The sequence below is a fragment of the Artibeus jamaicensis genome, unplaced genomic scaffold (genome assembly GCF_021234435.1).
Source record: "Artibeus jamaicensis isolate MK-2021 breed Jamaican fruit bat unplaced genomic scaffold, CSHL_Jam_final contig_1157, whole genome shotgun sequence".
In the NCBI taxonomy this organism is placed as follows: Eukaryota; Metazoa; Chordata; class Mammalia; order Chiroptera; family Phyllostomidae; genus Artibeus; species Artibeus jamaicensis.
In genome coordinates this window covers 1,138,855-1,427,212 of record NW_026521226.1, presented here as the reverse complement: position 1 = coordinate 1,427,212, position 288,358 = coordinate 1,138,855, and the positions used below count along the sequence as shown (strand labels likewise).

The following is a 288,358-nucleotide window of genomic DNA, read 5'->3' as shown; positions in this document are numbered from 1 at the left end:
GATTAGATGAAGCCGCCCTTTGTAGGCTTTGCTAACTAATAAAACAAATGAAGTGTATGAAAGGAATATCTAAACATGGACTTTTAGTTTATCAGTGAATAAAAATATAGCACTCTGTAAAAAAATAATAATACTATCAACCTAGCATAACTGCCATTTAAGGAACACCTGTGTGAAACAAAAATATTACTTCTTGCCTTTCGCAGGTAATGAAAATGGGAAGAGAAACTATCCTTTATTTGCCAATTAAATTTTCTTTTTCAACAAGGTTTTTTGTAAAGATATTTGATGAATTAGCATTAAAAAGGGACTATTCTAAGTAGTATGTGCCTGTCTATGTGTTTAATGGGTATACATTCACACAAATGGAATCCTCACACTAACTTTATAAGGTAGATACAACTGCTATTTAACTGAGTAAACTAATGTTTAGAGAAGTTAAGTAAACTGCTTGAGCTTACACAGCTAATCTGAAGGAAATCAGCACTTGTTCCCAGGAAATTTTGATTCTAGAGCCCAAACATTTAACCACTGTCTATAAAATGACAAAGATGCATAAAATCTGAAATTAAATCTTCTAGTTTTCTTTAAAGACTTTATTTATTTATCTTTAGAGGGGGAGGGAAGGAGAGGGGGAGAGAAATATCAATATTTTTTTCCTAAGCAGGAAAAAAATAACAGTGTTGCCCAAAATGTGAATTTTTATGTGAAATCCTGTGATTTTTTTAATAACACACCAATTTTAAAAACACTTGTTAAACATAATCTGGGCCAAAAAAACATATCTAGGATCTAAATTATCTTTGAACCACTACTTTGAGACCTCTTCTTTAAAACTTACCTTAATTTTTGGTGGGTAAAAACATATCAAATCACTGGCAATAAGGAATTGGTAATATTCATATTCCATTGCAAATGTCTGACATTTGTTTGACTCTGTTTGATTCTGAAAAAACTGAATCCCTCACTCCCCTTGAGAGATTTAACTAAACCTCTCTTTCAATTCATGTCTTCTTCCTGCAAAATTTTCCTTTGGTCAGGAAGAAAACGACCCTGCTGGTTGTATTGATTATTTAATAGAATTCAGTCTCAAAATCTCTGTCATAATTAATAATGAAATAGAGAGAGAAAATTTAATCTGCTATAAATGTACTATAGTTAGCATTCAATGCAAAATGCTAATAATATTTTGAGAATGCCATTTCTCATCCTGGCCTTTTCACCAAGTTGGTTAATGGACTGAGACTCAGGAAATAATGAAGACAATTTCACTCGGGAACTTCCCAACCCTGCATCAACCCTCGATTGCCTTGCATTGAGCATTGAAAGCAACCTCATGATGGTGGCCCAGTATAGCTTTGGCAGGAGAGCTCACCAAGCAGTTGTTAACACCTGTAACAAAAGGAGAATTAAATTTTTCTATTGCAAGTGCCAAAACCCACCTTTTAGGCACTCCTAGCATCAGTTTTTTCTTAGATACTACAAAATGAAAATTGTATTTCTAATATGTATATAGAACCTTGAATCCTGTGGTTGCCAAGAATTTTCTAAAAGATAGTTCAAGTCCACAGCACTTAGTTAGCACTTATTTCCCTAGTCAGATATGCTAATCACATACAGTAATTAATCAAAGCACAGAAATTATTTTCCAAAATCTTTTCCTTCAAATTCTTTCCTTAATTTTTAAGTATTTTTGTTGATTATGCTATTACAATTTCCTTAATTTTTCCCCTTTATCTCCTTTCCATCCTGCACCCCCAATCCACCAGCATTCACCTCTTTAGCTCATGTCCATGTGTTGTACATATAAGTTCTTTGACTTCTCTGTTTCCTACACAATTCTTAACCTATCCCCATCTATTTTATGCCTACCAGTTATGCTTCTTATTCCCTGTACTTCCCCCACAAATTCTTCCTCTCTCCCTCCTGACTGAAATCCTTCCATGTGATGTCCATTTCTCTGATTCTGTTCCTGTTCTAGTTGTTTCCTTAGTTTTTGTTTCCTTTTTTTTTTAGGTTCAGTTGTTGATAGTTGTGAGTTTGTTGTCATTTTAGCTTTGCCAGATAGAGTAATCTTGGATATAGGTCCTTGCCTGTCATGACTGCAAATACTTCTTTCCAGCCCCTTCTTGCCTGCAAGGTTTCTTTTGAGAAATCAGCTGATAGCCTTATAAGGGAACTCCTTTGTAGGTAACTGTCTCCTTTCCTCTTGCTGCTTTTAAGATTCTTTCCTTACCTTTAATCTTGGGTAACTTAATGATGACGTGCTTGGTGTGTTCCTCTTTGGGTCCAATTTCTTTGGGCCTCTCTGGGCTTCCTGAACTTCCCAGAAGTCTATTTCCTTCACCAGATGAGGGAAGTTTTTCTTCATTATTTGTTCAAATCACTTTTTAATTTCTTGCTCTTGTTCTTCTCCTCCTGGCACACCTATGATCCAGATGTTGTAATTTTAAAGTTGTCCCAGAGTTTCCTAAACCTCTCCTCATTTTTTTGAATTCTTATTTCTTCATTCTGTTCCAGATGTATGTTTATTTCTTCCTTTTATTCCAAATCATTGATTTGAGTCCTGGTTTCCCTCCCTTCACTGTTGGTTCCCTGTATATTTTGCTTTATGTCACTTTGAGTAGCCTCCATTTGTTCTGTCATTTTGCAACCAAGCTCAGTGAGTTCTGTGAACATTTTGATTACCAGTGTTTCAAACCCTGAATCACATAGGTTCACTATCTCCTTGCTGCTTAGCTCTTTTTCTGGGGTTTTGATCTGTTCTTTCATTGGGACCATCTTTCTTTGTTTCAGTGCACCTGTTATGTTGCAAGGGGCAGGCCCTTAAGCATCTACCTGGGCAAGGCAACCTTCTTTGCTGCTTTATGTTGCTGTCTGTGAGGGAGGTGTCAGAGAGAGAACAATGTGGCTCCCTGGCTTGGCTCTAGTCCCACTTTCCAACCACTCTCTCATGTGAGATTGGGAGTTTCTTCTACTGTGGCAACTCCTGTAGTAGTTTACAGCTAGCTTTGAGTCTTTAGTTTCCCATTCAGCCAGCCCTGCCTGGTCCGCCACCTTGTTGCACACCCTCTCTGCTTGGCTGCCTTCCTACCAGCCTGGGTGAATGTTTCTTTAACTCCTTGGTTGTCAGAGTTCCATGCAGTTTGATTTTCTGGCACTTCTGGTTGTTTACTGTTTGGGGATTGGTTGTTATCCTTCTTTTGGTTGTGCAAGAAAGTGAGGCATTTCTATCTATGACTCCATCTTGGCCAGAATTCTCAAATTCCCAAATTCCTTCCTTTCAAATTAGGCATTTCACACAGCTTCTGGGACTGTAAAGGAGGAAGGCCACTATGGCTGGCCATCTGTCAGTGTTTGCAATGTTACATACGTACCCCTTTCCCCCACAATCCACCACCCATCATACATCCCAGAGAAATTCCTGACCAGGTCTGTACACGAACACTGTCATGGATTATCACCAATGCATTTAAGTTGTTGTTTGCTTTGTTTTACTTTTGGGATAGTGGTGGGCTGGAGCAATCTATATGTCCATTCTTCAGAAATAGTCCCTGTGGTGGATGTTCACTGTGGAATACTTCACAGCAGTCAGTATCTTGGTGGTTTGTTCTTCACTATCAGGAACTAATGTGGGGAAATCTAGACCCCTGCCTATATATCATGAAAATCTAAGATGAAAGACCCTGGGAAATTTTATATTAGGAGAGAAAATACCTTATTATATCAATATTCAGTCATTCAGTTAGTTATATACTTTTTAATCATATTGCACTCAAGTCCTTATGCAACAGAAATAAGACACCTGTGGCCATCTTTCGGAACTCTCACCTTGAAAGAAAGATGGACAGACACAACTCATTTCCTTACTCAATAATAAATGGTACAAAAGACATGTGTGCCCAGCAGTGAGGAACCAACACATAGGCTCCACCACAGGACCAGGATAGAGGACATGGGGCTGGGACCTGCCATGAAGGGGACTCGGTCTACCTCCCCAAAGCTCAGCTATACATTTTCCATGAAGACACCACACATGGAAGTTTCCAAGTATTCACTTACTCCTCTCTCCCCAAAGGGGCAGGATTCACCAAAAATTCAAGTCATCTGTGACCTGACATCTAATTCCCATGTGCTGGAAGGGCAGATTGAGAAGACAAATGTGAGGAATGGAGGGTGTTTACCGGGCATCTCATTGGGTAATGCTGCAACCAAAACATCACTCATGCCCCCCAGATTGGTTACACATAAACTCCATGTCCCAGCACTGCAATATGATGCAGCTAATTCTACCTCTGCCTATTGCTGACCAGCTTTTTCTCTGTTCCCTTTCCCAGCTGCCCAGAGCATTAGCTTATGTTTATTGACACCTGAGGAGCAGCCCACTGAGAGTCCAATAACTTCCTTCTGGGGAAACAGCTCTGTGATGATGCCACTAGATAGATGTTCTGGCTACCAGCTATTATTACCAAGTTAGGGGACTGGTTAAGGGTAGGTAAGCTAAGGTGTAGTTGTAAACACAGCAAATGTTCATCTTTTCATGCCATGGTGAAACCTACAAACTTCCTCTCAAAAGATATTGTAAATGCATAAAATAAAATTCAAAATATTGCAAGGGATATCAGTTATATTAAAATAATCTAAGTTAAGAACACAAGCAATTTGTAAATATCACTTTATGAAGTGTGCATGTGTATATGTAGACATATAGCTGTTACTGAAAATAGGTGTATAGCAGCTTATGGATCACAAGACATCTTTACAAAGATGTTTCTTTTTACCCTAATTAGCCTGTTTAGTAACATTTTCCTGAGGGTTTCCAAGCTAGCACATATTACAGGATATTCATAGAGAAAGATTCTAACTATAGCCTTCAGGAGGGCCCAATTTACAAATGTATCCTAATAGTTACATGCATCACTGTCTACCAACGTGTCCCTACAGAGCCATGAGTGACATAAACGGAGCAAAGTGGGGGACTCTGTAGGAGCCACAGAGCAGAGGCTAGTCAATTAGTTATCTTGTTGGGGAACCAACTGCACAAACTGGCATCTGATCAATGCTGAAACCCACTAATCACAACTAGACTTCAAAGCCTGACCAGATCTTAGCAGACAATCACCTCGCTGGAGGTTTCCCAGCTAACATGAGTAAGAAGACATTTTAGTGGTAAGAATGGAGTTCACAATATATTTCCAATCAGACAGTGGTTACACCATTGTACTTTTTGATTACAAAAATGTGCATATGGCACAGAATTAATAGGAAGTCAAAGTCCTCTAAAGTTAATTTATATTTTCACCATCAAAATTCCATCAGCACATGCTTGAAAAAGGATCTACAGAGGAGGGACAATCTAATCAATTACTGATACCAAAATGGATAAAAGGACCTATAGGAATCTAACCACCCCTGGTAAGCAGATTTACACATTGTGAACTTAAAAACTCACCTAATATTCTGTTTTACTGCTGTACAACCTCAGGCCAAGAGATTACACGATTCATAGCAATCTGTTGTGGTCTACATAACTAGTTATTGTCTAAGTTTGGAGGGAAACTGGCCCCCTGGCTTCCAGGTTGACAGTCTTCTCATTGTTCAGGGATGCAAAGAGAGGATCTACTTAAAATGTTCTTATCTGAAAAGAAGTATTGTTTAAGTCATTGCATACCTTTACTAACTCACTAATTCATACTAATGTGAGACTATCACTCTGGCTTATTAAAATACCTAAGTTATTTAAAATTAAATGTATAATTTTGTTATTTTCAAGTACTCTCAGCAGCTTCACTTAGGTAACAAGAGGGGAATTTACAATAAGCAATATATTTTTTACCTACTAAAAATGCATTAAGTTCATTAAATGCATTCTTGTATATAATCATATACAAGAATTAACTAAAAATAAATCATAGACCTAAATATAAAGCCTAAAACTAAAACATTGTGACCTCAAGTTAGGGGCAAATAGTTCTAAGACATCTAAAGCACAATACATAAAAGAATAAATTGGTATACTAAACTTCATCATAACAAAAAAACTTCTCTTCAAAAGACACTGTTAAGAGAATGAACAGACTCGGAGAAAATATTTGCAATCCATTTATCTAATAAAGGATTTGTATAAATAATATGTTTAAAAACTCAAAACTCACTATTAAGAAAATAACTCAACTTGTAAAAAGTTGTCAAATAATTTGAACAGACACTTCAACAGAGGCATACAGAAAAACAAACAGCTGGCTGGTGTAGCTCAGTGGATTGAGCACGAGGCCTGTGAAGCAAAGAGTCTCCAGTTCAATTCCCAGTCAGGGCACATGCCTGGGTTGTGGACCAGGTCCCCAGTGGGGGACACATGAGAGTCAACCACACATTAATGTTTCTCTCCCACTCTTTTTCCTTCCTTTCCCTTCTCTCTAAAAATAAATAAATAAAATATTTTTAAAAAAGAAAAACAAACAAAATGTACAATGTCATCAGTCATTAGGGAAAGTCATATTAAAACCACCATAAGATATCACTACCTACCTGTTGAAATGACTAGGATTTAAAATACAGATCACACCAAGTGCTGGGAAGCATGTGAAGGATGGACTCATACATGGCTGGTGGGAGTGTGAATTGGTGTAAGCACTCTGGAAAAACAGTTTGACAAGTTTCTTAAAAAGCCTAACATATACCTACCATAGGAATCAGCCATTCTGCTCCCTAGGAATTTTACTTAAGAGAAATGAAAGCATGTGCCCATGTAAGCACTCGTACAAAATGTCCATAACAGCTGTATTTGTTAATACCCCAAACTAGAAATATCTCAAATGCCTGTCAACAGTTGAGTGTGTATGTGGCATATGATGAATATTACTCAACAATGAAAAGAAATGAGCTATTGATACACACAATACCATGGATACATAAAAAACAATTGTGCGGAAAGGAATCAAACAAAAAACAGTATATATTGTATTATTCCACTTAAACACAATTCTAGAAAATGCAAACTCATTTATAATGACAGAAAGGTATGTGGTTACCTGTGTATGGGAAGGGAAAGGGCAATAGGGACTGATACAAAGGGGCACAGGAAGTTTTTAGGAGTGATGGCTATATTCATCATTTTGATCTACAGATGGTTTCATGGAGTTCTATAATATATGTATATATCTACATATATGTATATATCTACATATATGTTAAACATCAAATTTTACATTTTTAAAAACATACAGTTTACTGCATGTTAATTATACCATTTAAAAATTAAAATCAATGCATTGAGTTCCAAACATAACACCAAACTCTTCATATGAACTATTTAACTTAAATCTCACAAAAACACTTTCAGATAGGGGATATTGTTACACCAGTTTCCAGGAAAATGAATTTGAGGCTCAGAGAGATTGAATAACTTCATTACTTAGTAACTCACATAGCTAGGACTTGACAGAGCAAAGGCACAAGTATTTCAGTTTCATGCTAAATAAATGCTTCCAAAGCACTTGATGGTCTTTTAAGATAAATAGGTCCTAGACAAATATATTCACACTGTTTTTCAAAGCAAATCTCTTTTCATAGATAGCACATAGGTAAAAGCCCTATCATTTCAGGATCATCACAAATCGTAAAATTAATAGGGTTCAAATTAAGGTTGCAGCATTTTATGAAACAATCCAGGCTCCACCGTGTCACACGCCTGAGTTGAGAACCAGACTCGCTGGAAAGCAGATTCAAGATGAGCACAACAGTCTACAGCCATACCACACTGAACATGACTGATCTCATCTAATCTCGGAAGTTCAGCAGGATAGGGCCTGGTTAGTACTTAGATGAAAGATGAGCACATTGTAGGATAGAAGAGGCAGCCTGATGAGCTTTCTTCTCCCTTCCAGACAGATCAAACTGTCACTTTTCTTCAGGAAGAGACTGGCACACACAAACACGTACACTCACACACCTGAAGACCCAAATGCTGACCTAGCCATCCTCGGTGTATCAGATATCCAGACAATGCCCTAAAGGTACACTAACTAGAAAAACCATAAATGTTGCACTCTCACTTTACATGTGGTCGTTGTTCCCTACCAGATGCGACTGACCAGCAATGGGTCAAACACATGCAATATTCCCAATTAGAAATTACTGCCTGCCACTGGTCCATGGAACATCTTAGAGAAAACAGCACTTCTCTGGCTCAAATCCAATCAGGTTTCAAAGTTCCTTTTGAAAGAAATGACTTCTTCCATCCCTTGCAAATGCTTTCCAAATAATGAAGTCTATACCTGTGTTTGATTTAGGGGAAGAAGCCACACACCTTAACTTTGTACACCTTTGTTCACAGCCAGTTTCAAGTTGTCCAGGCCCCACTGCTTGCTGATACTAATTTACAGCTCCTTTGCAGGTATCTATGCAAAGTGAGTGACAAAATACAGAAAAATAAGCTGCTCCTAACAACACTGTGGACTGATCCACTGATTTCTCTTCATGCTCATATTGTTTTTTCCTGAAACAAAGTTCTCTGTTGTCTCCCCTGCTGACTCTGGGGTCCCACCACTCTCTCCAGAACCAGTAGGTGATAGGAAGAGGGAGCCCAGCTAGAGATGCCCACCACTGCTGGGCCCTCTTAGCTCAGTTTAAATTGGTTATAGTTTTTATCTGATATCAGATGGTCCCTAAAATATAAGTGTAGATAGCACATAGCAATTAGGAGTGGAATTGTTTTTAACTCTTATACACAGTATTCACACAATTAATTAATCCTTTTTTTAGGATTTATTTATTTATTTATCTTTAGAGGGGAAGGGAAGGAGAGAGGGAGAGAAGTATCAATGTATGGTTGCCTCTCATGTGTCCCCTGCTGGGAACTGGCCTGCAACCCAGTCATGTGCCCTGACTGGGAATCGAACCGCGATCCTCTGGTTCACAGGCCCGTGTTCAATCCACTGAGCTACAGCAGCCAGGGCTAATTAATCTTTATTAATGGGTTTTTAAATGCCCCTTCAATAATATTATTTCTAGTGTGCTGTTCTGAGACCACTCTGTAAGCCAAAATATTACAAGCATCCAAGTAACATGTAGAACAACACAAAACCTAGTTTTTCTTTCTGACCCACCTCCATCCCTCCTGACTCATTTTACCAATGATTTTATTTTTTTTACATAGAACACAAAAGGGTCTGATCTCCTTGTATAGCACTGACATACAAATGAGATATTAAACCCGAAATTTTAGGCTTTGTTTAGGTGATTTTAATTATAAGGCTTGAAAGAAGAAAAAGGAACTTTCTTCCCAAGGGTAAGGAGAAGCTGTTTTCATAACTATCCAGAGAACTCTTCAAAGGCCTGCTCTTCCTGAAAGACTCAAGGGTCAGGAGGAAAAGCCAAGCAGGACAGTTCACAGGTTCATTCACGGAACTGAGACTCTTCACTCTCACCAGTGAAACAACCCTTTCTTCCCATTAAAATGTCCATGAAGTACGCTCACTTGTCAGACACTCTGCAAAGCTGACCTAGCCCATAGCACAGGGACTTGAACTTGCACCCAAGAAGAGAAGCTGAGTATTAACACCTCAAATAGTGTTTCCTTCTTTTTCTTATTAAACATGGAGATTATGATGAACCCATCAAGATGGTTCTGAGAAAATAATTATAGTGACAAGGGAGACCAGTGGAATTTCTCTCATGGGAGGCTTTTAGCATCTCTTAATGGCTGTGTCAGAGCAAAATGAGTACATATATTCATGGTCCTTCCAGAGAGGAGGCAATGGAAGCCACCTTCATGAAGGAAAAGACACCTTTCTGAAGCCTGGCTGCAGCTCAGGGAGACCAGCATGGAAACACAGCACCACCTGGACCGAACAGCAGCTTGACAAGAGCTAGAGTCAAACTTCTGACTTCTCCATCTTCTAAATCAGTGGTTCTGGTCTTGGCTGTAGGTTTGAGTAATTCCCCAGTGCAGCTGTGGAACACAGATTCCAGGACTCCACCCCGTCAGATCCAAATGCAATAGTGCTATGTGGGATCTCTGGCTTTTAGTGCCACAGCTCCTGGGAGAGGACTCCAGGAATCATCATCATGCAGACGCCCTTTTCAATCACTACCAAAACACACAGGCTTTAGGACCTACCCACAGTCCTTTTTTTTTTTAATTAAAAAAAAATACCTGGCTGGTGTAGCTCAGTGGATTGAGCGCAGGCCTGAGAACCAGACAATCGCGGTTCAATCCCCAGTCAGGGCACATGCCTGGGTTGCAGACCAGTTCCCTGCAGGCCAGTTCCCAGCAGGGGATGCACAAAAGGCAACCACACATTGATGTTTCTCTCCCTCTCTCCTTCTCTTCCCCTCTAAAAATAAATAAATAAAATCTAAAAAAAAATAGAGGATCTTCCTGTGGGACTGTGTACCAAGAATGTATTCATACAGTTAGTGAAGTAACCATTTACTGGGGGTTGAGGCAGGAGGGAGGAACACAGGGACAATGATGGGAACCCTATTAATACTATACCATTGGATTTCATCCCATTAATGGTCAAAATAAGGGTTCTAGGGAGTAATTTTAAGACATAATGTCTGACATCATCTCACACACACACACACACACACACACACACACTTTCAAGTTATTTTGTCATTCCTCTCTAAAAAATATGATCTTGCAAAAAGGAATCACAAGCGTTATTAGGAAACACCATTTTTCCCTATACTTTATGACTTGACATTAAAAACTCCACTTACTTGACACTTTCCTTAAATTTGGAAGTAATATTTTAAGGGGTAAAAAGCAAATGAAACATAAAATAAAATTAAATAAAGGGACATAAAACATTGCACCCTACAACTGACCCATGAGTCAAATCACTCATAAATCTAATCTTTCAGAAAGCAATGCTACAACCCAATTTGTTAGCTTGTGTTGTAGCCTCTAGCCACATGTGGCACATGTTGAAATAGTTTGGATTAGGTTAAATAAAATATATTAGTAAAATTAATTTCACCTGTTTCCTTTTACTTTTTAATTGCTTATAGAACACTTAAAATTACATATGTGGCTCTCATAATTCTTCTTGACACTGTGCAATAGCCTGGGGTCCTGATTCTTGATCTTTACCTCTTCTAAACCTTGCCTTCCCCCTGTGTCAAAGCTCAGTCAATACAGGCAAATAATTGTTCAAAACAATCCGCAACAGTACAATTCATTTTGGTCTGCAAAGTAAAAATAGCAGCTCACACATTCAGCTTTATTATTTGATGTTTTCACAAATAATACACCACATTTAAACCTCACAAAAAGCTGTAGTAGCAGTTATATCCCCCACCCAATTGTTATCTTTGAAAGAAATTGAAGTTTCTTGCGGAAAAGTAAGGTTCATAATTATTCCAATCTAAAGTAGTTGCAGGACTTCTACAAAATTTCAGCCACTAAAAGGGACAGAGACATAGACCCAAAGTTGGATGCAAAACTACTCTTCAGATAATTTATCCTAAGTTATAAATAACACAATAGACCAAAACACACAATCACAACATTTATATTTCATATTATCATTTATCATAGAGAAAATATAAAACCTAAACTTTCATGAATTTAAACAATAGAACCTGTATTAAAAACAGCACAGAGACTCTCAAAAGAAGAAGGCACAGTGCAATAAGAAGATGCATTTTTGCAGATGAAGCAGAGTCTGCCAGGTTAAGTGACCAAAACAAAGTCACACAACCAGGATTATGTTTGTCTCCAGAGCTCAATGCTTGATTCCACTCAGGGATATGCAACCCATGGCCTGCAAGCCACATGCCACCCAGGATATGAATGTGGCCTAACACAACATCATAAATTTACTTTTTTTGCTCATCAGTGTTTGTGTATTTAATGTGTAGTCCAAGACAACTCTTCAACTTCCAGTATAGCCCAGAAAAGCCAAAAGTTTGGACACTCCTAATTACTGCCTCATTTCCAAGTGTCTCCTGTTTTACGGGGCCTTTACACCTGGACAGAATATATATTAAACAGGAGATTTTGCACCAAAATAGATATATTAAATAGCAGCTAGGCACCATGGCATTTGGTAGAATTGAAACACACCCTCTGGGAACTGGAACAACTTAAAAGAACTTGTAAACCACAATGCCAAAGTACCCAACTCTTTCACTCACATCAGAAGATTAGCTATAATTCTGCTTCCAAAGAAGAAAATTTAAATAATCTGAAGTGTCCAAATATTCCCTGGGATAGTTCTAAAAGATGTAAGGTACTTTGTGTCCAAAACTCATCATATCTACATCGGATGAAGCTCTCACAGAGATCTCTAAATAATTAATTGCACCTGACTCAAGGTTCTGAAATTCCCAGCGTCTTTCCATTTCTTTACATTTGCTGCCCTCTTGTGGGGAAGAAATAATTCTGGTTACAAGAAAAAAAGAAAAGAAAAATGGAATAAAGGTCAAATTGTTACTTGAGGAAATGAGTTAACTCTGGCTTCCATAAAAAGAAACTAACCTACTAGTTGGCCCCTTCATCTTACCTATGGCTTGAGGCTACAGAAGTCCATGAGGTCTTTCAATCAATTACATGTCAAGTAGAATTTTAAAAACAACAAAGACTTCTGGTCATAGTGACAGCACAGGCAGACATGGCTTGCCTCTTCACACAACCACATCAAAATTACAACTAAAATTTAGAACACTCATCACTCAGTAACAAATCTGTTACTGAAATAAGAACAGACTCATGGGTCAATGGAACAGAATAAAGATTCTAGAGCCCTGGCTGGTGTAGCTCAGGGGACTGAGCACAGGCCTGTGAACCAAAGGATAGTGGTTCAATTCCCAGTCAGGGCACATGCCTGGGTTGCAGTCCAGTTCCCAGGAGGGGACACATGAGAGGCAACTATACATTGGTATTTCTCTCCCTCTCTCCTTCCCTTACTCTCTAAAGATAAATAAATAAAATCTTTTTAAAAAGACTCTATAAATAAACTCATGTCTTTATGGTCAATTAATATTCAACAAAGGGGGCAGAAGCATAAAATGCAGTAAAAATAGCCTCTGCAACAAATGGTGTTGAGAGATCTTGACAGGTACATGCAAAGAAATGAAACTAGGTCACCAACTTAAACCATACACAAGAATAAACTTAAGATGGATAAAGTAGTTAAATATAAGTCATAACACCATTAAATTCTTAAAGGAGAACATAGGCAGGAAAATTTCATGTATCCGATGCACCAATATTTTCACCCATACATCCACTTGGGAAAAGTATATAAAGGAAAAAATAAACAAATGGGATTACCTCAAATTCAACAGCTTCTGCATGGCCAAAGAAAAACCAGCAAAATGAAAAGGAAACCAACCATATGGGAAAGCATATTTGCAAATGATACCCCAGACAAGAGTTTGATCTCCAAAATATATCAAGAACTCACACAACTCTACACCAGGAAGACAATCAACCCAATTAAAAATGGACACCTGCAACCCAGGAGTGTGCCCTGACTGGGAATCGAACCGCGATAATGTAGTTTGCAGGCCTGCGCTCAGTCCACTGAGCTATACCAGCCAGGGATAGAAGCTGTTTTCTTGACAACAGTAGAGGGTTGACTTGTTTGGAGGTGGTTTGGCCTTTGGTTGGATCTTCGTTATGTACCCACGCTAGGTTTTCTGAAAAACGTTCTCCTTTTCGTTCTCACTGCACAAAAAATTGTGGCGTCTAGTAGGAGGGCAGGTTGGACATTGTGTAAGGTAGAGAGAGATTTACCTTTGAGACGACCAGTGGGTTGATTGAGGTGAGGGAAGAGGTTTAGGAAACAGGTGGGGTTTGGCTGAGAGGTCAGCTGTAGCCATCGAAATAGGTGAATGGAGCACAGGTGCCTGACCGAGAAGGGCGGGAGAAGGGCGGGAGAAGGGCGGGAGAAGGGCGGGAGAAGGGCGGGCGCCAGGCGCGCCTCTCTGAGCCCACTTGCTTCTCTACAAAGTTCGCTCAACCTCCCTCCCAAGGCCTTCTCAGCATCAGGAAGGCAGTGTGTGTGAAAGCTCTTTGAAGATTATAAAGGGATGAACGAAAATGAGAAATGCTATTGTCATTATTATGTAAGCAAACCTGGTATTTACACATTTGAATGAGCCAAACCTGTATATTGAGAATTTTTAACATTAATCATACAAAATTACTTGTCAGAGTCAAATAAGGTATCTTCCCATAGCCACCCCCTGTGTAGAATGGGGCTCTAATTATTTATAAACTGCATTCATGAAAATTGAAAAAAAATGGACAAAAGACCTGAACAGACAGTTCTCCAAGGAGGACATATAGAAAGCCCATAGACATATGAAAGGCTGCTTAGCATCACTAATCATCAGAGCGATGCAAATGAAAACCACAAGAAGATACCACTTCACACAAGTCACAATGATCATCATTAACAAATAAGCAAACAATAAGTGCCGACAAGGATGTAGAGAAAAGGGAATCCTAGTACACCATTGCTGAGAATGTATTCTGGTATAGCCACTGTGGAAAAAAGCATGGAATTTCCTCAAAAAACTAAAAATGGAACTGCTTTTTCACCTGGCAATTCCATCACTGGGATTATACCCTAAGAATCCTGAAACACTAATTCGAAAGAACCTATGCAACCCAATGTTCATAGCAGCACAACTTACAATAGTCAAGTGCTGGAAGCCACCTAAGTCCCCATCAGTCAATGAGTGTATCAAAAAACTACAGTACATTTACACATTGGAATACTATGTAGCAGAAAGAAGGAATTCCTGCCCTTGTGAAAAGCATGAATGGGACTAGAGAATATTATTCTAAATGAAATAAGCCAGGTGGTGAAAGACAAACACCCTATGCTCTCTTCAAAAGTAAAACCTAATCAACAAAACAATCAAGTGAGCAAAATTGTACCAGGGACATGGAAATAAGGAACAAACTGACTGTGACCAGAGGGGAAAGGAGTAGGGGATAACAGGGAAAAGAAGGGGAAGGGTCAAATCAAGGAACATGTATATAAAGGACCCATGGACAAAGACAACAGAGGGTGGAGGGTTGAATGTGAGAGAGGGGTGGGCTGGGCAGGGCAGGGGAGAGCAATGGAGGACAAATGGGGATAACTATAATTGAACAATAATTAAAAAAAAGAAAGATTACCCACCAACCTGTGAAAACTAGGTGGTTTTGTTTTGTTTTTTAATGCTTTTGACTAAAATGAAACCAATCCACACCTAACACTCTTCTTTCCACGGGGGTAAGTCTACCTTCTTCACTTCTCTGTCTTAAATGGTTTGATTGTAAAATAGCTCCTTCTTTTTACACAACCATCAACTACTCATTTTTCTAACCCAAGCCATTAAAAGCATTCACTTAATCTCCTCCTAGGGCTCAGGGGTGTCCAACCCCGTGTAGCTAAGGATATCTATGAATTTGGCCCAATACAAAATTGTAAATTTACTTAAAACATTATGAGATTTTTTTTATTACATGTCACAATGTGCTTAATGTGTGGCCCAAGACAATTCTTCCTGTGTGGCCCAGAGACATCAAAATATTGCACATCCCTGATTCCATTTCCTAGGACCACTGTTCTTTTAATTGACTAGCCCCAACCACAAAACCCTGGGGACAGTGTGGAGAGACCTCTGCACACACCGCACATGGGCTTCTGCCATTAACTCTGCAGCTTGCTCCCATTGTTGAGCTTCCACAGGTATATACATGATGAAGTAAAAAACCTGAGTTTCTCAGCATCTTAGTTCACAGTTCTGAACTTTGAGTTCTTCAGTGGCTGCGTGCTACACTAGGAAGAAAACCACCTGGCCACTGCAAGACTCACAACTTCCTTCTCCTAAACATCATTAGAGAAAATTTATAGCACCCTCAACCTCCTCCCCATCCTACTGACAAACACACACAAACGCACATCCACATGCACACATACAACCTCCCTGAAATAGGAGTGGTGGGAGAAGGGGCAGGAAGGAACAGGGAAGAGGTAGTCAAGGTGCTCCAATGTCTTCCATTTACAAAGAGCTTTTGCAAATCACCAAGTAAACAATGGATAGAGCCAAAGGAAAATGAATAAAGAATAAAATAGCTTAAAAAACACACGAATAGTTCACCAGTACATTAAGAGAATCTTTAATCAAAAAAATCAATCAGATAGTAGGTTTCATTACTTCATTGGCAAAAATTAAAATGTAATCGCACCCAGAGGTGATGATATGAGGAAATAAGCGTTATCATACTTCCAGCACTGATGGAAGTATAAATAAGTCCAAAGGCTTTGGAGGGTACTCTGACCTATTAACATGCTAATGTGGTTTGTCAGAGGTGGCAGGATACTCATCAGCATCATGCTCTCCCCTTCTCCTGGAGCTAAGTGTTTCTTAGCCTCACCACAGTCAGGTGTGGCGAATGGCTCATTAACAGCTCCCAGGTATACCCTCCTTGCACATTTCCCCTCCCAGCTGGGTGGAATGGAGACCACTTCAGCACAACTATGGAAGCCATAGTTTGAAAATGAGCAATCTTCCATCCACATGGGCTCCATGGGCTCCAAAAACACTGCAATAGAGGAGGATCTCCCAGTGGACTTATTTACCCACTGCTACTCATAAGTGAAAAATAAAAGTTCTTTTATTTGAGCCATTTTCCCTATTTAGTCTACTTGTTAAAACAATTTGCCTGTTCTCACTAATACATTTACATGCTCTTGAACTCAGGGTTTCACTACTAAGAACTCAACTGAAGTCAGAACATATATGTTTGTACAAGTCTGGTAAACAAACTCAATGTCCACCAAAATTAGGAGTGATGGAGTAATTTATGGCATATCCACACCATAGACAACTATGCAATGTTACAGAGAGTGCCATCAATCTTTAAGTCTTAAATTAAAAGATCCCCAAACTCTATTGTTAAATGAGGGGAGGGGAATCAAGGTAAGTGTGCATGTTGACACATATGGACATACACACAAGTGGCTATACACATTCTTTTTTTTTAGAAGGATAGTTGTGATGGTTACTTTTATATGTCAACTTGACTTGGCTATGGGATGCCCAGATATCTGCTTAAACATTATTTCCAGGTGTGAGTGTGGGTGTTTCTGGAAGAACTGAGCAGATGAACTGGTGGATGGTCTGAAGTAGATGAGACTCCCCAGTGTGTCTGGCCCTCATCCAATCCACTTCAGAAGAAGGCTGACTTTTATTCTCTGAAGGTTGAGCTCTGTGCTCTGGCTCGCAGGCTTTCCAGCTCCAGACTGGAATCTATACTATCAACTCCCTGGCTCTCCGGACTTGGGACCACATTACTGGCTGTCCTAGATCCTGAGCTTGCAGACTGCAGATCATGAGACTTCTCGGCTCCACAGTTGTGTGAACCAGTACCTCATAATAAATCTCTTTACATACACACACATACGCACACACAAATAGATACACTCACAAAGACTATTGACACATATACACATACCCATATACACACATACAAACACATGGAGACACAGGCATCCCTTGTTATATTAAGCTTCACTTTATTGCCCTTCACAGATACTGCATTTTTCATTCATATCCAAGTAAGACCCCCCAGTAGCAAAAGAGTTATGACTTACTGAAGGCTCAGATGATAGTTCACTTTTTTTTAGCAATAAAGTATTTTTTAACTCAGGTATGTGCATTGTTTTCTTAGACATAATGCTATCGCACACTTAATAGACTACAGTATAGTGTAAACATAACTTAATACCCACTGGGAAACCAAAAGCTCATGTGACTCACTTTTTTGTGATATTTGCTTTATTGCGTGCTGTGGGACAGAACCTGCAATGCCTCAGAGATATGTTTGTTATCTCCTTTTGGGTTTGTTTCTCTGGAGAACCCTGACCAATACATTATCAACAAAAAAAATTAAAAGGATATTGTTCACATCTGCCTATATTTTTAGCATTTATACCACCAGCAGAAAACTACATTATTGATTACATAGTGACAAATGGACAAAATTAATCAGCCTAATGTAAATATTTAATTAGCACCCACTATATTCCAGGCATCAGGGAAACAGCTCCAGAAACCTGTAAGGGAGTAGGTGTGGAGAGCAGGACCAATTAGATGGCATTGGTCCAATCAAGATAGCAATAAAATATATAAAACAAAATGGACTCACTCATGTCAACTAAGATGGTTGCCAGTCCACTATGACACTTTGGTTCGAGAAGGAAACTACCTAGGTCACACTAGATACATCTAGCAATGAGACACACCTAAGAGATCTGCACATGTGACCAGAACAACTGTGTCTGCAGAGCAGGACCTCCCAGAGATAGGTACCTGGGGAAATTCCACACTTGCCATCAGAGGTACCAAGATGCTTATCAAAAGACCCAAAGGAGTGGAGTACACCACTCTCAAAGGAATAACTGAGGCAGGTTCCAGACCACTGCTGAGACAGCTGAGCTCCACACACCAGAGTGTGTTGCTTCACACCGTGCTGTTCTCCCTTGGCATCAGCCAACAAAGGCTCTGCCCTGATGGACTAAGGACTTCATCTGCCCTGCTGGCCACCTAGCTCTTGAGATTCTCCCTTGCAAGACACTGATGACTCCCTTGCCCACTGCGCAGTCTCCCAGAAATGCAGACTAAGACTCTGGGACTTGGGTTTGTTATCCCGCAGTTCTCTCGTGTGATGTTATTACTGACTTTTTCTTAGTGATTACTATTATTATTATATTAGTATAGATTTGGATTAAATCTGCATTAGTAAAAGCAGAGTAAAACTGCATTAATAAAATCCAAGGGAATAACACAGTCACCTGTGTTGGCTACCTGTTATTTCTTGGTGCCAATGTCACCTGTAGGACTGGTAGTTACACAAGCGATGGTGCTTTCAGTTCTTAAGGCCTGGTTCAGATGATCTGAGTGGAGACCAAAAGCTGGCTTATAGGAAAGACTATATGGCAAACACATGCTCACAACAGTAGGACTTCACAATAGGATTAGAAATCTTCCCTCTTAACAGGTACACTGTCAGCAGAAGGCCAGAGGTGGACAATGGAGGTCCTGGCTGTGGGCAAAGTTTATTTTGTGAAGATGGTTGTCCAAGCAGCATGCAGTCATAGTGAGAAAGCAGAACCCCTTTGCAGGAAGGAACTTTCCTAGTTGCTTTGATGGCTGTAAAGATGAGGAAATGAGAGGGACTTAAATTCCAAAGAGAAAGAAGGGAAGAATCCATCAAAAGCCAAAGAAAACCCAAAACCCAAAGGATGTGATGATCACTTGCATAAAATCATCTAGAAATTCTGGGGTGAAAATATCATTTCTTCAGCAGTGTTTAGCCAGGTTTTTCTCACAAAACCACTGTTGTCAAGTATTTGCTTATATAGAAGACATTGTCCACATTTCTTATGTATATAATTCTAACCTTAATTTATATTTATCCTTATAGTTCTACCTCTTGCAAATTCAGAGGTGGCAGTAGGAAACAGATTGCCACACAGATAAAAATTGAAGTCATGTCCTCCATTTCCTTCAAGTTTTAATCACTTTCAACACAATATCTGAAGCCTAGTTTCTGGAAATCGGGAAATCTGCTGTTGGTAATCTGCCCCACTGAATGCTTTGCCTGTGTACTAGCCTGACTCTCAAGCAACACTCATGTAGAGATGTGTATTAAACAGATTAGACTAATGACTTCAAGCCCTGTATCCTGGAGAACAAGCTCATCAGAAACACAAAGCACAAAAACCGACTAGCTGCAGCACCTCACATGGTACGGATTTTAAGGCTGATCCATTAAAATTTCAATCATTATTTTTCTGCTTTTCTTGAAACTATAGGCAGAAGAGTAAAGATTGAGTCATAGAGATTTTTTAAATCATCTTGGACCTAAAATTATATCAACTTAATATCAGAAAAACTGAGTAGAAAGCTATATGTCTGAGGGTAAGAATATCTAATAAACTTCTCCATACGTAAGACCTTTTGGAGAGAGACTTTATAGTGTTGACACATAACATTTTTGGTTCAAATTTCACTCTCTCACTAAAAAGTCAAAACATGCCTGGCACTGTCATGTCTCAAATTACCAGAGCAGAGACAGTAAATTAATTGTCTGGCAACAAGACTACTAATAAATGCAAATTATTCAAGAAAACACAATTAAGTAGAGAGTTTCCAAGTCTGTGTCACTTTAAACATATAAGTAACAAGAAAAGGCAGAGAGAAACACATACACACAAACACATGCTTAACTGATTAATTTAATCTTTCTTTAGAAATAAGCAATGTATAGACATGGTTCTCACTAAAAATTATCATAATGAGTCTCTAAAATTTTAGACATATCCCATTCTAGGTTCCATGCAAAAATTACCGCCTCTTTTCTTTTCTTTCTTTCTTCTTTTTAAAAAATCATTTATCTTTCCTCCACACATTTTAAAAGGGTCTTAAATTATCTGAAATTTTCCTCTGCCATAGCCCTGTAAATGTTAACTTATATTTATCAGTAAAGTTGTCTTGCCTTCAAAGGAAGCTGCAAGAATGCATACACAGACACAAGGTCTGTCTGAAAAACACCCAGCCATTATTAATATAACAATGGTTTGCATGACATCAATGTAACCTGGCAGCCACAGAGAGTGGACTGGAATGTACATGCATGAACAACGGTGACTTCACTGTACTAGTCAGAGGTGTGGCAGATGCTGTTGAGTGAGCCTGTGTACTGTGTGGCCACCACATTCAAAATAACTCAGTGAGTAGAGCAACAAATCTGCATCAGATTTTACATTAAGCTTGAATATTTCCTCCATGGAAACTATTCAGATCATTCAGAAGGCTTTTGGGGATGATGCAATGAGTGCAGCCCAAATAAAAGTGTGACACAAATACTTCAAAGATGGTTGAGAATCTGTTGAAAGTGATCCACATTCTAGAAGGTCTGCAACAAACAGAACACCTGAGAATGTTGAATGTGTATGGGCTGCAGTCAACAAAGATCAGTGACTGACAGTGTGAGAACTAGAAGCTGATCTGGGGATTACAAAAACTGCTGTGTCTGAGATTTTTGACACAGGATCTTGGCCTAAAATGTGTCATGGGAAAATTCATTCTGCAGCTTCTGCTACCAGAGCAGAAGGAACATCATGCTGCAGTTGCTAATGATTTCATTCCAACCACTACCAATAAACCAGATTTCCTCAAGAAGGTCATAACTTTGAAGGGGACTGAGCATCATTGTCCTATGTACAATGTTTCTTGTATTTTGTAAAGCGCACATGATAACCACTACACTATGGAACCTCCACTTGTTTCTTGTATCTTGTATCTTCTTCAGTAAGTGTCTCTATTTCTCATGGTACATGGCTGGATACTTTATGAACAGGCCTCATATACATACAGAAATGAAGTGGTGCTAAAGTATTAATTATAACAGCAAAGACATGGAAGCAACTCAAGTGCCCACCAATAGGTTTGTGGATAAAAAGTGGTGATACATATATACAATAGGATACCACTTGGCCATAAAAAAGGATGAAATCTTGCCATTCATGACATGGATATACCTAGAGAGTATTATGCTAGGTGAAATAAGTGAGACACAGAAACACAAATACCATGTAATTTCACTTACATGTGGAATCTAAAAAGCAAAATAAACAAACAAACAAATCACAAAGAGACTAATAGGTACAGAAAATAAACTGATGGTTGCCAAAGGAGAGTGGGGCTGGGGACCCCTGTGAAAAAGGTGAACAAATTAAGAAGAACAAATTAGTGGTTACAAACAGTCCCAAGGACATAAAGTACAGTGTTGGGTATATAGTCAATAATATTGCAATAACTATGTGTAGTATCAGGTCAGTACTAGACTTATTGCAGGGTTCACTTAAGGTATGTAAATGTCTAACCACTATGCTATACATCTGAAACTAATATAATATCGAATGTCATCTGTAATTAAAATAATAAAAAATTAATTACAAAAAGTAATTTAAAATAAATAAAGCATAAATTGATTGATTGAAAAAGAAAAAGAAAGATGAATTTCATGTACCTACTAAAAAAATAATAAAGTGCTGCTAGTTTTCCAGCTTCCTTAATAAATGATGACAAAAAGGGAAGTATACACAGAAAAGGAAAAAAAAGCCAGAAAAACCTGGAGAACATCTTTAAAAGATACCCAGACAGTCTTTAAGCACCAAACTGTTGAACTGATTCATTCTTGCTGTGTTTCATGCTTCCTGTGTGTATTTACACACTATCAAAAACTCTTGTCAATTACCTCAGTCTAAAGTGTGGACTCTGATGTTTGAAAGGGTTTTATTAATTGATCTCATTGGCATATAATGAGCTTAAAAGGGCCTACCTGCATGTTCCCAGGGGTGTGGGCTAACGTACAGCAGACCATTAGCACGTACAACAGAAAGGGCCATTGCACTAGTGACACTGACTTCACATAGACTCTCATCCTAAAGAGACATGACAGAAAGCAGGACACTCCAGTGAGGCAAGTCTCTTTGGCAAACGCAGTCCACAGAAGGTGTGCTAAGGGCCATCAAACCTTATCTGTGCTGTTCATTAACTCAATTTTCAATAAACACCTTTTATAATTAAGAGTTTTCCAGCCCTGGCCTGGTGCTCAGTTGGTTGGAGCATCATCCCATTCACCAAAAAATGTTGCAGATTCGATTCCAAGACAGGGCACAAATCTAGGTTATGGGTTTGATAACCCATAACCAATCGGAGGGTGTACAGTAGATGACTGATGTTTCTAACATCAATGTTTCTCCCTCTCTCTCTCGCTCACTCACTCTCACCCCACCTTCCTCTCCCTCTAAAATAAAACATATCCTCAGGTGAGAATTTTTAAAAAGAGAGTTTTTCAAGTTAGCAACATGCCTCAGTGAGAGGACTATTTCGGAATCCCCATGGTGTAGCTTAGTTGCCCTTATAGAACATGGGGGTTATACATTATTTTAAAACATGAAATGTAAAAGTTATACATTGAGAGCTCTATTCAAATAAATATACAGTTTTCTGCATCTGAAAGAAATCACAGAAATTTTCATACCCAGCTCAAGAGTTTTTTCCTGGTTTCTTTTTTAAAATTAATTTATTTATTTTTAGACAGAGGGGAGGAAGGAAGAGAAACTTCAATGTGTGGTTGCCTCAGTGCACCCCCTACTAGGGACCTGGCCTACAACCTAGGCATGGGCCCTGACTGGGAATTGAACCAGTGATCCTTTGGTTTGAAGGCTGGTGCTCAATCCATTGAGTGACAGGAGCCAGGGCAGGTTTCTTTTACTATATATAAATCCTATAAGACTGGCCTCATAGTTTATTAAATGAATCTTATAATTGGGTGGGAATATGGGAAGTACAGGTTAATATAAAATAAACATATCGACGTTATGGATGAATGGATAAAGAAGGTGTAGCATAAGAGTTCCAGCCAAGATGGAGGTGTAGGTAGAGACCCTTGCTTCCTCACACAACCAAAAGGAGGATAACAACCAATCTAAACTAAATAAACAACCAAAAACACCAGAAAATCAGACTGCATGGAATTCCAACAACCAAGGAATTAAAGAAAAAATCAACCAGAACAACCAAAACGGTAAGACAGCGGACTGCACAGACAAACTCAGAAAACCCACAGGGACAAGGCAGATTGTTGGGGCAGGGTTGGCTGCAGAACTCTGCAGGCTGCAAGGGAGGGGCTGACTTAAGGGGAAAACTGAGATTCAGAGCTGGCTGTGGGCTACCACTGAGGTTGCTGCGGTGAGAGAAACTGACAGTCTCACACAAGAGTTCATTGAAAGTGCACTACCTGGCTGTTGTAGGTCAGTGGATTGAGCTTGGGCCTGAGAACCAGAGAATTGAGGTTCAATTCCCAGTCAGGGCAAATGCCTGGGTTGCAGGCCAGTTCCCAGCAGGGGATGCACAAGAGGCAACCATACATTGATGTTTCTCTCCCTCTCTCCTTCCTTTTCCTTCTAAAGATAAATAAATAAAATCTTTTAAAAAATAGAATATACATGGGGATGTAAAGTACAGCATAAGAGATCTAAAGGCTTCTAAACTGACAGGGAATCCCAGTCTCTAACTTAAAGGCCTGTGCAAGCTTCGGTTTCTCAAAGCACATCTCCTGCCTCCCCCATCGCAGTGTGCCCATGAGACAGAAACAGTGGGAGCAGTTGAAAAGGCAGAAAAGAAAATGTGCACCCATGTGAGTTTGTCATGCTATTATTTAATTACATTGTCAATTTAGGGAACTGGTTTTTAATTTATTATTAAGTAGGAGAACATGATGATTCAAAACTCCATATTTGCTAAATTTCTGAATGAGGTGCTCACTCCCACCTGCAATGATTTTCCAAATTCCAGTCATTAACCCCAATATCAGTTACTGATCTAGTTGTTACAAAGGCTTGATCTCCCATCCTCAATGGTCAAAATTCAAACACCTCCAAGTGATGGAGCAGGCAGGCTAGACAGAAGGCACTGGGCAGTGGCAGGGGTGTGGAGGCCTGTATGGGCAGCTGCTCCCACACAGCACATGGCCCTGCACAGACATTTATATGAGCACTGGGATGCAGCCATCAGTCCAAGAGGAGCTGGGTTCTCATATGCAGTCTTCACATTTTATATGGGCACTAATTTCATTTGTTTCGTTTTTAAAACTGAGAAACCAAAACAAAAAACACAGCTGCAGGCCAGAACAAACACCCTGCCTTCCAATAGAAAATAGTGGCCCAGACAAGGAAAATTTCAAGGAATAAGCTAAATGGAATAATTTTCTATTGCTGTATAACAAATAAACTGCCAAACTTAACAGTTTAAAACAACAGGAATATGAGGGAAGATGGCAGCAAAGTAAGTGAGAGTGGAGTCCACTTCCCCTGTGCCCAGGTGAAACACCTAACTGATCTACAGAGGAACGGAGCAAACAGCCAACAGTACCCCAGCATATATGAAGATTGGAGACCAAAAATTGTAGAGGACATTGAAAAATTAGACAGTAAGGAGAGTGCTTCAGGACAATAAGGTCCCTGGGTCCAGCTCAGGGACCAGGGTGGCTGTAACCCCAGGTCAGGCACCTACCAGGTCTGCCACAGGGTTCTTGGGAGAGAACCAGGTCAACGGCTTCCTCCCCTGCCAAACAAACACTGAGCAGCACTAGGAGAGACCTGGTTGCTTGAAGTTTCAGAGAGGGGAATAAGGACAAAGTGACAAACACACAGGGGCTGTGAGCACCATGGAGACTGGACACCGGCTGGGGAAAGCTGGGCCATGGCGGACTCTGAACCCATCAGTACCCAGTCTGGTTGGGAAGGTGGGTTGTGTGAGAAGCCAGGCCTTGTATGGAGTGGCAGGCTCAAACAGGAGGAATTTTTCAAAAAGAAAAAGTGAAAAAAGTGACTCTCAGTGGTTCTTTGGGGAATTCTCCTGCAGCAGCTGCTCCGGCCTCTGCTTCCCTAACCCTGCCCAGCCATGCAGTGCTCCCCTACTGGTGCCGAAGACCTTGCGCTCACACCCAACGTCCTAGGGCTGCCTATCCTGCCCCAGTAGCAGAGGCCGAGTGCTCATGCCCACAGCACTGGGAGGGAGCACACCTGACCCTGCAGAACCCTCAGCAGCTCCTCCAGCCACACCCACAGGCCAGGGACTGAGTGCACCTGACCCTACCACCTAGAAGCACTGCACACCAAACCCCTGCACCCCAGGGGAAGCAGTAGAGGAGGGGCCCACCTGCATCTGCAGCTGCAGGGCAACTGCCTCTGTAAGAGGAAGGCAGAGATGCCCCCACACAGAACTGCAGGGCTCAGGAAGTCAACAATCCCTAGAAAGACTTAACACAGTTGGGAGGCTGAATTAGCCTGAAGGGGCACTGAAAGTCCCTAGCATCTAGGACAGGAAAGAGAGAGAAGGTGGTGTGTGAATTGTCCCTAAGTGGTGCACCTCAAAGACAGTGCAACTGGTGGACTGAGGCCTTAGGCTGGGTGCAGAAGGGCACTGAGGGCCCAACAGCAAACTGAGAAACTAGGTTGGCAGCCAACTGAGGAACCGGGATGCAAGCTGAGGGAGTGCCCCTCAGGAAGGAAGAAAAGCAAAAGCAATTTCCCCTCATCGTGCTGCAGCCAGGAATATCAGAAGAACTGGCTAGGCCAGTTTGAAGCCAGCAGGAGGCTTTTTGGGTGTGTTTTTTTTTAAGTAATTTCTTTTATTTTAACTCATTCTTCCTTTCTTTCTTTCTTTCTTTCTTTCTTCCTTTCTTTCTTTCTTTTTCTTTCTTTTTGTACTCCTTCTTCCTTTCTCTACCTTTTCATCTCTTCTTCCTTCCTTCTTCTTTTTTCCCCTTCACAAGTGACACAAAAAACCCTGGAAGTGTGAAAAGACCAGAGTTGGACCCAAAGGGGGTCATCCCAGCTGAGACAGTGAGACAAAGTTCACTTTGCTACTCCAGAGAACTTGCAAGTTACTGTATATTTGTATTATTATTTTTCTCATTATTCTTACATCTTTCATTTTATTAGAATTTTTGTATTTCTCTTGTTTCTGTTCAGTCTCCTTTGCTTGGCTGGTTCAATTCATTGTTGGACTTGTTTCCCTTGTTCTCTCTTTTATAGTGTATTTTTAATTTACAGTCATTTACTTCAGTTGTATTCCATTAGCACACTACTTGGTCCTATACTTCCTATTTTTATTATCCAGACCACATAGATTCTGTCATATGATTGTTACTCCATTATTATTGTAAATAATTGCTGTTCTATACAACTGTAAATACTACACAGCAACATTTCCCACTTCATGGTTTTCTGAACTTTATTACTGTTGTGGTTAACTCTATTCTCTCACACATTACAACTGTTTTCTATCCTTTACTCTCACTTTACCTCATAATCTGAGCTTGCATAAACTCAGTGCTTTGTAGATCCAACTTGCAATTCTTCCCCACCCCCACCCCTGTCAATAAGTCTTATCTTCTTTCCACCCATTCTAAAAAGTGACTAGTTGGGTGAAATATCGTGATTAACACTATATATATATATATATATATATATATATATATATATATATATATATATATATATGTTTATATATATACTGAGTCCACTTACTTTAGAATCCTGCTGAACCCATTATAAATCTGCCTTAAATTTGGCTGATATTTTTCTCTTATTTAAATGTCCCTGAAGATAACTACACATTTGCCTAGAGAAAACTCTCAGTAACAGACTTTAGCCTTTGGGGCTATGTGTGTAGCCACAAATGATCTCCTGTCTCTTCCCTACGAGTTGGTACTTTAAGTATCATAGAATACACTCTCTCGGTCTTAAACCATTTTGCCTTCCCCATCCAACTGATCACAAAAAAGAGTAGGAGGAAGCTGTGAACACCAGGATACCTACTAGGAAACCGACCAACAAAGGAACCTCCAACAGATAAGAGAAAAAGATGAAGGAGGGAGTGGAAGACACACTAACCTCAACCCAGCACCAATCTGGAAATACAACTAAATGGTGGAGAAATTACCCAGAACAAACAACTGAACAAGTGCAAGAGAGAAGCCTCAAAACCCTGTTCACATGGAAGAACCAGCTTCAACACAACCTACCCACACCTGCACAACAAAATAAAACAGGTGGTAGATGGAGTGACCCCCAGTAAACCAGCTCCAGGGAAGGACCCATCAAAGACCCAACAACAATCAAAACCCTAAGATATACATAGAGCCAACATAAGTGACAGCCCAGGACCAGCAAGCTCAGGAGATCGAGGAGACAGCACCACTGAATCTCACAGGTCTGCAACCACAGAAGTTCACACCAGAAACACAGGGAGTCAGAACAGATCAATTTAAGAAGCAGAGGCTAACAAGAAAAGTCTCACAAAGTATAAGAAAACAAAGAAACAATCTCCAAATGAAAGTAAAGGAGGAAGCCTCAGAAAGAATGTGAAATGAAGTAGAAGCAACTCAACTATCAGATATTGAGTTCAAAGCAATGGTTATCAGGAAGCTTAATGAGCTCACAAAGAATTACCAAAAACTACAGGAAAACTACAATGAACTCACTGCAAACTACATCAACATGAAAAAGAAAATAGAAACTATGAACGAGGGCCAAAAGGAAATGAAGAACACAATTTCTGAACTGAAGAAATTGTCTCTGGTAGCAAACACTGCCTCTGCTTTATCCCCCAACCCCCAATGCTTGGTCAGTTACTCTATGACAGTATAACTCCTCAGAGGAGGGGCAACTTAAGTCAGACACAATCACTTGGGAGGCCATCATGGAAGGACTTGGGGGGCTGCAACAAAGAGGGAGTGATGGACCCTTGGCCCCCAGCTATTCTGATATAGCCCAAGTCCCCACGACCTCTGGGAGAAGCACTTCCTGACTCTAATCCACTTAAGCCTAAAACCTATGATGGGGGAGGCAGTGCAGCCCCTTGCCAGCTAGGGCGGGATCTGGGGTGATCAGGTACAAGAAAGAGTTCCTAAAGTCCTGTGAACAATAATAAGGCAATTTAAAAAACAGGAATATATTATCTCATGATTTTCATAAGTCAGATCTGGTACATTCTAGCTGGATCTTCTGCTTGAGGAGTCACAGAGCTGCAGTCAAGTTGTCATCTAGGTGTGTCCTCATCCAGTGGCTCAGCTGGAGAAAGAGTGCTCCTGAGCCCCACTGCTGTTATGAAACTCCATTTCTTTGGGCCTGCGTGACAGGGCTCTCTGGTTCTTCCTCTCATCTCTAAGAGTCTACATGCAAATTTTGCCATGTGGCCCCTCAAAATGCCATTTAGTCTGAATCTCCTCTTCCAGAAGAAGACCCAACTACTTGCTGGGGCCACCTAATTAGATAAGTCCTACCCAGGATAATCTCCTTTTGGATGAACTTATCATCAGTTTATTAAGGACCTTAATTACACATACAAAATTCCTTTATCTTTATCACAACTTGCTCCCACTCAAGGGGAAGAAATAACTCAGGACATGTAATAAGAAGGTATGAAGTTTGTGGGTCTTCTTTGAAGTTCTACCAAAAATGGGTAAACAATCCATTCACAAAAGTTTATACATATACTTGGTTTACAAAGACTCAAGTGAGTATTCAATCAATATATCTAGCTTAAGTGTTTATAGATACAGGTTAATCTCACAATTTTTATTACTGAAAATGGACTCCTAAGAACATGGAATCAAAGGCATAGAGCTCTCTCTGGTCTCCTTTTCTGTAATCAATAACCCCCATGGTCCCAGAAAGACCTTCAGACCAGTGTCTCCTGTTCTGTCCATACATCCACATTCCACTCTCTGTGGCATGAGCATTAATTTTGAGAACGTTGAGACAAGTTGTTCTCTCTCCTTATTAAGACTATTTGATTCAAATTGCTTCTGAAATCCACCCTCTTTTCTAAATCTAGTTTCTAGCTGCCCGGGTCTCCTATTGGCTTAACTCTTATGTCCTCCAGAGTATAATTAAACACTTTTTCCTCCTTAGAGGGATGGCTCCCCTGCCTCTAACCACAATGTGCCAGCCAATGCAGAACCTCCAAATTCAGATTAGAACTTTGAGGTGAGCTATAATCTCTCCCACCTAACCTACAGAAGAAATTTAGTTTCCATCTGTTTATTAGTCTCTGCAACACCTAAATGTGTTTGGATGGGTTTTATCACATTTGGAGAGTATATTTGACATGTACTGAGTTCTAAAGGTTGGATTCCCTGGAAAGCCAATAATGAGATGGAAACTGGGGAGCAGGAGGTTATTAAGGGTTGTTCTTGGGATCATGACATGTAGAAGGAGAGGGGAGAGGAGGGAAGAAGGTAGGACAAAGGGAGAAAAGGTCTCAGATAACCCTATGGGCAGCTCCAAAGCTGAGCTGCCTCTTAGTGGTCCCAAGTCAGGCAGAGGGGCCAGGCCTTAATAATTCCAGGTTGATTAGTCACTGGACATATACTGCTTTAAAGAGAGGGGTCATCTTAGGCAAGAAGGCCACCTTCTGCAGCATTCTCCACAGTCAAGAAAATAAACCCTTCATTCCTGAAGGGGACCCCTAGCAGAGCACGAGTGTCGACTACTGCCCATCTTCATATAGAAGATTCCATGGCATTTGCATATTTACTTTGTAGGGCTGAGGGAGTCACCTCAAGAGAAGACCCATACATAGGGTGACTACTTCATAATGTATATAAATGCCTAATCAAGATGTTGTATATCTGAAACTTAACTTGTATGTCAACTATAATTGAAAAATATATTTTAATATCGTGAGAGGACCCGTCCTCTGAGGTATAAAAAGCCCATTCCATACTCATTAAAATGTCATGGGAAGAGGTTTCAACTATGAGCACTATCCCAGCCTAGGCCTGTTTTGCCCTCAGATCCATTCTTCCCCTCTATTGGGGTGACTCTTCAATCAGCTGGCTCCTGGCTGGGTATAAACAATAGAACATGCTAGCTGGACCCTGGAGGGTAGAAGTGAAAGGCCAAGTACTGATCCCCACATTCACTGTCTTTGGCAAGACCTATGGAGTTGGCCATTTCTTCTCTGGAGCCAGCTCCCACTGAAAGGCATTCTCCTAGCAAGCACTATTTCCTTTCTTTTCCCTCCAACCCAGATGGGAGCAGCTTTCTCTGTCGCTAAGGTCGATATCTGGGCTGCTCCAATATCTGCTGACTGACCTCTCTGATGCTCTCCTTAAGTGTGTAACCAGTTCCATAAGTTCAGTTCCCTCTGCCCCATATCATGGGAATGTTTCTGTCTTCTTGGCTGGCTCCTAACAACAAACTCTCATTCCAATCTCAGGCAATAATACCTGATCCACCTTTTCATGTGGATGATTCTAAGTACCAGGCTCCTGTTGAATAGCAGCAAGGTCTCAAGCCTAAGAACAAGTATTTACTTAATAAAAGCTATGATTTCCTGAAGAAATGCTTGGGGATGAGGGGCCATTACTCAGCAATAATTCTTTATTTCGTTTAATAATCCAGACACCCAATTAAAGGACTTCTGACCTACTACATCTGCTATAATACTTCCATTTCACTTTCCTCCACACTGAACATTTTTGTCCAAATGTAAAACAAAACTGGTTTGTCTTAAAAATCTCACCTCTTACCCTACTAAATAGCCAAAACACTGCTTTACAAACTGAAATAATTTCAAAGATGAGAACTACAATTTTAAAAACTATAATTCCCCAAAGTCCCAAAACTTTATGGTAAAAGAGGGCTTTTATAAAAAATCATCAGCTCTAAGATATTCCATTTTGCTAAATTTTTAATTCTTCATAAATAAATCATCTCTAGATGTGTTAAAATTATTTCACCTTGGAGACTTCATAAGATTTGGTTCCAGTCAAACACAATTACTTCAGGATATATTTCAGAGTGACTCCAAATTCCCATTTGTAGCTAGGACTAACCATTTCCGCAGTTACAAAAAATCATCTTAGCTTGGAAAACCTATTAAAAAACAAGACAGGAAGACATTATTTAATGTTGAAACCATACAAATTTCTAGTAGCAAAATAACGTTTTTTACAATGATGTCTACAGTTTCAGACAACTGAAGTGATATTACAAGTAGTAACATCTTGAAGTTACTACAAATAATAATTAGTTTGGATAGCCAAATACATCCACATTTGTGAAGTGTCCTAAAATATGTGGGGGTAAGAGGGGGTGGGGTGAGATACAGAATTCTGCACTCATTAACTAGCCAGGTATTAGTTTCAGAATATAATTTTAAAGTAGAAGTCCCTAGCAAAAACATTCAAAATTTGACAGAAGCTCCCAAACTATTTGTGATATAAAATTCTGTACCTTCATTTCATGAACCAAGGGATGGAAATAGAATTGGGGGTCCATTCCCAAGAGTTCTGCAACTTGCCAAGCTCACAGAGCAGTGGAAAAGCCACCTCAGAGATCTGAATTCCCAACTTTATGAGACATAGACTCCAAGACAGTGATAACAATTAGCAATGATGCTTTGTGGAAAATGTTAATGAGAGTCGGAGGGCAAAAGTTGTTCCAATAGAAAACACTATGCCAAAACACACACATGCACACAAACATTTGTTGATACCATAACTGACACTTAACATGCCCCTTTAATGCATGGACCGAAAAGGACTTTTATACTCAGCAAAAACATTTTTACAAAAAGGACTCAGGTGATTCTAAACCAAAGACATCTCAACAAAAAAATGGAACATGAAACTACACCATTTTTAAGGTTGCTAAGTTAAATACATCCCTCCCATGGTGGAGATCATGAGAAATAATGTGTATCAGGAGATATGAAAGGGGCAAACACAATTTAAAAAAATGATCCTTGCAACTGAGTCTACTTACTTTAGAATCCTGCTGAACCCGTTACAAATCTGCCTCAAAATTTGGCTGATATTTTTCTCTTATTTAAATGTCCCTGAAGTTAACTACACATTTGCCTAGAGAAAACTCTCAGTAACAGACTTGTAATCTTTAAGGCTACAGGAGAGAGTGGGCCTTGAGTGATTAGCTCAATGAGAAGAAAGTGGCTTTGAATAACTATATAAATATAAGGTATTAAAAAAACTGGAAAACTTTCATCTCCCAGATTCTACAACTTTATTAAGTATGTTTGTACTTATGTAGACCCAAGGACACAATATGACCTTCTATTACTGGAAAGAAATACATGGTGTGATTTTTCAGAACCCACTGTAATGAACTCCCCACCCATGGGAAACCAAATTGACCTTTTCTAGCTAATTTTTTTTTAATATTTTTATTGATTATGCTGTTACAGTTGTTCTATTCCCCCTTTCATACCCCCCATCCCCACCATTACCCCACCTTTAGTTTATGACCATGTGTCTCAAGTCCTTTAGATTCTATATTTCCCATGCTATTCTTGCCCCCCCCATCTATTTTCTATCTACTGTATATGCTACTTATTTTCTGTACCTTCTCCCCGCTTCTCCTCCTCCCACTCCCCTGTTGCTAACCCTCCTTGAGATCCTCATTTCTATGTTTCCCCTCCTGATCTAGCTGTCCTTTTAGTTTGCTTTTGTTTTAGGTGTGGTTGTTAATAACTGTGAGTTTGTTGTCCTTTCACTGTTCATGTTTCTTTAACTTCTTTTTCTTAGATAAGTCCCTTTAACATTTCATATAATAAGGGCGTGGTGATGATGAACTCCTTGAATTTGATCTTATCTGAGAAGCACCTTATCTGTCCTTCCATTCTAAATGAAAGTTTTGCTTTTCTAGCTAATATTTATATTATTTATTCACACCAAAATAGCAACTGGGATTCTTTTTTCAAATCATTAAAAAACATATCCATTAGTGAAAAGAAATGCGATCTAACAGTTCTTATGCCAGACAAGAAGCCAGGAGTTTAATTGTAGGCTGAGCAGTAACTCAGTCAGATATTCTGAGTGCACCCTGAGCACTCACAGAGAGGATTAACTCTTTCTTGCCACTTCCAAATGTTAGTATGTTCAAGATCAGTAAAAATTTTGTCCATAACCCTAGCTGGTGTAGCTCAGTGGATTGAGCTTAGGCCTGTGAACTAAGGGACTGCCGTTCGATTCCTAGTCAGGGCATATGCCTGGGTTGCAGGCCAGTTCCCAGCAGGGGACACATGAGAGGCAACCATACATTGATATTTCTCTCCCTCTCTCCTTCCCTTCTCCTCTAGAGATAAATGAATAAAATCTTTTAAAAAAATTTTTGTCCATGAAACCAAAAGCATTCCCCTTCAGTCATTTCATTTCTTGGTAGTTTCACAATAGCACAGTTCTTCCTATCAGTTAGACTCTAAAACCATTTGTTTTTAAAGTATCTAATATTTTCAGCAATGAAAGGCATTGACCATAGATAGACAAAAAGTGTGTATTGTGTCCACTAATTCTCAGAATGAACTGAAAAGACTCAGCATTTGGGGGCTGGGCTACATTTTTCATTTTCCACCTTATGTGTTGGAAATGTGTGGAAATAGTCACTCTTTTACACAAAAGAGCAGAATGTCTGTTCATGTTTTCTGATACCAAGAAACTGAGATCCATAGACAGAGAAGACCATTCTTTAGATGTTTAATTTATTTCTGCTGTGTACAAGAAAGAATTCTGTCCACATTTGATTTCTCATCAAGGAAATATCAAGGCTTGACCTTCCTTTTCTCTTGATCTATTGCCTGTACTATGAGTAGGATGAATTCCCTAAAAGTGTTACTCTTTTCAAATATAGTTATTTACTCTTACAGATAAGCACCCTCAGAATATCTCTTATGTTAGTTTTGCTGCACCCACCAAAGTCCATATACCAATCTGAACAACATCAAGTTCTCCTCATTTTTTCATCCTAAAATCTTACAGTGCTAAAATATCTGAGTTCCTTTTAAAATTGGAAGACATAACAATCTTAAACCTGAATCTAATCATGAGTTAAAATCAGACTAATTCAAATTTCAGGGACATTCTGCAATGGAATTGCTCTATATTTTTTAAAAGTGTAAATGTCATGAAAGATGTATGTGTGTGCATGAAAGGTATATATGAGGTCTTTCCAGGCATGTAATATGAAAAAGAGACATTTATTGAAGAAGATACAAGATATGAGAAACATTGTAGATAGGACAATGATGTCTCAGTCACCCAGTTTTAACAAATTGTTAATGCTCGTGTACATGTATTTCAGGCCCTGATATATGGCTGATGCCTCCACTGAGCTGTCATAAAATCATAATATGAAGCCTGGAGTTACTTTGTAATTTAGAGTATGATCATCATCATGTTAAAGCAGGCATATTTTTATGCCAAAATGTGATACATACATGTCAAAAGTTGCTTTATTATTGCTTGCTTAAAAACACCTTTGAAGAATTTACTACTGCATCATTTTACAACATGCATGGTATGAGCCCTTAAAGAAGACAACTATCTATTAATATTAAAGAATTTTATAAATTTTATAACACTTCAAGTGTTAGCAATACCGTCTCATCTAAATTAGAAGGTAGAAAGCCTTTTAAAAGGCTCTTCTAGTCAGAAATGATTTAAATAAACTAAATAGGCATGCTGTGTTTTTATAAGGTTCACACTCTCTCCTTTTAAGGACTGATAAATTACTAAAACCACACTAATTTTAGTGCAGTGACACATTTCTTTCTATGGAAGTATGAGTAAATAGTGCATATTGTTAAGAAAGAAAAACCCTGGCTTTCCACGGGCCAAGAAAAGTACAAAGCAATCATCACTAAGTGATAAGGGTTCACTGAGAGCCCATATACAAAAGAGAAAAAAAACTAGCAAGTTACATAAAATAAAATGTGCTCACAAGTCAGGGTCACCCAGTATGACTCCACAGCTTGTTGTCCAAGTGCAACAGCCCAGGTCAGTGGCTGAACAAATATGAACGGTGATGGCAATTTCACCATAAATCTCTCAAGGCCCAATTACCCTTACTGCTGAGCATTTATTTCTTTTAATTAGACAAGGTTTTAATTGGAATTTTTCTCTCATTTCTCATTATTCAATAAAAAAATCAAAACACTGTGTCCAAGGATTTTATTTAACATAACAAATAACCAACATAATATTTTGGTGGCTTCCCACAAGTTGCCAAGCCCTTGAACTTTTACTGAAAAGTTTTTATGTGATGATCTAACTTCTACATAAAAAATATTTAAAATAATCACAGGGTTATAAGTAAAGCATAGGAAATATGGTCAGTAATATTGCTACAAATATGTAAGTTTACCAGCTGGGTACTGGAAATATCAAGGGGAACACTATGTAAAGTATGATTGTCTAGCCACTGAGATGTACACCTGAAACTAATACAAAATAAAACTGAAGGGAAAAAACCATCATGCAAAATAAAGTAAGTTGTACATAAAAACTGGTAACAGCACTTTCATCATTACCATAGGGGAAAGCAGGTCACTCACAACGAATGCACAAACAAGCCTCTGGAGGGAGGAATGATACTATTTTTCTCTTCTACCCCAATCTCTAACATAATGCCCTGAACATCATGACTGTAAGTGTTTTGTTAAGTAGTCTGTAGTTTCACTCCCATTTAACCACAATGCTCCCCAAATTCTTCACCTGTGAACTAACATAGCTTAGCTAGACACCCACCTTCCTATAACTCACAAAGCATTTTATGAAAAATACAGTGTGATTTAGCTATTAATGACATATAGCTCATGGACATATACACACAGTAAATTCAGGTGCAACAAGATTAAATAACAAGATAATGCCCATTGCAGACAATATTGATCATTTTAATCCATTAGTGGGATAAATGCTTCCTATAAGCTTAATTTAAGCCTTTATCAAATATTAAAACTTAAAATCATCCATCGTTTGACAACAGTTCCCTCCTGTGGCAAAACAAGAATATTTTGACAATACTAATAATTGATTATGATGTTTTTATAATATATAGTATATTTTAATTTTAATAAAGCCATATTTATTAATAAAATATAACTATTCTTAAATAAACATAAGATACTATAGTTAAATAACAATATTACATTAAATAGAATTTTAAAAAGTTAAATCAAAACATATTCATAGCTTCTAAATGAAGTGGTAATTATTTATACAAATACTGCACATGATCAACTCAAGAACCAAATGGGATTCCATATTTGTTAGCTCCCCCTGTTGCTTCTATAACACAAGTCCATGCTACAGTCTATCCACACTCCCCAGGGAATTCAAAGATTGCTCAAAATACTCAGCCTGTATATACTGAAAGCATTCAGGTACTTGCTTTATATCAAGACATGCTAGGAAAAACCAATAAGATCAATTTCTGTCTACTCAGGGGTGACAATCTAATTGGAAAAGATAACATACATGAAGTAACAAAGAAAGTGGGCCAATAATATCTGTCATTGTCTTTTGGGATAATAAAGGTTTTAACCATGTCAAGGGGAGTAAGATCAGGAAGGACCACTGTAACCAAGAGAACTTCCTAGAAGAGGCAACAACTCAGAAGAGTAAAAAGAGTAAAGGAGAATGTGGACTTCTGCCAAGATGGTGGCGTAGGTGGAAACACCTTGCATCCACACACAACCAAATCTAAAAACAACAAAGTTTTAACAACAATAAATGCAACCAAACCACACAGAAAATCAACAATACGGAGTCCAAAAACAACGAAATGCTCAGCTAAACCGGTAAGAGGGGCAAAGCCAGCAGCAGAGCGGGTTGGCCAAAACAATCCCCTACCGGGTGGTGCAAAGGAACCGAAGGTGCGGATCCCAGGTACAGGCTAGCTACGGGCAGACTCAGGGAAGAGGCGCAGCTGGCTGTCTGTGGTCAGTCAAGTATTTGTATGCATATAAACCAGTGAAGAGGCAGGCATTGAGACCGCATGGCACAGGGCAGTGGGCTCGCACATTTCTGTGGGCAAGTGGTGAGATGAACTGGGCCAGTAGAGAGGACTGCCATTGCTCCCTCTCTGATCCTGCCCCCACATACAGCATCACAAACCAGCGACCTGGGTGGCCCCACCCTGATAAACAGCTAAGGCTCCGCTCCTCATACGTAACAGGCACAAACAGATCAAAACATGGCTCAAGAACAACTCAGACCCCCAGAGCCGATAAATCTAAGCAACCAAGAAATAGCCAAACTTTCAGATGCACAGTTCAAAACACTGGTGATCAGGATGCTCACAGAACTGGTTGATTTTAGTCACAAATTAGAGGAATATATGAAGGCTAAACTAATTGAAATGAATGGTAATGCATAGGAAATCAATAGTAATGGAAAGGAGACTGGGACTCAAATCAAGGGAGTGGACCAGAAGGAAGGAAAAAAATGACCAAACAGAAAAGAATTAAGAAACAAGAATTCAAAAAAATGAGGAGAGGCTTAGGAACCTCCAGGACATCTTTAAATGCTCCAACATTCGAATTATAGGGGTAACAGAAGGGGAAGAGGAACAGTCATGAGTGGAAATCTTATTTGAACAAATAATAAAAGAGAACTTCCCCATTCTGGCAAAGGAAATAGACTTCCAGGAAATCCAGAAAGCTCAGAGAGTCCCAAAGAAGTTGGACCCAAGAAGGAACACACTAAGGCACATCATCATTACATTAGCCAAAATTAAAATGAAGGAGAGAATCCTAAAAGCAGCAAGAGATAAGGGAACTGTCACCTACAAAGGAGTTTCCATCAGACTGTCAGCTGATTTCTCAAAAGAAACCTTACAGGCAAGAAGGGGCTGGAAAGAGGTATTCCAAGTCATGAAATCCAAAGACCTACAACCAAGATTGCTCTATCCAGCAAAGTTTTCATTTAGAATGGAAGGACAGATAAAGTGCTTCTCAGATCAGATCAAATTCAAGGAGTTCATCATCACCAAGCCCTTATTATATGAAATGTCAAAGGGACTTACCTAAGAAAAAGAAGACAAAAAAGATGAACAGTGAAAGGACAGCAAACTCACAGTTATCAACAACCACACCTAAAACAAAAGGAAATTAAGAGGACAGCTAGATCAGGAGTGAACCATAGAAATGAAGATCACATGGAGAATTAGCAACAGGAGAGTGGGAGAAGGAGAAGTGGAGAGAAGGTACGGAAAATAAGTAGCATAGACACTAGATAGAAAATAGATAGGGGGGAGGGTAAGAATAGTAGGGAAAATACAGAATCTAAAGAACTTGAGACACGTGTTCATGAACTAAAGTGGGGGGGATGGTGCGGGAGGAGTGTGCAGGGTGGAGGGGAATGGAGGGGGGAAATAGAACAAATGTAATGGCATAATCAATAAAATAAATAAATAATTTTTTAAAAAAAGAATAAAGGAGTGTTTGTGGAACAGAGCAAAGGTGCTTCCAGGTTTTTTTGTTTTCTTTTAATAGTTTAATTTTATTGTATTTTTATTATCATTTACCCCTCTTATTCCCTCTTTCACCTCCACTCACCCTCCTCCCCCCAACCCTGTAAGTACCATACTGTTGTCCATGTCCACAAGTTCTTTTTCTTGTTTGTTCTATTTGTGTTTCTGTTCATTTGCAGGGGGAGGGGGGTTATCATAGAAGGTGGAAGATCTGTATGTGTGCGGGGGTTAGTTTTGTTTTGTTCAGAATTGATTTGGTGGAGGAAGTGGAAGGGGTGCTAAAGGGAACCACAATACACATGAAGAAGGAGGTATAGGACAAAGGTAGGGGCTGCCCACACATGGAAGTCATGCAGAAGAGCTGAACATAATCTCCCATGTTCTGCCTCTGTGTTCCATTGGTCACCACCGCGTGACTCCCTCAGCAAGTATCCTGTGTTGGTTGCTGGACCTGGAAGGAGGATGGACAAAGTCCCAGGTATGCTGGGACTTGCATTTTAGCATGAAAAGACAGACAAACAAGGAAAGATGCATGAATAAGATAACCGCAGATTGAGGTTAAGTGCAACAGAGATAACAACAGTGACTATGGTAGCTTCCCAGTCTACGGCCATACCACCCTGAACGTGCCTGATCTCGTCTGAATATAGTAGCTTCCCTTAACCTCAGTCTATGCCTAAAACTGTGGATAGTACTGAACCCTACACATGCAATGTTTTTTCTTATACATACAAGGGGGAACCAAAAATTATTTATAAAAATTGTGTATTTATTCTTGGATGTTTAAACTTTAGTCACCTTCAAAGTACTCTCCATATGACACAATATGCCTATTGAGACATTTTTCCATGGCTCAAAATAGTTTTTGAACTCATCCATTTTGATACTTTTTAGTGCTTCTTCCATTTTTTGTTTCACCTCTTCCACAACAGCAAAATGTTTCCCTTTGAGGAGTTTTCATCCAGGAAAACAAAAGAAAAGTTGCTGGGGGCAAGATCAGGTGAATAGAGAGGGTGGTGGATAGGGGTCATGCCATTTTTTGTCAAAAACTGCTAAACACTCAGTGTGGTGTGGGCAGGTGCACTCATAAGTCCTCCATCCTGAAATGGGTGAACACATTGAAAGAGTCTTCAAAAAATTCATTGAAGCTGAACTCAGCCTCTCACAAGAATGCCAGCTGGTAGACTGATACAGATGGGTTCCTAGAACACTCACCTAATGGGGGAAGCCCATACTAGAAGGGGACCACCCTCCAGAAGATATTTTCCAGAATATATCTAGCTTTCCAGTTTCCAGAATTTCAGTTTTTTGGGGGAGGGTTTCCCCTCATACATGCCTTTTCACTTAAAGGAAGCACTTTACCATTTCTCTTTGTCATATCCAAATTGTCAGCATTGCTACTCTTGCTTTTTGGGGCCATTATGAAGTAAAATAAAGGTAATTTGAACACAACCAGCCCAATACCACAACAGTCTGTTTGATAACCAAGATGGCTACTAAGTTACTAATAGTCCAGAGTGCACACAGAGTAGAATACATTGGACAAAGGAATGGTTCATGTCCCAGGCAGAACTGAGCAACACAACATGGGATTTCCTCACACTACTTAGTACAGCATTCAATCTAAAATTTAGGAATTATTTACTTCTGAAATTTTGCATTTAATATTTTGAGACCATGATTGGCTGTGGGTAACTGAAACGATGGAAAGCAAAACTGTGCATGAGCAAAAATGTGCATAACAGTTCCAAAGTCCCTGTGGTAACTGGAGCCAGAGGGAGCACAAACAGTGAAATTTCAATTTATCCAGTTCTTTCTTCCAGTCCTTTATAGTCTTACTGCCACAGGGCCTTTGCACAAATCATTCCTATTGTTCAGAGGCAGACACATTCTTCTGATCACCACCTAGTTAATCCCTGCTAAATCTTCATATATCAAGACAGCCATCAGCTTCTCAAAGAAGCTCTCCTAATCCCTACATAAAATCTGTAAATTTTAGTCTTTTCTTCTTGACTCTTCCCAATTACATTGTTACACTCATGTGGGTCCACCCCATAAGATCTGAATCTCTATGAGGGCAAAGATCAGGTGTCTTCTCTCAGAGCTACAACTCATTTCTAGCCCTTAACAAAGAACTCAGCATAGGGCCTGCATGTACCAAGCATTCAATAACTATTAGCCAAATCAGTAAATGACTCTGAAAAGCTAAATTTAACAGGATTCACCAGCTCTTTTCCCTAACAATTCTGATTTTTCAACTACGGTCTCAACCTTATAGCAAAATTCTTCACTGTTGTCAAATAAATGAAATTCGACTTAGTAAACTTGAAGATCTTATTGGTTTTATGGAATGATTCATGAACAGGGAGCATCCCGTTAGGTAAGTAGAGGAGAGCTGGAATGGCCTGCAGAAAGGGAAAGCTGTTTAAAGGCAAGACAGGGAAGTCACAAACAAAAAAGATTATTTCAGGCTTAGGTAACCTACTAAAGGAGACAGCAGGGGCCAATGGGGCAGATTATCTCACCTTCCTTTGGAGGATGGAAAAGATTATCTCATTCACACCGATCAGAAAATTCCATGCTGACAGGTTAAGACAACATTGCTAGGTAAGGTTGTAACTGCGGTTAGGTTGGGTAGTAAGTCTTGGTTTGCTTAGCACAAGGGACTTCTTCTGGGGCTTGTTTCTCTTTTACATCATAGACACTTTCTTAGGTGTGGGTCCAATTCGTAACTACTGCTTTTGTGAAGAACATCCCAGGCCCTAGCTGATCTCCTAAGAGGGAGGGAGTAAGGTGGTGTGGTGTTCTCTGTAGTTGAGCTGCCCATGGCTACTTCAAGCCAGCCAAGTGAGTTTTCCTCTTCCTAGAACTTAGAAGTGAGATGGAAAGACAGCTAGTCATTTGGGAATAAGCTGTTGAAGGAGAAAGATATAAACTTGAGAGGAATGCAGAGAAGAAAAAGAAAGCCAGTCTTCATGGAGATGAGACTGACCCAGATGGGCAAAGAACAGCAATGACAGAAGAATGTGTATGGGTCCCTGCAATTCTGAACATGCCTTCACCTTCCCTTGGATTCCACAAGAACTCACAGAACTTTTTTGAAATGATAATGATTTTCATCTTCATTCGGCCTATTCGGTGTGAGTTTTTAGTTGAATCCAAAAAGAATTATCCCATTTCATAGATAGGGAAACTTAGCCCCCAAATGTATCTTCCCATGTCACAAAGCTAACTGGTAGTGGATGCTTCCTACTGAGCCTTAGGACACAGGAGCCTTTCACCTGTCTGCACTGTCCAATCAGTAGCTACTTGCCACATTCAAATCAACTTAAATAAAGTAAAAATTTAAATTGAGTTAATCTGTGGCACTGGCACATTCCAAGTACCCCAATAGCTCCACCTCGTGAATGCTGTGGTATTGACCAGCACAGCTATGGAACATCGCTGTGCACCAAGTTCTACTGATAGTGCTGGGTGCCTACAAGATCAGTCCTCTCCATTTGTGACATATGAAATGAATGGCAAAAGCTCAATTAGCTGATGAACTAAATGCAGTGGAACACTGGTAGGCCTTGTCATCCCAAACTTTGGATTTTCTCCTTGTCCCCACTTTACATGCTTTCAGTGGGAAAACCATCAGACATCTCTGAACTTCAAGTTCTTCATCTCAAAAATAGATTCTAAAATAGCTACCTGCATTCCTGTGAAGTTCAAATGAGGCATGGTACCAGGAAGGCCTCTGTAAACTGCACATGTACAAATATGAGTGGTTATAATGAACACCAACACCACCTAACTACCACCTCCAGAGCCCATATATAATGTCTGGCCCTGTTCTAAAGAGTTCTCTGTGCATTGTGGAAGAGATAGATATGAATCCAGGTTCCAGAGTCTGCCCTCCTAACCACCAATGATAGTCTTTGCAGCAGCTAAAAATGGGCATACCCAACTCCCTCTCTTTTACCCCTACCATTTTTTTCAAACAATGCCTGTATGGTTCACTTTGTGTATGCACACTCTAGTTGTGTTTAATCCTGTTTTGGGGACTTTCCCTTCTAATGTCTTCACCTCGTGTGCATACTACATGTATTTTTGTAAATATGTATGAGAACCTTACTGGACACAAACACCTGATATCAAAACAAAAAGCAGGCTTGTTCATTCTACAACATTATGCAAAGTAGTAATCGGCAAACAGATCCTACTTGAGAAAACCAGACAAACCATGTTAGTAAAATCACTTTCTGAAGAATTTTCATCAAATAAGTCATTTCAAATATCACTGCTTTTCCCAAATCCATGGCCATTTATATAAAAAATAAAAGAAACAAAAAAGCAGAGACAGGACTCCTGAGAGATAACATACCAACATCATGATTCCTGTCATTAAATTTATCTGGTGTGTGACAATGGCAGGCAGTGCTAGGCAACACTTCCCTCAGACCAACACTGGCAGAACCTTCTTGGGAGGCAGAGGCTGGAGCTGAGGGTCAACCTATATAGCAAGCAAGGACTCTAGCACCCATCTTAAAAAACTGCCAGTCCTGAGAAAAGGAATGCTAAAGTTCACGCCTTGGATCAATTCAGGGGTCCGTGCACTAGGATGAGAAAAAAAAACACCTGACATCTTTATTTTCACTAAACTCTAAAATTTATCATTTCCTTTGATCATAAATGTCAATGACAAACCACAGGGATATTCTGCAGTTCCTGTGTCTTTGTCAAAATTGGAAACCACCAGTATTTTCAAGTTACATTACAGTTTGTTACAGATACTCCAAATTCTGTGTCCATCACAACCTCATAATGATTTAGTTAATGGTTTGTTTTGTTTAATGCATTAATATAGAAGCACAGGTTCTGTGTTTTAAATTGTCTTAATGTTCTGATCAATTTCAGTCTAGTTGGCTTCCTCAGTAATGCTATACACTTTGTTTTATGTGTATTAAAACATTATTCTGTGACAAGACCTACTCACTTCACCAAAGGGGAGGGACCCATGGCACAGAAGACGTTAAAGGAGCCACATGCTAGAAGGTGGCCTTCATGTCCACCCTGCAATGTCACAGCTGCCCTCTCCCCCTTTCCTGTCCCATCCCATGTAAGCCAAATCCTTCACCCATCAATTCTACTGGATCTGACACAGTCGATTTAAAAGAAAACAGAGTTTCCTTCTCAACGAAGTGCCAGAACAGCCTGTGCAGCAGAGTCAAAGATGCAGATCTTTATGAAGACCATCACCCTTGAGGTTGAGCCCAGTGACACCATTGAGAATGTCGAAGCTAAAATCCCAGACAAGGAGGGCATCCCACCTGCCCAGCAGCGTCTGATTTTCATAGGCAAAAAACTGAATGATGGCTGCACTCTCTGAGACTACAACATTCAGAAAGAGCCAACCCTGTACTTGGTACATCGCCTGTGGGCAGCATCATCAAGCCTTCCCTCCACCAACTCACACACAAGTACAACTGCAACACGATGATGTACTGCAAGTGTTACACACACCTGAACCCCCATGCTGTCAACTGCTACAAGAAGAAGTGCAGCCACACCCACAACCTGCACCCGACAAGGGTTAAATAAGGCCCTTCCATAACCTCCTTGACCGGCAAGGCAGCCTTCTGCCTGAACCCCATGACCCTGGGGCCTCAATAATGTTACCCTTTCATTTATCGTAGCACTGACAAAAAAGAAGAAAGAAAAAAATGACAGATGATGAGATGACTTATGTGTAAGGTATAAAACAAACACAAGAGCATAAGTAAAACAGCTGCAGAATTATTTCTGAAAGGTTAAAGAAAAGAAAAAAAACAACTTTCCCTGTATAGAGAGCACTATTATTTCAAGTACTTCTTAAAGTCACTATTTATAACATTTTCCAACTTGCAGGTGAAAAATGTCCTTGTTATCCCCACAAAGGTCCTTCAGAATGTCTATTTCAAAGCAAGCACCTCTGAAAGCCCACAATCTAAGAACCAGGGCTACAAATGCACATGGCCCTGGGAAGCAACAGCCAGACAGATTCCATGATCATGTCTTCAAGAGAGAGGCAGGAGGAGCTGGAGGCCAGGGAGGGCTCAGTAAGAAAAGGGACATGAATTTAAAAAGATCTTTAGGATAACAGGTGTCGGAAGCCCAAGGGCAAAGAGACCTTTATCAGCCTGAAAAAGATAAAATACATAAGCAGGCAACCATTAATGAAAAGGTTCAAATAAGGTCTCCCAATTTCTATCACACACATCCATGTAGCCTATGACAAAGGCAAGCAATAGTGAAGTCATGTGATCACCATGAGTGGGGCCCTAGAGTACATTCTCCCGCAGCAGAGCAGAGACCAGGATGTCAGGGAGCATGAGTGAGGCCTGCGATGTAAGCCATGCTGCAGGAGCCATGGGACTCTACCTGGGTCTCCCAGGAAACATAAAGAAGGGCTCACAGAATTGTCTACCAAAGGACAGGAGGAAAAGCATTTATCCATCAGCTTTCCATTGAAGACATGAATTGCCAGGTCCTTCTGGGCTGCCTTTGCTTGTACACTGTTACATCGGAGAGGCCCTGTGAGAAAGGTGGAATGTGCATGGCCAGTGCCAAGGGCAGAGTTTGGGCAGCTTGAGCTCATGCCTCATGCCATATCCATCAGTTCCCACACATTCACCTTGGGACTCACTTGGAATAGTCCCTTGCAGCTGTGGAGACTGAGAAATAGGACACAAGGTACCACAGGTATCTACTACCCAAAGAAAATTAGGAATGTAACCTTTTTCCCTCCGGAGTAGCTTCCCCTAAATTTTAAAATTCATTCACTCACCAAATATTCCTGAGCCCCAGCTCTGTGCCCAGCACTACCTCTAGGAACCAGGACACAGCCATGAACAGGACTGGCTTGGTCTCTGCCCACCTACACCTGAGAGCAGCCATCTGAGAAATTCCTATTCCAGACACTGATAAAAAGAGATAATAGGAGGAGGAGGGATGAGAAAAGAGGAGAGGGGGAGAGGATAACTTGGCAAAGTTTGTCAGGTATTATTGTTTTAAGTTGGAGCCTGAATGATGAAAAGGAGCCAGCTGTGGGACATGTGCAGGAAGAGCTTTTGAAAGAGGAAATACATGCACAAAGGCCCTGAGGTACAGAGAAGCCAGCTACAGCACTAGGCAGTGCCTCTCCCACAGGGCAAGGTGGGGGAAGTGTTAAATATGGCCAGGAGCTCTCATCAGCAAATATGGAAATTTGTTTTCAAATGGTGATGGGTTCTATACAATATATAAGGTCCTCTCTTTAAGCCAACTTCTAACCAAACTAAAGTATTTCTTTCCTTTTTTTTTCTTCACTGCATTTTCATCCACAGATCACTGAACTTTGGTCTCCACAGTGTTAACCGGGCTCAACCCAAAGGAAAAATCCCAAACTGCTTGTAGTCTCAGGACATTTGGGAAAGGACAAAAGTAAACCATAAAGTAACTCCACATCAGAGGAAAAGCTGACAAGGAGCAGGTGGGCACAGGTACATGTGAAGTGAAATGATAGTCTGTGTGCCAGGTATGATGCAGGTGTGACCTAAGGCTCAACCAGAAATCACACGTCCTTCCTCAAAACGGCCAAGCTAGTTCTGCACTCCACTCCCTTCTCACAACCTGGACAATAATACATTAATTGGCATAACAGAAAAGTAGGTATTGATTTCACATGTCCTTCCCTGGGTGTTAGAATGAAAGATCTTGCTAGTTGACTGTACTTTAATTTCAATTATCTGGGGCCTTTTAGCCTTGAGAGACTTAGTATGCAAATAATAGTTATTACTACTGGTGAGGTTTTATTTATCATTACCTGTGCGCTAAATACCATGCTGAAAACTTGTTACATGCATTAACTCATTCAATTCTTGCAACAGCCTTGTGAGACAGAAACCTCCTAAGTGGAAATTCAAACACAGCAAAGTCAACAATTTGGCCAAAGTCATAAAGCTGATAGATAAATAACAAAGTTGGGATTTGAACGAGCAAGAGTTTGACTCTGAAGCCCTCTAAACCATAAGCTACAGGGCTTTGTTAAGTCCATGTTAACCAGACAGCTGACTTTCCATGGCCCAGGTGTTTGGAAGGTGTAAGAAGCCTGCCTGCAGAGAGGACCCTGCATCCTGTACAGAACTCACTGTCGCTTGGAAACCCAGTTTCACAATATATTATACCTATCATGAAAGGGTCTCAATAAAGTGAATTTAGCCAAGAGAGAAAAAGAGGCAAGGGAAAGGTTTAGAGAAACTGACCCTCTACTAATAACCAAAGTACTCAAAGAAAGTAACATTCATTGTCCAAATAGAAGATGGAGGCCAAGATATGCACCAGATATCATTCCCAATATAATAGCTTTCTCTCTCGCTGGCTCCTTTAAAGTCTCTTTAGAGAATGCCTCGATCCTCAAATGAAAATCTTCTAGTTTCTCATATGAGAGTCAGGAAGGCAAAGGCTGGAATGAGCTGAGCCCAGCAGAAAGTGCACAGAACTGCAGCAGGCTATTCTTGCATGCTCAGGGCAAGGAGAACAACAAGAAGACAAAGGTCTCCTGCTCATAGAGGGTGGTGTGATGCTAACAGTGGCAGCAAGCAAAATTACTTGACCTCCTGTCTGCATCTGTGCTCTGTCCAGAGTGATGAGACACTTTCCATAAAGGGTCGGAGAGACAGAGCTTAGAGGGAATTGAGGTCCACAATAGGTGCTGTGACTGTCAGAGTGCTTGCCCTCCATAAATGAGTCTCAGGCTCCTGGTCCTGACAGTTCAACTTCCTGTTACTAAAGCCATGAAGTGGGAGGGGGCAAAAACATTATTAGCAAACTGAAAAATCTTGGAGAATAGATGTAACAGCAAACAAAATAATGGGAATAGAGGTTTTGGAAATCATAAATCAGTAAATGACTACCAATATCACAATAATTACTGGGAATCAGCATAAATTCATTAATAATTCACAGCAGACACTGCTCATTCCCTGTTTTCATGCTTCCTGAAGTTGAACAGTATGGTCATAAAATCTGGAATTTAGCAAGGTATTCTTGGCTTTTCACAAAATTCTACTGCAAAAATATAATGAAAATAAGTAGGCTGCAAAACCCAGTAAAAAATTTTTTTCAAAGCCCTGATTAATTCTGGGTGTCAATTTACAGTGGAATCTCTAGCGGTATGCCACAGAGCTCCACCTAGAGCTCTATCCTAGTCTTTTTATCAATAATTTGCATGATGATGTTGCCAGCATTCCAGTCAAATTTGGGGAACACCTGGGAAAGCTAGGAAGGAAAAGAACAATTCTGAAATGTCAGAAGAAAAGTTGAAAAAATTCTAATAAGGTGACCAAACCCACTGAAAGTTAGCCCAATGTAATTCTTCAGAGATAAATGCTGAATACTAAGCTTTGGTCTATAACGTAAGTGAATGAATACAGGATAAAGAAACACTGCTCTCTGGTGGTGCACAGAGAAAAATTGCTTGTAAACATCTTAACTGTCTTTAAATTTAAAAGGAGTGAAGTATGGCTGCCAAAATGTTACTTTGATTATATGTTTTATTAATAAAGGTATATTTCTTAAAACTAAAAGGGGTCATTCAGTCATAGTCTGAAATAGACCAGAATGAGAGATATTACATTATTCAGTTCAGTTTAAGGATGATGTGGACAAAGCAGTGTTCATCCAGCCTCAGTGGCCACGATGCTGGCCCAGGCCTTGCCCACAGAACTTCCCACCATGATGAGATTTTTCTCTACTTCCATTGCAATAATCACTCCCACACATGGCTACTGTGTTCTTGATAAGTGATTAGGATGGCTAACGGGCTGAATTTTTAGTTTTATTTTTACTCTCATCGATTTAAACTTATATAGCTGTGTATGGCTCATGGCTTCTGTATTGGGCTGTACAACTCTAGACAGAACCATATGCCAAATGGCAGAAGTAACTGAGGGATAGCAACCTTGAGGAGAAGACTCAGGTATACAAAATGACAGCAGTGCTTGTATCTGAAAGTACAGTCTTTTGGAAAAGAGACTAGAAATATCCTTTGAAACCCACTGGATAAAACTATGACTTAGAAAAATTACAGCAAAATAAAATTTGCAGTCACATAGAAATAACTGTTTATAATTATGACAATGTCACTTTATAGGGCAGGACCCATGACCATTGTACTCACTGCCCAGCACCTAACACAGTGCCTGGCACCAAGGAGGCCTTCAGAAAATATTTTTGTTGATGAAGGAAATGAATCAATCAATCAATGAAATAAGGAGCGGTCCAAGTGGAATACGAATGCCACAGTGAACTCCCCTATTCTGTAGGAGTCTCATGGGAGATAGCTGACCACCATCCCAGTGATATTGTGGAAATCCAGGCATTCACCAAAAGGCTGCTGGACAAGATGGCCTTTAAGATCCTGCTGGATCTGCTAAGAGCCCTGTGTTTACCATCAGATGGGACTGCATTCAAATCTGAACACACACTCTTTGTTTTACTATCTTAATTATCAACTGCTGGACAAAAGATTACTACAAACTTGGTGACTTCAAACAGCACACATTTATTATCTCACAGTTTCTGTGGGTCAGGAGTATGGACACAGCTTAGCTGGGTGCCCTACTTAGGCTCTCATGAAGCTGCAATCAAAGTGTGAACCAAGGCTCACACCTTGCAGGTCTTACCCAGAGGCTGAACTGAGGCAGAATCTGCTTCCGCACTTGCCTGGTTGTTGGCAACATTCACATCTTCATCCCAGTGGTCACAGCACTGAAAGCTCCAGGCAATTTTTCTGGCTCTCAGCACAGCTGCTCTCAGCTCCTAGAGGTCACCTGCAGGAAATGCAGATGACCACACCAAATTCCCCAACATGTCCTACATAAGTCTCCAAGCCATCAAAAAGAGCCTTTAGAGCAAGCCTGCTAGCAAGTAGAGTTAACATAAGAAAGTAGTTACACAGGACATCCCATCATGTTTGCTGTATGTCACTGGTTAGAAGCAGCTCAGGTCCCACCCACACTTGAGGGGAGACTTTAGGAGGTGGGATCATGAAAGGCCATCCTAGTGTCTATGACAGTGACCTTAGGAAGTCAGGACACTCCAGCATCTCCTCTATAAAAACAAGGCCACCAATACTACAATGGAGTCATTAAAGGCACATTTAATATACAAACTTACTTTAGAATGTAACCAGGGTCAGGTGTCTCCACAATAACATTTAAATCTCACAATAACAAATCTAGTAGGATAGATTACATTTAAAAGGCTTAAAATTAAAAGAGAAGCAAGCCAACCCTTTAAGCTAGAGAAATACTTAAGCATCCCCAACCCATCACACTCTGTAGAACTTCATTAGTCATAAGCAGAATTCATTCAACGTTCATTTAGTCAGCAAACTTGAGTGCCCAGATTCCTGCATGTCGATGCTCCTTTGTTCCCTCCTATGGAGTAGTTCAGTGATTCTCAAAATTTGAGGATAAGAATTCATCTACAGGGTTCTGCACAAAATATTGTATGTGATTTTTCAGAGAGTAATTCTGACTATATAAGGTTTTTCTTTTATACATTTAATTCAGCACCGAATCCTGTGTGCAGTCAGATTTCATTGTCCCAACCTCATAGTTTGTCCTTTAAAAAGCATCATTACAAGAGTGACACAATGCTTGGCACTTAATTATTTCATGAATATTAACTTTTACCTCATATTAAATTCCTAAGCATGTAAAAATGATTTGATGATAGATTTTGTCTGAAATATTTGTTCAAGAGGGTCAAACACTGTACCTTTCTCTTTTGCTCAATTTGTATTTCAATAACTGTAGCCCCAAAACATGTTAAGGACACTGTTCACATTCTGAGCAGCTTGCTGCTGAATGAGAAAATGTTCAAGAGGAAAGCAATTATGCCATGCCAATTGATAACATGAACCATAAAGATTAATCCTCTGTAATCCATTTTCCCTATAGAAGACCACACTTGGAGATTTCTCAACTGCTTTTCCCCATGTCTATATTATCTTCTCCAAAGGCAAAACATCAACAATTAAAAGGTGCTGTTCAATTACAGCCAAATCATATTTTAAAAGCCATACATCCCGTGGATCTTGGTTGCAAGGGTAAAGAGAGCAGGACATTAACATAGACATTGCCTGTCCAGCTCTGCACTGGGCCAGGTCCTCATGCTGGCTCACTTATATCTCACACCCACATTAGAGGATGAGTGTGATCAATCTGTTCTCCAGGTAGCATAACAGAAGCTATGATAGAAGCTAAATGGTTTGCCTAAACCACACACACACACACAAACCTGTGCATACACACACTTTGCAGATGTGCACACATTCACATAAGCATGTGTGTGTACACACATACATCCACATGCATACCCACACACACACCCCAAACCAGAACTGGAAGCTAGACCTTCAGAGGGGGATCCTAGATAGAGCATGTCTTCAACAGAGCAGAATCCCAAATGTTAATCATTTGTTCAACAAATATGTGCTAGACATCACCAACCACTGTGTGGGTTATAAATAAACCAGAAAACCAATGAAAAGAAGAGACAGAAATACAAGTTCACATGTAATATTGGGGCACCAGGTAGGACATAGAGAGGGAAGATTGCATATTTTATATCCGTGTGTCAGAAAAGGTTAAACAGAATACTATAAGGCCACAAAGCTTCAGGGGAGGGGTGTATATGCTGGGATATGTGCCAGCAAGTGGGCTGCCTTGGCTTAGAGCCTTACTAGCAGTAACGTGTTTGTTACCTTGCAGAGGCTCAGCACCCACAGCATCAGTCTGAGTGCTGTGTGGTCATTTCCATTCTCTGTGCCTTGCCTCTGAGACATCACCTCTTTCTCTAAGCCCCTTGGATCAATGTTTAATCCACCATATTCAAGGGAGTCACTGATCCTTCTCCATTATTCTTTAGGTCTGGGCTCATAGAATGCTTCCTGCACTTTTATTCCATTATTTTCCCTGTTGTCTGTTTCCTACTTCCTGTGACATTAAAAAGAAGCCCACTCCTAAAGTGTAGATGAGCTAATTTCCTTTCCTACACCTTCCAGGGCCCCTTTAATCATTAAACATGGGGAAAACCTGCAAAACAAAATCCCCTTCCATGTTTACCAGTCCTACAAAATCTGGTTTTATATTCACCAGCACAATAGTAGATCAAAAGAAAGAAAGAGGACAGGGACTGTTGTTATTTAAGACACAACCAGAATGTTTGATACCTGTTTAACTACCAAGCACTGGTTAATGCAACCGTAGCATTAATTCGAAATGGGATGAGCAACACTATACTGGATGGTTGGTTTTATCTGCACAGCGAGCACCCCTGATTTCCCGCCTCTCCTTCATCACCCTGCTGCATTTTCAGAGTGTTTGGGACCAGCCAACAAGCAGCATGCTGTTAATCCACTCTCATTCATGAACGTGCTTTGCACTCTGAGAGAATCAATAATGGGTTCAGTCAAAGTGCTGCTGGCTCCTGTTCAAGTGCTCCCAGATTAGTAGCTGTTCTTTCTAGCCCTAAGATATCAAAATATGTTTTCCTCTGCTGTAGCGTGAAAATTGGAGAGCCCTAAGGGTACCCTCTCTGAGCTTCAGAAAACCACTAAAGATAAACAACGTCAAAGGACAAGCCTTTGGGTTCTCTTATGTTCTCCTCCTGGTGGGTGATAAACCACTGTGGCTCCCACTTTGAGGGTTCAAGGTATTCACACAAGTTCCTAACACAGTGGCTCCTGGGAAAGGTGAAATTGAAGGCACCTGGGGAAGGAGCCCTGCCCCCAAAATATTTCTCTGGCCAGATTATACTATTAGAGATCAACACTTGGGGGTTATTAAAGAGTAGTCTGCCACAGAGGAATTGACATGGGAAGACTTTCAGATGCTCAGTGATTCATTTAAATGCCCTTAATCACAATCATTTTGAGTAACAACCACCAAAACAAGTAATAAATACAATGGCTGTTTACATCTAATGACAACTTTCTGTGTGTCAAGCATGTGCTATGTGCTATACAAGCATTTCCCATCTAACTCCTACCTGGTATTTTCTGTATTTTACAGATGGGGACACCTGAAAAAGCTCATTTTATTTGCCAGGGTTGCACAGATAGTTAGGACTAAAGCCAAGGTAAGTGACTCCAGAACCCAGTTTTTTAAAGGCTGCCCAGTCCTGCCTCCTCCTGGTAGCCAAAGAGGATGGAAAACAAAGCTGGCCATCTGGGAGAGAACAGGAGATGCAGGGAAGGCAGCACCACCAGCTGGGGCAGCAAAGGGCACAGAACAATGCTTGTTTGATTTAACAGAATGGTTCAGAGCAGAGTACTTTGGAACCAGGCTGCCTAGGTTCAAATCCCAGCTCAAATCACAGGCTACCAGTGTTAAATTTATTATTTCACACATATTGTTTAAGATGAGATGGAATATAAGTTTCAATATAAATACATTTCAGAGTTCTGGCCAAGATGGAGGCATAAGTAGAAACCCTCTGCTTCCAATACAACCAAAAGGAAGATAACAACTAATCTAAAATTGACAAACAACCAGAAGTGCCAGAAAAATCAGACTTCATGGAACTCCAACAACCAAGAAATTAAAGAAAAAAATCAACCAGAACAACCAGATTGGTAAACAGGTGGATGGAGAGAACCCTCTGCAAGGCAGTGGACAGGGCAGGCAGGGCTGGGTGGAAGAACCCACTGAGAGGCTGTGGACCACAGGAGTGGAGCTGAGTGAACGGAAGACTGAGACCCAGAGCTGACTGTGGACTACAGCAGGGGTTGCCACAGTGGGAGAAACTGCCAGTCTCACATGAGAGTTCATTGGAAAGTGGGGTTAGTGCCAAGCAGGTGAGCTGCATTGTTCCCTCTCTGGCCTCTCCCCCACAGGCAGCGTCACAGTGTAGCAAAGAGGGTTGCTTTGCCCTGGTGAATACCTAAGGCTCTGCCCCCTAAAACTTAACAGGTGCACCAAGACAAGGAAATAGGGCCCAAATGAAAGAACAGAGCAAAACCTCAGAAAGAGACCTAAGCCAACCTATCTAATGGAGAATTTAAAGCCCTGGTAGTCAGAATGTTCACAGAATGATTGAGCTTGGTCAAAAAATAAAAGAACAAATGAAAGATACCCAAAGTGAAATAAAGCAAAATATTCAGGGAACCAACAGTGACAGGAAGGAAACCAGGACTCAAAAGGAAGAAATAAACATCCAAATAGAACAGAATGAAGAAACAAGAATTCAAAAACATGAAGAGAGGCTTAGAGACCTCTGGGACAACTTTAAACATCCCAATATTCAAATTATGGGGTGCCATAAGGATAAAAATAACAGTAAGAAATTGAAAACTTCTTTGAACAAATAATGAAGAAACACTTTCCCGATCTGGTGAAGGAAATAGACTTCTAGGAAAGTCTAGGAAGCTCAGAGAGTCCCAAGGAAAGAAGTTGGACCCAAAGAGGAACACACCAAGGCACATCAGCATTAAGTTACCCAAGATTAAAGATAAAGAGAAAATCTTAAAAGCAGCAAGAGGTAAGGAGAGAGTTACATACAAAGGAGTTCCCATAAGACTATCAGCTGATTTCTCAAAAAAGACCTTTCAGGCAAAAAGGGGCTGAAAAGACATATCTGAAGTCATGAAAGGTAAGGACCTACACCCAAGATTAATCTGTCCAGCAAAGCTATCATTTAGAATGGAAGGGCAGATAAAGTGCTTCCCATATAAGGTCAAGTTAAAGGAGTTCATCATCACCAAGCCCTTATTGTATGAAACATTATTAGTATCTATGGCTGATTAATATTTGACAACAGAGGCAGGAGCATAAAATGAAGTAAAATAGCCTCTTCAATAGTTGGTGTTGGGATATCTGGACAGGTACAGGCAAAAAAAAAAAAAAGAAAGAAAGAAAGAAACTAGTCCACCAACTTACACTATACAGCAAAATAAAACTTGAGATGGATGAGACATAAATATAAATCATGAGACCATAAAAGTCCTAGAGGAGAACATAGGCAGGAAAATCTGAGATATCCCATAAAGCAATATTTTAATTAATATGTCCTCTAAGGCAAGAAGAATAAAGGAAAGCATAAACAAATGGAAGTATATAAGTTAAAAGGTTTTTGCACAGCTGAAGGACATCAGTAAATTGAAATGGGAATCAACCATATGGGAAAACATATTTGCCAATGATACCTCAGACAAGGGTTTGATCTCTAAAATATATAAAGAATTCACATGACTTCACCCAAGGAAGACAAATATCCCAATTTAAAAAATGGGCAAAGGAGCCCTGGCTGGTGTAGCTCAGTGGATTGAACGCGGGCCTGCGAACCATACAATCGGGGTTCGATTCCCAGTCAGGGCACATACCGGGGTTGCAGGCAGGTTCCCTGCAGGCCAGTTTCCGGCAGGGGATGCATGAAAGGCAACCATACATTGATGTTTCTCTCCCTCTCTCCTTCCCTTCCCCTCTAAAGATAAATAAATAAAATCTTTTAAAATAAATAAATAAATAAATAAATAAATAAATAAATAAATAAATAATGGGCAAAGAACTTGAACAGATATTACTCCAAAAAGGACATACAAAGAATCCAGAGACATAAGAAAGGATGCTCAGCATCAGTTGTCATTAAATAGATGCAAATTAAAACCACAATGAGATACCACTTCACACTAATCAGAATGGCCATATAACCAAATCAACAAACAATGAATGCTGGTGAGGTTGTGAAGAAAAGATAACTTTAGTACATTGTTGGTAGGACTGTAGACTGGTGCAGCCACTGTGGAACACTATGGAATTTCCTCAAAAAACAAAAAATAGAACTGCCTTTTCATGTAGCATTCCATTCTTGGAATGATCCCCTAAGAATCCTGAAACACCAATTCAAAAGAAACTATGCTCTTCTATGTTTATAGCAGTGTTGTTTACAATAGCTAAGTGCTGAATGCAGCTTAAATGCCCATCAGTAAATGAGGGACAAAAAACTGTGGTACATTTACACAATGAAATTCTATGCAGCAGAAAGAAAGGAGATCCTACTCTTCTCAACAGCATGGATGGAACTGGAGAGCATTATGCTAAGTGAAATAAGCCAGGAAGTAAAAGGAAATACCATATGATCTCACCCATAAGTAGAACCTGATCAACAAAACAAAGCTAGAAAAATATAACCAAAGACATCGAAATAAAGAACAAACTGACAGTCACCAGAGGGGAGGGGAAAGGGAGATAGTGGGAAAGAAAGGGAAAGGTCAAGTCAGGGAACATGTACAAAGCACTCATGGGTATGGACAATGGTTTGGGGATTGTCTTTGGGAGAAGGGGTTGGATGGGGCAGGAGAGAGCAACAGAGGGGAAAATGGGGACACCTGCAGCTGAACAACAATTACAAAAAAAATTCCCATCATACACAATATGTTCTCATACCTCAGTGGAGTAAAATTAGAATTTTACATAAAAAAGAGCTATAAACTCCAGAGCAGTTAGTTCCTGGACATTATGAACAATCACGAATCCCTGCAGGACTTTCTGTGATGGGGGAAATGTTCTAAAATGCTCTCCACTGTGGTTGCCACTACACTGTCTCTGACTGTTTAAAGATGGCTATAGTGATCAAGGAACTTAATTTTTAATTTCATTTAATTTTAATTAATTTAGTTATAATTAAATAGACATGTGTGTATAGTGGCTCCCATTTCAGACAGTGTGGGTAGAAGATATGCACTATAACAGGATGCCCAGTTACTATCTAACTCCAGTCCCTACGTGTTTTAGAAAGTGACTCATGGAAAGTCAGAAGCATATCTGTTCTGTTCAGTGAGAGGCCCAAGAGCACGTAACTGAAAATAGAGAAATAATAAATTGAGAACAAGACAGCAACATTCAGATTCATTGGAAACTGTGCCCTTCCCTGGCTAGGCTGCATGATGGGACTACAGGATACCTAAGCTCTTCTTTGTAAAGTGAATTAATGGTTACGTAAATACAGCCACCAACCTTAAGCACCTCAAACAGCTCCTTGGGAACTGCAGATTTTTTGCGCTTGAAAAATGCCTTTTGATGAATGCCAAGGCATTTTAAACAATTTCTTTTTCTGCCCTGGCTGGTATGGCTCAGTGGATTGAGCACAGGCCTTTGAAGCAAGGGATGGTGGTTCAGTTCCCAGTTAGGGCACATGCCTGGGTTGTGGGCCATTTCCAAGTGGGGGACACATGAGAGGCAACAACACATTGATGTTTCTCTCCCTCCCTCCTTTCCTTCCCCTTTATTTTTAAATAAATAAAAATATTTTTTTTTCTGTAACTGGTTGAGGCAGTGGGCCTTCTAAGTTACAGGCCAAAGGAGCCTGTGAAACTGAGGGCATACTGGGTGTAAATACTGTGCAGGGCCTTGACCTCATCCTTGCAGAGTAGCCTTTTGAAGGTTTACTCTTTTTAAAAAACTCTTTCTTTCTTTCTTTTTTCTTTCTTTCTTTCTTTCTTTCTTTCTTTCTTTCTTTCTTTCTTTCTTTCTTTCTTTCTTTCTCTCTCTTTCATTCATTCATTCATTCATTCATTCATTCATTCATTCATTCATTTGCTTTAGACAGAGGGGAAGGGAGGGAGAAAGAGGAAGAGAAACATCAATGTGCCTTTGCCTCTCACATGCCCCCTACTGGGGACCTGACTTGGACAGCAATCCTGGCATGTGCCCTGACTGAATTGAACCAGAGACCCTTTGGTTCACAGGCCGAAGCTCAATTCACTGAGCCACACCAGCCAGGGTGAAGGTTTACTCTTGATAAAGAGAAATAGAACCCTATGTACTTGTAGGTACATCTTATTTTAAAGAATAGGCAAATGGCATTGTAATCTGAAAGCACTGGTTAAAGGAAGTTTGTGGGAAAGCTTTTAAAGAAAATGGTGTTTTATAATTCTGGAATTTTGTTTGTATTTTAAAATTATATAGTTTGCCATTAAAGTATTACCTTCTCTTTCTTTTCTTGAAAGACAGTTTTAGAACTGGATTGCATGGGAATAGTGGAGACAAAAGACAGCTAAGATTCCTGTGTTTTAGGAGAAGCAGAAGTGGTGTTAGAGTAGGGTTTCTGGTGCCTCGATTTCTCCATGATGTCCTCTGAGCTCTCTCCCTTCCTATTCTCCTGTGACCACACTGGCCATCTCTGGCTTCCTGTAATACACTAAATCTGTTCCTTCATCAGTGGCTGTGTACTTGATGTCCCATTCCTTGGAGCATGGGTCCTCTGTTTTGTGCTTTGTTTTTCCTTTTTTCTTTTGGTTATCTCCTTCTCATCCTAAAGTCTCTAACATTCCCTTGAGTATATACATCCTTTATGTACTCAGGGCAACAGCAACCTGGTTCCTACAAAGCATTAGTAGAAATTTCCAGTTGCTGACTATGTGGAAATGCTTTGAAAACTGCAGCTCAGTGTGTAAATGTGTGTTTTTCTCATTGTGAAGTTTTGCCAGAAGCCATGTTGCTTTCTGCAATGTGTAGAGATCTCCCATATGGCTGGGCATTGGTGTGAAAACACAGAGGTATAGAATTGAGAGTAAAGGCTTCTACCCTCTCATATGATCCTAGGAAAAAATGCCATCATTCCTCTGAACTTTCAGTCTCCCTCACTGACACACAGGGGTGGAAGGCTCTGATTCTGCTCTTGGGTTTGGATGAGATAGAAACACCCATTATTTTGTAATTTTCACAGAAAACAAAACCTGACAACTCAAACCAGAGTATTATTTACATCTGAAATCTGTTATGTTTATGTGATGAGGAAGTATTATGTTAACTGACCTATCTGAGAGTGTTCAATCTGAGAAGAAATACATTTAGTAGAGAATGTTATTGGGTTGACCAAAAAGTTCATTTAGTTTTTTCATAAGATGGCTCTAGTAGTGCTTAGTGGCTTTTAACTTCATTCAAAACAATATTTTAGGTTGTATTCTGACAGCAGTCATATCAGGTGCATTAGAAAAGTATCAAAATTGGCGGGTTTTGTACAGTCATTTTAATATTGAAGATAGAAGAAAATATGCAACATTTCAGCATATTATGCTTTATTATTTCAAGAAAGGTAAAAAAATGGAACCAAAATGCAAAAAAAAAGACCTGTGTAGTGTATGGAGAAGGTGCTGTGACTGATGAAATGTGTCAAAAGTGGTTTGCAAAGTTTCTTGGTATTATTGACATTTTGGCCAAATAATTATTTGATGTGGGGTTGTCTCATGCATTTGAAAATGTTTAGCAGCATTCCTGACCTCTGTTCACTAGATGCCAATAGCAGGATATAGTCAACCTACTCAAAATATCCAAATCAATAAAGTTATTAATGAAAATGAAAAAATGTATTTTATTTTACAGAAAAAACTAAATAAACTTTTTAGCCAATGTAGTACCTTCCAGGATATTGGAATGGAATTTTCTGGGAAGTTTCCTGAGGTGATGGAAGGCTTCATGTTGGAGAATCTACCTTTCTTTCTTTATTTAAGCTTTGATGGTCTCTCTGTACAAAGTGAATGTGTACATTATAGGGTTGTGGAAGCAATGCTAGTTGCCTACATACCATCCATCCTTCCCCTTTCTGTTGTAATGGAATCCTGATTTCTAGCCAAGCACAGGCTACACAGAATTAGGACTATGTTTTACAGCCCCTCTGGCCCCCGAGGCAGCCATGTGAGATATATGTAGAAGCATTGCAGAGTACTTGTGGGGAGTCTTTCTAAAATTGAAGGTGGAGCCCTTTCTGGACCTTGTAAGTCCTGGAATGTGATGTAATAGCTGGTGCTTTAGCAGCCATCCTGGACTATGAGGTGTCCCTGAAGATGAAAGACAGATGGGAAGAAGGCAGAGCAGAAAGATAGGAACAGCCTGAGGCCCTAATAATTGTGTGGAATTGAAGTACCTTCCTTAGCCTGCCTACCATTAGACATAATTTTTGTAAAAGAGCAAGCCAATTTGTGTTGACACCTTCACTTTGTAGGTCATTTCACATACAGTGAGATTAAATAATACAGATTGGAATACATTGACAAATGAGGTTAGGACCCTACCCTTAATGAGTTCATGATACAGTGGAAGGATTTATAGTCTGTCAATTCAAAAAGCTCTTTTGAGTTATGTGTATACATAGCTTTAGTTCCAGAAAATCTGAGTGTCGGGAAGCAAACTCCACAACAAATTGTAATTGGAGGTATGAATACTATGCAGATAGATACTGAAAGCCATTTCTGAGGAGGTCAAACAGGGGTACTCTGTGGTTTGGGGGCAAGAAATGAAGAAATCTGCCAAGGTTAATAATAGCCATCAGAGAATTCAAATTGCCAATATTGAAGTTAGTTACTATTCTCAAATAAATTGAAGTCTTCTTTGTTTGATGTGTTTTGACAGAAAATGTATATTTACTATGTGAAATGACCTCAATTGCTGAGCTCTGAATCACAGTATTTCATAAATGGTTAACATTAGACAGAGCCAATAGAAACCTCACAGCTTTTGTTAAGCAGGCTTCCACAAGAAAGAATGTCTGACAATTGCAAGGTATTGACCCTATTTCAAAAAGTACACATTTTCCCTCGTAGGTTTTTTTTTCAGGGTTCAGTTGATTTATTTTCTAAACATCGAAATTTTAAAATAATTTTGGATTCACAGAAAAGTTGTAGAAATAATAGGAAGAATTATTATACAACCACTACTCAGATTCCCCAATTATTAAAGTTTTACCACATGTATTTCATCATTCTCTCATTTTGAACTTCTCTGTCAAGAATAGTTATTACTTTTGAAAGCAGAGAAATAGTTACTTAAAATCTAAGAAGATGAACAGAAAAATTCAGTGTATCATGATCAATTTAATATTTATTGAATGAGGATAGAACTTTAGTTTCTTCCTCCAGATATTTCTCAAATTCCTATTTTGCATAAGGAGGTGGGCTGTGTATAATTCTTGATTCTTATATATATTTCATATTCAGTGAGCTTCCTGTCTGGTAAGGGAGATTCAGCTACAAAAGACAGAGGATATTCCATGTGGAGGAAATAAGCCTGTTGAAAGTTCAGAGGTGGGTAAATTCATCTTCCATTCCCACTTGACAGTTAAGTTTTCTTATCAGTCAATTAGCACCCCAGTTATTTTCTACAAGCACATTTCCAACAATAGCCTTAAGTGTTTATACTTTGAAGGTACACTGTTCTATAGTTGGTTGACTTTTAAGCAAGACCTAACCTGAGGGCAAAATAAACATTCCAGAAAAAATGACAGTTTTACAATGTGACACAAGTAACTAACTCATGATGCTTGCTCATGATGGTTTGCAATTGTGTTGTCTTCTGTGGCAGGGGTCTTCTGACCAGACTGAGTTGCCACTGAGCCAGAATACAGAGTTTGGACATGCTGTGGTCTTTGTAAAGTCAGAATTTGCAGTCAAGGACCTAATCGTGATGGGTACTTGAAAACAGACTCTTAGTGAGAAAGGATTAGAAGAGTAAGGTGATTTTAGTGACAAGACAGAAACCTGTGCACAAGAGCTAGTATCAACTCACATTTTTTTGTAAATGGCCATGTAGTAAATATTTTAGACCTTGTGGACCACATGGTCTCTGTTAGAACTACTCAATCTGCTGTTGTCACAGGAAAAGAGCCAGAAACAACATGTGAATGAGTGAGCAGGCTGATGTTTTACCAACATGAGATTTGTGGACATTAAAATTTGAATTTCATATAATTTTAATGTGTCAAGAATTATTATCCTTTTGATTTCTCCCAACCATTTAAAAATGTAAAAACCATTATAAGGTTATAGGTTGTACAAAAACAGGCAGTGGGCTGGATTTGGTCACTAGGTGTATTTTATCCACCATGAACTAGAATAAAGGCCCTCTGGATTCCTTTCACAGCTAAGTCAGATGCTGCTTCATAAGCTAGTGATTTCCAAAGTTCATTCTTACACTACCTTTATGTTTTTTCCATTTACCCCATATGTATATTGAAATATATTTCTTTATTTTAAGTATATTTTAATAATTATGCTATTAAACATTTCCCAATTTTCCCTCCTTTATGTCCCCTTTGCTTTGCACCCCCCCAACCCTCTAGCATTCCCCCACCACCTTAGTTTATGTCCGTGGGTCATGCCTATAAGTTTTTTGAATTTTCTGTTTCCTACATCATTCTTAATCTCTCCCCAGCTATTTTATGCCTACCAATTATGTGTCTTCTTCCCTGTACCTTCCCCCCATTCCTCCCCTCCACCTCCCCACTGAAAACTCTCCATGTGATGTCCATTTCTCTGATTATGTTCCTGTTCTAGCTGTTTGCTTAGTTTTTGTTTTCATTGTTTTTCTTTTTTTAAGGTTCACTTGTCGACAATTGTGAGTATGCTGTTATTTTATTGTTCATATTTAATTTTTTAGATAAGTTGGGGATGGAGTCATCCCAGCTTATTAACAGCCATAGATTAATCCAGGGCCAATCTGGAAATACAACTAAATGGTGGAGAAATTACCCAGAACAAACAACTGAACAAGAGCAAGAGAGAAGCCTCAAAACCTTGTACACATACAAGAACCAGCTTCAACACAACCTACCCATACCTGCACAACAAAATAAAACAGGTGGTAGATGGAGTGACCCCCAGTAAACCAGCTCCAGGAAGGTCCCACCAAATAAAGACCCAACAACAATCAAAATGCTAAGATATATATAGAGCCAACATAAATGACAGTCCAGGACCAGCAAGCTCAGGAGATTAAGGAGACTGCACCACTGACTCTCACAGGTCTGCAACTACAGAAGTTCACACCAGAAACACAGGGAGTCAGAACAGATCAATTTAAGAAGCAGAGGCTAACAACAAAAGTCTCACAAACAATGAAAAGACAAAGAAACAATCCCCAAATGAAAGCAAAGGAGGAAGCCTCAGAAAGAATGTGAAATGAAATAGAGGCAATTCAACTATCAGATATTCAGTTCAAAGCAATGGTTATCAGGAAGCTCAATGAGCTCAGAGAGAATTACCAAAAACTACAGAGAAACTACAATGAACTCACTGCAAACTAAAAAGGAACACAAAAAGGAAATAGAAACTATCAGCAAGGGGCAAGAGGAAATGAAGAATACAATATCTGAACTGAGAACATAGTAGAAGGAATCAAAAGCAGGATAGATGAAGCAGAAGATCAGATCAGCGAGTCGAAGGACAAAGTACAAAAAAAAAAAAAAAACACCCAGAAAGAGCAAGAAAAAGAAAAGAGGCTCAGGAAGAATAAAGAGGAGTTAAGGGAAATGCCGTACAACATGAAACATAATAATATCCATAAAATAGGGATACTGGAAGGAGAAGCAGAAGAACAAGGGATAGAAAACCTGTTTGAAAAAGTAATGAGGGAAAACTTTCCTAATTTGATGAGAGAAAAAGTCACACAAATCAAGGAAACATAGAGAGTACAATCAAGAGGAACTCAAAGAGGCCCACTTCAAGACACAGCATAATTAAAATGGCAAAATTCCAAGACAAAGAAAGAATCTTAAAGGCATCAAGAGAGAAACAGGAAGTAACATACAAAGAAGCCCCAGTAAGGTTAGCAGCTGACTTCTGAATGGAAACACTCCAAGCCAGAAGGGAATGGAAAGAAATATTCCAAGTAATGAGCATCAGAAGCTTGCCACTAAGGCTACTTTACCCAGCAAGGCTCTTAATCAAGATGGAAGACCATATAAGGACCTTCCCAGACAAAATAAGTCTAAAAGAATACACCTCCACCAAACCAGTTCTGCAAGAGATGCTAAAGGGGCTGCTTTAAGAAAAGGAAGGAAAAGAGTGAGAGAGGAACACAGGTATGAAAAATCGCAATGAATAACTACCTATCAACAATAACCTGAAACATAAATAGATTAAATGCTCCAATCAAAAGACATAGAATAGCTGAATGGATCAGAAACCATGACCCGAGACTCCCGGCCAAGATGGAGACGTAGATAGACACACTGTGCCTCCTAGCACAACTAAAATAAGGACAACAAATATTTAGAAACAAGAAAATAACCAGTACAAACAAAGATTGAACTGTATGGAAATCCAACAACCAAGGTGTTAAAGAAGAAACATTCATCCAGACTGGCAGGAGAGGCAGAGTCCAGTGGCTGGGAAAAGAGGACTTGCAGTAAAGCAGCAGCTGGCGTATCCCAGGCAAGGGGTGGCAGATGGTGAAAGGACACAGCACATAAGGCGGCTGGTGGACCAGGTGGTCCCACACTCATGAACAGATAGATCAGGTGAAACTGGGGAAGGAGACAGACCTCGGAGCCCAAGACCCAAGCACAAGGATACAAAGCCTCAAAACACTGATTGAAAACACCTATGGAAGTTGAGGTTCCTGGAGACACTCCCAGCCTCGCAGGAGAGTTTGCTGAAGAGACCCACAGGGTCCTAGAATGTACACAAGGCCACCCACCTGGGAATCAGCAGCAGAGGGACCCACTTTGCTTGGGGTAAGCAACAGAAGTGACTGAAATTCAGCAGAGAGTGAAACAAGCACCAATGATCCCTCTCAGACCCCTCACCCACATACTGTGTCACAACCCGGCCACTGGGTTACCCCACCCAGGTGAACACCTAAGGCTCCACCCCTCATACAGAACAGGCACATCAAGACAAAAAAATGGCCCAAATATAAGAACATATCAAAGCTCCAGAAATAATATAACTAAGTGATAAAGAGATAGCAAACCTATCAGAGGCACAGTTCAAAACAATGGTAATCAAGATGCTCATGGAATTAGTTGAACTTGGTCACAAATTAGATGATAAAAATGAAGGCTATGCCAAGTGAAATAAAGGAAAATGTACAGGGAACCAATGGGAAAGAAATCAGGACTCCAATCAATAGAGTAAACAAGAAGGAAGAAACAACCAAACGGAAAAGAAAAAAGCAAGAATTCAAAAAAATGAGGAGAGGCTTAGGGATCTCCAGGACATCTTTAAACATTCCAATATGTTAATTATAGGGGTACCAAAAGGAGAAGAGGAAGAGCAATAAATGGAAACATTATTTGAACAAATAATGAAGGCAAACTTCTCCAATTTGGCAAAGGAAATAGACTTCCAGGAAGTACAGGAAGCTCAGAGAGTCCCAAAGAAGTTGTACCCAAGGAGGAACACACTAAGGCACATCATAATTATACTAGCCAAGATTAAAATGAAGGAGAGAATCCTAGAAGCAGCAAGAGATAAGAAGACAGGTACCTACAAAGGAGTTCCCATCAGACTGTCAGCTGATCTCTCAAAAGACACCTTACAGGCAAGAAGGGGCTGGAAAAAAGTATTCCGGGTCATGAAAGTAAGGACCTACATCCAAGATTGCTCTATCCAGCAAAGCTATCATTTAGAATGGAAGGGCAGATAAAATGCTTCCCAGATAAGGTCAAGGTCAAGTTAAAGGAGTTCATAATCACCAAGCCCTTATTATATGAAACATTAAAGGGACTTATCTAAGAAAAAGAAGATAAAAAACATGTACAGTAAAATGACAGCAAACTCACAATTATTAGCAACCACACCTAGAAAAAACAAACTAAGCAAACAACTAAAACAGGAACAGAAAGACAGAAATAGAGGTCACATGGGGTTAGCAACAGGGGAGTGGGAGGAGGACAGAATGAGGAAAGGTACAGAGAATAAGTAGCATAGAAGGCAGGTAGAAAATAGACAGTTGGGGGGTAAGAAGAGTGTGAGAAATGTAGAAGCTAAAGGACTTATAAGTATGACACAGGGACATGAACAAAAGCGGGAGAATGTGGGTGGGAGATGGTGTGCAGGGTGGAGGGAAGTGAAGGGGGAAATGGGACAACTGTAATAGCATAATCAATAAGCTATATTTAAAAAAAGAAACCATGACCCAGACATATGTTGCCTACAAGAGACCCACCTCAGGGCAAAACACCTACACGGACTGAAAGTGAAAGGCTGGAAACAAATTTTACAAGCAAATAAACAAGAAATAAAAGCCAGGGTAGCAATACTCATATCAGACAAAATACACTTCAAAAAAAGAGCCATAAAGAGAGACCCAGAAGGTCATTTCATAATACTGAACAGAAGAATCCATCAAGAAGACATAAGTATTGTAAATATATATGCACCCAACATAGGAGCACCCAACATGCAAGGAAAACGTTGAAGGACTTCAAGAAAGATATAGACAGCAACACAATTATAGTAGTGGATTTCAACACCTAACTGTCAAAAATGGACAGATCTTCCAACATATATCAACATAGATATTGTGGCATTGAACAATGTCATAGATCAAATGAACTTAACTGATATACATAAAGCCTTTCATCTCAAAGAAGCTAAATACACATTCTTTTCAAATGCACATGGAACATGTACAAAGGTACACCACATGAAAGGACACATAACAAGCCTCAACAAACTCAAGAAAATTGAAATCGCATCAAGCATTTTCTCTGACCACAGGGGACTTAAACTAGAAACCATCCTCAAGGAAAAAACCCCAAACTCCTCAAACTCATGAAGATTGAATACCATACTATTAAACAGTGAATGGGTCAAGAATGAGATCAAGGAGGAAATCAGAAAGTTACTGGAAACAAATGAAAATGAACTCACAACAATCCAAAACTTATGGAACACAGCAAAGGCAGTCCTGAGGGGAAAGTTATAGCAATACAGGCCTACCTAAAAAAGATAGAAACATTTCAAACAACCTAACCCTATGTGTACAAGAACTCAAGGAAAAACAACAAAGACAGCCCAAAGCAAGTAGAGGGAAGGAAATAACCAAGATCAGAGCAAAATTAAATGACAGAGATGAAAAGCACAATTCCAAGAATCAATGAATCAAGGAGCTGGTTTTTTGAAAAGATAAACAAAATCAACAAGCCCTTAAGAAGGCTCATAAAGAAAAAAAGAGAGAGGACCCAAATAAACACAATCAGAAATGAAAGAGGAGAGATTAAAACTGATACCACAGAAATACAAAGGATTGTAAAAAATTACTGCGAATAACTATATGGCAAAAATTTGAAAACCTGGATGAAATGGACAAGCTTCTAGAAAAATATAATCTTCCAAAACTCAATGAAGAAGCAGAAAGGCTGAACAGACCAATAATACCTGATGAAATTGAAACAGTAATCAAAAAATTCCCAACACAAAAAAGCCCTTGACTAGATGGTTTCACAGGAGAATTCTACAAAACATTTAAGGAAGAGCTAACCCCCATTCTCCACAGATTATTCCAAAAAATTTAAGAAGATGGGAGACTCCCAAACTCTTTTTATGAAGCCAGCATCATCCTAATCTCAAAACCAGATAAAGACACAACAAAGAAAGAAAACTTCAAGCCAATATCACCAATGAACATAGATGCTAAAATCCTCAACAAAATACTGGCAAACTGTATCCAGCAATACATTAAAAAGATTATACGCTATGACCAAGTGGGATTCAGCCCAGGGATGCAAGGATAGGACAATATTCACAAATTGATAAATGTAATACATCACATAAACAAAGCAAAGAGAAAAATTACATAATCATATCAATAGATGAGGAAATGGCATCTGATAAGGTAGAGCACCCATTTATAATAAAAACACTAAACAAAGTGGGAACAGAGGGATCATTCCTCAACATAGTAAAGACCACATATGAGATACCTACAGCCAACATCATACTCAATGGGAAAAAACTTAGAGCTTTCCCACTAAGAACAGGAACAAGACAAGGTTGTCTGTTTTTACCACTTCTAGTCAACATAATATTCAAAGTTCCAGTTTTAGCCATATCAATCAGACAAGAAGAAGAAATAAAAGGCATTCAAATTGGAAAGGAGGAAATAAAACTCTCATTGTTTGCAAATGACATGATAGTGTACACAGAAAATCCTATACACTCTGCCAAAAAGCTGCTTGATCAAATAAATGAATTTGGAAAAAAACAGTGGGATACAAAGTCAATATCCAGAAATCAAAGGCATTTTTGTATATCAACAGTAAGATAGTAGAAGTAGAAGTAGAAGTAGAAAAAAAATCCCATTTCATATACCACAAGAAAATAAAATACTTAGTAATAAACCTAACCAACATCAACAGTAAGATAGTAGAAGTAGTAGTAGAAATAGAAAAAAATCCCATTTCATATACCACAAGAAAATAAAATACTTAGTAATAAACCTAAGCAAGGAGGTAAAAGACTGGCACTCAAAAAACTACACAACACTGAAGAAAGAAATCAAGAAAAACACAAATAAATGGAAACATATACCGTGTTCATGAATAGGAAGAATTAACATCATCAAAATGTCCATACCACCCAAAGCAATGTATGGATTCAATGCAATCTCTGTTAAAGTACCAATGAGATATTTCATAGATATAGAACAAAAACTTCAAAAATTTATATGGAACTATAAGCAACCCTGAATAGCAGCAGCATTTTTGAGATGAAGAACAAAGTAGGAGGGATCACAGTACCTGATACCAAACTGCATTACGAGGCCACTGTAATCAAAAGAGGCTGCTACTGGCATAAAAACAGACACAGACCAATGGGACAGAATAGAGAGCCCAGAAATAAACTCAAGTCTCCATGGTCAATTGATTTTTGACAAAGGGGGCAGCAGCACAAAATGAAGTAAAAATAGCCTCTTCAACAAATGGTGTTGGGAGAGTTGTACAGCTACATGCAAAAAAAATGAAGCTCGGTCACCAACTTACACCATACACAAAAACAAATTCAAAGTGGATAAAATACTTAAATATAAATTGTGATACCATTAAAGTCCTAGAGGAAAACATAGGCAGGAAAATCTCAGATATTTCATGCAGCAGTATTTTCACTGATGTCCCCTAGAGCAAGGGACATAAAGGAAAAAATAAACAAATGGGATCTTGTCAAAATAAAAAGCTGCTGCACAACTGAAGAAAACAGTATTAAAATGAAAAGAGAACCAACTGTATGGGAAAATATATTTGCCAATGATACCTCAGACAAGGGTTTAATCTCCAAAATATATAAAGAACTCACACAACTCCACTCTAAGAAAACAAGCAACCCAATTAAAAAATGGACAAAGGACTTGAACAGACACTTCTTCAAGGAGGACATACAGAGGGTCCAGAGACACATAAAAAGATGCTCAGTATCACTAGCTATAAGAGATGCAAATTAAAACCACAATGAGATACCACCTCACAACGGTCAGAATGTTCATCATAAACAAAGCAACAAACACGTGTTGGAGAGGTTGTGGAGAAAAGGGAATCCTGGTGCACTGTTGGTAGGATTCCAGACTTGAGCAAACACTGTGGAAAATGGTATGGAATTTCCTCAGAAAACTGAAAATGTAAATGCCTTTTGACCCTGAAACTCCACTGCTAGGAATATATCCTAAGAACCCTGAAACACCAATTCAAAAGAACTTATGAACCCCAATGTTCATAGCTGCACAATTTATAATAGCCAAGTTCTGGAAGAAACCCAAGTGCCCATCAGCAAATGAATGGATCCAAAAACTATGCTATAGTACATGTATACAATGAAATTCTATGCAGCAGAAAGAAAGAAGGAGCTCCTACCGTTTGGGACAGCATGGATGGAACTGAAAAGCATTATGCTAAGTGAAATAGGCCAAGCAATGAAAGACAAATGCCATATGATCTCCCCATTAACAGGAACCTAATCAACAAAACAAACAAGCAAGCAAAACATACCCAGAGACATTGAAATTAAGAACAGGCTGACAATGATCGGAAGGGAAAGGAGAGGGGATAAAAGAGGAATAGGGTGAGGGTTTATAGGAACAATTAGACACATGGACAACAACAAGGCAGGGTGGGAATGGGGGAGGGAGACGGGGAGGGCTGTGGTGGTGGGGAGAGGTGGGGGGCAGGCAGAAACCTGTACTTGAAAAACAATTTAAAAATTGTAATATAAAAAAATAAAAATAAAAGAATAGCCAAGTGCTGGAAGCAACCTAAGTGCCCATCAGTAAATGAATGAATCAAAAAACTATAGTACATTTACACAATGGAATTCTATGCAGCACAAAGAAAGAAGGAGCTCCCACCATTTGCAACAGCATGGAAGGAAGTAGAAAGCACTGTGCTAAGCAAAATAAGTCAGGTGGTAAAAGACACATACCATATGATCTCGCTTTTAACAGGAACTTAATCAACAAAACAAACAAGCAAGCAAAATATAACCAAAGGCACTGAAATTGAGAACAGGCTGACAGTTACCAGAGGGGAGGGAATTTCAGGGGAAAAGGGTGAAGGGTTTGCAAGAACAATTATAAAGGACACATGGGCAATAATAAGGGAGAGTGGAAACAGATGAGGTAGGTGGGGAGGGCTGGCGTGTTGGGCTTGGGTGGGGGGAAAAGGCAGAAAACGATACTTAAACAACAATAAAAATATTTTTTAAAAAAATAGTCTTTTAATACTCCGTGAAATAGGGAAAATTTTGGAAAAAAATCTGAATACCCATATTTATAGGATCAGCTAAATAAAATATAGTACATTTATAAGAAATGAACTAATGACAATTAAAGAAATGGACAAAAGCTGTGCATGTCGTCAACATAGGTAGATCTGGAAGACACTGGTAAGTGGAAAATGAAAATTATAGAACCAGAGATATAGAATGATACTGTTTAAGTGAAAAAATTCACACACAACACTGTATGTTTATTAAACATACATAATTTAAATAACACAAACAGAAAAGTTTAATATATTTTTGTTTCTACCTTATACTTTTTAATTAAAGGTAAATTTCAGATATGTTTCCAACTTCTGTTGATCAGTTAGCATTGAAAAATCAACTTCGAATGATTAGAGAGTGTCCACCAGACATCAGTCCATTATTTCCTCTGTCTGGATTTCTTTGAGACATAATGCATATTAAGTATTTTAAATATGTACCAAAGAATGTTAGTCAAATTCTTAATAGTATTTGAAGAGGGAGGGTTAGACGTGGGTTGGTAGGATAATTAAAGGGGATATTCACTTTTTTATAACTCTTATTTTACTATTACTTTTTTCATAACTTTCATGTTACCAGTGGGGCTTCCACAAAGCCACCGTGGCCCTGTATGACTGTGGCACCATCATCCAAAGAATGCAATGACCAGCCATTTCCAACTGTAGAGAATACCATCCACATGCACCAGGCTCTACTCTAAATCAGATGCCATGGGCTGGTTTGTTTGTTTTAAGTGGATACTTTTTCTTTAAAAAAAAAGTAGGGCAGTTTTGCTGTTTGGATGCTTCTGCTGTTTAGTTTTCCATGTAAGGTATCTTCTGCCTTGCTCTAGTCTGACACCGAACTTAGAAGCCTCATCTTCTAACTGTCTGGAGTTCAGTCTAGTGGGGGACAAAGGGCCAAATGGCAGGCTGCCCAGGAGGACAGCTGTAACGTCTTGACAGTTAGGTAGAAATGAGCAAAGTGAAAATCTGCTGAAGGGACAACAGAGACAGAGAGGTCCCAAGAAAATGTTCATACAAACCTAATCACACACAACATGCTCCACAAACCAGCCATGTAATTAACACACAGCTCTGGAGACAGAAGAGGTTAAATGACTGACCCAGTCCATCCACTCTTCTTGGTTGTTGCTGATTCTAACCTTCCTGCCAACACATTTCTATAAGTTGTACCATCTCTAAATGAGTAAAGATTTTTTAAAATCAAGCTCTTTACATTTGTTTTTATTCAGAAGAGACTTCAGCTTGCACCATCGTATTTTTTAAATAGTGCAAGACAAACTAATATCCACTGAAAGCTTTTCATTTTAAGCAAGCACACCAAATAATTTGTTCTTCCAACTGGGAGAAAAATGCATCAATACAGGCATCTGTGAAAAAACTTACCATACCCCCTCAAGTCCTATAACTCTATCTACAACTCTATCTTCTTGTCCTGACTAAGTCCCAGAATGGATGAAATTTTAAATCCACATTAGCTTTTAACAACTACTGGGCCTTAATATACAGGAACAAAAACAAAATTCCTGTATGACACCTACTAACAGGATTAAAATTCATACCAGACTCAAAAGCACACAGAACTAGAAGCCACATTTTTTCCTAGCCAACCCAGACGTCAGACAGACGACCAAAGCAGGCAATGCTAGTTAGGTGCTACATGCAGCAACATTGTCTCAACATCCAGTTACTCAGTTGTATGCTTCTTATTTTAAATGTCCTCAACAACAGAAAATGCTTTAAGCTCTAAAAAGAACCTTAGGGACATTTTCAGAATCGGTTTCTCATACATGGCTCTGAAGAAAACGACATCTAATTTGTATTTTTGGCTGAGCAATTAAAATTAATCTTCAGAATCATAGTATTTAGACAAGCTTTCAATATATTACAAAATGAGAAACTCACAAACTAGTCAAAACAATGTTTTTTTACAAAAATTTTTCCATTCAAAATTTTAACTCTGAACAATGAACTACAGTTATGTGAAGTGTTGTTCATGGATTGGCAGCATTGGTACTCTGCGAGAACTTGGAAATGTAAATTCTCAGGCTCCATCCCAGACTTACTGAACCACACCTCTAGAGGGATGCGGAAGAATGTGTGTTTAAGGAAAGTCCTCCAGGTGATTCTAATGCACCGGTCTAAAAGACAAATTCCAGAACTCCAACAATACTGAAATTGTGGAACAAGCATAACAAACAAGGTTGATAAAACGAAATAGATTTTAAAGGTCCAAAATATACAGCAGTCAAAAAATTGCAGTCAGCATAAACCCTACAACCATCTCCTGTTACTTCAAAGTAAATGAGGACTATGAAATTCATACATAGATGTAGTCAACTGCTTGGGAGTTCGTGTCTAGTTTACACTACAGTTGAGAAATATTTGCACATTAAACCAGAATCTGAGTTCGCACTTGGGATCCTGAATCCTTTGTAAATGTGAAGGGTAAATTCAGAATCAAAATGTCTCAAAGAAGCAGAGTTTACCAAGAATTGCCAGTCATTTTATCTCAAGGTGACCTTAACTTTCAGATTTGAGGAATATTTTCCTTTGCTGATTAATACTTCTGTAGGATGATTAGTGTACTGTGTTGGTGTATACATTAAGACAAGCCAACTTTTCCCCACTATCAAGGACACCATTATAATGCCATATTGTTTTGCCATATGAATTGCTCCTACTTCATGCATATAAAATAATTTCCCCTATTGAAAAAATAAAGAATCATTCAGGGAGATTTTTTAAAAAACTTTTGAACCCTGGCTGGTGTGACTCAGATGGCTGGAGTATTGTTCCAAACACAGAAAGAATGTGGGTTTAATTACCAGTCAGGACATGTTTAGGAGGTAACAGATCAATGTTTCTCTCACATTCATGTTTCTCCCCATCTTTCTCTCCTTCCAATCCCCTCTCTAAAATCAATAAGCATTTCCTCAGGTGAAAATTAATAGAAAATTTAATATATATTTAACAAGGATGTAAATATGTATATGTATATAAAGTATATGTATACTTATACATATATGTATATTTATATACATATAAATATATATTTTTTTAATGAGGATGTCTGACTGAACCTTACTTTAAGAGATGTTGATATAAGTGGTCTATGGTGGGACCCAGGCAGCTATATCTTTAAAAGCTTCCCAGATATTTCTGATGTTCAGTCAACTTTGAAAAAGCACAATTCTCATGTGCTGGGTTAAATTTGCTTTTAACTTTTATGACAAGAATATTTTACAGGTGGTGCTGTATACGCTACATTGGGAAGCACAGTGGTTGTCCTACTTTTAGCAATTTTAACATTGCTAAAATGTTAAAATGTTAAAATGCTACATTGGGAAGCACAGTGGATTAAGGTGGTGACAACCTCAGTTCTAGTTCTTTGTTCTAAAGTTCCCATTAGCCTTTCATTTAATGCCTTTAACCATGGATGTGCATTACCTAGAGCAAGTAATTCATTCGGATTTATAAAGTGGCAATTTCCTAGTTGTCACTTCTAAAAAAAAGAAAAACAAACAAAGAACACCATAAAAGGATGGCCAATATGGTAGACCAACATCAACAGCAGGCTTACTTGTGTTCTCTGCTCCCACTGCTCACTATTGAGGAACATGGGGCTGATGTGTTCCAAACACTTTCAATTTTCCCCTAAATAACACAGAACCCTTGCAAATGAACTGCACACATCTGACAGACAAGCTTATTTCCAGGCCTTTAGAATCAAATTAGAACATCCCATCAGATGCTTATTTGTGCGAATGTTAATTTCAAGTGTATTTAAATGTCCTCACATCTTGCTTTTCTTTTTTTTTTTTTTTTTGGCTCATCACATCCAGAAGACCCCTTTCCACTGTGTAATCACAAAAATGAATAAACATAGTGTGCTTATAAAGGACTCAGGAACTACAAAACTGACCAATCATTAATTCTATAAAGTGACTAAATGTGTCATCCTCTGCAATAACTCCACTGCCCTGCATTTTGGTGAGAAAAATGCCCACTGACTGTAAAAATGCAATCATCATCTCAATTATTTGCTTAAACTGTCTCAAACCCCCAACTGCATGGTATTGAGAAGCAAAAATCTGCATGGTATTCTAAAAACCATGGGCTATATGGTTATTAATTGCAAAGGATTTGAGACAGGACTGTTAGCAGCAGCCAAAATAACCACAGTCTATATTTATTGATGTCTTATTATTTTTGATAAAACACCCATTTTACAATGAGCATTTGACTTATGGGAGCTCAAGTCTCAATCAAATTCCTTAGTGTGGCAAGATGAGGACTTTTTGCCCTGGCCAGGTTGCTCAGTTAGTTGGAGCACTGGTACACCAAAAGGGTGGGGGTTTGATTCCCAGTCAGGGCACATACCTAGGTTGCAGGTTCAATCCCCGGTCAGACAAGTATGGGAGGCAACTAAATGATGTCTCTTTCTCTCTCAAATCAGTAAAGGTATATTTTTTAAATTTTTAAAAGATAAGAATTTCTATCGCTTCTCCTTGGGATAAACATTGAATTTTATTTATCTCTTATTCCCCATCATACCCAAACCACATGCATGAAGAGTTCAGGTAGTATTTCCTGAACTGAAAGAATGAATGGTCTAGTACAAGCTTTGGCTCTAGACCACACTGTCAGGGTTCAATCCACAGCTCTGTCACAGCTACTGTGTGTCTTCATCGTGTTGTGTCTAACTTTCCTCATGCACAGAAGGGAGGGGATGATTGTGTCTATTCTGTAGGGCTCAGGGAGGGACAAATTAGATAGTACATAAAAATGCTTAGTGCAGTGTAGCAATACAGCCACTACAGAAAGCAGTATGGTGGTTCCTAAAAAAATAAATAATAAAATTCCCATATGATCCAAAAATTTCACTTGTGTGTGTATACCCAAAATAATTGAAAGCAGAGACTCAGACTGATATTTGTACATCCATGTGCACAGCCACACTATTCACAATCACCAAAAAGTAGAAGCAACCCATGTGTCCACGGATGGATGAATGGGTAAACAAAGAGTGATAAATTCATGCCACAGAATATTACTCAGCCTTTAAAAAGGAAGAAATTCTGACACACACTACAGCATGGATGAATCCTGAAGACATTATGCTTGGGTAAAATGGATAAATATTGTGTGATTTCATTTACATGAGGTACCAGAGCAGTTCAATTTGCAGAGACAGAAAGTAGAATGGTAGTTGCCAAGGGCTGAAGCGGGGAGAAATGAGGAACTGTTGTTTAATGGGAACAGAATTTTGGTTTTGCAAGATGAAAAGAATTCTGTGGATGGATGGTGGTGATGGTTGCACAGCATTGTAAAGGTACTTAGTGTCACTGAAATGTACACTGGAAAGTGGTTAAGTAGGTAAACTTTATATTACTTATATTTCAACACAATTTTTAAAATGTTTATTAGTGCAGTAACCAATAATATCTGTATTCAATAAATGTCAGCTATTGGTACTACTATAATTTTCTGCAAAGTCAACAAAGCAATTATTTAACATATATTCCCTGATGTAAAAATGACAAATATCCACAGAAAACTCCAGTAAAACAGACATTTGCCATCAAAGATCCAACTCCATTTCAAAGTCTTCTTGCCCACCCACCCTTCTCCACCCCTACTTGTACTATGTGGCCTCACTGGGGATGTGAGGCCAAAACTAGCTTTAACCAGCTAGTTTCCAAAATCTCAGCTGTAGATCAGCCCTTAGGTTCTGAGGTGGGCGGAAATTCAGCACACAAGGAGAACACTGGCACCCAGGGACAGACTCACAACAATGTCCAGCACACAGAGCATCATGCTCCTAACAGATCCAAGGGCATTACAGCAGGACAGAAGGCAAACAAAATTCACATCTGATCTTGGGAAGACTGGGTCATGAGAACCAGTTTTTATGGTTCTTTGGATTTGTGTCTGTGTGTGTGTGCACGCACACATGTTGAGAAGGAGTTAACCCAAAAATAAAGATGAAGAAAGCTGTCTCCAATGTAAAGCCAGGTTGCATAATCAGTTCTGAAAGCAGAGAAAAGGTAACAGATGTTTACATTACAATCTGGCTGCTTCTGGAAGGGCTGACAAATGATTTAAGTCTTCAGGAAGGCTGCAGTGATTCATTGTCCCCAATAATACATGTAGAGAATGCACCCCAATAACATTTTCTTCAGATGGCCCTAATTAAGCACTCCCCTGTACAAAACACATATAGCTTTTTAAAAAGATTTTATTTATTTATCTTTAGAGGGGAAGGGAAGGAGAGAGGGAGAGAAATATCAATGTGTGGTTGCCTCTTGTGTGCTCCTGCTGGGATCTGGCCTGCAACCCAGGCATGTGCCTGACTGGAAATCAAACCATGATCTTTTGGTTCACAGGCCCATGCTCAATCCACTGAGCTACACCAGCCAGGGCCAAAATACCTATAGCTTTCAAGTCAGTTAAAATTTTAAAACTGCACACCCATCATAAAGGTAGAATTGAAGGACTTATTTCAATACTCATATTGTAAAACTTGCTGTCTTTAGTAAACAGAAATGCATTTAAAATGAACTCATAATCCATTTTAAATTTTGGGTGTTTTATGATTATTATTAAGATAAATTTTTTAATACGGTAACATACAGCCATGGAAAAGAATGATATATAGCCCTTTTTGCTAATTCACCATCCTTCCCAGAATGGCTCCAGAGCAAGTCTGAGTCTCATGTGAATGCACGTAAAATGGTCAGCACTGCACAGTATGTCTCCATCAGCAAGGGGATTTCACCTGATTGCATGGATGTCAGCCTTCTCACCATCCATGTGTTCACCACATGCCCTCCCATCAGCCTTTACCAAATAAACAAAGAAGACACAGACTGTATGATGTATGATCCCATTTATCAAAAATGATTAGGTCTAAATGTCTATATGTGGACAAAAGCAGAAGGGGGGAACTGGATATATATTTACCAAATTATGAAAAGCAATTGTCCCACTAACAGAATTGGGTTCATTATTTCTTCCCTTTTAATATTATTCTTTATAGTGTTTGAATTTTCTACCCCAAGCATATATTATCTTTGTAATTTTTTTTGAAAAGATATCTTCAAAACAGAAGCCTAGAGTAATTAAAGAATTTTGGCTTATGCATTGGGAAGCCTGGGTTCCCTGCCAGACACAAGAAACTGGGTATACTGAATAAGCCATTTCACTCTGGGCCTAAAAGGTTGCACTAGAGCAGTTTCTCAAGTGACACTATTGATCAGAGAATTCTTTGTTGTCGGGGCAGTACTGTGCATTGTAGGATGTTTAGCAACATCTCTGATCTCCACCCACTAGAGACCCACTCCATATCTCCCACCACTGCCAAACATCCTCTGGTAAGCAAAACTGTCCCCAGTTGAGAACTACTGCTCTGGATGGTCTTTAAGTTTCTTCCTTGCTGGAAACCCTTTTAGATTATTTTAGAAGCTGTGTCTAAGTCTGAGGTTTTAGACCCAAAGTATCTATGGTATATGAAGGACTCACCAACATTTTCCTGATTCATAAGCAAAGGATGATATGAAAACGAAGAAAACAAAACCATGAGTTTTCACAGAAAACTTTAGGACATATAGCATAAATGTGAAGCCAAGAGAATTCAAGCAGTCACAACAGTCATTAAAAAAACTAGTAATGATAATAACTCTCGCTTTTGACAGTTCCACTTTTAGTTAAGACAATTCAAATACTGCAGCAACATTCAACTGCTTCCTCAGCTGGAATACTCTTATAGCATTAACAGAGACAACACAGTTTGTTTTGTATGGAATAACATCTTTTCATGGAAAAAAAACCCTAGTGTTTTTTCTTTATAATACAGGGGTATCTTCAAATCTTCCAAATGGGATACTTTATTTTTCTGCACTAACAATATTACAGTCTCATAAAAGGAGACAAATTAGCCACATCTTTACTATCTTTCTAAATACAGTGTCTTTTATCATTTTATTAACAAGAACTCCCTAATATCTGAAATTATCATACTTCTGAATTAACATTGTTTATACTCATGCTAATGACTTGTTAGTATAAGATACTGACATCTTTTTAATTTAAAAGAGTGACTTAAAAAGGTTCAACATTGTTTTAGATTCATGATTCTGAAAATCAGCATCTCATCCATGCAGAGAAAGCCATCCAGTAACTCAGATGTTAAATTAACATCGACACCCTACACCTGGCACACACTGAGTGTTCAACAAGTATAGGATACCATTACTATTACCCACAACCAACCTAGAAAATAGGGTTTATTCCAAATTATTAGTTTGGTTTAACAGCAACTAAAAAGCACAACGTATGAAAGAGACTATCACACAATAAATTAATATTCTGAGTTCTCTTTCACAAGTAAATCAAACCATTACCTAAAACTGCCTCATCATTACTTTAATATTTGTGCCTTTCCGTGTTCAAAAAGGTCCAAATTGTGTCACCCCATCCAATCCTCTTCCACAGCCACCTCCCCTCTAAATGTCTGCTTTGTAATTGCAAAGGAGACAGCTACTAGGACTCAAGCTAGCCAGTGCATACAACTGTCAAATCCTTGAGCTGGGTTCAGCTGAGTCTTGAAAGTGAAAAAAGTGGATATGTGGTCCTCCTCTGAAAAGACAGCTGAAATGAGAGTCCCACCCATCACAACAGCCATTCTTTATGGGTTCCTAACTGGAAAGAGCACTGGGCTAGGAGTCAGGACCCCAGGGTTCTAATCCCAGTTTTTTTTATAACCATAATGATTCAAGTCACAATACCTCCTACCCTGGATCTTCTAGAAAACTCAACTCTGATGTAACTTCCAGACTTAAAATTCTGCAAGCCTTGAGTCTTTCTTTAAACCAGATTATTAAATTAAAGTTGCATTTTAAACACACACACACACACACACACACACACACACACAAAAGCCCTTTTAATTGACTTTATGGAGGAAAATGGATGTATCTTGATGGCGACTATAAACAGGAAGAGTCACTTTATTTTTACCACAAATATCAAATAGATAGGAAGCCAATGTTAATTTTATCTTGAGAGACGTAAAGTAATCCAAAGGCTAGTCTATGTGCTACGATGGGTTTCCATATATGTAAAGAATTAGAGCCAGACTACAGGGTGAGAAAAATCTCTAAGTGGAAGAAGGCATGAGACAGGAAATTCTAAAAAGATATATAAAACGGCAGTCTGAGGTTTTTATTATTAAGCTAAGCCTCTTATTATAGAAATCCCCCAAATTCTCCAACTGGGCAGCTAATTATGAGTTAGAAAGAAGCGAAGACTTTTCCCTCTTCTTTTCACTCATCACAGGCAATAAAGAAACCCTTGCTCAATATGATGATTTGACTTTTGTCAATGCACTTCAAATCAGAGGATTGCATTGCATTGGCTGGGAAAAGTTCCTCGCCCTCCACCCCCCCTCGTGAATGTAATTTTAATACCATGTGCATCAACACATCATTTACATAACGAAGTATTATGTTAAGTGTAACAATGAATGAGCTGTGCAGACAAAAGCAGTTACTAGAGAAAGGCTGTTGTGCCACTGAAAAGGTAGCTATGAGATAAAGTAAAGAATCTTTGTGTGGGCGTGTGACTAAATATAAATAGTTCATCAAACAATACACATCTCGAAAAATAGCAAACAATGAATATTGGGATTCAAGTGACCTAGAATATTCTAGTACTAGAAATATGGAGCGGTCACCTCTAATGAAAAATATTATTTGCAGGTTTTCTTGTATGTTGAGGAAGAAGTAAAAAAATAAATAAATAAAGTCAATTTTTAAAATGTGAACTAGTAGCCACTGCTTTTCTGGAAAGGGTAACTTTCTTATCTTTAACAGCTAAAACTAGCCAAGCCAAATTGTGACTTTATAAATTTTAAAGTGTCAAAGGGCAGGAGGATGGTCTAGGAGGGAAGTCAGTGAAGTCATACAACACAGAACAAAAACACAGAACTGAGAAGAAGAGGAAACACAGCTTTTGACCAAGAAAATCCTGATCAAGAAATGTCTACACAAATGAAGAAACCTTTTTGCACCAATGAGCAACACCAACTCACACGGCCACACTGGGAGGACATACATCTTCATTAGTCGTGATGACTCTGAAAACTGCTCTTATGCTGCCTTACTAAGATCTGTATTTCCAATTCAAAGGAAGTGTTGGGTTTGCACACTGATTTACGACTACACACTTAGCAGAAATGCTTCTCACTGTAAAACCCATAGTAAGCTGTTGAAGAATTCTTCTAGTCATACATATATCTGTTCTCAAGTCACATAGTGGAAACACTTATTATATTGTGAAATGGGTAGGTATTCCTAAATTATTTTAGCTATTTTTTCTAATCCAGTCCCTACTTGAACAGGGCTCAGACACAGAAACAAATTGCCCCCACCCTGTCACCCAGTGGTCTGGTGGGGGCCAGTGTGATCAGAAAGCTAAGCCAGCAATGTATACAAGTTTGGGTGTCTGTGTCTGCAGGTCGGGTTTTCAGGTTCTTGTGGACAATCTCTGTACCAGGATATTACAGAAAGAAACAAACCCAGACTTTGAACATGTCCATCTCCACACAAGGGATCATATGTCACATCGCATCAACCTTGCTAGTCTTGGAGGGATGGCCACTGAAAAATTAAAGGGGGAAAACTGTTTAGAGATACAGATACTTGACGGGGGTGGGGGGGGGGGTTGTGCTTAAATCCTAGTAAGGGGATGGGTAGGCACATAAGTAGGTCCCAGCTAGCCAATGAATCCGCAGTTTTATATCTTTCTGGAGAGCTGATTCATAGCTTGGCTAAGGTTCTCAGGTGGATCTGTGGTGCCCTCAAACGTTAAATAATACTGATTCAAGAGAAAAACCCACCAGTGTCATCGTGTCTGGCTTGGGCTGCCTCCCTAGGGGCGGGATATCCAGCTTTCCACTTCCCATCCTCCCCAAGTCCGAGTTCACGGCTTTTGAGTTAAAGGCGCCCTCCCCTCCAGAGGCGGACTGACAAAGCAGAAGAGGCCAGAATAGGATTGGAAAAGGGGGAAAGAAATATAGACATGCTGGTTTGGTGGACAAATCCGGAAAGAGATAACTGCAGAGCCGCTCCAGGTCTCAATTTATGGGAAGCTTAGCGCTCCCAGCTGGAAGAGGCGCCCAGGGCGAACGCAGCGCCTTCCAGCAGGAGCCCCGCAACTAGGAATTCAGGTGGAGGCTTACCTGCTAATTCCCGCTGGCTCCTACAAGAACCCAAGGTTGAAGACCCAGGGAATGAGGCCCCAAGGCCAGGTTCTCCAAATCAGGAACTCACTGCGAGCTCGCCCTCCCTGTCGTAGTAACAACCCACCAAGTGGCCTCTCCCGCACCCAAGGGGCACCCCCGGGGTCTCTTAATGGCAGGCAGGAACCCAGAAGTTGGAAACGGCCGAGGCCGCTCCCCAGCCACACGTCCTTGCTTAGGAGAGCCAGTTTCAACTTCGAGGTGCACGCCAACTGCCGTACAGTTCACTCGCACTCCAGAGCACCTGGATGACCATGTCTACCAACCCCAGTCCGGTTGTACCGGTCGGTCTGAGAGGCAGCGGCTGCCTAGGAGTCATAAATTGAGCACGGGGTCCAAAGCCACCCCAAACCCAGCCTCCCCCCCGCCTCCTTTCCCCTTACAAGTCTTCTTACTCCACTACAGGTGGCAGCGAAGTGCGCATCCAAGGCGAGGCACGGACCCCCGCAGGGGAGCCAGAGGACACTCGCAGTGCCGCCTCTGCGCGGACCCCCAGTGAATGGCCCATCACAGCCACAGGCTTGCTGTACCGAAAGTCCTACTATTTCCCCAAAGACAAGTCCGAAACTGCCTCGGGGAAGCAGCGGCTGCGTCTCCAGGACTAGTGTCCACCAGCAACTGCGCGCTGGTCGGGACGCCGGGTCCAGAGCTGCGGGCAGTGAGCTTTGTGGAGCAGAGCCCAGCAAGAGCGCAGGCAGGTAGGGGACTAGGCCTGCCTCCCGCCGAGCTGATTAGCTGGGTTGGCCCACTGGCCCTGCTCCGACCCCGCGGTCCACGAGAGCTGCTACTCAGTCCTCCGGTTCTCACCTCTGGACGCCCCCAGTGTCTCTCCCGAGCTCTTCTCTGTGGCCACTACTACCTAGATGCTTTGGAAAAGGCATTCTTTCTGAATGCCTTCAGGCCACGTTGAGTCTGGAATAAGGGAGAGGAATTTAGGATTCCACTTGCAATTGAAAGCAAACCCCATGCGTGCTGTCTCCATCCGAGAACCCAAAGCAGTTTGCAAACAGGCTTCCTTAGCTGCCCTGCGTGTAGCACATGCATGACTAATCTGGCTTCTTGCGTAATTTGCTTGCATGGGAAAGGAGGAAAATCCTAACATATATCAATATGTGAATATTTTCGTCTTTAAAAATCATGAGAATACAGCTACAATTCTTTGACTTGCACCTCATGCCATACTCTCCTCCTTCTCTTTTCCCGAAGTGAAGTAACCCTCATAATCACTGACGAAGTGGAGCATTATTCACTTTGCAGAGAATTCATCTGATCTCCATTTTATAAGTCTAAGGAGCAGAGACGTAACATAACTTACTGAAGATCACAGTTTGGGGTAACTGTGTGTAATTTAAACCCGGGAAGTGTCCTCACAGAATCCATGTTCTTTGACACTCTGCATTGCAGAAGAGGCATCCCCTGAAAACTTGTTAAGAATGCCAACTTTCAGAGCCCACTTGCAATCAGAATCTTCATTGTAACTAGGTCCCCAGGTGGTTAGTATATGCATAAAGTTTGAGAAGCATTGCCCTCTGCCACCCTGCTGTGCACTATCATTGGGTTGCCTTATAATCTTCTGGTTGTTTCACTCTGCATTGACATTAAAATTAAGCGTCATCCTGCGGTGTTGCAGTCCAAACTCTGTTTGCACTTCTCTGAGTTTACTGTTTGAAATAATCTATGGCCAACCTCCTGTCTCTGTTCTTCCTACATACACACACACATACACACACACACACATTTCATATTAAATATTTTGTTTATCATTTAACATTTTCAATCCTTTCCTCCTTTATATCAAAAATTGGGGTTCTGCAGCCAAACACAATCTTGTTACCAAGTAGTCACCAGTCAAAGGGGGAATTCATACATCAGAGATAGGAGCTGGATCTTATCCCTCAGTGCTGAGATTCTATGAAGGACAAGGACAAAGCCAAAACAGACCTGGAACTGCATGGCAGGAGATGCCAGAGTGTGGGGGCAACTACTTCATAAGAGGTCCCCCTCAGTGCCACGGACATGCGTGAATGAGTAAATATGGCTGAGACATGATGAGATCTGTTTGGGGATGGAGGTGTGGGTTGTGGCCAGTTTCTCTGGGGAGACAAAGGCCCCGAGCGCCCTCTTCCATAGCCTTTTATTGGGTTGTAATACACAGGAATACAGGGTGGCAAGGATCAAACAGTAGATAACATTACAGAGAGGTCTGAGGGTTTCAGTATGAGTCGGTGTCTGTTAGGAAGAGAGTTGCAGAAACTTTGGGAGACATACTCATTTCCTCTCAGACCCTTATATGAATGAAAGCATTCTTAGCAGAGCAGATTTCACAGGTTAATCAGCAAACCTTTGTGATGCCAGATTTTCCCCAGGGCACGCTCTAGCCAGGCAAGGAGCTGCACCTCTCCCCATCAGGTATTCAGGCTTAAGGGGATTGGAGTCAGGAAGCGCTTCTCCCAGAGTACATGGGGACTCAGGCTTTGACAAAGCTAGGGGGCAAGAGTCCATTGCTCTTTGTCGCAGCCCCAAGTCCTTCCATGAAGGCCTCCCAGGTGATCCAGTCTGGCTTAGGTTGCCCCCCGCTGTGAGGGGTCTTACCCGTCATTGACTTCCGACCAAGCTCTGGGGGCAGGGAGAGGAACTGAGGCAGCATTTGCTACCAGAGGCAGGCTTTGTCTCCTGCGGCTGGCATTCCAAAGGTCGTTTCTTGCCCTTAGCCACAAGGGGTAGAGATACAATTCCTAAAATCAGGCGGAGCGGTCTACTACACCCAGAGCTCTCCATTCATCCATTCACTCAGTGAAATTGAGGACCTACGCTGTGTTAGGCACTGCAACAGTCCTGAGAGAGAAGTTCACAGCAATATAAGCCTACCTAAAAAAAAAATAGAAACATTTCAAACAAACAACCTAATCCTACACCTACAAGAACTTGAGGAAAAACAACAAAGACAGCCCAGAACAAGTAAAAAGAAGGAAATAACCAAGATCAGAGAAGAACTAAATGCTATATAGACTAAAAGCACAATTCTAAGAATCAATGAATCCAGGAGCTGGTTTTTTGAATACATAAACAAATCAACAAGCCTTTAAGTAGGCTCATCAAGAAAAGATGAGAGAGGACCCAAATAAACACAATCAGAAATAAAAGAGGAGAGATTACAACTGACACCACAGAAATACAAAGAATTGTAAGAAGTTACTATGAAGAACTCTATATCAAGAAATTTGAAAACCTAGGTGAAATGGACAAATTTCTAGAAAAATATTATCTTCCAAAACTCAATGAAGAAGAAGCAGAAACCCTAAACAGACCAATAACAGCAGAAGAAATTGAAACAGTAATCAAAAAAGCTCCGAACACACAAAAGCCCTGGACCAGATGGTTTCACAGGAGAATTCTACAAAGCATTGAAGGAAGAGCTAACCCCTAGCCTTCACAGTCTATTCCAAAAAATTTCAGATGAGGGAAGACTGCCAAACTTCTTTTATGAAGCCAGCATCATCCTAATCTCAAAAACAGATAAAGACACAACAAAGAAAGAAAACTTCAGGACTTCCGCCAAGATGGAGACGTAGGTGGAGGAACCACCTTGCCTCTGTGCACAACCAAATCTAAGAACAACTATTTTTAACAACAATCACAACCAAGCCACACGGAAAATTGACAATACGGAGTCCAAAGATAACTAAATGCTCAGCTAAACCAGTAAGAGAAGCGAAACCAGCAGCGGAGCAGGTTAGCAAGAAAAAATTCCCGGGTGGTGCACGGTGCGCAAGCAGCCGAAAGCGCTGATAGCGAGCTAGCTACGGGAGCGCACAGGGAAGAGGCGCGGCGGGCTGTCTCCGTAGGTCACACGTCTGCGTGCAGAGAAACCAGTGAGAAGGGAAGCCTGCGCGGGGCAGCAGACTCGCACAATTCCGATCGGATAAACAAGCCCGGGGCAAGTGGTATGAATGAACAGGCTGGGCTAGCGGAGAGGACCGCCAGTGCTCCCTCTCTGACCACGCCCCCACACACACAGCGTCACAAACCAGGGACCTGGGTCGCCCCGTCCTGGTAAACAACTAAGGCTTCCCTCCGCTTACTTAACAGCACGAATAGACCAAAAATGGCTCTAGGACAACTCAGAGCCCCAGAACTGATAGATCTAAGCAATGAAGAAATAGCCAGTCTTTCAGATGCACAGTTCAAAACACTGGTTATCAGGATCCTTACAGAACTGGTTGATTTTAGTCACAAATTAGAGAAACATATGGAAGCTAAACTAATTGAAATGAATTGTAATACAAAGGAAACCAATAGTAATGGAAAGAAAATTGGGACTCAAATCAAGGGAGTGGACCACAAGGAAGAAAAAATGATCAAACAGAAAAGAATGAAGAAATAAGAATTCAGAAAAATGAGGAGAAGCTTAGGAACCTCCAGGACATCTTTAAACGTTCCAACATCCGAATTATAGGGGTACCAGAAGGGGGAAAGGCACAGCCACCAGTGGAAAACTTATTTGAACAAATAATAAAGGAAAATTTCCCCAATCTGGCAAAGGAAATAGACTTCCAGGAAATCCAGGAAGCCCAGAGAGTACCAAAGAAGTTGGACCAAAGAAGGAACACACCAAGGCACATCATCATTACATTAGCCAAAATTAAAATGAAGGAGAGAATCCTAGAAGCAGCAAGAGCTAAGGGGACAGTCACCTACAAAAGGAGTTCCCATCAGACTGTCAGCTGATTTCTCAAAAGAGAACCTACAGGCAAGAAGGGGCTGGAAAGAGGTATTCCAAGTCATGAAAACCAAAGACCTACAACCAAGATTGCTCTACCCAGCAAAGCTTTCATTTAGAATGGAAGGACAGATAAAGTGCTTCTCAGATAAGACCAAATTCAAGGAGTTCATCATCACCAAGCCCTTATTATATGAAATGTTAAAGGGACTTACCTAAGAAAAAGAAGATAAAAAAGATGAACAGTGAAAGGACAGCAAACTCACAGTTAGTAACAACCACACCTAAAACAAAAGCAAACTAAGAGGACGGACAGATTAGGAGCAGAACCATAGAAATGAAGATCTCATGGAGGGTTAGCAACAGGGGAGTGGGAGGAGGAGTAGAAGGGGGGAGAAGGTACAGAAAATAAGTAGCATAGACAGTAGATAGAAAATAGATAGGGGGGAGGGTAAGAATAGTAGGGGAAATACAGAATTTAAAGAATTTGAGACACATGTTCATGAACTAAAGGGGGAAATGGTGGGGGAGGGGTATGCAGGGTGGAGGGGAATGGAGGGGGGAATAGAGCAAATGTAATGGCATAATCAACAAAAATAAATAAATCTAAGTTCATCAGGGAAAAAAAAAAAAAGAAAACTTCAGGCCAATATGGCTGATGAACATAGACACTAAAATTCTCAACAAAATATTGGCAAACTGCATCCAACAATACATTAAAAAGATCATACACCGTGACCAAGTGGGATTCATCCCAGGGATGCAAGGATGGTTCAATATTCGCAAATCGGTAAGTGTAATACATCACATAAACAAAAGCAAAAAAAATTTTTGCATGACCTTATCAATAGATGCTGAAAAAGCATTTGATAAGGTACAGCACCCATTTATGATAAAAACACTGAGCACAGTGGGAATAGAGGGAGCATTCCTCAATGTAATAAAGGCCATATATGATAGACCTACAACCAACATCATACTCAATGGGCAAAAACTAAAAGCTTTTCCACTAAGATCAGGAACAAGACAATGTTGTCCACTTTCACCACTTCTATTCAATATACTATTGGAAGTTTTAGCCACATAAATCAGACAAGAAAAGGAAATAAATGGCATCCAAATCTGAAAGGAAAAAACAAAACTGTCATTGTTTGTACATGACATGATAGTGTACAAGGAAAATCCTATAAACTCTACCCCAAAACTGCTTTACCTAATAAATGGATTTGGCAAGACAAAGGATACAAAGTCAATATCCAGAAATCAAAGGCATTTTTGTATACCAACAATGGAACAGCAAAAGCAGAAATCAAGAAAAAAATCCCATTTGATATAGCAAAAAAAAAAATACCTAGAAATAAACCTAACCAAAAAGGTAAAAGACCTGTATGCAGAAAACTATACAACACTGAAGAAATAAATCAAGGAAGACACAAACAAATGGAAACATATACCATATTCATGAATCAGAAGAATTAACATCATCAAAATGTCCATACTATCCAAAGCAATTTACAGATTCAATGCAATACCTCTTAAAGTATCAATGACATATTTTACAGACATACAACAAACACTTTGAAAATTTATATGGTGCCATAAACAACCTTAAATAGCAGCTGCAATTTTGAGAAAGAAGAGCAAAGTAGGACGGATCACCATACCTGATATTAAACTGTATTACAAGGCCACTGTAATCAAAACAGCCTGGTACTGGCATAAAAAAACAGGCACATGGACCAGTGGAACAGAACAGAGAGCCCAGAAATAAACCCAAGTCTCTATGGTCAGTTAATATTTGACAAAGGGGGCAGCAACATAAAATGGAGTAAAAATAGCCTCTTCAGCAAATGGTGTTGGGAGAACTAGACAGCTATGTGCAAAAAAATGAAACTCGAGCACCAATTTGAAGGTGGATAAAACAAATTCGAGGTGGATAAAAGATTTAAATATAAGCCATGACACCATTAAAGTCCTAAAGGAGAACACTGGCTGGAAAATCTCAGATATTTCACACAGTAACATTTTTACTGATATGTCCCCTAAAGCAAGGGACATAAAGGAAAGAATAAACAAATGGGGTTTCATCAAAATAAAAGGCTTCAGCACAGCTGAAAAACAGTATTAAAATAAAAAGATAAAATTAAAATAAAAAGAGAACCAACTGTATGGGAAAACATATTTGCCAATGATACTTCAGGGTTTAATTTCCAAAACATACAAAGAACTTAACACGATTTCGCTCTAAGAAGACAAGCAACCCAGTGAAAAAGTGACCAAAGGGCTTGAACAGACACTTCTCCAAGGAGGACATACAGAGGATCCAGAGACACATGAAAAGATGATCAGTATAGCTAGCTATTAGAGAGATGAAAATTAAAACCACAATGAGATACCACTTTACACTGGTCAGAATGGCAATCATAAACAAAGCAACAAACAACAAGTGTTGGAAAGGTTATAGAGAAAAGGGGACTCTAGTTTACTGTTGGTGGGATTGCAGACTGGTACAACCACTATGGAAAACACTATGGAATTTTCTCAGAAAACTCAAAATTTGATCTGCCTTTTGACCCAGCAATTCCACTGCTAGGAGTATATCCTAAGAACCCTGAAACACCAATCCAAAAGAACCTATGAACCCCAATGTTCATAGCAGCACAATTGACAATAGCCAAGTGTTTGGAGCAACCTAGGTGCCCATCAGTGAATGAATGAATCCAAAAACTATGGAACATTTACACAATGGAATTCTGTGTGGCAGAAAGAAAGAAGGAGCTTCTACCCTTTGCAACAGCATGGATGGAACTGGAAAGCACTACGCTGAGTGAAATAAGCCAGGTGGTGAAAGACAAATACCGTATGATCTCACTTTTAACAGGAAGCTAAACAACCAAACAAACAAGCAAGCAAAATATAGCCAAAGACACTGAAATAGAGAACAGGCTGACAGTGACCAGAGGGGAGAGGTGAGGGAACTTCAGGGGAAAAGGGGAAGGGTTTACAGGAACAAGTATAGAGGACATGTGGACAAAAACTAACGTGGGTGGAAATGAGAAGGAGGTGGGGAGTACTGGGGGCGTGGGCTGGGATGGGAGTAAAAGACAGAAAACTGCACTTGAACAACAGTTAAAATAAATTTTAAAAAATAAAATAAAATAATATTACTCTGAAAAAACATGTTAAGTAATATGCCCACAGTTGAAATGACAATTCAATGGCAGAACTATGCCATGAACTCCCATCTCTAACTGCAAGGTAAGGCTAGAGTGGGGAAGCAAAAAGCATTTGTCTATTCCTTTGCATTTGTCTTGGAAACTTTCAAAGCACTGTTCTCTAACTTTTTTCTCTACCACAGCCCTCTAGCTTTCAAGTTCACCTTTTTCTCCAGATATTTGCTTGGCTTTCTTTTGCTTCAAACTGGGAACTGGGAGAACATTGATAAATGAAACAACTGATACAATTTTTGTTTTTCAGACTGTCTCTTTTTCAGCAGGCAGTGAGAAAATGTGAGTCAAGCAAGCTTCTTAGATCTCAGCGTATTTTGACATACATCTGTAACTCCTGTATTAACAGCTCACAGGGGTTCTTCCCCTCACTCAAATAGTAGGAAATGTGGCACGCTGCCAGATTAAAGACTGTGGGCAATATGGCATGCTGGCTCAGGTCCTGTTTACATGAGTCCTAATAGAGCCTCCTGCTTGAGAGTAAACACCTACAAATGACTTCAGGTGGTCTTTGTGAATCACTTTGTATTCTGGCCTCCCATAGAGCTAGTCATGGAAAAAAACCAGGGAACTTGCAATAGTGGAAAGATGTGAAATATCTCTCACTGGATCCTGGATTCCCCACCTGCTTAGGAAGTGGGCAGTGCTTCAGCTATTAAATGACTTCCTGCCTGGGATGGTTTGGTCAGGCTTGCTTTAAATTTCTGGAACTCAGACAGGGTATCTTGCAATCCAGTTTGGAAGGTCCGGTGGGTTTCACTATCCTTCCCTTTGCTGACCACAACTCTCTGAGTAATATATGCCCTGGAAAAGAATAGCACTTCAGGGCAAATGAGCACAGAAAGGATTTGTGAAACCACAGTGGGAGAGCATTTTGAGAGATCACACTGAGCTGTTGCATCGAGCAGTGTGAGCCAGGTCCACATAGGGCCAATCTCAGGAAGAACCATCAAAAATGTAATGGTCCTCTTGGCATACACTCTCCTTGTCCCTTCCACCCTGACACCCCAATATCTCCTGATGAGTCATATTTCCCAAGCAACTCAGAAGACTGTTATTGCCATTTATTATTTTATTCTGTCATTAATGTTTTATTAATTTATTGTAAATTTTGTCAAAGAGATATTTATACAAATATGTTCCTAGCAGCATTGTACACAAAAGATGGAAGATACCCAAGTGTCCACTGATAGATGTATGGATAAACAAAATGTGGTATGTACATACAAAGGAATACTATCAGAATTAAAAGAAAGGAAATCCTGTCACACGCTATACCATGAATGAACTTTAAAGACATTATGCTAAATGAAAATAGCCAGGCACACACACACAAAATACTACATAATTCTTCTATGAGGAACCAAGAGTGGCCAAATTCCTAGAGAAAGAAAGCCTCTGGTGGTTGCCAGGCTGTGGGAAAGGGTAGGTGGGAGGAAAGGTAGTTATTGTTTAATGGGGCAAAATTTGGTTTTGCTAGATGAAAAGAGTTTAACAAGTGGATAATGGTGATGGCTGTACCATACCAAGAACCTATGTAATGCCACTGACTGTACACTTAAAAAAAAGTGAGGCTGGCAAATTGTACACTATGTGTATTTTACCAAAATTTGGAATTCTCAAACAACAGTTATTCTATATCAACCTAATATGGCAAAATTTTATAGCTTAAAATGTGAAATGAGATTCAATTTGTATACAAAAGACCAAACTTAGACTAAATCTTTTTGCGAAATAATTTTTTTATATTTTGTTTATGTGTGCTAGACATTGTACTAGGCACTTGAGATGCAGTTTAAAAGGGCATTCATAATTCCTTAACTCAGGGGACTTAAAAGAGCACGACCATGACATGGAGGGACTTCTTACTCAGCTCATACTTTCTTCCTCCAACAAATACTTACTGAGTGTGTACTATTCCAGGCTGTCTACTACCTGCTAGGATTCACTGAACAAGACAGATTCAGACTCTACCCTCACAGGAATGCCAGTCTAGCAAGGGAGATAGATGATAAACAAGAAATTATTGCTTCTTAACCCATGCTCTCCACCAACTTTTACTGATTCTCACCGTGTAGACTCTAACACATGACCTTATGAAGTCTGCTAATGATATTCAAATATAAAGCTTCTAACTGTGATCCTTCACATAACTCGCAACATATTAGCCCAGTAGTTTCTAAAATGTGGTTTGCATTTCATGGATGGCTTACAAAATGATTTTAGCTTGAACACAAAAGAATTTTCTTAATAGTTGTAACTTATTTTAACGTATATTAGGAAAAAGTTAAATAAGGGCATCAAACCAGTGATTTCATGGATTCCAATAAAAGAAAAATGTTACAGTAATAGTAACAATTTAAGCATTGAAAATCAGGAGGTGAGGCACAACAAAGTCAAGAAGGGGTTGACATTTGTGAGAATAGGAGTGACTCTATTGGCAGAAGTGCTTGCTCAGTGTTAGGCTGATGAAAATACTATTCTGATGAAACACAGGGTTTGTAGCCACTTTCATATCCCACCATGGGCCTAGCCTAGTTCCACTGCGAATTTTCTCTTCCCTTCTAACCCAGCAACTCTTAGGGGCAGTCCCTCACATCACACTGAGTGATGACTGTACTGAGAGTCTCTTCCTTCCCCATTTACCAACTCAGCTTCCCCTGAAAAAAACTAAACCAGGAGGAAGATTGTGCTGAAGAAAGGGAGAATATCAACTGTCTTTGGATTTGGGCATGCTGAGTTTGTATCATGCATGTTGATATTGTGGCAAGGTAATGGTGGAAAAAGTAATCATGCTTTCATCTGTACCTGTCCTGTTTTCTCCTCTAGATCTCTAATGCAGATTTTGAAGAAAGCATAAAAATAGGTATTCGTTCCATTCCAACACTCTTTCCATCTGCCCTATTTTAATATAGGCAACAAAAACCACATGCCATTTGACTTTTATTTAAACTTGAGATCTTTGCTTCTACCTTGGAACAACTTTATTTAGTAAAAGGTCATAAACACTAAAGTAGGATTTAAGAGCCTTCGCTTGGACAGATGACACTTAGAATACTCTTGATCAGGGACTTACCCACCAGGGAAGCCAAATCTATCAGTAGACCTCAAACTCTGTGGATTTCAAGAAAGTTGCAGTACTAAACATTTTCCTGCCTACCAAACACCCTTTTTTGAGAAAGCAGCCTAGCCAAAATACTTGATTCAAGTGACAGAAACTCAACACAAACTGACATAGGCAAAAAGCTATTTGTTTACATAACTGAGATGCTGCAAAAGCATAATTGCCTACCAGTACTTAGGGTAGGGCATGAATGTGTCTGTATACATCCCCCATCTCTTAGGTTTTTTTGAAGGGTGGGTATTATTGGCCTCATTTTCTCTTACCAAGAGAAGTCTTCTTCCAAAAGGCAGGGAAGATGCCCTTCAAGAACTCCAAGCTATATCCTCCAGTCAGGTGGCCCTAAATGCAACAAGAATTATCCTCTTGCTTCAAATTAAATAAATCTGTCCCAACTTGTTTCACAAACCCATCTACATGCCCAGGTCAGGCAGAGGTGGTGAGCAGCAGCCTCACCATAATCACAGAGTTATAAATGCCTATTATACATTGCAGGATTCTGCCACAACCATTGCCATGATGGAATAATCCATATGACAAGAGCTAATTAGACTAGTTCAGGTTGCTAAACAAAGACCTGTCCAGTCACCCAATATCTCTGACTAGGGCCTGACTGGAAAAGTGGCCTAGGCTGCTCAGATTTTTCCTCATGGAATTTGAAAATAGGAGCCCAAGGCACTAAGCCATTTACCTGGAGCAGCTGAAATACACAACATGACAGAAAATCATGGGCAGTGTGTCGTTGAAACTGTGAAGAAGCCAGCCTACAGAACCTGGAGATGTGGGCAGAGAGAAACCTGGACTCTGAGACCACATCAACTCTTAAAGAGAGGTTCGGGGAGTTGCTGACTCAGTTCATTGGGAATTCCAGTGCCTGGAAATGTTGTGGTAGGAGCAGGGCATCCAGGTAAGAAATGGCATACACATTTTGTGCTTTTCATGTCATTTCATCGCATTATTGAACTTCATTAGAATATCTTCATTATACAGATGAAAAAGCAAGGTTCACAGAGTTATCTGATTTTTCTTAATGTTAATTTTAAAGCTAGGAAGTCTCAAAGTTGGGAATGCTTCCTCCCTGACTCCAAGTTACCTCAAAACATTGAGTATCAGAGAAAGGTCTATGCTGGGGACATGGATTTGAGCATTATCTAATTGGACTCTTAGAGGTACTCATTAAAGCCATGGCAGGGAATGAGGCTGCCATGTTAAGGATTACAGCTTTGTACTTTACATGCTCTATCAGCAAAAGAGACTGAGGATAGAGTTTGTACAGGTAACAGTGATTATGCTTCTAGGTGCCATAAAAGGGACTTCAAATAATTTATTTTCTAGGATGTGGCAATTTATATGTCATTTTACATTGCATCACCCTCACACTGAGTTCAGTCTAAAAAATTCAAGAGTATCTTTTTTTACCTATGAACCTCTAAACAAACCTTGCAAATTAGTGCAGACTTATAAGGCCAGACTTATAAACCTGAAGAGAATGAGGCAGAGAATATCAAAGAATGGGTGCCAAGCTGAATATGGTGACTCCCAAGGTATGTCTTTTACCTACTCTTAATAAACAAGATTCCGTATTGAATTGATTTTGCCCCTAGGAAAGTTAGAATATTCTAACATTTTAATAAGACTTTTTAACAACAACAAATAAAAAGTAAAGTGAATTTATTGAATTTAAAGAATTGATATTGTGAAAATGTCCATACTACCCAAAGCAATCTATAGACTCAATGTAATCCCTATCAACATTCTGATAGCATTTTTTAAAGAAATGAAATAAATAACCCTAAAATTTGTATAAACCCCCAGAAAACTCAAATATGCAAGGCAATATTTTCTAATATAATTTATTAATTATGCTATTACAGGTGTTCCATTCCCCCCTTTATTCCTCTCTGCCCTGCACACCTCCTCCCACCCACATTCCCCCCCTTTAGTTCACGTCCATGGGTCATATATATAAGTTCTTTGGCTTCTACATTTTCTATACTATTCTTAATCTCCCCCTGTCTCTCTTCTACCTACTATTTATGCTACTCATTCTCTGTACCTTTTCTCCCTCTCTCCCCAACCACTCCCCTGCTAATCACCCTCCATGTGATCTCCATTTCTATAATTCTGTTCCTGTTCTGCTTGTTTGCTTAGTTTGTTTCTGTTTTTGTTTTTGTTTTAGGTTTGGTTGTTAATAACTGTGAGTTTGTTGTCATTTTGATGTTCACATTTTTATCTTCTGTTTCTGAGATAAGTCCCTTTAACATATATTAAGGGCTTATGATGATGAGCTCCTTTAACTTGACTTTATCTGGAAGCACTTTATCTGCCCTTCCATTCTAAATAATAGGTTTGCTGGATAGAACAATCTTGGATGTAAGTCCATGCCTGTCATGACTTCAAATACTTCTTTCCAGCCCCTTCTTCCCGCAAGGTTTCTTCTGAGAAATCAACTGACAGTCTATGGAAACTCCTTTGTATGTAACTGTGTCTTTTTCTCTTGCTGCTTTTAAGATTCTCTCCTTAACTTTAATCTTGGCTAATGTAATGATGATGTGCCTTGGTGTGTTTCTCCTTGGGTCCAACTTCTTTGGGACTCTCTAAGCTTCCTGGACTTCCTAGAAGTCTATTTCTTTTTGTCACCATCTTCTAATGACTATATAACATTTTCCCTGACAAGTTTATAAAGAATATTGAAGTTCATACTTGTTGGTCTTAGTAAAAAAATAATCAAAATCTATCTTCTCCCTTTTAGCCTGGACAATTTCATTACAACTAAACTAGAGATTATAGGATTCTTACATGTTTGGGGTTTTTTCCCAACACACTACAGTTAATTGAGAAATAATGATTGAAGATGCTTTAGTTTAAGGAAGATTGTTTCCAATATTTCCTTCTTACAAGGCAAAGAAAGATGAAAGTATCTTAATCCTGAAATAGTTATATCTGAGACTTGAAATCTGTATTGGAGGCATGATGAATGATTGAACCAAAGACTTTATTTTAAACTCATATTTCTTATCTTTACACTTTCCCCACAAAATGGAGGAAATAAGCCCTAAATATATTCACTGCCCCCTATCCCAGGTAAATTTTTCTACCTTTATCTAATTGCAAATTCAATGTGGCATAATAAAGAGGCTCAAAGATAAAGATTACCTTTTAGATACTGACCATTTAGGTATAAGTACCAGTTATCCTTATACGGCCTTAGAATGGCTGCTTTTTTTCTTTCTTTTTTAAAGACTTTATTTATTTACTTTTTTAGAGAAAGGGGAAGGGAAGGAGAGAGGGAGAGAAACATGAGTGTGTGAGAGATACATGGTTGCCTCTCACACACCCCCAACTGGGGACCTGGCCCGCAATCCAGGCATGTGCCCTGACTGAGAATCAAACCAGTGACCTTTCATTTCACAGGCTGGTGCTCAATCTACTGAGCCACACCAACCAGGGCAAAAGGAATGTTGTATACAAATGGAGGGAATGAGTTTAAGCCTCTCGCCCGGAGATACCTTGATCAGGGAATCAAGAAATGTGAAGAATTAAGAGTGATTACTAGGGAGTAATTCTGTAGGTAAGCAGCCTCAGACAGTTGCTATAATTAACCATTCTCTCTTTTTTTAAGTCTAGTTTGCCTACATTTCCCCCTTTAATGCCATTTTAACTGAGGTAAAATGCTCAGATCTTAAGCATACAGTTGAATGTGCTTTGACAAATATATTTACTCATAGAATCATCATCCCAATCAAGATCCAGAACATTCAATATGTTTAATTTTTTCATGTGGCAGTTTTTTAAAAATGAGAATTATTACAGCCCTCTGCTACAAGGAATGAACTCCCCTCTAAATTCCAACAAGAATGAAGTAAAACCTGTGAGCCTGTGACCTGTGGACCCAAATGCTGTTTGAAATCAGTGCATGTCCTGGGCTTTTAACACTGTAGCACAGAAAGGAACTAATCCTGATGGGAAGGCAGAGGTGATGGTGTCATGGCTCAAACCTGAGGTTAGAAACACAATGATTTCCTGGGGCTGGACGCCAAATCCTGCAGAGGTGCAGCCTTTCATCTTCTGAAATGGAGAAACTGAATGAAGCAAGGCCAATTCTGGGCCAGCCTGTTGGTTGAGATTGTTTTCTTTTGTTTTTTAAAGTCCCTAATTGTTCTACATAGACATTACAAGTTAAGTTATAGCAGACCTAGAAACTGTCCTCTGTCCTTGACGTCTCTTCCACACTAGACCTGTGTAGCAGGAAGTTCGTTACCCACCTTTATTCCTAGCCCACAAGACACTGCTCCTTAGGTGGATTCCAGTGTGGCAGGAGTCCCACTGCATAAAAGGAGAATTATAAACATTCAGCCTTAGAAATTTTGAAGGGAATATAGATAAAGCCAAAAGAGTGGGAAATGCTCTTTACTTCATTCAGTAATTGCTGCTGGGGGACCTAAATACAAAAACTAAGTGAGGTGTATGAGCTGTCTGTAAAGTAGAAAAAAAAGAGCTGAGCTCAGTTAATTGGAGAGCAGTCCTGTGTACCGAGAGGTAGCAGGGTTTGATTACCAGTCAGGGCACGACGTTCAGGGGGCAACTGATCGATATTTCCCTCTCACACTGATGTTTCTCTCTCTCTCCCCCTCACTTCCCCTCTCTCTAAAATCAATTTTAAAAGAGCTGAATTATGTAGGTTGTTTGTTGGCTTGTTTTTTAAAACTACAAGTTCTTCACTGGCAAGTTTTATTATCAACATATTGTGGTACCACAGCAGAGTCAAGGTCCTGAACCCAGCCTGAGTTCAAGCCCCAGTTCTGCCACATGTTGATGGTGGCTTTGAATAAGTCTTGCTTCTCTGTACTTCCATGTTCCCCTCTTTAAAGTGAGAGCAGCAGCAGCAGCTCAGGAGGCAATGAATGCTTTCAGTGAGAGCCAGATACTCACACTTTAGTCTTCACCAGCCCTACCATCTCTGTCATGAAAGCAGTCAAATACAGTATATAATGAATGGGTATAGCTGTGTACCAATCAAACTTTATTTATAGACACTGAAATGTGAATCTGATATGATTTTTATAAGACTATTTTAGAGCAGTTTTAGATTTACAACAAAATCTAGAGGAAGATACAGAGATGTCCCATATACCCCTGCCTTCTCCCACACACACAACCTCCCACATTATCAACACCATTCACCAGAATGGTACAGTTTTCACCCAGGATGAACCTATATTGACACATTATATCATCCAGAATCCATAGTTTACATTAGGGCTTTTTTTGGCATTGTACGTACTACAGATTTGGACAAATGTATAATGGACAAATAACAAGTATCCACCATTATAGTATCACACAGAGCATTTCATTCCGCTAAACATCCTCTTTGCTCTGCCTATTTATCTTGCCTTCCTATTCCCTGGGAACCACTGATCTTTTTACTGTACTCACAGTTCTGCCTTTTCCAGAATTCTTGAAAAATATCCTATTGTCAGCAAACAGACCAAAAATGGCTCAAGAAAGTCTCAAAGCCCCAGAGCCTATAAATCTAAGCAATGAAGAAATAGCAAAACTCTCAGACGCACAGTTTAAAACACTGGTCATCAGGATCCTCACAGAACTGGTTGATTATAGCCACAAATTAGACAAATATATGAAGGCGAAACTAATTGAAATGAATGAAATTGCACAGGACACCAATAGCAATGAAAAGGAAACTGGGACTCAAATCAATGGAGTGGACCAGAAGAAAGCAAATAATGGCCAAACAGAAAAGAGTCAAGAAGCAAGAATTCAAAGAAATGAGGAGAGTCTTAGGAACCTCCAGGACATCTTTAAATGCTCCAACATCTGAATTATAGGGGTACCAGAAGGGGGAAAGGCACAGCCACCAGTGGAAAACTTATTTGAACAAATAATAAAGGAGAATTTCCCCAATCTGGCAAAGGAAATAGACTTCCAGGAAATCCAGGAAGCCCAGAGAGTACCAAAGAAGTTGGACCCAAGAAGGAACACACCAAGCCACATCATAATTATATTAGCCAAGATTAAAATGAAGGAGAGAATCCTAGAAGCAGCGAGAGCTAAGGGGACAGTCACCTACAAAGGAGTCCCCATCAGACTGTCAGCAGATTTCTCAAAAGAGACCTTACAGGCAAGAAGGGGCTGGAAAGAAGTATTCCAAGTCATGAAAACCAAAGACCTAAAACCAAGATTGCTCTATCCAGCAAAGCTTTCATTTAGAATGGAAGGACAGATAAAGTACTTCTCAGATAAGGTCAAATTCAAGGAGTTCATCATCACCAAGCCCTTATTATATGACATGTTAAAGGGACTTAACTAAGAAAAAGAAGATTAAAAAGATGAACAGTGAAAGGACAGCAAACTCACAGTTATTAACAACCACATATAAAACAAAAGCAAACTAAGAGGACAGCTAGATCAGGAACGGTACCATAGAAATGGAAATCATATGGAGGGTTAGCAACAGGGGAGTGGGAGGAGGAGAAGGGGGGAGAAGGTACAGAAAATAAGTAGCATAGACAGTAGATAGAAAATAGATGGGGGGGCAAGAATAGCATGGGAAATATAGAATCTAAAGAACTTGAGACACATGGTAATAAATTAAAGGGGCAGTAACGGTGGGGATGGGGGGGTAGGGTGGAGAGGAATGAAGGGGGGAATAGGACAACTGTAACAGCATAATCAATAAAAAATGTTTTTAATAAATAAATAATAAAAAAATATCCTATTGTCTGGATGTACCACAGTTTATTTAACATTCATCTACTGAAGGATATCTTGGTTCTAAGTTGTGGCTATTAAGAATAAAGCAGCTATAAACCCCATTGTGAAGATTTTTGGGTGTAGACATAAGTTTTCAACTTCTTTGGGTAAATATCAAAAATCACAAGTGCGCCCTGACTGGGGTGGCTCAGTTGGTTGGAGCGTTGTCCCATTAACCAATGGGTCATGGGCTTAATTCTCAGTCAGGGCACATGCCTCGGTTGTGTGTAGGAGAAGGCAGCCAATCAATTCAATGTTTCTCTCTCTCTCTCTATCCTCCTTTCCTTCCTCTCTCTCTAAAAGCAATGGAAAAAATGTCCTTGGGTAAGGAAAAAATACAATTGCTGGATCATGTGGTAGGAGTGTGTTTAGTTTTATAATAAACACCCAAACTGTCTTACAAAGTGGCTGCACGATTTTGCATTCCTACCAGCAATGAATGAGAGCTCCTGTCACCCCACATCCTCACCAGCATTTGGTGTTGTCGGTGATCCAAGTTTGGCAAGTGGGAAGTGGTAACTCATTGCTGTTTTAATTTGCATTTCTCTAATGACATATGATGTAGAGCATCTTCATATGCTTATTTGCCTTCTGTATATAGTAAACAGAAATATATAGTGAACACTGTCTCCAGATATGGATGCAACATTGTATAGATCCCATCATTTGGGAAATGATTTTTTAAAGTCATTGGTATCCATTTGGCACCTAATTTCACAAAGAGATTTATTTACAACATTAAATCAATTTCTTACTGCATGGTTATATTTTTAACTAGTAAAATATTTATTGAACACTTTAAGAACATAACACCAAGTGTTTTATGACCTCTTAAAGTATGGCTTCCCTCAAAAAAAATCACTTTCAAATGGGAATGTCAATTCCCAAGTGGGTCTAATAAAGAGTGGTCCATTGCAAATATCAGAGGAAATAAATAAGAGATCATTGCACTGGAAAAGACTGCCAAAGGTGGACTGATTAAACACAAATGTGTGTGAAGAGCAATGCTATTGGTCAGGGAGGTAGGAGTGAGAAGTAGAGAGGAATCTGAGGCCAAATTTGTTTGTTTATCTTGTATGAAAAATATTCTGTTGTCTAGACAATGGTTGTCAACAGTGGGCAATTTGGGCCTCCACCAGACATTTGACAATGTCTGTAGGCATTTCTGGCGTCACAGCTGAATTGCAGTGGGGGGGTTGCCACTGGCATCTAGTGAGTAGAGGCCAGAGATGCTACTAAATATCATACAATGCACAGCATAGCTCCCCCACAACAAGGAATTTTCTCATCCAAAACAGTCAATGTTGCCAAGGTTGAGAAACCTTAATCTACAGGAACCAGTCCGGCTGACCCCCACCTCACATCTGACTTTATTTTGAATTGGCTATTACAAGCATGGGTCAAACAACAAAACACTAAAAAGCATCCCTCCCTATGTCTCTATTAAGGCTCACAATTAAATTAGAACTCTCCATACACCCACTTTTTCAAAGGCTTTGTGATGGAAAAATTGCAAGATTAGTGTTCATTTAAATTACATAAATTAATTCAATTACCCTGAAGAAATCTGGGACCAGATCGCCAGATTGCTGAGCAACTGATGCTAATTGGGTAATTCAACTTACTAAAGAGGTAATGTCACAAATGTTTAAAAGCTATTTTATTGTAGCTAGCACCAAACCATCCAAGGAAGTCTGTCCTGCTGTGCATCAGTTTGGATCCAATTTTACTTCTTGTTCTCCTCCCAAATGAATGTGCTCTATTTCCTTAAATAAATAAGGCCCTGTCACACCAACACAAGATGAAAGATGTGGCAATGAACTTCCATCCTTTTACAAATAATCAAAATACAAGAGAACTGATTTTTTAAAAAAGCTCCAAAATTAATTTAAGGAGGGTTAGAGTAATTCTTTTTCAAAGTATATTTTATTGATTATGTTATTACAAATGTTCCATTTTTCCCCTTTATCCCTTCCACCATGCACACCCCTCCCTCCAGCATTTCTCCCTCCCTTAGTTCATGTCCTTGGATCATACACATAAGTTCTTTGGTTTCTCTATTTTTCATACTATCCTTAACTCCCCCTGTCTATTTTTCAACCTGCCAGTTGTGCTTCTTATTGCTCATACCTCTTTGTGCCCTCTCTCCCTTCTACCTCCCCAGTGATAACTCTCCATATGATCTCCATTTCTGTGATTCTGTTCATGTTCTAGTTGTTTGCTTCATTTGTTTCTGTTTTTGTTTTTTAGGTTAGGCTGTTGTTAGTTGTAAGTTTGTTGTCATTTTGCTGTTCATATTTTTTATTTTCTCTTTCTTAGATAAGTCTCTTAAACATTTCATAATATAAGGGCTTGTGATGATGAACTCCTTTAACTTGACCTGATCTGGGAAGCACTTTATCTCCCCTTCTATTCCAGATGATAGCTTTGCTGGATAGAGTAATCTTGGATGTAGGTCCTTGCCTGTCATGACTTCAAATACTTCTTTCCAGCCCCTTCTTGCCTGCAAGATTTCTTTTGAGAAATCAGCTGATAGTCTTATGGGAACTTCTTTGTAGGTACCTGTCTCCTGTTCTCTTGCTGCTTTAAGATTCTCTCCTTATCTTTCATCTTGGGTATTTTAATTATGATGTGTCTTGGTGTGTTCCTACTTAGGCCCAATATCTTTGGGACTCTCTAAGCTTCCTTAACTTCCTTAAAGTCTATTTCCTTCACCAGATTAAGGAAGTTCTCATTCATTATGTTTTCAAATAACTTTCAATTTTTTTGCTCTTGTTCTTCTCCTTCTGGCACCCCTGTGATTTGGATTTTGGAATGTTTAAAGTTGTTTCTGAGGTCTCTGAAACTCCCCTCGTTTTTCCGAATTCTTGTTTCTTCACTCTGTTCTGGTTGAATGTTCATTTCTTCCCTGTGGTCCAAACTATTGATCTGAGTCCTGGTTTCCTTCCCTTCACCGTTGGTTCCTTGTACATTTTCTTTAATTTCACTTGTCATAGCCTTCACTTTTTTCTCTATTTTGTGACCATTCTCAACTATTTCTCTGAGCATCCTGGTTATTAGTGTTTTGAACTCTTCATATGATAGGTTGGCTATCTCTTCATTGTTTAGCTGTATTTTTTGCTGCAGCTTTGATCTGTTCTTTCATGTGGGCCATATTTTTTTGTCTTGGCGTGTCACCATTACATAGTAAGGGTCAGAGATTAGGTATTTTTCAGAGTGGAGCAACTCAGGTTGTTGCCTTGCAGTGCTGTATGTGGGTGAGAGGGGTCTAAGAGGGAACAATGCTGCTTGCTCAGCTCTCAGCCCACTTTCAGTCACTTCCTCCTCTACCCACAAACAAATTGGGCTCTTCTGGTGCTGATTCCCAGTTTGTATACGGTGGATTTATATGCCCTCTAATACCCTGTGCATCTCTCCAATGAACTTTTCTGTGAGGCTGGGAGTTTCTCCTGCTGCCTCAACCCCCACAGGTGTTTTCAGTCAGAGGTTTTGAGGTTTTATTTCCCCACGCTGAAACCCGGGGTTGCACAGTCTGTCTCACTCCCCATTTGTTCCTACTGGTTTATCCACACCCAAATGTGGTACTGTCTGTTCCACTAGCTGCCTCCTCACTCAACCCAGTCCTTCAGCTGCCACCTTGCCAAAAGTCCTCTGCACCCCAGCTGCCGGTTTCTACCCCTCCTACTGGTTTGGATGAATGTTTCTTCTTTAACTCCTTGGTTGTTGGACTTCCATACAGTTTGATTTTCTGGCAGTTCTGGTTGTTTTTTGTTTTTAAATTTGTTGTTGTCCTTCTTTTGGTTGTGCAAGAAGGCAAAGTGTATCTACCTATGCCTCCACTTTGGCTGGAAGTCCTATTATTTGAAAATTTTCAGATAATACTAACTCCCTTTAACTTTATCTTATTTTTGTACATGAACATACTAGCACAAACAATATTTTCATATTTTATGATGTGTTTAATCTTGAGATGACCATTTTTGTACCCATGTTTTCTATATATTCTATAAATTTATTTTTAAATGTCATTTTACTCATGTTCATTCAATCCTCTATCTGCCTTGATTTCTTTTGTTATCTGAAGAATTTTTCAATGTAGACATTTTCAGCTTTAAAAAAATCCTAGTTACTTATTATTTATGCTCTACTTGTTACACTGAAAAAAGAAGACCCCATATTTTTATTTTATTTTGTAGATGAGCATCATATAACACAGTTGCAGACCCACTGCTACTTTAATGATTAACTGCTGAATGATTAACTGCTAAATGATAGATTTACTCACTTTCAGTGTATTTAGCAAAAGCAAGAACATACAGCTAATCTGATAGTAATAGGAATAAAAGTTAATATTGGCCTGAAGCTAAACTGCTCATAGTGCACATCTAGCCTGAATAATTGATAGTCAGAGGGGCTCATATGTGTCCCTAAAGAAGTCTTCTCATTGCTATCTGCGCAAGTCAGTTGAGCCCCATTCTTCAGAGAATCCTGCCCAGACTTTACCAGGGCCCTGTCTTAGTCACTTGTGTAGCAGTGACAGTGCCTCTCTCTGAGCTTCCACGGGTCCCTCTTCTTTTTGTAATGAACAGATCCTACAGCATAATGGTAAAGGATGCATCTGAATTTTAATCGCAGATCAAGTCTACCAGCTATGACCTTGGGCAAGGAGTTGAACCCCTGGGGCCATCTTTCGGGAAAACCTACCTTGAGGGATTGCTGTACAGGTCAGAGAATAATACCTGGCACATTGCAGAATTTCCGAAAAAAAACCTCTGGCACTCAAAAAAAGGGATAGAAAACATGCTACAGTGTGTCACTAGTTTGGGGGCCAGATCTCACTCTGGTCTCTCAGCCTAGTGTTGGGATATTGGTACCAGTTGCAAAGTAACTCTTCACTTTACTCTCAGCTCCTTTCCCTGTTACCTTACCCATCATTTCTAGTCCACAATTAATATTGAAAGGCTTTGCTTTACTAAAACAATGCTCCCAAAAGCTTTTCCACATCTTCTCCAGCTTATTTCATTTTCTTTTTATCTGAACACCTGAAACACATTTAGGCAGAGTAGGATTTATCTGTTATATATATTTTATTTCTTATGTAGCTACTTTGTTCTAGGAATACATGAAAATACAGAAGAGGAAAAGAAAATACTTGAAGGAAACCATAGTATTTATCAGTGCAGACCTATGCTATGAGCACACATCTACACTCCCTCACACACACACACACACACACACACACACACACACACACATCTTGTACACACACATACACAGAGAGAACATTTTATGCTAGGATATATATAATATGTATGCACATATATTTATATAACATATTGTGGGGGCAACTTTGCCTGCAAAGTCCCCTCATCTGCTATGGATGAATGTGAAACTACCAAGACATGACCTGCTTGGGCAGGAGAGGTGGCCAATCTCTCAGAGGAGAAAGGCCAGGAACCCCTTCCTCAATGGCTTTTATTGGCTTATAATACACAGGAATACAGATGGTAAGGATCAAACAGTAGATAACATTTCAAAGAAATCTGAGGGTTTAGTCTGAGTCAGTTTCTGTCAGGTAAGGGGGTTGCAGAAACTTTGGGAGACATGTTCATTTCCTGCTCGGGCCCTTATCATATGAATGAAAGCACTCTTAGCAAAGCAGGCTTCACAGGACTTTTAGGAATTCTTTCCAATGCCCAATCACCCCGGATTCCACTCTAGCTGGCCAGAGGCAGTACCGTCTCCCCCACCACAGGTTTTCAGGTTTAAGTGGATTAGAGCCAGGAAATGCTTCTCCCAGAGGACATGGGGACTTGGGCTATGTCAGAATAGCTAAGGGGTGAGGGTCTATCACTCCCTCTTTGTTGCAGCCCCCCAAATTCTTCCACGATGGCCTCCCAAGTGATTGCGTCTGGCTTAGGTTGCTCCCCTCTGAGAGGTCGTACCTGTCTCTGACTAACTGTCCAAGCGTTGGGGGCTGGGGAGAAGCAGAAGTAGCATTTGCTACCAGAGACAAGCTTTGTCTCCTTAGTGGCTCGCATTTCGAAGGTTGCTTACTCAGCCTTAGCCATGGGGGGCAGTTACAACTCCTGAAACCAGGCAGAGCAGTTCCCAACAACATATAAATATTAAATATAAATGCATATTTCTGGGTAACCTGTTGATTATTAGCAGTATTTAACAGAATTTCTCCATTACCATAAAAACATCTACATCAATATTTTAGTGCCTTCTGATAATTTCAATGAGTTAATCTCATATTGTTGGGCAGTTAGACCATTTCTAACTACTTACTATTATTTAGAAAAACAACCCCATTGTCTTGAATATCCTTGCACATATATCTTTGTGCATCTGCCCAGTGACTTTCTTAGGATAATTTCCTAGACACAGCACTGCTGGATCCCAGGGCATGTACATTTTTAGAGATTTCATGACATACTGATGAATTTTCACCCAGATATGTGGCCCTTTTTATCTGAGCCTTTTGCAGATATGCAAGCATCTAATTTCCCCACAGTCACACACTAGATATGTGAGTTGGCAGAGGGCTTTTAAGGGAGAGTTGTGAAGTAGTTTTGGCACAGAAACGCTGGGTAAAGAGGACTTATTGGTTGGTCTGTATTTCATATATTGAAACAATTCTAAGCAATGTGGTTAGTAAGACCAGTTGTAACACTGATACTTGTGACACAGATCATGGCTGAATAGAAAGTATAACCAACACTGGAGAGCTGGACCATGCACCAGGAATTATTGTTCTGCTTGAATAGACCCAATAAAAGAATATTGGCAAATATTATTTAGACAGCCTAGGTAGCTGTCACCTCTCAAACTGGGTCAAATAAAAAAGGCTGCAAAAGGATGCAAACTAGGTTAAGTAAAAAAGGTTAATCAAAAGGTAACATCATGCATTTGGACACAGTGCTTGGGTAATTGTTTCTTTCATTAAGACAAGTATGCAATGTACATTCCAGAGGTCTAGAAAAAAAACTAAAGACAAACAAACAAAGATGAAGCATTTGTATCTAAAGCTGAAGTACATTTATCCTATCACCATTTTAGGTATTTTTAAGCCTGAATGCATAATGGAACATTTTGAAATTATCTACAAAACTCTGAATGGCTATCCTGATCAGTACACTTAGATTGTTTGAAACTGTATGAAAAAGTGACATTAAAAAACCCCACATTTCTATCTGGTAAGTTTCAAGTCTACACAAAGGTAGAATGAGTAGTACATTAAGCGTCCATGTCTCCATCACCACCCTACAATGGTCATCCATTCATGGCTGCTGCTGTTTCCTCTGCAGCCCATCCCCTTCTACATTGGATTACTTAGAAGCAATTTTTGAAATCATATAATTTTACTCACAATTATTTTAATGTATAAAAATTATTTTGAGTGACAGGTTCTATTCAATTTAATTTTTGGACTCAGCATTATCAAATGTCTTTGCAAAATATTGACTCATTTATAACTTCAGGACAATTATTTAACCTCTCTCTGTCTCAGTTTCCTGTTCTATAAAAGAGATACTAATAACATGTAGACACTGCAGTGGTATTGTGAGGATAACAGGAAAGAGTTTGAGATAACATAGCATTAAAGTGATGAAAAACGTTAATCCATCTTCATTGCCATTATCATCACTGGAATTCAGATTTTATAAGCAAATGACACATATGGGAACTTTGGAGAGTTGAGTGTTAACATGTGGAGGTTTAAGAGGCTGCTGGGAAAGAAGATGGAAAGTGTGGCCGGTATGTCAGAAAAAAATAAGTGAAGCAGGAGATATATGAAGAAGGGACAGCAGCAGAAATGGCCAGCAGTCCTGGAAAATGAAACAGCGAGGGCATGGGTATTGGGACAGCAGTGGCCACGTGTCGGAGCTCCATTTCTCAGTAACAGGATGGAAAATTGGGGAAGTGGAACATCAGTGGAAGATGGAGGAGAAGGGGACAGAGAACTGTTTTGGGAATGTTAAATTCTGTTAAAGGCTAAGTCCTGTCATAGTAATAAATGCTATTAAAATGGAGTTTAGCTATATATGGAAACAACTAAGTCTTGCCTGATAGGTCCCTAATTTCCAGAAATGATCAATAAGGCAAATTTATGTGACCAATGCCAGTCATTCCTTGAAAATTTGGGGGGACTTAAATAAAAGAATTGGTTCTCTAGCTATGCTAATCTTACCAAATAAGGATGGTTAGATGATTTCAAAATGATTTTGAAATTTTTGTATCTAAAGTGGCTATATCCACCATTCTATTCATTGGATACCTTGTTTATTTCTTTAGTAAGGTTAGTCCATATCTCATTCATCCAAAAAAATGGCATACAGGACAATTTCATAGTATTAAGAATCCCTCCAGATCCTTGAGTATTTTATGTATATCAGTCAATTATTTAATTTTTGTGTATCAGAAATAGGTCCAGGCACTAATTTAGACAACCCTTGCTTTTACCATAACTTACCTGTCCTCTGACCCATCCCAAAGTATTGAATAGCCACAGAGATATTTTGATGAATGATTCCCAGTAAAGGAGTGAATAGTTGATAAGGTGTTGGGGCTATTCTTAGACACCATTTGCAAATAACAGCCTCCAGATGCCTTGGCTGGAAGGAATGGAGACCATGGATGTTTTATTGGCAATGCCAGTGAGAGCAATATGTTGGTGCAGGAGGGCATTTGGTGTCTTCAAATCAAATCACACAAGAACAAAATTTATAAACTACACTAAAGAATTTGGATTTTATCCTCAAAAGTGTGCATCCCAACTACAGTGTTAAGTGACATAATCATATTTGAATTTTAGAAAGGTCACTTTGGATCATATGGAAGGAAGATGGGAGGCAGAGGACATAAGAGGAGGTGTAGAAGCCCAAGAACTAGGACAGTGGCAGCGAGAATACAGGAAGTTGGGAGTGTATAAACATTAGAATCTGTAAGCCATGGTATCAATTTAATGCATAGCGTGAGGAGGAAGGAGAAGTCAAGGATGACACTCAAGACACAGATCTGGAAAACAGGGTGGCTGATTGCAATAGCAAAGTCAGGGAGAGAGGCAGGTTTTAGAGAAAAGATGGTGGGTCCATCTTGGATACATTGAGTTCAATGTGCCTGTGAGGTATCCATTTGAAGTTACCTGGTGGATACAGGAGACTTGGAGCTTAGGAGAAGACATGTCACGGGCATAGAAGTTGTTGAAGCCACGGGAATCGATAGGATCAAAGACAGTAGTCAGTCAACAGAGAATAGAGATGGACTCACAGGTTCTGAGCATTGCTGACATCAGCTCTTTTAGGTTTGCAATTTCCACAAAATAATTAGTTCTTCAAAGAGGACCAGTTTTTTGTTTTTGTTTTTTTATTGCTACTCAAGTACCATTGTCTCCATTTTCATGCAACCAAGCTTCCCTGCACCACCCACCCCCACCTCCCACCCTCAAACCCACCACCCTTGGCCTTGTCCATGTGTCCCTTATACACATTCCTTGATGGCCCTTCTCTTATTTTCCCCCATTAACTCCTTTCCCCCTCCTCTCATGTCACTGTCCTTATTCTAATGTCTCTGGCCATATTTTGCTTGTTTGTTTGTCTTGTGGATTAAGCTCCACTTGCAGGTGAGATCATATGGTATTTCTCTTTCACCGCCTGGCTTATTTCACTTTAGGAAAATGCTCTTCAGTTTTATCCATGCTCTCAGAAGGGTAGGAGCTCCTTCTTTCTTTCTGCTGTGTAGCATTCCATTGTGCAAATGTACCAGTTTTTTTGAACCAATCATTTACTGATGGGCACTTAGGTTGCTTCCAGCACTTGGCTGTTGTAAATTATGCTGCTATGAACATTGGTGTGCATTGGTTGTTTTGAATTTGTGTTTCAGGATTCTTCGGGTATAATACCAGTAGTGAAATTGCTGGGTCAAAAGGCATTTCATTTTTTCTTTTCTGAGGAAATTCCATACTGTTTTCCACAGTGGCTGCACCAGTCTGCATTCCTACCAACAATGCACTCGGGTTCCCTTTTCTCAACAACCTCGCCAACACTTGTTGTTTGTTGATTTGTTTATGATGGCCATTGTCACCAGTGTGAAGTGGTATTTCATTGTGGTTTTAATTTGCATCTCTTTTATGGATAGTGATGCTGAGCATCTTTTCATGGGTCTCTGGGAATTATATATGTCCTCCTTAGAGAAGTGTCTGTTCAGGTCCTTTGCCTATTTTTTAATTGGTTTGTTTTTCTTCCTGGAGTGGAGTTATGTAAATTTTTAATATATTTTGGAGATCAAACCCTTGGAGGGGGACCACTTCTAATGTCAGGGAAGGTGTCAAAGTCATGGGCCATATTTCAATATTTCAGTTGGATCTAGGTTAAAGTTGACCACACAGTCTTTGACATTCCACTCATCCAGAGGTAGAGTCTCTTCCTCCCTGCTTCCCCTAACTTCTTAAACCTTGATGGGTTCTTTGACTGCTTGACCAATCCAACATGGTGGATGGGACCATGACCAGGCTTTGAAAGAGAGGCAGTTCCTGATTTCTGTCTCTCAAAGGTCTTGCTCTTGGCCACCATAAAAGAAGTCTGACTACACTGCTGGACAGACCTGTGGAGACAGCTTGAGGTAGCAGGACAAAGACCTAGCTGAGCCCACCCTTCCAACTATCCCTCCAAAACACATGTAAGTGCAGTTGCCTTATACCCTCCAAATGAGCCCCAACTGATGATCACAGGTGGCCCCTGTGGTCTCAGCCAGCACCACATGGACCATGAGAACTGCTCATCTGAGGTTCCACTGAATTGTGAGGTACCGTGAAATGCTTGCTGTTTTAAGCCACTGAGTTTTATGGCTGTTTACTCAGCAATAGAGAACTGAAACAGTCATTTGTGCCACACTCCTTCTTAATCCCACTCTGTAAAACACAATGTCTTCAGCTGAGTGTTCTGTTAAACCTAAGTGAATTCCACATTAGACTAAAACCTGTTTTCATCTGTGAGTTGAGATGATAATAGCTGCCATTCCCTTCTTCTCCAAATTATTTTAGGGCTCAAGTGAGATCATACATGTGAATGCTCTTCATAAATTATGCAGCGCTCTACAGATATAGATGAATTTAAATACAACTGTAAAGCACTCTACAAATACAGTTTAAATAAAATTTTATTGTAAAAAAGTTTTAAATGGATATTACAATTTTTAAAAACAGTGTCAAAATGTAATGTTAATTAGTGTATGTATCATTTTAAACTACATTGAGATCAATTAGAATTACTCTAACCGAGACTTCTGGCCAGGATGGAGATGTAAGTAGATATGCTTTGATTCCTCACACAATCAAAGGAAGGACAACAAATTTAAAAACAGCCAGATCTGCCAGAAAATTGAATTGTATAACAGTCAGACAATGAAGGAGTTAAAGAAAAAACCTTCATCCAGACTGGTAGGAGAAACAGGCAGCCAGGTGGAGAGGACTTGTGGCAAGACAACAGACTGGGCCCGGTGAGGCCGTGGCTGTTGGACCAGGTGGTCCCACATTTGTGTGTGGATAAGTGGGGAGGAACAACTGGGGAGCAAGACAGACAACACAACCCAGGGTTCCAGCACTGGAAACTAAAGTCTCAAAACCTCTGGCTGTAAAAATCTGTGGGAGTTGCAGCAGCGAGAGAAACTCCCAGCCTTAGAGGAGAGATTGTTGGAGAGGCCCATGGGGTCCTAAAACATTTACAAGCCCATCCAACTGGGAATCAGCACCAGAAGGGCCCAGTTTGCATGTGGGTAGCAGGAAAAGTGACTGAAAGCCTGAAGAGAGCTAAACAAGCAGTATTGTTCCCTCTCTGATTCCTCTTCTACATATAGTACCACAATGCAGCAACACGGGTTGCCCAGCCCTGGCGAGCACCTAAGGCTCCACCCCTTACTATATGATAGCTGTGCCCAGAAAAAGAAATATGGCCCACATGAAAGAACAGATCAAAGCTCCAGAAAAAGAACTAAGCAAGGAGTTCAATCTATCAAATGCAGAGTTTAAAACACTAGTAATCAGGATGGTCAGAGAAATGGTTGAGTATAGTCACAAAATAGAGGAAAAAATGAAGGCTATGACAAGTGAAATTAAGGAAAATGTACAGGGAACCAACAGTGAAGGGAAGGAAACCGGGACTCAAATCAACAGTTTGGACCACAAGGAAGAAATGAACATTCAACCAGAACAGAGTGAAGAAACAAGAATTCAGGAAAATGAGAAAAGGCTTAGGAATCTTGGGGAAAACTTTAAACATTCCAACATCCAAATCATAGGGGTGCCAGAAGGAGAACAAGAGCAAGAAGTTAAAAAGTTACTTGAAAAAATAATGAAGGAGAACTTCCTTAATCTGGTGAAGGAAATAGACTTCCAGAAAGTTCAGGAAGCTCAGAGAGTCCCAAAGATATTGGGCCTAAGGAGGAACACACCAAGACACATCATAATTAAAATACCCAAGATGAAAGTTAAGGAGAGAATCTTAAAGCAGCAAGAGAACAGGAGACAGTTACCTACAAAGAAGTTCCCATAAGACTATCAGCTGATTTCTCAAAAGAAATCTTGCAGGCAAGAAGGGCCTGGAAAGAAGTATTCCAAGTCCACGACAGGCAAGGACTTACATCCAAGATTACTCTATCCAGCAAAGCTATCATCTAGAATGGAAGGGCAGATAAAGTGCTTCCCAGATCAGGTCAAGTTAAAGGAGTTCATCATCACAAGCCCTTATTATATGAAATGTTCAAAGGTCTTATCTAAGAAAAATAAGATTAAAATATGAACAGCAAAAGGACAAAAAACTAACAGTTATTAACAACTAAACCTAAAACAAAAACAAAAATAAAAATGGAAACAAATTAAGCAAACAAGTAGAACAGGAATAGATTCACAGAAATGGAGATCACATGGAGGGTTATCAGTGGGGAGGGGGCAGGGGAGAATGGGGGAAAAGGTACAGGGAATAAGAAGCATAAATGGTAGGTACAAAATAGACAAGGGCAAGGTTGAGAATAGTATGGGAAATAGAGAAGCCAAAGAAGTTATATGTATGAACCATGGACATGAACTAAGGTGGGAGAATGATGGTGGGAGGTAGGGCACAGGGTGGAGGGCAATAAAGGGGAGAAAAATGAGACAACTGTAATAGCATAAGTAATAAAATATATATTTTTTTAATTTGAAATATTAAAGTACTAAAATGTCTTATGTTCTATCCACTTCAGAGTGAGTATATAGTAGTCCTCATTTTTCATTGTTCCCCATAATCTGAAGCTTGCATGAAGGACTGTTCCACAGCTGATCAATAAAACACAGTTTGCATCAAATGACCAGCGAGTCAATGATTTTTAAATCCATCTTTTCTTGTGGATTGCTAACTTCAAAGACTTGCATTAAGAATATTAAGCAAGTAATGATTGATTTCTTTTATAACATTTAGAAATGCTTTCTTCGAAGCACAAATTAAAAGGTCATGGAGGCCCAGATTTTTCCTCAGGCTGATAGTTAAAACATGCAGAATAGGTCATTTTTCTGACCATGAAGAACACATGAAGGGGATTTGAAGTAACTGTCCTTTCTGCGAAAATTCCAGTGAAAGGCCTAATATTCTGCAGTGTATTGACGAGGCTGTTCTTTATTTTCAAACAATGGGCAAACAATTAAGACCCAATCCTGAGAACAAATTGGCGTTGCTGTTATTTTGTGATGATGTTTAATATGACCAGTGCTGTAACAATGGGGCATTATTTAACAGGAGAGAAAATAATCATTTATACCCAGCAATCCAGCAAAGATATCCCAGAGACAAAAAATGTATATGGCAGCTGCTGTTCCTACAATAGAGCTGACATTTTACAATGAAAGCAGTTAGACCTAAATAGCTGAAATCTAAACATGTTTTGTGCCATGTTCAGAAGTCACCCAAAATGCATGCCAATGTGCCAGACCCTCCCCATGAAGCCAGCGACCCGTGCACTTTCCCCCCTGGTTTCAGAACACTTGTGGAAGAAGAGATGGGTGCCAATCTTAGACGACGTCAGACTTGAGAATGAATGGAATTAAGCAAACACATGAGTACAAGTAAAACTATACATCTAGTGTAGGAAAATGATTTACATTACTTTGATCTTTCCACTAAAGTCAAAGTCAAGTCCAAGAGTGCCCTAACCACCTGTGTGTCCTAAGTGATCAGGAGCTTTATTGCTTAACAAATTTGTATCACAATGTAGACAGAACGATCTCATTTATTTTGTGCACTGTTATGGAAAATCAGGATGAAAGTCTGGTGGCATTCTATAGGTAGCCAATGAGAATAAACTATTTCTTCATTTCTGATAATCATATAAAATCAGAAAACTTTTCCTATACTTTTGTGAATCGTAATTGTGTTTACAACATCTTCCCTGAGGAACACTCTTTGGAATTCTACTTCTCATATACAGGAGACCATTCTGTGTGGCATGGGCCCAGCTCACACTCAGAAAGGCCAGTGGAAAGTGCGTCCGATGCATAGGACGCACACCTACAGATGGGTTCTCCCGTGGGGAATCAGGCCTGCATCGTACCCAGGCTGCTTTGAGACTTGCTTTTTGCTAAAACTCCCTCACCCTGATTTGAGGCAGCAAATGTTTATTGCACATCGTTAAAGTAACTTCCTAAAATCTGTGCTAAACCTTCCGAGGAAAGAATGTAACCAGTTCAACCCCTTTTCCCTTGGCATTTGCAAATATCCTCCTTCTGTGATGTGATCAGTGACATCCTCTCCTTTGTTTTCTGTAAAAAGTAACCACCTAGAGCAAATGGTGCATAGTAAATGAGGACCATCATGTAATGTGCCCAGAAAAGCAATAAAAGCTTGTCGAGGGGCTCTCCCCTTTAGAGAGTGACCGTGCCGTCCCTTTTCCTCCACAGGACTCAGTAGTCCATGTGAATTTGTCTCAAGTCTCATCCATAATGCCATAGACCCCATGAGCTGTGGTCCGTGTCACTCACCTCCCATCCTTTCTCCCCTGATTGCAAAGTTATTTTGCTTGATCTTTTAGATAACTTCTGTCATTCAGTCCTGCTTCTCCCCCCCAAAAAGAAAAGTCTATACGGCCAAATTGATGTGATAAAATGATAAGTTTAAAGAACAATTCATTTTACTATCAAGATCTTGGCATGCCAATCCCAAAAAGATATTTTACACTGTTGGTTCTAAAGCACATATTTTTTTCATTGACCAACACACCAAGTGCTTGATGGAATAATTAATTGTTCCCATTGACATCACCATTGCACAAACCTTGGGCTCTGTGCAGCATTTTGCAGGGTGATAAGTAACACTGCTGCTCTTTCTATAATCTGTAAAATGGAGGGAGAGGTCAGGTCCAGGGACTTGCTGAAGAAGGGGATGGAGGGAGAATGGGGTGAAGGTCAGGGGCAGGATTAAGACCAGCCATGACTGTGGTGCATGTCATACACTCTCAATTAAAAATATGCATGAGTACATATTTTAGCATGATTGCAACACACCACCACCTTCAAAGTATTTTATTTTTCTGGCTTGGGAAAGATTTTGTGAGTTTGGTTTTTTTTAACTTGAAAGCTATTTGCTACAATTTAATTCAACCAGAAACTCAAGTCCTCTGACTCAGAAAAAAAAAAAGAAGACAAAAGAAGACACCAAAAAGACACCCAGATCCAAGCCACTGGGCACTGTCCTTAGTTCAGGTCATAGACATATTCCCAAGTTCCACTCTGCCCTGAGGGTGTTGCCATCAACCTTATATCTGCAGGGTTGGCTAAAGCCAAACCCTTCTGGCCAGGGGAAGGTTTGCTAAAGGCCTGAGAGCCTCAGAGCAAACTTGTCAGGAGTCCTGGGTACTGTTAAGAGCCAGATTGACACATTGCTCAATCCTGACAAGAGTGACCATCCACAGCAGCCTTAATGTATGAGGCATTTCCCATTCATGCAAGGACCTTCTGTGTTCACAGGCCTGTCATTGAGACCAACGTCTGATTTCTAGGCCATGACCTCAGTATCCCAGGCCCCTCAGCAAGGAGCATCAGTAATAACACCTGCCCTAAAAGTGCAGAAGCAATTTATTAATTTCTTTTTTCACAAAAACCAGCTTTGGTTTACTCCCTCCTGGAAGTCATTTTCCTACGTACAGCTGGAAACTTTGGGCTATAGCAGGATATCTGTAAGTCCCTGCCCAGCCCAGAACACTCAGCAAATGAATGAACTCCCTCAACCCTAAGGATCAAAAGCACAGATATTTTGTAAAAAGACTTTAGAACCACTGTCCCATCAGAGCCACATGACTGACTACCTTCCAGGACTGAACTGTGGTTTTATATGTGTACATGTATTTGTACGTATCCACATGCAACTTGCCATGTACTCACAGACTTCGTGAGCAGAACAAAGGTTAGATATTGGTCCAAATTCTGCTTCTACCAGCTGAGAATACTGAGATTGGGAGAGGGAGGCTTGCACAGGCATTTCCACTGGTGAGGTACTCAGGTGATGCTGACAAACACTCAGTGGGAAGCAAATTTCAAGTCCCTCAGCCTCCAGCCTCGACACATTCAGGCTGGGCCACCTGGTCTTCCACGGGCTTCTCCTGAGGGCTTCTCTCTCCTAAACTGTCTGCCCATTGCTGAACATGCTTTCTGGAGTTGCAGACCCGGATGGCCCTGTCCTTGGGGCATTTCAGTTAAGTCGTCACCTACACAAAGGCTTCTCCAATGCTCACAGGCTGGGGACCCTGGCTTCCTAAGTGTCTGTGTCTCCTTCCTTTCCCCCACCTTCTCTTTCCTACTCCTGAATGCCCTTCTTCCCTGCTTATCAAGGCCTCACTGTGTGCAAGTATCAAGTGGTATCTTACATTTCCCTGGGAGCAAACTTGCCCCATTGCTCTGTGCTGTTTGGAGCATTTCCTTCAGTTACAGGCTGTTCCTTGTCTTCAGGACACCAACCTCAGTTCATCCTCATACACCCTCACCTGTGTGGTTATCCAGTAAACATAGTCTCCCTGCCCCACACCACTGCCTTTCCAGCAAAGTTCCTTGCACATAAAAGACCAAATAAATGCTCAGAACCCTGAGCCTGGTTCCCCATCTACAAATGAGAAAATGGGAGCTCCATGAGGGTAAATGACTTGGGTAGTAAGTGGTGGCACAGGGCTTGTTTGAGGCCAGAGCTGGGAAGCATTACCACCCTACTGGGCAGTGTCTGGTCATGGCTACATAAAGCTCCTCCTGTTTTTGTAAGGTTCTGTGTCCCTGCACTTAGCCTTACCCTCCAGAAGAATGTGAGCATGTCTCAGGAAGTCTCTGCAGGTAAACTAACATTATCCACAGGCTACCATAGGTTCTCTTCCACAGGACAGCTACAGGACAGCAAAGTCCAAGATTGTCTCCAATGTCTTCTTGCCTTGGAACAGGATGCAGTCAACCAGGAAACAACTCATCAAGATGTTTCTGCAGGATTTTCCACTGATAGGTGCTATCGTCTCCCATCAAGAAAGCAGACTTTTAAAGGCTAATATTGGAAAGGAGAGAAGGAATTGTTGGAGGGGAAGAAAGACAAAGAAAGGCAGGATATAACATCTTTCCCAGCTGCCAGCCCTTTTCACTAGTTTAAAAGCAAACTCACAAAAGAATGGGTACCTTTTCCTGCATGTCATCTTTGTTTCCCTGTCCGCCAGATTCACTACTTACACCAAATAGCAGCCACCATAAAACTCTTCTCAGTAGAATGCTATTTGAATTGCAAAAGCAAGACTACCCAAAAGCATGTAATCTAGTAAAAGTAGATATGATAGTGTTACAAAGCAGTTTCTGAAAAGTGAGGTATTTGCAGAGAGGAATATTCCTCACAGACAGAACCCAAATGCCATCTCTGCTCCCTGCTCAGTTAGGGAACAATACCATGAGGAGCTCTGTCCTCACATGTCCCTGCTAATTTTACAGAAAAGTAGCTCTAGTGATATTTTTTGTGAAACTGGAGGAGGGAAATTCCTGGTCCCAGTTCCACAACGTGAACCACAAACACTTTAAAAAGCAACTTGTGTGAATTCTCTTCTGGGGTGTTGCTGAATATTTTGCTTTTGAAAAAATGATCCATAGACAAAAGCATTTCTCTAGAGGACTTAACTTTTTCTCTCAATGCAGAATTTTTCTTGCTGTGAATCAGTGCTTTCTTGTTTTCCTCACAATTTTCCACCTGCCTTGAGGGTTGCAACAATGTGTATTTGTCTCCTGAGATTTGCCATCTGCCCTCCCCTTAACCGGGTTTCAAATGTCTGTCCAGGCTTCTCGCTGCCTTGCCTGAGGTCTGTTCAGCATGAGCCTAGGACGTCCCTCACTTTACTCCTGCCGCTGGCTTTGTTTGCATGCCTGCACTACTGCAGGCTTCTCTCCTGGGACTTACAACAGTCCCCTCTAACTTCCTCTCCTGCTTGCTGATTCTTCATCCAATTGCTTCATAACAAACAGGCCTGATTTCTCTGGCACCTTATTTAACACACAGCCCAGGTTAGATTTCCACCCAACACAGTAGGCATTTCAACAGAATTGTGTCCTTGCAATTTATTTTCCTGATTTTTCTAGAAAATACAATTACTTTTTACCTCCCTGCTGATTCTCTGGAAAGCATTAAACTTTGGGTAGGAAGATCTGGTCTCAGCCCTTCCATCTCCATGAAGTGATGTGGAGAAAATCACATCTGCAGTACAGGTGTGGCTGTCTTGGTTGGGTTTTTTCAGGCTGCAAGAAAGAGAATCCAGTTCACGGCCTGAATGTACACATGGTTTCATGGGTAACTGAAAGGGATTCATAGTCTCTGATGTGAGAGAAGCAGAGTAGCTCAGTCTTGGAACCAGGGACTTCAGCATTCTCCTTGCATCTCAGTCCCAATGTCTCTGCAGAAGGGATCTGGGTGGGTACTTTATTTACCCTTTATCTAGCAGCCTCCTGATTGGATAGACCAGATAGCACAGTTGGCTTAGCTCACAAACAGGTGTAACTGACCAGAGCATCTTTTTGGGGAAAGCACTGCCTGAGTCCTTTATCCCCCAAACGGGTCTGTGGCCATAGCCAATGCTTGTGGCAGCCTGCCTGGAGGGGATTCTTGCAACACTGACTCTCATGCTCCTTGAGACAAAGATCCAGTTGTCCAATAAGTTAGGAAACAGCCCATATTTCACCTTTCTTTTTAGAGATTCACAGTACACAGTCATAAACAAAAGGTGCAGAGAAACCCCATAATAAACAAATCTGTTTGACTTGGCTTAAGGCAGCATTGTCAGGTATTCATGTGACATTAATTGATACCTAATGGAAAATACTTTGACAAGTGCTGACTTAGACATCATGAACCGCCTATGCCATGAGCTTTGTCGTTGTCTACTAAACCAGTAGCTCCCAATTCCTGTGGATCAGAACCACCAGGGGACATTCAACTAAATAGAAATGGCCGACTGTAACCCTGGAGATTCTGATTTACTTGGTCTGGGGAGAGGCCTAGGGATCAGAATTTAAATGCTTCTCAAGTTACTATAGTTTTAAATAATAATAGTCCTATATGTCATTGTATACATAATAAAAGCATTTCTTGAACATATAGTATGTGTCGAGCACTAAGCCAGTGTAACTTCATTTTTAAAAATTTTATCCTTAAATCTATCCTGCCAACCAGATATTACTATCACCAACTTAAAAGTAGGAAAACTGTAGCTGCATGAAGCGAGGCAATAAGTCCATGATCACACAGCTTATGTGTTGCAAGGCTGAGAAGCCAGGGCCTTTTGACTTCTACACATGAATTCTTCGGTCCACACAACATGTTTCTCCTGGGAAATTTCCTCCTTTGGTCTGGAAGTTCTTGTTACTGGTGGGCAGTCAACAAACCACTGTGCAATGGAAAATTGCCATGAAGGACCTCCAAGGCCCCTTTCAGCAAAAACATTCTAAAATTCTGCAACTCAAGGTTGTGAAGAAAAAATACTACCACACAATAACTGCATTAGGTCGTACCCATGTAAAGACTCGATATTAATCCTCCTTTGTTATGCTTAAAAGCACTTCCTAATTAACACTGCACAATTTTTGGGTGTCTAATCTTCAATGAACTCCTTTGCTTACAGTTTGGTTCCGCTCAACCTAAATTATAACAGCCATTGCATATGCAATAACCTGCAAAGCCAACACAAGAAGGAAATTGGCTCCTAAAAATAGTTGAAGAGCTAATATGCTATCTATAGATCCTAAAATACAGCTCCCAACCCAAGAAAATGTCTTTGCACATCAATGAAAATGCATTCCACTGAAGAGCTGCTTTCACTAAGAATCAGGGTCAAATCTTGTTTGCACACGGTGTTCAGATCTTACACAGGATTCAGGTATTGGCTGCAGCTAAGAAATTCCACACGACAATGAGAAAAATTTCTGTGATAATTTTCTTACCTTCCCTCAAATCAAGAATGAAAAAGTCTATCACACATAAAAGCAAGGCCATGTACTCCTGTTGTTGACCTCCCTGGAATCCGCATTGGGATCATTACACCAGCTTTCAGACCACAAAAGCCATTTGGAAGGGCTTGACTGCCACCTCTTGGTCAAAATGAGAATTACAGCCCAAAGCAAGGGCCCAAACAACCTGTGCACTGCCCTGAGCCGCCATTTTTATGGCAGAAATGCTTAAGTCCTTTGATTTGCCCTGATAAGCTAAAATAGAAGAAACGTGTTAAAATGTCTGGCAATAGCACTGGTTTGGAATAGGTTATTTTAAGTAACTGGTTTGCCAACTTGAACTTATTTGCTTATGTGTACCTAGTTTCAAAAACGCAAGTATTCATTGACTGTTTTGAAGAAAATTATTTGTAATGCCAAGACGGGGCCTAACTACAGGGCTGCTTCCTCTATTCCCTATTTCCCCAACTAACTTCTCTTTTTCTTCTCCTTCCCTTCCTTCCTACAACACCTGTAAACTTTTTGTTAACTTTAAATTCCTTTACAAAGAAATTCCGATCTCCACTCCATCTGTTTCTTACTAGCTGTGTTGCTTTGGGAAAGTCTCTTAACCTCTCTGCTTAGCTTAAACATCCTAAACATCCTTTGTAAAGAATGAATTCTACATTTTTAAAGATGAAGGCAACAAATAATAACATGGGAGAGAGAACATGTGGCCGCAAAGCCAGATCTAATCCTCTACAATATAAATTACATGGCATCGTCTGTAAAACAAATACATCCTAACTCCAGTGAAGATTTTAGGTCTAAATTTCAGTTGGCAGACATTAGAGGGGAGCTGCAACAAGCTGAATGGCACCACCCTCCCCCCTAGTGCATGCTGCATTTGGGCACCAGGATCCCCTCCATCCCTGAGTGCTGAGGATGTTGGCTGATGATGGCTTTTCCAAAGGAATCGAGCTCAGCTAAAGGCAATTACCTGCCCCATATTGCAGCCCTCTGAGGGGATGACTGTATTAGAAGATTCACTGATATGAGTAACTCCCGCCTTATTTGGGGATCGTACTGAAGGACCACCTAACTCTACATCTCCCCTGCTGAGGCCTCACCTGCTACTGTATGGCAATTCAATTTCTCCCTTCACCCAAGCCTGGGCCCCTTACTGACTCACAGGTTGGTTAGTTGTGATCATAAGCACCTCTCCCAGTAAATGAGCTGCATACAAATCTCCATCCCAGAGACCATTTTCCAGAGAACATTCCTCTGCAGTATATTCCCAACACAACAGCTAGAGGGCCCTGTCCAAAGTAAGGCGTATCATTACTCCTTTGTTGAGATTCCTTCAAGGGTTCCCATCTCATCAGAATCAAAGCCTTGGCTTGGGTACTCCACACCCATTACCTTTTGGACCTCATCTTCTCCTCCTTCATCCTTAATCATTCCAGCTGCACTGGCTTTCTTGCCATTCCTCAAACACACTGGGCATGCCCCTGCCTCAGGGCCTTTGCTGGTTCTCTTGTCTCCCTGAAACATGTTTTGCCCAGTTATCTGCATTGCTTCCTCCCTCACCAACTTCAAATCTTATCTCAAATGTTGCCTTGGTGAGGACTTCCCTGAACCTCCACTTAAGCCTATCCAACTCCATCTTACCCCAGAGCTCACACCCTTTGTTCCTAACGAGTGAGTTTCCTCAGTGGTTGTATCAGGATCTCACACAGAGCACATTTACTTATTGATATTGTTTATTATCAGCCTCCTCTCCCAGAATGCAAACTCCATGAGCACGAGAACTGTCCTTCCTGCTCTTTTCACTGCTGTGTCCCCATAACCAAGAACAGTAGCCAGTACATAGTTGCTCCACAATCTGTATTTAGTGAGTATGTGAGTGAACAAATGTGACAAAGGAAGACTATGGGTGGGCACTCAAAAGACCTGTGATCTTTAGGGAAGTGCCTTGAACAGCATCTGCTTGTCTTCAAAAGAAAAATGGGAACAATTCTTATGTTATTTTTGTAAGGACTATGCAATACATTTGTGAAAGCATCATATAATAAACTGCTAAGTAAAGGTAGGATGTAATTTTGATTTTACCTGAATTCTTCATCAGTGAGCTACTTAATTGTTACAATGTATAGATAGCTACCAGATTCTCAAAAAGTAAACATAAAACATTCAGGCACAGAAAACCTTGAAAATGCCTGGTATTCAAATAAAATATAAAGATTTATTATAAAGCCATACACCAAATGTACAAACTATGAAAAACATCTTTTAAAGACTTAATGAAAAGAACAGGCTTTACATTGTAAATTTTATAACATTTGAAGACTTCTTTGCTACCATAAAATTCTGATAAAAATTCATTCCATAAAAGTGTCAAATGTACTTTGTTTATATAAAACATATTCTCTCTTTAAATGCAAAATATGTCTATTACTAGCAAGTAAATAGAATCACATTTCCACACACTTCTTAAAATGAGGTAAGAAAATAAGCTTCTCAGCTGTTTACATCTCTCACTGAAAGTTCAATGCCATCTTGACCATTTCTTTATGTGCACCCTTTCCCACCAGGTACTCAGTATTCTGCAAAAGAGCAGTAGCAATACCACTCATTTAAAATTCATATGTTGTCCCTATTTTTTCACAATTTCAAGAGCCAAATCAAAGCTATTGCTATCCTGATTCACTATACAGTTTTTGCAAATATTTTAACAAATATTCCTAAACTCTACAAGATTATTCATAATCCTTTAAAGCAAGAGCAGCAAATTTGTTCTGTGAAGGTCCAGATAATAACTATTATAGGTTTTTCAGGTCACTTCTCTGTTACACATTCTACTTTTAAAAAAAACCCTCTAAAATGTAAAAAAAAAAAAAAATTCTTAGCTCTGCTGTAATCTGCTAGTTTTTAAAAGTGAACTTTAAAAAAATAGAAGTCCCTAGTCTCTGAATTAGATTAGTCAAGTGTTAAAATGTAAACATCTTTTTGCAGTGAAATAAATCCATGATTTTTGACTGCAAAATAGAAAGCTGATAAACAGTAAGAAATGAATCCCATTCAAAGAGTGGGCTACATTTCAGGAATTCAATAAATGGCACTTCCTTATGGCTTTTATTTTGAAATGGATAATGCACGTGTCCTTTAGGGAAACATTCTTCTTACACAGCTAATCTAAAGTCTGTGAAAATGCTGGCATGCCTCTATGTGAAAGAGGTGGGTGCGTGCTCAGGCACTGCAGCGGCAAGTGCACACAGTGGAGGCCATGGTTCAACAGGGAAGTGCTCTCCACAGCTAAGGAGCCAGTGCAAACCAGCTAAAAGGTACACAGAACAGTCCTGAAGGATATTCTAATTTGTTTTTATCACATGTAGTGCATTGGGGGAAAACAGATTTGCATATGAAACATGTGAATATATATGAATATACAGCATGATTCATTCAGGCTCTTGATCCTACAACCTGCCTTCAACTGAAAATATCCAGCAGAAAATTCAGTGGAGCTAATTTGGACTCTGGTAGAGTAAAAATGATCTGTTTACAGCATTGTTTGACCTATTAGCTTGGTAATGAGAATTGAAACTGTGTGTGCTGCATGTCTTCCTTTCCTACCACAAACAGTGCTATGAATAAATTATGGCAAATAGAAGCTGTTATGAACTTACTTAGATACATCATAAACAAGTTGAAAGTCCCTGGAATGAACAATCCCATGTTACTCTACAAAAACACTTACAAATTCTAAAGCTAAGAAAGATGACTACTTAAGAGAAAAGCTCAATTACTCAGCGAGACCATGCCCACTTTTTGAGCTACAAAAGTAAGTTTTCAGTGGAAAAAGAATATCTTGATAAATAGCAATGACACAAAAATCACATGAAGCAGCAAAAAACCCATAAGCAATCTCCTGAAGGCATGTTTTGGTATAGAACAGATCATTTGAGGGCTAAGAAACACCAGTTGTTTTACTGACTAAACTGGGAGTGAGTGGCAGACTCAGCACATTCACAACTCATCATGTTTTTTCTTAAATGGCCATTTTGGGTGTTGCAATACATAGTCTGCAGCCTGAAGTACAAGGTACATAAATTCTTCTACATCAAAAGAGTAGTTGGTAAACTTTGGATGTTCCCCCAGAGTTGGGTGGTGACCCTGCAAAAACAAAGCAAAACACATCCATAAGTCACTGAGAACAAGAAAACTTTTACTTTACTTTGGCCAAAGTAACTATTCTAATTCATGCTCTACCTCAGAGGTCAGCACATTTTATTTTGGTCAAATCCAGATAACACATTTTCAGCTGTGGACCATACAGTCTCTGACAGGTACTCTGCCACTGACAGTCACAACAGCCACAGCTAACAACACATAGACAGAGGAACATGCCTGTGTCCCAATAAACTTTAGTTATAAAAGCAGGTGGTGGGCCAGAATGGGCCTGCTGGTATATAGTTTGCTGATCCCTCCTATGTATAATTTAATAGACCATTCTAGGCCCAAATTTCATGAAGCTGTTTCTTTTCTTTATAGTATTGTTTATGGCATGAATGAGGAACATAATGGGTTTACACAAACACGACAATTGTACATCAGCATCTTTACAATATTAAAGGAGCCATATACAAGTCCACAGGCATTATACGTAGGGCGATGCCAGGTGGGTGCCCTACCCACCGAGGAGTTGTCTGTTGTTTCTCAGGGCTCAGTCAAGTGTGACAAGGCTGGGTGTCCATCCTTGGGCCTCTCATCTAACAGACAGCAGGTCTATAGGGACCCCTTGGGGCCACTCCTTGTTGGAATCTGAGTCCCAGGTATGTCTTCGTCCAGGTCTCATCAGTAGGATAGTGTTGGAAACCACCCTGCCTGGTTTCAGGAGATGTAGCCTCCCACAGCTAAGGCTGAATGGAAAAGCCTTAGGGACATACACTGCTAAGGAGACAAAAACCTATCCCCTCTCTCAAATACCCCTGCTTGACCTGGGCAGATGACTAGTTAGCCAGTAGGGTAAGATTCCTTAAGGGAGGAACAACCTAAGACAGGCACAGTTGTGAAGGGACCATCAGGGAAGGACTGAGGTGACTTCAGAGAAGGGGTGACAAAACTTCACCCCTCAGCTTTGTTATAGCCTGAGTCCTCATCCTATCTGTAAAAACTCTTCTAATGTTTGGCTGCCTTGCTTTCCCCACCTGACTCAGACCTGAAACAATGCCTCTGGGGTGGGGGGGTGCAGCCCGGTGCTGGAATGGGTGTTTCCTGGGGGTAATCAGGCCAGAGAAAGAATGCATTAAATCCTGTGAAACTTGCTTTGCTAAGAATGCTCTCGAGCTCAGCATACTAAATGTTTAGGGTCCAAGCATAAAATGAGTTTGTTTCCCCAGGTTTTAACACCAATTGGCATCACTCTGTCTACAAGACCCTGACTCAAAAGGACCCTCAGATGCCAGAAATATTATTTGTAAACCATATCTCCTTTCTTTGATATTTATTCCTACACAAGCTAAACTCAATAAAAGCCCAAGGTAAAAACTGCTCAGGGTTCTTCTCCTCTGAGATTAGCCAGCCTTTTCTCCCCAAGCAGATCTTGTCTTAGCAGTCTTATTTCATCCAAAATGTTGGGGGACACTGTGGGACAGGGTCCCCCTCGGGCTACTATAACAATGAACATTGTCCCACAAAGCAAAAGCAAAATGTCACTGGTTCGACTCCTGGTCAGGACATATGTCTGGGTTGCAGGCACATCCCCAGTTGGGGTGCACACAAGAGGCAACCAATTAATATTTCTCTCCCTCCCTTTCACACTCTCCACAGATAAATAAAAACTTTTAAAAAAATTTAGGACAACTTACGGCCAAGATGGAGACGTAGATAGACACACTGTGCCTCCTCGCACAACCAAAATAAGGACAACAAAAATTTAGAAACAAGAAAACAACCAGTACTGACAGAAAATTGAACTGTATGGAAGTCCAACAACCAAGGAGTTAAAATAGACTCATTTATCCACACTGGCATGAGGGGAGAGTCAGGTGGCTGGGCAGAAAGGGGTCGCTGCAAAAAGTGGTGCCTGACAGACCCCAGGCATGCAGGCAGCAGCGCGGAGACCTGGGCGCAGGGTAGCAGTGGGTGAGCCCACTGAGGTGGCGGACTGTGGACAGGCATGGCATGCAAGGTGGCTGGCAGACCGGGTGATCCCACATTTGCTCCCAGATAAACCAGGCAAAACTGGGGAGTAAGACAGACTACACAACCCAGAGTCCCAGTGCAGGGAAATAAAGACTCAAACCACTGATTGAAAACACCTGTGGGGGTTGAGGTTCCAGGAGGGACTCCCAGCCTCACAGGAGAATTTGTTGGAGAGATCCACAGGGTCCTAGAACATACACAAGCCCACCCACATGGGAATCAGCACCAGAAGGACCCAGTTTGCTTGGGGGAAGCAGAAAAAGGGACTAAAATCCAGCAAAGACCAGAACAAGTGCCACTGTTTCCTCTAGGACCCCTCCCCCAAAAAGAGCATCATAACGCAGCAACCTGGGTTGCCCGACCCTGGTGAACACCTAAGGCTCCGCCCCTCACTACATAACAGGTGCGTCAAGGCAAAAAAAAAAAAAAAAAAAAAAGACCCAAACGAAAGAACAGATTAAAGCTCCAAAAAAAAAAAAGAAAACAACTAAGTGACAAAGAGGTAGCCAACCTATCACATGCACAGTTCAAAACACTGGTAATCAGGATGCTCACAGAATTGGTTGAATTTAGTCACAATTAGATGAAAAAATGAAGGCTAAGCTAAGTGAAATGAAGAAAAATGTACAGGGAACCAATAGTGATGGAAAGGAAACTGGGACTGAAATTGAGGGAGTGGACCAGAAGGAAGAAAGAAGCAACCAAACAAAAGAAGGAAAAAACAAAAATTCAAAAAAATGAGGAGAGGGTTAGGAACCTCCAGGATATCTTTAAATGTTCCAACATCCGAATTATAGGGATACTAGAAAGGGAAGAGGAACAGCCACAAGTGGAAAACTTATTTGAACAAATAATAAAGGAGAACTTCCCCTATCTGGCAAAGGAAATAGACTTCCAGGAAGTCCAGGAACCTCAGAGAGTCCCAAAGAAGTTGGACCCAAAGAGGAACACACCAAGGTACATCATAATTACATTAGCCAAGATTAAAATGGAGAGACTCCTAGAAGCAGCAAGAAATAAGGGGACAGTCAGATATAAAGGAGTTCCCATCAGACTGTCAGTGGATTTGTCAAGAGACCTTGCAGGCAAGAAGGGGCTGGAAAGAAGTATTCCAACTCATGAAAAGCAAGGACCTACATCCAAGATTGCTCTATCCAGCAAAGCTTTCATTTAGAATGGAAGGACAGATAAAGTGCTTCTCAGATAAGGTCAAATTCAAGGAGTTCATCATCACCAAGCCGTTATTATAGAAAATGTTAAAGGGACTTATCTAAGAAAAAGATGATAAAAAAACATGTATAGTAAAATGACAGCAAGGGAGAGAAGGTACAGAAAATACGTAGCATAGACAGTAGATAGAAAATTGATGGGGGGGCAAGAATAGTATGGGAAATATAGAATCTAAAGAACTTGAGACACATGGTCATAAACTAAAGGGTGGGTAATGGTGGGGATGGGGGGTAGGGTGGAGGAGAATGAAGGGGGGAATAGAACAACTGTAATGGCATAATCAATAAAAAAATAAATTAAAAAAATGACAGCAAACTCACAGTTATTAACAACTACACCTAAAACAAAAACAAAAACAAACTAAGCAAACAACTAGAACAGGAACAGAAAGATAGAAATGGAGATCACATGGAGGGGGAGCGGGAAGGGGAGAGAGGGGGAAAAGGTATAGAGAATAAGTAGCATAGATGGTAGGTAGAAAATAGACAGGCGGAGGGTAAGAATAGTATGGGAAATGTACAAGCTAAAGAACTTATAACACATAGACATGAACTAAAGGGGGGAAATGTGGGTGGGAAAGGGTGTGTAGGGTGGAGGGGAGTAAAGTAAAGGGGGGAAATGGGACAACTGTAATAGCATAATCAATAAAACATATTTTTAAAAAATTTAGTGTGCATATTAGTATGGGGACATGGGTACCCAGAAGATGTTGCTGACAGTTGGGCCTTCACTGTGGGGTCCCTTCCTGAAGTAAGGATGCCATGTGGCCCTGTGACTGGTCTGGATGGGGAGAGACTTCTCCAGTGGTCCATAAGTGACAACACACAAAACAAACTGGAAACCTTTGGACATTTAGTAGGTCAGGTGACCCACCAAGGGTGGCCTGTGCCCCAGGTGGCAGTAAAGGTGAGGTAGTTCCACAGCCACCTGTCCCCAACACCCAAACCACCCTCCTCCCAGCAGCCCTACTCTCCCCATTCCCCTAGAGAGGGACCAGATCTCTCTAAGCCCCACTGGATGGGCATCTGGGCCGGGGTGTCCAACAGCTCTCCCACCCTGGGGGTGGACGTGCTGCATGTCTGACTGAGAATGGAGCACCAGCTAAAAAAATGTTGGTCCTTGTCTGAATCTCCGGCTTGTGCAGTTACAGTTACTTCTGGTTTAAATACTGTAGAAAAATAAGCCATCTCTGATGCACGGAGACCCACTAGAGTCTGCTGTGTATGGAGAAAAGTGAAGAGCTCCTCTGCGGTGAGCCGGGGAGGCTCTGCTGACCTGGCCATTGCCGGCACCAGGGCCTTGGAGGGCGCTGCCTGGGGCTGGGGCGCCCAGCAGTTGGGAAACTGGTGGCAGAGTTCCCACCAAGGCATCTCTGGGTCACAGCAACAGTCCTTCGGTAAAGCATGCCACCAGCACCCCACATTCCACTGCATGATGCCTGGGGCTCTGGGGCACCCTGGACTGGCCTCGGACCCTGCAGCACCACTCTTGGCCCATGAAGCCCACTAAGCAGGCATAGGCAGAACTGTTTCCAGGTCCCTGGGCTGTCCCCAGAGCTGAGGGGCCTCACTTGGGCACTGATACAGGGCCCAGGCCGGGGATTCTGGCTTCACTGGGACAGCGGTGGATGCGGTCTGCGGTAGCCACTCCTCTGGACCAAGCTCTACTATCTCAACTGGGAGGAGGCCACGCCAGCCCCACAAGATGGAGCCAGCTAAAGCCCCTTCGAAAAGAATCTCCAAGATGACATGGCCCTGGTTCCAGCCAGTGCTGCCAGGACTACACAGACATCGCTGGTCTCTGGGAAGACCTCCTCACTAGGGAGGGTGACCCTCTCTCCCAGGTGCAGCCCCTCTCTCACTCAAGCATCACCACTCACAGCTGGTAGCAGTGTACCTCCTCTGACAGCAGGCTGATGGCCTTGAAGTTACCACAAGCAGCAGTTTTCAGTCAAGAGAGCCCAGGAGACAGGGTCAATGAAACTGCTGCTTAAACTGTCCTGAACACTGGGTTCAGTGCCAGTAAAGAGGCGGCTCATTCTGGAGTCAGGGTACGTGGTGAGCAAGGCCAGGATGCTGCTGAGCCTCAGGCTGTCCATGTGCACAGGATTCTTGGACTTGGTGGGCTGGGCTGGCAGTGGGATCCCCCAGCAGCCAGGGGAGACACAGGTGACCAGGTGGAAGACAACCACGACAAGCGTCTTCCTTCCTCAGTGAGACACTACCTTGGGCTCAAAGCGAGTACTCATAGGCTACTCCTTGCAGTGAGGCATCTAGGCTTCCATCACTGCCTGCTGCCAAGATTATCATTGGAGCCCCAAGCTTTACACTTTGACCAGAACTTCCTGTGCTCCCTGTAACCAACCCACCAGGGCTGGACAATGGCCCTTTCCCAAGACCGTGAGGAAAGAAAGCAGAGCAGATCAGGCTCAGGCACAACCCTGCACCCCCCACCCCCACCTTGGCTTGCTGCTGCACTGTCTGGTCACTCTGGCCTCCTCCTGGAGTTACTTTCTGGCCCCCAAACCCTCCTCCACCCCTCAAGAGATTAATTTCCTCCTTCTTCCAATTTGCGAATATGAGATGGAACAATTCACTATTCCACAGAACAATTTATTCTTGGATTAAAGTTTGTAACAGTTTTTCATAACTAGACACTTAAAGCTTATTAAGAAGCAAAACCAAGGTGAGTTTTGCCATTTAAGTTTACCTTATCTTGAGGAAAGACTTTGTTCTGTTTTTGCCAAGTGATATAATGTATGCCTCTGAGCCTGGCCAGGTCCAGGTAGCAACGCTCATCTCCACAGTTGTACCTAAGGAACCAAAGGCATCCACATGTGAGGCTGCAGTTTTTGCCCAATCCACCTTCCACATAATTTCTTGCAAAAGACTGTAAACACTAAATAACACTGAGCGAGATTATAGGGTGGGGCAAAAGTGGGTTTACAGTTGTATGTGAAACAGTTTATTCTTATATTATTATTTTAATTGTTGTGTTATTTTCCATACAAACATCAATAAGCCTTCTTTTCCCAACCCAGTATTTTTATAATATTCTCATAACTAGATCACCTTAACTTTATGAAACAGTATAGAATGGAGACTGACGTTTATCAATGGGGATGACTATGAATTTTATATTTTCTCATAACACCTGCCTTTGCATGTGTTGACTTGGGGTAGGTAACACTTCCAAAGGTCAGAGGGCTAGTGAATCAGAAACTAAACCCAGGCCTGCGAAATTCCAAGGTCTAGGTTTTCTCAATTTTGTTTCTTTACTTCCTCCTTCCTTCCTTTGTTCTCTCTCTCCCTCTCTACCTCTAGGAGAAATAAAGACTTGAGATAGAATTCACAATTATCTGGCTATTTCTCTAACACATATATTTTAAAAATATTTTTTGCAGGGTGTGGAAGTTCATGACAATGTTTTTCTAAATAGTTGCCAATTTAAATAGTGAGTCAAGTCATTTTTAAAATGGAACCATAAAATCAAGATATTTGGATGCAAAGCGGGGAACCTGGTAACAAGTGGTGTGTCAGAACTAAAGAGGAGGCACAGTGTAGAATTATTAAGGGTGAGAAGGCCATGTCTCCCATAACCAGCCACCGAGGTCGGGGAGCCTTCAGGACAATCACTGGCACCCTGACACCTCAGTTCCCACGTGTGAATCGGTGAACACTGGGAGCTTGTTTTGGAGCTCTGTTCTTCGTGAGACACACAGATTCTCAAATGCTTACTTTTTAAAAATTGTGGTAGAAAATATAAAATGTATCATTGTAACCATTTCTAGTACAGAGTTCAGTAGTGGTAAGTGTATTTACATTGCTGCGTAACCCAATCTCTAGAGCTTTTCATCCTGAAAACTTAAACTCTGTCCCCATTAAACACTAACCACTCCTCTGCCCCCAGTTCCTGGCAACCACCATTCCGCTTTCTGTCTCTGTGAATATGACCATCCCAGGAACCGTCTATAAGTGAAATTACACAGCATTCGTCCTTATGTGACGGCTTATTTCTCTTCACATAATGCCCTCAATATCCAGTCATGTTGTACCATGGGATGGAATTTCCTTCCTTGTCAAGGCTGAATAGTATTCCATTGTGTGTATAGACCACATTTTGTTTATCCAATCATCCCTTGATGGACAGTTGGGTTGCTTCCACATCTTGACTGCTGTGAACATGGGTGTGCAACACACAGCTTCTCTTTTAACAGAGTAATTACAGCAAGTGTGGGAGATGCTCAGGTTAAGAGGTACACAGGAAGGAACCCCAAGTAAGAAATCACAGAGTTGCATCTTCTGCTGAGTTACAGGAGGAAGGGGAAGGTTTCCTGGCTATGTGAAATCCAGACTTCATATTTTATCTTTAGTTCCTTTTTTTTCTTTCCAGATGTGGCTTCCTAGAATGATTAAATATTTCGTTTTTTGAGTCTCTTAGTGAAAGACTCAGCATGCATGAAAAAACCATTATGAGGTTGCTGCCTCAATGTAAAACTGCCCCAAAACACTTACAGTTCAAATACAGCAGCCCAGTCTGGTAGGAAAAGTAAATGGGTAAGACCAGCTCCGTGCATTCCAATAAATATATCTGTGTTGTGGGTGATCCTTAGCTGATCCAAAAACCCAAGTTCCCTGTGTACATAGAGAACAACAAAAGCAAATGAAAAAAAAAAGAAAGCACTAAGTTGAGTTGAGCTCATGACTCATAGTTAAAACATTTATATGAATGTCTTTCCCAATTGAAATCACATTCACCATACATTTTTTTGCCATTTCAAGCCTACTCCGGTATTTAATAACTTAATGGCTCGATAATTTAACATTTTTTCTAAGTAAACTCTCTTTTTTAAAAACCTAAATGTATTTAACTTAGAAGGAAACTTTTATAGCCATCTTAGATGGAAAACCATTAACACATGACATAAACAAACCTATAAAAATTGATATAATCAAACTAAAAAGTATTATTCAAATCTAGGTAAATACCATTGCAAGGCAAAGAGCTTTCAGCCTGATGCCTGCTTTCTCTTTATAAAAAATTGAAACAAGCAAGGGTTGAAAAGATGTTATGGTATACTTGCACTAAACTGGAAACTATTTCCTTAAGATGATAAAGTGGTTTTTTTTAAATAGGAAATGAATTCCTCCTTGTGTGAGTTGACTTCTTCAATGACATCTGAATAACTAAAATTATCTTGATACAACCAAGCAGTTTCTTGCCTTTGCAACAGACTAATCCACAATTTTATGCATGCTAAGATTGTAAAAGTGCTCTTTGAATTCAAGACGCTAAAAGATGTGAAACTGTGAAATAATATCAGTGCCAAAAAAGTCTACCAAAGTGAGTCTCGGAAGAAATGCTGGAATGAGGGTAACACAAACATAATGGGATTAGACCTCCCAGTCCCACTTACCCAAACTAAAGAAAAATAAATAATCAAGATTATTTTGAACCTAAGAAGGGAAAGTGAATTTCCCCATAATCGGCTCCTTCTCTTTAAAGACCTGCCTTTCACAATACAACAAAAACCCCACACCCACACAAAGAAAGGGAGACAATGATACCGTGTGTCTCACATGAGGTACATGTGCATCAGTTTCCCTAGGACTGCCACTGATGCAAGGGAAAGACAGGACGTCATCCAGGTGAATAAATGCAGAGAATCACCAGTTACGGAAAATGTCTATGGCGTGGGCATCACCAATATCCATGTGATTACATTACTAACATGATCCTCAAGTTGGAAAGGTCTGAATTTATTGTCATTTTCCTTCATCTGAGAAACCCAGTCAATAGCAGAGCCTCAGAGGCACACACACCCTCACTGCTCTGTTCTGTCAGCCAGATGCCTGGCCACTTCTTGTTGCTATGTTTCTTCATGTGACAATGACGGTGGTCACCAGGGCACAGAAAATTCATAAAACAAGAATAACTTTGCCAACCTCACAGGGCTGTTGGAAGAGTGAGATGAGATAAAGCAAAGCATAATAATAAGTCTCAATAAAGGATCGCTGTTCTTTATAATTGTTTGTTATTTTTATTCAGTGTCCAGAGTCCTCAAGAAAAGAGCCATACCAGCCCCATGACTGCATTCCTACTTCAAAGCCTGTGAGCAGCTCATGGTGGGACCCCCAATAAAGATCTGTGTGAAAGAATGAATGTGTGATGAGTGAGGTGCAACACTGAGAAGTTTAAACCTGTCTGCATTAGATACTCTTATGCTGGGAAACGTACACTTGTTCTTTTTTACCACAGAAACTGTTCATGAGTTCAGTTTGGAAAACAAGATAATGATTGTGGGTGGATGAGGGTGGGAGACAAAGCTTTCACCTTTCCTTTGGACCTTTTCTATGTAGCTTGACTTTCCACCCAGGAACACACGCTACCTTTGTGGCATTACTGTTTTTACATCAACAGAGGTTAGCTAGACGGTGACAGGCATATTCTGTCTTGTGAAGCTTTTTACTTGTATCAGAATTTTAATAGCAGTGTAAATGCTTTATTAGATTTTTAAAACTTTCATATTGTTCTATGACTCTCAAATTATTCACATATAACTAATTTTAGGTCAAAAGTTGAAGCCCGGCAGTTAATAGGGCAAATTAGGTCTGCAACATTTTTTAAAAATTCAGAATTAGTTGCCAACATGAAAATTCAGACATTGCAAATGAAAATGTAGATTCATCATTCCTCTTGAAAAATGAGATGGTAAACAACATCAGGCCCCCAACAGCCAAAGAGCAACTGTGCCTGTGGCCTGACCTGCCACTCCATTCACTGCTGGTATCTGCTTGTCCCTTTCAGGTCTAAAGCACCAACAACTCCAGTTTGAAAATCCTTTCTATCTTCCATTAACACATCCAGAAAAAAGGGGGACAGCTTCTGCCCAAGGGTGCATATTACTTACTTATACTTGTAATCGACAATCTGGACTTCAAATGTAGACACCGTTTTCAGTGCGTTGACAAGCTGGGAAAAGAACAGAAACATTTAAAATTTCTTTTCCTTCTCTTCAGTTTTACTTTTCTTGGAGTCCTCGCATTTCTTATTTCTCATACAAAATATTCCCCATGTATTAAATATCCTTCAGGTCTATTGCTCGACTAACCCTTAACTGAGTTCAAATGTTGGCTCCACCACTTGGACACACCGCCTGCCAAATATTATGCTGCCCTGGGATGTCATGAGGCTGAGAGGAGAAAGTCCAGGGGAGCAGAGTGCTCTGGACAGCGGCTCACTAAATGTTAGCCATTGTTATTTCCATTTGCTAGTTATTCCCTCAAGTTTCAACATGTAATTTCCTGAGCACTTTGTTCCAGACACAATGTTAAGAATTTTCTTCTATCCATTATCTCATTTCAAATAAACCACAAGCACCCTGGGCCTCATCCTCTAAAAATACTAAACTCTTGGCAGGAAAACATTTTCAATATTTCTATACAGAAAAACAATTATTCTTTTAGCATACAGAAAGTAAAAAAGCAAATTAATCTATTATTAAAATCACAGCCATGGCTCTCACTAATTCAGAATTAGGCCACCTTAACCCAACACTGTAACTCCTGCTCTTCAGAAACACGTGTGCCGTGTTCCGCACCTGTGTCCCTCGTCTGTGGCATACAGAACGCACAGCATTGATGGCTACAAAAGCATCGCTGACTGTGCACTTAAATTATGCTGGCATTTTTTAAGGGTTAGGTCACTTAATCCTCATAAGAATCCTACCAAGGAAGTATTACTATTATGTGCATTTCATAAGTGATACACCAGAAGCTTAGAGAGGTTCAGTAATACTTCTTTTTACAGAGAAGTATTGTAACTTCTAGGGGATTGTAACTGCAAAGCCCCTACAGGTCCTTTCCTAACAAGGCCCAGAACCAAAGTTTTAACCTTGGAATGCCACTCATGACTAACACTGTGAACCCTTAACTGATCCCCAATGGAAGGATCAGATGTGACTGGTACCTGAAGACTGGGACCTTTCAGAAGTGAAGGTTCATTTTCCAGGAAGATCCAGTGCTGAAACCCCTTAAAGTCCCACCCCAAACCTGGAGCCTTCCCTCCCATCTCTTTGCCTTTCTTTTTCTCCAAAGTAGATGTCACAGTACTGGCTCCTGTGTGTGTTAGGCAGCATCCCTGGCTCGGTGACAATTTGGGCACCAGAAAGCAAGAGGCCTTGTGACCACTGCTGAAGACCCTGGAGCCAATGTGGATGGGCCCTGGAAGTGACTGGACTAGCCACTTACAGGCTTTGTCAGCTTGTGGCAAGTTCCGGCCCCTCTGGGCTACTTTCTACTTTCACTTTTGAGTAAGGAAACAGTGGCTGAGTCACCTCTTTGTCTAAAACCTCATGTGGACTGTGGAGTAGAGCCTCACCCTGGGAGGCTGTGTCAGGCACAGTCCCGGGTCTTGGATGTCTGTCTGGAAGAGTTCTCAATCAACTGCACTGTTCTGCTTTATAAAGTTTGTGGAGATTTAAGGTTGCGTATGCTGCCCTCTTCAGCCTACCCTGAAGGAGGTGCCCACAGCAACTGTTGGCATCCAGTCCCAGCCCTGAGCTACCATGTGGTGGTTACTGAAGCTCAGCCACAAGATCCTGGCTGCAGAGTGCAACCTGGGGTGCAGTCATGTGTGTGTGTGTGTGTGTGTGTGTGTGTGTGTGTGTGTGTGTGTGATGCCCACTCCCCCAACCCCCTCCAAGGGCACTGAACTCAGTCCCAAGCTCTTAGTTCAGATAGGAGCCCAATATTAATTATTTTTAAAGTAAATAGTCATTAATCCTTAATCTAAGTTACCAATATGTTTGATATCTTTTATTGTTACTTTGGGTAAATGGATAACTTAATATTGTTTCATAGTGATTTAAAATTTTTTTGGTAAAGTATGTTTGACAAACTTCCCAGAGCCCAGGTTTTAAAAGGAGACATTTTCTTAGCCTGGAAATGGATTTGGGTTGTTCCTCTGTAATGCCTCAAAGATTTGTTCTCTCTCTCCCTATAAAAAAAATTTTTTAACTAATTTGGCCTATTTAATATACTAAAATTACATGGAAAGATTTGTCAAGTAAAGAAATAATTCTAGTTGCTATCTTAAATATTATTGTTTATCTTAAATGTTAGATATTATTGCAATATATGCTTAAATTTCATTGTCAGTTGAATACCAAAGGCATTACTCAGAGGAAAGCCTGCCAGGTAAGAGACATGACAGAAAGGAGAGCACTTGGACAGCGTCAGGCTGGGCACCTGCTGTGGCTGGGGTGTGGCCAAGGCCAGCCCCAGGGCCAAGCCCAGGCCGTGGGGTCCAAGCTCCATGCAGACATGGGAGGGGCAAAAAGGTCCAAAGCAACCCCCTGGGGTCCACCAAGTCATGCCATCCCTGGCCCAGTAGAAGTGGACACCTAGTAATGGGACTTAATTAAGGGGCCCGAGAAGCACCCATGCACCTTCATTGACAGTTATTGAGGCTCACAGCATGACATGAGACAACAAGCTGCAGTGCTCACCCCAACACCTGCCAGCATACAATCAAGATCCAGTAATGCGCTTGCTCAGGAAAACAAACAACCCTGGGCAAAACCCCAGGAGCCCGCTGACTAAAAGGGCTGTCCCCCTTTAGGGCCACAACATTGTACATATTTAAATAAGGGAATCACTAGAGATGAGAATGTCCTAATCACAGGAAAGGATGGGGAAGGAAGTACCCACAAATAAACCCACCAGATGCCACAGCTGGTTAGTAATGACCAGGAATGGCAGGGCCCTGGGTAGCCTCAAGATTCTTTTGTTTCAAACAACGAACCCTGGGTGACAGCTGCTGTGGGACAGAGATTCACAGACTTTCTAATTGATACTGATGCTACATGTTCTATCCTAAATATCAAACAAAGCCCCTCTCCCCAAAATCCATAGCTATTACAGTTGTTGGGGGAAAGACACCCCCATGGACCCTTCCTTCAACCATTCAAATGTCATGTAGGGAAAACACTTTTTAAAAAGATTTTATTTGTTTATTTTTAGAGAAAGAGGAAGGGAAGGAGAGAAATATCAATGTGCCCCATACTAGGGACCTGTCCCGCAACTCAGGCATGTGCCCTGACTGGGAATCGAACAAGCGACCCTTTGGTTTGCAGGCTGGCACTAATCCACTGAGCCATACCAGCCAGGGCAGAAAATGCATTTAAAACACAACTTTCTATATATGCCTGAATGCTCTATTCCCTTGTTGGAATGAGATCCACCAACAAAATTAAATGCCCACCAGATTTTCTCACCAGAAAAAAATCAACATTAATGTCCTACCAGATCAAGCCTGTGCCCTCCAAGCTGTGCTATTACAACTGGAAGACAAGCCTCAACCAGAAATCCCTGAATAAATTCTACAAAAGGTAAGAGAAATGTCTGAGCTGACAGTGGCCAGGAAGAGCAAAGCCGATGACCTAGTAATAGTAAAACTTCATCCAGGTACTAAAACTCCAAGTTTGAAAAATACGCTTTGGAGAAACCTGCAAAAAGAAGGTATAAAGCCTCAGATAGCACCCTTTCTTTTCTCTTTTATTTTTTAGAGAGGGGTAGAAGGGAGGGAAAAAGAGAGGGAGAAAAATATCGGTCAGTTGCCTCTTGCACACGCCCAACCAGAATCAAACTGGTGACCTTTCACCTTACAGGACGATGCCCTACCAACTGGGCCACACTGGTCAGTGCAGATCACCACCTTTCTTAAATGCCAATTAATCTGATCATGTCACTCCCCACATAACACTCTAATCCTGCCCATGCAAAAACACCCAGCAATGGGAATAATAGTTTTGTACAGGACTTGAGAGCCAAACGATAGAGGATATATATATCGTGGCACCAAATCCTTTTACTTTGCTTTCAACTCGATCTGGAGACCTCTGCTAGTTTATAGTTCTGGACTAAAAAAGATACCTTTTACTGTATACCCCTGAGTCCTGTTTGCCTTTGAATGGGACAATCCAGAAACTAATGGAAAACAATAATATTGCTGGATGGTCCTTCCACAAGGTATAGCCAAGGAAAAACAGAAAAGACGCGAAGTGCTCAGAAATTACATGCTTCATGGACGCCTCAGTGTACAGGAAATACTGAAGAGATGAGTACGTCAAGAAACCAACTTAACTTGGGATAAGGTTCTATCAGCTGCCCTAAGGTAAGAGTAGTTCCCTACAAGCAAGCTCCACTGATCCTGCATGAAATGTTATATGGGAGACCCTTCCTTAAAAATACTGTAAAAAAATTAGATGCTGTAAATGTGTGCCATCTCTAGGTGTTGCTTTATCTGGCCCTCAAGACTTGGAAAAATCAACACCAATGGTCAGCTGCTACTTAATTAGAACAGAGTCTGTGAAGTCCCCCTAGTTAATTACTTTGCAAAAGAAACAGGACAACAGACCCCACCTGGCCAAGAAGAGAAGACACAGACAGCTAGAAAGAAGACCGCTTCCTCTCAAGAGTCTGTACCAGGCCTGTATAAACTTGAATTATCTATCCTAACTTGCTCTTATTTGGTTTTTAACCATGTTTTCCATTCCTGGTTATGATATTTGCTTATACAGGCCGAGTATTCTGAGCATATTTCTTATGCTTTCTTCACTCTTCCTGACTTACTGTCCCCTTATCAGCAGAAGTGGCTACAGCAGTCATCAGCTATGTTCCCCAAGACTGAGGAATGAAGAACGAAAAGGGGAATTTGTAAACTGGTCCTATTGTGATTCTAACAAGTCCCAGAACCATGACCCAGCAAGTGGCAGTTCTTGATACATTTTTGTGGAATAAATCTTACTGTTGTGACATCTTCCAGCCATGCTGTTGTACACATGCTGATCTTATTCCAGTTAAATACAATTCATGAGTTGATGCTACTGAAATCAGTTTGAGTCTAATAAGTGGTTCGTTTAGTGCCTTTCAATAAAAATCTAATAAATGAACTGGGCATAACCTTTTCTAAAGGCTAATAATTTCAAATCAAAACATTTACTGCAATGTGAAAAAATAAAGCACACCAGTTACAGAAAGTTAATATAATGACATTAAAAATACAGAGAAAAACTAACCTCATTTTGGTTTAGTATTTTCCGGTATTCTGTGCTCCGTGCAAGAATGGTGACTCTAATTTTCCCATCCTGTAATCAAATGGAAAAGGCAAAATGATGCTGTATGTGCCTGGACAGATGAATGAACACCTGAACCTAAAGTGGGATTTTCACAAAGAGATGAAACACAATAAGAGTACATTATGAAACTTTTTTTTTAAAGCAGGATTCCTTTTAAAGCATGATTCCCTCCTTCACAGTTCTCTTAGAGAATAAAATAAAATACATTTACTTTAGCCACAGGAGCCAAAACCTGTTCACTACACTTGTGTTTGGGTGGTTGGGTAGATTTTTTTGAGCAGATGTGTGTGACTCAGGTGGGGATTTGGTGGTGGAGGGGAAAAAGCACATTCTTCCACTATCCCTGGTTTATCTTTCATATAGGTGGCAGACATTTGATTTCAGATCACTCCAGTTCAGAAGGTGTTAATACAGAAAACACTGTCTTCTGAGTATTTCTTTTTCTAAAAAGGTGGTATTAATTTTTATTCAGGGTAAAAAGTCAAGCTCACCCTGGAACCCGTAATGCAGTCAGTCCTCACTTAACATCATCTCATAAGTTCTGTGACTTTAAGCGAAACAATGTGTAATGAAACTACTGTAAGTATAAGCTAATTAAGTTAAGTTCCTATGGCATCTCACCAAGGTTATAATGAAATGACATTGAGTAAAACAACATTATTTGACCTGCTGTGTATTCATTACCTTGGGTCCCTCTTGTGTGATGTTTAGTCTGTATAGTACATGCTGGGAAAATGCCCTGAATAATCCAGTATTTTGACAGCCAGATATCTACAATAAAAGCAATAGTTCATATTACAGTAAATATTTATGTATTACTATTTCAGGGGTTAGTTATATAAGTTATATTAAAACATTATCAAGAATAAATGTGAATGTCTGCAACAGATAACATTCTTACCAGAGGGGTATTATAAAACAGCCCGTATCTCATCCGGGGGAGTAGTGAAAAAATCGCCTCTTTAAAACAAACCTAACAATACAGGTACATTAAAAGGTTAGAAGAGACATGTACCCTTCACACCAAAACAGCACTTATAGTTACAGAAAAAGTAAATTTTAACTAACCTCTATTTTACATTAAAATATGTTGAATAGCAAACTATTTCACTCAAGTGAAATTCATGTTTTTGGAAAAGGTATGAAAAAGTATTTTTAAAAGCTGCAAGTTAATAACAATGAGGATTCCAGTTACCAAAAAAGAAACTAAGAGGTAAGAAATCAATGGTAATATTGGGCTGGCCAAAAAGTCTGTTATGTTTTTTCCTACAATGGCTCTAGTAGTGTTTAGTTGTCTGTAACTTCATTTGAAAAAAATTTGTTAGGTTGCATTGGGACAGCTGGCATGCCAACATGTATTTTTTCAAAAAACTTATCAAAATTGGTGAATTTTTGTGTAGCCATTTTAGTTTTGAAAATGGAAGAAAATACACAACATTTTTGGCATGTTATGTTTTATTATTTCAAAAAAAGGTAAAAATGTAACTGAAATGCAAAAAAGGATTTGTGTAGTACATGGAAAAGGTGCTGCGACTGATTGAACATGTCAAAAGTGGTTTGAGAAGTTTCTTGGTAATATTGACATTTTGGCCAAATGTCAATACTTCTCTGCTGTGGGGCTGTCTATGCACTGGAAGACATTTAGCAGCACCCTGGCCTCTGCTCACTAGAAGCCAATAGCTGCAGGTAACTGTCATACTCAAAGTCAATAAAATTATTGGTGAAAATAAAAAATATGTCTTATTTTATGAAAAAAACTAAATGGACTGTTTGGCTAACCCAATAGCTAAGAGAAACTCACACTAAGTATTTATCTAATGTGTCAGTCAACTGGAATGACAATTATTTACAGATATTTCAGTAAAGTTTCCCATACCCTTTTAGAATCATAAGTTTTCAAATGTATCACATCATAATCAGTAAATGCTTTCCATGTGTCAGAGAACAGGTCACCGTATCCATAGGAGCTCTAAAAGTGGAAATAAAATAAGTTAGAGCAATAAAGTCATTCAACATGGCTTTTCAAGAATGCAAACATGTACTTGAATTACCTTGTTAGAGCAAAGAACTAATGATCCTAAACAAGTCCATAAAATCCATAGAAGAAAAACAGATTTTTCACTTTGGGTCTTATTTGATGTAATTTCATCAAAAATAATCATCACAATTATAATCTTAGTCTGCTAAAAGTGGTTCGTCTTTCCACCCTAACCCTTTGTATTTTCATGTCTGAAACTAGTTATGGGTTTTTTTTCTCTAAGTTTCTATCCAAATTACAGATGCACACAACACATACATACACCATCATTAAAACACTCTGATATTTGGGTAATTTCTTTGGAAAGAAATTTCAGAACAAGGAAATGCCTTGAAATATAATACATGTGTAACTGTATGAAATCATCTACCCACTGCCTAATACTTAATAATTCCCCATTAATAAAAAGAGTAAAATAATAATCATCATAATAATAGCATTTTGCATGTTCTTTTGTTCCAGGCATTATTCTAAGCACTTGACATTACTTAATACATTAAACCACCTTACAAATTTAATGAGCTATATAATATCATTACCCACTTTTTACAGATAAGGAAACTAAGACACAAATTTAAGTACTTTGCCTAAATCATAGAGCTGGTGTGTTTGCAGGGTTGGGATTAATCCAGTCTGTGTGGCTCCAGACTCCATGCTCGCAACCTCTGCACAGCAGTTGCCTCTCAGAGGGAACTAGTTCCTTCCAGTACATTAACCAAATGCATTGATTTTTGAAAAGCAGAAATTAATTACATGCTTCATCAGCTAAAGGAGATCAATTTATTTTATTTTATTTTTCAAACTATAAGAATAATTTATTTTAAAATGGTATAACTTAGATTGAAAAATTCAGCCAATAGAAATAAGAAATATTAAAGCCTCGGTTATAGATTATGATTATGTTTATGCCTTTTTATTTTTATAGCACTTTTTTCAGATCATGAAAATTTTACATCATACGTTTTAGAGTTATTTCAAAATTACAGAGAATTGTTAAGTATGGTGATAAAAAAAATGGTTCCTTCAGGATCTCTCCAGTGCCATTTGAAGAAAGGGCCCTGTCAACACCACCAGAAGTGCAGTGTCCCGGGTCTGGCTCAATAATAAATAAAGGGCAATTAAAAGAAGTAACTAGACAGTTTCTTGAGATAAAATACCTCAGAAAAAATAAGATACCTTTGAAAGGAAAATTTAATAATAAAATACAGAAATCCGACTCATCCCTTCTCCAGGGAATCATGTAACATTCAGTAATAACCACCTCTAAAAGTTGCTTTGCCATGTCCCTCACATTCAAATTCTCTGCCACAGGGAAAGGAAACACTTTTTTCTAGTCTCACAGTGACATATCTTCCTGTATTTGTCTCAAATCTAAACATACACATAACCTGTAACTTAGAATTTCTACTTACAAGAATCTGTCCTGCAGAAATGCTAGGCTGAGGTATACGGGCATGTGTCCATGGGAAAGATTTTCACTGTAGCATTTCAGTAAACAGCAAAGAATTGGAAACAAACATCACATGATCCAGGTGGGGACAGAGATGAATGCATGTACTGAAGCATGCAATCAACAAAATACCAATGAAAAATGATAACCTTAAATGTCCATGACATATTAAGTTAATATGAGAGAGTGTATTTCCTATAAAGATATATTTACATTTATTCAAATAAAATAAGTCTTACAAGGCATTCTCATGTGTTAACAGCGATTACCTTTAGGGGAAATGGAATTAGAGAAGAGGAAGAATTTTTTTAATCATTACATATTCCTGTGTTGTTTGAACTCTTTATAACCAGATACTATTTGCCTAATTAAAAATAATAATAAAGCTGCATTACTTCTCAGCACAAGAAAATAGGGAAATCCTGCAGCAATCTCCTCTTTTATTCATTCTGTTAATAAGAGCAACCCTGTTATGCCCAGAAATTCTTCTGCAGAAGTGTCCCTTAATGCCTCTCAGGAGGTTGGTGGCCTTACCCATCCCACAGAGGAAACCATGTGACTCAAGGGAGAGGCCAAACTGCTAAATTTTGCAAGGACAAGAGGGAAGTCCTCACAGGGCTTCTTTATGAGAAGTTTGTAAAAGGTCAGAAGGATCTGAAGTGTAGCCACAGCCACCACTCTGCTCCTTCCCTGGGCACAGCAATCGTTCCAAGGCCTCCAGGACTGCTCTCAGCATCGTCCTCTGTCAGGGCTTCGAGTCACAGTCAGCCTGGGCCACAATGTGGCTTCACTCAAGGCCTCACCAGAAAAGAGAAGCATCAGTGGCCACACACCACCTTACAACTGTCCCCAGGAAACCTCCAGTACTTTGTGGGCCTCAATTCTGCAGCAACCCACAGATTGTCTGTCCTAGGAATCTGAATGAGCAACTAGCAAAGGCCTCACTGATGAAGAAAGCAAGTTTAAAATGGATGCACAGAGAGCAGCAAAGGAGGGAGGTAACATCAGGGCACACAACATGCTGGGCCAGGCAGGTCCCAGTCTGAATGCCCTGCCACACGTGCCCAGTGACCTGAGTGACCAAGAAGCTTCTGGTGGCTTAACAGCCTACTCCTCCCAGCAGGACACAGAGAAGGGCAGGTGGGAGAAGTCAGCTCAGCTTAATTCAGTCTACTTGAGGAAGGAACAGAAAAGCATACAAGATACAAGGAAGCTTCTGGGAAGTATCTGGAAAACTTCCATCCATTAGCAGGTTCTGTGGGGAACTCTAGGGAAGCAGTAAAGCACTGCAGTTTCTGGGGACAGATCTGGGGTCCACCGGCCTGCACAGGAACCCTGACTCCACCTCTTGCTGACTGTGTTCTTGGAGGACAGCTACCAGCTGTTTGGATCCTTGGCTTCCCTATCTATGAAATAAGCTAATAAAGCCCTCGTCCACCAAGGGTTGTGAGCATTAGGTTAGATAACAACAGGTATAATTTTTTTAAAAAGCACCACCCTGAATTAACCATTCAGGGCTACTGATGCCCAGTGATTGTGGCCTAGAAGCACACAAAAAGAGGAAAAGAAAGAGACTATGTGCCCTTTGCTCACAGAAACATTTTCAGGAAATGAAACTGGTGGCAGCAAAACTGAAGACACGAAAAACGTAAATCTATGCAAGAAGGAAGCTAAAGACAGCATTCACATCCAAGAACAAAAAAAATGACTCATCAAACTTCACATCAAACCACAGGTCTCTCACAGTGATAATGAAACCTTTCCTACTCAGCTCGACTATGAGCTTTATCATATAAATGAAAAACATGTCAGGAAAACAATTTCCCTTCTGCACAAGAAATGGAACTGCAATCAGCTGTCTAGCTCTGCTCTATGAAAATGAATCTAGCATGCTGTGCTTCTACATAACACTGCCTATAATTTAAAAAAAGATGCTTAATAGGTAAATCGCATCTAGACTGGGAAAAGGTATTAATGACTCTCATAATTGGCTGTTCTCTCTTCTGAGGGTTCTGGGGGCTTTGCCAATGCAGTTGTCCCAGGAGACATTAGGGACATCCTGTGTGGTATAGGAGGCACCTCTACCTGCCCCAAGTGGATCCCTAGTCCTTGCACCTGAGCTATACTGTGCGAGCTGCTAGAAAGACCCTTTCCAGAGAAAATACCTGAGGCTGTCCTACCAGCAAGCTATGGTTCCCCTGGAAGATCGTTCTAAACAGACTTGTGCCAACAGTGGGGCCAATGGTGTCCTGTGAGTTGGAATGGTTAGTTGAAACTTACATGACTTCTCAGTTGGTATTTCAACTTCCCAGTTTAGGCAGACTTTCTCATGTGTATTATTGGATTAACCAAAAAGTCCATGTGCTTTTTTCCATAAAAGAAAAGGCACAGTTTTCATTTTCACCAATAACTTTATTGATTTAGACATTTTGAGTATGTTGGCTATTTCACGTGTGGTATAATGTTGATTATTCTCAATTAATGTGTCAATTTGATCACTATCAACTTCCACTGGTCTACCTGACCAGTTGGATAGCATCATACAGCAAGAAATCTCCAGCATGAAACTTCGTTAACCACTGTTGACACATTCAGTCAGTCATAGCACCTTCTTCATATACCACACAAATCTTTTTTTGCATTTCAGTTGTATTTTTATCTTTCTTGAAATAATAAAGCAAAATACCAAAAATGTTGCATATTTTTCTATATTCAATATTAAAATAGCGCACGGGCCTGCGAACCATACAATCGAGGTTCGATTCCCAGTCAGGGCACATGCCTGGGTTGCAGGCCAGTTCCCTGCAGGCCAGTTCCCAGCAGGGGATGCACGAGGGGCAACCATACATTGATGTTTCTCTCCCTCTCTCCTTCCCTTCCCCTCTAAAGATAAATAAATAAAATATTTAAAAAATATATACTAAAAGAGCTACACAAAAATTTACCAATCTTGATAAGTTTTTTTAATACATCTGATATGACAGCTGTTATACTACTATCAAACAAAATTGTTTTGAATGATGTTAAAGACATCATGTGGAAAAACCAGAGCCATCTTGTGGAAAAACCAAACAAACTTTTTGGCCAACATGATATAAACCACATGTTGGCATCATTGTCTTTGTCACAGCAACATTCAAAGCACATGTGCTATGTGTCAAGCATCTGACTATTCATATACTATATGGTTTATTCTCAAAATGACACTCAACTAGAGACTACAATTGTCCCATTTCACAGTTGTGTGTACTTGGGCAATTCAGGCGGAGGTGGGTTACCTTGGCAGGTAGATAGGCCAGTATTGAAAGAAACAGAGAAAAGGAAGGATGAAAAAGAAAAAAAAAACAGCGCTGAAAACAAATAAGCAAATAGCAGGTACAGTATTTATGGGTACCCCCAGGACTGGCCATGTGCAGTGAGTGCATCCACACAGCACCCTGTCGTAAAGCAGGCAGCAAGAGGAAACTGCAGGTAGGCAAAGTCAAATGGTAAAGACAAGGGTGCTCCCCATGAGGGTCATACAGGGGCCACAGGGGTCGAAGGAACGACAGTCTTCTTATGCCTGCCTCAGAGAAACACAAAGGATGAGACTTTGGTCTTTGGAGATTCACCTGCCCAAAGGTGCAAAGAAATCTTCCATGGCCTCACTCTGAAGTTCATAGAATGAAAGTATAAACTTATATATGTATTGGGTTGGCCAAAAAGTTCATTTAGTTTTTTCCATACAATGGCTTTAGTCGTGCTTAGTTGTCTTTAACTTCACTCAAAACAATTTCTTACACTGTACTGTGACAGCTATCCTATCAGATGCATTTAAAAAATGTTATCAAAATTGGTGAATTTTTGTGTAGCCATTTTAATATTGAAGATGGAAGAAAATATGCAACATTCTCAGCATATTATGCTTTATCATTTCAAGAAAGATCAAAATGCAACAAAAATGCAGAAAAAGATTTGTACAGTGTATGGAGAAGGTGCTATGACTGATCGAATGTGTCAGAAGTGGTTTGCTATGTTTCTTGGTACTATTGATACTTTAGCCAAATAATTCTTTGCTGTGGGGCTCTTATACATTGGAAGATGTTTAGCAGCACCCCAGCCTCTACTCACTAGAAGCTAATAATGAGAGACAACCAATCTACTCAAAATATCCAAATCAATAGTTATTCGTGAAAATGAATAACATGACTTTTATTTTACAGAAAAAACTAAGTGGATTTTTTGGCCAACCCAGCATCTCCCCATGTGTACATGTACATGTACATACACATAGACACATCCCACTTATCTGCACATGCATAGATGTATGTGTGAGTCTTTAAGTGTGTGTGTCTTAGAAAATTCCATTTCACCACATCAGAGTCACAGATTCACTGAGCAAGGACAGAGCTGAAGCAGAGAGCAGTCCTACTCACCGTGTCCCACATCACAATGTACACATCTGTAGTAAAGGAATTGTTGACGTGCTGAGTGATGTAAAGATTGACAAAGTCACAGAAGTGATGATACATGTTAACACCTAGCACCGTGAAAAGAAGTCTATGTTAATTAACCCTGAAGAACAAATAATTATACAATTTTTATTCTACCCCATCTATTTATCCTGTGATGGGCTTTTAGCTGAAATAAATGAGAAAAAAAAGTTTTTCCAAATGTGAAATAATCTACACTCAGGTAATCCTCAATTTACAGATGAAATGGGTTCAAAAATTCACTTTAAAATTGGTTATTTAGCCCTGGCTGGTGTGGCTCAGTAGATTGAATGCCAGTCTGCAAACCAAAAGGTCACCTGTTCAATTCCAAGTCTAGGGAGCATGCCTGGGTTGCAGACCAGGTCCCCAGTGAAGGGGCCCATAAGAGGCAAGCACACATTGATGTTTCTCCCATTCTCTCCCCTTCCCATCCCCTCTTTCTAAAAATAAATACATAAAAATCTTCAAAAAAATAAAATTGGTTATTTAGAAATCAGGAATGGACTTCCCCATATACACTAACTAACAATTGATCATTAATTTTCCAGAACAAAAAATGACAGAAGTCTATTTAGCTCAGAATTAGGCAGAACTATAGGACCATGAAGACTAATTATTATTTTTTTACGATCATTTATTTTAAAAAATAAATTAGGCAAGAGCTGTTCATCATAGAATTACTGAAAATGACAGCAACTATTAACATTTTGGCATTTTTTTCATTCCTGTCTTTTCTTCCTACTTAACTACCACTTATCATGTGGTTCTTGAGAAAATAACAGGGTCTGGCACAAATAACACTCCTGTTTTATTACAAAATCATAAGCATGTAATTCTGTATAATAACAATATCATACTCAAGCACACCATATGACATTTTAAGTGAAATGTTCAAATTAAAACTATAAATTAATACACCCATACTATTGCCCTACCAACCACACTCAAGCAGGAATCTTCTGCTAGACCTTGTATTAGCCAACTATTGTTTAAAAGGGCTGAATGGGTATTTAGGAACTTCTAGCCAAGATGAAGGTGTAGGTAGATACACTTTGCCTTCTTGAACAACCAAAAGGACAACAAATTTAAAATAAAAAAATAACCAGAACTGCCAGAAAATAGAACTGTATGGAAGTCCAAAAACCAAGGAGTTAAAGGAGAAACCAGACCAGTAGGAGGGACAGAGGCCAGCAGCTGGGGTGTAGAGGACTCACGGCAAGGCAGCCGCTGACAGATAGGGCAGTCCCACATTTGCGTGGGGATAAACCAGGAGGAGCAACTGGGGAGCAAGACAAAAAACACAACCCAGGTTTCCAGTGTGGGAGAATAAAGCCTCAAAACATCTGGCTGAAAAAAACCAATGGGTGTTGAGGCAGAAAAAAAAAATCCCAGGTTCACAGGAGTGGTCATTAAGGAGACCTACAGAGTCCTAGAATGTCACAAAACCACTCACCTGGGAATCAGCACCAGAAGAGCCCAATTTGCTTGTGAGTAGTGGAGGAAGTGACTGAAAGCCAGCTGAGAGCTGAGCAAGTGGCATTGTTCCCTCCCAAATCCCTCCGCCACACACAGTGCCAGAATTCAGCAACGTGGGTTGCCCAGCCCTGGCAAATACCTAAGGCCTTGCCCCTTACTATTTAACAGGCACACCTAGGCAAAAAAAATATGCCCCAAATGAAAGAACAGATCAAAGCTCCAGAAAGAATACAATTGAGCAATGAACAGATAGCCAACCTATCAGACAGAGTTCAAAAAACTGGTAATCAGGATGGTCACAGAAATGGCTGAGTATGGTTGCAAAATAGAGAAAAAAGTGAAGGCTATGAAAAGTCAAATAAAGGAAAATGTACAGGGAACCAACAGTGACAGAAAGGAAACCAGGACTCAAATCAATGGTTTAGATCACAAGAAAAATATAAGCATTTGACCAGAACAGAATGAAGAAAAAAGAATTCAAAAAAATGAGGAGAGGCTTAGGAACCTCCAGACAACTTTAAACATTCCAACATCTGAATTGTGGGGGTGCCAGAAGAAGAGGAAGAGTAGGAAATTGAAAATTTATTTGAAAAAATAATGAAGGAGAACTTCCCCAATCTGGTGAGGAAAGATTTTTAGGAAGTCCAGGAAGCTCAGAGAGTCCTAAAGAAGGTGGACCCAAGGAGGATCGCACCACGGCACATCATGCTCACATTAGCAAAGATTAAAGATAAGGAGAGAATCTTAAAAGCAGCAAGAGAAAAAGAGACAGTTAACTACAAAGGAGTTCCCATTAGACTATCAGTTGATTTCTCAATCAGCTGCAAGAAACCTTGCAGGCAAGAAGGGGCTGGAAAGAAGAATTCAAAGTCATGAAAGGCAAGGACCTACATCCAAGATTGCTCAATCCAGCAAAGCTTTCATTTAGAATGGAAGGGCAGACAAAGTGCTTCTCAGATAAGGTCAAGTTAAAGGAGTTCGCCATCACCCATCCCTTAATATATGAAATGTTAAAAGTACTTATCTGAGAAAAAGAAGATAAAAAATATGTATAGTAAAATGACAGCAAACTCACAATTCTAACAACCACACCTAAAACAAAAACAAACTAAGGAAACAACTAGAACAGGAACAAAACCACAGAAATGGAGATCACATGGAGGGGTAGCAACAGGGGAGTGGGAGGAGGAGAAGAGGGGGAAAAGGTACAGAGAATAAGTAGCATAGATGGTACACAGAAAATAGGGAAGGGCAAGAATAGTATGGAAAATGTAAAAGCTAAAGAACTTAAGACACATGGACATGATCTAAAGGGGGGAATGTGGGTGGGAGAGGGTGTGCAGGGTGGAGGGGAATGAAGGAGGGGAAATGGGAAAACTGTAATAGCATAACAATAAAATATATTTAAAAGAAAAAGAGAGAGGACCCAAGTAAACATACTCAGAAATGAAAGAGGAGATATTACAACTGACACCACAGAAATAGAAAGGATTGTAAGAATTTATTATGAAGAACTATATGCCAAGAAATTTGAAAACCTAAGTGAAGTGGAAAAATTTCTAGAAAAATACAATTTTCCAAAACTCAGTGAAGAAGAAGCAGAAAGCCTGAAAAGACCAGTAACAGCTGATGAAATCAAAGCAATAATCAAAAAACTCACAGCACACAAAAGCACTGGACTGAACAGTTTCACAGAGTTTTACAAAATATTTAAGGAAGAGCTAACCCCCATCCTTCACAGACTTTTCCAAAAAATCCAATAAGACTGAAGACTCCCAAACTCTTCTTATGAAGCCAGCATCATCCTAATCCCAAAATCAGATAAAGACACAAGAAAGAAAGAAAAATGCAGGCCAATAATCCTGATGAACATAGATACTAAAATTCTCAACCAAAAATTGGCAAACCACATCCAGGAATACATTAAAAAGATCACACACCATGACCAGGGATTCAAGGATGGTACAATATTTGCAAATCAATACACATAATACATCACATAAACAAAAGCAAAGACAAAACTCACATGATCGTATCAATAGATGCAGAAAAAAGCATTTGATAAAGTACAGGACACAGTTATGATAAAAAACACTCAGCAAAGTGGGAATAGAGGGAACATTCCTCAACATAATAAAGGCCATATATCAGAGACCTAGAGCCAACATCATACTCAAGGTGCAAAAACTAAAATCTTTCCCACTAATATCAGGAACAAGACAAGGATGTTCACTTTCACCACTTCTCTTCAGTATAGTATTGGGAGTCCTAGCCACAGCAATCAAACAAGAAGAAGAAATAAAAGGCATCCAAACTGGAAAGGAGGAAGCAAAGCAGTCACTGTTTGCAGATGACATGATAGTGTACATAGAAAACCCTATAGACTCCACCAAAACCCTACTCAATCTAATAAGTGAATATGGGAAAACGGTGGGATACAAAATCAATATTCATAAATTGAAGGCATTTTTATACACCAACAATGAAATATCAGAAACAGAAATCAGGAAAAAGATCTCATTTGCTATAAGAAAAAAAAATACCTGGGAATAAACCTAACCAAGGAGGTAAAAGACCTATACTCAGAAAACTATACAACACTGAAGAAAGAAATTGAGGAAGACACAAACAAATGGAAGCATATACCATGTTCATGAATTGAAAAATTAACATCATCAAAATGTCCATACTACCCAAAGCAATTTATAGATTCAACACAATCTCTATGAAAATACCAAGGACATATTTCACAGATATAGAACAAACACTTCAAAAATTTATATGGAACCATAAACAACCTGAAATAGCTGCAGGAATTTTGAGCAAAAAGAAGGAAATAGGTGGGATCACCATACCTGACATCAAACTATATTCTAAGACCACTATAATCAAAACAGTCTGGTACTGGCATAAGAACAGACACATAGACCAATGGAACAGAATACGAGACCAAAAATAAACCTTGAGTCTCTGTGGTCAATTAATACTCGACAAAGGAGGCAGAAACAAAATTGAATAAAAATATCCTCTTCAACAAATGGTGTTGGGACATCTGGACATCTACAAGCAAAAAAATGAAACTCAACCTCCAACTTACAGCATACACAAAAATAAATTCAAGATGGATAAAAGACTTAAATATAAGTTGTGATACCATAAAAGTCCTAGAAAAGAAGACAGGCAGGAAAATCTCAGATATTCTACGAAGCAGTATTTTCACTGATATGTCCCCTAGAGCAAGGGACTTAAAGGAAAGAGTAAATGAAGGGGACTTAATTAAAATAAAAAGCTTCTGCACAGCTAAATAAAACATTAGCAAAATGAAAAGAGAACCAACTGTAAGGGAAAACATATTTGCCCATGAATATCTTGGGCAAGGGTTTGATATCCAAAATATATGAAGAACTCACATGACTCCACACCAGGAAGACAAACAATCCAATTAAAAAATGGGCATAGGACCTGAACAGACACTTTTCCAAAGAGGACATAGAGAGGGTCTGGAGACATTTGAAAGGATATTCAGCATCACTAGCTATCAGAGAGATGCAAATTAAAACTATAATGAGATACCACTTCACACCTGTCAGAATGCCCATCACAAACAAATCAACAAATGATAAGTGTTAGAGAGGTCTCAGAGAAAAGGGAATCCTATTGCACTGTTGGTGGGAATGTAAACTGGTGCACCCTCTGTGGAAAACAATATGAAATTTCCTTGAGAAAGTAAAAATGGAATTGCCTTTTGACCCAGCAATTCCACTACTGTGTTTATACCCTAAGAATCCTGAAACACTGTTTGAAAAGAATCTATGCATCCCAATGTTCATAGCTGCACAATTTACGATAGGCAAGTGCTGGAAGCAGCCTACGTGCCTATCGGTAAATGAGGAGATCAATAAACTATGGTACATTTACATATGGAATGCTATGTAACAGAAACAAAGAGGGAGCACCTACTCTTTGAGACAACATGTATGGAACTGGAGAGCATTATGCTAAATGAAGTAAGCCAAGTGGTGAAAGACAAATACCATATGATCTCACCTGTAAGTGGAACCTAATTATCAAAACAAAATGGCAAGCAAAATATAGCCAGAGACATTGAAATTGACAACAAACTGACAGTAACCAGAGGGAGGGGAGAGGGAAATAATGTGGGGAAGAATGAAAAGGGAACTAAATGAACATGAATGAGGGACCCAAGGACGGAGTCAAGGTGGGATGGGATTGAGGGTGGGAGGTGGGCATGGGTAGGGTGGTGGAAAGTGGTAGTGGAAAAATGGAGAAAACTATATTCGAACATCAACTAAAAAAGAAAATAAATAAATAAATAATAAAACAAAATAAAGTATTAGCCATGGCTGGTATGGCTCAGTGCATTGAATGCCAGCCTGCAAAACAAAGGGTCGCCAGTTCTATTCCCAGTCAGGCACATACCTGGGTTGTGGGCCAGGTTCCCAGCTGGGGGCATGTGAAAGGCAATCACACACTAATGTTCTCTCACTCTTTCTCCCTCCCTTCCCCTTTCTCTAAAAATAAATAGATAAATATTTTTAAAAAATACTCAAGTATTAAATGAAGTGAAATTCAAACAAATTCACTTCTTTAGAGAAGAAATGAGAAAGCAAATTCATTGTTTAATGTCATAGTGCTTCCCAAAAAGTCACAGGAAATCACCACATATGTGTATCAAAAAAGGAACAAAGCCTCATTAATAAATTATAGGCTTGGCTGGTGTGGCTCAGTGGATTGAGCGTGGGGCTGGGAACCAAAGGGTTGCCAGTTCCATTCCCAGTGAGGGCACATGCCTGCATTATGGGCCAAGTCCCCAGTAGGGCGTGCAGCACAAGAGGAAACCACACATTGATGTTTTCCTCTCTCTTTCTCCCTCCCTTCCCCTCTGTCTAAAAATAAATAAAATCTTTAGAAAAATAAAATAAATAAATTATAGGCAAATTAACTTCTCACCTGCATCCAATTTCATGAAGTAGGTTGGTTTTTCAATAACAATGTCACATTTACCATCTTCTATAGGTCTGAAGTTGAGCTGAGTATAGCTCTGGAGCTCCGCAAACCTGAAAGTATGAATTGGGAGATACTTTCAAAGTGACTCTCCTGAACATCCTACTGTATTGTCACTTAAGATCTGTTCATTAGGGCAATTTTATTTCTAGAATAGTCACTTAGGAAGACATGTGGAACTTCTTAAACTTACCAACACTTACCTAACTTATATTGATTTTAACATTGAGATAAAGAACAAAAATGATTTTAAATTTCAGTGTAAGACACATTGGTAACTTTCTAACAAACTGGTAACAAAGAAGAAATTTATACATTAAGTTGGCTAAATAATCTACCAGTACAGTGGGAAGATTCAAAAAGGTTTCCTGGAGTCTGATGATGAATCTCAGAAGTAACATTGACCCAGAGGCTTTCTTGGCATAGACTTCTTGGATTCTGAGAAAGATAGCATTCCAAGAACTATCCAGTATAAAAGAGGGAATAGAGGGAGCATACCTCAACATAACAAAGGCCATATAGAAAAAACCTGCAGCCAATATCATATTAAATGGAAAAAAACTTTAAAAATTCCCTTAAGATCAGGAACAAGACAGGGATGTTCACTTTCACCTCTCTTGTTCAACATAGTACTGGAAGTTCTGGCCACAGTGATCAGACAAGAAGACATAAAAGGCATCCATATTGGAAAGGAGGGAGTAAAACTGCCATATTTGTGGATGACATGATAGTGTATATAGAAAACTCTACAGGCTCCACCAAAAAACTATCAGATCCAATAAATGAATTTGGCAAAGTAAATGGATACAAAGTCAATACTCAGAAATCAATGGCATTTTCATACACCAATAATGAACAATCAGAAAGAGAAACTAAGAAAACAATCCCATTTACTATTGCAACAACAACAAAAATAAAGTACTTAGGAATAAGTTTAACCGAGGAGACAAAAGACCTGCACTCAGAAAACTATATGACACAGAAGAAGGAAACTGAATAAAACACAAATAAGTGGAAGCATATATCATGTTCATGGACTGGAAGAATTAATATCACTAAAATGTCCATACTACCCAAAGCAATCTATAGATTCAATGCAATTCCTATTAAAATATCAATGGCATACTTCACAGAGCAAGAACAAATATTCTAAAAATTCATATGGGACCAAAAATGACCAGGAATAGCCTCAGCAATTTTGAGAAAGACAAACAAGGTTTGAGGGATCACAGTACCTTATATCAATCTGTACTACAAGGCCACTGTAATCAAAACAGTCTGGTACTGGCATAAGAGCACACATATAGATCAATGGAACAAAATAGAGAGACCAGAAATATACCCATATCCTTATGGTCAATTAATATTTGACAAAAGAGGCAAGAGCATACAATGAAGTAAAGACAGTCTCTTCAAAAAGAGAGAGAGCCCTGGCTGCTGTAGCTCAGTGGATTGAGCGCAGGTCCGTGGACCAAAGGATCGTGGTTTGATTCCCAGTCAGGGCACATGCCTGGGTTGCAGGCCAGTTCCCAGCAGGGGATGCACAAGAGACAACCACACATTGATATTTCTCTCCCTTTCTCCTTCCCTTACCCTCTAAAAATAAATAAATACATAAAAATCTTAAAAAGAGAGAGAGATGGTCTCTTCAATAAATGGTGTTGGGAGAACTGGACACTAATACATGCCAAAAAATAAAATTAGACCACTATGTTATACCATACATCAGAATAAAGGAAAAATGGATAAAGACAAATATAAGTCACAATACCATAAAAATCCTGAAGGAAAACATAAGCAGTAAAATTTCACCTATCTCACGTAGCAATATTTTTGCTGACAAATCTCCTAGGGCAAGGGAAACAAAGGAAATAATAAGCAAATGGGACTGCATCGAATTAAAAAGCTTCTGCATAGCTAAAGAAACCATCATCAAAATGAAAAGGGAACCCACTATATGGAAGAACATATGTGCCAATGATACACTGGACAAAAGTTTAATCTCCAAAATATATAAAGGACTTATATGACTCAACACCAGAAGACAAACAATCCAATTAAAAAATTGGCAAAGGACCTGAATAGACACTTCTCCAAGGAGGACATAAAGAGGGCTCATAGACATATAAAAAAAAATGCTAGATATCACTGGCCATCAGAGACATGAAAATTAAAACTACAATGAGATATCACCTCACACCTGTCAGAATGGCCATCATTAATAAATCAACAAACAATGGGTGCTAAGGATGTGGATAAAAGGGAACCCTAGCCTTGGCTAGTGTAGCTCAGTGGATTGGGCACAGGCCAGCAAACCAAAAGATTGCATTTCGATTCCCAGTCAGGGCACATGCCTGGGTTGCAGGCCCGTTGCCAGCAGGGGATGCACGAGAAGCAACCATACAGTGACATTTCTCTCCCTGTTTCCTTCCCTTCCCTTCTGAAGATAAATAAATAAAATCTTTTTTAAAAAAGGGAACCCTAGTTTGCTGATGGTAGGAATGCATACTAGTGCAGCCACTGTGCAAAACAGTATGGAATTTAATCAAAAAATTAAGGATGGAAATGGGTTTTGATCCAGCAATCCCACTTCTGGGAATATATCCTAAGAATCCCAATTTCAAAGAATATATGCACCTCTATGCACTAGCCAAGATTTGGAAATAGCCTAAGTGCCCATCAGTAAAATGGGTGGATAAAAAAACAGTGGTACATTTACACAGTGGAATTCCAGGGAGCAGTAAAAAAGAAGGAATTCTTAACTTTTGAAACAGAATAGATGGAACTGTAGAATATTATGCTAAGTGAAATAAGCCAGTCATTGGAAGACAAATACCATATGATCTCACTTACAAGTGGAATCTAATGAACAAAATAAACTAAAGAGCAAAACAGAACCGGAGGCATAGAAACATAGAACAACAACAAAAAAAGATACAGAACAGGGCAGGGCACATGCCTGGGTTGTGGGCTGGGTCCCCAGTTAAGGGCCCATGAGAGGGACCATACATCAATGTTTCCCTCTCTCTTCTTCCTTTCCCCTCTCTCTAAAGATAAATTAATAAAATATTATTTTAAAAAGATACAGAACAGAATGAAAGATAGAACATAGAAACATAGAACAGCTGTAAGAGGGAAGCAGCAGGAGGGGAGGGCTGGTTGGAAAAAAGTGAAGGGATTAGTCAAAAAATATTTATGAATGACCCACAGACATGAACAATGGCGTGGGGACTGACTGTGGGAGTGGGGGATGGGCTGGACAGAGGTGAACAAAAGGAGAAAAATTGGGACAACGGTAACAGCACAAACAATAAAACATTCAGCACAAACAATAAAACATTTAAATTTAAAATTAAAAAAAGAATTATGCAGTGTTTTGGAAAGATAGCAGACAGGTACGTTTCCCAGAAAAAAGGAAAGCCTTTTTCTTAGGAAACATCATAGAAAGCCACATGGCACAGGTTTCCTCCATGTAAAAGGAGACAATCACAAGCATGTGACAAGAGATATTTAGAGTTGCCCTGGCTGGTGTGGCTCAGTGAATTGAGTGCTGGCCTGCAAACCAAAGGGTTGCCCATTTGACTCCCAGTCTAGGGCAGATGCCTGCATTGTAGGCCAGGTCCCAGGTGGGGGGGGTGTAAAAGAGGCAACACTGATGTTTCTCTCCCTCTCTTTCTCCTTCCTTTCTCCCCTCTAAAACTAAATAAATAAAATCTTTAAATAAATATATATATATATATATATATATATATATATTTAGAGTTAACTTAAAGATCATTTGTAGCACTTCATCTTTGAAACCACAGCTGATGTAAAACAGATATCAAACAGATCCTTTTAAAATACACCATGCTAAAATACTGTGATTTCAAAAATATGTCCACAAATTCTTTGATACTTTTCCCTTCAAGAGGTGGAGTTTAATTCCCTCCCCTTGAGTGTGGGCTGGACTTAGGGATTCACTTCTAATGAACTCAATGTGGCAGAAGTGATGGTGTGTCACTTCTGAGATCGGGGCGTACGAAGACTAAGACCTCCACTGGGCATGCTGCCTCTCTGTTTCTCCCCCTCCCCTCCTCTTCTCTTCTCCTCTCTCTCTCTCTCTCTCTCTCTCTCTCTCTATATATATATATATATATATATATATACACACACATATATATGCATGTATGTATGTGTATGTTTCACCAAGGGCTCTCTTGGGGATCCTGGCTGCCAAGCCGTGAGTAGCACTTGGAAGAGGCCCACATGGCAAAGAAATAACACCTCCTAACAGCAGCCAGAGAAAAACTAAAACTTATTCAAAGATTAGTCAACAAAAAGCTCATTTAAATTTGAGTTAAGAAGGCCTGTAGGGGGTAGTTTTCATGTCCTACCACTCTGATCAATCATCCCAAACAGGAAAAGATATACTGTCCATCTCCATAGGAACATGTTCTACTAGCTATTACTACAACAGTAAGAAGGATTTTCTCACTTAGGAACCCACTCAACCAATGAAAGATGGTTACAACTCAGCCAATGAAAAGCTGCTACACTTTGAACTCCCAGTTTCTTCCAATGGTCTCTTTGTTTACAACAACCCCTATAAACTCCTTTTCTCTATAAAATAATGTTCCTCTCCTTTGTTCTCTAGGCTTGGGCATGGGTCACCATTAGACTGGATGTCCTTAATTACAATTTTTTAAATTCCCAAATAAACCTATTTTGCTGGAGAAATATCAAGCTATTTGTTAGCATTTACAACAATGTGACTGAGCTTAGAAACAGATTCTCTAGGTCCAGCTCAATCTAGAGATGACTGCAGCCCTTGCCAACCACCGAACTGGAACCTTGTAGGAGACCATGAACCAGAACCACCTGGCTTGGCTGCCTCCAAATCTTGACCATCAGAAACTTCATGAGAAAATGAATGTTTGTTATCTTAAACTGCTCCATTTTGGAGTAATGTGTCAGACAGCAATAAATAATAAATACAAATATACTCTAGGGAAGGCATATTTTGGAGTAAAATATTGCACAGTAATAAATAACTGATACAAAGACACCATAGAAAACTACCATGTGGAATTAGATATCAAAATGGCTAGGAATAAAAATGCCTGCTAGAATACAGGAACTCGTATGCAAAACCCTGTAAGTCAAAGAAGATACTGCGTTGTGGACTATAAAATGCTATACAAATGTATAGTAGATTATGGCCCTCAAGGATTTGCTTACAATAAATGTTTGACCTCAGAAGTTAACATAAGAGTATTCTATGTGACTTATGATATTGTGATCTATAATATTACAACATTAGGTCTTACTCTCCATTTCTGGCACAGAGCTCATAAAACCGTTTCGATTTCTAAGGTGCTGAGAGCCATACAGGTGTCTTTTGTTATGTTAATTAGGTAGCTTTTAGACCACCCTTAAGTTGGGGGCTGATTTCCAGAAGAACCAATGGTGTGATTAGAAGTTTAGAATGTTCAGTCCCAAATCCCGACCATTGGGAAAAGAAGAAGGTTAGAGGTTGAGTCAATGAGTGGTCAATGATTTAATTGACAAAGCCTATATAATAAAGCCTGCATAAAAAAACTAAAAGAGCTTCTAGGTAGGGGAATACTTAGAGATTTGGAGAGACTGGCATGTCTGGAGAGGTCGAGGAAGCTCTGCACCCTTCCCCATACCTTGCCCTATGCACCTCTTCCGTCTGACTGTTCCTCAGCTATATTCTTTAATAATAAACTGCTTAATAAGAAAAATGTTTCTCAAAGTTCTATGAACTGCTCTAGCAAACTAAACCCAAGAAGGGGATCATTAGAACCTCCAATCTATTGCTGATTAGTCAGAAGTACAAGTGACAAACCTGGCCTTGAGACTGGGGCCTGAAAAGGGAGCTGCAGTCTTGTGGGACTGAGCCCTTAACCTGTGGGACAGTGTATCAGAATTGAATTGAACTGTAAGACACCCAGATGGTTTCAAAGACTTGCTTGGTGATTTGTGGAAACCACCCCCACACAGCAAAACTGACTGCTCAGAACCTCTGACTACAAAGAAGTGGCGTGAGAGTTTCTTTGGGATATCCTGATGGTGGTAGTGGTTACACGCACCTAGACAAGTGACATAAATTTCACAGAACTAGATATCCAAAAAGAAAAATGAGAGCATATATAAGCACCGGTAAAATCCAAATGTGTTCACTATTAACACTGTACCAATGTGATTTTCATGGTTTTGATCATTGAGCTACGTAAGATGTCATCATTAGAGGAAGTCAGGATAAGGGTACAATGGGAACTCCTTGTATTAGGTTTAAACTTCTATGGGTCTATAAGTATTTTAAATAAGTTGTTTTAAATTACCCTTATTCCTTAATTTCTAGAGATGGTAATTGCCTGATAGACTATAGAAATAGTTTAATTTTAAAAATGTCTTAAATCAAAATGTATTCTCCAGTTTATATAAAGTTCAAAAGGCTGATCAATCAGTATTGAAAGTCAGGATGCATTTGCCTTTGGACAGGAGGATGGAGTTGTGACTAGAAGAGAACCTGGGGTGTGATGAGGGTCTATTTGTGACCTGGGTAACAGTAACACAGGTAGGTTCATTCATTCATAATCCAGCTGTACACTTCTCTACACGCCTGTTACATACTTCAATAAATGTGTATTTCTTTTTTAAAAAAGTATATTCCCCAAAACACATATAGTAATAATGAGGAATTAATAAAAATTCATTTTTAAACTAATTTTTCTTTCATTAGCCATCAGTAAGCACTATATCATACTTCCTAGTATTTTATAAACATATAATACTACACAGCAGTAAATAATGAATTCTTATCTTTGCAACAGCATGGATGGAACTGGAGTCTATTATGCTAAGTGAAATAAGTCAATGAAAGGCAAATACTATATGATCTCATTTATAGGTGGAATCTAATGAACAAAACTAATGACCAAAATAGAATCAGAGACATAGAAACATGGTACAGACTGACAGCTATAAGAGGGGAGGGGGATTTAGAGACTGGTCGAAAAAAGGTGAAAGGATTAATCAAAGAACATATATGCATGACCCATGGAAACAGAAAACGGTGAGGGGACTGACTGTGGGAATAGGGGGCAGGATGGGTGGAAGGGGCAAAACAGAAAAAATTAGTACAACTGTAATAACATAAACAATGAAATATTTAAAAGAAAAAATAAAAACATAAAGAAAAAATGTAAACAGAACAGAAAAAAAACATTTGATTCAGATCTAACTGGCAGATTCACCCTGTAGCCTCCACTCCCCAAATTCATGCCAAATTATTCACAAATAAGTAAAATTTTCCATTTGAAAGACCTTACCAAAATCTGCAAGTGCCAGAAATAAAGGCAAATATTTTACGAACATAATAAAAACAAAACAAAACAAAAAGAACCTCACCAAGACTGTAGAGGGCTTTTGCGCTGATCTTCAGACATCAATGTATGAGTGTCAAGTTTACAGTGTCCTCCAATTTCACCAGTCTGGAGAAAATCTTCCTTAAATCTGATGGGTAACAAAAAATGTAATTGAGTTTGGAAAATTTTTTCATGACTCACGCTCATGAGTTGTAACCAAAGTCATTTACCAATTTCCAAAACTGGTTTTCCATTAGAATTTAACTCTTTATAATAAAACATTTCAAATATATACAAAAGTAGCAGAATGGCATAGGAAGCTGATGGACCTGTAATTCAGCTTCACGATGGTCAACTCATAGCCAATACAGTCTTCCATCCTCCACCTGTCCTCAACCTCACTGCCGTACGAAGCAAATACAAGGTATATCCCTGGACTTGAAAATATTACAGAATTTCCACTAGATTTTAACATCAACCACTTAAATACCTGTCATGGTTTCTCTTGATGTTTCTTAAATCAAGATAGAGATTGGCTGCTCTGCAATACTGAAGGTAACGGGAACATACCAAACTTGAGTCATTCTAAAATAAGATTGGGAAAAAAAAAACATTTTGAGGACACACTCATACTTGCCAGACATGTTGAAGGCATGTGTACCTTCAAGTTCACACCACATAGTGTGGTGAGAGAAGCTTCCCAAAGACTGCTTCTATTTAAAGACTTGTCCCCTTCCCAGCAGGCCTTGGCCGAGCATAGGTTTGAAAATTTTCATACTTGTGGGTCACTAAAAACTCCTAAATGTTCTATTTATGTCACCTCAAATTTTAAAGACAAGAGCTGAATATGTGATTTAGTCCTTTAAGAAAAAAGAAACAAAAGCACCCAGAACCATCACCACAACAGTTGTATGAAAATGCATTTTCCAAAGACGATACAAATGAAACAAAGAAGAATGCACACAAGACATTAAAATAACTAGATTGAAAGGGCAGCATGCCAATATGATAAGAGGTACTCTTCCTGTCTCAACAGTAACATAACGGCACCACTTTCAAAATCACTGAAATAAATGAGCTTAAAATTCAACTATCAGAACCTGTTCCTGTCTCTCCCAATCTGGTTTGTGTTGAGACAGTTTCAATTATTTTATTTATAGATTTAAATACCATTTCATTGTTTTTCCCATAATTCCCATGAACACAAGACCTTTACCTTGATTCCCACAAACACAAGACCTTCACCTTAAACATAAGACCTTCACTTCCAAATGTTTTGGAATCCACGGTTGTTAAGGGATCATACTCTGTAGCACAGAGCATGTGGAGGTGGATCATGGCCAGGAAAGCATTCTACAAACTGCCTGGGAAGAGGTGAGCAAGGTGGGCTGTGGCTCTTCCCTTGCCCTTTCCATTTGAACAACTAGACTCAGGCCAGAGAATTCAACATATAAAACAACATCTGTTAAAGGCAAACTGCAGCAGTGTGGGTTAATGCCATGCTTCCTTGTGAGAATTGCTTAAAGTTCTATTATATGACATCCTCCAAAAGTGCTATAGAGCATATATACAGTTTTATTAATGCAAGTGCATTTTTTATGGGGGTTTTTTTCTGGATTGCCTGGAGATAAAGGAGATGCCTGAGATATCAGAGATTTGGCCAGGGTTCAAAAACAACAAGAGATAAATAGACCTTAATCATAAGTGCTTACAATTCCCTGGACCTTTAAAAATGAACAATGAGCCCTTTACTGGGACCCAGGCTATGCACTGAGCATTTTTATATACAGAATCTCATTTCATTCTTACCACAAGGTCTGAAATAGGAATTGCTAAAAAGCAGAATTGAAATAGGAAAGTTGTCCAAGAATCAGGATCTGAACCCTACAGTACGGACCCTGTCCTTCTACTGACTACCCCATACTGCCTCTGGGCAATGTTTTGTTTTACCAACTGTGTGCAAGTGGCAATGCTGGACAGCACACAGAAGAGCTGCATTCTAATTCTAGATGTATAATTCTATGTAGTAGTTGTGTGGCCTTAGAAAAGTTGGCTAACGTCTCTAAGGACCCTGTTTTCCTCTCTGCTATGCTTGTGGGAATCCAACAAGCTCACAGACGGAACAGCTATTTGCACATTGGAGTGGACCATCTGTCCCAAACTACTTGCAAAGAAATTTGTAGAGATGTAATTTATCAATTTATCTTTTTTCGCATGTATTTGGGGGAAATTCTAAATCTAGTGTTATTTTAACTGCTTCGAAATATGGCCATCCAAAAAAAAATATATGGCCATCTGATGTATGTGTGAAATGAGGACACGGTTTCCAGAGGACACAGAACAACCTATTTTTAGAAGTTAATGCGGGGGGGCGCGCGCACGCGTCTGGGTTAAGGAGGCGGGTTGGCCCGGGTTCCCCAAACATTTCTCTCCTCCCTCTCTTCTCCCCCCTTTAATAAATAAAAAAAAAAAAAAAAAAAAAAAAAAAAAAAAAAAAAAAAAAAAGTTAAATAAAAGTCTAAGCCAATAAATACTTGAGAGCAAGAAGTCTTTTCACAGAGCTGTCTACCTGTCCTTTACATTGTGGTCTAAAGGGCACGAATATATTAAGTGCACATGTTCGTGACTATGAGGCCACCTTACCGTTTGCTCAGGCTGGCAGAGCACATGCAGCTCCCGCAGCCGCGCTCCCGCATATCCAAAGTCAGCTTGCTTCCAGAACGTATCCTGGGCTGACTCCAGACTGTCTGTCCTATTGGAAAACGAAGACATTCTTTTTTTTTTTTACTTTTTCTGAAACTTGAATCTTCTTTCTAAAGGTTAAATTGCTAGCACCTTTTCATTAATCTTTTAGGAAAACTATCATAATTTTCTTAAAATAAATTCTTGCTATGAGAAATTACCAAAGTAAGTTATTTCCAGATGTACTCCCTTATACAAATACACATATAAATGTGTGAAGTGAGTGTCATCTGGAACTAAATAGAATTAAATGTCAATTACTGTATTTTCCTTACTCCATTAACTGTGTATATATTGAAAATAATCATTATACTTAATTTTCCCCTCCAGAATCATGAGGAAAATATCAATTTATCTTCTTAGTGTTTGCTGAGGGAGAACATTTTTTGTGTTTTATATACTGTTTTCTCCCTCTGGCAGAGGAAATGAGATATTCCTGTAAGTGTGTGGAGGGGAGGAGTCAAGCTGAATCCTGATATCTAAAGGAATTACTATCTAAAACAAAAAACGCTTAGCTGAGAATTGAGGCATCAGCATACAGTTCAGAGATAACTTAAAGTGGAGAAATTATTCCATCTGGAAACTTACCATCCCATGTCAACGTAGGTACAAACAGGGTAACCGAACCTGAACTCCGGTCTGCAGGACCCCTCATAGCCCCAGCAGTACTTCAGATTTTCTAAGTGTTTCTGGAACATAAAATGTGCACTTAGACTGGGCTCTATTCTTCTGACTTTTACAGAGAATTCTTAGATTTTTCTATGAAGAAAACAAAGCTTTGTAGAACTATCACTTTTATATTTTGTAATACATACTCATGCAATAAAAATAATTAAATCCTAAAAATAATAAGTAGTCTTAAGTTTCTTAATAATAATATCTTTATGGAAGAATTAACATCATCAAAATGTCCTTACTACCCAAAGCAATTTACAGATTCAATGCAATACCTATTAAAGTACCAATAACATATTTCACAGACATAAAACAAACACTTCAAAAATTTATATAGAACCATAAATGACCCCAAATAGCAGCTGCACTTTTGAGAAAGACGAACAAAGTAGGAGGGATCACAATACCGGATATCAAACTGTATTACAAGGCCACTGTAATCAAAACAGCCTGGTACTGGCATAAACAGGCAGAGACCAATGGAACAGAACAGAGAGCCCAGAAATCAACCCAACTCTCTACAGTCAATTAATATTCAACAAAGGGGGCAGTAACATAAAATGGAGTAAAGATAGCCTCTTCAACAAATGGTGTTGGGAGAACTGGACAGCTACGTGCAAAAAAATGAAACTTGAGCACCAACTTACACCATACACCAAAATAAATCCAAGGTGGAGAAGAGACTTAAATATAAGCCATCACACCATTAAAGTCCTAGAGAAGAACATTGGCAGGGAAATCTCAGATATTTCACGCAGCAACGTTTTTACTGATATGTCCCCTAGAAGAAGGGACATAAAAGAAAGAATAAACAGATGGGATCTCATCAAAATAAAAAGCTTCTGCACGGCTAAAGAAAACAATATTAAAATAAAAAGACAACCAACTGTATGGGAAAACATATTTGCCAATGATTCCTCAGACAAAGGTTTAATCTCCAAAATATACAAAGAACTTACATGACTCCACTCTAAGAAGACAAGCAACCCAATTAAAAAGTGGACAAAGGACTTGAACAGACACTTCTCCAAGGAGGACATACAGAAGATCCAGAGACACATGAACAGATGCTCAATATCACTAGCTATCAGAGAGATGCGAATTAAAACCACAATGAGATACCACTTTATACCAGTCAGAATGGCTATCATAAACAAAGCAACAAACAACAAATGTTGGAGAGGGTGTGGAGAAAAGAGGTCCTTGGTTCACTGTTGGTGGGATTGCAGACTGGTACAACCATTATGGAAAACAGTATGGAATTTTCTCAGAAAACTGAAAATGGACCTGCCTTTTAACCCAGCAATTTCACTGCTGGGATCATATTCTAAGAACCCTGAAACACCAATCCAAAAGAACCTATGCACCCCAATGTTCATAGCAGCACAATTTACAATAGCCAAGAGCTGGAAGCAACCTAGGTGCCCGTCAGTAAATGAATGGATCAAAAAATTATGATACATATACACATTGGAATTCTATGCAGCAGAAAGAAAGAAGGAGCTACTACCCTTTGCAACAACATGGATGGAACTGGAAAGCATTATGCTGAGTGAAATAAGCCAGGTGTTGAAAGACAAATACCATATGATCTCACCTTTAACAGGAAGCTAGCAACAAAACAAACAAACAAGCAAAATAAAAACAAAGACACTGAAATACAAAACCGGGGGACAGTGACCCAGAGGGGAAAGGGGAGGGAATTTGAGGGGAAAAGGGAGAAGAATTTACAGTAACTAGTATAAAGGACACATGGACAACAACTAAGGGGGGTGGAAATGGGAGGGAGGTGGGGAGCACTGGGAAGGTGGGCTGGGATGGGAGTAAAGACAGAAAACTGCACTTGAACAATAATTAAATTAAATAAGTTAAATAAATTAGAAAGAAAAATATCTTTAACCACCACCCCCTGCTCAATCTGTTCCCTAAACAAAAGTCTAGGCTTTACCTAGACTACCAAAGACCACTTGAATTAAAATTTCTGGGGGCAGTTTCATGATCGGCCTATCTCTAGTAAGCAAACTGATTTAAAAATCAGTCTCTTAAGAGTCATCTAACATGAAATTTCTAAGGGGAGAAATAGTAATGAAAAATAAATATAAATAAAAGAAAATGGAATTTCTGTCTCCAAAAGAATCAGAAACTAAATTAAATGGCTCAACAACTTTACTCATCCATCAAGATCAGCAGAGACCCCACAGGCATAGAAAGTCCTGTATCCCATGGGGGACACCTCAGCTGCTGTTGGCCAAAGAGCCTGGAAAGCTTTTGTGTGTAGCCCAGAACCACTGTAGTCTGACTCCCAGGTCTGGGTCCCAAGCCTGCTTCTCAGCAGGCTTCCTGTGTTACCACCATAGGAAAGGAAGTGTCTCATCTGCCCAGCTTTGATCTCTAGGGCCAAGGGCCCTCTTAATGGGCTCCAATTGGAGGCCTTTCCAACAACTCTAAAACAGAAGGAAAGCTGCAGTAGTAACCTTAATTATATGGAGACAGGGTAGTGATGCTATCGAAATTAAGTGCACCTTTTAGGTGCGGTTGAAAGAAAAACGAATTTCACACCTTGAACCAAATATTATCCTTTTGGGCATAAAATCTAACTTGATTCACTTATAGAATATACAAATGGCATTGGTTGCCTACTTATTTTAGTAGTGATTTAGCTTTTAAATCTCACTGCTGTGAGTGGGACATAATTTTAAACAAAGTTTGGTCACTGAGAAGCATTACATGAAATACAATTAATTGACTCACCTACAACCAAAAGATGAAATTCTACCTTCAAGTTATAAAGTAGAATTGGTAAGCTAATCTAAATTGCATACTTCTAACAAATAAAAGGACAAAATAACACTTACCTTATAAGGACAATGGGAGTCTTTCTTACAGACCATAGCAATATGCCCATTATTGTACAAAAAGAAGGGAATGTGCTCCTCTGGCAAGCGGATGCTGGCATAGTTAAACAGAGGTTCACCAGGAATGCCATGGGCCCCTGAAGAAGCTTCATCTTGGCTACTCAGCGGGGTGTCATGAAGCAATATTCCCAAAACAAGCAGCATTAACATAGCAACCTCCAAACCTACAGATCACATCACAAACATGTTCATTAAGACATATCCTCTAAAAATCAAAGGGGTCAAGGACTAAGCATAATTACAATGAACTTTCCTCCATCACTGAGTAATGTTCTTTTGTTCAACAAATATTCATTGTGCACCTGTTATGTGCCAGGTACTGTGTTAGGAGGTCTTACACTAAAATATTTTAACTTCCATGGCTGCAAATCTTTTTATAAGTAAGGTTTTATTAAGCCAAAAATGCTAGCCAAAAAGAAGATGGGTCTTGGGGCATGGAGTCTAAACTCCCAGCAGCATATCTGCCATCCGAGTTTTTTACACATCAAGTAGGGGGAAGAAGGAGGTGGTCTGAAAGGATTTACATGTATAGGGAAAGGGGTGGGGGAAGGGAAGCACCAATTCAGAGCAGGCAGATCCCATAGGAAGAAATGCCAGCTCCTAGGGATTGGCTGGGATGGGTATGGAAAGCCCACGTGTAAACAAGCGAGGCTCCTGGGGTTCGATGGTGCCTGGCTGAAATAATCTGCAGAATAACCACCTGGAAATTAATCCAAAATCCCAACAGACAAAACAGGAATGTGAACAGTCCATTGTTAGCTGGCACACAGCCATTCACAGACTAACGGGTCTGTCTCTTTCTCTCACTTTCTGGCCCCTATAATTTAATTGAGAACATCTCAGATTTTTTTTTCGTATCAGAGCTAAGATAGAGGATAACAAAGCACGAAATACCCCTGTTCTCATGGAGCCTATAACGTAGTGCAAGAGACACAAAATAAACAATCAAACCAACAACTTCAGATGATGACATGGGCTGTTATTCGAATAAACCAGAAGCTGTAAAACTTTTTCTGGAGAGGGCCAAGGAGTAAAATATTTTTGACTGTGCAGGCTGTACAGTCTCTATGACAACTATTGAACAGCACCTTTGTCAGGAAAGCAGCCACGGCCTGTGCTAAAGGAGTTTGGTGGGAGTGGGGCTGTGTTCTAATAAAACTTTATTTACAAAAATAGGAGGAAGGCCTTAATATGATCCAGTTTGTTGATGCCTGAACGAAGACTTTAAAACTAGATTAATTAGGTTTGAATCCAGCTGCAGCTCCCTGAGCTGTATGACTTTGACCAAGTTATTTAACCTTTCTGTGCCTCAGCTTTTTCACCTGTAAAAATGGAATTTATATTAAATCTTCCTCATAGGGTTGTTCTGAGTTAAATATTGGTAAAGTGTTCCAATATTTAGAATGTTTAGATGTTCCTGCCATGTTAAATTCAATGTGTTTACTGAATAAATATTTAAAGCCATGCTGGATGGGGTGTGGGGTGCTCAGTAACGTTTGAGCTGAGACCTGAATAACGTGGAGCAGGGAAAACATGCCAGGAAGACAGAAGAAAAAGGAAGTGTCATGGCTCTGAGCAAGTGTGTATGTGCTGAATAAAACTAATACTCACAAGTAGTGTGTGAGAATATACTATGTGCCCAGTACTCTAAATAACAAGGATGCAGCAATGAACATGCAGTCAAGAACTAAACTCCTTGCCCTTGTGAAGTTTGCCTTCTGGTGTGTATAATGATAATCTATGATAATAATAGCTAAGACTTAGAAAGCCTAGGCATGAAATCCAGGCAGTCCACCTCAGAGACTGGATCCTTAACTCTCCCTGTCCTGCTTTAGAATTGTAAAGAGATAATGGTCATTGACCTTAGTATATTTGTAACTCACCCCATAAAGATTAAATCTCTTGGACCAGATTTCCCCTACATATGATAGACAATAATCACAGTATCATAGACAATATATAATAGACAATAATCACCCTTGGTTCACTTTAGTGTTATCTCTTCTCTATAAAGAAAAAAAGAAACTTTCTGACCAGTATAGCTCAGTTGATTGGGCATCATCCTGCAAAATGAAAGTGATTCCCCATCAGGGCACATGCCAGGGATGCAGGTTCAGTCCCTGGACAGGGTGCATTTGAGAGGCAACTGATAGTCGTTTCTTTTGCGCATCTATGTTTCTCTCCCTCTGTTCTCCTTCCCTTTCCCTCTCTCTAAGAATAAAAAAATTAAATCTAAAAAACAAAAAGGTTTGCCATTGAAGCAACATTTTTTAAAAATTAAAAAATAAAAGTGTTCTTTCCAGAAGGTGACACAGCCCTATTACAGCTTAGCTGCTTTCCAGCACAGTCTGCTGTCACTGGAGCAAACTGAAAAACCAAACTTTCAAAATCAGTGCTCATTAGCTAGGTGCAGGGGTATGCAAACTTTTGGCATCTCTGCACCACACTGAAAGAAGAAGAGTTGTCTTGGGCCACACATTAAATACAATGTGACATGTAATCACAAAAAAACACACTACATAATGTTTTAAGTAAATTTACGATTTTGTACTGGGCCACATTCACAGCCCTCCTGGGCTGCATGCCCAGGGGTGACACAGGTTGGACACCCCTGTTGGGGCAGTAAAGATGGGCAGTTGGGGGCTTTTAGGAACATACTGTTATGTTCCATTAAGCCTCAAGTTCCAAGACCAACAGATCATCACTAACCAATGGGAACACCAAGAAGAAATCCTTTCCCCTCGAGAGTGGTAAATATAATGGTTTTACATTTAGGTGAAACTAAAGAGTATACTGTTATCTGTTGTAAAAGTGATCTGAATTAATCTTTTTGGCTAGAACTTTTACTAAACAGTCAGTTGACAGCAATTTTATAAAATTTAAAAATACATTTTAATATAGTAACAGTATCTTATAGTGAAAATATTTACCTCTTTAATACTCAGAACCACTCAGAAGCTGTTGTAATGTTTCAGATACACAAAACCTGTCAGAAATGAAACATATTACCTTAAAAAAGATGAAGCAGATTTTACTCTCCATGTGATATTTTGAATTAATGGAAATGTTAAGATAAAAAATAATTTATGAGATAGCCTATACACAAAAGACCTGGCATTTAATAACATAAGGCCTAGCTTGGCTCCTGGTACCCTTTCTTTGCCTTAATAAATACCAAGCTGCAGAGTTACAGGAACCATCCTCAGCCAGACTCTAATGCTGAGCAGGAATGAGGCAGACAATTTTATGCAGGCATCAACTGGTACAGGCAGGTAAAACATTCCTAGGAACAAACAACTTACAGGTAGTAAACCCACACTACTATTTGCGCCTCACTGTTCAACCGACAGGACATCCTTTCCTTTGACTCATCCTCCCCAGAAACAAAGTCATTGTTATGACCAAGTCCGCCTGCCCTTTGGTTATCCAAGTTCCTTGTCCTGGACGGAGCTATGGCCTTAACTAAAGTCACAGATTCATGAAGGCATAACGTAACGCATACGTTACGTTAAAGACATAAAAATCTAAGGACTCAGAACAGAAACCTGGTTTCTGCAGAGGACTCCTCCCCACTTGCATAAATTACAAGCAGATAGCTGCTGGTACAAGATATCACACCCCCGGGGTCTGGCAGAGGCCTTTGTGGTGCCAAATCCTCCTGCAAGTCCCCTGGGGGGAGGGGTGGGGCCCTTCTCCAGCAGATAGAAGTTTTACCAGATGAGGTACTTTTTCCTTCAGCACAAAGCAGCTGGCTCCCTCCACTCCTGCATCCCTTGACTGTATTCCCAGAGGCCTAAAAGGGAGTAGACAAAAGGAAAACGCCTGAAAGATGATGAGAGGTGAAAAGCCGCTGCCGATGGGGACCACAGTGGGTGAGATAGAGCACTGCTCTGTGACAGACGTGGGAAAGCTTAAAGAAGGCAATAGACTAGTGAAAAGCTACACACATCACAGACTCACAACGATTCCCAAACAGCTTGCCCCGCGGTACCATAATCCTCCTGGCCTTTCCACCGCTAGGGGTGAAGGGGCTTGGCTGCCTGGGGGGGGGGGGGGGGGGGTGTACCAGCTCGGCTAGAACGTCAGTGGAGGAACCAGCACTACGGAGTCAGCCACGAGCGCCCTTCCGCTGCCACCAAGCTTCCACCAGGTTCTTCACCCCAAGCACTGCCCAAGCTGCCTCAAGGGACACAGATCCCAGGGGCCACCCACACCCTACACCCCTGCTCCACACCCCGCACCTTCCTACCCTAGTCCCCAGCACGCCTAAGAGGGGCCTGGGAAACCGGGATCACGCGGCATAGGTCGGGAACCGGAAATCTTCCCCGCTACTCTTACCGTGAAGGGGCCGAGCGCAGGGGCCCAGCGGGTGGCTGCAGCCCACCAGAGAGCCGCACCAGGAGCAGTCAGGAGCACCCACGAGCACCCACGGTAAGCAGGAGTGAAGGAGGCGTACGCAGCTGGACCACCGCCTGAAGGGGATGGTGAAGGCACCGCGGTTCACGGGGCAAGTCCCACCTGAAACACGGGGGTCAGGCAAAGCCGGCCGAGACTGTAGGTGCTCCGGAGGAGGGAGTCGTCCTGTACAGCTACAGAGGCTCACCGGAAACCTACCCCGCAGAGCTAGACCAGAGGGCGCCAGGGAGCCACAGAACCTTTGCCAGCTAGCCGCAGGAGGAGGAGGCGGGGCGAAAGCCAGGTCGCAGAGCGTACCGGGTGCTGCGCCAGCTTGAGGGGCTGGGCGAGCGAGCCCACGGTCCCTGCACTCTCCGCTGGGGTATGGGTGCAAGCCTCTGCAGAGCTGGAAAGTGCAGCAGGACTTGAAGAAGCCCAACTGTCCTCTCGGATGCCGGATGCCGTCGGAGGACAAAGGATAGGGTGGTGAGAAACCCGACCCTCCATTCTGATTGAGTTGCAGTGAGGCAAATTTTCATTGTTTTCTTAATTGGGGCAGAAGCCGCCCTAACTGTCAAATCTGGAGCACTTTCTGATGAGGTTTCTTTGGAGTCCACGAACATTATATAACTAGTGTTCTTGCCTCTCCGTGCTATCCAAAAACTCATCAAATTCAAATGCTACTTCATGGAGTTTATTTTTTATCATTTTATTTTATAATTATTAAATTCTAATTGTTTTATTATTTTGTTATAATAGTTTGCCCATCTCCCACACAGTCTCGTATACAGCATACTGGAGTTGATCATTCAATGCTGATTTAACTAGAACAGATTTGCACGAAGGTTGATACAATTGAAATAAACTTAAGCTCACACACAGAGTCACCAGCATTAATGATAGAATTATAAGGAAACACGACACTTTACTTCCAAAGGCTTACATTCTTTTAAAATGTTTTTAGATGCTATTATGAGAATTGCTAAGAGTTCTGTTAGCAACCTTACAAATTAAGATTGTTATCTAGATTTCTTCCAAATAAAGCAAATATGGTATTTGACGTACACCAGTCATTGTTCTGAAGCATTTTACGGTACTAACTCCTTTACTCTTTATGTAAAAGACTTTGTCTACTTCATACTCTGCCCACCCCATACATATAACAGTAATTTTCAAAAATTATTTTCTTGGCTTATTTGCCACCACCCTATTTTGGTCATATACAAGAAATGCAGCTTTCCTGTTAACTGATTTTAAATGAAGTCATTAAAAAAAATTTTAACAGGCTGATTTGCCACTGAGTTAAGTAAAATAGAAACTATATATGTATACATATAGATTATTAATATATAGTTTTAAAAAAATACACCAGAAAGGCTTATAACAAATAGTCTGGACTCCTTATAAGGACATTCGAGCCCATTAAATTGCTGTGACATGCATATACCACTATTTTAAATGAATACATATTAAGCTGTGGTCATTCAGACTCAGGAAACATGATGGGGATTTAAGAACATTAAATTGAGTTCTGTATTACTCCAACAGCCATTCTCAACATAGAATTCCCCCCTAAAATATCCACGTGAAACTTTAATTTTAAACTTTCTTCAAATTAACATTATGGTAAACTCAAATGTCTGTGAATAGGAGACTGATTGAATAAACTATGGCATATCCACACAATGGTGAACTATGCAGTTGTGAAAAAGGATTGAGGAATATCTCTACACATTGCAGGACATATTGAGTGGAAAAGCACAGTGGAAGGGATATGTATATATCATAACTTCTTTGAATATACATTATATAGATGCAACTTTAGAATCATAAGGTCACCGGTTCGACTCCCAGTCAGGGCATGTGCCTGGGTTGTGGGTTTAGTCTCCACTCAGCTCCTGAAGCAGGCAGCCAATCACTGTTTCTCCCTCACATCACTGTTTCTCCCCCTTTCTCCATTTCCCTCTAAAAGTAAATAAATACTTTAAAAAATTAAGATTGTAATTTCAAGAGCCAAATGGGCATAGTGTTGTATAAAACTTCCATTCTCTGCCCATATAGAAGAGACTTTAATATTAAGCAAACAGAAAACCTTCCCATTACTTCTGCTGATGTAAGAACATCCAAACCTACAGACATTTTATGTGTTTATTCAAGTTTATTTCATCGAAACTGAGGACATAACCAAAAGCAAGATCTCAGTGAACTGAGAAAATGGCAGTTCTCATTTTATATATTTAGAATCAAAGAAGTGTAAAGAAGGTTAAATGAAATCCATTCATGGTAGATTATAGAGGTGGGAGAAAGCGAAGCAGGTAGGGGGAATCTCTGGGATTCAACAAAAAGCAAAATGGAGAGATACACACATTGACATCAATGGGTACCAGAGTCAACACTTAACATACAGAAAACAGAGATGGTATTCAGGCAACAAGATTACAACGAGGAGTTCAAGTGCTGCTCCTGTGAGGGTGGTTATACATCCAAGAGGTCTAGAAAAGATTACTCGAGCATTTCAAAGGTATGTTACACTAGATGCACAAGAACAATGGACACTCAACACGAATTTCTCAGCATTCATCCATATTGACACAAATGGCAACATTTCATCATTTTTATGGCTGAGTAGTATTTCCCTGTATATATGTGCCACCTATTCTTTGATCACTAGTCAAAATACACTTAGATTGTTTCCATGTCTTGACTATTGTGAACAGTGCTGCAATGAACATAGGGGTACATATATCTTTATCAATAAGCATTTTCAAATTTTTCAGGTAAATACCCAGAAGGATTGCTGGGTCATAGGTAGCTCTATTGCTAATTTTTTAAGGAACCTCAGTACTGTTTTCCAGAGGCTGCACCCACTAACATGGTGCAAGGGTCTCTTTTCTCCACAACCTCTCTAACACTTGTTATTTCTTGTGTTACTGATAGTAGCCATTTTAACAAGTATGAGGTGGTACTCACTGTGGTTTTAATTTGCATTTCCCATACAGCTAGTTATATTTCACTCATATGTAGGATATAAAACAGAAAGCAACAGATGAACGAACAACACAAACTCATAGACACAGACAACAGTATAGTGATTATCAGAGGGGAAAGAGGGTGAGGGGAGGATGAAGAGGGAAAAGGGTCAAATATATGGTGATGGAAGGAGACTAAATTTTGGGTGGTGAGCACACAATATACAAATGGATGTATTATAAACTTGTATACCTGAAACTTATGTTATTAACCAACATTATGCAAATAAACTTAATTTTAAAAAAGAACAATGTACAAGGCTCACTTTAGGCAAAGATAAAACATTTTATTGAGAGCTATAGGTGTGACTATCCACTGTGACCTACCCAGTTAGGGATTTTGGATCACATCAGCCTGTGCAGTTATCTTGTCATTGGGCTTGTCAGGCCTTCCAAGTAGCCCCCTGAGCTTGTCCAGTTTTCTACATGGCACCTTTTTTGTTCATACTTCTTACTTAGTACTACTTGAGGATTCTAAAATCAAATTTATCTTACTAGGGAATGGGGCAGTGTGATGAATACATTCTGGACAGCACTAAGTGAATTCCCTGCATTGCAAGTGTGGTATATGGAAGCATTTGGGATTTTTGTGTGTTCTGAAAAAAGCATTTAAATATTAAGAAGAAATATACTTTCAATTTCCATTCTGTCTTGTTGAAGGATACTGACTGGTTAGAAGGTAACACGGATGCATGTAAAAGCAATAGCTTAAAGGTACTTTAGGGATCAAGATGCAGAGTTCAATGGTATAAGCTATACAAACTTAAAAATAGAGGATAACATATCTGTAGTTATTTAAATACAGAAATATTATATGACTTTTAGAATACTTTGATACTATTTAAGATTTTAAAAGATACAAATCATCCTTACAATTACCAGTTAGTTACAATCAGTAAGTCTTAAATTGTTTTCCAAACTAAATCTTCATTAGATAAAACTATGCTTAATACTAACAGTCTTAATAACTCATACAAAATTAGGGCTTATACTCATTTTTTTATAATAATAGGCTTTAAAGATTTTATTTATTTTTATAAAGAGGGAAAATGAAGAAGAGGGAAAGATGATGTGTGAGAGAAACAGCAACTGGTTGTCTCTCTCACGTCCCCAAATGGCCCACAACCCAGGCGTGTGGCCCTGACTGGGAATCAAACCAGCAACCTTTTCATCTGAAGGTCCATGCTCAATCTACTGAGCCACACCAGCCAGGGGTATACTCATTTTCTTCAAATATGAATTCCAAACTTATACAAGTTATATTATCTTCATAAAACAATACTACCTCCCTTCAATGGTATTGAACACTTTGTTATAAATGAAATGCATCATTACTATTTTTAAATCTTTATTCAAATTAGATCCATGCTTATTTACATTATTTCATTTAAAATATTTATAATGTCGATCTATAGTTTATATCATACTTTCAGCCCTTTACAAAATATATAGTTTAAAACTAATTGAAAAATTAATTTTAAAAATGAAAATGAAATATGGTACATTAGTAAAATTTATGAGTACTAAACAAATAGTAGTAAAACAAGATTCAAATAGCTACAGTCATTTTCTTTTTTTTTGTTACTTTCTAAAGACTACACATCATATACATTTAATAAACATTTGAATAAAACTCTCAATAAATCAAATGCCAATTGAGGAATCATAAGAAGAAAAATTTTCCTGAACATTCTTTTTACTTACTTAACTACAAAAACTAAAGTTTCCTTAGATCAGAAACTACCCATATTTGGGATATCTTAAATCACAATGTAGATACATTTGATACATACCCATGTGTTAAAAACACTAACACTGGATGTTCTCAAAAAAGAGGCAAAGGAAAAGAAAGAATTGGTATTCTCAAATTCACTTTACAAGAGTTGGAAGGATAACTATTGTATGTGCTTAGATGTCTATACATTAAAAAAAAGTTCATATCTCTTTTACTTTTATCCGTATTTTTGAAATTAAGATTTATAGTATCTGTTTTCTCCCCAAAATGGAAACCTCTCACTGCAAACTATATTATCTATTAAAATGTAAATATTGCTTTATTAAAATTTGCAGAGAAGTCTTAATGACAAAGCGAGATATGGCAACCAATATTTTTTAAATATGTATTCTGTTACTAAATGGAGCTTTATTAATGTAAAAAACTAAGAGAAGAGAATGTTTAGTATTATAATTGGAAGTTACAGGAATTTTATTTCAATCTTTTCTTCACAACTAAAAGGTTCTTTTCCTCCTCACTAATGGATATTTTAAAAGCACAATTTCATAATTCCTAAACTTCCAAGTTTCAAACCCTTGACAGAATTTTGAAAATTAAGTTTCCTATATCTTCTAAGTCTGTACATTTATTATTGCTATCAGTCTTGTCACTACCTGTCAACCCCTGATATTAAAAAATAATAAGGTGGCAAAATGCTATTTTACCACTAAAATACAGAAAATTAATTTTATGAATTTGGCTCACACTGAAAAAATACTGAATAATGCTAAACATTAAAGATCCAGCAGCAGAAATACTGCCTGGAATACAAAAAGAAAAAGAAAAACAGTAACTTCAAATGCTCTGAAAAGCATTCAAACTCTTCAAGATGATTTAATTAATACTACATAGTTCTAGCGCTGAAAATTTAACAAAAAATTAAATGAGAGTTTTTATTTGCAAATAAAGGTAGCTAAATGACTTGCAGTAATAAAAAGTATTAAAATATTTCACAAATATAAAACACGGCCTGGTTTACCTTTGAACAAAATAACATTTAAAAGAAGGCATAGCTATTTTTTTAAGCTATCCTGCACTACTTTTTGTTTTTAAAGGTTCGAGAAAAAAATAACAAATTACATAGAATTGCAAGTGCCAAATTTAAATTAACTCCTATAATTTCTCTATTTTTTAATGAATGTTCTGTAATATCAAACATTCATTTTTATATGCCAAAAATAAGGCTTTACGAAATGTAAAAAAATTTGAACAGATTATGTTAATAATTTTATTACTTTGATTCATTTTACAGGGTATTAAAAACAAAACCTGTTCAAAAACAATTGTTACTGATGCCATCACAAATCATGTTTTTTTAAAGACTTTATTTATTTTCAGACAGAAGGGAAGGGAGGGAGAAAGTGAAGAAGAGAAACATCAATGTGTAGTTGCCTCTTGCACAACCCCTGCTGGGGACCTGGCCTGCAACCCAGGCATGTCCCCAGACTGGGAATTGAACCAGTGACCCTTTGGTTTGAAGGCTGGCATGCAACCCACTGAGCCACACATGCCAGGGCCCATCATAAATCTTTATAAGCACATTTTTTTTCATTATGTAACCATGCCTAGATAATTTTGAATAATTACAGCTTTCTCCAGACAGGTAACAAATTTGTACAGACTTAATTATAGTATCTGGGTGAAATAAGGGTCCAGACCACAAAAGTTTTTAAGTTCAAATTATTCACCCTTTAAACTTCTAAGTCAGTGTGACTTCTACTTTAAAGAAAAAAAAATTAGTTCAAAATTTAGTAACTAGAAGTTTAATAATTTTTATACTTGGACACTTAATGCCCATTTTGATAAGTAGTAATTAGAAATGCTGAAGATTTAAGTATGAAAGATTTCAAAGTATCACTATGTTAATAATCACTCATTAAATGTTCTCACTATATACAAACACATATAAATTATAGATACAATTAGTTATTTATCTATAATACAATGTATGAACACCATTCTCCTTCCTTAATCATATTGATATAAGGATAAAGTAATAAATCTCTGTGCTATTCATGGCAAAAAATGCTTTAAAAATAAATCTTTAAAGATAGTTTAAAAAATAAAGTTCAAATATTGCACAAAATAATTTAACTGCAAATATTACTGTATATTATAAAACAAATTCTTTTTTTCAATTTTTGACATCTGCAATAAATTCCACTTTCTAATTATAAGAGAATTTATTGGAAGTTGGCATTTAGCTATTAAATATTTATATTCAGTTTGATGGGAATGTAACTTTCAGAATTTAACTGAGCCTTTGTCTTAGAAGTTCATCTATTTGAGTCTTATACATATTTTTTACATCTTCAAGATCTAATCGAAGTTCTTCTGCCTCTTCTGCTTTTTCTCCATACATCTGCAGAATAGTATTGTATCTTTGATCCAAATCCTACAAAATACATTTGTTTACAATTTGTAAAATAACTCTATACAATGTCTTGATTATATTTATATTATCATAAACAAGTCACCAATAAACACATTATAATCTAAATAAAAGTATATAGTCAGCTCTTATAAAAATCAAACTCATACTCCAGCAGGTTGGAATAAATAGGAAGTAAAGGAATTACAAAAAAAAAAACCCTATGCCAAATTGCTATCAATCTTATATCTTTCCACTAAACTGTAATTTCCCCCTTATATAGCTTAATCAGTGCTTTTTCTCATTAATTTAAGCACATTTGATAAAATTTAGTCATTCTGCCTCATTGTGGTATTTACCTGGCATTTACCTTACTGGAAAAATAAAGAACAAAAATGTCATATATGGCTTAACAGTGACTACTAATACAAAAATACAGTATTATAAATGAGCCTTGACCAAATAAAATCTACTCATTTTCCTATATGAGATTAAAAATGATTGTGAAAAATATTTTGATGTATAATGTGATAAGCAAAAAAGATTTACCTTTAAAATTCTTTACTCAAACACTAACATTGTAATTTTCAGAGAAATCATTAACAGATATATCTTTTTATGTACACTATAAAAATAAAATTTAGTAACTGGATTACAATATCATAGATTCATCTTTAAGTGAAGAATACTTACTCTTAGCTGAGTTCGAAGTTTGGGTATCTCCTTTACTTTCTCTTCGAGTTCATCATTTTGATTTGTTAATTTAACTAGCTCTTCAGCCATTATTGAACGTGTTTTTTCTAGATTGCCAATTTCTATCTGTGAAACATTACCAGAAAATAATTTAAATCAAAATATATCTTGCTTAATGAATCAACATATAACCACGAGGTACCCATTCCTTAAATAAAAGGAAATAGTGGCAAAAAGGGGGTTTCAACTTTCTTCAAAAGTATACCATTTATAGAGTTTACTATGAAAGATATAAAGAACTAAAGGGAATTCAGTCATCTGTTTGACCTCTGCAACCCCATTTTTTTTTTTTAAATCTACGGAAACAGCGCATATTTCATTTATTTTAAATTACTACAAAAACCCTGAAAAATAAATCCATATTTTAATGTATCTCCAACTGTGTAGAGAATAATGACAGACTACCAAAGAAGTTTAATTTGGGCCCTCAAGTACAGCATGCTGGGCTATATAAACATAAGTATTAAGATTATTCTAATCTATTTTTTCCTAATTTAAGAACATCTTTGCCCTGGCTGGTATGGCTCAATGGACTGAGCTGACACCTGTGAATTAAAGGGTCGCTGATTTGATTCCCAGTCAGGGCACATGCTCGGGTTGCAGGCCAGGTCCCCAGTAGAGGGTGTACAAAAGGCAACCACACACTGATGTTTCTGTCTCCTTCTCCTTCCCTTCCCCTCTCTTTAAATATAAATAAATAATTTTTTTTTAAAAAGAACATCTTTAATAGAGTACTATGTTCAACTCAAGTCATACACTGGGAAGAAAAGATGAAAGTTTTACATTTGCTTCTATACTTTTTCATTTTTCATTTACTTTTATAGTATACTTAAGTTTTCCAATACCTGTAAATGAGTAATTTCTCCTTCCCTTAGCTTTAGCTGAGACTGTAGATTTTCAATAATGCTGGATCCGGCCCCCATCCTTACAGTATCATAAAGATTGCTTCCATTTGCTGATATAGACATTTGTCCGAGGGAGTGATCAGGAGGCTCATCCTATGTTAATTAAGAAAGCACATAGTTATTCAGTTATTATAAATTGTGTTCTATTATAAGGTTCAAACAAATGATTTAGTCAATTCTTGCTTGAGACAGACAGAGACAGAGACAGAAAGAGAGAGAGAATGAATCACCTGAGACAGAAAAGATGCTTGTAGCCCTGCCATCTCAGCTCCACTTACTGAACTTGATCGTGACATTGTGGGAGTGTTAGAAACAGAAAATGGCTTCCGTTCCTTAAGAGTAAGAAAAAAAAATTCAGTTCAGATTAAAGAGCAAAATGGTAAATAAAAAAACAAGAATGTTTTCTAGGATTAAAGACAGCAAAGACTCATTCTAGCTTCCTCCTAAAGTTATGAATATAATTTCTAAAGTCTTATTCTTGAAAGACAAAATATTTAGCAATTTAAAAGTACAGACAGACTTATCAAATCATCTCAGGATGTATGTACATTGCAACAGCATAATTTGTTTTGTTTTTAATGGAATGAGAATGTTCTTGTTGAAACAATTAATCTGAACTGTTTTTTTACACTGTATAACATAATACCAATTAAACCTATTTCTTTAGAATAAAATTAGAAATGAGTTTTATAAACTGTAAAATTTCTGACTTATCTATTTTTAGTGTATTTTTAAAAATTCCAAGTAAATTCAAAGTATAATTTCAATATACATATAGGTAGTTTTAATATATTAACTACCAAGTCACACCAATCCTTTAAATATAGGAAACTCCCTTTAGAAAAATTACCTTCATTACCCAGAAAGAAAGTGAACAAGTTTTACTCCCAAAATACCTACAAACCAAATGAGGTACATTAATCTCAGTGAGAGACCACAAAATTCATTTCAAAAGAGGTTTTGTAATTCAAATCCTAGAAACCACAGATCTCTATGGATAAACTCAAATTACTTTGGATCCACTCTGAACAGGACACTGATTATCTTACTAGAATTAATGCATCACCCTATTGATTACAGACATAAGAAGTGGTATTTATAACATGTAACTAAAAATTACAAAACAATGAGAGTTACTAACTGGTTACACCAGAAACAAAATGAGACAAAATTCAATACCTTTTCTTTTATTGCTTCTTGAGTAAGAACTGCTTTCTTCCTTTCTTGTTCAACTTTCATTTTCTCCATTTCTAATTGACTATTTAACAGTGTCTAATGGAGAGAAATACAGTTAGATAATTTCTATGATAATAAATCATCATCATACATCAATCTCAAAGTAAGGCATATAAAGTATATACTCCTATTTGTTTTACTACTAAAGACCAAGTTCCAAAAGCAGTAAGCTCACTCATTTCATCTTGTCATCTCTTTAGTTCACGGCCATCCCCAAGCTTTCACTAATGGAAGCCCTAAGAGGTGAGTGAAAACTAACAGCAATACCTTTTCTTTCCTTGTCTCTTCAAGTGTTCTTACATATTCATCTTTCAGGTTTTCTAATTCAACCTGGAACCTATTAAGCCAAAGGGAATGAAACAAAACAAAAAGGATGATTGTACAAATTATTACGAACTCACTTCTTTATTAACTCCACTTATGTATTTAGTAGTCATTTTTATTACCAGATTGATTTTCCAAATATTTTTTTCCAAATGACTTGCATTTTACTCAGAAGCCAAACTACCACTTTTGTGCATTTTATTTATTCATTCTTTGGGTTAAGATTTCATTAAAAAAAATAATTTCCAAAAATACTTTTGAATACCACCATTCTATAGTAGGTTCAGATTCTGCAAAAGCTTGTTAGGGGGTCCTATCAGAATGTTTGAAAAAGTTCAGATATTTTACTTTATAAATCATTTTTACTTGAAAACTTTTTTTAAAAGTAAAATTTCCAATAAAGAACTGAGGGTATCAAAATAAAGTTATGGTTTAAGGGAAAAAAAAGAACTGAGGGTAAAAATACACTAATCATAGCTTCGACATAACCTCAGACAGATGGGTTTTATAGCCTGTGGTTTCCGAAGAACCAGGACATTTATTTAGAAAGATTGAAACATTGCTAAAACCCTTGTAATATAAAAATAACATCAATGAATGGTCTCCAAACTATTTTGCGGTTATAGACTCCCTTAACATATCTGATTAAAATAATGAATCATTTCCCTAGAAAATGCAAATACAAAACATGCCACACAATTTCAAGAATACATGTAAGATTCAATGAATCCAAGTACTATATCTTACTATAATATCCTATTACTAATGGCTCTAACATTAAGTGCTAAAAGTATGTATTTTACAAAGTTCTCAGTGACAAGAAGCTAAAAGCCAACAGCATGTTTTTAAATGCTTTAAAATGTCATGAAGCTACCAAAAATAGAAATCAAGAAATACGCTCACCTATTATTTTCATCTTCCAGTTTTCTTAGCCTATTTTTCTCTGATTCTAGCTGGGCCAGAAATCTACTGTTCTCCTGTCTTAAGAGAGAATTCTGTGACTCTATGGAAGACACCTGAATTTTGTTGGCAAGGAGCTCTTCTGTAGCTGCACGTTCTCTTTCAACTGCTGCTGCCAACAAGGTCTGAGATTCACCTGAACAGAGGATAAAGGAAGAAAAGTCACTTGTGAATATACCCAAGAGGACAAGATACCAAGTCAGTTCTCACTTTTAATAATACAAGTAGCCACACCTAACACTGTAACTGCTTACTGCCTAAGGTTGGACTGCCCACAGAGACAAAGGAACCAATCTTAATTTCTACCTGCTTTCCCCCAAAATATTTTAATGTGAAAGTGGAGTTATATATGAAAAGAGCAATGGCCCATGACACAGTGGACTGAATGCCAGCCTGTGAACCAAAGAGTTGCCAGTTCAATTCCCAGTCACAGCACATGCCTGGGTTGTGGGCCAGGTCCCCAGCTGGGGGCATGCAAGAGGCAACCAAACAATCTCTCTTTGGAACATCACATTTTTCTCCCTCCCTCTCCTTCCCTTACCCTCTTTCTAAATATAAATAAATAAAATCCTTTTTTTAAAAAGGGCAGTGGATCAACAATTGATGCTAGGGCAATTGGACTTGCATCTGTAGACCTACCCCCCACAAAACACCACAAAGAAAACTTCTCACTGTATATGAAAATTAACTGAAAATGGACCATAAAGTTGAGTATAAAACAAAACTACAAAACTTTTAATAAAATATATAAATATTTAGGATCTAGGGATGGTTAAATACTTAGGTCTGACACCAAAAGCAAGAGCCGTAAAAAGAAAAATTAATATTCCCAGACAAGAAAAAAACCCTAAAGGAATTCCCCACCACCAAACTAATATAAGAAATGTTAAAGGGACTTCTTTAAAGGAAGAAAAAATAATAAAAAGTATGAATGAGAAAATATCACAATAAAAAAGTCTCACTGTCAAAGGGAAACAAAATAAAAGCAGCAGATCAACTAACACTAAAGCAAAAGTAGAAAGACCATGTGTAATTACAATAGTAAATTAAAGAATACACGCAAATACACATTCACAAAGAAAAAAATAATGACAGAAACATAAAGGTAAAGGGAGTGCACCAAAACAGTAGTGAGTTTGGAATGTGTTTGAACTTAAGTGGCCATCAACTCAAAACAGACTGCTATAAATGTAGGTTCATGTAAATGAAGCACATAACCACAAACCAACAATCTACAAGTGATATACAAGCAATAAAGAGAAAAGAATCCAAACACAACACTACAGAGAGTCATCAACATATAACAGAAGAGAAAAAGAAAAAACAGAGAAAACTACAAAAATAATCAGAAAACAATTAATAAAATAGCAATACTACATAGCTATCAATAATTACTTTAAATGTAAGTGGATTAAAAGCTCCAATCAAAAGACAAATAGACAGAGGATGTGGTGTGTGTGTGTGTGTGTATACATATGTGTGTGTGTGTAATATTACTCAGCCGTGAAAAAGAATTAAATCTTACCATTTCTGACAACACGGATGGACCTAGAGGGTATTATGCTAAGTGAAATACATCAGACAGAGAAAGACAAATACCATGTGATTTCACTTATATGTGGCATTTAAAAAACAAAATAAATGAACAAACGAAATAGAAACAGACTTGTAAGTGCAGAGAACATTTTGATGGTTACTAGACAGGAGGGAGAAGTGGGGGCCTAAATGAATATGGTGAAGGAACTGAGAAATACAAATTGGTTGTTAAAGAATAGTCATGGGGATGTAAAGTACACAGCACAGGGAACACAGTCAATAGCATTAGGTACATGACTTATTGGGGGATCTCTCTGTAAGATATGTAAATGTTTAACCACTGTAGAACATATGAAAGTAATGTATAGAGACAATGTTAATTGCAACTGAAAACTAAAACAATTTTTTTAAGAAAAATGGAGAAAATTGACTTTCAAATTTTAAAATTTTGCTCTATGTAAACAGGATGAAAGAAAAATACAGACTTGGGGAAAATAAAGGCAAAACCACATTATCTAAATCTATATATCTAGAATATATAAAGAAGTCTCAAAAGTCAACAATGAAAATACAAACTGATTAGAAAATGGGCAAAAGATCTGAATAGACATTTCACTGAAGAGAATGTACAAACAGAAAATAAGCAAATAAAATGATGTTCAACATCATTATTCGTTACAGAAATGCATGTTAAAATCATAATGACATATCACTACACACTGGTCTATGACTAAGATAAAAAACAGGACAACACAAAATCCTGGCAAGGATGTGGAGAAACTAGGTTATTCTCATACATACAGCCACCTGGGAAAATAGTTTGGCATTATCTTTAAAAACAAAATATGCAACTACCTATACAACCTAGCAATTGCATACTTGGGCATTTATCCAGAGAAATGAAAACCTATGTCCACGCTGAGACTTGTACATGAATATTCATAGCAGTTTATCTGTACAAAATCCAGAATCAGTTCATACAGCCTTCATCAAGTGAACAAAATGTGGTGCATACATACAATGAAAAACAGTAATAAAAAATTTAATCACTGACACACACAATAATTTGGATGAATCTCAAAGGAATTATGCCAAGTAAAAAAGCCAACCCCAGAATGTCACATATTATACAATTTTATTTATATAGCATTTTGAAATTCTAAAACCTTCAAAATACAGGACAGATTAGTGGTTGCCCAGGATTTGAGATAGGGGAGGAGGGCCATGAAGGGTGGTTAAATGTGCTCATAAAAGGGCAATATGCAGGATATTTTGGTGTTGCAACTGTTTGATATCTTGGCTATACTGATGAATACATGAACCCACAGATGTGGTAAAATTGTGTAGAAATTAATACACACACAGAGACACACAAACACACACAAACAAGAACCATTAAAACTGGGAAATCTGAATAAGATCAGTAAACACTATCAATGTCAATACTCTGGTTATAATATTATAATTTTGCAAAATGTTAACATCTGGAGATGCTAGAGAAAGTATTATTTCATATAAATGCATGTATATCTACATTAACTCAACAGAATTTTTCGATTAAAAAAAAAGATTAGCTAATCAACAACAACAAAATGAGCAAAATAGAACCAGAGACTTAGAAATAAAGAACAAACTGACAGTGACCAGAGAGGAGGGGGAGGGGGATAACAGGGGAAGGAAGGAGAAGGGGCGAGCAAAGAACCACCAATAGAGGATCATTGGGGGAGCATGGACAATGGGGGAGACTGACTGTGGGAGTGGAGGGGGACAGGGTAGAGGTGAGCAATGGGGGAAAAGGTGGGACAACTATAACTGAATGACAATAAATAAAAAATAAAAAACAACAAAAGATCAGTGGATAAGATTCTGAAATTTAGCCAAGAATTTTTGTATTTCCCCTCAAGAACCAAAGTAGACCTAATAACATTTCTATTATAGATGTTATAGTCTGTTCCACATTGCACCTGTGGTCCTATTAATAGCATTATATAGTATGCCTGTCCTGTGGCTTTGCGTACAGTATATTCCACAATATCACATACCCCCAAGAGTGTGCTGACCGTACTTTAAAAACCACAACATGAGAGCTTCCAGTCTCCACTTACTGCTAAATAGATATCCATTTCAGAGACTGTCATTTTCGGATATCTCATATTACATAACAAATTGGTCTCAAAAATTGTTAGAAATAGCCTTGGCTGGTGTGGCTCAATGGACTGAGTGCCAGCCAAAAGGTCACCAGTTAAGATTCCCAGTCAGGGCACTGCCTGGGTTGAAGGTCAGGTCCCAGTTGGGGGCTTGAGAAAAGCAACTGACTGATGTATCTCTCATACATCAATGCTTCTCTCCCTCTTTCTTCCTCCCTTTCCTCTCTCTAAAAATAAAGTCTTTTTAAAAAATTGTCAGAAATAAATGACAGACCTAAAATGTACACATATAAGTTAAATAATATATGAAGGTTCACCTAGTTCAGTGATTTTCTTTTTAAGCAGATAAATCTTTTTTCAGAGAAAATCCTACATGAAACTTAAAAAAAGACAAAGGAGGCACTACTTTCATTAACACTGCCTGGAGGGAGCCCAGTGCCCTATTTGCAGAGCTTCCCTCTCACCGTAACAGGCAGCCAGCCATGAGACACATCTAATGAGTCTGCTGAAGACTGTGAGAAAGCCACTAACCTAGTTCACCCCTCGGGATTTCCAGTGAGTAGTCCAAAAAAGGGAAGTGACTTGCTCCAGACTACCCGGCTGGATGATTAAAAACAAAACAAACCAAAGCCTTGCTTCCAGGTCTCCTGACACCCACTCAGGTCTGCTTTTATCACTACACCAAATTTTGTATCTGTCAAAGCAATGGTCTTGTTGTTGATGTCTAATTACATGGATTTTTTCATGAATTTGCTAGCTTCTGGGATATCTAGTATTCTACCAGTCTGTGCTTGAATAAATATCTTGGGAAAATAATTTTCTTTTTATTAATAGCACAGAAGGGCAAACTGGGACATTTCTGTAAAGAAGCAGAATATAAAATCTTAAGATTCCATAGCATCTGAATACTCAATTTAACCTTGATCCACCTTAGACCTAGCTCTGCTCTTGGAATTCTGCCATTAACTAGAATCATATCTGGCATCTACCTTTAACATTATTGAAGACAAGCTAAAAAAAGGTCAGATTGAGCAATGAACAAGGAAAAAAATGAGTGCAGTAGTCTGTAAAAATGAATGAAAAAATAACATGGATGTATTTTAGTATCTGATCCATTGTGTTAGGGAAAACAAGTGGTTCTGAGAGTCAATTAAGATATTAGAAAAGAAATATAAAACAGGAGAAGTAAAAATCTACAAGTAAGACAAAATATAGCATCAGATCACTGATTTTCAATTTCAGACCATTACCCTAATTCCATAAACAAGGTTAAAGGGCTTCTGCATTGAGCTTAAAAACTAAAGCAGTTACCCAGCCTATCAGTGAGACTCTTCTCTAACTTCTCCCACGACGATGTCTGGGACCCTAGTGTTGCTTGCAAATTTTCTATCTGTCGAAGCAATGGCCTTGTTGTTGATGAAACATTTTGACTGAGTTCCTGGTTTCGATTCTCTGCTTCCTGGAGTCTCTGAATCATGAAATTCTTAAGTTATTACCACCAACAGCAGCAATAAAAACAGAAAAAAAAACTAGCAAATAAACTTTATGGGAGATTTTTTGAAAAAAAAATTATTTCTCCAAGATAGAATTACTTTTTAAATAAAGTTATTTCCAATTATTCAACCCTTAATTTGCACAGCTGAGTATCTAAATTAGTGTTTCTTTACAAAGAAGCATTTTCTAAGACAAAGAGAGCCTTTGATCATCTTAATGTAAAAATGAATCATCATTCAAACCTCCCTGTAAATTCTTCTCCATCCAAATACTTCTAAGTATTTATAAAAACATAAAGATCAATTTAAGTTGCATTTTCTCTCCCTTTTCTTATGCATGTTCACTTACCAAAAATTAATAAAGCAGTAACATAAAAAATGGGCACTGATTATCTGCCCCACAGTAATCAGACTGATAATTAATAAACTAGATATTACAAATGCAAACAATACTAAATGCACAATAAATCTATCATGATAAAATTATTTTTTCCCAAACCCTCCCAAATTATTTTCTATAAAATAGAATTAAAATTTTTCTTCTACATTTTTAAAGTTCCAACTCTGATTTTATTGACACAAGACACACACAAAAAATCAGCAAATGAAACATATGGTAGTAATCCTCTCAGTTCTATAAGCATTACCTCACTGAGTCATTTTTTATTTCTAAAAAAACACATATTAGATGTATATTCAGGAAAACTGTGACAGCACCTGCTGGAGTTCACTGATCTCATGACGTAAATAATCCTCTTTTCTGGCAGCTGCTTGTTCTGCACGTTGCAGGGCCAGCCTCAGGTCCCCCACCTGTATGAAGAGAACCAAAATACTATCACAATCTTAAGCATTATCTACAAATTCCTGCTAATTACACATTTTGTGTTGTGTTGACTTACAGTTCATGTGTAATACTCTACACTATCCAATGAGTTTTTACATAGGATTATCACACATCCCATACATCAAGCAATTCCAAAACTGTATATATGTTCACTATTTACTGTTAGGCAAACATATATATATATATATATATAGCCCTGGCTAGTGTAGCTCAGTGGATTGAGTGCAGGCCTGCGAACCACACAATCATGGTTCGATTCCTGGTCAGGGCACATGCCTGGGTTGCAGGCCGGTTCCCAGCGGGGCACTCACAGGGGGCAGCTATGCATTGATGTTTTTCTCCTTCCCTTCCTCTCTAAAGATAAATAAATATTTTATACACACACACACACATAAATGTGTACAAGGCCCAACCACTGCCCCACCTCACAAGATAAGAGGAGAGACGATGTATCCATAAATGTCTACAGTGCAAGCAGAATATGATGGCTGTATTATCTATGAAAACTAAACCTAAGATTCACTCTATGGAAGCAGTCTCTATAAACACACAAAGATGTTCCCTACACAGTAGCTAGTTAGCAATAATACACAAAACATGAAAAAGTCTAATTATGCATTAGTAGTTTAATTTTGCAAACCTTAATACAACATGAATATACCCATTAAAAGACATGTATGATTTAATCTTTAGCAGAAATACAAAGGGTATATGGACCATGGCATGATTTTTAATATCAAGGTATTGATTGGTATTAAAAACAACCTAAATATCCATCAATAAGAATTGACTGAATACAATGAAGTTTTTATTATAACTGTAAAAAGAAAACTTAACAAAGCTCTATGTTTTATTGTGAGTATCCAAATAAGTGCTTCTTTCCAAAACATTTTCTTACATAAAGATAGCCTCTGATCATGTCAGGGAGTGATTATCAAGATAATCAATACTTTATTGTTGATTATCAATACTTTATTGTTGAGGACTACTCTGTGGTTTCAGAGACAGTAGCCCCATGAGAAGAAGCCTTGAAAGAGGTCAGTCTCACTGGGAAACCAAGAAATGCAGGTGGCAGGCATAACTCGAGACCAACACCAAGGGTTCCCATGGGAAAATCAGACCTGATAAATAAATACATTGTGTCCTTTGAAGCTTGCTTTGCTTGGAATAGCCCTGTTGACATAAACCGGATATTTAAGTTCAAGGCATAAGGATTAAATTCCTTACCTCATGAAACACCTCTTAAAGACCATCTGGTGTCACCATGACTAATAGACACAAACCCTGAGGCAGATCTCTGTGTTCCTTCGATTGTTATCTATAGATAATATCTGTTTTTCTTTGACTACAGCCTTTTGACACTGACTGATAAGCTATGCATGTATGCTGAATACACCTACACATACCATTCCCAATAAAAGCCCCTTGGGAGAAGGATTCAGGGCATTCTCTTATAGAGGAGAGAGTGGTATCGCCATCCCCTTTCCTGCCAGAACAATAAAACTGTATCCCAGACAACTTATTCTCATCCATGGCAGCCAGTAGAGATCCGTGAACCAGGTTCTACCACACTTTATTTTGCTTTTATAAAGCAAACTATATAAGTAGTAAAACAATATAAGTAGTAAACTGTATTTTATGCAAAAAGGATGAAACACAAATAAATATGTGTATAAGTGTATGGGTATGAAGTATATAGAAAAATATGTATTTCCTTGCATTTACAAATAGAAACATTGAAAAAATAAACCAAGCACCAATAAAATGGTCATTTATAGGCAAATAAAATGAATGGGGAGGGGCTAAGTAAAAAACAAATGTCTCAATATTCTTGTTATATAGGTCTCACTTTAGAATCATGTAAATGCTTTAGATATTGATGGAAAATTAAATCAAAAGTGCATTGGGTCAAAAACACTTTGTGCATCAAAAAGACACTATCAATAAAGTGAAAGACAGCCTATAGAATGGAAGAAAATATTTGCAAATCCTACATTTGATAGGGAGCAGTATGTAGAATGTAAAAAGAACAATAAACGGACAACTCAATTTAAAAGCAATCAATGGATTTAAATATTTGAATAAATTTCTCCAAAAAGGATATATAATGGCCTATAATCACATAAAAAGATGCTCAATGTCATTAGTCACTAAGGAAATGTAAATCAACACCACAATCAGATACTACTTCACATCCACTAAAAGGACTACACTGAAAAAAAAATTGAGAATAACAAATCCTGGAAAAGATGTAGAGAAATTAAAACTCTCATATATTGCTGGTGGGAATGTAAAATAATGAAGCTGCTGCAGAACACTTTGGCAGTTCAACAAAAAGGTTATACAGTTATCATACGACCTGAGGGTATATATCTGAAAGAATTTAAAATACAGATGCATACAAAAACCATAAATGAAGGTTTAAAGCAGCATTTTTCAAATTAACAAAAAATGTAAAATGCATAAATATCCATTAACTGATGATTCTATAACACAAAGTGACAAATTTTGAAATTCTTCCTTCCTCTCAGGTCCATGAAGTTACATAGATTCTCCTTAAATTATATGCAATGTTTAGTATTTATCTGCATTTGTGCATTTCTCGGTTATAGGGTTCTTAGCTTTCATAACATTTATTCTGAAATTCACAAAAAATTAAGCAATATTGGCATAAAGTAAACATAATTTAACAACAGTTTTAAAAAACACACAATTAGCCCTGGCTGGTGTAGCTCAGTGGACTGAATGCAGGCCTGCGAACCAGAGGATCGGGGTTCGATTCTCAGTCAGGGCACGTGCCTGGATTGCAGGCCAGTTCCCAGCAGGGGATGCATGAGAGGCAACCATACATTGATATTTCTCTCCCTCTCTCCTTCCCTTCCCCTCTAAAGATAAGTAAAATCGTAAGATATATATTTTTTAAAAAAACAATTAATTTTGCCAATAAGATTATAAAGGAAATATAACACATGCACCACTAAATAAGGTTTGACTAAAACTAACTAATGGATTCTTTAATCTGCACAAGCACAAAGATTTAAAAGACAAATTTAATTCATATTCATTGCTTACTTGAATGGCTAATGCTTCTTGCTGCTGACGGGCTTCTTCTTGGACCTTCTCTAATGCTGCAGAAAGTTCTTCTTTAGCTTTGATTTCGTGACTCAAAGCAGCTTCCTGTGCCTCACTATCCTTTGCAGCATTGGCTTTGTGGAGATCAGTAAGTTCTCTTAAAAAATCAGATTGATAAGTTTTATTTAAAAAAATATGCAGCCCTGACTAGTGTGACTCAGTGAGTTGAGTGTCGTCCTGCAAACCGAAAGGTTGCTGGTTCAATTCCCAACCAGGGCAGGTGCCTGGGTTGCAGGCTGGGTCCCCAGTTGGGGGCGTGCAAGATGCAACGGATTAACATTTCTCTTGCACATTGATGTTTCTCTCCCTATTTTTCTCCCTCTCTTCCCCACTCTCTAAAATAAATATTTAAAATAATATACAGTAAATTACATGGCCATGGTTACAAAGTTTCCATGTAGATTTCTATGAAATTTATAGAATGAGGGAGCATTCATACATAATCAAGTGACTGCAGTAAGTACTCTCTCTGTTGAACTTGCTTTGAACAGTTACAAATTCATTTTCAGTTAAATTTATGTGCTGTGAGTGATCAAACAATAGAAAAAAAAGGATTCCTTCAATATCCTGCATTTAAATGATTTTAAATGAGTTTAATCTTTATTCATTTTCTTACTTGTATGCACTGTCAAGAGCAGCCTGAATACTTCGGTTCTTTTCTTCAAGTTCATCCATGTCTACCTGAAGTCGGCCAAGATCCTTCTCTTGGTGTTCGACCACAGAATTTAGCTTTTTAATATTTTCTCTATGTTGTTTCTCAACTTCTTCTTTGCCATCAAGGATCTGTATTATAGAAACAGGCAAAAATATTCTTCAATAAATAACATCATGGTAAATAATTGTATTCAAATAATTGTATTGAATCTCGAGTGTATAATAACAAAGAATAACCTTAACATTCATTTATTAAATTGTGAAAAAATCCTTTCCCATGTGATATACCCCAATAAATCATTCCAAATGTTTTATAAACCACAGCCAACTGTTCATACAGTAATAACAATTTATATGTAGACAATGATTAACATTCACCTGTTTTAAATGTTGCAACTCTTCTTCTAGCTCTTTAACTTTTTTCTTCAGCTTTGCAATAATATTTTCATTTTCTTTGTCTTTAGCTCTTAATTTCTTAATGATGTTAGAACTATGCAGCTGCTGTTTTGAGAGTTTTTCTCCTGGCAATGGCAAAAAAAGTATAAATTCAAATAATGATGATTTCCTTAGAATCTAAACAGAATATTTATCTAACCAGTATAATAAAATGATGGAATATTTTTTAAAAATCACAATGTTGTAACCACCAATGTTAAATTGATTTGGACAAGAATTACTAGGTGGAAGGGTGGTGGGGAACAAGATATTTACAGTCTTAAAGAAGCATTCCCACATATTACATATAAGTTACGAAGGGAAAGATGTACTTCTACAACAACAAAGTTCTGTCACTAACCACCTTAACCATTCAGTTTTGGCATCAGTGGTTGTGGTACAGCTTGACATTATGTGTCTACTGATGTGAAGCAGTAAGTGCACAGTATCACAATATTTCTTATTAGAAATTTGATCTGAGTCTAATCATGAATAAAGCAACAAATTCCTGAATATATAGTATTCTGCAGGACAACTGGCCTGGACTCTACAGTCTTCAACATGAAGACAAAACTATCCTAGACTAAAAAACAAGTGAACTATATGCAATCCTATCAAAACTCCAGGGGCAGTTTTCACAAAAATAAAATTTTTTAAATCTTAAAATTCAGATGTAACCATAAAAGATCTCAAATGCCAAAAGCAATCTCAAGCAAGTACAAAGCCAGAGATGTTAATTTCTTAATTGCAAAACATATTACAAAACTACCATAATAAACACAGTATGATACTGGCATAAAAACAGACATACCAATGAAACAGAAAAGAGAGCTTAAAAATAAATCCACACATTTACAGCCAACTGCTTTTCAACAAGGATACCAAGAACACACAATGGGGAAAGGACAGTCTCACTAAATGGTATTGAGAAACTGAATTTCCATGTGCAGAAGAATGAAATTGGACCTTATCACACACCAAATATAAAAATTAACAGAAAACAGGTTAAAGACTTAAATGTTAAGACCTGCAACTATAAAACTACTAGAGGAAAAGACAAGAAAAAAGGTTTTTGACATTGGTCTTGGCAATGATTTTTTGGATATGATACCAAAAGCACAGACTACAAAAATAATAATAGGCAAGTGTGATTGCATCAAACTAAAAAGTACTACACAGCAAACAAAGAAAACAATCAGCAGAGTGAAGAAATAATCTACGTATGGAAATAGCTGCTCTTTGGTGTCTAGCTTATTTCACTTGGTATGTTTCCCAGATTCATCCATGTTGTAGATTGTACCAAAATGTCATTATTTTTTTTTGGCTCAGTAATATTCCAATGTATGGACATACCACTTTTGGTTTATTTATTCATCTGTTTAGGAACATTACGGTTTGTTTCCATCTGTTGGCTATTGTGACTAATGCTTCAGTGAACATTCATTTACAAATATCTGTCTGACTAGGGACAATTCCTTTGGGTATATACTTAGGAGTAGGATTGCTGAGTCATATGATAATTATATTTTCAGCTTTTCAGGAACCTCCAAACTTTCCCATAGTGGCTGCATCATTTTATATTCATACCAGCAATGTTATGAAGGTTCCAACTTTCCATGTCCTCACCAATATTTATTTTGTTTTTGTATTATTTTTAATTGAATTTATTGGGGTAACATTGTTTAATAAGATCATATAGGTTTCAGGTTTATAATTCTATATTATCTGTATAGTGAATTGTGGGTTTACCACCCCAAGTCTTTTATAAAAAATTATCGCTTATTGAGTATGCAATTACAGTTGCCTTTATCTTCAGTTGCCTTTTGCTCTGCTATTCCCTCAGGCAATCTGCCCACTGTTGTTCATGTCCATGGGCCATGCATATAAGTTCTTTGGCTATTCCATTTCCTATACTATACTACATCCCCATGGCTATTCTGTAACTACCTACTTGTATTTCTTAATCCTCTCACCTCTTCACCCATTCTCTCCTTCCCCCATCCCATCCGGCAACCATCTAATAACTAACTACTTTTCTCTTGCCACTTTTAAGATTCTCTCTTTATTTTTAACCTTTGGCATTTTAATTATGATGTATCTTGGAGTGGGCCTCTTTGCATCCAACATAACTGGGACTCTCTGTGCTTCCTGGACTTCTATATCTATTTCTGTACCAAATTAGGAAAGTTTTCTTTCACTATTTCTTCAGATAAATTTCCAGTTGCTTGCTCCTTCTCTTCTCCTTCCGACACCACCCTGATACAACTCTTGGACCTCTTCAAGGTGTCCCAGAGGCTGTTTATACTACCCTCATTTTTTTGGATTCTTCTTTCTTGGTATTCTGATTGGCTGTTTTTTGCTTCCTTATGTCCCACATCATTGATCTGATTCTCGATTTCATCCACTCTACTGCTGTTTCCCTGTAAATTGTTCTTTATTTTAATTAGGGTATCCTTCATTTCTGACTAATCTTTTTTATGCTGTTGAGACCTTCACTAAGTTCCTTGAGCATACTGGTTCTTTATAACCAGTGTTTTGAATTCTGCATTAGAGAGATTGCTTGTCTCCATTTTGTCTTTGTTTTTTTTTTCTGAAGTTTTGAATAGTTCTTTCATTTGGGCCATGTTTGTCTTCTCCTCATTTTGGCAGCCTCCCTGTGTTTGTTTCTATGTATTAGGTAGAGATGCTCTGACTCTGTGTCTTGGTAGTGTGGCCTAATGTAGAAGGTGTCCTGCAGGGTCCGGTAGCACAGCTTCCCCTTTCACCCAAGCTGGGTACTCAAGGTGCACCCTTGTGTGGGCTAAGTACACCTTCCTGCTGTAGTTGAGCCTTGGTTGCTGTTTGCAGATCAATGGGAGGGATTTACCCAGGTCAGTCAGGTGTGAGGACTGACTGTGACCACTGACCTCCAACCACTACCACCCATAGAGGATCAACTGTGCAGGGGCAGGATAGTGGTGTTCCAACATGGACTGCAGCTGTCTACTGGGTGCACTGGCCCTGGGGTTTCCTGGGTGGTGTAGGCCAATGTCAGCCCCCACCTTTGTTATGCCCAGGGCACCCTGCCTGAGCTGTAAAGCAATGTGATATGGCTGCTACCTGAGTTGAGCTTAGAGATACCCAGGCAAAGCCATGCTGTGAATATAATCTGGCTGCTGCTAGGGCTCACTGAAGACACATCTTACTTGTCTGATAGGATTTAGGAGCCAAGACCAGGCACTGATAAGGAAAAGTAGCTTGGGCGAGCCCATAAGCTGGGTAGTGCATAGCCTCTGGGGATCTCCAAGATGGATCAAACAGTGTTAGCCAGGTTGATAGAATCTCAGATATGGCACCAGATTATAGGCTCTGTTGGGGGGAGGTTTTAGCAAACGGACAATGGCTTCTGCTCACTTTGACGCCAGACACTACAGTTTCTCCCTGTATACCACTGGTGCATTTCAAGCTGTTACCCCAGTGCTGGAGCTCAGAGGAGTGAGTCTGAGTAGGTGATTCCATGTGTGGGTTCTTTAAGAGGAACTGCTTGGGGCTCCAGCAGTTTCTTCCACCAACTGAGTCCTCACTGATTTTTGCAGCCATAATTTGTGAGGACTTATCTTCCTGGCACTGAAATCCTGGGCTGGAGGGCCTGGTATGGGACTGGGACTCCTTGCTCCCAAGGTATGCTTCTCAAATTTTTACCCACATGGGTTTTGGACCAGCTCATTAGGTGCCTGTGTCCCTCTGAGCTATCTATCCAGATTGTGTCCCTACCAATTTGGATAGATACAGTTTCTTTAATTCCATAGTTGTCGGACTTTCATTCAGCTCCATTTCTGACATTCCTAAGTAATGGCTGTTCTAAATTTTGTTGTAATTTTGATTTGGTTGTACAAAGAGGAAAACCATGTTTGCCTGTACCGCCATCTTGACAGGCAGTCTCAAATCTCTTTCCATTACTATTTATCCCCCACTTTACCCTCTTTTACCTCCCCCCTCCTCTCCCTCTGATAATCACCATACTATTGTCTGTGTCTATGACTTGGTTTTCTTTTTTTTTTGCTTAATCCCTGCACCTTCTTGAACCAGGTCCCCAACCATACTCCCATCTGACAGATGTCAGTCTGTTCTCTGAATCTATGAGTCTGTTCCTATTTTGTGAGTTTATTTTGTTCATTAGATTCCACATATAAGTGAAATCAGTATTTGAATATCTATAATAGCAAATTAATAGAGACGGAAAATAGATTAGAGGTTATCCATGACTAGAGGTAAGGAAAAATGGGGATTATTGCCTAATTGTTACAATTTCTGTTTGGGGTGATGAGAAAGTTTTGGATAGTGGTGATGTTCGCACAACACTGTGAACATAATTGTACACTTAAAAATTAAAATGGCAGGGGAGCAAGGGGTGGGGGAGGCTGGGATGGGAGAAATAGACAAAAAAACTGTACTTGAAAAATAACTAAATAAAATTTTTTAAAAATTAAAATGGCAAATTTTGTTATTTTTCACCACAATTAAAAATAATATATGAAAAATTTGAATTATACACTTTAAATGGGTAAAGTATATATTGTAATAACTATGTATGGTATCGGGTAGGTATTAGACTTATTAGAGAGATCACTTCACAAATTATATAAATGTCTAACCACTATGCTGTATTATCTAAAACTAATATAATCATAAACATCAACTGTAAGTGAAAAAGAAATTTTAAAAGGGCAAAAAGAAAACAATCTATAGAATAGAAGAAAATATTTGCAAGCCATAAATCAGATAAGAGATTAATATCCAAAATATATAAAGAATTCATACAACTCAACAGCCAAAAAACAAATAAGCCAATTTAAAAAATGGGGAAAAGACATGGATAAACATTTCTTGAAAGGAGACAAAAATGGTCAACACACATATGAAAAAGTGATCAACACCACAAATAATCAGGGAAACGCAAATCAAAACTACAATAAAATATAACCTCACACCTGTCAGGATAGCTATTATGAAAAAGGCAAAAGATACATATTGGCAAGAATATGGATAAAAGAGAACACTTGTACACCACTGTAGAAATGTAAATTGGTATAGCAACTACTGAAAATAGTGTAAAGATTCCTCAAAAAATTAAAAACAGAACTACCCCATAATCTAGCAATTCCACTTCTAAGTATATAACCAAATGAAATGAAATCAATATTTCAAAGAGATAACTGCACTCCCATGTTTAATGCAACATTATTCATAATAGCTGAGATACGGAAAATATCAGGCTGTCAATGGATGAATGGATAAAGATGTGGTATGTAAACTTAATTTTACTTAGCTTTAAAAAAGAAAAAAGCCCTGCCATTTGCAACAACATAGATGAACCTAGAGTATGAAATAAAACAAATGAGGCACAGATACTGCATGATCTCACTCATATGTGGAATCTAAAAACTTGAATTCATAGAAACAGAATACAATGGTGGTTAGCAAGAGGTAGATAGTGGGGGAAATGAGGAGATGTTGTCCAAGAGTACCAAGATTCTGTTATGCACAGTAAGTTCTTGAGATCTAATGTACAGCAGGATGACTAAAGTTAAAAATATTATATTGTACACTTGAAATGTGCTAAAAAGACAGACCTTAACCACAAAAGGTGAGTGATATGTTAATTAACTTGATTATGTAATCATTTCACAATGTATACATATATCAAAATATCATGCTGTAGGCCTGAGTGGTGTGGGTCAGTGGGTTGGGTGTCATCCTGCAAACCAAAGGTCGCCACTTCAACTGCAGGCCAGGCCCCCAATTGGGGGCATGCCAGGGCAACCAATCAATGTTTCTCTCTCTTCCTCCCTTCCTTCCCCTCTCCCTAAAAGTAAATAAATAAAATCTTTTTTTTAAATCATGTTGTATACCTTAAATGTATACAATTTTTATTTGTCCATTATACCTCAGTAAAGCTGAAGAAAAGAATTTAGGAGTGGAATGTCATGATATGTCACCTATTTTCAAATGGTTTGGCAATATGCAGAAAGATATGAGGGTATGACTAGATGTTAGTAGTTCATGAATGGAAGTAATGAAGCAATCTGTTATTCACCATAGTATGCTTTCAGCTTTTTAGCTTTTCAACTGCGAGTTTAAAAATACTTCTGAGGGATACAGAAGCAGTATGTAAATACTCCCAAATAAAGTCATTCTATTTTCTGTACAATGAATTTCATTAAGCTAAAGAAAACACCAAGCTACCCCTGACTAAATTACTAAATTCCAAAATAGTGACATTTGATATTAACATTTTTAATTTCTTAATAAAACCATGCATTTAGCCTTTCCCTCCATCTCTGATATTGTAACATAAGGTAATTAGTGACTTCAAGGTGTTTTTATCAACTCTTCATTCTATTTTAATGCTTAGACTGGGTTTAATAACTATCTTTGTACCTATATTTCCCTTTCCTAAAGGACAGAAAGTGTGTTTACTTATTATTGTACCAAATACATATCTGACAGGCTAACTGATAAAAGTCAGCTTAATATGAGCAAGAACTCCCCCCAAATTGGAATTTATTTATAAAAAATTGTGTATTTGTTCTTACATGTTTAAACTGCAGTCACCTTCAAAGTACTCTCCATTTGATGCAATGCACCTATTGAGACATTTTTTTCCCAATGCTCAAAACATTTTTTTTTAATTCATCAATTTTGATGCCTTTTAGTACTTCTTTCATTTTTGTTTCACCTCTTCCACACTGGCAAAACGTTTCCCTTTAAGGGTTTTTTTTTCATCCAGGGAAACAAAAATAAGTTGCTGAGGATAAGGTGAATAGGGAAGGTGGGGCATGCCGGGCGTGCCGTTTTTGGTCAAAAACTGCTTAACAGTCAGCTTGGTGTGGGCGGGTGAGCTTGCAAATCACCCATCATGAAATGGGCAGTTTGAAAGAGTCTTCAAAAAAAACTCACTGAAGCTGAATGCAGCCTCACACCAATGTCGGCTGGTACACTGATACAGATGGGTTCCTAGAACACTCACCTACCAGGGGAAGCCTATACTACAAAGGGCCACCCACCAGAAGATAATTCCATTTTGGGGGAGGGCCTCCCTCATACCTGAAAAGAAAAAATTGGGTAAAGTCTTTTAAATGAGGCAGTTGTTTCCACTTGTTCTCAAACACTTAACTCTGAAAATTCACTTAAGCTTGATAAGTTAATCACGGGAACAGTCATCACACCATAATTTGTAATATTAACATTTTAGAAATAAATGTACAATATTAGAAAAACACTAGACATTTTGTGGTATATCCATATAATGAACTTGAATGTAACCATTAATGATGATATCAAAGTATTTAAGGGCACAGGGTAATGTAAAAGAAGATTGTGAATTGGATATATGCTCTTAATTATGTTTAAAAATAAATTTTAAATGTGTGAAAAAGGTACTAGAACAAATGAACAATTCATTATAAAATTGAATTATGACCTATTTTTTCTCTTACTTCACACGCCTCTTATAACTTCAAAGTTTCTATAAGTAGCATGCATTATTCTTTTAACTAGTAAAATGTTAAGAAAAGTAAAAGGCTCTAGCCCAGTGGCTCAGCTGGTCTGAGTGTGTTGTCCCATACGAGAAAAGGTTGTAGGTTCATCCCCAGTCAGGGCACGTATTTGGAGGCAACCCATCAATGTTCCTCCCCCCCGCCGCCCACTTTCCCTCTCCCTTCCTCTCTTTCTATTAAGCACAGAGTACTTAATAACTGAAAAATTAAAACATGAATATAATGAAAAATTCACCAGCAAATGCCAGAATAATATAATAATACCATACAGTTCCAAGTTAGATATTGAGATACTACATAAGCTCCAGTTATAACCTTAAATATCTTGGTTTAAATAACATGCTCTAAAACGTCTTACAAGCTTTCTTCAGGAAGCACAAACTTCAATTTTTTAGGGAGTTATTTTTATCCCTCCCTAGAAACAAAAAGCTACATATGCATGTATCTGCTGCTATACATCTTGCTCCCCATCCTTCCATAAATTATCTACAATTTCTAAGATTTAAGTTCAATCCTTCCTTGCTTCCAATATTTTTTATTAGGAAGCAGCAGCTAAGTGGCAAGTATTTTTCCTATCTTCACAATATTTTTTATAATCCACTAAGTACATACCTTCTTCCATTAATCCTTGGATCTGCTCATCTTTCTCTTTCAAAAGGTCTGAGGTTTCACTACTATTTAATCTAGTTGCAAGTTCTTCTTTTATACTTTTGATTTCCTAATTAAAAAAATAATGTAAATATCATGAAGAATTACTTTCATTCTAGGCATATTTTTCAATTTTTTCCACATTCAAAGAAGTCATCAATAATCACATTCTTGATAAGAACATCTAAGTTTTGTTCTGTTAATCTGAATTTATTACCTTGGTTTATTAAGACTAAGGAAAACAGCTTTGAAAATAATATAGAACACCTGAATTCACACATAGGTTTTAATATATATTATAATATATAACATAAGTATAATGAGAATAAGTTAAATTTCAATACTCTACATTTTCTACAATATGTGGAATAACATTTCAAACAGTACATGTCTCCACTTGTCACTGTATTTCTTTTCCTTATTAAAACTCATACTAGCATACTGTGAAATGACAGGAAAAACATGATTATATAAAGTATGATCTACTTTAATAAAGCAGAGATTCAGCAGAAACATGTCAAGATAGTTTATCTTTAAAGCTACAATGGAAAAGTACAGTGATGTGCAAAGTGTTCTATTACCCAAAATTTGGTTTTAAGAGATTCTCTGAAATTAAACAATAGCTTAAAATAACTAACATTTACTAGGTATGTAAAGCATACTTTGCATCCAATATCATTTAATCTTCACAAGCCTATGAAAGAGGCACCTGTATTATTCAATTAGAGAAATAATAAAACTAAGACTCAGAAAGACTGGTAAACTTGGAAGGTCTGAGAGCTTTTAAGGTTATAGAATAATGACTTGAAACCAGCTCTGTGAAATGTCAAAGTCCATGCTCTGAATCACCCACAACACTACTGTCCAACTTTCAATTTCCAAATTTCAAATTTGATTCATGTATCAAGGTTTAGTCGAATGTCATGTCTTCCATGAAACCTTCCTCAGTTCCCCTGGTCAGAATTCATCCCCTGTGATATCATTCCAAACTGCTTATTTATCTCTAGAACTTACTTCATTCTGCCTAGTACTACACAGCTGCTTCCATCACTAGAAAAGCAAATTCATCACTAAAGGTAATTCAATTTACCTTTGAATTTCCTATGCCTCCTATGCAGGGGGTTCATACAAGATAGTACACAAAATACATGTTAAAATTCAGGGCCTAAATTTTTTCCACCTATGGTTAATGATTTGGATATATTTTAGATTTATAATTCAAAATGCAGTACACAAAACAACATTATCTAAAATCTAATTTCTTGATTAAACTGGTCCAAATGAAATACAGTAGGGACAAGAGGAGATAAATTGGTTAGGTAGTCTGATGCTGTTATTAGTGTCTGAAATGAGCTAGCTAGTTAAAGCAACTAAGCAAATAGAAGTATATATTACTTTTCTGTAAGAGTATATACAGAAAAATTATAAATACAGTATTAACATTAACACTGGTCAGGAAGGGAGAAAGCAATCGAACTGGGAATGGCAAATAGTGAGGAATGTTATTACTCACAGTTGAGATACAAGCAATAAATACTAACCTTTAAAAGTTTAAATAAATAAATAAATACATACATACATACATACATACTAGCCTTAGCGGATTACCAATTTCTGAAATAGCCAACTGTTCCAAATTTTAAGACTCAGAAGAATGGTCCCCAAACAGGAGCGATTTTGCTCCAAAGGGGACATTTGGCAATGTCTGGCAACATTTTAAATTAGCACAACTGAAGAGAAGGAGGGACTGCAGTAGGGAAGAGTGATACTGTCATCTTGTAAGTAGGGGCCTGGGACCCCGGTTATCACCCTATAATGCATAGGAGAGTCCCATACTACATAAAAGTATGCTCCCAAAATGTCAATAGCACTGATGTTGAGAAGTCCTACATCAGAATAAATGTTATGCGTCCCAAGAGTCACTAACCATTAGAAACACTCTGACCTGAAGAATTATATATACTTGTGTATATGTGTGTGTGTGTGTGTGTGTGTGTGTGTGTGTTTGAAGTGGTGGACAAAAACCAAATGAGAGTAATGATACATTTACTTAGACAGTGTTATTTAGACTTGCGTTATTTTAATGAAATTATCATTTACAAAAATTATTCTAGTAATCCTTGCTATACATCTTCCAAGGACTTATACATAAATTGTATGGACAAGTATGTGCTAAGAATTTTTTAAAGTATCACAATCTATAAGTCTAAAGGTATGGAAAAATTTACAATTTAGGTGTTTTCCATAGTATCCTTTTACTCTTACCTCTCTTTTTTCCAATACCAAAATAGTATGAAGGCACTCCAAAAATCTATTGTCTCTACGTAGTTTAATTAATATTATTTTAAACTTCCATTACCTTTTTAGCAGCATCTCTCTCTTTGCAGGCCAGCTGAACTTTCTTTTCTGCTTCTGCAATTCTTTGAGTAAACTCATCTTTCAAAGAAAAAATGTTGCTGCTTTCTTCTTTCACTCTGAACATTTCACTAAATTTAAAATAATACTGAGAGTAAGGATAGTTGCTTAAACAGTCCAAAGATAACAAGGTTGAGTTCACTTTACAAAAGGAAATTAACATTGTCTTCGATATATACCTTAATAAAATAAATTAGTTTTAGGCATCTTAACGTTCCAGAGGAAAATTACCTGCTTAATTTATTTTAAAGTACCTGAAAGACAACCCATTAGCAATCGAAAATGTCACCAATGTTTGACATGTAAAAAATAATATAAAAGTAAAATTTTTCAGTTTGAGTCTTATGCTACATTCTACCAATCACCTCCTTAAAACAAACCAATACTCAGTATTGTTTTAAACTACAATATCACTTTTTTCTTTAAAGACATCTTTTAAACCTTACCTCTAAAATATTAATAAGGGGAAATAGGTTCCCCCTCCCCGCAAAATGCCTCTCTTCAATACCAAAGGTAATACAGTAAAGATAATGTAAGGAGAAAAGTAATTTCTAAGGTTAGAATTGAAATGCTATTCAAATTTCTAATTATAAACAAGTTAAATTATAAACTATATTGATTTAAAATATATTCTTAAATAATAACCAAGTGTATGGGCCTCTACATAATGTGTAAAATCATTCACATTGTTAGACACTTACTCTTTAAGATTATCGTAAGCTTCTTCTAGAAGTGCTTTTTCTTTACTAAGAGATAATAACTGAGCCTCCCTTTTGTCCAGTTTCTCATTCAAAAATTCAACTCTCTAGAAAAGGAAAATATACAAAAGTCAAACATTTAACTTTAAAAGACCATTTTTACAAGCAGTGATGAGATGCAAAGGTAACTAACCACTATAATCAATAAAACAGCATTATCTCATAAGAATTAAAAATAATATTAAGAACAAAATGAATACATTACAAAAAATACTAATACAAGACTGGTAGGAGAGTATAAATTAGTACAAGCACATAGCAGGTGGGGATATAAATTAGTAAGCCGTTTTCAAAAACAATCGGGAAATATCTACCTCAAAATCTACATACCTTCTGATGTAGATAATTCTACTTTTAGGTCTACCTTAGAGGAGAAACCTGTTGCATGTGTTATTATACAAGAACACGGACTTCCGCCAAGATGGAGGCATAGGTGGATGTGCCGTGCCTTCTCACACAACCAAGTTTAGAGACAACTAAATATAGCAAAGAAAACACAGCCAGAACACGGAAAATTGAACTTTTCAGAAGTCCGTTAACAACAAATTCTTCAGCCTGACCGGTAAGGGGCGAAACCAGCGGCTGGTGAAGCGGGGTTGCACAGGAAAACTCGGCCAGACGGACTCAGGCGCATGGAATCCAGACGCCCGGAATCCAGGCTCAGGGTTGGACCTAGTGAGCGACCCAGCGAGCCACCAGGCGAGCAACCGCAGGGGAGACAGTGGGGCAGCGGGGCTGCGTGTTGACTGTAGTCGCGCATTTGTGCACGGGCGGACAGGCGAGGGAGTGGGCGGTTGGACCGGGCCCGGCGGGTCCGCGGCAAGCGGCAGTGGAGGGCGCCGCCATTTCCCTGCTCTGACCCCACCTCCACATACAGCGTCATAACCCAGCGACTCTGAGTGGCCCGGCCCAGGTGAACCACCTAAGGCGCTGCTCCTCACCCAGCTGTGAGAAACAGCAGAGGGGGCCGCCATTTCCCCGTTCTGACCACGCCCCCACATACAGCGTCACAACCCAGCGACCTGGGAGTCCAAGGTGCTGCTTCTCACACTTAAAGGGCGTGAACAGACCAAAAATGGCGCAAGAAGATCTCAAAGCCCCAGAGCCGATAGATCTAAGTGATGAAGAAATAGCAAAACTCTCAGATGCACAGTTTAAAACATTGGTGATCAGGATCCTCACAGAACTGGTTGATTATAGCCACAAATTAGACAAATAAATGAAGGCGAAACTAATTGAAATGAATGGAATTGCACAGGACACCAATAGCAATGAAAAGGAAACTGGGACTAAAATCAATGGAGTGGACCAGAAGAAAGCAAATAATGGCCAAACAGAAAAGAGTCAAGAAGCAAGAATTCAAAGAAATGAGGAGAGTCTTAGCAACCTCCAGGACATCTTTAAACGCTCCAACATCCGAATTATAGGGGTACCAGAAGGGGGAAAGGAACAGCCACCAGTGGAAAACTTATTCGAACAAATAATAAAGGAAAATTTCCCCAATCTGGCAAAGGAAATAGACTTTCAGGAAATCCAGGAAGCTCAGAGAGTCCCAAAGAAGTTGGACCCAAGAAGAAACACACCAAGGCACATCATAATTACATTAGCCAAAATTAAAATGAAGCAGAGAATCCTAGAAGAAGCAAGAGCTAAGGGGACAGTCACCTACAAAGGAGTCCCCATCAGACTGTCAGCAGATTTCTCAAAAGAGACCTTACAGGCAAGAAGGGGCTGGAAAGAGGTATTCCAAGTCATGAAATCCAAAGACCTACAACCAAGATTGCTCTATCCAGCAAAACTTTCATTTAGAATGGAAGGGCAGATAAAGTGCTTCTCAGATAAGGTCAAATTCAAGGAGTTCATCATCACCAAGCCCTTATTATATGAAATGTTAAAGGGACTTATCTAAGAAAAAGAAGTTAAAGAAACATGAACAGTGAAAGGACAAACTCACAGTTATTAACAACCACACCTAAAAGGAAAGCAAACTAAAAGGACAGCTAGATCAGGAGTGGAAACATAGAAATGAAGATCTCAAGGAGGGTTAGCAACAGGGGAGTGGGAGGAGGAGAAGGGGGGAGAAGGTACAGAAAATAAGTAGCATAGACAGTAGATAGAAAATAGATGGGGGGCAAGAATAGCATGGGAAATATAGAATCTAAAGGACTTGAGACACATGGTCATAAACTAAAGGTGGGTAATGGTGGGGATGGGGGGGTAGGGTGGAGGGGAATGAAGGGGGGAATAGAACAACTGTAACAGCATAATCAATCAATCAATCAATCAATAAAATAAAATAAAATAAAAAAATAAAAAAAGAACACTTACAGAGGTCCGTAACAGCAAAAACTTGGGAAGTATGTGCATATCCCACCAAAAGAGGAAGACAGATAGAAACAATAAAAAAATAAAAGAGGGGCTTCAAAGCCTCTAATAATGTTCTGTATCTTAACTGGGTAGTGAATATACAAGTATATGTTTTTCCATATTACTCTTTAATCCAAACATGTAACATGTAACTATTTCAGTATGATACCTTGCACTTAAAAAGTAACTTTAGAAAATCCATGGTACGCAATTTTAAAAATCTCCAAAATATATCAGAATAAAGCTAAACAAAAAGGAGTGGTTAAAATATACTTTTTATTAGGTCCTGCTGAAGCAGTGATAAACTTGTATTTGAAGGTAGAAGAATGGTGCCTTTTGTGCAAAAATAAATAAATAATAAGTCTTACTTGATTCAGGTCTAGATTAATTTAGAAATCACCTTCTGAAAACAGTTAAAAATATCTTATTGATAAAAAAAGTATTGGTTCCTAGGAATTCAAACTGCTAGTAAAGCTATAGCATCATATTTCATTTGTAAATTATACTAAATCCAAGTAAGAGAATCTGGCATATTTTTATTTGCCAGATAGACTTTAGTAGACTTTAATAGACTCAGAGAAGTCTATTAAAGATGCCAGATCTAAGTCAATTTCTGTATCTAAAAATCACAGAAAACCCAAAACTGTGACTTAATGTTAGTTAAAGATTTTATAGCACTTTCCTTTTACATGTTTTAGGTAGAAGTAATTTGACATCCCTAAGCAATGCCTTTGTTCTTTGGACATTTCCCCTTCTTATTCATATCAGATGGCTATTAATTAGAAATATCAAAAATAACATAAGAGAGAAAAAACAAACTAATGCAATTAATAACAGAATACATCAATTATTAATCTTAAAGCCCTGGCCAAGTAGCTCAGTTGGTTAGATTAACATCCTGATTCACCAAGGTTGCAGGTTTGATCCCAGGTCAGGGCACATACAAGAAACAACCTATGAATGCATAAATAAATGGAACAACAGCAATGTTTCTCTCTCTCAAGTCAATAAACTTAAAAAAAAATAATTAACCTAAAAATAATTTTTCATTTAAGATTTGCTACAAATAATGTGAACATGTAAAAAATGTTTTGATGCTATGAAAAACCATTTAATATTTTAGATTTGTTTTAGCTCTATCTGCAAGGAGTTCAAATATATGTTAACTTACAAAGATACTCCTTTACGGACTAACAAATTAATGAGCATCATATAAGAGAATTCTAAGGTGATGAGGAGGACTCAACAGCAAAGTCATAAAAGGAAAACATTTTTATGCTGTTATACTGAAATATCAACTTATGCTACTATCATATTTGCCATAGAGAAATTTCAAATAACTTATTGTGAATAATTCTTCAATGTTAAGGCCTTAATGCCACATTTAAATGGCAAAATACCTTTTTTAAATCAGTAAAAATCATTATGCATCATTAAATATTAAAATAAACACATTATTTAATCTCTAAAAGGCATGTCCAAAATTCTAGAATTACCTTGCAAATATCTTCCTTCTCAGAAAGTGCCTCTAACTGACTTTCAGCAGCTTCACACTGCTCAGCTACCTTGTCTGAAACAGAATGTCCTTCATTTACTGGTGTTGAAGAAACCAAGATATCAGGCTGTTCACAGTTCACAGGAGTTGCACTTCGTCCACTTTCTTCCATTTCTGTTTCCTCAGTGGGTATAATTAATGTTTCATTTACTTCTTCAGATTTTCTTTCAACAGGTTCAACTATTTTTGTCTTTGGAGTTGAAGAATTAACTATAATGGGTACTAAAGCATAACCCTTGCCTGACAATTCATCATCTGAATTGATTTCACTTACACTACGACTATCTAATGACTGTACACTAAATGAGTCTATTCTTTCAAAAGCATCCGATGAGCAGCAACTCTCAGTGAGTTTTGGGAAATCATCTAAGCGATTATATTCAGGACAAGCAGATGCTGAGAGAAGCTGAAAAGATGTCTGCATCAAGTGAAGACTAGATTTTGAATCTGTAGTCTCTTGCCTTGAACTTGCTGAGCTCTCACTTATTACACTTTCATGATCTAAAACTTCAATATCACTGGTAGTAGAAGTACCTGATGAGAAGGTACTAACAGGAGGAGAAGGTGTATTACTCTGTCTGTCTTCATGTTTTTGTTCCTTTGCTTCTGAGGCCACGTCCTTTGTTTCTGCTGTGAGAGACTGCATAGACATACTAGATACATTTTCCCTAGCTGTTCTCACATTCACTATATTCTCAGATTTCAAATTTATGGTTGACACCTTCATAGCAGATTCTTTATTAGTGGTTTCTCCATCCTTGCCTTCAGTTTTAGGTGGAAGAGTACTTACTACCAGAGTTTCCGCTGAGGATACACAGGGAGAGTCGTCTTTTACTTTTGATTCAATTGTTTCAGCTGTTCTTGACTGTCCAGTATGCAAGGTTTCCTGTAAGGTGCTTTTCACTTCTTCTTTTGGTCTCTGTGATTTAGCTGGCGGTTTTGATACCACTGGACTCTTCTGAATGGTCTGGACATCGGTTGGAGAGAGAAAGGCACTAAAGAAATTTTCAGATTCATCTACCACCGTTCTCCGAACTGGTTTCGTAATTGCTTTAGGAGAGGCTACTGGTTGATTCTGAGGTTCAGTGTTTGATTTCATCCCCCAGGTTGAAGTATCCCATCCTCCACTGAGAGGGGGACTTATTCCTTTGACAAAAAATACATATATATATATTAAAATATATATTACATTAATATTATAATCATTATTATGTCAATATAAATGTTTTTTAAAAAAGAAAATCTATGGAATTCAATCTGTAATTTGCACCTGTTAAACTCCTTGTTTGCTATATAATTAATTAGTTCACAGGTTACCTTTGGCCCTTAAAGAGGAAAACTGGTGTGAATCTGCTCAAGAGGAACTAGGAACAAAGATAAAAGACTGGACTGGGTCTGGACTACCAGAAGAAAATTTGTTATTCCCACCCACAACAAATTAAGAACGTAATGGCATGTCCTAAAACCCATGCTAAGTCCTAGATATATATGATGTATTTCATAATAATGGGCAATATCTTCACTTAAAGGTCATGTGTGGTCATGGCAAATCAATCCTACTTTCTATTCAGTTAGTTTCATATTAATTTTATTCTTGTACTATCAATAATAAAATATAGTTATGAGCTAGAGAAGAGGGCAACAGTAAAAAAGTGAACCAAGATACTGGTGACAAATGTCCTTTTCCAAAGACCAAAGTAAACTGATGGGAACAGTGTCTTCTAGAGGAAAATTCATTTTCATCCACTTAATGACAAGCACATTCTCCAAGTCCCACTCTCCAAACCCACTCTATGCGAAAGTTTTGCTCGCTTCCTAAATTCCAAATTATGTCAGCAAATAGTACAGGTTGTATGAATTTCAAAAATGTGTTTTTATTAAAATTATTGCTTTTTTGATATAGATGGTAATTTATACCAGGATTTTTAAAAACATGCCAGAGAAAATATCCTGTGTTTTAAAAAAAACATAATTGTATTTATTAGTCATAGAAATATGTGCTACCAAAACACCCTACAGTAAACAAAACATGGCATATTCTCTAAAATATTTAAAGCATTTGTTCTTCTTAAAAAATCTGCCTTTTCAAAATTCAAAAGAAGCTGAGAATTATCACAAATTACACATAATTAGAAGTTGGTGGCCAGAACACCGACGAAGTGTTTTTAGGTCAAATAACCTAAAAACTCCTAAAAACTACCAAATCCTACATAAAGTCTATATCCTTTAATGTGGCTTTAGAGGTATGCAAGAAACTTCAGTTTAGGGACATAGTTTTACATCCATTTGTTCAGCATATGAAAACAATGTTAAAAGGCAAAAACCAAAATTAAAGATATAAATGAATAAGCAGATAAAGATAATTAGTAAATTAATTTAAAAGATAATTAATAATTAGTAAGTTAATTTAACTTATTAAGTCATCTTAATGAATTACAGAAGTCAAATTTGCCTCTTGGGGAACGTTTTATATAAAGCCCAGGTTTCTCTGATATCCACTTAAATTAGTTCATTTTGAACACTGATAATGTCATAATGATGGCAATATAAAAGAAAACACAAGTGATCAATAAACATTTATGGCATTTCACTCAAGTCTGAATGTATTCTGGATAACCTATTTTTAAAAATATATAGCAAACAATTCAAGCCCCAGGTTTACTAAAACGAGTATCCTTATATTTAAAACGTATACTGTCTCCTCTAAAATTCCGTAATTCAAAATGTGGGGTGCCTATGAAAAAAGAAGTTAAGCTACTCAAACAAGGTCTAACATCTTGGAAAACAGTAAGATCATGATATAGGCATGGGCAAAAAAAAAATCTTAAAATGTGATACCTCAAATTTAGGTCCTGACTTTCCAACGACATAAAATTAAAAACCCAGAAAGTAGTCAAGAATAACATCCTTTTCCACTGAGATCACACACACCTCAAACCTGCAAATCTTTGTCCCCACACTGTTCCTTATACTCAGAGACAAAAATAATGAAGATCCCTGACGAATCTGACAAAGAGAAACAGCCACCTGAAAATAAACCGCCAAATCTTGGGCCCCGGGCCCCAGGGTCCGTGGAACGTATCAGCAGCACACTCCGCCCCCTCCCGCCAAGTGGCCTGGAAAAGTCGCTTGGCCTGAGACTCGTTTTCCTCCGGGTGAAACACTGACAACGTGCGACCGGAACCCGAGGAGCTAGTCTTAAGTGAAGGAAACCAGAGACACCCATTCGCGGCAGAAGCGCTCGCCCAACGTGGGCGACTATCCCTGAGTTCCAGTGAAGGACTCCGGACTTCGGATTCGAAAAGTCTCCCAAGCCCCACAACTTGGGGAAGGTTGTGCTCGGAGTCCGATCACGTGACGCCAGCAGGACACGCCCCCAGAGCCACAAGCGAGGAGGAACGCGGAGCCGGATTTTCCCCCTAAAAAGTGCAAGACCAACTCCAGACCAAATAAGCCCGAGGACCAGGCCTGCCTCCGCTTCACCTGTGGGCCCAGCCCGCCGCCGCTCCCTTACCCGGCTCTCCATAAGGAATGGTCTCCGCCCAGGCGCCCGGCTCCTCTTCCTGAATGTCCAGGACCCTGTCAATGGATTTCTGAGCCTGGGACAGGGCCTGCTTAGCAAAGCTAGAGAGCTGGGAAGCGTTGAACCAGCTCATCCTCCTCCTCGGCGGACAGTGCTGGCGGTAGCTCCAGGTGGGAAGGCCGAGGGCCAAGCCAACCGGCGAAGGCTCAGGGGAGAGTGCGACGGAACAACTTCGCCCACTTCTCCACTCGGCGGGACCTGTCAGGGGGTGCCCATGACCTCAGGTCTCCCCCGAGCCCGGGGATATAACCCTCAGTCCTTCCCACATCCTAGACGACTGAGCCGACTGCGCATGCGCAGGCCAATACCACGTACACAACCCTCAAACGGTGGAGGCCGGAGTTCCGTCCGTGGAGACAAATAGGAGAAACGTTTACGTCATATCCGGTAGCCAAGGGTTGCCATTAGTTACCGAGGAACGCGGAACGGCTTCCACAGACAGTGATTCAGGGCATTGGGTAGGAATTCTTAGCAGAAAGGGGCCTATTCCTCTGAAACCGGTGACTTTTCATGTAGGCTCCTTCCTACAAAGTAACCGTACTAAGAGCTAGTGCCTTGCCAGCAATAATTGTAGACAAAAGAAAGTTTGGGAAATGTACTTGTCTTAGCGATTTGTCTCAAATAATTACTTCCGTGTGAACTTGACCTTAAAGAGAAACCCTGGGTTTGGGTTTCGGCCTAAACACACTGGACAATGCCTAAAAACCTGCCCCAGCCCACCTGATGGAAGTATAAAGCCATTTTCCACAATGAGTTACAGGCTTGAATAAGGGTACAGAGGGCACAACCTCTCCCTCACAATACAGGTCCACTCTCGCCCCAGTCAAAACAAACCTGGGAAGCACCAAGCCTATTACTCTATTAATATGTCCTGTGCATATTATTTAAAATACTATTTTTTCTGCATGCACTCTTCAGACATTTAGCTATACGAGGAAATCTAATTCGTGGCCTTCCTAATCTAATCAGTGGCTATGTTTGGTTTGGCACCTATAAAAATAAAATCCTACCAACATTTAAAAGCCAAATTTCATATAAAAATCCAAATTTCCCATTGATTTTGAAAAATAAGAATACCAACATGGAAGACTCACCTGGTATGGTTGCCCCTTTTGACAATTTTCACTCCATTTTACCACAGACCTCACTAATATTACATTCTCTTAACACCCTCCCTTGCTATGATTATTTATCTTACCTGTCCATCCTTTCCCTATATTTGAGAATTTTACCCCACTGCAAGGAACTAAGCAAGCCATAAGGAACTATTTTTCTTCAAAAATCCCTCTTCCACGACTTCTAATTGTACAGTTTTGGATAAATGACCTAACCTTTCTACAACTATTTATTCCGCTTTCGGATGGAAATACTACCACATTTGCACAAGTCTACTTTGAGAATTATTATTGTACCTGTATAAAGTGCTAAATGTTTTAGTTCCTTTACTTTCAAAAATTTATACTGAATCTATAATTTTTTTAGAGAAATTTATCAAATGATTTTATAATTAAACAAATTATTTGTCAACATGGAACTAGAAAGAATTAATAAAAACTTAACCCAGTGATATGTAATTACAAAACCTCTGTAAAGAAAATTGACATATAAGTCAAAGAGAGAGGACATATACTACATGTTCTCATGCTGAGATACTTAAAATTCATTTTTCAGTACTTATGCTTGATTTTCTCTTAAGACTTAGTCTTATGTTTATTTTTGCAGGGTTTGGGAGGAGGCATTTTTTAAGAGATCTTAATATAAAAATATAGTTACTCCATTTTTATTATAGTATTATGTTCAATAAAATTAAAACAACAGATATTTACTGTGGCAAAAGAATTAATTCATGGGCCATAAAAATTTTGTTTTAGTAATTTTGCTACACATTTTAAAACTATTCTAAAATACTACAGAACTATTTACTATCCTTAATATATTTTTAAAAGTTTCAGTGAGAAAAGTAGACAATATATGATTTTATTAATAAATAGTGCAAAAGCATCAGTGATAACTGCTTAAACATTAAATTATTTTAAACATCCATGTCTTGGCTTTAATGTTGTGCATATTGGCCTCTATAGCACTGCAAGTAAACACATGAAAATATTTCCCATTTCCATGCACAGGTATTCAGTTCTAACACTATTTACAAATTGTTATGGACAAGGTAACCTTTGCAAAAATTAATATTCATCTGGACAGCCACCATTAAATGAATATTAAACAAGCAAAATGTAGGCTATGTTCAGTATACTCAAGATGTCAAGTTATAACTCTTAATGTTATTTAAAACTTAATTTTCTTATTTTCCTTAAAGGGACATCCTTTGTATATGTGGGTGCTCAAATGAAAACTGAAGAATGCATTCTTTGACCATAAGAACAAAATTCACACAGAAGAGTGTGTTTGCCTCCTCTAAAAGAAGCAATGCAACTGTTCATAATCTCTCTCTCCAGGCATCATTTCCCATATTAATGAAAATGCTTGCAAGCACCAACTCCAAATTTTGTCTTCAAAAAGAGTGGTTCATTATATTCAAACAAAAAAAGTCAAATTCCAGCAACACTAATGCTAACAATAAATCATTTAACTTTTTTTAGCATTCAGAAAGTATAACATTTCCATCAATTTTCTATTATATGCAGATTTATTTTCCTTAAGAGGTAAAATGAAGTTTGAATAGTACAGTCTGTGGTGTGGTGACATCAGCAACCGCCAGTTCTTGCCCATCAACAAGTCCCAATTCTAAAACAGAAAAAGAATAATTAAGCCAAGCCACAAAATAACAAAAATCTCAACAAAAATGATAACACACAGATAACAAAAATTATAGAATATTATGGTTGAGATAAACATCAAAATTCAGTTCTCTTTAGTCACGGCAATATTATACTTGATTGTTTAGAAATGTTTATGCATTCTACTAAAAGAGCGATTTAATCATTATTTCTAAAAATATAAGTAATTATGATGATGTCATTTGAAGGTATTAAGAACAAATCTAAAAGGATTTGTTACTTCCACAAAAAATGTTGATTAGTAAATATACTCCTTTAAAATACCTTTCAATGTCTTGGAGAGATTTGGCCTTGTTCGTTCTTCAATAGAAGTTACTGACTATAAAGCAAAATTATTTTAATGTAAAACACATTAAATGAAATTAAACTTATAATATAATTGTGAAAGAAATACAAATAGAACACTTATCACCTGTAAGTAAAGTGTTCTATTTTTTCCCTCTAATGTGGCTGTGATGGCTGGAGATTTCATCTGCCTAAATATAATTATGAGAAAAAAATCAAAGATCACTTTTAAAAAATCTAGTTTTAAAAGTTTTAAAATCTCAAAAGTTATTTTTACAACCTAACAGAAGTGCAGAATACTTACAGAGAAGCACTATTGGTTAGATAATCCAAAACTTCCTGTAGTTTAGCTGATGGAGAAAACTGAATATTTTGTGGAAGCTGGCTACAAGCTGGGCAATTTTCCTAAATATATAAAACACAAATCATAGCAGTAATGCACCAATTACAGTCTCTTTATAATAATGAAATAAAAATGAAGTTGTTTTATAACTACGCATACTAAACAAATGTTTTAGAATCTATGCATTTCATAATGGGCCATTTTTCCTAAATTATTTTGCTATATAGTATTTATTTTAGACTATACTACAAAAGATATATAGTGAATAGGATTCTGGAAATTAGAAAATACTTAGGATATGAGCAATTTCAGTTATATTTCTAACCAATTAATATTTAAAAATCAAGGTATGCATGATCAAAAAAATTTTTATTAGTATACTAACCTTTCTCTCGGCTTCAAATGTGTATGTGTACAGTCCATCTACATCATTGAATACCAAGTAATTATTAAGGGGAATATATGCACTGTAATGAAAAAAATGTCCATTATTTATATAACTGAGCCAGAACAAAACAGATTTACATACATGTTAAAAATAAAACACATTACCTTGTGGCTATTTTAAAAACCTCAGTGGCACACACAGCTGAAAAGGGGAGGAAATAAAGGTGCTTTAACTCAATGATAATTAGACATTTAAAATTAGAAGTATGTTAGAAAGTCAGTTGTAATTCAGAACAGATAAATTTACAGGTTATGATTAAAAATATATTAAAATAGCCCTGGCTGGTGTGGCTCAGTGGATTGAGTGCGGGCCTGTGAACCAAAGGATCGCTGGTTTGATTCCCGGTTAGTGCACATGCCTGGGTTGCAGGCCAAGTCCCCAGTAGAGGACACAGGAGAGATAACCACACATTGATGTTTCTCTCCCCCTCTTTCTCCTTCCCTTCCCCTCTCTCTAAAAATAAATAAATAAAATATTTTAAAAATACACGTATATATTACAATACATATACTAATGTTAGAAAACTGAAAAAGTAACAAATTTTATATTCGTTTTGTATAATCCATGTGATAGAGTAACATTACATGTTTTCCTTCCTCTTCTTCAAATTAATTAGCAGCCTGTTACAGTGATTAAAAAGAAATGGTATGTATGAAAATGTCTGCTTACTACAGAGCACTTTGTGATATGAAATACCTTATCCTTTTTTGGATAGCTTAATTATACCACCCACCCAAGAAGATACCAAATTCCTGTAACACCAGTTTTCTGATATCAGGTAGCTGCAGAAATATCAATTCAGATACTGAATCAAAAACTAAAGAAAAAAAAATTAAGTAATAGCCTTTTTTCCTCACCTGCAATGACTGCATTTGTAGAAGCTACTGCAGGAATGATTCGTTTCACTACCCCTGAAAAAATATACTAATTAAAACATGATAATTTCTTTTAAAAAATAGGTATCTTAAGTTAAACAACATGATTTATTAAATACCATTTTCCAGATTTTTCGGGCTTTCAAGTCACAAAAAAGACTTAATTTTAACCATGAAGCAATCTTCTTCCATATTCCCATAATTTTTGTAGCATGTTCAGAATCTTAAGGAAGTTACAGTAGCAAAGAAAGGTAAACCCTTCTGTAAACTTCATATAAAGATGAGACCATAATATCATAATAGCTAACAACTAGATGTTTATTGTGTTCCAGGCACATTGTGAAATTTAAATAGATATTATTGAATTTTGTTAGTCTTATGTTAGTCTTATTACTCCAATTTTAAAGACAAGGAAAATGAGGTTGAAAGAAATTAAATCACAATTCCACCTATACACCTAATAAGTGGTAACAATGGTATATGAAACCCAGATCGACCCAAAGTGCATAATCTTAACTGATACATTATATAATGCCATATTCAATAAGGCTTGAGTAAAGTACAAAAAGTAAGAGTTACATTATTTTTCCTCATATAATTTCAGCCATTTGATTCATCAAAGCTTTACAACAAAACAAGGGTCCTCAACTTATCTTCACTTCACTCTACAACTTGTACTACACAAAACAGTAAACATACCTCTCTATTTCTACCCTACTTTTTACATCAGTATTCACATTATAAATGAACAAAACTCTAAACAATTTGGCGGGCAATTTTTAGCATTTTTATTGTATTTTTCCATTACCATTGATTGAACCCCCTTATACCTCTCTCCCTCCACAATACCTTAAACAATCTTTAAGTACAAAATAAACATTCTAATTTATAACTATATTTAAATTATTCATTTTAGAAAACAAAAACTTCAAAGGAAAGTAGCCATATTAATTATCTTGGAGTATGAGGGAACACTGAAAGAGGTAACTTACAAACTTCAGAAAAAAAGGCAGATATCTAAGAAGACAGGAAAGGAAGTTGGTTAAGTCTGGAAAGCTGTTTTTAAAAAGTTAATCTGACCATATGATTAAGTATAACTTCAGAGCAGGAAAAGAGGGAGAAGCTAACCTCATGATGGTTAAACTGGATGTTCACCAGTGAGCCACATATAATAAGATGTTCTGAGAGGAGGAACAGGTAGTCACAAACAGTGAGGAGTAGAGGGGACACTGCCCAGTAAGAGCCCTGTGGAAATGATAAAGACTCCCCGTACTCCCAACCCCTCAAAAAAAGCTGAACTTCACTTCTCATTTTGCTTCAGTACTTCTTGTCAAGGCCCTCAATTGTCAGGATACAAAGCATACAACCTGCTCAAAGGTATGGAAAGATAAATGAGACTACATATGGAAATGAATTTCCATTTCTGATCAGGACAAACTGAATTCATTTGTTAATTCAGACAATTACCAAATGTGTACCATATGCCTAATATTGTTCTAGGTGTTACGCACAAAAAAAAAATTACCTGCTCTTATAGAGATTTCATTCTGGTGTGGGAGATAACACTCACAAGTAAGAACATTAGAAAATTTCAGATACTAAAGAGTTCTACAAAGAAAGTAAAACAATGTATTTGTTACAGTTGACAATGCTAGGATGGTCAGGGAAGACGTCTCTAAGGAAGCAATAATTTGAGTTGAAACCTAAACCTTAAGACCCAGTGAAGCAATAACCTATGGAAAGTGCACTTCTGTAGAATAAACAGCCAGGACAACGGCCCCAGGGCAGAGATGATACACGAGAGCGTAAGTACGAAATATTCCTTGCATAAAAAAATAGACTAACATTAGTTTTAGGCAGTTATAAAAAAGGTAAAATGGTGAATGGCTAGGATGTCATTTTCAGTTGAATCATCAGAATAACTGGCTAGTTGAGACCTGAGGGACAAGCAGCCATACTTGAGGGGAGCCAAGGAAGACCAGTACAGACATAAGAATTAGGAATATTGGAGCTCTAAGGTAGGAATGAGTTTAGTTTGTTAAAGGTACCCAAAGCAGGTCAAAATGGGGGGAGTACAGGGAGCAACAAGGAGTAAGAGTGGAATTTTCAAATGATATTAATAGAACATCGGTAAATATAAAAAATAATCACAGAAGAGAAATAGCAGGTTTTCAAAAAAAGACAAAGTTCTTTCTTGGGAACTTGGCGATGACCTTGGATAAAATTCTATAAAGGATCAACTGTGAGTATCTAGAATAGGAAGCACTGATCACTAGGACTGAGCATTATATTATGATTGTTTACTAAGACCAGACATATTGGACTTTTCTCACTTACGTCCTATGACTAGCTTAGCAACCCAAGTAGTAAAACATCTGTAATGGCCTTTCGTAACATCTTGTGAACAAGACACAGAAATATGAAGTATTCAAAAAGGTCTGATCAACAAAATGAGATAAAACCTAAAATTAAGAACCAGATCAGAAGTATGATTCAGATGTCAATTCTCTGCCAGTTCAGTCTTATTAAATTTTTTAATTAATTATGTGGAAAAAAGATAAAGGATGTGATTATCAAAACAACAGCTGAAATGAAATTGAATAGATAGGTTGGCAGGCATAAAAGAATATATGAGAGAATAACAGGTTGAATTTAAGAATAAATTGGTAAGAACCTATACTTGAGTACAAAATTAACAAAACTACCAACCCCAAAACTACCACTTCTTTAACAGGCAGATGTGGCTCAGGAATTAATATGTGGAAAAGGACTCTAGATTTTAGTAGACGATTATCTCAAAAAGTCAAAAATATAGGATCAATGTAAACAACAATCAACAAAAAAAATCCTACTCTCCTCTAAAACTGTATCAATTACCAGAGTTATCAGAAGGCTATTATCTAAAATAAGAGTATTTTAGACATTCTATGCTGCATTCTAACCATATTAAGGGAATACAGATAACCAAAATATGGTTAGAGAAAAACAACATAATAGGGACTTAAAGTCCTGCAACATGTCTGAGGATTAAAGGAATTAGGGAGGTCATGGAAGTGATAAAGATTTAGAAGGAATGTGCTCACTGTTCTCAATTTGTTAAGTGCTATTACTTAAAAGGAAATTACATTTATACATATATGATATACCCTAGGACAATAAATACTCTGACCAAACTAAAGATGGATATTTCTGCTTAATATATAGAATAACTGTGTAACACCCTTGTCCACACGTGGAACAGACTGCCCCAAGAGAAATAAATTGCTCTTCAATGAAAGATAAAAGTGCATGAGTTGACTTGGATGCATTAAGTTCTTTTCCAAAAAGTAAACAAGATTCAATGATTTTATTAAAGTCCTCCTCCTAGCTAAGTAGTAGGACAGACTCTGCTGAACTCATTTGCCTACTACCAACTTTGGGGTACCTGAAAACTATTATTTCCATGGTACCTTTACTGAACTTCAAATGGATGGTACTGTCTAAAATCACTTATCAATTACTTTCTCCAAAGCATCTCCAGCCAGTAAAAAAAGGATCATCCCAAGATTATCATTCAATCATTCATGATAACTCACAAACTTACCTTGAGTGAGTCTATATGTAACACCCTTAATACTATATTGTGATGCTCTGTCTAGGGATTTTTGAAAAATCCACTGAATATGATCAGGATCATCTCCATCTAATGGAACCCCTTCTGTTAGGAGAAAAAAAAGAAGAGGAAGACAGAAACATTTAAACATGAATCAACTTGTTTTTAATGTAATTATCCAAATGAATAATATAGACAAACTTTATGTAATTCTAGATTATGAAATTAGGTTCATTACCTCCAAAAGGTTGCTCCTTAGGCCACTGCAATATCCTTACATACTCAATACAGTGTTCTGGTAGCCTGGGCATAGATGCAATGGTGCACATGGGAAAATTGACCTAAAACCACAGTTTGCCCTTTTTAATGGTTTTAAAACAATGAATTATTTTCAAATATAACTTCTAGCTATGATCTAGTTTGCAGCAGTTTGTTATCATCCATCATAGCCTTCCACTTACAGAAACAAAATTTTTATACCATTAATATTTCTCAAAGCATCTGAGTCACTTCACTCAGGTTGATCTACCTATAAATTAGGTTTACCCTATGTAAGTTTAATTTTGTTAGGATGTGAAAAAAAGTGCTGAATAATTTCTAAAGTATAAGCACTTTGTTATGTTTATCTAATTTAAATCTGAATGTATAAAACAAAAGCAAAATCAAGTAATTTCAAGTAAATATTCATAAAATTATTTATACTTATAAATCAAAATTTCAGCTGTCCTTTAAAGTAGGTATGCAGATGAAAGAGTCCCATCTTTGGAAAGGTCATTTTCATCCCTCTTATCTTTATTTCTCTGAAACAATCACAGGCAAAGACCAAAGGAAACAGATTATACCTCTATCCAACATACAGTTTTAAAATTGATCTCTTGAGCACAGCACCCATTTATGATAAAAACACTCAGCAAAGCAGGAGTAGAGGGAACATACCTCAACACAATAAAGGCCATATATGAGAAACCTACAGCCAACATCATTCTCAATGGGCAAAAACTGAAGGCTTTCTCCCTAAGAACCGGCACAAGACAAGGGTGCCCGCTTTCACCCACTTCTAATCAACATATTATTGAAAGTTCTATGACAGCAATTAGACGAGAAAGAAATAAAAGGCATCCAAATTGGAAGGAAGTAAAATTGTCATTGTTTGCAGATGACATGATAGTGTACATGGAAAACCCTACAGGCTCCACCAAAAAATGAATTGAACTAATAAGTGAATTTGGCAAAATAGCAAGATACAAAATCATTATTCAGAAATCAAACATGTTTTTATACACCAACAACAAAATATCAGAAACAAAAATCAGGAAAAAAATGCCATTTGCAACAAAAAGATAAAGTACCTATGAATAAACTTAACCAAGGAGAAAAGATCTGTACTCAGAAAACTACAGAACACTGAAGAAAAAAATCAAGGAAGACCAATAAATGGAAGCATATACTATGTGGAAGAATCAACATCAAAATGGTCATACTACCCAAAGCAATTTATAGATTCACTGCAATCCCTATTAAAATACCAAGGACATATTTCACAGATATAGAACAAACATTTCAAAAATTTATGGAACCATAATAGCCTCAACAATTTTGAGAAAGAAGGACAACGTAGGAGGGATCACAATACCTGATATCAAACTATATTACAAGGCCACCATAATCAAAACAGTCTGGTACCAGCATAAGAACAGACACATAGATTAATGGAACAGAATAGAGAGCCCAGAAAAAAAACCCATGTCTCTATGGTCAATAAATATTTGACAAAGGAGGCAGGAGCATAAAATGGAGAACAAAATAGCCTCTTCAACAAATGGTGTCAGGAGATATGGACAGTTACATGCAAAAAAATGTAAGTAGACCACCAACTTACACCATACACAAAAACAAATTCAAGAGGGATAAATGACTTAAATATAAGTCATGACACCATAAAATCTAGAGGAAAACACAGGCAGTAAAATTTCAGATATTCCACACAGCAGTATTTTCACTGACATATCTCCTAGGTCAAGGAATATAAAGGAAAGGATAAACAAATAGAACTACATCAAATTAAAAAGCTTCTGCATGGGTAAAGAAAACAGCAACAAAATGAAAAGGGAACTAAACATATGGGAAAATATATTTGCCAATGACACTTCCCACAATGGTTTGATCTCCAAAATATATAAAAACTCATACAACTCAACAACAGGAATATAAACAATCCAATTAAAAAATGGACAAAGGACCTGAACAGGCACTTCTCCAAGGAGGACATACAGAGGGCCCAGAAACTTATGAAAGGATGCTCAACATCACTAGCCATCAGAGATGCAAATTAAAACCACAAAGAGATACCACTTCATAGTGGTCAGAATGGCCATCATTAATAAATCAACAAACAACAAGGGCTGGCAAGGATGTGGAGAAAAGGGAACCTGAGTCCACTGTTGGTGGGAATGCAGACTGCTATAGTGACTGTGGAAAACAGTATAGAATTTCCTCAGAAAACTAAAAATGGAAATGCTTTTCCATCCAGCAATTCCACTGCTGGTATTAAGAATCCTGAAATACCAATTCAGAAGAACTTATGCACACCAATGCTCATAACAGCGTTATTTACAATAGCCAAGTGCTGGATGGAAACATCCTAAGTGCCCATCAGTAAATGAGTGGATGAAAAAACTGCAGTATATTCACAGTAGAAATACTACTGTGAACTCACAGTATTCACAGTAATACTACACAGTAGAAAGAAAGAAGGAACTCATACCCTTTGTGACAGATTAGATGGAACTGGAGAGCAATATGCTAAGTGAAATAAACCAGGTGGCAAAAGACAAATACCATATGATCTCACCTGTAAGTGGAACCTAATGAACAAAACAAACAAGCAAAACAGAACCAGAGACATGAAAATAAGGAACAAACTGACAGTGACCATAGGGGCCATAGGAGTGAGGTAACAGGGGAAAGGGGAAGGGTATAGTCAAGGAATATGTGTAAATGACCCACGAACATGGACAACAGGATAGGGATTGAGTGTGGGAATGGGGTAGGGTAGAGCAACAAGGGAAGAACTGGGGCAACTGTTATTAAACAACAATAAAAAATAAATATAGTAAAACAAAATCACAAAACTACGTTGATCCCTTGATCCCTACTCTTTAAGTAGAGAATTAATACAAGTAAATTATAAAGCAATAGTATAAAAGTATGATATTCAGTCCATACCTTTTCTCAAACACAGAATTTCTTATTTTATCGTTTTTCTCTTTACACGATTTGAAAAATATAGTTAACCCTAATTAAAAATCATAAATATTAAATAAACAATATTTCAACACTAATTCCATCCTAATAAACTATAAAACAAATGCAGGTGCTTTCTGGGTTACCTGTGGTGGATAAAGTTCCAGTGTGCATTCAATGCAAGCAGTCATTCCAGGCAGAATCACCCGGGCATTCCCTTTAAAACCTTCTGTCCCCCCATCTATCAAAGGGACAATGGAGCTTGGATCTAATGCACCATCTTCATAATTTAGGAGAGATATCTAGGAAAATTATTTAAAGGGTTTAAAAGGAGAGAGGGATAAGAATTCAAAAGAAAAAGCATGCTGTCAAGTAATTCCATGTCAATAGCATGACTGAGTACTAACACATCAAATCAAGGGATAATATTAGTAATTTGTAGCCTCACCTTAAGATTAATAACTAGTAATAAACAATGAAGTCTATGAACTTAATGAAAATTAAATAAGCTGATTTTCAAAAATATGATATGCAATTCTAATTTTCAGTGTATTAAGAGCAACAGCAAAAAATCTTTACCAGCATGCCATTTATCCATCTTCTGGCTATGATAGAGTCTAGTCCACATACAATTATATGAAATTCTAAGAGAAAAAAAACATTCAAGTTTAGTTTTTTAAATGCCACAGTATAACATAATTTACACCTTCTAAGAAAACACACACAAAAATACACTTTTTACTATAACACATACGCATACACAAACACACGCACATACACACACACCTCCCAATCCCTGAATAATCCCTACTCAGGTCAGCACAGAAAAATGCAGATAATGGTCTCAAGTAAGATTTAAAACAGTATCACTCTCTTTTCAATCCATCAACAACCCTATTGAAAAGCCAACACCAAGAGATGAAAAACAACTGAACAGCCTTCAAATTAGCAGTTAAAAATAGCAAGATTTTAATTTCAAGTGAACAACTTACGTCGATAGAAAGTGTCATTAAAATCCTGGATCTTGTTGAAATGTCTGCATATAAGTAAAGGAATTGGAACTGCTGAATGTGACAATACCATAAGAACAAACTTACACATATATATTTAAAACAAGAAATAGATCTCAAATATTCAAAGTAGTGGAATTCAAGGAATCTGACAAAATGAATACAACCCATTTTTTGACAAAACCTCTTTTCTAACACTCCTCCTAACAACTTAGTCTCATCCCTGAACTCCCAAATCATTATATTTATGACTCTGATTACACTTTCTGCTCTGCTTTAAGTTTTGTATAAAAGCATAAGCCTGGGAAAGCAGAATATGTGTGTTGTCCACCATCAGCATCAAGCCAAGAGGCAATAAACATTTGTTGAGTGAAGGGAATGAACACATCAGAGTTCCTATTGATCTGGGTCATTTTAAGGGTTACTGAATAGCTAATTAAAAACAAAGCAAAACAAAACAAAACAAAACAAACTCCAAGAGTTTCCAAAAAAACTTCTTCAGTTACCAATGATTTGTTACTGTCGGTTTTTTGGAGGGAGGTGGTGATGAGAGGTATGAATTCTTCCTCTCAGTTACTCAGTTTTCCAAGTCTCTCTCTCTTATCCAATCAAGCCCTATCAGCAATCTTCTCCTGCCTGGAGGCTGCAAAAGGAATCCCATTCAAAATTGGATGGGTATGAATCACTTTTAGCACTTAATATTTTAACAGCATATATGTGTGCAAAACACTTAAATTTTTCTAACAGAGCAATTTAATGTTTAATAATATATAAATTATACTCCTCTAAAATTACAATAAATAAGCCACCATACGTGTATTTTAAAAGCAAAACAGAAAAAAGAGAAACAATATACAATTGCTCTAGAATTTTTTATACTGGCCTGTAAATACTGCTACAAAAAATAAATACAATACTAGCCCTTGCACATTCAGCCCTCTACTCCTTTCGAAGGTAGGCAAACAGGGGGCAAAAGCTGAAACTAAACAGAAAGGTCAAGAGAACTCAAGCAAACACCAGAGGAACAATAGAGGAGAAAACCAAGGAGCCAGACCAAAATATACCATCTCCTGGATTTCTATAAAATACTCAGTTTCCCAGATATTAAAAAAATGGAGATAAACACAGTGGTTTTTCTCCCTAACAGGGGCCTGTATTTACCTCTTTATACTTTTTATTTTGAAATAATAAATTCACAGGCAGTTTCGAGATGGTGCAGATAAGTCCTATGTTTTTTACCAGGTGTCCCTCAACTGTTGTATCTTACAATATCAAAACCACAAATGTGACATTGGTACAAGTATGTCTCATTCTGTCATTTAAACATGTATAAATTTGTGTAATTACCACCCTACACAAACAACATCAATCAGCACAAGATCTCCCTCCTGCTACCCATTTTCAGTCACACCTTCCCTCCCACTAACAATGCCTAACTTCTGGCAATTACTGATTTGTTCTCCATTTTGTCATTTGAAGAAGGTAATATAATTAAAAATCATACAATATATGATCTTTTCAGACTGGCATTTTTCATACAGCATAATTCCCTTAATATCCATTGAAGGTGTTAACATTTTGTTATTTGGTGCATTTTTATTGCTCAGTATTATTCCATAGTACAGTTTTATCACAGTTAAACAATTCACCTATTGCCTGATGTTTTTCTTGTTTCCAGTTCTGAGCTACTACAAATAAAACTGTTATAAACAATCAAGAACAAGTTTTCATGCAGACTTCAGTATTCACTTCTCTGGGATAAACGTCCAGGAAAAAAACTGCTGGCAAATACGGAAAATATATGCTTAGATTTTTAATAAACAGCCCTGGACATGTAGCTCAGTTGGTTAGAGCATTGTCCCAATACCCCAAGGTTGCGGTTTCAATCCCTGTCAGGGCACATACGAGAATCAACCAATGGGACTTCCACCAAGATGGAGGCGTAGGTGGAGGCACTGCACCTTCTCACACAACCAAGTTTGAAAACAACAAAGTTTTAGCAACAAAAACGCAGCCAAACCACAGAAAATTGACCTACACGGAAGTCTGACAACAACGAACCCTTCAGCCAAACCGGTAAGAGGGGCAGAGCCAGCAGCAGAGCAGGGTCGGGCAGGAAATATCCACCAGACCCAACCGGGCACACAACCCAGGCATGCTGGCAGCTGTGGGCGGATCCCAGGTGTGGAGAAGCGGGCCAACCTACTGAGGGCGAACCGTGGTCACACATTCGGGAGCAGATAAACCAGTGAAGGAGCTAGCGGTGGTGAGACAGACCACACAGGCCCCAGCAGCGGAAAGCGGCAGAGAGAACCTCCATTGTCCCTCTCTGACCCTGCCCCCACCTACAGTGTCACAAACCAGTGACCTGGGTGGCCTCTCTCTGACCTGCCCCCACATACAACATTATAAACCAGCGACCTGGGTGGCCCCGTCCTGGTGAACAACTAAGGCTCTGCTCCTCATAATTAACTGGCGTGAACAGACCAAAACATGGCTTAAGAACAACTCAGAGCCCCAGAGCCAATAAATCTAAGTGATTAAGAAATAGCCAAACTTTCAGATGCACAGTTCAAAACACTGGTGATCAGGATGCTCACAGAACTGGTTGATTTCAGTCACAAATTAGAGGAACATATGGAAGCTAAACTAATTAAAATGAAGGGAAATACACAGGAAACCAATAGTAATGGAAAGGAAACTGGGACTCAAATCAAAGGAGTAGACCACAAGGAGGGAAAAAACGACCAAACAGAAAAGGATGAAGAAACAAGAATTCAAAAAAATGAGAGGCTTCAGAACCTTCAGGACATCTTTAAACGTTCCAACATCCGAATTATAGGGGTACCAGAAGGGGAAGAGAAACAGCAACAAGTAGAAAACTTATTTGAAAAAATAATGAAGGAGAACTTCCCCAATCTGGCAAAGGAAATAGACTTCCAGGAAATCCAGGAAGCCCAGAGAGTCCCAAAAAAGTTGGACCCAAGGAGGAACACACCAAGGCACATCATAATTACATTAGCCAAGATTAAAATGAAGGAGAGAATCCTAGAAGCAGCAAGAGATAAGGGGATAATCACCTACAAAGGACTTCCCATCAGAGTGTCAGATGATTCTCAAAAGAGACCTTACAGGCAAGAAGGGGCTGCGAAGAAGTATTCAGAGTCATGAAATCCAAACATCTACATCCAAGATTGATCTATCCAGTAAAGCTTTCATTTAGAATGGAAGGACAGATAAAGTGCTTCTCAGATAAGATCAAATTCAAGGAGTTCATCATTACCAAGCCCTTATTATATGAAATGTTAAAGGAACTTACCTAAGAAAAAGAAGATTAAAAAAAGATGAACAGTGAAAGGACAGCAAACTCACAGTTATTAAGAACCACACCTAAAACAAAAGCAAACTAAGAGGACAGCTAGATCAGGAGCAGAACCATAGAAATGAAGATCACATGGAGGGTTAGCAACAGGGGAGTGGGAGAAGAAGGGGGGAGAAGGTACAGAAAATAAGTAGCATGGATGGTAGAACAGGAACAGAATCACAGAAATGGAGATCACATGGAGAGTTATCAAGGAGGAGGGGGAAGAATAGGGGGAAATGTACAGGGAATAGCATAAATGGTAGGAGAACTACCATAGATGGGGGGAGGGCAAGAATAGTATGGGAAATACAGAATCTAAAGAACTTGAGACACGTGGTCATAAACTAAAGGTGGGGAAATGGTGGGGGAGGGGGTGTGCAGGGTGGAGGAGAATGAAGAGGGAAAATAGAACAACTGTAATGGCATAATTAATAAAATATATTTTTTTTAAAAATCAATCAATGAATGCAACCGTAAGTGGAAAAATAAAGCAATGCTTCTCTCTCTCTTTGTAAAAAGAATAAACAAACTGTTTTCAAGATGCCTATAGTGTTTTACATTTTCCATCAGCAATAAATGACCTAGTTCTTCTGTACTACTGCTAGCATTTGCAATTATTTTTTAATGTAATTTATTGGTTATGCTATTATAGTTGTCCCATTTTTTTCCTCTTTTATCCCCCTTTTCCCTGTACCCACCTGCCACCGTCATTCCCCGACTTCAGTTCATGTCCATACATTGTACATATAAGTTCTTTGGCTTCTCCATTTCCCATACTATTCTTGATCTCCTATTTTGTACCTATCATTTATGCTATTCCCTGTACGTTTTCCCCTATTCTTCCCCCTCCTCCTTGATAACTCTCCATGTGATCTCCATTTCTGTGATTCTGTTCCTGTTCTAGTTGTTTGCTTAGTTTGTTTTTGTTTTAGGTTCAGTTGTTGACAGTTGCCATTTTACTGTTCATATTTTTGTTGTTTTTCTTAGATAGTCCCTTTAAGATTTCATATAGTAAGGGCTTAGTGATGATGAACTACTTTAACTTGACCTTATCTGGGAAGCACTTTATCTGCCCTTCCATTCTAAATGATAGCTTTGCAGGATAAAGTAATCTTAGATGTAAGTCCTTGCCTTTCATGACTCTGAATACTTCTTTCCAGCCCCTTCTTGCCTGCAAGGTTTCTTTTGAGAAATGAGCTAATAGTCATATGGAAACTCCTTTGGAGGTAACTGTCTCCTTTTCTTTTGTTGCTTTTAAGATTCTCTCCTTATCTTTAACCTTGGGTAATATAATTATGATGTGCCCTGGTGTGTACTTCCTTGGATCCAACTTTTTAGGGCCTCTCTGAACTTCCTGGACTTCCTAGAAGAAGTCTATTTCCTTTGCCGGATTAGGTAAATTCTCTTTCATTATGTTTTCAATTCCTTGCGCCTGCTCTTCTCCTTCTGGCACCCCTAAGGTTTGCATGTTGAAACATTTAAAGTTGTACTGAAGGTTCCTAAGCCTCTCCTCATTTCATTCTATTGTAGTTGAATGTTTATTTCTTCGTTCTAGTCCCAGACATTTATGTGAGTCCCAGTTTCCTTCCTGTTACTGCTGGTTCCTTTGCTTTTCAGAGCCTTCGCTTTTTCCTCTATTTTGCAACCATATTCAATCACTTCTGTGAGCATCTGATTACCAGTGTTTTGAACTCTGCATCTGATAGGTTAGCTCTTTATCACTTAGCTATATTTTTTTCTGGAGCTTTGACATGTTCATTTGGGCCACATTTTTTTTGTCTCAACACTCCTGTTACATAGTAAGGGGTGGAGCCTTAGGTATTCACCAGGGCAGGGCAACCCTAGTTACTGCATCTTGGCACTGTATGTGGGGGAGAGGTGCAAGAGGGAACAATGCCACCTGCTGAGCTCTCAGAAGCTTTCAGTCACTTCCTCCTCTACCCACAAGCAAATTGGGCCCTTCTGGTGTTGATTCCAGGATGTGGTTTTGTGTAAGTTCTAGGACCCTATGGGTCTCTCCCACAAACCCTCCTGTGAGGCTGGGAGTTTATCCTGCCAACTCAAACCCCACAGGTTTTTTTTAGTCAAGAGGTTTTGGGGCTTTATTTCCTGGCAGTAGTACTCTGGGTTGCAGTCTGTCTCATTCCCCCATTGTTTCTTCTGGCTTATCCACACATAAATGTGAGACTGCCCAGTCTGCCTGCCCCTGCCTCACCCACCCTGGTCCTCCGAAGCTGCAGCATTGCTATGAGTCCTCTCCACCCCACTGCCCGTCTGTACCCCTCCCATCAGTTTGGTTGAGTATTTCTCCAACTCCTTGAGAGTCAGACTTCTTTCCATATAGTTCAATTTCCTGGCAATTCTGGTTATTTTTTGTTTTTAAGTTTGTTATTGTCCTTCTTTTGGTTTTGTGAGGAGGCAAAGTGTATCTACCTATGCCTCCATCTTAATCAGCATTTGCTATTATTCCAATTTTTTATTTTAACTACTCTAATAGGTGAGTGGTAATATCTCAATGTGGTTATAATTCAGATTTCTCTTATAACTAGTGGTGTTGAACATCTTCCCATATGCTTCTTGCCATCTTCTTTGGTAAAATACCCCTTCATTTTTTTTGTTCGTTTTCCAATTGCATTATTTTTATTACTGAGTTACAAAAGTTCTTTATTCTAGATACAAGTCCTTTGTCAGATATCTGCTTTGTATTTTCTAATCTATGGCTTGTCTTTTCATCATTTTAACAGGGCCCTTCACAAAGAAAAGGTTTTAATTTTGGTAAAGTTCAATTTACCCAGTTTTTCTTTTATGTATCATGCTTTTACTCTGGTCAAAGGATAACTCACCAAACCCTAGATACCAGAGATTTTTCTCCTAAATTATCTTCCAAAGTTTTACAGTTTTACATTTGACACTTAAATCTAAGATCCATTTTGAGTTACTTTCTTGTAATTTTGATGTTTAAGTCAAGATTCATTTTTTTACCTACGGATATCCAACGGCTCCACCGAAACTTGTTGAAGAGATTATCCTTCCTCCATTGACTTGTTCATGCACCTTTGTCATGTATTTATTGGCCATACTTGCATGGGGCTATTTCTGGCTTCTCTACACTGTTCTAATCTATGTCTTTCTCTCTGGCAATACTGCACAGTCTTGATTATTGTAGCTATATAATAAGTACTAAAATTAGACAGTAATTCCTTCTGCTTTATTCTTTTTCAGCATTATTTTAGGTATTCTTTTGTCTTCTACCTCAATTTTAGAATAACCTCTGTATTGACAAAATTTCCTGGGGTTTTGGTGGAAACTGTTTTAAAACTGGCCACAAATTTGCACATAAATAACATCTTTACTATGTTGGAACTATCCAGTTCTTGAACATGGAATATTTCTCTGTTTATTTAGATTTTTGATTTCTCTCATTAGCATTTTGCAGTTTTTAGCATAGAAATCTCTTTCTTATTTTATTTACACCTACAGGGTTTTTTTTTTTAATGGTTGTAAATGCCACTGTATTTTAAATTTCATTTTCCACATGTTCACCACTACTATAAAGAAATAAAATTGATTTCTATATGTTGACTTTTTGTATCCTGTGGGATTTTCTACATATCAAGTCCCATCTCCTGAATTTCTATAAAATACTAAATGTTCTCCTGATCTAAAGGTGTGAAAGCCAACAGAGTGTGAATACTTCTTTTTAAAAACATACTTCTATAATATATTGACTCTGACACACCTTCTATCTGGTTAATAATATACCGACTTCTATTCTGTCTGCTACTTTAAAGAGACACAGAGACTAATTGGATCCAGCTTAGGAACTTACAGCCTAGTATATGAGACATGCAACAGATACACAACTTAAAGGCAACAATGCAGAATAAATGACAGCACTGGCTACAGAAGCTTAATTTAAAAATTAGGGCAAAAAAATTATATAGCCTTAAGACTGGAAGGAGATAGAGCAAATTATTATCATCAGTATCTCATAACAACTTACTACTGTTATCTCTTTTACTTTTGCTCATCTATTTTCTCTACATTAAACATGCATTTATAGTTAAGAAAAAAAACAAAAGGCTCAAAAATTAAGCGTTTTTTTTGTCGAAAGGATACGGAACTACATTGCAATTAGGAACTCTGTCATTTAGAAATTCTGCAGCAACTTCGGCTTTAGGTCTTCCAACATCTTTAGGCCTATAGGAAAAATTATACTTAAATTAGCATTCATGATCTAAATGTACATGATCTACATAATTTCAAACATAAAAATGCCCATGATGAGTTTAATTAGAGGATATTTAGAAGAAATATTTTTATCTGAGTATCTGTGATGAATAGTCACTCAATACTAAATGTCAACCCTTTTGGATGTTCCAAATTAAATAGTTACAAATACTGACAAATTAAGTAGTTACAAATACTACCAATTCTAAGTATTCAGGTGAAAAATTCCCCTCAGGTAGAGTATAATTGTAACAGGTTTCCCAGCCATTTCTTACTGTGGCATTTCCCAACGTAAAAAAATTATCCCAGCCCTGGCTGGTGTAGCTCAGTGGATTGAGCCTGGTCCTATGAACTAAGGGATCCAGGTTCAATTCCCAGTCGGGGCACATGCCTGGGATGCAGGCCAGTTCCCAGTGGGGGACACACGAGAGGCAACCACACATTGATGTTTCTCTCCCTCTCTCCTTCCCTTACCCTCTAAAGATAAATGAGTAAAATCTTATATCCCAGACCTAGAGCCTTCTGAGTATCTGTCCTGAATCCCAGAACTTCAAGGTGTTACTATACAGGTCTTGGCTGAAATACACACAATGAAATTAATTCTAGGGATGCAAGAACCTTCATTTATTCCCTAAGTAGTAAATTTTGTGTTCCATAAGAGACCATAACCACATTTTTGAAGAAGGAATAATTCCAAAGGCATTATCCAAAATTGTAAACGTCACCAACATTTTCAAGAAGCTAAAAATATAAGGCCTCAAAAGATCACTCCTAGGTAATAATCATAGCTATATACAGAGGACATTCTCTTTTATTTTCAGTGCAAATGGTATTTTTTACCTTAATATTTCCTCATTCTCCTCACCAAAATCATTCCCTCATACAACATGTTTTTATATGCATAGGTCTATCATACATACTAGCTATGAACACTTAGAAGAAAATTACCATATTTTTATCTCTTTGTATTCCTTCATATCTAAGCATAGAGTAAAAACTTTAAAATTAATGAACATTTTTAAAAAACAATGTGCTTATTAGAAATATCTTATTTAAAATTGCAATATTAAAGAAAATACTTTAACAGGTCATTTTTCTTCTCTTCAATAAAGCAGTGTTCTTTTTTCATTCAAAACTTCTGTTAAGTTTTATTCTCTGTCCTAACTTGCAATAGAAAAGGCTCTACCATACATAAATCAAGGAATCTGATTTCAGTACTGCATTCAACTACAGTAGACACAGAGCTCTTCAGGTATGTAAACAGGATAAATCAGACTCTCAAGAGTCTTTTAAGGTGTGGATTTTATGTGCTTTCATAGTAGATCCAAAACAAAATAACTCCTAGATTGTTTTTGTGGAGATTTTTGCTAATTTACCATTCCAGGATTAGAGAATCATATTGTTCCACCTAAAAATTTCACCTTGAATAAAATGGCTTTTTTTCACGCACACCATCCTTGCAGAACACCTTGGCCTAATTATTTAATCTTGAAAACAAGTATCTACCTTGAAGGTTACTCTGAGATTAAATAAGGGAATATGAAGAACTTGCTTAGAAGTACTTGATACATCCTAAGCAATCAATACATGCTAACTATCATTAAGATCATGATTATTTTAGCCACAAATTAAAGGGCATGATAATTATTACCATAACCAATTAATTCAGTAGTGTTTTTTTTAAACATTTAAACCCCAAAATTTGTCAGACCAACAAGGATGTCCAAACTTTTCTATGGAGAAGGGAAATATCAAGGGTTAAAAGTTTGCACTGCAACAACATTTCATTAATTTGACGTAGTTTAACACATCCTTCAATCTAAGAAATTTCACAAAGATAAAGAGGTTTTATGCCTATCCTGAAAGTTAATTTTATCTTTTCTGCTAACCTAACCTTATCCTACATTCCCAGGACTAATTACTGTTAGTATCCTAATCACTAGAGGAAGGAAAAAAGTTCATTATCTCTCCATATCTGAAATTCTTTAACTGACAGACACTGTTATCTAGCCACTCAAACCCCTAAATGTTATTTGCTGAACTTCACTAATGAACATTTCTCAGATCTGCATAAGTGCACCACTTCCAGTTCCCCAAATTATTGCTAACAAACCATTCCCAGGTGATTTTGTTATTTCATGTTCCATTTTAAATGCTTCTGGTGTTCTCTCCTAAACTCTTCATTTCTTCTCTCCTTACATAAAAAGATCAAACTCCACTACAACTGCATCGTCCCAGAGTCAGCACTCAAATTTTGGCTCAGAATTCCCCCCACCCAATATCACTAGGGCCTAACAGTCCAGCTACTGTTTTCTTATGAAATCCCCAGAAGGTTGAACTCTGTGTCATCAAAGCACAATCACCCCCAAATCACATACTTTTTGGAAATTTGTTAGACATTAAAACTTACCTAAATAAAAACTGCCTATTTAGATTGGAAACATCTATAGTGTCCATGTCTATAACATGAATTTGTCTAAAACCAGACAATGCCTGTGGAAATAGAAAAATCCAATTAAGCAGAAATTTGCTCACATTTAAAAAACAAGATCTGTTTTCAATGTAGTCCTAAAGCTACAAATTCTCAATAATAAATTCTGCATAATCGTATTTGATAAAGAAACTTACAAAGTATATAAATTTTTGTTCCTGGAAAGGTCAAAAGGTGTAACTATTCAATTTTAAATAGTCTATAACCAAAAGAGAACTCAAAATTTCTACAGTTGTTTTATAATCTTATAAACACATTTATAAAGTTTGTTACTTTGCTGCTGCTAGACGGTTTAATTTTATTTGTTTTACTAATTAACTGTACTTAACTATTCTTTTTTCAGAATATTATTAAAAGCAATTTATACAAGCTTTATCTTAGTTTATATAACATTAGGCATGCCATGATTCAGAAATAACAGTTATAAAATACATATCATAAACTAACAACATATAGGTACACTGCACATGTAAAAGAAATACCTTGAAGTACTGAGTCAAGAACAAGCAATCACAACAGCTAGGGAAAACAAACAACTGTTGTGTTTTAATGGTAAGAACAGGCATTTTAACAGTACAACACTGCTCAAATTTACCAGCAGAAGCAAAAGACTGAAAAAAACTAAGTTACATTAATTATGCCTTTCTGGTCTTGGTCAGTTTAAGTGACTGAATAAAGTCACTTGTCAACAATTTCCCAATTTTTCTGCCCTATAGTAAAAAAAGATCCTCAAAAGAGTTGTCCACACTTGCATTCTCAAACGCCCTATTGTGCTCACTCTAAACAAATGTGCACTTGAAAACAACTATTCTCTAAGTCACGAGTGAACTCTACACTGTGTTGCCACATCCAATGACCTTACCCATCTGAGTATTTGGCCCCATGTGGATCAATTCCTCAAAACACGTTCTTCACTTGGTCACTACACTCATGAGAATTTGAACATTTTAAAAATTGGTTTCCTGTTTACCAGTTTCCCTCCTACTTTACTGGCTAGAAATATAGAGTACTCTTATACTTAGTTCTAGTGATCTCGATCTTATAAGCATAGTCCAAAAGACATCGCAAACTCCACAGTTTCCAAAACCAAACTTAACCATCCTTATTTACCAACCACACCAAATCTGTCCTTCTCTCAGTCCCCTCCTGTCAGTGAATGCTAATTCCATCTTTCCAGTTGCTCAGGGCAAAAACATTGTGGTGTTATCCTTGGCTCCTGTCTTTCTCCCTCTTACGTCCCACAACCAGTCCATTGGCAAATCCCGTTGACTCCATCTTCAAAACACACGCATCACCTGACTGCCTCTCACTACCTCCAGTGCTACCACCCTGTCATAGGCCACTGTCCTCTCTGGTCTGGATGACTGCGACTAGCCTCTCAGCTTTCTCCTCTATTCTTCCTTTAGTCTTTTCTCAGCATTATAAGCCACAGTGATCCAGGTTAAAAGTCAGATCAAGTCAACTCATCTGCTTAAATCTCTCCAATGACTTCCTGAATAGGAGTAAAAGACTAAGTTCTTACAGTAACCTCCAAAGCCTTTTGTGATATTCATTTCCAGCCCCTCCACCTCCCAATACCTCTCTGATACCCTCTCTGAAAATGCTGACCCTTAATCCACTTCTGCTTTAGCTATAAGGACCTCCTTGCCATCCTGGAATGTAACAGTCATACACCTACACTACAGCTTTTTCACCTCTGTCTAGAATGTTCTTGTTCACCTCTGTTGAAATAGCACCTTTTAAAAAAAAAAGTCCGTTCCCTTTCCACTTGGCTACCTATCTTTCATCTTTCCTCTCTAAAACATTTATTACCATCTGTCAAACTATGTATTTTACTTGTCCTTTTTCTTCCACTAAAATGTAAGCCCAAAAAACACCTGTCTGTGCTGTTTAATGCTGTAACTGTATCTCTAGCATCTAAAATAGTGCCTGGCATATGGGGTAGGAGGCTCAATAAATATTTACTCAATCAATAATATTAATGTCCCATTCCTTTTTTCAGAATGAGCCTTGGAGGGGTTTACAATCCACTTTGAAAAAGATGTGTATCTCTTATGTACTTATGTCTGTAAAATTGAAAACCCTTAGTTTTCTTCTATTGTGTAAGAGGATATTACAATTCAATAAATAAGAAGACCACCCCTGAAGTTGATAATGACTATTCTTCAGATCTAACCTCTAATTACTTTACCTTTAAAATTAGTATATACCTTAACAGCTTCAAAATGGAAAAAGTCAAACCACCTTTCCCTTCTACAACTTTGGTTCTTACACTGCTAGAGTATTTATATCTGATAAGGTACTGTCATTTTTGGTACCCCCAGAGTATATCATACACATTGCTATTTATTTTGTGTGAGAGTTGTCTCTCCAATGAAACTTCAAATTCATTAAGGACTGAGGTTGTGATAATCTACAATCACCACAGAACCTACCACTTGGTACCATGAAGTATACTGAATTTTTGCAGTTTCACTAGGAGTGACACTAGTACTCCCTAGCAAAATTAATGCAGCTGTTTATATTTAAACTTTAGCCCCATGATTAACTTTTTAGGTTGTTCACCCGATTCTTTTATTCACTTCATTTTTGAAGGAGTCCAATCTAGCATTTCCACTTTTCTACACGCCATTGAGAAGCCTGGCATATATCAGCTCTCAATCAATTCTCCTTCTATCCATCTTTGCTAAATAAACTGTTTTTTTGTTGTTTTTCTTTTTGGAAAAAAAAACTACTTGGGCCCTGGCTTGTGTGGCTCAATGGACTGAGCGCCGGCCTGCAAAACAAAAGGTCGCAGGTTCAATTCCCAGTCAGGGCACATGCCTGGGTTGCAGGACAGTCCCCCAGCAGGAGGCTTGGGAGAGGCAACCACACATTGATGTTTCTCTCCCTCTTTCTCCCTCCCTTCCTCTCTGTCTAAAAATAAATAAATAAAATCTTTAAAAAATTAAAGAAAAAGCTACTTGTTATCAGAAGTCAATGAAACAAATTAACTAAACCACTACTTACGGACAACCAGTATGCCCAATAGTTTCACTAAATACTACCCTCTCTTAAAAGATACTCATTAAAAACAAATTAACCTATGGTTCAGTGAAAAGAACACTTGACTAAGAATTGATGACCTGGATTAGATTCCAGGCCTATCACCAGAAACCAAAAAAGTTAGGTAAATCATTTAACCTCTCTGAACTTCATGTCTCCTTCTATACAAAATAAGTCAAAGCCCCATCTAAGTGGGTTATTTTATGGAACAAAAGAAATAAATTCTTTCAAATTGCTTGTTAAAATATGAATTATCAGTTTTGCTCTTTGAAATTAATGAGCACTTTGCAAGAGAAAGCAGAAAGATTTCTTTGATAAACAGCAAAGAAGTAGTAAGAATTTCTGTCAATGACTTTATAGTTGAGAACTTCAGAATTTAAGACTGTTTGGAATCTGACTTGCTGAACTTATCTAACAAAGGCTCGAGATAGGTTATTAATCATAATTTTAAAATTTCCTAATATGGCAGAAAAGGAAAATTACCACATAAGAGAAAAATACGTATTAAATATATGTGTATATATTACCAGATTTTTCAGGAGCTCACATCCTAAGCCGCCAGCTCCAATGACTAGAACTTTACATGTATCTAACAAAAACTGGAGAGACTGTAAAGAATGAAAAGGCATATTAAAACCTAGTTATAAAAAAACATAAGTTCCATCACTATAACAGGCCATAAAATAGTTTCTGATGTTTCCATGAAAAATGCAAATGAATACCAAGAACACACTTTCTATTTAATAAACTCATAAATTCCAGAAGAACGTAGAGCCAGAAATTCTATAACCCTAATGATTTCAGAGCATTTCAATTTCAATGTTTTTAAATTGAGGTTTATTGTATGAAATTAAAAGGCTATTTCTAAAAAGAAAAACTATGCTACTTAAAAGTTATCTTTTTTTAACCCTGAAAGGGGATGGAAGGCATCAAATTCATTATTTCACTGACTTCCTAAAAAGAGAAAAGTGTAAAAATCCTAATAACGGAGAATCAAACAGTGCACAAAGGGCTTAAAGGTCTTCAGGAAGGAAATAAAAACAGATAAAATTCTTAGAAAACCATATATCAACAGAAATACTATTTGAAACAATCACTTAACAGAATTATCTTAAACAATCAGGCAAAACAAAAATTGGAAGCACAGGAAGATAAGGTGGGTCCACAGAAAGGCAGAATATTGTCAATTCTGTCCAAAGAGACGAAAGGAGAAAAAGTTATTTAGACAAGACACTGGTAAAATCCATGAGCTTATACCTCCAGGAGTAGCACAATATTTCTATTTCAAAGTAGTATCTCTTTATAAAGACAAAATGACATAAAAATTACTATAAAGAATACTTCTTTCTACCTTGTAATAAAGAGTTATATCTAATTGAACACTTGCTTTAAGCCAAACACTACCTGTCCAAAATTCTATTCCTGTTACACAGCAGTCACATAATTTTTTAACATGCAATTAGTTATATTCAATCCTAGGATGCTCATTTAAACTAAATTTCAAAATTTAAACACACATCTATCTTGCTATCAAAATTAATTTCTCAAAACAAAACTAAAAAGGGGAGTGTCTCAGAAATCATTTTAAACTGAAATTCAAAGTGAAGTATAACTTAAGAGTTCTAAATGAGATTACAAAGTTATTTTACTCAAAAAATTTCAACATTACATGAGAAATGTGAAAATGACTCAAATATCAGCCATTCAATCATTAGCCATTGAATATTGCAAATATTCAATTCAGTATTTCAAGATAAATTATACATTTGTATTAGTATTTTTGTTATAAGAGCAGGTGAAAAAAAGCATTTTACTTTCGAAACAAAACTGTAAGAGGAGTTATTTAAAAATAAATGTTTCTCACTTCAGTGCTCGGTTCGAAATCAGGGTGTGTGAAGGGTCCAGATCGCTCGAGGAACTTCTTTACATGGTTCCAGCGACCTTCCCAGTCTCCAATGTCCCCACACCCACCATCAACAGCCATTCTGCACAGAACACAGTAAATTCAGCTGCAAAGGTCAGTATGAAAAAACCACACCTACAACTACTGTGGTTTCCCAAATGAAATAACCACACCAGAGCTGCTCAAATAAAAAGGGTATTACTTAATGTGGTTACACTTATGCTCTTAATTTTTTTCTTAGCTATTACAGAGTTTATTTAAAGTTAAAAACTACACGTGTTTGATTAAATAAATCAGTCTATTTGTTTCTGGGTTCCTACAGCAAGCCAAAATAAAACTTAGGATATTGTTTAATCAGAGAAATGGGTTATAAAAGATTATTGTGAACTTCCCTAAGGTGTTCCTTAAATACACTTGGATCAGGAAATATCAGTTGTAAAAGTAAATATATAACTCCACTTTCAGAACTGTGATGTTTCATATCTAATGTAACTCATCTGTCCTTTCCAAGTTTGAAAGATGTAACTTAAATATCATTTTTGATGAGAGGAACTCTCATACATTTTTATCTGAAAGAGGTCCCAATTTTCAAAAAACAATTTCTTTAAATACTATAAGGTGTTTTTTTTTATTGCCACTGTACACAGGAAGTTTTAGGTTACAATAATACTGCAGGTAAGCATTATTCTCTAGAAATCTAGAGCACACAACTGAGTGAGTTCTAACACTGGACTTCTCTAACATACTAGTAATCCATGTATTTCCCACTCAGTGCAAAATTCATGTTGGGTTGTAATCATTTTTAGTTTTCGTATTTCCTATAACCCCACAACATCTACGTTCAAATGTATTAATATCCATTTTTACAAAGGACCAAGAAGTATTTCCTAGCAATATAGACCTTAGGTTTTGATATGATAGCTGGGTTTGATTCCACAATTAACTGTATTGTAACTGACCTTGAGCAGATTACTTAACAGCCATAAACGTCATCTACAAATTTTTACAGCTACTTAAGGTCAGAATGAAAATATAGTAAGCATTCAAACTTTAACTGTCATTTTAAGCAAAAGCGGAAAGTGAAAGAAAGGCGGGAAATAATGTGAAATTAAGCTTGTCCCGCCAATCCTCTTGGAATTGACATTCAACTTTTGGAGTTTAGGTTTCACCAACCTAGACTAAAGCTCTGCTACAGGGATTTGGTTCAGGAATTACTAACTCACCACACCCACCGCAAGAGTACTTTCGTCCCCTCCCATGTAGGCAGGAGCAAAAATTAAGAACAGTTTACATCAATCTCACCCCATAAAACTAAGAAATAGGGTGTGTAATAAATGGGCAAAATAAGTTCCCTGGAGTCAACACTCCCCTTTAAGAGCCAATTATTCCGCAAAAGCAATTGATGTGCTTAGTCCGATACCATAGAAAGTTCTCACACAAAGTGCAATTAGTCTGTTTGCGTTTTCGGAAGGCCAAAATCGGCCCGGTGTTCCTTTCGTGTGTTCAAGTGAGATTCCCTTTACACAAGGTCACGTCTCTGAGCACTGGGATGTTGGAAGAGGGGGCGCCAGATGGTCCCGCTAGACCTGTGGGTCAAGCACCAGGCGGGCCCGAACGGGACCTGCTGTGGGACCTGGACCTCGGGGCCTGCGCTCCGGGTGCCCCCCTCCCAGCCTCCCGGGCCCGCTGCGGCTGGTCCCCTAGGCCTGGGGTGAGGGGAGGCGGGGGTCCCCGGAGAGGACCCCGGCCTCCCGGCAGCACTAACTTCTCAGCCAGCAGCTCCTCTATTCTCCTTCTTTTCTTCTCCCTAAAAGAAAGAGAGAATAAAAGAAGGGTCAGCATCACGCTACACATTGGGCGCCGCGAGAGGATGGGGGGCGAGGGAACGGGGCGAGGTAGTGGGAGGACCCCGGGTGGTGGCGGCCACCGCCCACTGCCACGCTCTCTCACAACCCAGCCCGGCCCGGCGCGCCTGCAGAGCCCGAGTACTTACGGCTCCTCGCCATCCGCCATATTGTTCTCCGCCTCTTCCCAGGTACCCCCGCGGCAGGAGGGGCCAGGCGATTGTGCGGGCCGCACCGGGCGGGAGGGGCGGAGGCAGGGACTGGGAGTAGGAACTGGGCTGGCGGGGCGGGGCGGGGCGGGGCGGGGCGGGGCGGGGCGGACCTCGCTGATGCTCCCTTGGGGTTTAAAGCCCTGCATTGTAATTATGAACTTGATAAACTACCCTTAATTGCCTAACTCTTATCCAATGTATAACGTTGTTATGCTGCTTGAAAATATTGATGTAATACGTTAGATGTTTATACAATTTCTGTGTTAACTGATTATATAAAATTGTATATTCTATGAGAAAACTCCTGGAAGAGTCAGTCACTTTAATATGCCAGAGCTTCCATCTGAAGAAAAGCACCAGGAGAATTTTCACTTACTGATTTTCAAGACGGTCCCAACAGCTTTGCCTAAAGATACGCACTTAAAGAGTAAAATTTAAATCAGTGTAAGGGTTGGATGAAGATACTGTTTTTCCTTCTTCAATATGGTATCAATGTCAATATAGTATCAATATAGTATCACATTCTGTCAGATAAGAAATTCAGTGGCAGAGGAACAATTGGAGAAACATTTTTCTCTGAGAAAAATATATTCAGATAGAAAAATGTATGAAAAAAAAGCTCAAAAATTAAATAATCATTTAGAACACACATTATCTCAAAGCTTAAATATAAATGATGATAAAATTTTGGTGTATAAATGATGTATTTTCTTCCAGAGTCAAAAACAGATAGATGTGTGTATGACTAGATACAGAGATATAATCATACTAAACTCGAAATAGCTAAATATAAATATAGATAATTCTATATTTTTTCCTTGAAGTGGACAAAAATAAGATTTAGAGTCAGAAATTTTTAACTCTTCACTTATTACCTCTGATATCTTGGGCACATCTGTGTCTTCATTTGTAAACTGGAGATAATATTTGCTTTGTAAGAGTCTGAGATTTTAATGAAATCCACAGTGGTTTTCATAATGTAACTCCTGATCAATCATATCTGCGTCATTTGGGAACTTCTTACAAATGCAAATTTCCAGGCCCGACCTCTAACCTGCAAAACCCTTCATGATTCTGTGCAAATTAAAGCTTGAGAACTGCTTAAATGAAGACTGTCTAAAGCAGGGAAATTCAACCTATTGGCTTCTCCGGGACACACTGAAAGAAAAGTTGTCCTGAGCCACACATTAAATAACACAAACATTAACAAAAACTGATGAGTAAAAAAAAAAGGTCAGTGCCTACTTTTCCTAATATCTGCTGCCACAGATAAGCAAAAAAGCCCTCATTATGATAACCCTAATTATGCAGCAGCCCTTTCAATAATCTTTTAAAATCATCGACTGATGCCAAGTTTGTGATCGCTAATATAGAAAATACAAATACCTAAGTAATGAAATGTCACTGATGTTTTGAAATATTTTATTATAAAAGTAAAAGAGGGAACATAAAATTAGTGGGATGTTTAACATTGTATTTGAGAATATAGTGCATCAATATCTGGTTTGATAGAAGTAGCTGCAATTCTCAGTGAGTTTTCAGGGTACTCATCAGCTATTTTGGTTCTAATTTTACTCTTAATGTGTTTTCATTCTTAAAAATAGTTGCTGGCAAATTAGGTGCTGCCAAGTAGCGATGGCATGAATAAGGTATGATTGTAAAACAAGGGATATTCGTTTCCAGGAAGTTAGGACCTGTAAAAGTCCAGTGAAGAGACACGATCAAATTTTTCTTTAAGTGGAATATTAAATTGCAGCTCTATGCACTCCATTTGAAAATTGGAAGGGAATATATTTTGTTGACTAGAAATAGAGTCGCAAATATAGCAAAATATTGATTATTTTCCTGAAATTTTTGAAATCTGTTTTCAAACTCTTGTATCAAATTTAAAAGTAAGGCTGCATATTTTTCACTGTTCACATTACTGTGTTTAGCTAACATGTCAAAATGCATGAAATTGTTTGCCTTCAGTTGAGCTTGCCATAATTTCAGTTTCATTTGGAACACTGTTGTGCTTTGAAACGTGATACTGAAAAGTTGGTTTTAACCTTGAAGACACATGTTTAACTCATTTAAATGAGCAGTTAAATCCACTAAAAATGCAGAATCAGTAAGCCAGTTTTGATTGTCAAGTGTCAGCACAAATTTGTTTTTTGATATCGTAAACAACTTGATAACATGTTGCAAATCATAAAATCTTTTCAACATTTGGCCTTGACTTAGCCATATTGCTTCAGAAAAGTAAATGATGTTACCATAGTCAGCATCAATACTTTTAAGGAATTCCCAGAATTGGTGATGATTCAATCCCTTGGCCCTTATGAAATTCAATCTTGATGATGATTTGCATGATGTTTTCAATTTTTACAGTTGTGTTTTTTTAGTAGGTGACTTTCCTGAATTTTATTTTATTTTATATTATTTTAAAATTTTACTTTAATTGTTGTTCAAGTACAGTTTTCTGTCTTTTACTCCCATCCCAGGCCACCCACCCAGCCCTCCCCCACCTCCCATTTCTGCCCCCCTAATTTTTGTCCAAGTGTCTTTTATACTTGTTCCTGCAATCCCTTCCCCTTTTCCCCTGAAATTCCCTCCCCTCCCCTCTCTGGACACTGTCAACCTATTCTCTGTTTCAGTGCCTTTGGTTATATTTTGCTTGTATGATTATTTTCTTGTTTAGGTTTCTGTTATAGGCGAGATCATGTGGTATTTGTCTTTCACTGCCTGGCTTATTTCGCTTAGCATAATGCCTTCCAGTTCTATCCATTCTGTTGCAAAGGGTAGGAGCTCCTTCTTTCTTTTTGCTGCATAGAATTCCATTGTGTAAATGTACCATAGTTTTGGGATCCATTCATTTACTTATGAGAGGACACCTAGGTTACTTCCAGCACTTGGCTATTGTAAATTGTGCTGCTATGAACATTGGGGAGCATAAGTTTTTTTGGATTGGTGATGCAGGGTTCTTAGGTTAGAATCGTAGCAGTAGAATTGCTGGGTCAAAAGGCAAATCTATTTTTACTTTTCTGAGAAAATTCCATACTGTTTTCCATAGTGGTTGTACTAGTCAGCAATCCCACCAACAGTAAACTAGGGTTCCCTTTTCTCCACCACCTCCCCAACACTTTTTTGTTGCTTTGTTTATGATGGCCATTCTGACCAGTGTAAAGTTGTATTTCACTGTGGTTTTCATTTCCATCTCTCTGATAGCTAGTGATATTGAGCATCTCTTCATGTGTCTCTGGATCCTTCGTATGTCCTCCTTGGAGAAGTGTCTGTTCAAGTCCTTTGTCCACTTTTTAATTGGGTTGCTTGTCTTCTTAGAGTGGAGTCATGTAAGTTCTTTATATATTTTGGAGATTAAACCCTTGTGTGAGGTATCATTGGCAAATATGTTTTCTGATACAGTTGGTTCTCTTTTTATTTTAATACTGTTTTCTTTAGCCCTGCAGAAGCTTTTTATTTTGATGAGAATCCATTTCTTTATTCTTTCCTTGGTGTTCCTTGATTTAGGGGACATATCAATAAAAATGTTGCTTCGTGAAATATCTGAGATTTTTCCTGCCTATGTTCTCCTCTAGGACTTTAATGGTGTCATGGCTTATATTTAAGTCTTTTATCCACCTTGAATTTATTTTGGTGTATGGTGTAAGTTGGTGCTCAAGTTTCATTTTTTTGCGTGGAGCTGTCCAGTACTCCCAACACTATTTGTTGAAGGGACTATCTTTACTCTATTTTATGTTACTGCCCACTTTGTCAAATATTAATTGACCATTGAGACTTGTGTTTATTTCTGGGCTCTCTGTTCTGTTCCACTGGTCCATGTGTCTGTTTTTATGCCAGTACCAGGCTGTTTTAATTATAGTCTCCTTGTACTACAGGTTAGTATCAAGTATTGTGATCCATCCTACTTTGCTCTTCTTTCTCAAAATTGCAGCTGCTATTTGGGGCTGTTTATGGTTCCATATAAATTTCTGAAGTGTTTGTTCTATGTCTGTGAAATATGCCATTGGTACTTTAATAGGTATTGCATCGAATCTGTTCATTCTTTGGGTAGTATGGACATTTTGATGATATTAATTCTTCCGATCCATGAACATGGTATATGTTTCCATTTGTTTGTGTCTTCCTTGATTTCTTTCTTCAATGTTATGTAGTTTTCTGCATATAGGTCTTTTACCTCCTTGGTTAGGTTTATTACTAGGTATTTTATTTTTCTTTTTGCTATATCGAAAGGGATTGTTTTCCTTGATTTCTGCTTCTGCTGTTTCACTGTTGGTATACAAAAATGCCTTTGATTTCTGGGTAATGACTTTGTATCCCACTGCTTTGCCGAATGCATTTATTAGCTCAAGCAGTTTTGGGGTGGAGTCTATAGGATTTTCTGTGTATACTATCATGTCATTTGCAAACAATGACAGTTTTCTTTCCTCCCTTCTGATTTGGTTGCTTTTTATTTTCTTTTCCTGTCTGATTGCTGTGGCTAGGACTTCCAATACTATATTGAATAGAAGTGATGAAAGTGGACAATCTTGTCTTGTTCCTGATCTTAGTGGAAAAGCTTTTAGTTTTTGCCCATTGAGTATGATGTTGGCTGTAGGTCTCTCATATATGGGCTTTATTATGTTGAGGAATGCTCCCTCTATTCCCACTTTGCTGAGTGTTTTTATCATAAATGTGTGCTGTACCTTATCAAATGCTTTTTCCACATCTATTGATATTATCATGTGTTTTTGGTTTTTGCTTTTGTTTATGTGGTGTATTACATTTACTGATTTGTGAATGTTGAACCATCCTTGCATCCTTGGGATGAATCCCACTTGGTCATGGTGTATCATTTTTTAATGTGTTGCTGGATGTGGTTTGCCAATATTTTGTTGAAGATTTTAGTGTCTATGTTCATCAGCGATATTAACCTGAAGTTTTCTTTCTTTGTTTTGTCTTTATCTGGTTTTGATATTAGTATGATGTTGGCTTCATAAAAAGAGTCTGGGAATCTTCCATCACTTTGGATTTCTTGGGATAGTCTGTGAAGGGTAGAGGTTAGCTCTTCCTTAAATGTTTTGTAGAATTTCCCTGTGAAACCACCTAGTCCAGGGCTTTTGTGTGTCGGGAATTTTTTGGTTACTGCTTCAATTTCTTCTGCTGTTATTGGTCTGTTCAGGCTTTCTCCTTCATCTTCATTGAGTTTTGGAAGATTATATTTTTCTAGAAATTTGTCCATTTCACCTAGGTTTTCAAATTTCTTGGCATACAGTTCTTCATAGTAATTTCTTACATTCCTTTGTATTTATGTGGTGTCAGTTGTAAGCTCTCCTCTTTCATCTAATTGTGTTTATTTGAGTCCTCTCTCTTTTTTCCTTAATGAGCCCGCTTAAAAGCTTGTCAATTTTCCTTATCTTTTCGAAGAACCAACTCCTGGATTTATTGATCCTTAGAATTGTGCTTTTCCTCTCTATGTCATTTAATTCTGCTCTGATCTTGGTTATTTCCTTCCTTATACTTGCTCTGGGATGTCTTTGTTGTTGTTTCTCAAGTTCTTGTAGGCATAGGTTAAGGTTGTTTGTTTGAAATGTTTCTTTTTCACGTAGGCTTGTATCACTATGAATTTCCCTCTCAGGACTGCCTTTGCCGTGTCCCATAAATTTTGAGTTGTTGTGAGTTAATTTTCATTTGTTTCCAGGAACTGTTCGATTTCTTCTCTGCTTTCATTCTTGACCCATTCATTGTTTAATAGCATGCTATTCAATCTCCATGATTTTGGGTGTTTTGGGTTTTTCCCCTTGGGGTGGATTTCTAGTTTCAGTCCCTTGTGGTCAAAGAAAATGCTTGGTATGATTTCAGTCTTCTTGAATTTGCTGAGGCTTGTTTTGTGTCCTATCATGTGGTCTATTTTTGAAAATGTTCCATGTGCATTCGAAAAGAATGTGTATTTAGCTTCTTTGGGATGAAGGGCTCTGTATATATCTATTAAGTCCATTTCATCTAGGGCTTTGTTCAATGCCACAATATCTTTGTTGATATTTTGTTTGGAAGATCTCTCCATTTTTGACAGTGGGGTGTTAAAATCCCCTACTATATTTGTGTTGCTGTCAATATCTTTTTTGAAGTCCTCTAAGATTTTGTTTATATATTTGGGTGCTCCTATGTTGAGTGCATATATATTTACAATGTTTATGTCCTCTTGATGGATTCTTCCCTTGAGTATTATGAAGTGACCTTCTGGGTCCCTGTTTATGGCCCTTTTCTGAAGTGTATTTTGTCTGATATGAATATTGCTAATCCTGGCTTTTTTTTTTTCCTGTTCGTTTGCTTGGAAAGTTTGTTTTCAGCCCTTTACTTTCAATCTGTGTAGGTCTTTTGTCCTGAGGTGGGTCTCTGGTAGGCAACATATGTGTGGCTCATGCTTTTAATCCATTTACGTTTAAGGTTATTATTGATAGGTAGTTATCTATTGTCATTTTTGTACCTCTGTTCCTCTCTCTCTCTCTCTCTCTCTCTCTCCCTTTTCCTTCCTTTCCTTAAAGCAGGCCCTTTCGCATGTCTTGCAGAGCTAGTTTGGTGGAGGTATATTCTTTTAGACTTCCTTTGTCTGAAAAGCTCTTTATTTGGCCTTCTATCTTGACTGAGAGCCTTGCTGGGTAAAGTAACCTTGGTAGCAGTCCTCTGGTTCTCATTACTTGGAATATTTCTTGCCATTCTCTTCTGGCTTGGAGTGTTTCCATTGAGAAGTCAGTAGTTAACTTTATTGGGGCTCCCTTGTATGTTACTTCTTTTTTCTCCCTTGCTGCCTTTAAGATTCTCCCTTTGTCTTGGAATTTTGCCATTTTTATTATGATGTGATTGAAGTGGGCCTCTTTGGGTTCCTCTTGATTGGTACGCTCTGTATTTCCTAGAGTTGTGTGACTTTTTTTCTCATCAAATTAGGGAAGTTTTCGATCATTACTTTTTCAGACAGGTTTTCTATCCCTTTATCTTCTTCTTCTCCTCCTGGTATCTCTAGTTTTGGATATTATTACATTTCATATTGTCTTGTATTTCTCTTAATCCTTCTTCATTCTTTCTGAACCTCTTTTCCTTTTCTTGCTCTTTCTGGGTGCTTTTTTCTACCTTTTCCGCTAACTCCCTGATCCAATCTTCTGCTTCATCTATCCTTGTTTTGATTCCTTCTACTGTGTTCTTCAGTTCACATAGTCTGTTCTTCATTTCCTTTTGGCCCTTTTTGATAAGTTCTATTTCCTTTTTCATGTTGATATAGTTTGCAGCAAGTTCATTGTAGTTTCCCTGTAGTTTCTGGTAATTCACTGTGAGCTCATGGAGCTTCCTGATACCATTACTTTGAACTCAATATCTGATGGTTGAGTTGCCTTTATTTCATTTAGCATTTTCTCTGAGGTTTCCTTCTTTTCTTTCATTTTGGGATTATTTCTTTGTCTTCCCATTGTTTGTGAGACTCTTCTTGTTAGCCTCAGCTTCTTAAATTTATCTGTTCTGACTCTCTGGGTTTATGGTGTGAACTTCTGTGGTAGAATATCTGTGAGATTCAGTAGTGCAGTCTCTTTCAGGTATCCTGGTGTTCACCACTTCCACCTACTCTTTTTTGTGATCAGTTGGAGGGGTAAAGCAAAATGGTTTAAGACAGCAAGAGAGTATTCTATGCTATTTACAGTAGGAGCCGGTAAAGAAGAGATAGGAGATCCTTTAACTATATATAGTGTTAACCGTGATCTTCTGCCCAACTAGCCACTTTTTACAAAGGATGGAAAGAAGATAAGAATTTTGTTGGGAAGGGTAGGATTGTGAGTTGGATCTAGAAAGCAGTGAGGTTGTGAGAGGTCAGATTCTGAGTTAAGGTGAGAATAAAGGATAGTAAATAGGTGTAGTGTGTGAGAGAATAGAGTTAAGCACTACAGTAGTAGATTTCAGGAAACCATGAACTGGGCTAAGATCTGGGAGGGGTGTTGTGTAGTATTTACACTAGTATGGAACAGCTATTATTTACAATAATATTAGAGCAACAATCATATGACAAAATCTATGATATCTAAATACCAAAAATAGGGGGTATCTCAGTAGTGTGCTAATGAAGCACAGGTGAAGTGAGGGACAGTAAATTAGCAATACATTATGAATGAGAGAACAGGGGAAACCTGTCAAACGATACAATATAACCACCTAAGCAAAGAACACTACACAGAGAGAAGAAGGATACAAAAATGATTCAAATGAAAGATGTAAGAATAATGAAAAAATAATAATACAAGTATGCAATATCTTGCAGGTTTCCTGTAATAGCAAAGTGAAATTTGTCTCTGTCTCAGCTGTTGGGATGCCCCTTCTTTGGGTCCAACTCTGGTCTTTTTACAGTTTCGGGGTTTTTGGTGTCATTTGTGGGTATTTTTTAAAAAAAGCAGACTAAGGAAGGTAGAAGAGATAAAATTGGAAAGGAAGGAAGAAGGAATAAAACAAGAAGAAAAGGGAAGCAAAAAGGATTTGAGAGATAAAAATAATAAAAGTTAAAAAATAAAAGATTACTTTAAAAAAATCAAGCAAACAAACAAAAAACAAATGCAAAAAAAAAGAGAGAGAAAGAACCTCCTGGTTTCAAACTAGCCAAACTGGTTTTTCTGTTCTTGCTGGTTGCTGCAGGCTGAGGGGCGGGTTTACAGATGTGGTCTCGGGGGCTATGCAGGTTCCGGGTCACCTGACACGCAGTCTCTTTCTGGGTCCATGGGTGTGGTCCCCGAGTGTTCCACAAAGCTCTCTCTTCCTGGGTTGTGGGCGAACTCGCTAGGCTAGACCGCCTCTGGTTGCCGGGGCTCAGGCACACACTCTTTCTAGGGCTATGCCTGGGTGCTCACAGCCCTGGTGTGTTTGCCACTCAGTCCTTACTCCCCTCTCTGCGACTTCAAGTAACCAGGTCTCTCTCACTGCTGCTCAAACCCTGCTTGGCCAAAGAAGGTACATTGACCCAGCTCTTTCCCAAGAGCCCTGTGGCCTGCCCAGTGAGCCCCTGGCCTGGGGCTGCAGCCTCCCTGGTCCTTGTGCTGATCCCAGGGCCCTTATTATCCTGAAGCACTCTCCTTACCGTCTGGTTTTTCAATGTCTGCCACAATTTTTGATCTTCTATTTTCATATATGTTGTGGGACTGTTGGCTGTCTGCTCTGTTCCTCCGTAGATCGGGCAGGTTTCTCTCCCATGTGTAGGGGGAAGTGGAATCTGCTCCCTCTTACCTAGCAGCCATCTTCTCTCCCCATTTTTAAAGTTTTTGTGCATAAATTTTCTCGAATTACTGTGCAATGATACTTCATCAAATGTGAGTTTTAGGCAGCAATTGCATCTTCTATTAATTTTACAAGTTCTTCTCTAGTAACTATACCGAATATGTTGACAATGGGCACAGAAAAATCACTTTAGCATTTTTTTACTGGTTTGTATAAATCTCTTGATTTAGTTGTGTGTTTTAATTGCACTAAAGGAGCCATTTCTTCAGTGACATTATATTCATCATCAATACCTCTAATAAAAAATGGCAAGTTGAGCCGTATCTGTAGCATCAATGCTATCACCCATCGCCAAAGCATAACATTTAAAACACAGCTTTAGTCTCAAAACTTCTTTCAATAGCATTTCCAGTTTCTTCAGTTCACCTGGCTATAGTCTGGTGAGACAAACTGATTTCAGAAATATTCTCCTTTTTTTTTTAGGGCACATTACATCTGCTACGCTTTCTATACATTGCTTAGTAAACTCACCATCAGTAAATTGTTTTGATTTTTTTGTGATTAAATATGCTACCACATAACAAGCTTTTACAATGGAATCTGCTCAAGTTGTAACTTTCTGAAAAAATTTTTGTTGAGAAGACAGATTTTTATCAGTTCTGTTATTTTGTCCTGATGAAGCAATCCTTCATATGCATTGAATTTGGCAGCATGTTTTTGCATATAGTGCCTTTTCAAACCATAGCCTTTGAAAACTTGCACAAATTCCCTACAAATTAAACAGAATGCCTTACTATTTGCCTCAACAAAAAAAGTAGTCATCTGTCCACTTTTCACTGAACCATCTTCCTTCATCAGTAATATTTTCCTTTGCGGTTTTTTTTTTGAGATGTTGTAGAAGTCATGCTGGGATTAAAAAATAATAATAGATAAGGGACTTTATTTATTTTTATTATGAAAATTAATTGACAGGAAAATAGAAAGCAAGGTTTGGGCCCTTCCACAGTCCTCTAGGCTGCCAGTGCAGGGCAAGGCAGAGGGCTGATTGTAAAGCATGGTGGGTGATGTGTGAGGTGCCACTGACATGTGGAATTAGCTTTAATAATCAAATAAGAATGCTCACCTGACTTCTAAATAATATTAAATGCCTAACGTTGCAATGGTAGGTTGACATATTATTGATAATCGCCCGCTCACTAAGTCACCACGAGCATATGTAACGTCTGGCAGTGTCAATTCTACTGTCTGCACTTGGAAGAGAACACACTGGAAGCTGCACACTGCCATAAAATTGAAGCTGTGCATGTGTACAAATAACAAGAGCATATGTGTGTTTATGTGACATCGAGACATGTAATCACACAAAAAATCCCATAGATTTAAGTAAATTTACAAGTTTGTGTTGGGCCACATTCACAGCCATCTTGGGCAGCATTCAGCTCATGGGCCATGGGTTGGATATGCCTGGCATAAAACCTGATGGGTATTCAGTAAATGTAGCTGCTGTTTATAAATTATGATATTCTGTCTTTCTTTGTCCTTTAGCATCCCACAATCAGGTTCAATTCAATAGTATTGATTGAACCAGGCAGTAAATGGGGTATGAAGGATACAACAGGAAACACCAGCTTCTTTCCAGGTCACATGACTTGATATCTATGCAGAATCCTTTTTTTCTTGCCCAGACAACTCCACAGATGAAACTATTGAGGTTAGATTGTTTTCCCCAGCAATGCTACATTTAGGAGACCTTTTGATTAATGGCAGTGAGCATCACAGCTCCTCAGGTGTTAAAAACCAATAGGCATCTTAGAGATCACCTAGTCTAAACCCACCCACATCACAAAGGAGGAAGCTGAGGCCCATGCACAGGATTCTGCTGTTCCACGAAGAGGTTATCTGTTTCTGCATCTTTGTGCCTTAGAACTAATACCATGACTCATTGTGGTGGTATTTTGATAGCTGACACCAGGCGCTCCCCGTGGCTCAGACTCACTGACTGGAAATAGCCAACTGCCCTTGCCAGTGATAGAATACAAGCAAGCAAAACCTACAACAGATTTATTTCACTTCGAACAGAATATATTATAAACTATTAGTCTATCCACTATTGTTTACATACAGATAGATCAATATGTTATGTAGGACAGAAAGCAAACCTAGGCAGGAAGGAGGAGGGAGACATCTCACCCACTAAGTCAGCAGTGTTGAACGTGGTCTGATAAGATTGCCAGGTGTTTCAAACATCACAAGAAACATCATGCTAGCACATGAAGAGTAGAGCCCTTGAAGTTCTGTACGTAATATTATTTCTACTATCTGGGGAAAAACACTTTTGAAACTCTGCATTCATCCCAAGGTCTAGAAGGTGGAAGAAGAAGGTTTCCGCAGTGGCCAAAGAAAAACCCATAAAGCAACTTCAGCTACTGCCTGCCTCTGGATATACTATCTGTTTCACAAGGGGGTCCCTAGTGCTAACAGAAAGAGCCCATAAATAACGTTGGTTAACTGCCTCAACTTTGATTAACTGCCTCAGTCACCTGTTTTACAATGGGTGACAAGATGTGAGTTGCATCAAGATAGGGACCTGTGTTAACAGCCTTCCACAAATGCTTGTGTTTAGGTAGTCACATCCCCTGCAGGAAGCTGACACCACCTTTACACACCAATTAATGTGTAACTCCCTTACTTCATCCCACAACCATATACCAGGTCTGTCTGGAAAAAGACCAGCCATTGTTAATATAATAAGAGTTTGCATGACATCAATGTAACCTAGCAGCCAAGGAGAGTGGACTGGAATGCTCATGTGTGAACAATGACAACTTCACTGTACTAGTCTGTAGGGGCAGTGGATGCTATTGAGTGAGCATGTATATTGTGTGGCCATTGCATTCAAAATCACTGAGCAAGTAGAGCAACAAATCTGCGTCAGATTTTGCATTAAGCTTGAACATTCCTCCATGGAAACTATTTGGATGATTCAAAAGGACACAGCTATGAGCAAGTGGTGACTGGAAGCTTCATCATGACAACATGCCCACTGGTACATCATGTCTTGTGCAGAGCCTTTTTGTGAAACATCAAACCACCCAGGTGACTTGCCACCCTTACCTTGCCTATACCTATGCCCTATGCCTTTGTCCTTCACCTCAGCAAGGCCCATTCTCTTCCATGAGAACTTATCACTAATAAACTTTGCTTGCATGCTAATAGAGTTGCTGATCTGTAATTCTTTGCCGTGTCAGTGAGGAGAACAGAGTTCCTCCCACAACAAATATTCAGAGTGGTCCTATGTAGAAGCACAAGTCTGTATATAAGGACACCAGGAAGGCTCTAACAGTGAATCTGACCCCCACTAAATGAATAATGTCAAACAGTTTCTGCTAATAGCATTTCAAACAGTGTCTGAAATAAAGTAAGGATTCCAGGTGTTCATTTTTATTAAAAATAATTTTATGACTGAAGGGAAGCAGAGTGTGCCATTCTGGAATATGTTTTCTTTGTGTGTGGGGGTGGGGGAGTGGTTATTGATTATTTTAAACTAGGAGTTTTTGTTCTTTTTTTGCCATTTTAATCATTTTATTTAACTTTTTTATTGTTGTTCAATTACAGTTGTCCCCATTTCTTTCCCCCATTACTCTCCCCTGCCCTACCCTCCTCCGCTTCTATATTCAATCCTCCCCCCTCCCCTCACCCCTGTTATCTTTTTCCTTGGGTCCTTTATACCTGAAAACCCTTCCCCTTCCCCTTCTTTTAAGTTAGTTATATTTAAGAAATGAAAGACTCAGGAAAATCCGTTGATCTTCTCTCTAAAGAATTTAGATAAAAGACCTGGTCAAGGAAGAGAGATATCATTATAGCATTATAGATAACTGTAGTTTAACCTGAACTACTGTAGTGTGATAGGGAGCAACCAGCAAAGCCTATTTGATCAAAGACTTCTCTGCGTCCCATTGTTAAAGATGGACCAGCAAACATTTGTGTTTGGAAACATTTGCTTTTCCATTCCACATAAACTGCCTTTCTTCTCTTTGAAGTCCCAAACCACTGCTCCCTGCCCCCTTAGCCTGAGCTCAAGAAGGCAAAGCTTCAATTGAGCCAGTATTCTTATGAAACCCCTGTGCATACATGTGTAATTAAATTTAGTTATTTTCTTCTGTTAATCTCTCTCGTGTCAATTTGATTATTAGACCAGCCAGAAGAACTAAGAGAATGGGAAGAAGAAGGAATTTTTTTCTCTTCCCTCACATGATAAAGGTAGAAATGTGTAGTGAAAAAACAAAAAGTCCCACAATCGAACCAGGGTGAGAAGCATATTTAATATTTTGAGAGAGAGAGAAATGGATCATGCTCTGTATCACTATACCTGGCTCTAAAAAATATTTTTTGTTATTTTTGAAACTCTCTGAAGGTTAGAACAAATAAGTAAAATTACACTGAAAAAATATTTAATGGATATCAATGACTTATGATCAATGAGTAAATCATATTATTATTAACACGCACTTGATGGTTTATGGTCATGTGGTACTGAGCAATTAAAAGGTAAACATTCTTGATCACACCTCCTAATGCTCACTGATCACTCCAATAAGCGTGGGCCTTACTGGGGCTCATAAATGCAAGGGAATTCTGCCACACTGACTTCCTGAAGCATGGCACATCTCTAGATAGCACTCTTCTCACTGTTTGGTAAAGTTAGTATTTCCACTGCATTGCAAGATTCTTGAAGACAGAGCAAGACTGCATTCTTCTCGACTTTTTTCTTTAAATCTCTCACAATGTTCTCATTAGGTTTTGAAAGGACTCAAAATATCTTTTGACATCACACTGAAATTTTTCAACCTTTTTTCCCCTATCAAGTGTACCCAGATACAACTAAAACAATAAAATTGCAATGAGATAGAGAAAAGTCAATGGATATTCATTATGAAAGCATAGAAAACAAATCAAGTTACAGCACTATTAATGCCATGATACCAAATGAATCATGGGCTATGCTATTACTAATAGCAATAACAGTAATATCTAACTGCAAGCAATTGCTATACAATAAGCACACCTCTTTCACTCTTATTTATCTTCCACTATTAATACCCAGTTTAGACATGAAGACTATTAATACCCAGTTTAGACAGTTTTTTATTATACCCAGTTTAGACATGAAGAAACTGAGACTGGAGGAGATTAAGTAATTTGTCAGCCACTAGCAAGAAATGGAGGAGTTGGGACTCTAATTTTATTCTCTGTAACTTTAAATCTTTCCATTTTTCCAGAATCAAGAAAATGTGACAGCTCAAAAATATTTTCGCCTTTTAAACTTTATTCAACACCAATGACAGAAGTATTTACTTAGAGTCATTGTGGGTTCCTGAAATAGCTTCTAAATTACCAAGTAAAACCAAATTATGTCTTCTAGATTTTGCAATAGATATATTTTATTACTTTCCATTAAAAAAAAAATTGGTGGCCTGAGGAGAGTGAATTCAGTTTTTAAAAAGAGCACCATTGAATGTTTAAAGACTTTTATCTTACACATTCACATTTTAGAATTTTGCCTACCACACTATGAAGTTAACTAAAATATTTTTTTCTCTTGCACTTGAGATAAAAGGAGGTTGCCTATACCAACCAGCCCTTTAACTGGAAAAAGGAAGACCCTTTGGAAACCTGAGCAGGAAATTTACAATTAAAGCATTTGGGCTGAGATATAAAACTATCATATTATCTATTAAAGTACTGTGCTTTCATAGTGAAATTTGTCGCCAAATATTAAGATAAAACTAAGAAAGATCTGTGTGAGTAGAATTCATGTTTCCGCTCAGAAGATACTGGGTGCAGAACAGTAAGTTCACTGCAGACCATTGTTTACTTTCAAATGTAAACGACATGCCCAGATCAGGGCTGTAGTGACCAGATCCAGGCATGTTGTGCCCACTTTATCAGAATGCACACTCGTTGAAAAATTTTGTCTATACAGAATGGACATGGAAAACAAAGAAGAGAAGTGAATGAACAAACCAATCTTCCGTTCTACACCCTCTTCATTCCGATTTTGTCAATCTAATTTCACTCATACTGACTCATGGTGAAACAGAGAAAACACCAGGATTACACTCAGATGTGCAGAGGTTAGTAACGGCTTACTTTCCAAAAACAGCTCATCCCCCAGTAACACTACAGTTGCCTTCCATTCCATTTTACTTAGGTTAGCAACTGAACCGCTTCAAAAATTTCCCCCAAAGTCCGGAACACATTCCTAGGGTTAAATATTCAAAGGGGGTGTTTTAAAGAAGGTCGTGTTTGGACTTCCAGGGAAAACATTGCCATTTCTCACTAGGCGGATTTCCGCTGGTTCCCTCCTGTCATTTCGTCTCTCTTTTACACTCAGCCCCTTACTCAGTCGCGGGCACCCAGTTTTCCTATAGCCAACCTCTTAGGGCCAATAAGAAAGTTAAAAAGAGGGGGGAAACGCCCTCCCGCTTCCAATTTCCTCTGCTCGGCTGCTGTCAACCACAGAGCTGGCCGAGCCGGAACCGCCGTCACTGCTAACCTTTCAGCTGGTTCGGTTGCAGCCACCGCCGCTGCCAGATTCCAGAGGCGAAGAAACATTGGGGAAGTGACCAGACATGGATGTGAACATTGCACCGCTCCGGGCCTGGGATGATTTCTTTCCAGGCTCTGACCGCTTCGCCCGGCCAGACTTCAGGGACATTTCCAAATGGAACAACCGCGTGGTGAGCAACCTGCTCTACTATCAGACCAACTACCTGGTGGTAGCTGCCATGATGATTTCAGTTGTGGGGTAAGTGGGGCCCCTTCGGGGCATTGATGGGGGTAGTTCGGAGGGACTTGAGGGCCAGACTCCGCGGGCGGAAATTCTCTGCACGCGCGGCGGGGGCCGGGGCAACTGCAGGCGGACCAGCCTCAGTAGCCTGCGCTCAGAGTGAGGCCGCAGCAACCTGGGGCCCCGTTTTCCTTTCCGTCCCTCGGGTTGAGACCTGCGGGGGCCCTGAGAGTAAGGACATATTGACAGTCCCGGGCAAGAACAGTGACTTTTTTCAGCCTTGCTTCGATTAGGGTCTTGCTGGGGGAATGTCGGTAGTGGCCGGTCTTTTAAAAATAAGGAAAGGAAAGTGGCGTAACCCTATCTTGGGACTGGATCCCGACGGTGTCCGCTTGTGTTCGGCAGTGTAGGAAGGACATTCAGGAGGCGACGGGCTCTGTCAGTGTCTATGCTGTGCCTGACGCTTTGTACAACGAAGCCGAACTTGGAGGCAAGCGGGGGCCGTTCCCTGGGACGCATCACCCAGTGTGGGATGAAGGCTGCCCTGCCTGTACGAGTGGGGTCCTTAATTTTTTTTTCCTCCTAGGAGTTGACAGGCATGGCCACTTTCTGTATCTTCACTTCCTAGACTGCGTTCTGTGTATAGGAGGCCTTTTCAACCGGATCTTAAAATAAAAAAGTGCCCTGTGTTACATACAGTTTCACACATGCACATACGCCCACTCTGCTAGGATCCACACATCTTTAAAGAAAAAGCCGCCCTCAGGCATTATAAGGGACTCGCTTGCCATTAAAGAAGTGTCTGATATTTCCACTTCAGAGTAAACACAGAGGGAAGAGCAAGCTGGCCTGGGAGACAGGAGAAATCCAAACTTGGAGGGTGTGAGAAAGGACTAATAGGGTGGTTTTTTAAGTTGGTTTGCTGTTCTTTGACTTATTTATTGAGTCATTCTTCTGTGCCAATTACGGGAGCACAGTGGGATCGGACAGAGATGAAAGAATTCATCTGTGGGCCAGAAGGCCCAAGGGCACCATTGGTTGTTGAGAAGCTATAGGACCAAACTCAGTGCACAGAGAAGAGAGAGGTCACAATTTCTTGGGTGTGGTTTAGAGCAGTCACCCTGACGGAGAAGTGGACGCTCATCTGTGGGGTTCGGTTGACAGTTAATTACCCAGATCCTCATTCTGTGTTGCTTAAGGACCTGCAATCTCTGAGAACGACTCAGTGTCTGGAGGGCAGAACTCTGAGCCAAGGTGGCAACCTAAGTTAAAATTAGTTGGGGTAAAACAGGCCTGAAACAGCTGCCTTCTGAACCTTCCCCTGTCTTTATGCTGGAGTCTTATTTCCTATACACTAAAAAAATTAAAAGAAAAAAAACCCAATAGTAAATAGGATTGCATCTGTTATTTTCCTTCCTTTTTTCTTTTGTAAAGAAGTAAACAAGGAATCTTATCTGGTGATTTAGCTATGGGGTTGTTTTTGTTTTTAGGCAACTTCAAAAAGTTAGATATGAGGCAAGTTCTGACACAAACCTAGCAAATGTACCAAAAACAAAACAAAACAAACAAAAAACATTGCTTTTCAGAGAGGTGTACTGCCCAGACCAGACTCAGCTCAGGTAACCTTGCTGGAATCTATTTTTTTTTTTACCTGGGAAGGCCAGGGCCCTTCCCTTCCTTAACTAAATTTAGCTCTCTTGTAGTGTCTTAGCCCACTAACTCAGGCAGTTTGGAGTGTTTGCCCTTCTCATTCCTTTTTTCAAATGGGAGATGTTGGTTGGCATTGAATTTTTTAAGGTAAAAGTAAAACATAGCCATGTTAATTTTTTATAATTATTATTTTGAAAAACTTGGGCCAGTAGTGAGTGTTTTTGAAAACTCTGTACAAAATGTGAGCTTTTGTAGCTCAGTAAAAACTTAATGTATGACCTTCAACTATTTTTTCTGTGTCTACAAACACACAGTCTATAGTTTTTCTCACAAATTGCTCTTTTCTTTCTTAATAAACTAACAATAACAAAGTGATTACTTGAATTCCCTCATACAACCCAATGAGATGAAATACTGTTATTTCTCCTATAAACCTAAACCTGAGGCTCAGAGAGGTTAAATGACTTGCTCAAAGTCACAGACCCAGGGTTGTGCTCTTAACTACTATGGTAACCTTCCTATGAGTCATAAGGTGTAGAATTATAGTCTGTTAAAGCTGGAAGAAACCAAGTATCTTCAGGGTCAGGGAGCTTAGTTGATTCTGGAACACTTCTCATTCTACAGAGAACCCTCTTGATAAAGCCAGTAGATGCGTGGGCTCAGAGCAGTGCTGGAGGCTGTGCATCCGGGTCCTCTCTACTGGCATCTGACAGTTCTTTTGATATCTTGGTACAGTTGTGTGAAAATGTGGCCTGACTGTTTACTGGGGAAAGGACTCTGTTGAAGGGAGTTCTTCCGGGGTGTTCTTCCATCCCCTGCTGGTGAGAAGGAACCTGCAGGTCATTGTTAGAGGGTTCTAAGTCTCAGCTCTGACTGCTCTCATGTTGAAAACCCACTTAAATGAGGATAGAGAGGGCCTGCAGGGAGGGAGAAGGAAGACTAAGAGGATATCCTCTACCTCCAAAACCACTTGCTCTTTGAGTTTTACTGCTATAAAATAGGAATGACATGACTTAATATAAAACTAATCAAGGTCTTGCAGATGACAACACTGAAATGTTAGGTGTTATAGTAAATCCTAGGTCACAGGCATGTTTAAAATTCTCACAGCTTGTGTGTTGTCTTAGGCAGAAGTTTTAGATGATGAATAAACACTAGTGGTTTACTTGTGTTTCATATAAAACTTTGCTTCCCTTGAAGACTTGAGTTTCCTTTTGAGATGCAAGTGTCACTTCAGAAGAGACTGAATGACTTAAAAGGAATAACATGAATCACAAGCTGGAGAATGTATGTTTTGCTGAAAATAGCTTTGCGTCCTTTAAATCCAGAAGGGAAAGCTGTCTGAGATTGAAGAGGAACTGAGTTACCTTCTCCATCCTTGTCATAAGACATGTTGGCATCAGATACTCATTTTACCTCACATACAGCAATACAAGTCTGTGCCTGTATTTTTTTTATTGTAGTTCAATTATAGTTGTCTCCATTCCACCCCCCCCTCCATCCCCACCCATCCCTACCTCCCACCCTCGATCCTACCCCCTTTGGCTTTGTCCATGTGTTCTTTACAAACGCTCCTTGACAACCATTCTACTGTTTCCCCCCATTATCCCCTCCAACCCTCCCTCTGGTTACTGTCAGTTGGTTCTTTATTTTAATGTCTCTGGTTATATATTTCTTTTTTATTTTTTTAAAGATTTTATTTATTTTATTTTATTTATTTTTTCCTTGTTCCATAGGGAAAAACTTAAAAAAATTATCTGTTTTAATTTTTTAATATATTTTATTGACTGTGTTATTACAGTTGTCCCATTTCCCCCCTTCACTTCCTTCCACCCTGCTCCCCCTCCCACCCACATTCCCCCCTTTAGTTCATGTGCATGTGTCACACTTATTAGTTCTTTGGCTTCTACATTTCCCATACTATTCTTACCTTCCCCCTGTCTATTTTCAACCTACTATACATGCTACTTATTCTCTATACCTTTTCCCCTTCTCTTCCAATTGCCCTGTTGCTAACCTTCCATGTGATCTCCATTTCTGTGGTTCTGTCCCTGTTCTAGTTGTTTGCTTAGTTTGTTTCATTTTTGTTTTAGGTGTGGCTGTTAATAATTATGAGTTTGCTGTCATTTTACCATACATGTTTTTTATCTTCTTTTTCTTTTAAGATTTCCTCTAATAAGGGCTTGGTGATGATGAACTCCTTTAACTTGACCTTATCTGGGAAGCACTTTATCTGCCCTTCCATTCTAAATGAAAGCTTCTTTGGGACTCTGAGCTTCCTAGACTTCCTGGAAGTCAATTTCCTTTGCCAAACTGGGGAAGTTCTCCTTTATTATTTGTTCAAATAACGTTTCCACTTGTTGCTCTTCCTCTTCTCTTTCTGGTGTCCCTATAATTCAGACGTTGGAACGTTTAAAGATGTCCTGGAGGTTCCTAAGCCTCTCCTCATTTTTTTTGAATTCTTGTCTCTTAATTCTTTTTTGATTGGATGTTTCTTTCTTCCTTCTGGTCTACTCTATTGATTTGAGTCCCAGTTTTCTTGCCATCACTATTGGTTCCCTGTGCATTTTCCTTTATTTCACTTAGCGTAGCCTTCATTTTTTCATCTATTTTGCAACTAAAATCAACCAGTTCTGTGAGCATCCTGATCACCAGCGTTTTGAACTGTGCATCTGATAGGTTGGCTATCTCTTCATCACTTAGTTCAGTTTGTTCTGGAGCTTTGCTCTGTTCTTTCATTTGGGCCATTTTTTTTTTTTTTTGTCTCAGTGCAGCTGTTACTTGGTGAGGGGTGGAGCCTTAGGTGTCACCAGGGTCTGGCAACCCAGTTGCTGGGTTGTGATGCTGTACCTTGGAGACGAGTCTGAGAGTGAACGATGGTGCTTGCTCTGCTCTTTGCTGGATTTCAGTGACTTCCCCCACTTCCCACAAGCAAACTGGGCCCTTCTGGTGTTGATTCTTGTGTGGGTGGGTTTGTGTACATCCTGGGACCCTGTGGGTGTCTCCAACGAACTCTACTGTGAGGCTGGGAGTTTCTCCTTGCACCTCAGCCCCCACAGGTGTTTTCAATTAGTGTTTTGAGGCTTTATTTTTCCACTCTGGGACCCTGGGTTATATGGTCTGTCTTGCTCCCCAGTATCACCTGGTTTATCTGCTAGCAAATGTGGGACTTCCCCGTCTGCCAGCCTCTTTGTGCCCTGTGCTCCACAATCTGCCGCCTCGCTGGGTCTGCCTGCTGCTGCCCTGTGCATCCAGGGTCCGCCAGCCACCGCTTTGCCATGACCCCTTTCTGACTGGCCACCTGACTCTGCCCCTCCTACTGGTTTGAATGAATGTTGCTTCGTTAACTCCTGGTTGTTGGGCTTCCGTACAGTTCATCCTTCCATATGGTACTAGTTGTTTTTTGTTTCTGAATTGTTGTCCTTATTTTGGTTGTGGGAGGAGGCACAGTGTGTATACCTACACCTCCATCTTGGCCAGAGTCCTATTTATTTTATTTTTAGAAAGGGCAAGGGAGGGAGAGAAACACCAAATGATTGCCTGTCACATGCCCCCAACTGGGTACCTGGCCTGCAACTCAGGCATGTGCCCTGACCGGGAATTGAACAGGCAACCTTTCAGTTGCAAGGTGATGCTCAATCCACTGAGCCACACCAGCCAGGGCTCTGGTTATATTTTTAAAGTGAGGAACAAAGACAACATCTAATAGCACATGCAATTGAAGTACTAAGCATGTGATATATTCTAGTTGTGGACAGGAATTTCTGTGTGCTTAACAGAATGCCAAAACCTGTGAGTTGGAGAAATCTACTATAGAACAGCATCTTTCACTCCGGGAACTTGTTAGAAATGGACACTCTCAGGCCCCAGACATATTGGGTCAGAATCTCCATTCTAACAAGACTCTCAGATGACTCACAGGCAGTGACAATTTAAGAGGTATAAGTCTGCCGTGGTTCAGAAGAAAGAGAAAATTTAAATAAACATAATTATTGCCCAAGTGTCATCTTCAGAGATTCTAAATATATAGTTCTTGCCTGGGCCCAGGCACTGTAGTTTTATCTTAACTCCCCAAGTTATCCTGATATACGAGGGGGGACCTCCCCCTAAAAAAAGAGAATTACCTTCTGGAGGGCAGGTCTCTTGTAGTACAGGCTTCCTCTGCTAGGGGAGTGTTCTGGAGAAACCCATCCGTATCAGTGTACCAGTTGGTGTTATGAGAGGCTGTGTTCAGCTGCAGTGAATTTTTTTTAAAGATTCATCGTGTTTGCCCATTTCCTGATGGGTGATTTACTAGAGCACACCTGCCCATACCACACTGACTATTCAGCAGTTTTGGGTACAAAATGAATGATCCCTGTGTCCCACCCTATTCACCCAATTTTGCCGCAAGCAACCTTTTTTTGTTTGTTTCCTTGGGTGAAAAAGATGTGGAAGAGGTGAAACAAAAAACAGCAAAAGAACTAAAAGGCATCAAAATCAATGAGTTCAAAAACTGTTTTGAGCAGTGGAAAAAAATGTCTACAGATGTATATCACATTAAATGGAGAGTACTTTGAAGCTGACTGAAGTTGAAACATGTAAGAATAAATACATGATTTTTTAAAAATAAATTCTGGGTTTTTTTGGATCACCCTCCTACACCACCAAGTTGAAGTTGTAAGGTACTGATCCCATTCAACTCCCCAACTTTCAGAAATATAAATGCTTAAATTATGTGGCTAATTGGAACTAAGGCTGCTAATAGCAGCTTCTTTTATTGATATAAAGTAAAATACTTTCCCATTTAATCATACTGCAAATATTCTAAAGCTCCTAATTAATCAATTTTTCCTGAATAGTTTATTCTCACAACACCTGTATTATTTGCAACTCTTATTCTCACAAATTCCTCCCTGCTAGCTGAACTGTATTTTCTGGTGTGACATCAGAAGCACCAAACCACACACAAAATCTTCAAACGCATGAGCCCCTCCACTGCATCTCCACTTAGAAAGGCACTTATGCTCAATTGTGTATGTGCATGCCTTCCCTTCAAGAAAGCACAATGTAGCTGCTAAATGAAAAAGCCCATTATTTTCATAGAAAGTATCACCTTGTAGCCTGTTACCAGAGAGTGGACCCTAAAGGAGTGGACTCCTTTATGCTTTCAGTTGCTTGAGATGCGAAGGATTTTCTGGAAGGCTGGTAACTGCATTTGAAATGAGCATTGCTATAATATTTTTAAAAATGAGTGTGGTCCCATAGAATGTTTTAGGACTATGGCTACCAGCATCTGGTATTAAAGAAATGGTTTGGGCCCAGGCTGGTTGGCTCAGTTGGTTGGAGTGTTGTCCTATAGACCAAAAGTTCGCGGATTTGATTCCCAATCAGGCCAGGTCATGTACAGAAGGCAGCCAATTGATGTTTCTCTCTCACTTCAATATTTCTTTCTCCCCCCCCCAGAATCAACAAATATATCCTCAGATGAGGATTAAAAAATAAAAAACAAAACCAAGTTTCCAGTTGGTAAAGGAAGAAAACAGTCCTGGGATACTCTGGGTGGGAACATATCAAAACATTAGCATGTGAAATTGATTGTTGCTTATTCATGCTAAAACCTAGTGGGAATGTTTTTGAGATTAATCAGCTTCATCACCAATTGTGTGATAGCACTCTTATTTGTGCTGCTTCATTCTTTCACTCCACAAAGTATATGAAGCACTTACCCCCTCCATGATAATATGCCAGGACATACCGTGGAGAATGTGATAGCTATGATTCCTGCCTTCAGTGCCTTTAGAGTTTACAGTGGTAGCTAGACATGTCAGAATAACCATTACACAAGTACAAGCATAGTGAGCATACAGAAAAACAAATTTATATAAACATACATCACCTTTGGCCTGACTAACTTGATCTCCCCTCTATAATATGATTCTAAATTCCAATACTCTCACATGTTGAGAATGGGAGGGGCATTTAGTATGTGCATAGGGTAAATGGTTATGAAATTTATTCATCCTCACCCTTCTACTCAGTTCAAGCAATATTTACTGAGTACCTACTTTGTGCCAGACATTGTGAAAGCCCTGAGGATACAGGAAGGAAGTGAAGTCCACCCAGCTTTCCCAAATCCTCCCAGAATTCATTTCTTTCTGCCCTTCCAGACCCCTTCATTCACTTACGAAGCGGAGCTTGCGGCATGCTGGCGTATGTCTTCCCCTGGTGGATTACGTATTTCTCCTGATACCAGAAGAAACACAATTTTAATTTCAGATAATTTGCAAATTTTATCATCTAATAAGGATTATTTTTTGTTAAATCATCTTCTGACACTATGTAACCTTGTCCTTCTTGACTTCTCCCCACACACTTTTTAAAAAAGAGTGTATGTTCTAGGACTCTGTGGGTCTCTCCAACAAACACTTCTGTGAGGCTGGGAGTTTCTTCCACTGCCACAACTCCCACAGGTTTTTACAGTGAGAGGTTTTGAGGCCTATTTCCCCCCACTAGAACCCTGGGTTCCATGGTCTGTCCTGTTTCCCAGTTGTACCTCCTGGCTTATTCCCACTCAAATGCGGGACCACCTGCTCTGCCAGCCACCACCTTCCAGAGTGTCCTGTCTGCCCCCTACTGGTCTGGATGAATGTTTCTTCTTTAACTCCTTGGTTGTTGGACTTGCCAGTGGCTGTCAGGATTGTGGATCACTTGGATATGAGTGTTCAGTTTGTGCCAATTACTGAGGGTGCAATAAATTTCAGCACACAGTGAGTATGCAGTAAATACCAATGGAGTTCCTAATTCACTGAGTAGGAAAATCTCCAGGTTAGGTTACTATGACCATTCTGTGGCAGGAGACAGGCTTCTGTCCCATCTTAACTGCTCTTGGTCATTAGACCCAGGAGACACTCCCCATGTTTACTCAAAACTGGTTTGTACATTTACATTTATACTTTACAGTAGAAATAGACCTTGCCAGGATGGAAGACCGTGTTAAGAAACCAACATAAACATAGAAGATTGTTGGGGTTATCTGAGGTACAGAGAGCAAGAGGGGCCCTGTATAGACAGGTTTGTGGGACATGGATCTCCTCCTGGCCCCCAGCCTGCACTAGCAAAAAAACGAACAAATCTCACCAGTCATACCAGAATAATTATCACTTACTTACATTTGCATAGGAGCTTAGATGATTTATCTTACTTTTGCTTTTTTGTTTGTTTCTTTCATTTCAGCTCTGTGAAGACACAAAGACAGGAACTAATTTTTCGGTAATATTTAGTATCCAATGAGAATAATAGTGATTTCTCCAAGAAAAGTCTCACAGCACTTAATTTGTGGCCATAGAAAGTTGTTGTGTTCATTGAAATAACATGAAAATATGCTCAGTTCTTAGCGTTTTTCTGTCTTTCAATAAATATTTATTGAATACTTGTTCTGTGCTAGGTGCTGGGGAGAAAATGTTATGGTCCCTGTCCTCATGGAACTTAATCTGTAGTGGGAGACAAGGACATTCATCCAGTGCTAATTCAAATAAATGCAAACTGCCTAGGAGTTAGTGCTCTGAAGAAGATCAGATGGTGCTCTGACCAGGTCAGGTGAGAGGGACTGAGAGAAAAAGCCGAAGAAGTTGAGATGTGAGGGATGTAGGAAGGACCAAGTAGAGAACAGCTTTTTCATGGGCCTGGCAGGGCTAGAGGCAAGGTGAGTTCTGTAGATGTTTAGAAGCTCCAGCAGATGGAGTGTAGGAACCTGAGAAGGCAGTCTGAGAAAGCTAGAGCCAGAGCAGCTGCTGGCTCTGGGGGCTTATTCACACCCTAACTACTGCAGACAGATGCAGAGTGTGGCCTGGATATCAGGCCCCTGTTTCTCCCCCAGCCAAGGCCTCCTGTGGGGGTATAAATCACACAACTGGGTGCAGCTGTTGAGGCATCAGGGGCTGGACCCTGCAGGGCCTGGTACATGTGTGAAGAGTTCTGTTTTTATTCTGAGAGCAATGAGAAGCAAAGAAACAGATGGGTGGGTTCCTGTTTGCTAGGATCCCTCTGGCTTTTGAAGGACTGTGAAAAAAACATTAGCAATTTAGAGAAGTTCACTGTGAGTAAATTGTTTCCCCCTTTCTTGGTGAATCAGGCTTCCTCAAAAAATAAACTGCAAAAATAGCTTTTTGTGTTAGAAAATTAGAATTCAGTATAAAAGCTGTTTCTACTGCTCAGGAAATATTACGCTGCTTCTTTGGTTCTTGACATTGCAGCCTTAAAGAAGCTACCAAATATGCCTTCGAATCTATCTGAGTATCTCTGTTTTGGTTTCATAGCCAACTCTGCAACTGGTGGCCTGGGGATAAATTTATTAATTTGTCTGTTCCTTAGCTTGCTTTTATGTAGAATGAAGTAGGTTTTCAAGGTTCCTGCAGCTCTCAAATTCTGTGATTGGTCAGTATTTTTTCCCTTAAGTGGCTCATGCTAGTTCTGTAGCTGTCCTTGGCTGAATCACACTGCATGTTTAAGACACACGTCCTAACCTGCTAATAGCCACCTTCCTTCAGAGAGAAACAAGAATGCTAAGGAATTTCTCAGAATGGCCCTTAGTTGTGTATCCCAAATAGAAGAATGGGGTTTCTTAAAATGGTAGGCAGTAGGGGAGAAATTCCTGAGCCTGATTAACAACACAGAATGGCTTAGATTGTCAGTTGGTGTCCCAGTTACATCAGCTGGCATCTTTTTTCTCCCCTGGATTCCTTTGAATACATTTTTTCACTTCCCCAGGCCTCAACTTATTCGTGTGTAATGGGACTGAACTGATTCATCTTTGAAGACTCTGCTGCATGCTTTGTGGGATTCTAAACCTTTTTGCAGCCATCAATGATTCCAATAGAATTTTTAAATATTACATATATTTATTTACTAGTCGAATGGGTGAAATGGGATATATATGTATGTAGGTATATATTTTTATATTATCTCAAAATAGAAAAAACAGTTACGTTATTTTAAATGTATTTTTAAGTATAGTTAGCATACAATATTATATTGCTTATATTAGTTTCAAGTGTGTGATATGGTGATTCAACATTTTTATACCTTACAGTATGATCACTCCACTAATCCTAGTAATCATCTGTCATCATGTAAGCTTGTAACAATATTACTGACTATATTTCCCTTGCGTTTTTTATGTGCCTGTGCCCTCTGGTAACCATCCCTTTGGTCTCTGTTTCTATGAGTCTGTTTTTGTTTCGTTTTTTTATTTATGAAACCAGGTCCTATTTCAACCAAGAACAGAATATTATGTTCCTCTCTTCCCCTCTCTGCTGTTTTCCCTTTCTCCCTCTGTCTCTCCCTTCTGCTGCTATGTGTGTTAATTTCCTCCAAGTGCAGGTAGGTGCCAGGGCATGGGAGTGGTGTGCATCTTACCATTTCTTGGAGTGGAATTGCCCTTAAGCAAAATAAGGAAGAAAATCATTTCTGCTCTGAGTAACTTTGTTTGTTTTTTCAAGCTTAGAAACTTGGTTACTCTCTAATTATAGATTATGGCTGGGTGTATTATAAACTCAAACCAGTCCTATCTCTGCTCTGTTTTCTTCCCTTGACCATGAGCAACAGGAACAGGTGAAAAACAAATCTGGAATTGCTTGAGTCAGGCCTGGATTTTTCATTGTTCTTTGTCACTGGCTTAATTTAGACACTCAACCAGATATCTACTTTACTTGTATAGAGGAACATAGGAAAAGCTTGGAGTGCATTTTATTCCATGCTCACATCATTTTAATAGGTATTTTAGAAAGAACTGAGTAGGGGGCATTTCATGCTTTGCTGCCAACCAGTCCTCTCCTATTTATATATTATGCAAAAGAGTTTCCTGAAACTTGAATCCTGCACTCTAGTTCTTTGTGTTAATGTTAGTGTTGTTTTTCTTTACAGCTCAGAAATATTTGGGTGTGTTATAGATAAACATCAAGGCTCTGTAAAAGTGTTTATTTCTTTCGGTACCTTTTACCACTTTCATTCGCTCATTTTTTAATATTGTTTTTTTTCATTTTCAACTAATGCATCACTATTGAGGAAAACATGTAAATAAGCAAATGGAAATAAACTATCCATGATCCTACTACCAATATAACTACTGTAGGCTTTGGTATAATTTCTATCAGATTCCTTTTGGTGTTAGTAACGAGATTTATTAATCTGTGACAGTCTCCATCTAGTCTCCCCACCACCTGCTAAAGAGGATTTTGTTTTTGCCCTCTCCAATTCTCCCTTTCCTAAGGCCTATGAGGAAATTTTTGGGTTTCTCACACCAATTATGGGGTTAAGTCAGGAGGTAGGGTATGACCCACATAAAATTTTAAAATGAAAAAAAGTACAAAGAGACTAACTAGACCCAGATAATAAGAACTGGGGAAGACAAGAAGAATAGCACATGAGCTAGATGTTGGGAAAGCGTGGGGGCAGTGAACCAAGGTTTGAGCAGGAGAAGGAGCCGCTTCACTGTGTGTATGAATGGAAATTGTGTTAATGCTATTAAAGAGATGAAGTAAAGATTGTTGTAGTTGGCTGTGCCATGCCTCTGTGGGGATAGGGAGCAGCTGCTTTTATATTTTTATACTTTCTTTTTTAGACGTTCACATTATTCCTATTACCAAAGAATTTACTAATTGTGGAAATTTCTACTTCTGAGCTGTGTAATATATGATAAGTCTACGTAACCTCACAGAGAGAATGTGTTCTAGTTGCTTTTACCCGCACATTATTAATGTCTCCCATATTATTAATTATACTTTGACTCTTACAAATTTGCTGTATATCCCACCATCTAGTAAATTCTTGGCCCTATAGGTTATTTCTAAAAGTTTTTAATCATAAGTACCACTCATAAATACTGTTAGAACTCGGTCTTTGCATTTTTATTTCCTTAGACTCAATTCTAGGGAAGGGATTTGTTGTCTTGAAGGGTATAAGTATTTGCAAGAGTTTTGAATGAAATAAGCAATTTATTATTGTAGGGTTTAATTTTAAATTATGTGCTAATACTTTTACCACTGTTTAATTTCATGTAAAATTTTACTTTAATTTCTTAAAAGCATTTTTGACATTGATTATATCCCTGATTTCACCCATTAAGGTATATAATACTTTCACTCCTATTAGAAACTATTTCAAATAGCTTTTATGTTTGGAGAGGTAGAATCAGAGCTAAATGTAAAAGGATTTTTAAAAATTTATTAATTATTTTACATTTGAATCTCATCATGAGTGTGAATCCTTCCTTTGTTCCATTTCACAGGTAGTAAGTTCTTGGCTTCACCTTTCATTGTCCTGTCTTCCCCTCTCCCTCACTTCCAAATCCGTCATGACGATACTCAGAGCATGATGAAAACACATCGACTTTCTTAGTCCTTCCTAAGTAAAGTGCTCATTAGCTTCTCATGAGGGTAAAATGTTAGTAATTTGTTGCATTTGCTGACCACAACTGTCTTGTTAAGGGTTTTGTATACACAGTGAGTAGGAGTGGAGGTGGGGGCTACAATGCCCAGTCAGTTTAGTTTATGAAATAACTTGGTCTGAATTTCCTCCTCATAATGTGTTCCCACCTTATGAACAGTAGTGTTATCTCTGACTCATGCACCAATGGATCTGAAAGCTCTGTATTTGGAAATCCTAATTGATAACCCATTTCCTAACAATGCTCTCGGCCCTTTTGAAGAATTATAATGGACTGTCTGTGCCAGGAGTCATAAACTCAAATGCCTCCATGACTAGACCAGTTGTATAAGAGAGCAATACAGGCCATTTATTAGAAAAACAGTGAGTAATGGCAGCTCACTGGGGCCTCTGTGTCAGAGAGGCCACGGTGGTGGTGGGGGCGCTGAGGCATGATGAAGATGAGTGGTTCTATCTGAATGGGAAGGCAGCCCCAGCCTTTGTTGACACATGGGTAAGTGGGCCTCGTGTGGTTAGATATTCTTGTTTCCAGGAGAAGCAAAAACCTCCAAGTTTTATGGATTTTTTAAACACATTGAGATTCAAGTTAAAGTTTTTTAAAACATTGTACATTTCACATATACAGTATTTGACCTGGCCCATGGAGGTCATTCTGCGATCTCTATGCTATATTCATCTATCATGGCCATTTCTGTGAGGATTTAAATAATACTTGAGAGCTCAGAAAATACAGTTTAATGTGTACTAGAGCCTGGATGAATGAAAGGTAAACATAGCCCCTGCAAACAATGGGGTCTTTTAAATTTTAAGTCTTAAAATTGTGGGTCTCTAATGAGATGAACTGACGAGTTTGGTGGGAGTCAGGTTGCCTAGATGTGAATCTTGGCCCCACCATTTTCTTACCTCCGCACCAGAGTTTCTTCTTTTGAGAAATGAATGGCTCCGAGGGCTATATAAGGCAATTTAGATACAATGCTTAGTAAATATTATACATTCATTTTTACTCCTCCCCTTCCTCATCTTCCTATTCTTGCTGCTATTACTATTGACCTGGCCTCCCTCTTTTTCTTATGTTCCAGGTTTCTGAGCCCCTTCAACATGATCCTTGGAGGAATTGTGGTGGTGCTGGTGTTCACAGGGTTTGTGTGGGCAGCCCACAATAAAGACATCCTCCGCCGGATGAAGAAGCAATACCCCACAACCTTTGTCATGGTGGTCATGGTGGCTAGCTACTTCCTCATATCCATGTTTGGGGGGGTCATGGTCTTTGTGTTTGGCATCACTTTTCCTTTGTTGTGTAAGTGAATCTGAGTTGATTTTTCTTTTAAAAATGTAGGAGAGATTGTTCAGTGGGAATTACATAACCTGTTTCTTATGTGTGTTGGTATATCTATGAAGTTATCAGGCCTTTCTCAAATAGCAGATTAAGACCTAGTAGTACATTAATTCTACAAATATGTATTGGGCACCTGCTAAGTACCAGACATTCTTCTGGGGATGCAACAGTAAACAAAAGAAACACAAATCCAAAGTCACACATTAGAAAGTGGCATAGCCTCCATTGGACTTCAGATTTGTCTGATATTAGAGTCTGTTCTCAATCTTTTAAGTGCCATTCACACCTCCCTGACTCAAGAATGTCAAGAATGAATGTATGTCATTTGGAAGTAAATTACTTACTCTACTACTTAGAAGATCATTATTGGTGTCAAGTTTTATAAGTCTATGGAAATAATTATCCCAGAATATAGACACTAAGTTTTCCAATTCTGGTGAAGAGAACTAGATATTTTCTAAGTCTTACCTGCATTTTTTCCCCACTGAGATTCCAAACACATGAAGCCTGAAATAGAGAAGAGATAAAATTCAGTCTCATCTGTAGAAATCTGATGAAAATTCTAGTGTATTAAGTGATAGGAATATCCCTTTAACTTTTTAATAGCATTTCACACAAGCATTATTTCATTAAGTAAAATCAACTGCTTATTTGGAGTTGTATTAGATTAAGCCCAGAATATTTATGCATGTGTCCCACACAGTACTGGACAAAATATTTGAATCAGCAAACTCAAGCTTTTTGAAATATTCTTCAAATTTTCCTAATGTGCTAGAGGCTTATTATTTCAATGATTTAACTTTGGTACCTTTTCATCTCAGAGCCTGATATAGGCCAGTGTAGTGAAGTTGATTTCTATTCCTAGGCCTGCTAGAAACCAGCCATGTGGTTTGGACCAGGTATACTATATGGGCTGTAGTTCATACATCTGTAAAATAAGAAAATTAGACAAGATCTGCTGTTTCTAAACTTTGATGATTGTGAGACTCAACCAGGATGCTTTTTAAAAATATAAACTTCCTAACCATATTTCTCGGAGACCTTGATTCTGTGGGTTGACAGTGGTGCCCACAAAACCTCCTATTTTAAAAAATTGCCTTGTGTGTTTCTAAGGGCTAGTCTAGGTTGGGGGCCTCCAGATAGAATACATATTAGTTTCTCACAATGAGGGTCCAAAGTCACGTTTATCAGAATCATCCAGAGTGAATGTGAAATTTCACATTCTAGAGCCCTACCTCAGTCTTAACAGCCTAAATTGGGGGGAGGGGAGTGGAGACTTGGAATTTGTCTATCTAACAGGCTGCCCAGCTGATATGTATGTACACAGAAGTTCGAAAATCATTGGTGTAGATCACTTGGGGTGTACCTATTTAAAATACAGATTCCCAGGCCCGTTCATTAAGGTTCTGGTCTAGGAAAGGGGTCAGGGAATCCATTTCTTAATAAACAAACTTGGGTAATTCTTGATGATGAAGCAAATTTGGGGAACATGAAGGTATATTAAATCTATAAAACTATTAGTTTTTCTTTATAAATCTTTGGAAAACTGCCTCTTTGGTTGACTTCACCACAATGCAGACAATCCCAGAACTGAGCTTGAGTTCCTTTCTGGGAACCTTGTGGAAGGTTGATTGGTCTGCAGGTTTGGAGTCATGTGGACTTTTTTTTGAGCGTCAGGGCATTTGTAGCAGTGGGACGGTGATGGTATCAATGTAGGGAGGGAAGTGTGGTTGCGAGGTCAGCGTCCTTCCTCTTGAAGATAGTCCTTCCCTTCACACAAAAAGGAAACTTCATATATGGCTTGACAGAGAGCTTTATATAAAGCTTATATATAGTCCAAGGAGACATTGGAGGGTTTAGACTGATTAGAGAACCAGGTCGGGTTCCAGTGAAGGAGACTGGGACTGGAAGTAAGAGTAGAGAGTGGTCTGTGACTGGAGAAGAAGGGGTCTAACCATGTCTCATCTCTCTGCAGTGATGTTTATCCATGCCTCGCTCAGACTGCGGAACCTCAAGAACAAACTAGAGAACAAGATGGAGGGAATTGGGCTAAAGAGGACACCCATGGGCATTGTGCTGGATGCTCTGGAGCAGCAGGAAGAAAGCATCGGCAAATTCACTGAGTACATCAGCAAAGTGAAGGAGTAAACGCAGCTGACCTGGCCAGAGGCTGCAACAGAACACGAGTTGCAGTTTGCCCTCATTCGGACACCCTTCTCATTTGTATTTTTGAAATGGGAGGGACATACCACCCAACCATCAATGGCTGTATGCACATGTTGGCCAAACTGTTAACCTCTTTGATGTTACAGAGAGAAGGTCTCAAAAACTGAAAGAAACCACCCTCCTAGAATGTAGGGATTTTCAGCTCGTTTATGAAAACTGGTAGGAAGTGGAGCACACTTATGTCTGTACGTAAATAAAAGAAAATATAAAAATTATGGATTGTACAATACTGTTATCTTGTGGGGGAAAAGGTAATTTTAAAGTGTTGAGGCAATTGAGTAAAAGGAAAGACTGTTTAAGTAGACAATGGTATGAATTAGCCTGTTGAATTTCCCCAGCATCCTCCTCAAAAAATACTCCTAAGGATTATATGTGGGCTATAAATTAGTTTTGTTTTTATTCTCTTAAAATCGAAGATGATCTCTATCACTTTGCCTCCTGTTTGGCTTGCAGTTGAAACTGGATAAACTGTTCATATTTTGTTTACAAATATAAAGGTAACTGTTTAGCAGAATATTTTGTCAAAGTTTTGTAAATTTTTGAAATGCTAGCAATGTATTTTCACTAGCATGTATTTGTTGCAAACTGAATGTCATCTTCCTTAAGGAGATTACAGCTATGTAACCTGTATTATTCTTTACATTCTTCTTTAAAAAAAATAAAACAAGTTATGTATATATTGCATATTTTTATTTTTATAATAACAAAAAGGTGTCCAAGATAATATCTCCTGTGTTTTTATCATTTTTAGTGTTAACTGGAACATTTCAAAAGAAGAAAACTTTTGAAAGTTTTTTCAAAAGAAGAAAACACATTAAAATGTGTGTTTTAATTTCTTAGGGCATAATGAGGACAATAGCTGATTATTTGAAATCTGAAAAGCATCTTTATTTTTTTGTTTAATTTTTATTGTGGTTTTTTTTTTAGTCCCCTTTATACTCACCACCCCCCCCCAGCAATCACCACACTGTTGACCACGTCCATGAGTCCTTTTGCCTTTTTGTGCAATCTCTGTACTAATTCTTCCCCCTATCTGTCATCCTGTTCTCCATTTATGAGTCTGTTCCCATTTTCCTGTTAGTTCAGTTTATTAATTCAATTCCACATGTGAGTGAAATTATATGGTACTTGTCTTTCTCCGACTGGCTTATTTCACTTAGGTTCACTTAGGTTTCACAATGTTCCCCAGGTCTGTACTGTTGCAAAGTATAACATTTTCTTCTTTTTTGTGGCCAAGTAGTATTCCATTATGTAAATGTTCCTTAGTTGTTTTATCCACTCATCTATTTATGGACACTGGTGCTGCTTCCATATCTTGGCAATTGTAAATAATGCTGCAGTGAACATAGGGGTGCTTATGTTCTTTCAGTTAGTGTTTCGGGTTCCTTCAGATGTATTCCCAGAAGTGGGATCACTAGGACAAAAGATAGATCCATTTGTAATTTTTTGATGTATCTCCATATTGTTTTCCATAGTGGTTGTACCAATCTGCATTCCCACCAACATTGTAAAAGAGTCCCCCTATCTTCTACTAGCTTTTGTAGGGGTAAATGAGATAAAGCTTTTGTACTAGTTTATTTCACTGAGCATAATGTCTTCAAGCTTCATCCATATTGTAGCATGTGTCAGAATTTCTTTCCCTTTTCCAAAGTATATTTTATTGATTATGCTATTTTAGTTGCCCCATTCCTTTCCCCCCCTTTACTATGCAGCCCCCTCCTGCCAAAATCTCCCCCCTTAGTTCATGTTCATGGGTCATACATATAAGTTCTTTGGCTTCTTCATTTCCTATTCTATTCTTAACCTCCCCCTATTTTCTATCTATAATTTATGCTTCTTATTCCCTGTAGCTTTTTCCCTCATTTTCCCCCATCCCCTCTCTTCTGATAACCCTCTATGTGATCTCCATTTCTGTGATTCTGTTCCTATTCTAATTGTTTGCATAGTTTGTTTTTGTTTTGCTTCTTTTAGGTTCAGTTGTTGATATTTGTGAGTTTGTTATCATTTGATTGTTCATAGTTTGTTTTTTAAAATATATTTTATTGATTATGCTATTAATAGTTGTCCCATTTCCCCTCTTTCACTACCCTTTACCCTGCACACCCCTCCCACCCACATGCCCCCCTTTAGTTCATATGCATGGTTTATACCTATAAGTTCTTTGGCTTCTACATTTCCTATACTATTCTTAACCTCCTTTCTATTTTCTACCTACCATCTATGCTACTTATTCTCTGTACCTTTTCCCCCTCCACCCCCCCCCCCCCCATTTATAACCCTTCATGTGATCTCTATTTCTGTGGTTCTGTTCCTGTACTAGTTGTTTGCTTGGTTTGCTTTTGGTTTTGTTTTTTAGGTGTGGTTGTTAATAATTGTGAGTTTGCTGTCATTTTTACTGTACATGTTTTTTATCTTCTTTTTCTTAGATAAGTCCCTTTAACTTGACCTTATCTGGGAAGCACTTTATCTGACCTTCCATTCTAAATGAAAGCTTTGCTGGATAGAGTAATCTTGGATGTAGGTCCTTGCCTTTCCTGACTTTGACTACTTCTTTCCAGCCCCTTCTTGCTGCAAGGTTTCTTTTGAGAAATCAGCTGAAAGTTTTATGGAAACTCCTTCCTGGGTAACTGTCTCCTTTTCTCTTGCTGCTTTTAAGATTCTCTCCTTATTTTTAATCTTGGGTAATTTAATTTAATTATGATGTGTCTTCATATGTTTTTTCCTTGGATCCAACTTCTTTAGGACTCTCTGAGCTTCCTGGACTTTTAGGTCTGTTTCCTCCACCAGGTTGGGGAAGTTTTTCTTCGTTATGTTTTCAAATTAATTTTCAATTACTTGATCTTCCTCTTCTCTTCTGGCACCCCTATGATTTGGATGTTGGAATATTTAAAATTGTCCCAGGATTCCTAAGTGTCCCTCACTTTTTTGAATTCTTGTTTTTCATTCTGTTCTAGTTGAATGTTTATTTCTTCCTTTTGTTCCAAAACATTGATCTGAGTCCTGTTTTCCTTCCTGTTACTGTTGGTTCCCTGTATATTTTCCTGTATTTTACTTTGCATAGCTTGCACAATTTCCTCTATTTTGTGACATTATTAAATAATTTTTGTGAGCATCTTGATTACCAGTGTTTTGAACTCCACATTTAATAGGTTGGCTATCTTTTCATCACTTAGTTCTTTTTCTGGAGTTTTGTTCTTTCATTTGGGCCGTATTTCTTTGTCTTGGCATACTAATTACATTATAAAGGGTGGAGCCTTAGGTATTCACCAGATCAGGGTCACCCACTTAGCTGCATTGTGGCCCTGTATGTGGGAGAGGGATCTGAGAGGGAACAATGCTGCTTGCTTGGCTCTAGCCCCACATTCAGTCAACTTTCCTTGCTTCCCACAAGTAGATTGTTCCTTTTCAGGTGCTGATTCCCAGGTAGGTGAGCTTATGTGTGTTCTAGGATCCTGTGGGCCCCTCCTATGGACTTTCCTGTGAGGCTGGGCCTTTCTTCTGCCACCACAAACTCAACAGATTTTTTATAACCAGAGGTTTTGAGGCTTTATTTCCCCATGCTGGAACCCTGGGTTGCATAGTCTGTTTCTCAGTTGTTCTTCCCCGCTTATCCACATGCAAATGTGGAATATCTCATTCCACCAGCTGCTGCCTTACTGTGTGTTCTTGCCTACCCAACTTCCTATCTCCACCCCTCCTACCAGTATGGATGAATGTTTCTTTAACTCCTTGGTTGTCAGACTTCCAGACAGTTCAATTTGGCAGTTGTGGTTGTTTTTTGTTTTTTAATTGGTTGTTATTTTTCTTTTGGTTGTGCAAGGAAGCAAAGTGTAGCTACCTGTGCTTCTATCTTGGCCTGCTTATTGATTTTAGATAGAGGGGACAGGAGGAAGAGGGGGAAAGACACATTGACTTGAAAGAGAAATATTGTTTGGCTACCTGTTGTACATGCCTCAACTGGGGACTGAACCCACAACTAGGCATGTGCCCTGACAACCACTTGAGCCTGAAACCCTTAATTGGACAACAGAGCCACAAACAGCCAGACTCCAATTTGTATTTCTTAATCCCTTCTCTTTTTTTCACTCATGCTCCCAAGTCCCCCCATTTTGCGACCATCAAAATGTTCTCTAGCTATGAGTCTGTTTCTGTTTTGTTCTGTTCAGTTATTTTTTAGATTAAATTGTTGATAGATATGTATTTATTGCCATTTTACTTTTTAAAAAATCTTCCTTAAAGAAGACCCTTTATAATTTCATGAATACTGGTTTGGTGGTGATGAACTCCTTTAGCTTTTCCTTACTAGGAAGCTCTTTATATGTCCTTCCATTCTAAATGATAGCTTTCCTGGGTAGAGTTGTCTTGTTTTTAGGTCTTGCTTTTTATCACTTTGAATATTTCTTGCCAATTCCTTGTGCCCTGCAGTGTTTCTTTCTGTTGAGAAATCAGCTGATAGTATTATGGGAGTTTCCTTGTAGGTAAGTAACTGCTTTTCTTTTGTTGCTTTTAAGATTCTCTCTTTGTCTGTAAGCTTTTGCATTTTAATCATGATATCTCTTGGTGTGAGACTCTTTGGGTTCATCTTGTTTAGGACTCTGCACTTCCTGGATTTGTATGTCTACTCCTTTCACCAAGTTAGGGAAGTTTTCTGTCACTATTTTTTTAAATAGGTTTTCAATTTCTTGCTCTCTCTCTCTCTTCTTCTGGCATCCCCATGTGTGAATGTTGGTTCACCTGAAGTTGTCCCATAGCATTCTTATACTATTCTCATTTCTTAAAATTCTCTTTTCTTTTTGCTGTTCTAGTAGGGTGAAGGTTTTTTTGTTTTTGTTTCCTTATATTCCAAATTGCTTATTTGATTCAGCTTCATCAACTCTACTGTTGATTCTCTATAAATAATTCTTCATTTCAATTAGTGTATCCTACATTTCTGACTGGTTCTTTTTTATAGTTTCCATGTCCTTTTTTATGCTCTTGAAGTTCTCACTGAACTCACTGAGCATCCTTATAACCAGTGTTTTGAACTCTGCATTTAGTAAATTGCTTGTCTTTATTTATTTTTTTAGTTCTTTTTCTAAAGTTTTGTTCTATTCTTTCCTTTGGGACATGTTTCTTTGTCTACTCATTTTGGCAGCCTCCCTGTGTCTGTTTCTTTTGTTGGGTAGACCTGTTACATCTCTTGGTCTTGGTAGAGTGGCTTAATGTAGTAGGTGTCCTCCTATAAGAGCCAGTGGCACAACCTTGCTGATCACCAGAGCTGGGTGCTCCAAGTGAACCCACCCGATATATCTTCCTATTATAGTTGTCTTGATTGCTGTTGGCATGTCAGTGGGAGAGATTTACTCCTAGGCCACTCAGCTGCAAAGACTGGCTGTCAGCACCATGGGAGACAGCTGTGCAGGAGCACAGCCCTTGGAGCAGAACTTATTTCCATGAGGCTCTGATGCCTGCTGAGTCTGCCCCTTGGGTGTGTTGCTTGTGGACCTGGTTGGGTGATGCTTCAACATCGTATGAATCTGTCTGCAGGGTACAGTGGCTCTGGAGCCTCCTGGGAGGCGGAAGCCAATGTCAGCCACCACCTGTGTTCTGTTTCGGGCCACCCAGCATGAGCTACAATGTGATCTTTAGATGGCTGCTACTTGTGCTGGGCTTGGAGGTGCCCAGGCAAGGCCAACCTGTGAACCAAGGCTGGCTACTGCTAGTGCCAGGCCTGGGGCCACTTAGCAAGAGGTGTGGGCCATGCTGAGGTCAGATGTTTGAGAGATTTTAGGAAAGTCTGAGGCATGAGCCAAGACAGGCCATTTGTATGGAAAAGCCACTGGAAAGAGCTTGGCTAGGCCTACAAGTTGGGTGGGGAGGGGTCTCAGGGAATCAATGGGGTAGGGAAAACACTGTTAGCCAGTTTGATGGAGACTCATATGGTGCCCGCCTGTGGGCAGTGCAGAAGGCTCATCAGAGGAACAATGGCCTTTGCTGACACTTCTGTCTGGAAGAAAGCTGCCCCTCCAGCCCTTGCCCTGATGCTGGACAATTTGGTTCTTCCCTGTATGTCCTTGCTTCCCCCATGTTGGAGCTCAGAGAGAGTGAGTCTGAGTGAGTACCTATGTAACGGATATTTAAGGGGAACCACTTAGATTCCAGAAGACTGCATCTCACTCAGCCATAATCCGTACAGGATTTCACACTCAGAAGTTATGATGACTTCTGTTCCTGGCACTGGAACTCTGGGCTGGGGGTCCTAATGTGGGGCTGGGACCCTTTGCTCCTCAGGGGTGACCTCCACAGCCAAGATATCCCTCCTGACTTTTATCTACCACACATGGGTGTAGGACCTGTCTGTGCTGCATCTCTGCCCCTCCTACGAGTCTCAGTGTGGCTTCTTCTTTATCTCCTTAGTTGTACTGTTGCATCCGCCCTCACGAGAAACAGAGGTTCGGAGACTTTCAGAATTTTCAAGATGTTACTTTATTGGCCAAGTTTTACCTGCGCAGGGGCGAGCTCTCTGAGTGTCCGAGGACACTATGCTCAGGAGAGCTGCAGATGAGAGCCGCGCCCCGGGGCTTACAGCTATGTCCTTATATAGGGGTATGCAAGCAAGCTTTGAACAGAAGCAGATGTGGCTGTTAGCTATTGGCTAGCTTTAAACAGCTGATTGCCATTGGCTTATTAGGGAAATTGGCGGTTAGCCCTTTTAGGAAGTAAAAATTTCCCTGCTCCTGGTCAGCCTAACTTTATCCCAGGCTCATTGGGACTGTCCCTTTTCAACATCTGTTTTGGACCTCAACATTCTCCCATTTCTTTTGGTCGTGGATCAAACCCTTGATTTCTCGTCTATGGGTAGGATTGTATAAGGTTGGGGCAAAACCATTAGCTTTGTTTAATAAGTGCAAGGAGTTTGTTAAGAAGTAAGGGTCCTAGAGTTAGTATTAATATAAACAGTAAGAGGGGACCTGCTATAGCGGATATTAGCGTTGTCAGCCAAGGGGAGGTCTTTCAATTCCTCCCCCTGGGGTCCAATGTCCCTTTGAGACTATTGTTTCACAGCCCTAGCTTTTACAATAATAGTCACTAGCCCCTCCAGTCCCTTGTCCATTTGCTGGGTGGTTCTGGACACCCATATGCTCCTGAGTAGTATAAGTTCTTGTTCTTCTGAGATGCATCACAAGCAGGGCCTTTTCCTAAGGCCATAACAGTTTCTCCTCTGAGTGGTCCCTTATGTCCTTCACTGCCCCATAGCCTGACACCCAACCGAGGAACAGTAGTCCTAAACATGCGAGAGTGAGCTTTAAGGGTTCGTCTAGGTTCCTCTTGGCACGCCATTCTCTGGACGTCTCACCTGGGTCTTCTGCTGGCTTTATATGAGAAAGGTGTATCCAGTATGGTTTCTCAGCCATACGAACAGCAGTGGGGATGCTTAACAGTACCTGGAAGGGTCCAATCCACCACGGCTCTAAGTTCTCCCGCCTGTGGTTAAGAATCCACACCCACTGTCCAGGATCAGGTGGCTCAGGTTTCTGCGTGCCGGCCGCTGGGGTTGGTGCTGATTGGCCTCGCAGTCTTCTCACCTCAGACCGAATTTGTTGCAGCGCCTGCAGGGACTTGAGGAAGTTATGGTTAGACACTTCTATCTCCTCTCTAGCAAGATGAGGAATAAGGGGAACAGGCTGGCCAAACATGATTTCATAAGGTGTCCACTTATCCAGGTATGGGGTACATCTTACTCTAAAGAGGGCGAAGGGGAGTAGCTCTACCCAGTTCTCGCTGGTCTCCAATCTTAATTTTATTAAAGTTTCTTTGAGAGTCCTATTCATTCTTTCTACCTGGCCTGAGCTCTGGGGTCTATATATGCAGTGCAGCTTCCATGAAATTCCTAACCTAGTGGCTAACTCTTGTGAGACCTTTGAGATGAATGCTGGGCCATTGTCTAATCCCAGGGCTACTGGGATACCGTATCTTGGCACTATTTCCCTTACCAGGATTTTGCAAACTATGGAGGCTGTCTCCCCTTTAGTTGGGAAAGCTTCTGCCCAGCCTGAGAAAGTGTCTATTAGTACTAACAGATACTTATATCCTGATTTTCCCGAGGTCATTTCAGTAAAGTCTATTTCCCATAGCTCTCCTGGTGTTTTTCCTCTGTATCTCACGAGGGGAGGTAGCCTTTTGTTCTGTGCATTCACTCTTGCACAAATGCTGCACCTAGAGACTATGGAATGGATAATGTCTCTGATGTTGGGACCTACATAATATTTCTTAATAAGTTGTTCTAACTTGTTTTGCCCAAGGTGAGTGCTGGTATGCAAATCTTGGACTATTTCTCTGACTATCCCCTGGGGTAGATAAAGCCTAGTATCAGGAAGTTCTATCCACCCCTGCTGAATTTTCCTGCCTCTTAAGCTTCATCTCTTCTTGCCATTCCTCTGGGGTGTACCTAGGATCTGGAGGTAGTGCTGGTTGAGGTAGTAAGGGTAGCCGCCTCCCTAGCAGCTGAGTCTGCTAGATTGTTGCCTTTTATAATAGGGGAATCCCCTTTCTGGTGTCCTTTACAATGTATGATGGCAACTTTGGTGGACGACCAAATGGCATCTAAAAGGGCAAGAATCCCACCACGATTCTTAATATTTTTTCCTCCTGCTGTTCAAAGGCCTCTCTCTTTGTAAATGGCCCCATGGATGTAGGCGGTGGCGAATGCATAACGGCTGTCAGTGTAGATGTTAGCTACCTTTCCCTCTGCTATCTGCAAGGCCTTAGTTAGTCCAATCAACTCAGCCCTCTGTGCAGAGGTTCCGGCAATCCTTTTTGCCACAGGACCTTATCTTCTGTGGTCACTGCGGCCCCTGCACACTGCTGTCCATCCTTAATAAAACTGCTGCCGTCCGTATACAGGGTCAGGTCAGCCCTTTCATATGCCTGGTCTCTTAGATCTGGGCGAGAGCCAACCACTGTGTCCAATATCTGTTTGCAGCTGTGGACCAAGGTAGAATCGGGTACTGGCAGTAGGGTGGCTGGGTTTAAGGCCATTGTCTTGAGGAACTGCACAGATGGTGGGTTGAGCAGTTGCGCCTGATATTGAGCCAATTGGGCGTTGGATAGTCATCTATCAGGGGGTGCTCGGAGCACTTGTTCTATGTAATGTTCACCAATCACTTGTATATCTTGACCCAAAGTCAACTTACTGGCCTCCTTGACCAGAATGGAGGTGGCTGCAAGGGCCCATAGACACGTTGGCCATCCTGAGGCTACAGGGTCAAGCTTCTTGGACAGGTAGGCCACTGGCCTCTTCCATGGTCCCAGCTCTTGACTGAGTACTCCTAAGGCAACTCCCCTCTTCTCAGCTACGAATAACTGGAAAGGCTTGGCTATGTCTGGCAGGGCTAGAGCAGGGGCAGCTACCAGTGCCTCCTTGAGGGCTTGGAATGCCTGTTTCTCCTTGTCCGTCCATATAAACTGTTCCTCCTTCTCTCTAGTCAGTTCATGTAGTGGTCTGGCCAGCTCTGCAAAGCCTAGAATCCATAACCTGCAGTATCCTACTGCGCCCAGCAATTCCCGCACTTGCCTCTTGGTAGTGGGCTCAGGGATCTGCAGGACTGCCTGGATTCGCTGAGAGGATAGGGTTCTCTGCCCCCCTTGCAGGTTATACCCCAGATAACTTACAGTTTGTGTCACGATTTGGGCTTTCCTGGCAGAAACTCGGTATCCCATCCACTCGAGGTCTTGTAGCAAGTCTATCGTCACTGCCTCGCACTCCTCATCGCCTTCAGCAGCTATGAGGAGGTCATCCACATATTGCAACAATACTATAGATGGATGGGCCAAGCAAAAAGCCTGCAAGTCTTTGCTTAGTGCCTCATTGAAGATGGTGGGGGAGTTCTTGAACCCTTGTGGTAACCTCCTCCATGTGAACTGCCCCACCAATCCATTCTCTGGATCGTTCCACTCGAAAGCAAAGATCTCTTGACTTTGGGGTGCCAGTGGGATGCAGAAAAAGGCATCCTTTAAGTCCAAAACTGAGTAATAGGTATGGGTTGGGGGCAGAGAGCTAAGCAGGGTATACGGGTTAGACACTGTAGGGTGGATTGTCTCTACCCGTGCATTTACTTCTCGCAAGTCCTGCACGGGGCGGTAGTCCTGGGTCCCTGGTTTCTGGACAGGGAGCAATGGGGTATTCCAGGCCGATTGACACTCCCAGAGTATGCCCGCCTCCAGCAGGTGGTGCAGGTATCACGCAATACCTTGTCTAGCGCAAGCCGGGACTGGATACTGCCTGATCCTGACTGGGCTGGCGGTGCTCAGTAACTGCACCAGGACTGGTAGTTGGTGGGCGGCCAATCCTGGTTGATTAGTTTCTGCCCAGACTCCAGGTACTCTGGCGATTAAGGCATCCGAAACCCCCACCTTTTCCTCCTTACCTCCTTGGACGGTGGCAAGTAGGTATTCTTCAGACAGTGGGACAGTTATTTCCAGGCTGACCTCCTTCTCCTCCTCCTCGCTCTTTGAGGGGCTTTCTTCACGTCTGAAGGTGATGGTGGCCTGGAGCTTCTGCAATAAATCTCTTCCTGGCAATGGGTAGGGGCAGTCAGGAATGACAAGGAAGGAGTGGGTAATGGTGCCTTGGCCTAAGTTAGTTACCCTTGCTGTAGCCCATGGGTAGGCCTCCGCTTTGCCCGTTGCCCCAACTATTTTGGTAGTTGTCTTTTGAATTTGTCCTTGGTGTTGTTTGAGGACCGAGAAGGTGGCTCCCGTGTCGACCAGGATGTCTACTGGCTTACCTTCGACCGTTAGGGTGACCATGGGCTCCTGGGAGCCAGCAGGAATGGAGCCCTGGCCCCGTCAGTCTAAGGTTTGAAGCAGGACCTCAGGAGCCTGTCCCTGCTTACGGCCGTCCGCTCTCTTCTTTGGACAGTCCCTCTTCCAGTGTCCTCTCTCCTTGCAGTAGGCACATTGGTCTTTGCCTATTCGCGGCCCCCTGTTATGGCCCCTTGGCTGTCCTCCTCTGTTCTTGTTCTCGGGGGTCTTCTGGGCGGCAAGCAGGATCCTAGCAACCTCTTTAGCTCTACCTACCTCCGGATCCTCCCTGTTTATGTATACTCTCTGTGCTATTTCTAATAACTTACTCCTATTCTCTCCCTCAGATCCTTCTATCTTCTGAAATTTCTTCCTAATGTCTGAAGCTGCCTGAGTCACAAAGGCGATGTTAACAAGTCTCCTATTTTCCTCCCCTTCAGGGTCTAAAGGGGTATATATCCTATAGGCCTCCATTAGCCTCTCGAGAAAAGCTGCTGGGAATTCTTCCCTCCCCTGAATGACCTCACTAACTTTACTAAAATTAGTTGGCTTCCTCGCTGCTGCCTTCAGCCCCCTAAGTAGAGTCCGGCGATACTGGAGCAGCGCATCCCTTCCCCCTGCAGTGTTGGGGTCCCAGGCTGGGAGTTGTGAGGGAAGGATGCCTTCCATTTCTCTTCTCCCTGCGGCCGTGTCTCCCTCCTCCCCCATTACGGCTTTTGCCGCCTCTCGATTAATTCTCTCCCTTTCTTCTGATGTGAAAAGGGTCTGCAAAATCTGTTGACAATCATCCCAGGTGGGTTGATGGGTCCGAAAGATGGTCTCGAGGAGGGAGATTAAACCCTGGGGTTTTTCAGAGAAGGGTGGATTCTGATGTTTTCAATTATAAAGATCACTAGTAGAAAAAGGAACATATATCAACCAGGGTGGTGCCCGGGGCGGTGTATCAGGCCCTGGTTGCACTTCCCTGAGGGGCGAAATGGCGGCACCTTCCTGCGGAGGTAAAATGGCGGCCGTTCCCGCCGGCGCCATTCCTCCTCCTCTACCGAATTGTGCTCCCCCTTGTGTGTGCGGGGGACTGTTGGGCCCACTACTGTCCTGTCTCATCGAGTCTGGCTTCTCCCTGCGATGATATGGCGGAGGTGCATTAACTGGGTCTAAGGGCTCGTCGGGCTGCCCGGGCAGGACTGGGTAAAGTCGAGGTCTGGCCGGCGGCTGTTTTGTGGCCGGATCTTGACAAGGCCCTCGGTTCCCTCCTCGCTGGCCGCTTCCTGCAGCCGGGCAGATGGCTCTCCTCCCCCTCCGATTTCCCTGTATACATTGTCTAATATAACCTGGGCGCTCCGTGGTGATATCTACCCAGACATCAATATATACAAATTGATCAGGGTGGGGGACTCGGTAGACGGTGGCTCGAACAGCGAAGAGGACAGCAAATCAAAAGTGCCCTCGGTCGGCCAACCGACATCAAAGGTCGGCCATTCAAGTTCGCTCAGGGTCCGGAGGAACTCGGGGTCTGGCGGTGGCCCACCGTATCCCCTCGCTGGTCTCTGAAAGTCCGAGAAGTTGTTCAGCAAGCAATCTAGCGGAGAGCCAGGCACGGATTCTCGCTGACCCATTTGTGCACACCGAAAAACCTCAGGGAGCTCGGAAACGAGAATGGTAACAACAAGGGTAGACACAAAGGCAAACAACAACACATACAATACACAGTCTCTCGATGTAAAGCCTAACTCTGGTTCGCGGCACAGCGCAGAGGGAAACAAAACCTGATGTGACGGTCACACTTTCTCAGAACTGAACTGAAACCAGATCCCGAGGGCGGCGTCCCGACCCTGGGATTCCGGGGTGGACTACCCATGCTTCCGCCTACCACCTCAGGCTGCCTTCCTCCAGAGCTCAGAAACCGAAAGAGGATCTTCACATTTACTTACTCAGCTTGAGCCGTCCTACTCATCTCCGACCAGAAACTCCCCAAGGGAAATCTCGCTGGGGCCTCCAAAATGTTGCATCCGCCGTCATGAGAAACAGAGGTTCAGAGACTTTCAGAATTTTCAAGATGTTACTTTATTGGCCAAGTTTTACCTGCGCAGGGGCGAGCTCTCTGAGTGTCCCAGGAGCACTATGCTCAGGAGAGCTGCAGATGAGAGCCGCGCCCGGCGCTTACAGCTATGTCCTTATATAGGGGTATGCAAGCAAGCTTTGAACAGAAGCAGATGCGGCTGTTAGCTATTGGCTAGCTCTAAACAGCTGATTGCCATTGGCTTATTAGGGAAATTGGCGGTTAGCCCTTTTAGGAAGTAAAAATTTCCCTGTTCCTGGTCAGCTTAACTTTAGTTCCTGGTCAGCCTAACTTTATTTGGGGCTCGTTTGGGATTGTCTCTTTTCAACATCTGTTTTGGACCTCAACATGTACGACTTCCATTCAGCTATATTTCAGACAATTCTAAATGATGGTTGTTATGTAGTTTAGTTGTAATTTTAATGTCCCAATGAAATCCTTTTTTAAACTTGACATGGGTTTATATACATTTTAGCTCCTTCCATTTTCTGCATAGTGATTTTTGTTGACTAAACACAAGGAACTTGGGGAAAATGACAACTTGAATTTTGAAAATGTAATAATTATAATTAGTAAGTGAATATCAA

The 288,358-nt window shown here is 39.0% G+C and overlaps 4 protein-coding genes and 1 pseudogene across 10 annotated transcripts; 2 read left to right on the top strand and 3 right to left on the bottom strand.

The window, feature by feature from the left end:
- Positions 1-44,085: 44,085 nt before the first annotated feature.
- On the top strand, positions 44,086-44,453 carry LOC119038284 (ubiquitin-like; annotated as a pseudogene).
- A 77,415-nt stretch (positions 44,454-121,868) lies between these two features.
- Positions 121,869-172,412, bottom strand: EOGT (EGF domain specific O-linked N-acetylglucosamine transferase). 4 transcript variants are annotated; one of them, XM_037130752.2, is made up of 18 exons: positions 172,086-172,411; positions 171,462-171,540; positions 170,678-170,733; positions 167,688-167,911; positions 164,746-164,846; positions 164,059-164,167; positions 161,906-162,000; positions 161,459-161,563; positions 153,989-154,095; positions 147,485-147,588; positions 141,458-141,550; positions 140,483-140,554; positions 140,266-140,352; positions 139,522-139,590; positions 134,353-134,414; positions 131,957-132,076; positions 130,152-130,254; positions 121,869-124,181 (listed from the first exon to the last, which is right to left on the bottom strand). In XM_037130752.2, the coding sequence occupies exons 4-18, from the start codon at positions 167,895-167,897 to the stop codon at positions 124,035-124,037; spliced, it is 1,584 nt and encodes a 527-aa protein (XP_036986647.2). In that variant the 5' UTR covers positions 167,898-167,911; positions 170,678-170,733; positions 171,462-171,540; positions 172,086-172,411; the 3' UTR covers positions 121,869-124,034. The 4 variants fall into 4 exon arrangements, with proteins under 4 accessions (XP_036986647.2, XP_036986648.2, XP_036986649.2 ...); XM_037130753.2 differs by having other exon boundaries at positions 172,266-172,411; XM_037130754.2 differs by lacking the exon at positions 140,483-140,554 and having other exon boundaries at positions 172,086-172,412.
- Positions 172,413-172,850: 438 nt separating this feature from the next.
- Positions 172,851-212,933, bottom strand: TMF1 (TATA element modulatory factor 1). Its single transcript, XM_037130751.2, has 17 exons — positions 212,531-212,933; positions 208,958-210,162; positions 205,038-205,141; positions 204,281-204,407; positions 201,886-201,991; positions 193,679-193,821; positions 193,263-193,429; positions 192,587-192,743; positions 189,388-189,480; positions 188,489-188,645; positions 183,438-183,630; positions 182,478-182,547; positions 182,154-182,246; positions 181,205-181,306; positions 180,915-181,067; positions 180,010-180,135; positions 172,851-179,340 (listed from the first exon to the last, which is right to left on the bottom strand). The coding sequence occupies exons 1-17, from the start codon at positions 212,670-212,672 to the stop codon at positions 179,197-179,199; spliced, it is 3,282 nt and encodes a 1,093-aa protein (XP_036986646.2). The 5' UTR covers positions 212,673-212,933; the 3' UTR covers positions 172,851-179,196.
- Positions 212,934-215,223: 2,290 nt separating this feature from the next.
- UBA3 (ubiquitin like modifier activating enzyme 3) lies at positions 215,224-242,293 on the bottom strand. Of its 4 annotated transcripts, XM_037130756.2 has the most exons (18): positions 242,220-242,292; positions 241,992-242,033; positions 240,188-240,308; positions 238,851-238,931; positions 235,198-235,280; positions 232,677-232,757; positions 225,176-225,219; positions 224,763-224,827; positions 224,330-224,485; positions 221,179-221,281; positions 220,932-221,045; positions 217,331-217,384; positions 216,578-216,614; positions 216,411-216,492; positions 215,987-216,087; positions 215,810-215,873; positions 215,662-215,716; positions 215,224-215,344 (listed from the first exon to the last, which is right to left on the bottom strand). In XM_037130756.2, exons 1-18 carry the CDS (start codon positions 242,237-242,239, stop codon positions 215,256-215,258), a joined length of 1,392 nt encoding a protein of 463 aa, XP_036986651.2. In that variant the 5' UTR covers positions 242,240-242,292; the 3' UTR covers positions 215,224-215,255. The 4 variants fall into 4 exon arrangements, with proteins under 4 accessions (XP_036986651.2, XP_036986653.2, XP_036986652.2 ...); XM_037130758.2 differs by lacking the exon at positions 238,851-238,931 and having other exon boundaries at positions 242,220-242,293; XM_037130757.2 differs by lacking the exon at positions 241,992-242,033 and having other exon boundaries at positions 242,220-242,293.
- Positions 242,294-257,895: 15,602 nt separating this feature from the next.
- Positions 257,896-275,607, top strand: ARL6IP5 (ADP ribosylation factor like GTPase 6 interacting protein 5). Its single transcript, XM_037130761.2, has 3 exons — positions 257,896-258,312; positions 272,448-272,665; positions 274,680-275,607. The coding sequence occupies exons 1-3, from the start codon at positions 258,137-258,139 to the stop codon at positions 274,850-274,852; spliced, it is 567 nt and encodes a 188-aa protein (XP_036986656.1). The 5' UTR covers positions 257,896-258,136; the 3' UTR covers positions 274,853-275,607.
- Positions 275,608-288,358: the final 12,751 nt, after the last annotated feature.

Excerpts from the sequence above, each read along its gene's own strand:
- EOGT (XM_037130752.2), bottom strand. The coding sequence starts at position 167,897 with ATGTTAATGCTGCTTGTTTTGGGAATATTGCTTCATGACACCCCGCTG. Across the intron at positions 161,564-161,905 it reads ATCAAGAGAAACCATGACAG|ATTTAAGGAAGATTTTCTCC; the intron begins GTATTTAAGTGG and ends GTTACCCATCAG. Across the intron at positions 141,551-147,484 it reads ACATTGTGATGTGGGACACG|AGCTCCTATGGATACGGTGA; the intron begins GTGAGTAGGACT and ends TTCCACTTTTAG.
- TMF1 (XM_037130751.2), bottom strand. The coding sequence starts at position 212,672 with ATGAGCTGGTTCAACGCTTCCCAGCTCTCTAGCTTTGCTAAGCAGGCC. Across the intron at positions 204,408-205,037 it reads GCTTACGATAATCTTAAAGA|TGAAATGTTCAGAGTGAAAG; the intron begins GTAAGTGTCTAA and ends TTTTAAATTTAG. Across the intron at positions 182,247-182,477 it reads AAGAGACAAGGAAAGAAAAG|ACACTGTTAAATAGTCAATT; the intron begins GTATTGCTGTTA and ends TCTCTCCATTAG.
- UBA3 (XM_037130756.2), bottom strand. The coding sequence starts at position 242,239 with ATGGCGGATGGCGAGGAGCC. Across the intron at positions 225,220-232,676 it reads CCTAATTGCAATGTAGTTCC|ACATTTCAACAAGATCCAGG; the intron begins GTATCCTTTCGA and ends ACTTATATGCAG. Across the intron at positions 221,046-221,178 it reads TAAGGAGCAACCTTTTGGAG|AAGGGGTTCCATTAGATGGA; the intron begins GTAATGAACCTA and ends TTCTCCTAACAG.
- ARL6IP5 (XM_037130761.2), top strand. The coding sequence starts at position 258,137 with ATGGATGTGAACATTGCACCGCTCCGGGCCTGGGATGATTTCTTTCCA. Across the intron at positions 258,313-272,447 it reads ATGATGATTTCAGTTGTGGG|GTTTCTGAGCCCCTTCAACA; the intron begins GTAAGTGGGGCC and ends CTTATGTTCCAG. Across the intron at positions 272,666-274,679 it reads CATCACTTTTCCTTTGTTGT|TGATGTTTATCCATGCCTCG; the intron begins GTAAGTGAATCT and ends ATCTCTCTGCAG.